The sequence below is a fragment of the Mauremys mutica genome, chromosome 1 (assembly GCF_020497125.1).
Source record: "Mauremys mutica isolate MM-2020 ecotype Southern chromosome 1, ASM2049712v1, whole genome shotgun sequence".
Taxonomy (NCBI): domain Eukaryota; kingdom Metazoa; phylum Chordata; order Testudines; family Geoemydidae; genus Mauremys; species Mauremys mutica.
This window is the reverse complement of record NC_059072.1, coordinates 36,960,546-37,248,903: the sequence shown is the minus strand read 5'-3', so window position 1 is coordinate 37,248,903 and position 288,358 is coordinate 36,960,546. Positions and strand designations below refer to the sequence as shown.

Below are 288,358 nucleotides of genomic sequence, written 5' to 3'. Positions count from 1 at the left end.
AGTATGTCAGTGGAAAAAACAGGCATGCTTCCAAAAAAGGTTCTCATCAGACCTAAGGCCTTGAACCATCATCCTTCAAACAATGCACTAGAAATGGAAATCACAAGTTAATAAACATTTCAAAGTGTCTCCCATACACAATATGCTTAAGTATTTCCATTAGAATTTTTTAAGAGATTCAAAATAATCTCTTAAAAATAATCACAGCAACAGAGGACAGAGATAGTTTTAATCCATAGGCAGATAAATCTAGCCATGGTATGTCGGCATCAAGGCACCTCCAAGGAAACTCGAAATCATCAAGGTCATCATATATCATATACAGCTGGTACCCACAGGTTTACATCCGTATGGCTTTGTGATATAAAGGGTATCATAGCACTCCCCTCTTACTTGAGACATCATGGCATTTATGTGGAATCATACGCTTCCAAAGCACATGTCCATCTGTCCCTTATGCCTAATCCAGGACCACATGGTGGCCTAGACCATTAGAGTTTTGAAGGGGAGCATGGGCAGGCAACACATAAAAATCCACATGACAGCATCTTTAAAAACTAGTGCTTATGTTTGACCATATGACTGGATTGTGGAGAGAGAGAGATCACAGTCAGGATTGGGGTCCCTTAGTGCTAGGTGCTGTGCAAACTATAGGAATAGAGAGTGCCTGCTCTGAAAATCTGACAATGTAAATTAAGGTAAGATGCAACAGTGTGTAACAAAATGGAACAAACTGCTCAAAGCCAGGTAAGCTATGCACCAAATTTCAAGCTGCACAGCAATAGCCCTGCACGTGGCAAACCACCTCTGCCTCCTCTGCTCCCCTGTGTAGACCTACTCTTCAGTGTAATTTCCTGCCTGACAAAACCCCATCATGGCTGCCTATCTCTGGGCCATAGAGGTTTTATGATTCAAGCTATCCAGACTTTATGAAGCATGTCAAATGCCATTAGTAGCTACATCATTTCTCCTGTCCTCACACCCACCAAACCTAAGAAGCAGCACCACTTTGCATCGAGACTAGCAGAACATTACAATTTTGAATTTCTAAGGCAAACTTTACTTATTTTGGTCATGCAAAATATCGGTGGGCTGATCCCTGAGGCTGTGGAGTAAGCATTCTGCTGGAAAGATCAGGCTCACAGTTAATTCACCCTGCAAGTCTCTTACTCATATTAATCTTGCTTGGTAGAGGGCATTCCCCTTAACCATCTCCAAGATAAGAATAGCTGTTCTCATTCCCAGGAGGGAATTTCAAACTTCATCTTTCTGACACAAACTGACATTTACTGACCAAACTCGCAGCTCAAGGAGACTTTGCATTATGGCTGGATGAACTGTTCCATTAAATCAATAAAACAGACTCCAGGACAGACCATGTCAACATTTCCAGCTCTCAGTTTAGAACCAGAAAAGCTTACAGTGAGTGATGACAGCTTATTATGTGTGATAATGTTGAGCACCATTCTGGCCACCATTTCCAAAGCAATATTTTTTACTTTCCAAATAGTCATAGGACTCTTTGCCTTCAAGCTTTCTAGCAAACAACTTTCATTCCTTCATTCTTTTAAAGTGCATGAATCAAAGGTGTTCCCCAAAGCACTTGAAACTACCTTCCTCCCCAAAGCACTTGAAAATGAGTGGCATATCTTTATTACTGTCTTCAGTGAATCACTGGTACATTATTTGGTTATCAGTACAGATATACTGGCTGAGATTTTCAAAGCTGTCTAAGGGATTTAGATACATGTTTTCCATTAAAATTTATGAAAGATGTGTATCTAAATGCCCTGGACAGCTTTAAAAATCTCACCCATTATGCCTTAGAAAATACATTGCAATGTAATATTAACTACTGACCCTTTACTGCAAGAGTCTCCTCTCATGCGTCACACCAAGTTACTTAGGCTACATCTGTACTACAGCTGGGATCAGTGCTCTGAGACTGATCTACCATCGGTTGATTTAGTGAGTCTAGTGAAGACCCGCCAAATCAACAGCAGATCGCTCTCCAGTTGACCCCTGTACTCTACCCCCAATGAGAAGAGTAAGGTAAGTTGATGGAAGAGTTTCTCCCATCCACCCCCTGCAATGTAGACCCTGTGATAACTTGACCGAAGGTACATTGACTCCAGCTATGTTATTCACGTAGCTGGAGTTGCGTAGCATAGGTCGACTTACCGCAGTAGTGTAGACATAGCCTTAGTTTCTTACAATGAGGAATCAGTCACAAGGAACCAAATTCTACTCTCCTTACTCATGGGCATAGTTCCTCTGAAATCAGTGCTATGTAAGCAAATAAAGGGAACAGGATTTTGTCCAATATTTAATTTATTTGGATTGGATAGCATCAAATCTCACATCCCTGGTGCTTTAGAGAATTAAAGCAACAGCATCCAACGCACAAATTCTAACCATGCTATTCAGTTAATTCAGTCATTAGTTCTCCTGCTCGTGGAGCATAGAATGCATGCTTCAGGTCACCTTTTTCCAGAGCCTGGTCTTCTGCCAGTGTTGTGGCCTGTTCTATATAAAGGCTGAGGCAGGTGAGGTTGGAAGCCATGATATCCCTCCAGCATGTGCACAGGCATCCATGAAGTCTTCTCCATCCAGCTTTTGTTGGATCAAACATATAAAGCTGGTAGGCTGGCCTGGCCTCCAGCATATGGACCAAGCCACCTAAGATGGTGTTGAGTCACTTGGGAAGACATTGGAGTCTGGCTGGTCCAATACCTGACACCTTTGTTCATAACATGATGAAGGTGGTGCAGGTCTAGTTAACTGGTACACCTGAAACACCTGCTGCTCGTGGGGGACCAGCAAAGGCTTTTGTTGCTATGACCTGCACACAAAACATTACTTGAATGATGGATTCACGGTTTTTGGACCTTCATACACAATGTAGATTTGCTGTTTGGAACATATTTACCCTGAAAATCATTGCCACTCCTATCCTCTTGTCACATGAATTGAACCAATCCTATTCATCACTCAAACTTTATTAATAGGACTGCCACATAAAACTCTCACATTAAGCCTTGCATATAGCTTTTCTACCCATTAATCCAGCCCCTTCCCAATTGCCCATGACAAAAGTTGTGGGAAGGTTGTATTGTTCCTGGAAGTTTAGCACATCTGGACTTTGTTTCCTGTATAAATTTTGCACATCTCGCTCTGAAAGTTTTGGAGAAATGGTAACTAGATGCTCCTTTTCTTGCCACAATGAAAAAATTTGGATGGACATTTAAATATTCATGATTAAATTTGAAAAAGTAAAATTTCGTTTTAATATTGTTTCAATCCATTTTGAACTGTTTTATTATTTTGTTCAAATTAGTATTCCTGATGTATGTTTTGGCATCTTTTATATACTCTGAAATTTTGTGTATGTTTGTTGTTCATTGAGGTGAAAGCTGTACAAATAAATAGTTCAGTTACTACTCATTTACTTACCTGTCTTTGCTTTTCTCTCATTAATACCATAAACTAATTCTTTTATACCCTTTTCTAAACAAATTTATTGGAACATTTTAAATAAGTGTACTCCCCACAAGCATGCCCCTTGTGGCTGGGCTTGGTGTAGCTGCTTGTTTGTTGTCTAGCGCTCCCTGCTGACAGCTGCTCCAGCCCTGTGATGGTATCTCTTCTCATGAGTTGTCCCTCCAGACAGGTCACTTTAAAATGTCTCCCCTTCTGAGGTATCAGTGTCCCACATGATGCCTTCCTCACACTTCCTAGGCTCCTCTTCCATTCCATTCTTCTCTCAGAGCCTTCTCCCTGGGCTCTTTTAACTAAGCTCCAAAAGCAAAAGAAAAACCACAACAAAAGCATCTTTGGTCCCCTCCCAAGGCTTGAGCTTTTAAATCATTCTGAGTCCTCCTCACCTCTTCGTTTTTCCACAGAAGCCTTTCTGCCTGCAGGCCGGCCTTTTCTCATATCAACTGTGCCCTTCTCCCCTGCTAACCTCTTTCATCAGGCCAGGGACTGAACTCCCTCCTGAAGAGCCTCTGCTCTCTACTATCCAGAGAGGTACTACAAGGTTCTTCCCTTCTCTCCCTGAAGCCCACTTCTACTCTGGGCTTCTTCCCTTTATAGAAACCACCCAGTTCCTCCCCTAGCTGAGACTAATCTTTAACTGGGCCTGGCCAACCCTCCAAATTCAATGCACGTGCATTAATTGTCCTTTCACACCCACATTAACCATTTAATCACCTGTGTGAGGTAGACATGCCATCAAAGGCATGCTTGTGGAGAATGTTTGAATGATAAAGTAGATTTCTGCCACGGTGTAAAAGATGCTTAACATTTAAACATTCTTCAGCAATTTAATTCTTAAACTGAAGGGCTCATGCAGAGCATAGGCTCTGAGGTCACCCGGTAGCTTGCAGAAGGAACTCAATAGCCTCTAGGACTGAGCCCAAAGTCATTATATGAACACGTAAACAGTGTATTACAGACTCAACATCACTCTCTGTGTACTGGTGATGGGTGACTGCAAAAGAAAAACATTATTTTTAAACACTGATGGTTGACACTTCCTGACAGAGCTAAGTCAAGCACTGACTGAAAGTCAAGGAATAAAAAGTCATCTTGACTTTCATTTCTGTGTTATGTTCAGATGGGCGTTTGAATTGTTTACTGTAATAACAAACAGAAGAGCCATCCCAAACAGGAGAGAAGCCAACCACCAATAAAAAGCAATTATTCTTGACTCTAAATAACAAATCTGTAACCAAGCAGAAGAGAAAACACAACACCACACACAAAGTTAAATAATTAAATTAAAAAATAGCTGGTGACTATTGTATAGTATTTGCATGGCAGCACGGGTGACTGAGGCTGGGACACAGAGCAGTTCATCTCTAGATCACCTATTGAAACCTAAACTGGAAGGTAGCAAATTATTATTATTATTATTACTATTTACTATCTGCAGGCTATTTGATATCCTATTGGCCTTCTGAGCCCAGCTTCCAGTGGGCAAGTGTCTAGAGCACAAAATATCAGAGGAGTAGCCGTGTTAGTCTGTATCCACAAAAACAACAAGGAGACCAGTGTCACCTTAAAGACTAACAGATTTATTGGGCATAAGCTTTTGTGGGTAAAAAACCCACTTCTTCCATGCATCTGAAGAAATGGGTTTTTTACCCACGAAAGCTTATGCCCAAATAAATCTGTTAGTCTTTAAGGTGCCACTGGACTCCTCGTTGTTTTAGAGCACACCTCCACCCCAGCACCAACTGGCAGCCTTTGGGGCATTCTCCGTAGAGAGAATTAGGAGAATTAGGAGTGATAGCCCAGCCTTGCTACAACTGAAGCCAATGACAAAGCTTCCATAGACTTCAGTGGAAGCAGAACGTGTCTGTGTCTATGTCTGTGTGTGGGGCATGGAGCTTTTACATCAACCCTAGAAGAGATGTGCAACCCTAGAAGAGATGTGTCAACCCTAGAAGAGATGCCTGTAGGTCATGATCAGAGCCTGGTGTTTAAAAACATTCAGTCACTCCACAAATCCCCATTGGTGTCACATAAATTCACAAAAATGCTGCCTCCTCCTGCTATTGCTGACCTGTTGCCTTCCTGTCTTTTGTCTGTAGTTTCCCACTGAGCTACAATTTGTGGGATTTCCTAGGACTGCTTCCATGTTGCTGCCCTTTAAAAGATTAACTCCAGGCGGTGTCTCCTTGGACTTGGCACCGTTGGTGTTTCTGCCATCTGTAATAATTCTGCACTTTGTGACTGGCAACCTGTGTTCCCTCTAAGCTGCGTGGTCGCATGGTCGCCCAGGAGTGAATCAAGTGTCATGCACTTCATTAGCAGAGCTGCGTACATTCGGCAGCGTGTGTGTGTGCTCTGCAGCTGCATTGTTCCTGCCCTCTGCCTTGGAGTCCCTGGCCAGCTGCTCCCAAGACCTTCCTGCTTGCTGTGCAGAGTGGGGGGGGGGAAGGGCAGCACCCTTTCAGCTGCAGTGTAGACACACCCTCAGGCAGCAGGTACAGGTCAATTTCTCTGCACACCATACACCAAGATGTCTACTCCAAGCTGATTATTTCCATCTCCCCATCTCCAAAACAGTTAAAACAGCAGAAGACAGCATCTCACTGACAGAGACATTCCCAGAGTAGCAACATGATGTTTATTCTTATAACCTCTGAGCAATTAAAGGAAGAAACTCCATACACAACTTGCCAGTATATCCTGAGAGACTTATCTGAGAAACAGGCAAGACAGGGGAACAAAGCATTAGACACACATATATTATAGCAATAAGCCGAGACTCAGGAGTTGCCACTCTATTCCAGCACCATCCAGTTTATTTAGCACAGAGTATTAGTTCCCTCTAGTGGCTGTTCTTACAGTGAGAACATCACAAATAATTTTAAAAGCAGCAAGTAAATTTAAGTATGCAGTATTGCAGTAGTTGTGTTGGTTCCCCTTGGTGTCTTCTCCCTAGGGTGACCAGACAGCAAATGTGAAAAATCAGGACAGGGGGTGAGGGGTAATAGGAGCCTATATAAGAAAAAGACCCAAAAATCGGGACATCTGGTCATCCTACTTCTCCCCCTTCCCCCCTCTCCTTTTCCACCTATGACTGGCCACTTCACCTTGAATGGTCCCTTGAAACTACGTATGCTAAACAATCTGTTCCCTCTTGTATCTAGCTGTGACACTTTGAGTACATTTCCCAGACCTGTAGAAGAGCTCTGTGTCAGCTCAAGTGTTGTCTCTCTCACCAACAGAAGATGGTCCAATAGAAAATATGACCTCACCCACCTTGTCTCTCAAGTAATTTTAAGTCACTTTCACTAAATTCATGAGCATGGAAAGTTTTAGGGTAGAAGGGGAGCTAGTTCAGCACACAATGTAATATAAAAAATATAATGTACCCACGTAAAGTGGTCGTTCCCTTTAAATTTGTGAACAAGAGCACTAAGCAAATGTGTTGGGGTTTTTTTAAAGCACACACATCCGGTTAAAACTTCCTTTTCTATTCAGGCATCCGCCGTCTGTCGCCAGACACGAGCCGGAGAGATTTTGGAAAGGATAAACATCATATTCCCGGACATCTCTCTCTTAGCAAGAGGAAGAGGAATAACACTCCAATAACAGGATGTAGACAGATCGCAAAGGAAAGTGCCAGGAAAACTCCCAAGTCACTTCAGAAAACACAGATCTGTTCCCTAGCCAAAAGTGATATGATGAGGTAGCCTTGCTTTTAATGAGGGAAATGGCATGGAAGGTGATTAGGATAGGTGCCTGTATAGTTTATTTTAGGCATATTTTTGTGAATGATGACAGATAGATGCCACGGAAAAAAAAATCTACTTGGAATTTTAAAATCTTTTGAACTCAACATGCAGAGTCTGACAGAGTCAGGTGATGATACATATCAAGGAGCACGGTAGCAGCATATTAAATGGCAGATTCATCCTGTTTTAAGATAAAAGATATCTAAAGCTAAAATGAGTCAGTGAAAGGGAAAACAGGGACTCTCTTTCCCTGAGATAGGATTTTTAAAAATTGACTAATTTAATTGGAAAACAGATGTGAAAGTAGAGGCCCAATTGCTCCTGTGCAGAGGATTTCTTCAAAACTAACCTTTTTAGATAACAGCTTGCAGCAAGCTGCTAGCTGAAACTTGTCAGTTTTTTGTTTGCCTGCACTCTCCAGAGCTTTTGAGTATTGCTGCACAGAGGTTGTTTCATTGTGTATTATTTGTGAGCTATATTTTTATATCTGATGTGTGATGCAGAACTTTCCCTCAAATTTTAAAATGTCACCATATTGCTGGTGTATTTTATATACATAAAATATAGCTCACAACTAATGCACAGTGAAACACTCACAGCAATACGCAAAACGTACACAAGAGTATAGGCAACTAGAAACAAAACACATTAAGAAGTTTCATCTAGCAGCTAGCTGCAATCTGTCATCTCAGCAGGTTAATTTGAAACCTATATAAATATATTAGACACAAAAAACTACCTTGAAAGAAAATTATTAAGGTTCCCAAGTCAAGCACCCAAAATTTAGGACGTGCCAGAATTAAGGCTGTTTTCTGAAACAGCTGAACCATTTTGGTTGAAATTAAATAGAAGCCTGAGGCAGACACCTGGCATGGAAAATTTTAGCTCAAACTGTTAAAGTTTGGCAAAGTTATAAGCCAATGAAAACAGGTTCATATAATGGAAAGGGGCAGGTAACCTTAAGAAGGCCTGGTCTACATTAGAAAATTAGGTTGGTTTAACTACATCGGTCAGGGTTGTGAAAAATCCACACCCCTGAAGAATATTGTTAAATTGATCCAAATCCCAGCGTGAGGTCAATGGCAGAATTCTTCCATTGATCTAGCTACCACCTGTCTCAGGAAGGTGGATTACCCATGCCGACAGGAGGGGTTTGCCCATCAGCGTAGGTAGTGTCTGCACTGAAGCACTGCTGCAGTGTATCTGTGCAGTTGTAGCATTTTAAGTATAGACAAGCCCTAATACATCTCATTCACACAAACACTTCCAGAGGAAAGAAATATCCTTTGCAATGTGTAATGACACTTCAGTGGCCATCGTTGTGAGGTCTTGTCACTGCTGGAAAAGCTGCTGACACAGGCACTAGTACATTTGAGCACTGGTCTCCTTCAGTGCTATTAACATCTGAATTTGAAGAAATATGTAACATAAAATCCTTTCTGCCAAGCACAGCAAACAATTCTGGGGCAGGCACAAGAAAGTTAATGGTCACTTGCATTTCAGTGAAAATGGAAGAATTTGTAACAAGTTACTCTACATTTTTGTCTATGCTGTAAATGAGGCTGAGGTGTTCTCATAGTCTCTTCTGTATAGAACAGGTGATATTGGGGTGATTCCTCATTTTATGTTGGTTACTTTACTCTATTAACCCCTTTTTCCTATAGTGCCACACCAGCTATTCTGTGTGGCTCTTAATTGATCCGATTGTTTGCAGTACTTTCAAAGGAAAGCTCCTTCCTGAGGAATTTGCAATATTTCAGTCAAACAGAACCCAAGCAGAGCCTTCTCCTATAAGAAGGGAGAAGAGGACACCTTGAGGTCCAGTAGTGCCCTTGCTATCCCCATCTCATTTACGCAGGAAGCACTTCGGTACTATAAAGATGAGTGCAACCTAGTGTGGAATTGTGGAAGAATGAGTCACTTTGCAGATCAAAAGTCTGGGAACTGTTCGTGTTTACAAGAGATGTGTATTCAAGATCTAAGCTGAAAACACAGGCGATCAAAGCAAGAACATCAAATATATCTGACCCAGCTGTAATATGACCTCAAGTGCTTTACACTGTTCTCATGTCATGCCAAGCCAAATTTCCATTTAAAAACAAATAACACCTTACTTGAATGGGATGAGACTTCATAAACAAGTTTAAATTTCACCATTTTGCTTTGTTAAAGTTATAGATGTAGTTTTCAGTGTTTCATTTCTTTATCCAGGTGCCTGAATGTGTTACATCTATTGCTTTTATCCCTAATTCCCACATGATATACTGCCAAGCTATTGAAGATAGAAGTTTTGCAGATGCCATGTACTCCTTGTTCAAGCATGTATGTCACTATTGTTTCTAAACTGCACTGTTCCCTCAGGAAAAAGGTTGGATAGATCCTTAAAGAGATACCAAAATGGATACACTCTGCATAGGTGCATTGGCTAACAACATTCATGATTCACTTTTCTGATACTAGAAGATTAAAGGGAAATCATTGGGAAATTAAATCAAACAAAATTATTTCATCCTCTAACACAACAAGGTTCTGAATCTTTTACTTCAAGGCCATTGCTGCATTAATGAAGCAGGGTGGGTAGTATGGCTTTTCAACAGATAGCAAAACCAAGTTTACTGCTTATCCATGCATGCTGTGGAGTAAGAGTTGACAACAGACTGTCCCCCTACCTAAACTAGGACAGGATTCTACAATCTCATCAGAAGGGAAGATCAAAAAATGAAAGTGTGTAATAGACACAATGCTTCTTTAATGGTTAAACACTGCTTTGTTTAATGATCAGTTAGCAGCAATTTCATGGCAAATCATTACATGCAAACTGCTGTCCATCTGGAGCCTTTGAGACAGAATTTCTCTAGATTAGAGTCTGAAGAATTCATATTAGGCCAAATCCTCAGCTGGGTAACTCAGTGTAACTCCACTGAAGTCAATGGAGATGAGCCACTTTACACTAGCTGAGGATCTGAACCATGATGATTATAGTTTGGGGGGGGGGGCAGTCCTTTTCATTAGGTTTAACTAAGTAGAAAGAACCAGAAAAGTTAGATTTCAATTAGATCATGATTTTTCCAAAATGATATTTATCATTGAAAATACAGTCTAACAGTTCAGATAACAAATTAGTAGTTAACTGTAGAGTATAAAGCAAATTAAAATACAGTACAACTGATGCTATTCACAAAGTAAAACAAAGCAAAACCCAGGCATTTCCAAAGAATGAACATTTGGATTGTCTCAGTAAGGGAATTAATGACAATGAGAGCTAGCTATTCAATACTTATAATAGTTTGCTATTGCATTTTTTGGGGGTGGGAGAAGAGAGAAGAGTAACATTTAAAACCATTCTGCGAACTCTCCAGCAATCCAGATCAGTAAGGTAAAAGTTACAACATAATGTGGTATTAAGAGGCCAATATTACAGTTTACTCCATGAGTGGTGCAACTAAAGTCAGTATGAATCAATGGACCACTAATGTAATTAATTGCTATTCAGAATACATTGAGATTGAGATTCTGATATCTTAAGTTATTAGCAAAGGATACAATGATATGGAAGTTATTGCAATTTTAGCTTTCACTGTTTTCTTCCCAGGAGTGATGATTCAAGTTGTTTCGTGTTCTTCAGTAGGGATATGTAAAACTTCCGTCATTAGACTCAAAACCAGACAAAGTTCACTTAATTTAATGTTTGGGACAAACCTGAATGTCAGACCAAGTTCAAAGCTGACAATCCTGGGCCCAGTTGCTAGTCAAGCTGGCAAGTTCTGTGTTCTTGGGGGCTGAAACGATGCAAAACTCATTGGATGCAAACACCTGAACACACCTTAGAAAAAGTCAGAGTACACAATCCTCCTGTGAAGCAAGTTTTGAATAACTCTATTCTGCAGTGAATTACTTACATGAATAATAGATTGTAAAAAAAATTGAGCACCATTTTTAAGTGCATTGTCTCCACTAAGATGCCTGTTATACAGGAAGCAGTAGCAGGTGGTTTCGGTTATCTTTGTGAGTTTGTTTAACAAGTTGGTAAACTCACTTCACAAGAGTGTCTTCTGGAAGCTGTTTTTTCTTATGAACTCTCAGTGAGCACTGACTTAGATTAACACTGAGAGCGATCTTCCAGTGTAGGTTAATTACTCTGAAGTCTAAAAATACCATGAATTTGCTTCTCTCTTTGCATATTTTCACCAAATTCTTTTCTCATGGACTGAACTATTTCATATAATAGTTTCACCTACTTGTAAGTGCAGGAGAAAGACCATGGCAGAAGGTAATTTCCTGTTCTGATTAGTCATAACTTGTGTGCCACTAATGCATCACACATGTTTCTCATTTACTTGAGCTATTCCTAAACTGTTAAAACAAATAAATCAGACCTAGAATACATGGGCCTATTTCTGACCTCAGATTCATCCATATGGCTCATTTTGGCTTCTGTGTGTATTGGCCTCTTAAGAAGCCTGACTGAAATGTCTGGAATGAGAAGACCAGTGATGAAGCCCCAACAAATCAGAGAGTCCTAGAAATGTAGGACTGGAAGGAACCTCAAGAGGTCATCTAATCCATTCCGCTGTACAGAGGCAGGACCAAGTATACCTAATCCATCCCTGACAGTGTTTGTCTTACTTGTGCTTAAAATCCTCCAAGGAAGGGACACAACATATCTTGGTAACAGGGTGACCAGATGTCCGGATTTTATAGGGACAGTCCCAATATTTGGGGCTTTTTTTTATACAAGCTTCTATTACTCCCCACACTCTGTCCCGATTTTCACACTTGTTATCTGGTCACCTTACTTGGTAACCTAGTCTAGTATTTAACTAACCTTATAGTTAGAAAGTTTTTCCTAATATCTAACTTAAATCTCCCTTGCAGTAGATCAAATTGATTACTTCTTGTCCTGCCTTCAGTGGACATGGACATGAGCAAAGGACTGCAGATCTGATTCCAATATAGTCAGTTTGAGACAGGGGACACTTCACAGCTCCCCTGACCATCAACCCAATGGCTGTAATTTAGAGCAGTTTAACGGCTGCTCTGAGCTACCCAACCTAGAGCTACTACTTAGGAACTGTACTACTAGACCAAGGGAATCCCTGGCTACCCTGTTAGGGTAATTCTACATCCCTTTTGCACCGCTGGAGCAGTACAAAGGGGATGGAGTTGGGAACCATGTTCTTACCCTGGTTGTTGAGTTAGGAAGTTTTCTAACTCTAACTTGCGGGTCTTAAATCATATTTGTTCTTGAATAAAATTCTAACCATTTGGATAAGAATTTCCCTAACTGAGACTGTGTGCACATCCTTACAAATGGGACCCCTAACTGAGGACAAAATGTGGTACTATATACTTCAGAATTAATTATGTAGCATTGCAATGATTGAAACCATTTGGGGCGTGGCTCAACAGTGAGCCTTATGCAGGGTCCTAAAAGCTGCAACCCTCTCACATCACCATTTATACTTGCACAACAAGGTTTGTGTGTACCAAAGCTGACCACCTACAAAATGCATATTGACTTTTGAAGATTTGGCCTATAGTTTATTGAGGAACGTATGCTGTCAGTTACATGATAATATAATGGCAACAATGCAGCTCTGGTACTGGTTTGATAGCTAAAAGGTATTATGCCGATAGTTCTCCTATAATATGTATTGAATAACTTAATTTCATAAAGAGACACAAATAATTATTACCAACTATTAGTTATTGCCACCTATTTCACTTAAAGATAATGGAGAATCACATTCAATAAGTACAATTTGCTCTCTTAACAGACACTTACCAAAGTCAAATATAGTATAAAATATCATCTTACAATCTGTAATATAATCATTACATCAAAGGTCAGACCCGTACAAGAAATAGTATATTATTTATTATTGGTGTAAAGCAGCACTGAAACTACTGTACTTATTTGCGTTTGGATTCATAAAATTTTCCCTATCATGTGACACTTGTAGACATACCAAGTTTACTAGACAGTTTTGTCTCTGTCAAACTGTAAGACTGTGAATTAATAGCAGTAAATGTGCATTAAACCTTTGACAATTGATTAACTGAAGGTTACTAAGCCATTGACTGATTTGACTGAGATTTAATTTTGTAATGTTTGTTTTTAAATAAATGTATGAATTGTGGGCTAGATTCTCAGATGGATTAAATCAGGATATTTCCACTAAAGTTGATGGAGTTTAATCAATTTACATTAGCTGAGAATCTGGCCTTATATTTCTGATTGTTCTGATTCAAATTGATGTAGGCCTCATCTAGTTTAGGTGGACACATTGGTCCAGATCACCAAAGGTACTTAGGCATCTAAGTGTAGACACACGCACATCTATATAAGGAGTCTGAATCCTTTCAGAGGTATTCTGAATAGACCAGTGGTTCTCAACCCGCAGGTTGCTTGCAGCCCAATCAGCATACAGCTGCTGCCCATGTGACATCCTCAGGGCCATACAGGTAGTATATATATTGCGAGTATGTGGCCCACATAACACATAGAGAACAGCACATGTAGCCCACAATGGTACATAGGTTGAGAACCACTGGATTAGACAGACCTCTATATACTGGTCTTGAAGAACTGCAAGTCCCATGATGCAATGGTGGGCACCTTCTGGGACTGGACGGAGCTTCCTGGGTGAGAGACACTCCAGGGCGGGCAGCGGCCTCCAGTTTGTGGGGAGGGTGCTGGATAGAGTTGCCACCTTTCTAATTGCTAATAACTGAACTTCTGAGGCCCTGTGCCCTGCTCTGCCTCTTCCTCAAGGCTCTGCCCCTGTTGCTCACTGGATTATCTCCACCTCCCCTGCCCCCGCCCAGCTGGGCTCCCTCTGCTGTGTTGCTGGGACAGGAGCTGCTGCAGCCTGACAAGGAGCCTGCCTGCAGGTAGAAGGTGGCCCCGACTGAGCGGGGGCTGGTGCTGGTTAATGACTCAGCACCTCCCTCTGCTCCGTGATAACCGGACTTTTGGTGTCCAGTCAGTACGTCTGATTGGACACTGCCAAGTCCTCTTTTCAATCGGACTTTCCAGTCGAAAACTGGGCACCTGGCAACCCTAAATGGCACCCGGACATGGAAGCCAAAAACTGAACTGTCAGGGTAAAACCTGGATGGGTGGCAACCTGAGAGCTCAGTCAGAGAGCTGGTGCTTCCCTTTGGGTCAGGAGAAGAGAAGCTGTGATGGAGCCCTGTTGCTTGAGTTGCCAGGACTGAAGACACATGACCAGGTCTAAGACTTCACTACAGCTCACAACTTGTTAGTGCTGAGCCGTACCTCATGGCCTCCTTCTCCACAGCTATGTACTGAAAGTGGAAGCTGGATTTTGCAACAGATATGAATTTGACATAAAGATGATTGTGGAGAGAGTGAGTTACCCCTGCGGTATTGTTCTCTAATGTAACCGTTACTGCCAGCTAGTGCTGTGCAACCTAAGCAGGTCACAATATAAAATTCCCCCACTCCTTGTTTCTCCTGGACTGGCTTTGCTGGACTTACAAAGTGTTGGCCTGAACTCCCGCTCACCCACTATGACAATGCAACAGAGGACCCAGGACTAAAAGCTTAAGTGAGAGTGTGCATTCAGCAATGGGGTGGGTCTGTGTATAATGCCAAGAGTGATGGTTAGGTTTTTATGTTGCAACTTGCTGTTGAATGCTACAGCCATTAGCTGAGTTGTTGCAGCACCACCCTACTGATTTGGTATAGATCTAATAGCTTAATCTATGTTAATCTTTTCATTTTCTATTGTTTGCTGCTAGGGTAACTTGTAAGTAAAATTGTCTCAGTTTTCTTTTGGATATTTATTGTCTGCATGAGATCCATTAATTAAATTTTTGTTCCTGGAGGCAACTAAGGTAGACCCACAGGTGTATACAATGCCTGTCGAGGTGGAGGTTCCACCAACGATAAATATTCGTAGATGTAAGAGACTACTGAAGAGGGGTGACTAGAGGATTCTAATTCTTAGAATCCTAAGAATTCTAATTCTCCATCTCAGCTGGGATTCCCAGGATATCCATTACCCTTAATGACATAAGGCGCCCAGGCAACAGGTGAGAGTTGCCTACTCCCTGGGAAGGAAAGGGGGTTTACATAGGTACCAGTGTGACCAGAGTCCCAGGGGAGCCACACTGAAGTTACTCAATTAGGGTAAACTGCAAAGAAGGGGCAGACAATCCCCAAAGCTGGTGGATATTTCAATACTTAGATTTATCAAGCCAGCACAAAACAGCTTCTATAACACCTTACTGGTTGCCCAGAAGCCAAAAACACAGTTCCCTTAAAGCAACCCAGCCTTAGGCCTCCACCCAGATGCCCAAGTCAAATATGATGAGAATTACTGAAAAGCTTATTCATCATATAAGAAAGTTCTACCAATGTCAAAGGATCAGACACATTACCTCCCAGCTTAATGAATATTTCAGATCTTACCCAAACACACGCTTACAGCCGATTCTTATTAACTAAACTAAAATTTATTTTAAAAGATCAGTATACATACAGACATGAGTATAGTTTTGAGATCAAATTCATAGTAGAGATGGTGAGCTTCGTAGTTGCTCCATAGGTTATAGTCCAATGTTCATATTCAGGGTGATCCAGATGGGACTAGAGAGCTCAGTCTTACGACTCAATCTTCCCTTCCATGAAGCATCAAACAGATCTGAGATAAAAAGGATCAAGACCCAAGACATCTTTATACAGTTCCAGGCCTTCTCTTGACAGCTTGGAGTCCTTAGGCAATACAATAGGTAATAGGTACAATACAATAGGTAATCATGGAGACTTGGAAGTAGACCTATTTCCTAAGCATCACCAGTAATCAGCTACAGGGATTAACATAAGACAATTGCCTGTTTTCCACCATTTGCAGGTGATTTGTTATACATTTCAAAGAGAGATGAAGGCAGTGATATCACTATGTTTACAGTTCATTTGAATGTTAAAAACTCCTTTTGATCCCTGATTTAACAGAATTCATCATAGATGGGAACCATTTGGTTACATTGTTAACCTCTAACAAGATATAAGTGTAAGCAGAGTCAGGATGAGCTCTACCCTGACATCAGGTGGTGAAGTATGGGGAGTATGGAAAGGAATTTCAGATATTTGCGTTGGCACACCCATCCCACCTAGCAGAGCATATGGCAGCCTGGGATGGTTATTTTGACAGCTCTGGGATCCCCAATTTCTTTGATTATTGGGGCAGGAGGAATAAAGTGTTGTCACCCTGATTATGTGAATGAGGAACTATGAGACTGCATTAGGACAGAGATGTCTCACTATTCATTAAGTAGCACTTGCTAGACAAGGGACATGGGTGCCAAAACCCAGTGAATTGAGAGAGGTTGGGGACTGGTGTGTGTATCTGATGGTATGGGCCCCTTTTGAGGGCCTGGAACACCAATTGCACAGCCTCCTCTCTCCACTGTTGAAGAGAAGAGCTAATTTTGAATCCTTTAGGAGTCCATCTAGAGGCTGCTGACCTGAATTCACGTTGGGCCAATGGTGCACCAGCACCGGGGCTCCCCTACTACAAGCTGAAATCACTAAAAGATCTAAGCTTACTGAGCTGAGATCACTGAGTGCTGTGTTAACTAGTGGGGGAGCCTGAAGATCTATCGCTAAGCGGCTGACAGAGCAGAGCAGTTTGCAACATGTTGGAGCAGGCCATGGAACAGTGAGCGGAGTGGAGCGGTTTGCGGGGACAGCTGAAGCGGTTCACGGGTCGGCTGGAGGAGCGGCACAGCTGGTGGAGTGGAGCCAGTCGTGGTGAAGGCTGCAGCAGAACTCCACGCAGAGGCGGAGCAGTTGGCCCCGGCCCACGTAAGGTGCCCCTTAACACCCTGTGTGCGTGCCCCCCCCATCTCCACCCAGGCTTGGGGGGTTAAGCTCTGCAGATAAACTTTTGAACTCTGGGGTGGCACTGACCAGAGACAGAGACTTTTGGGTTGTTGGACTTTGGGGTGATTGGACTTAAGACCCTAAAGGGGGAAGGACATTGCCAAACATACTTGGAGGTGGATTGGGTTTTTTTTTTGCTTATGTGTTATAATCCGGTTTGTGGTGTTTCTCCAATGGTGATGCCGCATTGTTTACCTCCTTTATTAAAAGGATTTTGCTACACTCGGACTCTGTGCTTGCGAGTGGGGAAGTATTCCCTCCTAGAGGCGCCCGGGAGGGTGGTATGTAATTGTCCCAGGTCACTGGGTGGGGGCTCGAGCCGGTTTTGCATTGTGTTATTGAAACGGAACCCCTGGATACTGAACCCGGCCCTTGTTGCTGCCAACTCAGAGGGGCAGAAGGGTTACATAAGTACACACATGCAATTAGTATCACCTCTAATTCTCTAACACTACAGGTTTGCCTTTCAAAGTTCTAGACTATCTAACATGGAATGGCCCTGTACCTACTGGGTTCCAGGAAGTGGGCGGGCAAAAGCCCGCTCACTGCTAAAGGATTCCCCCTCCACCTAAGGGGAGGATCTACAGGACCTGGAAACCAACTGATTTCAAGGGACAACTAATGAAATAACAGGGACAGGAGTGTGGTCAAAGGCTCAAAAGAAGGGAGCCTGACGAGGACACCGAGCAGAGAACCCCGGACAGCGCCCAGTGCTCCTCAAAGGCATCAAGGGAGCCAGTGGACGCTGCCCTGAGGAACTCTGCCCAGATATGTGAACGGACAGAGGATCGGAAACAGGCCCCACAGTCACAGGAGTCTCCATTGGCCAACCTCCTCTTCCTGGTTTTATAGATGGCTGTTTTAGCCAGAGCCAGGAGGAGGTTGACCAGGAGGTCCCGTGACTTTGTGGGGCCACGGATAGGAGTGCGTAGAGAAGGAGGTGAGGGGAAAAGTGCAGCCAGAAACGTAACAGAATATTCATGAGGAGCCGGTACAGGGGCTGCAACCTGGCACACTTCAAGTAAATGTGCTCCAGAGTCTCCCTCACGCCGCAGAAGGGGCAGGTGTCTGGGACAGGGGTAAACCGCACCAAATACATGCCCGTGCTCACGGCCCCATGAAGGAGCCACCAGCTGATATCCCCGGTGGGCCTTGGGACCAGGGTGGAGTATAGGCTGGCCTACCGGGGCTCCTCACCCTCTAGAGGTGGCAGGAGGTCCCGCCACTTTGTGTCAGGGCGGGACGTGAAGGTGAGGAAGTGAAGGGTGTGGAGCACGAGCGTGTATAGATGCTTCTGCAGCGCGGTCTGGAAGTGAGCATAATTCTGGGATGTATTAGCAGGAGTGTTGTAAGCAAGACACGAGAAGTAATTCTTCTGCTCTACTCTGCACTCATTAGGCCTCAACTGGAGTATTGTGTCCAGTTCTGGGTGCCACATTTCAGGAAGGATGTGGACAAATTGGAGAGAGTCCAGAGAAAAGCGACAAAAATAAAGGTTTAGAAAACATGACCTATGAGGGAAGATTGAAAAAATTGAGTTTGGTTAGTCTGGGAAAGAGAAGACTGAGGGGGACATGATAGCAGTTTTCAAGTACGTAAAAGGTTGTTACAAGGAGGAGGGAGAAAAATTGTTCTTAACCTCTGAGGATAGGACAAGAAGTTATGGGCTTAAATTGCAGCAAGGGAGATTTAGGTTGGACATTAGGAAAAACTTCCTAACTGTCAGAGTGGTTAAGCACTGGAATAAATTGCCTAGGGAGGTTGTGTAATCTCCATCTTTGGAGATTTTTAAGAGCAGGTTAGACAAATACCTGTCAGGAATGGTCTAGATAATACTTAGTCCTGCCATGAGTACAGGGGACTGGACTAGATGACCTCTCAAGGTTCCTTCCAGTCCTATGATTCTATAATAGTATTACAGGGAAAATAAAAACACCAAAGTGCTTATATATTTTTAACTTGTTTCAGCAAACTTTCTTATTAACCCATGAGTGAATTATAGCATGCCATGTTTTTGGTATTAACCAGTTTAAATGGATTTATTCGAGCAAGTGCATTAACCTGTGCATTAACCAAATCTGCATACATGGAGTTTTTAAAGTTGCAAGTGTCTATTAATGGCCAGATTCTACTACCCTTACTCACTTCAGTGGAGTTCACTATTTTGCACTATTTTGAGAACTTCAGTGGTGCATAGGCTCCACTGGCCCTCCACCCAGGCATGAACAGTACCTCACTGCTTGAGTAGTTATTAGTTTCAGTGGAACCATCTGCCTAGTAAGGGTGAGAAACTGGGTCCTGCTATCTGGAGGAACAAGACATGTTCTGGTTTACAGTTATTGTAATGAAATGGAATTTGCTTTTTACAGTGGGAACAGACAAAAGAATATTGAAAGTAAGTGTATTTAATCTATTCCTCTTGGCTTCTTCTTTCAAGAAAACTAGTTTACAGTGGGATTAGCAGGAAAGTATACCTGGATTGGACATACGGAAGGGGAACAAAAATTCAGTGTTTCCCATTTCCTCTTCAATGAAAAGTACAAGTAGCAGCAGAAATAGACTTTTGTTAAATCTTAAAGAAATGCAAGGATCTGCATTTAAACAGAATCTGTTTGCCAGGCTGCAGGGGAATGCTTGTTTCATGGAAACTGCTAACAAGAAACCACCCTGTTGATCTATAGCATTTTTCTTTCTATAGGAAAATTTGTAAGGGTCTATGTAAATTTGTTGATTAAAAAATTAAAAAGATAGTGTTGTTTTCAGAGACATTTCACTTTAGAAGTGGGAAAGTTTTTGCTTTAAATGCATCGTTCAGCAAACAATCAATAAACTCAGTAAAAAACTTAAAGCTTTGTGGTCATTAAAAACACCTGTCACCTGTCAAAGCTGGGATACACTCATAAAAGGAAAAGTCAAAAGCATATGTAGAATTACTGTCCAAGGACAGCTTTCAATCTGCAACTGATAGTGGAAAGTCCCTAAGTGCATTAAGAGCAGCAAATTATATTAAAAGGATCTTAGACATTTGAAAGGGGGTATCAGTTTCAATTCCAAATCTGAAAGATACATCATAGAATAGAAGAGTTCAGCATATTCCATTGCTAGTATTTCCTGAGTGATCTCAGAGTAAAGAGGATTTTCAGAAGAGCCATAAATTTCAAAAAAACAAAGAATAAAATCCCCACATACACTGGCACCAGAGGCAACTATGAAAAGACACATGCACAAAAAAATAAGAGATGGACGACTGGATCTCTTCAGTGGTGTACTGAAAAAAGAAATCACTTTTCTGCTTTCATCATTGTTTATGGTGAAAGAGGCTCTCATAGACTCATAGACTTAAGGTCAGAAGGGACCATTATGATCATCTAGTCTGACCTCCTGCACAATGCAGGCCACAGAATCTCACCCACCCACTCCTTTAACAAACCCCTAACCTATGTCTGAGTTATTGAAGTCCTCTCTCTCTCTCTCTCTCTCTCTCTCTCTCTCTCTCTCTCTCTCTCTCTCTCTATATATATATATATATATATAGTCCGGTAGTCTATGCAGGAGCAGGGGTGAATGCAGTGCTCCCACTTTTACAACCTTTGTTTCCAGCCTCTGTTCCCCTCACAACCTCCACTCTACACACAGACAACATACATGAAACCAATGAACAAATACCAGAAATCCCAGTTTGCCCAGCCATCGCGCTCTATTCAAATCGCCTCTTAAGAACCCAGGGTATATCTACACTATAGCAACTATACCAGCATAGCCCTGTCGTGTAGACATAGCTTACACCAACAAAAGGAAATTTTGCTCAGTGAAGGAATACCACTTCCCAGAACAATGTAAGCAATGTTTCAGCAGAAGTCCTTTTCTGTCAACATAGCTGCGTCTACACTGGGGAGTACATCAACATAGCTACATTGGCCAGGGGCATGATTTTTTCACACCCCTGGCCACATAGTAATGTCAATATAACCTTTTGATGTAAACTAAGCCCCATGCGACCAAGAAGTGACTATCTAGCTAAAGAAAAACAACCCCTTGGACACCCACCCCACCATGACACTCTGCACCCCATATTCACCATAGTGGTATGATTATGACATAATTAGGATGGGTATTGTACAAAATATGTCATGTGAGGTGTCAATGGAAAAGTTAGGGTTTGCTGAATATGATTATCTTATTTGTATATATGTATCAGGAGTTATGAATATTGACTAGGCATCTGTATTTCAAATGTGCTTGCTCCTGGGTAACTCCCACAAGTTAGTTTACATCCAGTCTAGCCAGCACATTGTGAAGGGGCTATTCAAGGTAATAGCCCATGAGTGAAAACAATTGGCCATGGGAAAAGCTTAGCCTCACCTGATGAGCTTTCCTGGGACACTTCAGCCAGTGTATAAGTAATTGCTGCCATGACTCATCAAAGCATGCAAGAGCGTGTGACTAAGATCATGTGATACTGGACGCCATCTTGTGTTTGTATTTTTCCACTAACTGTGCTGGGAACTTTGTTTGGGACAATGAAGTTCCCTCCACAAGGAAGAAGCTATAAAAGGGGAAAGTGACATCACCACTGGGCCTCACTCCCCTTACCACTCAACACCTGGAAACACCATAGGAACAAAGACTGAACTGGGGAAGGGGGCTCCAGGTAGGAAAGAAGAAAGCCCTGTCTGTGTAGGGCAGATTGGTGGACCATTTGTACTATCAGGATGAGACTCTGCTTAATTCAAATCATGTCTAGTATAAAGAACTTTGATTACGATTTTGTTTATTTCTTAGGTAACCACCTTTGATCTGTACGCTATTACTTATAATTAAGGCTGTGAGTCTGTCACGGAGGTCACAGAAGTCACTGATTCCATGCCTTTCCGGGACCTCTGGGACTTCTGCAGCAGTCCTCACCGGCTGCTGCTGGGGCAGTCTCAGGCCACCGCACTCCCTCCCAGCAGCAGCAGGAGTTTGAGTGGGAGGGGGCTCAGAGCTGGGGCAGGGGGTTGTGGTACAGGAGGGAGTGAGGGCTCCAGGCAGCACTTACCTCAGGGGGCTCCCCGGAAGCATGACATGTCCCTTGGTTCCTAGGCAGACACGTGGCCAGGTGGCTCTGTGTGCTGCCTCTGTCCACAGGCACTGCCTCGCAGCTCCCATGGTTCCCAGCCAATGGGAGCTGTGGAGCCGTCATTCAGGGCAGGGCAGCATGTGGATCCCCCCTGTCCGCACCACTGCCTAGGAGCTCAGGGACATGTCGCCACTTCCAGGGAACCACGCAGAGCCAAACCCCCACAATACTAGCAGCAGTGGGGGTCCTGGGCCACCTCCCCCACCGAGCACCTACAGCACCCCTGGGCTGCCCCCTGTCCCAGAGCACCAAGATTTAATCAGGGGTATATAGTACAAGTCATGGACAGGTCACGGGCGGTGAATTTTTGTATCCTGTCCATGACCTGTCCATGACTTTTACTAACAATACCTGTGACTAAAATGTAGCCTTACTTATAATCACTTAAAATCGATCTTTCTGTAGTTAATAAATTTGTGTTGTATTTTTTGTGCCTAAAACAGTGTGCTGCTTGAAGTGCATGGGAGATCTCCTCAGTGAATAAAAACTGGTGCATGTCCTCTCCGCATCGATGGAGAGGCAGACAGAATTAATCTTATGCTGGTCAGGCTTTGACCAGGGCAGGACAGGACATCTCTGGGGTCCTAGGCTATGGAGCCTCTCTATTCATGAGTGGCTGAGGAGAAGCATTCATGTAACTGCAGCTAGGTGTGTCACTGCCTGTGTAAATGTTTGTGAGTGTAGGACCGGGAGCGATCTGCAGCTCATCACAGCATCACAGTGTGAGAGGGGACCCAGATTGATATGCCAGAGGGCTCAGGAATGCCCCAGTTCCAGGTTGCAACCTGGGGAAGTCTGACACCACCCCCTACTCTATCCTCCCCACTTCTCCCTTTCTCACTGCATCCTGCTTGGCACTGTGTGTTGTCATTTACACCTGTAAAAAGTGGGTATAAAATGCTACTATCATCAGAATAGTAGTATTTTACACTCACTTGGTACAGCTGTAAATGGCTACACATATTGCAAGCTGGTGGAGAATCAGCTGAGAGCTGCAAAGCCAGCCTCTGAGATTCAGATGGAAGCATGTACAATTTGCACACTATACATTATTTTGAAAATTTATCCCTAGGTCAACTAATATTCAGGAAGTCTGGTATATTTTTAATTACTGATACTGTCCATTGTAAACTACGGACCTTTCTGTAGGAGATTTTGTAAAAATAACAAAATCTATTTATATGACACCCTACTCCAGTATTTATCTATAAAATCTTTGCTGACACAGTGGGAGATAGCACTAGGTTTTATATGCAAATTAGGGTGGAGGTGTGGAGAAGGGAGGGCCTTACAAAGGAAATTGCCAAAAATATCCCCTTTTTTATGCAGCAATTAAACATGACTGATTTGAAAGCAAATCAAAAGACACAAACAATTATCTTACAATTTATTCTCAGATCTGATGTAGTGAGTGAGAGTAACAACCACAGCAGGATGCAATAGGAAAACCAAGGTCAAAGCTTATAGCTGTAAGAACACATGGCTACTTTTTAAAAAAAAATCTACTCATTTTGATAGTTCCACTTAAAACCCGAGTGAGGCCAAGGGAATCCCATCTATACAGTTATCCACTGAAGGTCGTTTTAAGGCCCCAGTTACCTTGGTATCTAAACAGTCATGATAGGATCCAGTTTGTAACATACAACTCAAGAGTTCCTGAATGCTTCTGAGTGCATAAAAATTCCTCTGGGTAGAAGGTGAGAGAAAGTTAGGGGCTTAATGGGTGGGTGTCATGCCACAGATCAGTCAACCAATCCCACTTTCAATTTACTCTGTTCTGTTTGTTTGCTGGTTGTCATAGAGCACTTGCTGCCAAATGTGGGTATGTAGCCCTTTACCGCTGCCAGAGTTGCAAAATTAGCCTCTGATTTGCCACATTGAAATAATGCATCCAAAATTAAGCGGACGAACAATGCTTAAATCATGTACAGTAGCAGAGTGTAGTACTGTATACTAATGATCACAAGCTGGACTTTACATCTTTATTTTACATGGTCACAAAAATAGGAGAACCTCCTTCCAGATCCATGATCTTAACTGGAAATCTTAGACTTGTGTACACACACCAAACTCCTTCCCCCATACGATCCAAGACATTGCTAGTATTTCCAGTGTCCAAAGGACAGAACAGACATTTATTGAGCCACAGAAAAGATCTGCAGGCTAAGAGAGGATAAGCATGCAGTAAAAAATTCAAACTAAGTCGCTGATCCTTATCATTCCTTTTTGTAGCAGTATCTCTTTCTCATACTCAGCTTCTTTGGCTTCTAAGTGGGTTACAAAAGGCGGTTTGGTGTATTTAAAAAGAAGAAAATAAGTAAATAATTAAAACCTTTTCCTCCAACTCACATGGACATATGAACAGGCACATAAAACAAGGGTGTTATCCACTGCCACACAAGAGGAAGAAGAGAGACCTGATTTGCTCTTCTTTCACTAGGTGAAACTGCAACATCGATCTGCTTGGAAAATGTATGCTCATGCTGAGATTTCAGCTGCTCTGTATCCAGCCCCTTTGTACATTTCCCCTGTCATAGCCTCTATTCAAAAGTGGTGCAGCACACAACTGGCAAACCTGATTTATGCCATTGCACATCCATTGTGGCATTATTTCTGTTGAGAGTGGAGGCCAATTCAGGCTTTAATATGTATGAGATAGAGGCTTTAAATTATTAAGTTTGGAGCAACTATCATTTTACTTGCTAAGGTCTATTTAGCATGCTCTCTCAGCCTCATCAGTTTAGAATATTTGGGCTCCTTTAAGCCATGGTTATATAAAGCTTAAGCAAATCATCATTAAAGTTAAGGATAGCAAAATCAGTATTTTATACACTGATAGAATGTAGCCTTCCCATTCAAGAATATTAGCTGTGCTTTATATGGCAGACAGTTTAATAGATACTGTTCTCTACTGTTACTTTTTATATAGCTCAGCAGAAAGTACCACTTCTTGGCTAAAATGTTGAAGCCTTTTGTCCATTAAGTTCAATATTACTTGGCACTTCCTTCATCCAAGGATCTCAACGTGCTTAACATACACTAATGAATTAAGCCTCACAATACCCTTGTGAAGTAGGCAGTATTGTTCATATGCAGCTGAGTACTCTCAACCCCCATTGCATGCAGGGAGCTCAGTACTGTGCAGGCATGTTCAATACCATGCAGGATCAAGCCCAGAGACCTGGTAGAGTGATGTAAAAACTGTGTCCAGAACATTCATTTGAATTCCAAAATGCTATTCCATTTGGCCATGTTGGTACCTAGGAAAGGCCGGAAAACAATTCTGTTCACCACAATGTTGAGGTTTGAATTTTATTTTTATTCTGCAACAGAATGAAACCAAGCCCTTAAGAGTCTGTCTACACTGCAGCTGGCAACAACCCTCCCTGCCTGGATAGACAGACTTAAGTTAGTGAGGCTCAAGCCAGCACATTAAAAATAGCAGTATGAATGCTGCAGCTGCAGTGTAGACATATCCTGAGGACATTGACCTGCTATGAGGGAGACCCAAGTGCAAAACACTGCTCTGCCTGATTCAGATTTAGTTGTTTAGGCTTGTTCTACACTACAGAGTTAGGTCTACGTAAGGCAGATTACATCCACCTAATTATGTCAGTGTCTACACTAGAATGCTGCTTCCGCCATACTAAGTGACATAATAACTACATTGACATAATAACTCCACCTCCACTAGGGCCTGTTCTACACTACGACTTTAGGTCGAATTTAGCAGCGTTACCTCAAACTAACCCTGGACCCGTCCATACAACGAAGCCCATTTTTTCGACTTAAAGGGCACTTTAAATCGATTTCTTTACTCCACCTCTGACGAGGGGATTAGCACTGAAATCAGCCTTGCCGGGTGAAATTTGGGGTAGTGCGGACGCAATTCAATGGTATTGGCCTCCGGGAGCTATCCCAGAGTGCTCCATTGTGACTGCTCTGGACAGCGCTCTCAACTCAGATGCTCTGGCCAGGTAGACAGGAAAAGCCCACGAACTTTCGAATTTAATTTCCTGTTTGGCCAGTGTGGTGAGCTGATCAGCACAGGTGACCATGCACAGCTCATCAGCAGAGGTGACCATGGAGTCCCAGAATCACAAAAGAGCTCCAGCATGGACCAAACGGGAGGTACAGGATCTGATCGCTGTATGGGGAGACGAATCCGTGCTATCAGAATTCCGTTCCAGTAAACGAAATGCCAAAACATTTGAAAAAGTCTCCAAGGGCAAGAAGGACAGAGGCTATAACAGGGACTCATAGCAGTGCCGAGTGAAAATTAAAGAGCTCAGGCAAGCCTACCAAAAAAACAGAGAGGCAAACAGTTGCTCCGGGTCACCGGCCCAAACATGCTGCTTCTATGATGAACTGCACGTCATTCTAGGGGGTGCAGTCATGAGTACCCCAACCCTGTGCTTTGACTCCATCAATGGAGTAAGATGCAACACGGAAGTGAGTTTTGGGGATGAGGAAGATGATGAGGAGGAGGTTGAAGATGCTCACAGCAAGGAAGCAGAGAAACCAGTTTCCCCAACAGCCAGGATCTGTTTCTCACCCTGGACCTGGAGCCAGTAACCCTCAAACCCACCCAAGGCTGCCTCCCGGACCCGCCAGGCGGAGAAGGGACCTCTGGTGAGTGTACCTTTGTAAATATTAGACATGGTTTAAAAGCAAGCGTGTTTAATGATTAATTTGCCCTGGCATTCGCGGCCAGTACAGCTACTGGAAAAGTCTGTTAACAAGTCTGGGGATGGAGCGGAAATCCTCCAGGGACATCTCCATAAAGCTCTCCTAGATGTACTCCCAAAGCCTTTGCAAAAGGTTTCTGGGGAAGGAAGCCTTATTCCGTCCTCCATAGTAGGACACTTTACCATGCCAGGCCAGCAGCACGTAGTCGGGAATCATGGCAGAACAAAGCATTGCAGCATATGGTCCTGGTGTTTGCTGGCATTCAAACAACATCCGTTCTTTATCTCTCTGTGTTATCCTCAGGAGAGTGATATCATTCATAGTCACCTGGTTGAAATAGGGTGGTTTTATTAGCGGACATTCAGACATGCCCGTTCCTGCTGGGCTGTTTGCCTGTAGCTGAACAGAAATGTTCCCCACTGTTAGCCTTGCGGTGGGGGGAGGGGGTGAAGCCATCAAAATGTGACCTTGTAATGAAAGCACATGTGATATGTAATGTTAACAGCAAGGTTTACCATGAAAGAGTGTACCCATTGTTCTATAAAATGTCTTTTTAACTACCACTCTCCCTTTTTTTTCCTCCACGAGCTGCATATGTTTCTCCTTCCCAGAGGCTAGTGAAGATTAGAAGGCAAAAAAAATGCACTCGGGATGAAATGTTCTCTGAGCGCATGCTGTCCTCTCATACTGACAGAGCATAGCAGAATGCGTGGAGGCAGACAATGTCAGAGTGCTGGAAAGCACAATATGAACGCGAGGAGAGGTGTGGGGCTGAAGAGAGTAAGTGGCGGGCTGAAGATGATAGGTGGTGTCAGCTTCCTGACAGAAGGCAGGAGTCAATGCTCAGGCTGCTGGAGCATCAAACTCATATGCTCCAGTGTATGGTTGAGCTGCAGAAAAGGCAGCAGGAGCACAGACCGCCGCTACAGCCCCTGTGTAACCAACCGCCCTCCTTCCCAAGTTCCATAGCCTCCTCACCCAGACACCCAAGAATGTGGGGGGGGGGCCTCCAACCACCCAGCCATTCCATCCCAGAGGATTGCCCAAGCACCAGAAGGCTGGCATTCAATAAGTAAGTTTTAAAGTGCAGTGTGGCCTTGTCCTTCCCTCCTCCCACAACCAACCGGTGCTTCCTTTCTCCCCCACCCCTCTTGGGCTACCTTGGCAGTTATCCCTCTACTTGTGTGATGAATTAATAAGGAATGCATGAATGTGAAGCAACAAAGACTGTATTACTTCTGCAAGCAGTGATCGAAGGGGGGAGGGAAGGGTGGTTAGCTTAGAGGGAAGTAGAGTGAACCAAGGTGGGGGGCGTGTTCATCAAGGAGAAACAAACAGAACTTTCACACCATAGCCTGGCCAGTCATGAAACTGGTGGTCAAAGCTTCTCTGATGCGCACCGCGCGCTCCTGTACTCTTCTAACTGCTCTGGTATCTGGCTGTGCATAATCAGCAGCCAGGCAATTTGCCTCAACCTCCCACGCCGCCATAAAGGTCTCCCCCTTACTCTCACAGAGATTATGGAGCGTACAGCAAGCAGTAATAACAATGGGAATATTGGTTTTGCTGAGGTCTATCCGAGTCAGTAAACTGCACCAACGCGCTTTTAAACGTCCAAATGTACATTCTACCACCATTCTGCACTTGCTCAGCCTGTAGTTGAACAGCTGCCTGTGTATGGCTTCATGAGCCATGGTATTAAAGGGTAGGCTGGGTCCCCAAGGATAACTATAGGCATTTCAACATCCCCAGTGGGTATTTTCTGGTCTGGGAAGAAAGTCCCTTCCTGCAGCTTTTGAAACAGACCAGAATTCCTGAAGATGCGAGCATCATGTACCTTTCCCAGCCATCCCACGTTGACGTAGGTGAAACGTCCCTTGTGATCCACCAGTGCTTGCAGCACCATTGAAAAGTACCCCTTTCAGTTTATGTACTCGCTGGCTTGGTGCTCCAGTGCCAAGATAGGGATATGGGTTCCGTCTATTGCCCCACCACAGTTAGGGAATCCCATTGCAGCAAAGCCATCCACTATGACCTGCACATTTCCCAGAGTCACTACCCTTGATATCAGCAGCTCTTTGATTGCATTGGCTACTTGGATCACAGCGGTGCCCACGGTAGATTTGCCCACTCCAAATTGATTCCCAACTGACCGGTAGCTGTCTGGCGTTGCAAGCTTCCACAGGGCTATCGCCACTCACTTCTCAACTGTGAGGGCAGCTCTCATCTTGGTATCTGGCACTTCAGGGCAGGGGAAAGCAAGTCACAAAGTTCCATGAAAGTGCCCTTCCGCATGTGAAAATTTCGTAGCCACTGGGAATTGTCCTGGCTGAGTCACTCCCATGTCTGCCCAGGTAACCCTGACCGACCTCACCGAGGTTGTGTAAAAGAGTACCCGGAGTACAACGATGATGGCTACCAGTCGTAATTTTCAATTTTCAGCAATGAGCTGCTGCTGTGTAGCAATGCAGTCCCACGTCTGCCAGCACTCAGGAGACGTACGGTGATGGTGAGCTGAGCAGGCTCCATTCTTGCTGTGGTATGGCATCTGCACAGGTAACCCAGGAAAAAAGGCACTAAATGATTGTCTGCTGTTGCTTTCATGGAAGGAGGGAGGAAGAGGGGGGCCTGACAACATGTACCCAGAACCACCCGCAACACTGTTTTTGCCCCATCAGACATTGGGATCTCAACCCAGAATTCCAATGGGCGGCAGAGACTGCGGGAACTGTGGGATAGCTAGCCACACCTACCCACAGTGCAGTGCTCTGGAAGTCGACGCTAGCCTTGGTACTGTGGATGCAGTCCACCAACTTAATGCACTTAGAGCATTTTGTGTGGGGACACACACAATCAACTGTATAAAAACGATTTCTAAAAAAATGACTTCTATAAATTCTATAAATTTCATAGTGTACACATACCCTAGAGGCATAGCGTCTATGTCAGTGTAGTTAGGGCAACACACTGTCCATGTAGACACCCCATTACTTACTTTGGCTGTTGGCTGTCATTCTTGTCAATTTCACAGCTGCCTACAGCTAGGGGGCTCACAACTGGAGCCCTGAAATTGACAAGAATGTCAATTTCACGGCTGGTAAGCTCCTGCTGTGAAATAGAGTTCTGCAGGGTCACAGCTCTGGCTGTCACCCGGGAGAGGATGGAGGGCTCCAGCTGTGAGCCCTGCAAGGCTGTCAGTGCTCTACAATGCCCCACTTCAGTCAGTGCAAGCGCTCCTGGTGAGGACGCACACCACCGGCAGAAGGAGGGTAGTGTCAACAACAACAGCCGATTGAATTACTGCAGTGGCTGTAGGTTAATCTAAATTAAGTCGACCTATTTTTGTAGTATAGACAAGCCCTTATACAAAATGAAAAAGCTGCAACAGGAGAGCTGGAGAAATGGACTCTATATAATGATTAGGGTGCTCACCTGGGATGTTGGCAAAACCTTTTTGATTAATCTCATTTTTCAATGGAAAAATATTTTGTAAAAAATTCCTGACCAGCTCCATTTGTACCTCTGGTTATTCGCTAGTTGGGAATGTTGGTGAGTGGCTAGAGAATGACAGGTATTCAGGCATAGGTGCCAACTCCATGGATGCTCTGGGGCTGGAGCACCCACCAAAAAAAAATAGTGGGTGCTCAGCACCCACCAGTCAGAGCTGTTTGGCATTGCCCCCGATCAGCTAATGGGGGTGCCACCAAAGATCTGATTGGACGTGCCACCACTGTTTAGTGGCTCGGAGAGGGGCTTGGGGCGAGGGTAGAGAGCAGCAAGTGGCAGGTGGATGGGGGCCTCAGGAAGGGGGTGGAGCAGAGGCATTAAGAGGCAGGGCAAGGGCGGGGTCTCAGGGGAAGGAGCAGAGTGGGGCTGGGAAGAGGCGGAGTGAGAGCAGGGCCCTAGGGGAGAGGCAGAGCGAAGGCAGGGTTTCGGGGGAGGGGGTGGAGCAAGGGCAGGGCTTCGGGGAGGGGGTGGAGCAGGGGTGGGAAGAGGTGGAGTGGGGGCAGGGCCTCAGGGCAGAGCACCCCTGGGGAAAAGTAAAACTCCCTGCCTATGTATTCAGGGAATGACTGTGACATTCAATGGCAGATGTTTGGGGAATGACTGTCACACAACCCCCCTTGCCTACATGAGAGAAACAGCCTTGCGGCCAAGCAAGAGCAATTCTTGCCCATTAGTTGCTCTTTATTTTAATTGTCATTCTCCTATTTAAGAAGTTTCAGTCATCCTATCAGGAAGCAGAAAAAAAAATACCATGTGGCACAGAGGGGCCAATGACATAGCACCAACCGGAAGTAGTGGATAGTAGCCCTGGACATCCCACAGCATGACATTTGTTCATTCAAACCATTTACTGAGCCTTTCTGACTAGTTACCACATTTGTAGAAATCCAGGTTTTGTTTCCAAATAATTCACAAACAGAACCACCAAGGCTTACAGTGGTGAGATAATTTATTCCTAACGCAGCCATTCCAGAGAAGTGCAGTGACCTGCCCAAAGGGAGAACCCAATGATGGGCATGTGCTGAGGATATGTCTGCACAATGTCCTGTGCGTTTGGAGACCCTACACTCTGAGTGTCCCCTTCAATCCCTCACCTCCTGGCATTTCTCTATGACTTCCCCTCGCCCTCAGATTCCATAGGACTCTCCTAACTTGAAAAAATGTGGGAGCCCAAATCCTCAGTGATAACCAGCCCAATTCCCTTCCCAGCTGATGAAACCCTCCTGAACCACTGCCAAATACTGCCCCAGTCCAGCATATCCAGTCACCAAATCCTTCCCCCCTCCCCATGTGCTACGTGAGTTCCAGCAGCAGTGAGCATGCCTACACTGCAACTAAAGATACATGGCTGGCCCATGCCAACTGATCTGGTCTCACAGGGTTCAGGCTAAGAGGCTGTTTAATGGCATGGGCCAGTGGCAGGTGTCTAATAACACTGTAGACATACTCAGTGTGTCTGAGATCCCAGCACAGAGTTTCCTCACACAGGGCCTTTCAAACTCTACAGCTAGTCCTGAGTGGAAGAGCCAGAAATATAACCCAGAAGTCTATGTTCCTCCCAGTGACCTAACTATCACGGTTCCCTGTTAAAGAGGTTTAAGGGTGACTCCCCCCACCCCCCTCGGTATAGTTGTGTGTCCTGTTTGGATTTTCATAACTCAGCAACACCAAGAGCCTGGGCCAGCTTCATAAAGAAAGTCAGGTGCTTCAGTCCAAGTAGGGTAAAAAACTGCATTTTCTAGTCTTCCCCTTCTTGGGGAAAAAGACTGAAACCCAACTACAAGGATTAATATAAAGATAAGAACGGCCACACTGGGTCAGCCTAATGGTCCATTTAGCCCTGTATCCTGTCTTCAGACAGTGACCAATGTGAGATGCTTCAAAGGGAATGAACAGAACAGGGCAATTATCGAGTGATCCATCCCCTCTCATCCAGTCCCAGCATCTGGCATCAGAGGTTTATAAATGACAGCATCACTAACAGAGCTGGTTGTGATTTTTCGAGCTTTGAAAATTTTTTAATTTTCAAAAAAGTATTACACTACATGTTTACCCTTCTTTTAAAAGTAGCTCTAATCATCAACATAAGAATCATAGAATCATAGAATTCAAGATCAGAAGGGACCATTATGATCATCTAGTCTGACCTCCTGCAAGATGCAGGCCACATAAGCCGATCCACCCACTCCTGAACTAATTCTCTCCCTTGACTCTGCTGTTGAATGCTCCAAATCATGATTTAAAGACTTCAAGTAGCAGATAATCCACCAGCAAGCGACCCCTGCCCAATGCTTCGGAGGAAGGCGAAAAACCTCCAGGGCCACTGCCAATCTACCCTGGAGGAAAATTCCTTCCCGACCCCAAATATGGCGATCAGCTGAACCCCGAGCATGCGGGCAAGACTCTCCAGCCAGACCCTCTGGAAAAGGCTAACAATATCCCAACATTGACCCTTTGTACTAATTACCAGTGTGGCACGTTATTGACCTATTGACTAAACCTGTTATCCTATCATACCATCCCCTCCATAAACTTATCCAGCTTAATCTTAAAGTCATGGAGGTCCTTCGCCCCCACTGTTTCCCTCGGTAGGTTCCAGAATTGCACTCCTCTGATGGTTAGAAACCTTCATCTAATTTCAAGCCTAAATTTCCCGACTGACAATTTATATCCGTTTGTCCTCATGTCCACATTAGCACTGAGCTGAAATAATTCCTCTCCTTCCCTGGTATTTATCCCTCTGATATATTTAAAGAGTGCAATCATATCTCCTCTTATCCTTCTTTTGGTTAAGGAAAACAAACCGAGCTCCTCAAGTCTCCTTTCATACGACAGGCTTTCCATTCCTCGGATCATTCTAGTGGCCCTTCTTTGTACCCGTTCCAGTTTGAATTCATCCTTCTTAAACATGGGAGACCAAAACTGCACACAATACTCCAAATGAGGTCTCACCAACGCCTTATATAACGGGACTAGCACCTCCTTATCTCTACTAGAAATACCTCGCCTAATGCATCCCAAGACCGCTTTAGCTTTTTTAACGGCCACATCACATTGCCTACTCATAGTCATCCTACGATCAACCAGGACTCCTAGGTCCTTCTCCTCCTCCGTTACTTCCAACTGGTGCGTCCCCAGCTTATAACTAAAATTCTTGTTAGTCATCCCTAAATGCATAACCTTACACTTCTCATTATTGAATTTCATCCTGTTACGAATACTCCAGTTTACAAGGTCATCCAAATCTCCCTGGAGGATATCCCGATCCTTTTCCGAATTGGCAATACCTCCCAACTTGGTGTCATCCACAAACTTTATCAGCCCACTCCTACTTTTGGTTCCGAGGTCAGCGATAAATAGATTAAATAAAATCGGACCCAAAACCGAACCTTGAGGAACTCCACTGGTAACCCCCCTCCAACCCGACAGATCGCCCTTCAATACGACCCTCTGCAGTCTCCCCTTTAACCAGCTCCTTATCCACCTCTGGATTTTCATTTCGATCCCCATCTTTTCCAATTTAACCAGTAATTCCTCATGCGGTACCGTATCAAACGCCTTACTGAAATCTAGATATATTAGATCCACCGCATTTCCCTTGTCTAAAAAAATCTAAGGCATGAGGCTCACTAGCTATGTCTGTACCAGAGTTTCCTTGACTAGCCTCTCCAAAAAATTTGATGATTTCTCATCATTTCCTGGGTCTCATGTTCCCATTTGCTAATCTGGCATGTCCAGTCACTGGTAGCCCAGCAACAGTAGCTTTTATATTTGTCTGTTTGTCCTTTTCTAAACACCAAGTTGCATCAGTTTAACTCAAAGGTGTGATTTAAAATCTATTTAATTAAACACATGTAGAAGGCTCTTTAATAGACCTAAACCAAGTTTATACTGATGTAGCTTAAAACACCTAGGAACAAGTTTCAGATAAACTGAAATAAACTATTCTTCAAGAGTGTCCATACAGAGGTTTGCTCCATTTTAGATTTAAAAAATTAATTAAACGTGGTGCAATTTCTGCGTACAGATGAGGTCCTAGCTTTCTAGGAAGGATAGGAAAAAGGGCAGGATGCTGCAATTGACAAAAAGAAGAAAGAAAGAAAAATTCCTATCTTCATGGGTGAATATGCCATTGGAGGAGGCTAGCCCCTGACCCCTCCCCCTCTGCCCCCTCAGCCACCGGAGCCGAGAGCACCTCCTGCCCCCCCGAGCCAGAGCAGCCTGAGCCCCAACGCACTGAGTGGGTGGGCGGAGCAGCCTCAGCCCCAGACCGCCAGGCGGGTAGGCAGAGTGGCCCCAACCCCAGAACACCCCTAGCGCTGGACAGATGGACAGGTGGTGCAGTGTGGCCCCAGGCCTTGCGTGCACCGGCCCCAGCCTGCCCGCACCAGCCTCTCGGCCACAGAAGAGCAGGAAGGGAACTGGAAGTAGGCAGGAGGGGACTTTGGGGCGGAGCATGGATGGGGCCATGCAAGGCTGTTTGTGGAGGCACAGCCTTCCCCTGCCTGTGCTACCCACCGCCCATGCCTCTCTTTCACATTCCATTCTTATCTTATTCTCTCACGCTCATACCACCCAAAACAAAAAAAAGAAAAAAAGAAAAAGGAGAACGAGAATTGAATCTCTAGGGGGAGGACAAGGGCAGCCAGACCTAGTGCTCAGAGCAGGAGTCGGGCCAAGTGAGGTACCAGGAAGTCAGAACCTGAGACAGGCCAGAGGGTGAACTGAGACAGGCATCAGGATCCAGGCAGGGTCAGGTTACCAGGTTACAGATAGCAATCAAACAGCAAAGTCCAAGTCAAACCAGGGTCTGAAGCCAGAATCTAGGGTCTATCACCAGTAGCGTCTGTAGCAGAGACAAGCAGGCAGTCTGTATTTGTGCTCAGAAGGCTCCCCTTTATGGTTTCCTGGTTTATATACTGGTATTGGCCAATCGGGGGCTGTGAGGAGCTGCCACTCTGGTCCTGCTGAGAGGTACTTCCTGCCAACCCCAGCCTCACAGGATCCTCCCATAGGAGCCCAGCCTAAAGCCTCCTGTAGTGATGCAGTGGCATCAGCAGCCCCCAACCTTCTGGTTCCAGCCCCTGCAGGTTCTAATGCTTGTCATCACAACATTCATCAAAGCATGATATTAAATAAACTTTGTGAAGGTTGGTATTTCTTTACACTTCTTCTCAAGATAAAAAATAGACTTTTGCTAAGAAGAAAGGACATTTTGTTCAGCTGCTAATGCCTTTTTCTAACATGCTTCGTTTTTAGGAAAAAGGAAACCGTGAAGAAGTTTCCATTGGGGAGGGGAGAGGAGAGGGGAGTGGACTGTGCATATTTCTCATGTTGTAGATTATCATCTCTGCTGTGCAACTATTTTATTACTGTTGTGGGAATACAGCAAATTGCAGATTCCCTGTGTATGCTCCAGCTATGAACATATGATCAGTCCTTGTATAATCAAAAGGAACTTTTTCTCCGTGCCTGCATTTGCTCAAGTTCTTGCCAAAAACCCCAACCACATATTCCTACAGAATCCACATTAATCCTCAATTCAGTTTGAACTCATATCAGATATAGACCCTCATTATATGCATACAGTCTGCCAAATTCAGGGCTTATTTCAGTAATCATAGGTATTTCTATGGGTAGTATAGGAACCATTTCACTAGCTATCACTTCTATCCTGAGCTGATCCTGTCATGGCCAGCTACACCAATTAGGTCCTTTCCTAATTGGAGAGTTTGGACCAGGGAATCTGAAGCACAGAGAGGTGAAGTGACTAACCCAAAGTCACACAGGAGTTTATGGCAGAGCTAGTAGAACCAGATCTCTAACTCTGACCCTTGTGGCTCTGCTGCAAATGATCCTCTTCACACAGTCCCACCGACTTCAAGAGTCTACGTGGGGTGTAAATCAGCATGGAGGCTGCGCCAGTGTATTGAGTAAATTCTCATAATTCTTGCCTGTTCAGAGAGCGACTCCCCTTGAAGAAGAAATGCCAGCCAGTGGGAGATGCTGAGAAGATGGGTGTCTCCTAAGCCCCTCTCCACTCATGGAGTCATGCGCCTATCTCTGCTTGTGAGCCAGAACTGTGAACCCCTCTCCTGGAGTCAGGAGGCTTAGGCACCTAAGCTGCATCATGTGAGATGGGAGTTAGATGCCTGTCTCACTGCACACAAAATGATGGTGTTGGCAGTGGGAGGCGGCACCCATCTTATAGCTTTTAGGCCAGTGGTTAGTGCACTAAGCTGGGATATGGGAAACAACGGGTTCAATTCTCCTTTCTCTGTCTGATGGGTCAGTAAACGCATCTTAATCAGCCTTGATTCTGACATGTGGAGTGGTAAGTCCTAATAGCCAGTCGATAGCTTGACAGAATAAAGCTAGGGTGAGAATGCATCCCTGTCATACACCAAGACTATGTTTACAACACGGCCTTGCCTGTGAAGAAGTCAGAAAATATCAGCGCCACCTTCCACGATCTCCAAGATGCCGTCTGCACTATGGAGTTGAATGTCTCATGGCAGAAAACCAATGTCCAGAACCTTGGATCCGGGCCACCAAAACCCTTGGTGCAGGTGGGGTTGAGTATCATGGAGAACATTGATGGTTTCACCTACCTAGGATGCATGCAGAGTTCAAAGGTCACAGCAAACTGAATGTTCTTTAATGAATAGGTCTCACCACCTCCTGCATGAAGTCCATGTCTCACTTATGGACTGGAAAATGTCTTTGCACTGGGACAAAGTTCAGGATCTATTAAACCTGTATACTATCTGCATTGCTATATGAGTCAGAAACCTGGACCCTCTTACAGCAAGACTTGGAGTGGCTGGAGGCATTCTGTATGCGATTTCACCGCCAAAGCCCTGAGCATAAAGTGGTTTGACCTTGTGCAAAATGTCACAATCTCACAGAGATATGGCCTCCCTTCAGTCACTCATTATATTCAAAAGTGAAGTTGAATGTCCTTCGGACATGTGGCAAAAAATACCTCAGCACACCATGCTCTCAAGTTCTCTATGAATGCACAAAAGGGCACATTCCCTGCCTCTGCCAGTGATAACTGCTGCTGCACTCAGGGCTGCCCCCAAGACTCATGGATTCAGCCAGATGAGGGAACTTCATTACACAACACCTGCTGCAACACTGTCAACTACAGTCACTCTGGCTGGCTAGTGCAACAGTCTTCAGTAGAGCATGTGTGTTTGATGTTGATGGGAAAAAACCATTTGAACAGAGATCTCCAACCTCTTAGGAGAGTGACCTAACCATTGAGCTATAGGACAGTCTGATGTAGGTCTCCCTCAGTCTCTCCTGCTGAAGCTTTTCCAGTTTGGATAAATAATTAAAAAGTCACTGGAATAGGGGGACTGGACCCTGGGTCTGCCACCACCCAGGTAGGCATCACAACTCCCAGGCTATAAAATTATTCTCCCTCTCTGGTGCAGTGACTATCAAGTATTTATCCAAAGTGTAACAGCTTCAGCTGGGCAGATTCAGGGACTCTCTTATTAGAATATCTCATTGCCCAAACATTAGGGCACTCACTGGGGTGTTGGAGACCCCTGTTTAAATTCTTTCTCTCCCTCAGGCAGAGAGGGGAATTTAAACCCAGGTCTCCCACATCCCAGGTGAGTGATCTAATCACTGGGCTAAATGTTATAATGGTGGCAGTGCCACCCCTCCCTCCACTGCTGCTAACAGATCTTGGATAGGGTCTGATCTGATAAGCATCCTATGAGCACGTGTACCAGATTGGGCCCTGTAGGTAAAATAGGTGGGTGAACACTTATCTTTCCATGGATTATGCTGGGGCTTAGGCAGGAGATAGGCCTCCAGCCACCTAGAGTGAAGCTGCAACGCACATGCCCAGATCCAGAAATGTAGATGCCAAAGGAGTTTCTACAATAGAAATTTAGATGCCAAGCGAGTTGAGAAGCCTAACAGGTGTTTTGTGGATCACAGTGGTGCCTCAACCCTTTGTGGAGTTGGGTCTTTGTGATTACACAGACTCAATGCTGGCCCCTTCTTACTATTGTATTAATGCTGCTTCTCTGCATCACTCAATCTGCTACTAAGAACTGGAAGACTTTTGAGGCTTTCCCAGGACCTTGGAAACAGCAGCCTAATTGAGTTTCCAACATTGTGCGTTCTCTCTTTCTTTCTACTTGTAAACACAGAGACTAAGAATAAAGTATGGCATTTCCATTTCACCACTGGCCAAGACAGAATATCCCGATCCTCTGATAAATACTTCTTCTTCCCCAGGGAATAGGCAGAGTTTTTCATAGCGTGAGTATTTCCTGGAACCATTTAACTAAGTTCAGAAATAAACAAATTTCCCATGGAAGTTTATTCGAGTGCTATTCAAGGAACATTAACTCATGTAATTGAATCTTTCCAATACTGTACTCCTTACTCATCTAAACACTGTGTTCTTATTTTACATTATGTAAAGTTCAAATATTATCACTATAAAGCTGAAGCCAATAGCCAGATTGCCATATGATTGATGATGACTTCCCTGGTAAATATCATGCTATTTTCAGAGTAAGAGAAGATAACTCTTCAAAAGTAGTCCATTTTTTTGTTTATACACTGACTATTATGAATCTGGCAGCCTTGTTCATTGCTGTTAACAATCACGTAAGTTCACACCTTGTTCTGGATTTGGAGCATGTGCTCTGAGATAGTTGAATTCAATAACAAGGATATATTCCCATGGATATGTGTTGTCCTAGATTGAACCACTTCAAACAACATGCAGTGGAATATCTCTTTAACATCACTGCAAGAAACCCAGCACTGCTGGTTGTGACACTGCAGCCTATATTCTTCACAGTGATATTATGATATGATTATAGCATAATTATGATGCATTTTATGCAAGATGGGTCATGTGAGATGTCATTGAAAAGGTTATGATTTGCTGAATATGGTTATCCTATTTGTATGCATGTATCATTTTTGTATCGGAAGTTATGACTATTGACTATGTATCTGTATTTCAAATGTAGTTACACCTGGGTAATGCCCACTAGACAAGATGCTCTCAGTCTAGACAGCTGAGTGGGGAAGGGCCTATTCAGGGCAATGAGCCATTAGGAAAAACAACAGGCTTAGGAGAAGCTTAACCCCACCTGGTGAGCCTTCCTGAGAATGCTGCAGACAGCCTCTGAGTAATGGCTGCTATGACTCTACAAAGACACGTGATGTGACCACATGTCTCTAGACTCCATCTTGGGATGTCAGTCTTTTTCCATAGATCGGTGTGGGAACCAAGCTTTGAAAGAAAGGGTTCCCATCATATGCAAAAGCTATATAAGGCAGGGAGTGACATCATCTGGTGTTCTTCGCTCCCCACACAAGAAGACTCCTGGAAACACCTGAGGAACAAAGACTGAACTGAGGGAAGTGCTGGGCCCAGGGATTTCTAGCCTGTAAATGGAACACCTGGGGATTCCAAGCTGTAAGCAAGTGCAGCTTGCCCCTTAAGAATCTGCAGCCTGCTCATATCATCACTTAGGGTGAGAACCTGCTATTCATATTCAATGTTTAGTATATTAAGCTTAGTTTGTGGTTTTTGTTTATTTTCTAGGTAACCTGCTTTGAGTTGTTTGCTATCACTTAAAATCTCTCTCTTGTAGTTAATAAACTTGTCTTTTCTTTATCCAAACCAGTGTGTGGGAATCTTAAGTTAGGGGCAAAAGGCTGTTGCCTATTCCTCTCCACACTGAGGAAGGGGGTGAATTTTATGAGCTTACACTGTACAGTTCCCTGTGCAGCACAAGACAGTATAATTTTGGGTTTATGCTCCAGAAGGGGTACTTGCCTGAGGTGCTGGGAGCAGCTTTCCCAACCAGGGGCTGGTCAGAGAGCCTGCTTGCAACTGCAGCTGGGTGTATCCCTACCTGTCTGTGTGCTGGTGAAAGTGCAGGCTGGAAGTCTTTGTAGTTTGTCACAGCGGTACAGTGTTAGCAGAAGCCCAGGCTAGTGGGTCAGGGGGCTCACTGGTACCCCAGTTCCAGGTGTCACCCCAGGGGGGAACCTGTCATCATATTATAAACATTTGTACATGTGCTTAACTTTAACCATATGAGTAGTCCCATTGAAGCCACTGAGACTATTCACAGTCTTAAAGTTAAGCATGTGTGTTACTGTTCGCAGAAGGCCATAGCTTGGTACATATGAATACACAAGCGATTGGCTACTGCAGCTCTGTTAGCTGATCAGCAAAGCACTTAAGCCCATGCTTAAGTCACATTGACTTCTGGGGAATTAGATTGAAGCACGTGCTTAAAGTTAATCATGAACTTAAGTGCTTTGCTGAACAGGGATGGATGTAAGCATGTTTTCACCTTCTGACAGATAATACACAGGCCAGGTGAAGTCAATATAAAAAGAAAGCATAGAGATCTCCAATTTTAAACAATATTTCTCCCCTACCCTGAACTGTTTTTCATAATAAATAATAATAATACTTTGCATTTCTATAGTATGGTTCAGGGCATCCACAGAAATGGCACAGACAAAATTAAGAAATCTTATTATACAGATATGTTTAAAATGAACATGTCTGGAAAATAAAATACCTGCTAAGTAACAAGAGAATTATCTCACCTTCCCTGTGCAACAAGAATGCTGCCTGCCTTGTCTGTATTCCAACCCCTAATTCCCTGATCTTTTGTAACTATCAGATCCTTAAAACAGGGCACTAAAACAAAATATGCCACTCACAATGTAACAATCACACTTTTTGTCCCTCCACATTCCCGTCTATAGAAAGTTTTGAAGGGAAAAAATGGAGAATTAATGGGCTGCAATGTCAAGGCAAGAGCTACAATAGAAAACAATGTTATTCTGTTCTTAATGAGCCACCAGCATTTATTATACTGCATCAGGCACGGGTAGTGTTGGACTGCAAATTGACCATAAAAGTGGTTCCATTAGTCTTAGCACTTTAATCATTCTGGGAGCTCCAGATGTGCCAATAAGAATCATGAATTGGCCCCAGGTGTTGCTGGTTACCTTACCCTTTGCTTCTCTGCCAATTTGTAGAGACGAAACATCTGTGAGCAATAAGAATGGACTTGACGCTGGGTACAATTGGCTGGCAGAGGCTTGGACTTGGAAAGATAGAGGATCATGGAGGGCAAATAGTTCATATGTTTAATACAATAATATGTAGTTATACGGACAAGATGCAGTGTAAAAGTACTAGTTGCATGGAGAAAGCATGTGATATTTTAAGAACCAATGTATTATTTAAACTCGTGTTGACAAAACATTACCAAGATAAGTGAATTGTATGTTTTTGAGACTGACTTTAGCTTGTATGAAATTGGAGAGTAAGAGGTATGTAAATAATTATTATGACACATCTCTCTAATATCATGTGGTTTCAGTTATTCTTCTGATGAGGATTACAGTACATCTGTCAGGGATGATCTAGGTATACTTAGTCCTTCTCAGCATAGTGGAGACGGACTATATGATTTCTTTAGGCTCCTTCACGTTTCTATGAGGTCATGTGGTTTTATCATTTACTGAATCCCATGGACTTAAATTGGTTTGTGCTAAGAACTAGATTACTATAAATTTAAATTCCTGCCAATTAACTAATCTATAGCACCAATCCTGCAAATACTTATGCACATGCTTCACTTTATGCATACGAATAGTGCTATATTGATTTTAATGAGACTACTCACATATGTAAAGTGAAGCATAAGCGTTTGCTGTCCCAGAATCTGCCACCATAGTATCTTATTTGATGACTAAGGTAGACAGTTAGTATTCCATGCTTAGGAATTTTTTTATATACTAAATGTTAGTTTTACCTTACTGTGAAAGATCTCTCCCATAGACTGGCATTAGAAGTTCAAAATAATCTTTTTCACCCTTCCTCCAGTAATATTGTTTGCATTTCAGACACTGACTCGCCATCAGGAATACAACCCCTAATTGTGGTTGTAGCAGTTTAAGAGCACCCTCTACTGGTTTAAAATGAAAGCAGAGAAAGTCTGTTACAGTACAGTCTCCTGCAACAACAAATGCCATGATATGCTTTATTCCCCTACAGCTGGAGCATAGCTGTACATCTCTAGGTAGGGGGAAATTGCTATGTAGTCACAGTCCCCATGTACAAAGACCAAGGGGATGCCTACAGCAACATCAGACTGTTCCTGTTTCTGCTAGAGTTCTCTTTCCTTCCACAAAAAGAATTTCATAGTTATCATTCCATTATAACACTTGTCCTATCAACTGCTTTTTCAAATGCCACCTGGGTGAGTAGCTCTGACACAATCATATTTGTTTTAGATGGCCTGCTGTCTGTAGTCACCTTGAGTTTGAACAGTATGCAGTAAATTGTTTAATTATTTTTGTGCTGAAAACTGGAACATTTTCTGTTTTAATTGCCTCTTTTTAGTGTATCTCTGCACTTTATGAGTTGATTGATCACCTTTCTCCCTTCTCTATATCACATACCAAAACCAAATCTTTAGTTTCAGCTTCATGGTAACATGTGGGCATGCTGGAGAAAGTACAGGTTGTTTCAACATGAGGCAAATCATACAATGACAGCATATAGAGCTGTGGAGAACCACCTTTGTTACTATATTATGCCCTAAGCCTGCAAATACGCCTGTGAGTTGTTCTTAAGAACTCCCTCTAGACCAGTGGTGGACCGCATGCAGCCCATCAGGGTAAGCTGATTGTGGGCTTTGAGACATTTTTGCAGACATTGACCGTCCGCAGTCATGGCCCCCCGCAGTTCCCAGTGGCCATGGTTCGCAATCATCAACGTATGCAAAATGTCTCACGGCCTGCAATCAGCTAACCCTGATGGGCCACAGGTTGCCTACCACTGCTCTAGACTGACAATAAGGATGAGCTGAGACTTTCAAGATGATTGCTATGCTTTATATTTCTTACACTGGATGCACCAAGTTGGCTACTATCCTTTATATTCTCTAAATTGGATGCACCTGACTGGCTATCTGGTATTGCAATTGCCTGGGCTAAAGTCCTATGAAACATGCAGGGCTGGGATAGATTGTTTGGATAATGGCTTCCAGGCTTTCCTACCTCTGACAGATACTGTGAATGCTCATTTGCTACCTGGGCTCCTTCTCCTGAGGAACTGTATGTGTACAAATGCCAAAGGGGTCACAAGGTTATTACATGGGGCGTCGTGGTTATTACATGGGGCAGCCTCTACCCCCGAACCCTGCTTCACCTCCAGCATTTATAATACTGTTAAATATAAAAAAAGGCTTTAATTTATAAGGGAGGTCACGCTCAAGGGCTTGCTATGTGAAAGGGGTCACCAGTACCAAAGTTTGAGAACCGCTGTTTTAAAGGATGCTAATCACTCAAAGTAGTTTATTCATGCCACCACCTCATCTTTTTCAATGCCACCCTCATCATTTTTTCCTCCACCAACCTTTCAGGCTGTGTCCATGACACCTCTCTGCCACACTCAAACCCCTTATTTCAGCTTTCCCTTCCACCATCTTTTAGTGGGTTTTACCCCCTTTATCCAAGAAGGTACAAGAAATTTAAATCTTCAGATTTAGACTGGCTCTAAATGTGTTGTTAGGTACTCAAGCATTTGTTCTTGGATTAGTCCTACAAGGCATATCTTCAAAGAAACTTGTCTTGAAGGCTCTTGTCTTCACCTCCTCTCCTTCCTTTATACTGTTTCTGGGTGCCCTGGCTTCAGCTTCTGTCCCTGCACAAATTAGTCCAACACTGACTTGTCTCTCTCCATTCAATCCCACCTCAGTCTATCTGTCATAACCTTGAACTTAACATAGAATTTGGCGGTGGCATTTTCCCTCCCACACCCTTTAACCTTCTTCATCCCTGTTGACAATCCTCCATCCTGCCTGAAATAAAGCCCAAAGGTTGGATCATCTTTTCTTCTCTCCCACCCCACTTCCCCCAAATGCAGGCAATGTCCACTACTGCCACTTTTTTCTTCATGTTTCTGTGATTATGTCTATACTGCAGTTTTGTTGCCAAAAGTTATGCTGCTTTAATAAAACCACTGTTGCATGTCCACACTATGCTTCTTGTGTCAGCAGAGCGCATCTGCACTAGCAGCTCTTGCAGCGACACAGAGAGCAGTGCACTGGGGGTAGCTATCCCACTGTGCAATTGGCCGCAGGGTGCTTTGGGAAGGGTTTGCAATGTCTCATGGGGCAAGTAAAGTCACATGATGCAGGTTTCTCAATCCCATCATTCCATAGGCATTGTACTAGATTGTCAGTTGCTTTTCCATTGAAGGAGGAGAGAGGGTGTGACAGGGATTGTGTGTGTTGGGGGAGAGTGTGTCAGCATGCTGTCATCCAGCCCATCGCCCATTTTTATAAGAACATAAGCACAGCCATACTGGGTTAGACCAATGGTAAACAGTGAGGTGGCAAAGTTTGCAGACAGTACTAAACTGCTCAAGATAGTTAAGATCAAAGCAGACTGTGAAGAACTTCAAAAAGATCTCACAAAACTATGTAATTGGACAACAAAATGGCAAATGAAATTTCATGTTGATAAATGTAAAGTAATGCAGACTGGAAAAATAACCCCAGCTATACGTACAATATGATGGGCTAATTTAGCTACAACTAATCAGGAAAGAGATCTTAGAGTCATCGTGGATAGTTCTCTGAAGATGTCCACGCGGTGTGCAGCAGAAGACAAAAAAAGCAAACAGGATGTTAGGAATCATTAAAAAAAGGGATAGAGAATAAGATTGAGAATATCTTATTGCCCTTATATTAATCCATGGTATGCCCACATTGTGAATACTGCATACAGATGTGGTCTCCTCATCTCAAAAAAGATATACTGGCATTAGAAAAGGTTCAGAGAAGGGCAACGAAAATGATTAGGGGTTTGGAACAGGTCCCATATGAGGAGAGATTAAAGAGGCTAGGACTTTTCAGCTTGGAAAAGAGGAGACGAAGGGGGGATATGATAGAGGTATATAAAATCATGAGCTGTGTGGAGAAAGTGAATAAGGAAAAGTTATTTACTTGTTCCCATAATATAAGAATTAGGGGCCACCAAATGAAATTAATGGGCAGCAGGTTTAAAACGAATAAAAGTTCTTCTTCACACAGCGCAGTCAACTTGTGGACCTCCTAGCCTGAGGAGATTGCGAAGGCTAGGACTATAACAGGGTTTAAAAGAGAACTAGATAAATTCATGGAGGTTAAGTCCATTAATGGCTATTAGCCAGGATGGGTAAAGAATAGTATCCCTAGTCTCTGTCAGAGGGTGGAGATGGAGGAGAGAGATCACTTGATCATTACCTGTTAGGTTCACTCCTTCTGGGGCACCTGGTGTTGGCCGCTGTCGGCAGACAGGATACTGGCCTGGATGGACTTTTAGTCTGACCCAGTATGGCCATTCTTATGTCCATCCATTCTTCTGAGAATTCCACATTAATGATTTGCTCTTTGGTACCTGACCAGCGTGCTTGGCTCTCAGAACTTCATGGACCTTTGAAAGGGGAAGGGCACATGAGTGCAGGGCAGCCGAGTTCAAAACAGTGAGCAGAGTGGTCATTGTAGGATACTGGGGGAGGCCAGTTATGGTAATATAATGAACAGCAGTGTTAACACTGATGTTTGTCACTTTAAGGTTGCTGCAAAAAGCTTTATGCCTCTCATCAAGTTAGTTTTATTTTGTCACCAAAACAGAATAGTTTTGTTGCCAAAAGTGGCAGTGCAGTGTGTAGACCTCCACTGCTTTAGGCAATAACACTCTGCAGTGTAGACAAGACCGGAGATGCTTTTTCCTTCTATTGCTGCAGCTAGTGCTCCTGCTGAGGCTCTAATTATCTCCCAGTTTGCTTACTGTAAATGTGACCTTGCTTCTCAGATTGCTTGAGGGTGTAGCTCCTAAGATTATCTTCCTTGCTCTAATCATTTTTCTTGCTTTTGTCCAATGTATTAAGTTTTGTAAGGTGGCAGCTTTGGGGGCACATTGTGAACATAAGGTAAACCCAAAATCTAAGTTTAATTTATGTCCAGTTCTACCTTCACTTTTTCCAATCAATTTTCCCCCACTGTTCCCTTCTAAGAATGTAACTTATTTCATTTTGTCAATGGGAAGACAGTCATTTATGCTTTTCTAGGACTCAGGGTAAAAGAGGTCCTGATGCTTTAGAAATCCCAAGAGCAGTCAATGGTAGCACTAACTCATTTAAAAAAACTTCACTTATGTGTAAACCCCTCCCCCCCAAAAAAGAGGAAAGTAACACGAGCTTCGTTTTCAATGTTTGTGCTACCAGGTGCTGAGTTTTAGTATATAAATTCGTACCACTATTTTTGAAGACACTAGCACTGTCAAGCTCTATGTTAAAGATGAATTTTACATCAATTGGCACATGAAAAAATTCAGATACTTACATACTGAAACTGTACCTGGTACAAATCACTAAAGACAAGACTGCCAAAGGAAGAATTAATACAAATAGTAATATTAGTTTCAATATAACCCATTGCTTTGTCACTGGCAAGATACTAATAATATATTGTGCACTGCATACACACCAGCAAAGTAGTTACTTTTGTGCCTATGTAGCATCTAGTGAAAACATAGATTTCAAGCAACCCCAAAGAGGTAGCTGCTTACAACTATGAGCTCTTTAGTGCGCGGACCATGCTTTGGGTAGGTACAACATCTAATGTAACCACTTTATTTAGGAGAAATTTGAACTCATTAGGTTTTGTAGACAACTTTCTGAAGAAACATGCCACTAAGTTTGCTCAGATAGTGAGAGCACTTTTCTCCCATTACTGAAACTGCAAAGTAATCTCTCTCCTTTCATCTACTTTCCCCTGTAACTTCCATTTAAAGCAGAGCGTGGAGATATTCTGCAACTTGAGACTCACACCAGTCAAAATAAATCTTTATTGAATGCAATATTAGGCATTCAGCTTTCATTTAAGACAAGAGTTTTCCAAAAAGACTCCCTTTTACAGTTTCTAAAAGCCAAATTCTAGTATAGAAAAAATATTCATGGCAGAAGTCCCCAGATGGTCAGTCCATTTTGTTTGAATTATGAAGTTCAGCATAAACTTAAGCCCTTCTAAAAGGATGATCATTCCTAATAGATGCTAGAAAGAGAAATAGGCAGTTTGCTTAAGAATAAACTGTTTTTAAATCAATTACACCAATTCAAACAAATGCTATACTTTATCCATCTCGAGTGAGGTTTGTAGTTTGAGGGTTTTATTAAACCTGTATAAAAGTGGCATTTATTTAAGTGAATGAAGAAATGCAGCTGGGAGGGCAATTCATCACTACCAGTTTCCAAAATAATCATACTGGCAACCTGAATATTCAACACCATTTCCACAGTACATCAGGTAAACAGCACTTCAGTCCAATAATTTAAAGTGTAGATATTAATGTCTTGCTTTGGAATGCAGATCATAAATCCTCATGTCCAGCAAATGGAGGTGCAGTTGCCAATGTCTCTACTTCTTCTCCTGTAAGAAGTGTCTCAGTTAGAATAAAGCCTCTAATTACATTTTACAATAAGTACCACCATATTTGTCACCTTTTGACTCTAGCAACTTACTGTGTTAAGGAAACTACCAAAGAGTATCCATCAAGAAAGAACTAGTAACATGTGTCAAGTCATGTTAGGGAGAGGCCTGCTTGCATTAGTCTCTTGGTTCCAGTCTACAGAGCCTATGCTTACTGGAGCCAGTGTTTCTATATCATATATGTTCCGAAGGACTTAAATAGAATACACTTATAGCAGAAGCAATCACAATAGCAGCAGCATAGCTTTTTCTGTTTTAAGCCTTTGTTTTCAGTGTATTATAATTTTGACTTAAGTTTAAGAATAAGCAATTCAGGTATTTTGATAACAAGGAGAGACACCCTCTTCCAATTAAAACAAAAACTCTTGTACCTATATCCCAAACAGATGTGTAGGAGACTGACACTTAACAGGGAAATAAGAAGTGCCTTTTGAACATTGAGTTATAACCCCATTAATTCACATTGTGAACATGTAATACATCTGTATTCTTTGTTAAACTCAAAATACCTGATCCAGAGCCCACTGAAGTAAATGGGAATATTTCTACTGATTTTAGTGGGCTGTAGGTTGGACACAGAACACAGCTAAGACTGCACACACATGTGTGGCTAACTTAGCTACTTAGTGAAAATTATACTGAAAGCAAGCATAGCTCAATCCTTCACGACCTTAGGAAGGGTTAAGAAGGACTTCTGCACAATATGGCTCACATGGACTAAGATTAAAAATCAACAGGGACCATCACCACTTAGTGTGACTGTCAGCTCCCCCATATTACAGGTCATAGATTTTCACCCTGTAATGCTGGCATCAAGCTCAATAATGTGGTCAGATTAAAGTATCTTTTCAGTGGCTCTCAACCTTTCCAGACTACTGTTCCCCTTTCAGGAGTCTGATTTGTCATGCGTACCCCAAGCTTCACCTCACTTAAAAACTACTTGCTTACAAAATCAGACAAAAATACAGAAGTGTCACAGCACTCTATTACTGAAAAATTGCTTACTTTCTCATTTTTATCATATAATTATAAAATAAATCAATTGGAATATAAATATTGTACTTGTATTTCAGTGTATCATATATACAGCAGTATAAACGAGTTACTGTATGAAATTTCAATTTGTACTGATTTCATTAGTGCTTTTTAAGTAGACTATTATAAAACTAGACAAATATCTAGATGAGTTGATGTACCCCCAAGAAGACCTCTGTGTACCCCTAAGGGTACACATAACCCTTGTTGAGAACCACTGTTTCAAGTGACAGAAAATCTGTAACATCCATTAGTGATCTGTTCCAGTGATTAATTTCCCTAACCTAAAAATTTGCACCCTATTTCAAATGTGCGTTTTCTAGCTTCAACTTCCAGCCATTGGATCTAGTTATGCCTTTGTCTGACAAAATAAAGAGCTCTCAGGTATCCTATATCTTCTCCTTGTGTAGGTACTTCCAGACTCTGATTAAGTCCCCCCAGAGTCTTCTCTTTGAACTTCATGGACTGCTCTCATTAAGTCTCTCATTGTAAGGTGTTTTCTCCAGACCACAAATTCTTGTTAAACTGGAGGGGATTCAGAAAAAAGCTACAATATGAAAGACGCTGGTATGGATTTTGTTTGACAGCTTACACAAGAGGGGCTCTCTCCAAAGGTGACAACAAAAATCACAAGTAGTAGAAGGAAAGGTACTATCAAATAGAAAGAGGAGGACAATAAAATTAAAGACTGATACTTCCTATCTGGGAATGCCTCCTCTACCCACAAACAACTTAAAATTAAAGACATCAAAAAAAGGAGGCCCAGATTAAGGGTTGATGGATGTGTATACATGCACCCACAGATGAGAAAGTGGAAGAGACAGGATACTCTCGGAACAAATATAGTGACAAAGCTGTAGAGTATTCACACCTTGTAAGCCTGTATGTTAGGCATGCTGTACTAAAGGACTTTTAGTTTAAGGGCCTTTTTTTAAGTCACTCACCTGTTTTTTCAGTCTGGACACAAATACCATCTTTTTCTTCAAAGCTTTCTGAACAGACACATTTGTAACTGCCAGGGGTATTAATACAGTCTTCATTTTCTCTTGAACACACCTTTTCAGCAAGGTTACACTCATCAATATCTAAAAAAGAAATTAACTGCTTTAAAACAAGTAATTGTTTCATTTATAGTGATAACTGCTAGCACCCAGTCCCATGTAAGTGTCCAACAATCAGCTACATAGGGGGTTTGCAAAGAACTTTCAAGACATATTTAATTTCAACAAGGGAAGACAAACATTGCTCTCTTCCTCTGTGGATGTCAAGGCCCTTCTAGTATATTCATTTACTGATCCTCAGTAAAGAAGAAGGCAGAAATGCTGCCCATAGTTTTGACTTCTGTCAGAGTAACCCGTCTTGATTCTGCTGACTTCAGACAGAGATGTCAAACTCATTGGGAGGAGTGTGCTGATTCCATGTTTGATTGTAGTTCATGGGGTGGGATAAGTTCAGGACTTTGTACTCGTCTCAATATACAGCAAATCTCTCAGATGTCAGTTGAAGATTTGCACAGATGTTGAGGGGAGATTAGAGGCTTTGTGTAGTAAACTATTTTTTCAGTACCATATGGTCACATTCAGTAAGAAAATGCTCCTCTTTAGGACATTAGTACTTCTGCCTGTTTTTTTTTTTTTTTAATCTTCCCTCCACTGTTTTGCTCCTTCTTTGTATGTCCTCTGTTCTTCTCTCCAAATTTCCTTCTCCACAGTAACTCCCATTTCCACCCCTCAAGGGCTTCACTCCATCCCTTTTCCCAATGCTAAAGTAACCATCAGTGAAATACTTCAGTGTCAAAGCTGTAATTATTAATCATCATCCTGGAGCTTCAGAGTTGCCACTCTAATTAGATTAATAGGAGACAGAGTCCACATGTCTGCGGCACTGTTTCAGGCTGCCTGCTAACTCTGGCAGACATGACAAACTACGCTGTTCACATTTGCAAGCTTGCCTTTAATAAAAATTAAAGCTTAGAGTCTGCATAACATGAGCGTGTACAGTAATTCAGGTCAGAAATCATGACGACTATATGTTTGACTCTCCTGAATGAGTTATCTTGTCACTATAATGGATATACCAGGAACAAACATTAAGTGTTCAATGCAATACCTTTTCCCCCTGTGTAGCAGTGTCTAGTCTTTTTAGGCCTTGCTGTAGATCAGTTTAGCCATATGCAGAGTGTCTGAATATTAGAAGGGATCTCTATTGTTACATAAAACCAGTGGACTGCTGAGCTTTTTATTTTATGAAACATTTTGAAGCATTTCCAAACCTGAAGCTCTAACAGACTAACATTAAAAAGAGAGACACTCAGCAACAACCCATCTTGTATTCCAGCTTTTGGAACATATGTTGATCCAGCAAGTGCACTACAGTACATTAAGAATAACTCAAAAATCCAACTAACCTGTACACTTTTCATCTTCTATTGTGTATCCAGACAAGCAGTTTTTACATTTGCCAGGACCTTCTCCTGTGCAGCCTACACAGCTAGTATCGCATGCTAAAACAAAACACCATTAATGAATACCGGAATGCAGATGAAATGTAAACAGAAAAGACTATATCTTGAACTTAAGCTCACAAATTTACATCAGTAAAGGGTGAGGGGGGGAGTGAAAGAAATTATAGTTCTCAAAATAATACTAACTCGTTCACGTGTTCAACATGAAACCACCTATAGGCCCCTCCCCATCTCTTCCCAATCAGGACTGGGCACTATTATAAGGGTGCTTAATTGAACAATATGACAGCCCCTGATGAACTCCAAATTAGTTTCTTCACTGTTGTGCATTTAATTTTGTAATCTTCAATTTGGATTTTGGGGAAGAGGGTAATTCAGCTTCCTTGATTTAAAAAGGAAACAAAGAATATGAAAAGAAACTGCCTGTGCTGGTTAATAACATTTAAACATTCCTTGTGGGCAGTGGTGGTTACCCATTATTAAGTTGAATAGTTTCTACTATTTAGCCAGACAGTTTTCTGCAGTGAGGGTTTAACAGGCAACAGTACATTAGTTTACATTGTGAGGACTTTGTGAAATGGAAAAAAATATATATATAAAATTTTCTTCAAGCATTCCAGAAGAGTCCACTTTAAGTTGAAACCAAGCACAAAGTTTCAGAAAGCTATGAGCAAGGAAAAGCTGAAAATAATTAATGGTATTCTAGGTGTAACTATATCATCATTTACTGCTACAAATAGTATAAGAGGCTCTAACTGTCTTATAAACAAAGTTGATTTATAATGGTGATGTAGACAAGGCTGTAACAAAACAGCCTTGTCATTAATACATTCAGATTCTGAACACCAGGGACAAACTTCAAGACACACTACAGATGATGTCAATTATACAAACATCCCTCAAAATGAAATATGAAAAAAGGAAGAGGACACAAACAGCAAATCCTCTTATCCTAACTTGTGGTTAGGACAGAAAAAAATTATAGTTAAATTAATATGGGTATTTTTGAATCAATAGTATTAGTCACGCTTGTCTAACAGAAGACAACAACAGCAGTCGTTCCATTCTATATAGCTCAAATATTATTCTAAATGTTATGGTAATTGAAAGGAAACCTTTGCATATAAAAGATCCATTTGTGTTTAGACAGTACTGATCATCTTTGCAAGGAGAAGCCTCTACAGCACATTCATCCACATCTGAAACATAAGAAATGACACAGGTTATCTATAACTGTGGAATGTGGTTAACAGTTAGCATAATGTTTAAGTGTTAATCTTTAACATCCTGTAAGAACTACTTCTTTTACAGGTCATGATAAGTAAGTTAATAGAAAGACTCCTATCGACTCCCATCCAATGGGGTTGCATCAGGCCCACAACGTCCTGAAAGCAAAAAGCATTCAGTGCCCAATATTAATTTGCCCAACTTGAAAATGTATATTTGACACTCAAATACTAATGAAGCTTCATTCTGTTTAGAGCAACAGCAAGACAGACACTTCAGACTGGAATGATTTCAAGTTAAATAAAAAGCAACTGAGATTGAGAAAACCTCACATCCTATGTGTTTCCAAGTCTAACACTTGGAGGTATGCATTCTCCTACACTAATCAGATTAACACTACAGTAGACCCTCAGAGTTACGAATCCCTGAACTGATCGGTCAACCACACATCTCATTTAGAACCAGAAGTACGCAATCAGGCAGCAGCAGAGACTAAAAGAAGCAAATACAGTATACTGTATTAAATGTAAATAACTAAAAAAAACAAAGGGAAAATTTAAAAAAAGATTTGACAAGACAAGGAAATTGTTTCTGTGCTTGTTTCCTTTAAACTAAGATGGCTAAAAGCAGCATTTTCCTTCTGCATAGTAAAGTTTCAAAGCTGTATTAAGTCAATGTTCAGTTGTAAACTTTTGAAAGAACAACCAGAATATTTTGTTCAGAGTTACAAACATTTAAGAGTTTCGAACAACCTCCATTCCCGAGGTGTTCGTAACTCTGAGGTTCTACTGTATGTAACTTGCAATATTCAGACAGTCACTTCTACCTCACTAGAACACTTCTGCTTTTGCTGCTCCCATGTTACCAAGCCAGCAAAGGGCTCTAGGTGTTGTTAAAGATACAAGATTGAAGAGGAAAGTACAATACAGGATTGGAGAAGAAATTAAGTGTGATTAACAAGCCATGTTGAACATTAATGCCACTTTAGGAAGCCAAGTACATGCTCATTTTGGCTGTGAATTCACGGAAAATGTGCAAGTCCACTAAACTAAAAAGTGGATAAAAGCACTATATATATAAAAAAGCTTAATAAATGGTTTTGTTGTTCTACAAATAAAAGCACACAACTCATATTTTAATATCAGTAGTCTTACCTTTCTAATGCAATGGATATGCCCTCTCTCCCCTGCTGGAGCTGGGAAGGAGGTGGGGGGAGAGCTCCATTCTCATGTGTGGCCACCCAGGCACGCACCTTAAAGGGAATTATCTGCAGACCACCTGAATGGAGCTCGTGGACCATTGGCAGTCCACGGACCACAGTTTGAGAACCTCTGCTCTATACTACACCTTTACAGAGTTCTGACAGCTTTAGACCCTACTAGCATTGTTTAGATATACACTAGCATGGAGATGGCATCAGTTTTCTGCATAACTTTTCTATCAGTTCTCTTAGGCAAACCCACAATACATAGTACGATGCCATTCAAGGTATTTCTAAAGCACTAATTAAAAATATTTAGTATTCAAATGTACCCACGTTTATCACCAAGTGTGATATTCTATCTATATATCTATAGATATATATCTATAGATATATACACACACACACACACACACACACACACGTACGTGGTTCAGTGGATTACAGATGCAAGCTTTCAGTTCAGATTACTTGTTCCATGCATTATGTTACAAGTCAGGAATCAAGAGGCTACCATAAATCACAGAACACATCTGAGCTAGTTTCCAGAAGGATATCATAAATGCTCTTATAGTGGAATGGTTTCCAATTGATGTGGTCTAAGCGTATCGATGTTAGGTTCAATTATTTTTTTAAATGCATTTAACTTTGTATTAGTGTGGACAAGGCCTTGCTTACCCACACAGGTTTCTTCCTCATTTTTGATCCAGCCCTCTTTACAGTCCTTGCAGTCTTTGTCAGTTGAGCCAGTGCAAGTTTTACAAGCATCATGGCAAGCTGGAAAGAGATTGAGCAGTCAGAGCTACATTAACTTATGCTTTAAACAAATTAGATTTTCTTTCAAAAAGTTTAAGTCTTCAGGCAACCAAATACTAGGATTGACCGGAAACTACCTGATCACATTAATGTATAAATATGATGCTTCAGAATAAATCTGGAGTTTTTATAAACATCATATGTTGTTTTATTTTTAACGACACACTTCCATTCACCCATTACCAAAATCTGACTACTTATCGAGTGGAAGAGAGCAAGCACTTTAACTGGCAACACTATACAACAAGCTGGAATTTTTGTTTTTGTATTTTGCATAATTTTAATGAAGAATAAAGTCAAGGGAAACTAACTACATGAGGTGGGACAGAACGTAGTCACCCACATTAGAACTTAGTAAGTACAGAGAGGTTGGCACCCTTGTGTTGAGAAGAGAGCCGTGAGATTATTTGATCACTGGAAGTGGTTGGAACCAATTTCACCTCTCATCAGAACTATAGCAACTCCTGCAACCCTTTGTTCACTAGTACAGTGTTGGGGAACTAATTTAGTACTAATCCAGAGCAGTGCTACCTACCGAATCAGCAAACAATTTTTTTTAGCACCTAATTTTGCTTTAGGACCCAACCACCTGAGATGGCTGACCTCAAAAGGCCTGGTGAAACATGCTATGCATCCAGTATTAGGATTTGATACTACTGGATAAATTTCTTTAGATCATAATATGAATCAAGTTAGATGGGGGGAAAAAGTGCTACATAACTGCATTAAAACACTGCCAAATAGTGCTACTAATAGTTCAGTTAATGTTAAGTAACATTTTTAGTTAAATCCTACAATCAGGTTTTTTAAGATACTAAATAAGTCTGCTCTGAACTGAATTGCAAAATTAGAGTGTTAGAATCAAGATATACAACTGTGAGGTTTTTTGTTTTAGATGGAACTTAAACCGATTTTGGCTAAAAATATTGTGAAGTGACCAGGATAGACTATTTCACAGGCTATAATGTAGACCACCATATGGTAATCTAAGGTCAAAATTTCATAGGATATTTGCTACATATTTTAATATATTATCTCTGCAATTAAAATCAATAGTTAAATTTAATAATTGATTTATGCTACAAAGTTACTTAAAGATTACTGTCAGAACAGATTAACAAAAAAACAAAGAACATTCAGAAGAATGATTTGCCAGATCCTCAGATACTCCACCACAATGGAATATGTGCATGACTGATATGTCTCACTAAGACACAGTAATCTAATATTCTGATTTTTTTCCCCTCATTTCTTGTCAGTTTATATCCTCTACTTGCACGGTTTTCTAAGATATTTTGTTAAGTATATCAGAATTCTTAATTACTAACAAAGGGTTATACAAAGAGGTAAGCAAATGCTAGTTACCTGCACAAACAGAATGTGTATCATTTTTCAGGATGCTGTAATAACCATCAGCGCACTCTAGACAAAACTCTCCTGTGTACTCCCTGTTACAACTGCATGATCCATCCCCACCTCTAGTGCCATCTCCATCACAGTTACCATTTCCATGGCAAGGCCTTTCTGATCCACCGTGACATGCTACGAAGAGGGTTAAAACATTATAACTTAGAACTTTTAATTACTATGGGGGAAAAAAAAACCTTGAAATTCTAAACAGGTGTATTTTCTATCTCCTTCCAACCCCAACCCTTCCATCACCCATCCATTCCCAAATTAGCCAATAAAAAGAGAGGGGGAATTTATTGTTCATGTTGGAAGATCACATCATGTGCAGAACCTCCTCATTAGTTGTGTTCTACTCTTGAAACAAACAAAAAAAAAGTCCCATGACAAGGTCTTAATTTTGTACTTCAGTATACAGGTCAATACCAATAATCAATGTCTCAGTGACATCTGACATTAAAACAATGTATTTCAGATAAAGACTGGTTTTCATAAGAATTTTGGAGTTATCTAGAGTTTACCTGTTGTGCTGAATTTCTTTTTATATCATTTCTTGAAAAATATATTTCCTGAAAAAAGGTAGCAAAGAGGCCTAGATTGAGGAATAGGCCTACCCTTTGCTCACTTGCTCATATACATCCAAATGTTTCAACTCCAACCAGCGCCAATATAAAATAGCTATGTCTGTGCTACCTGCTTACTGGAGTTTTGACTAAGTTAATTCCACTTAAGTGAATTTGGGTTTCAGGAACACAAATAAATTTCATGTAACTTGGAATTCATATAATCAGGCTTCATCTATTTAGCAACTAACAAAAAGATAGTTGGATTGTGAAGAGCGACCAGATTGCAACTGCAGACAGGTATTAATGGCACTACTTATAAGAGAGGTCCATTTTTGAGCTAACCCTATTACCATGACATCACTTTAGAGGGCAGCCTTGGCCTGCCACTCAGCCAGGTCTGTAGTTCTCTCACAGATGCAGTGTCACTTTGATCTAACCCACTCCTCTTCCCACCTACTTCTCCTACTCTTTTTCCAGAATCACCTAGCTACTGTGCCTCCTCTGCTGCTGTTCCTAAACCTCTCCAGCTGCCTCCCTCCCATTTCTCCTACTCTCCCTTCCACCTGATTCTCAACTGTGGATTTGCCTGTATCTTCCTCAGCAGCCTCAAAGATGCTTTGCCGTCTCTGGCCTCTCAACTGCTGCTCCATCCTTCAGCTACACTACTTCCATATGTGCACACAATTCTTGCTATTTACTGTAATACTATTGTAAATATCATCACGGTATCTGGGCACTAACCCTTCTTTTTGCCTCACTGTTATGGTTCTGCCTGCTCAGCCCCCACTTCAAGGCACCACTTCCCTCTCACCTCTTTTAATCTGGACCCCCATTAAGTCAGATGGAGTCTCCAACAAGGTTCTATTTTTTACAAAGCAGTTCAGAACAGACAAGCATTAGATGACTGGATAAAACAGAGCCAATATACTCATGGGCTTAAAATTACTGTAATTTTTAATTTAAAGAAATACCAAGGCAGTCTGGTCCATATGTTCCAGCAGGGCAGCAAACTTCAGTAGTTTCTATACAAAACCATTTATACAAGTCAGGATACTTCTTCTTTCTGTATAATAAAGACATTCATTTCTTAAAGGAGTAAAGATTCCTGTTTCTAACTCATCACACAACTCAACAAAACCCTACTGTTTGAAATACATGTTTAACACAATTCTCAAGAGTAGCACATGGGCAAACTTCTCACCTTGGCTGACTATTATAAAAAAAGTGAAGTGTAGTTTTAGAGGACAGAATAAAAATAATCAAAACATACAGATTAAATAATTTAAAAATTGATCACAATTGTTTTCTGTCAACAATGGAAAGAACTATCTTAATTCAGTGACTAGTTGCTGGAAGCCTTCCAGAATCTGATGGTATCCCAAAACCAAATTACTTTATTAAAATGAAAGATGTGTAATAAACAGAAAAAGTTTGGTTATTTCATATCCCCGACTTAAAAAAAAAAATAAGGGGAAAGGTAAAGAGTGAGGAAACAGTCCAACCAGCTAATTTTTTTTTCTTAAGGTATGGAATATAGTCTAAACTAGTGGTGGGCAACCTATGGCCCGTGGGCCGCATGCAGCCCATCAGGGTAAACTGATTGCGGACCACAAGACATTTTGCCGACGTTGACCGTCCGCAGGCACGGCCCCCTGCAGCTCCCAGTGGCTGCAGTTCGTCATTCCCGGCCAATGGGAACTGCGGGAAGCGGCAGGCTGAAGGGATGTGATGGACTAAATGATGAAGTAATACAAGCACAAGTGGCCCTACTAATCCCAGGTTAAATTGGCAGAACTGGCAGTTAGAGGAGCTACTTTTTTACTTGTAAACTGAGAAAATATCGAACTATGAAGAAGAGATATGGAATCCTACAAAGCCATCCTCCCTGAGTATGATTTTTATTTATTTATATTACAGTAGTACGTAGAAATCTTAACCATTGATCGGGATGGGAACAGTAACAGAAACCATGGGATTGTACCGAAGACTTTCACGTTCACAAGGGATCAAATCCCTGGACTTACATTAGCATCAACCTCCTATCGAGTGAGTTAGTAAGTCAGGAAAACAACAAAAAAAAGAGGCAGTATGTTCATACTGCCTATGTCTTTAAGGCAATGTTCATCTAGGACAAACAACAAGAAACTCCACAGGCTCATAGATCTAGCAACTCATCCATCCAAGGTAAACAGAACAATATGCCATTTATTGTGCATTCTCTTTCCAAATTTAAGAAGAGCTAGGTCTTTTTGCTCAAGGTACTTAAATAGAGATCTCAAGATACTTTTAAGAAGAAGAAAGGTTTGCCAGGGTGTCTTAGCTAAATTTCTACCTTTCCTTATTGCTGTACTGCATGCTGAATGGGTGCTACCTTCCAGTCCTGAGATTGCTGCATTTCATAATACTTTGCGTATAGAGTAATAAAGTGCTTTTAGAGCATTTGGAATGAAAGGTGCAGTATAAATATCAAATAACATCAGAATAAGATCATGGCTACACTATGAACTTTCTCCACAGTTTACCCTGATTTCATAATCCTAACTGATCAGTAACCACAGAGAAAAAAATAGTAGCTTCTTACTGAGTTATTGTAGCGGGGGGGAGTGAGGCTGAGCTATTCTTATTGATCAGACACAGGATTTGGTAACGATGGATTGTCCTCTTAGATATTTATCCACAAATAAAGAACTCACTAGAGATTTTGTTACCTACAGTTTGAACCACCAGTTCTCTATATGTTCTTCATGCTCTTCTACCATGTTGTTGCATTCAAAGTTACTGCTGTCACACAGGTTCTCTATGATCTCTACAAGACGGATTTCACTAGAAGTGAAAAAAGTTACAAGTTTAAAATTAAATTTAAGAATGGTATGTGATACTGAGTATCTAGACTCCAACCTTTTAACTTTTTATTATATGATCACTTTGTGGTGTGATTTGGGCCAGTTCCCAAATATAGCAACAAAACATCCCCTGCAGAAGCATAAAAAGAGTTAGCTAATGTTGCATGAACTAAGAAGCCAGTACCAGTGAAGAATAAAATCACAAGAACCACTTTAATTTTACCAATTATATTTATAGATTATAGTGGGTTGCAAAGGAAAAAAAGAAAAACATTCTCAACCGCAATATTTTTAATATTTATCTAATGTAAAATCAGATATTGACAAGCAATATAAATCCACAGCTTTTCTAGTAACTCAAATCTAGAAGTTTCACACTAGCATCTTATTGTCCAGAGACCAAAATTCAATACTGAATTTGCAGATTGAGAGAAGACTATAATTCAGACTGGCAGGTTTTTTATCCTGCATATGCAAGGAATGGAAAGGTAAAGTATAAAATTGTTCTAGCATTCAAACAGGAAGAAAGTCTGGACCTTTGGATTGCTGTCTGTCAAAGTTGGTCCAATAAAATATATTACCTCACCCTCCTTATCTCTCTAATATCCTGGGACCAACAATGCTAAAACAACACTGCATTCTACAATAGTGCAGGCATTTAGGGAGTGATTCTTTATTTAACAAACTCTAGTGCAACACATATGACAGCAGTTTGGGATTAAGATCAAGGCTATGATAGCTCTGACTGGGAAAAAAACACTAAATAAAACTGCTAAATAACCTCACAAGATTTTCAACAGCATAATGTAGCTTAGTTTTTGGTGGTGTTGGTAAAAATCAGATTGAGGGTTAAAACACTGGACTGTAGTCTTCACCAAAAACTGCTATTACCCGTGGAAGTATCAAATTGGTTCCATTTTATCAGAAATAATTAAGAACACATAGCTTTTATTTTATTATTCTACAAAATGTGTTCAATATTTATGCTATAACGTTATTGCAGATGAGAAGCATGGCTTAGTCACAAAGTAAACATTCATAGATATACTGTACCTGGATTCATACTTGGATAGGGTTTTCTCTTCCCAAGCAGTGTTCCCACCACCAAAATTCTTTTTTGCTGTGTCTGCTAATCCCTACAGAAGACAAAATACTTTTTAAAAATAAGCTTTATTGAAACGATATTAAATAACATGAAACAACTATTAAAAAGTAATCAAATAAGTGTAACAGGCAAGTAATATTTATAACTTCCACAACATGCAAAGTTGTGATAGGTGCTTACAAAAACGTAAAACAAGATTTTGAAGCTTACAATCAAATATTATATTAGACAAAGGGATGAAAGGCAACAGGAAGAGGGGGGGGGAGGGAAAGACAGATGGAAAGAAAGGTAAATTACAATAGTACATGATACCTAGATTGTCATTTGCATAATAAGGTTCTGGAATAGTCTTTGTTAAGATTGGTTTCCTGGCTGCCATATGAGAATGTGAGTGAAATCCCAGCCTCACTGAAGTCAATGGGGCCGGGATTTTATCTCAATACTGGGACGTATGTCCCCACATATATAGTTTCTCTCTCTCACACACACACCAGAAGAGCCGGAGCAGACCCGTTCCCGCAGCTGGCGCACCACACAGGGCGGAGAAGCGCTTGAATGAACCACTGCCCAATTTGCTGAAGTCTCAATCCCCATTAGCTCAGCAGCCCCAAGACGAGATGCGAACTGAGCATCTCGCCCCAGGGCAGCGTGAGGCACCGGCCGCCCCGGACCCCTGGAGCGAGGCTCTGCCCGGGGAGGTGGCACAAGGCTGGGAGCCTGCCCCGCTCTCGGGGCCCCGGACGCCTGGGTTCCATCTCCAGGGACCCCCGTGCCCGGCTGACGCCCGCCTCTGCGGCTCCCCCGGCCGCCCCCGCGAGCCCCACCTGGCTGAAGCGGTCCGCGATGCCCCGGCAGGTGGCGCAGGCCTGGCGGGGCCGCGGCCCGGCGCCCCGGGCGGGGGGCAGCAGCAGCAGGGCGGCGCACAGCACCAGCGCCGCGGCCACCGGCGCGCGGCCGCCCCGGGGGCAGGGTCTCATGGCGCGGGGGCAGGGGGAGCGGGGCGCTGCCACCCCTCGCTCAGGAGCCGGCTACCGGCGGCGCCGCGCGAGCCCCCACAGCCAGCCTAGCAACCAGCGAACCGAGCCGGCCGGGCCCAGCTGCTGCTCCCATTCGGATTTCCGCGTCAGCTCCACGCGTACTCCAGCCCCGGCGCCCATTGGAGCAGACAGTGAGCCCGTGGGAACGTGGTCCAATCAGAGCTCGCCACGCTCGGGGCCAATGAGAATCCACGTGTAGTCCCAGGGCGGGGGTGGGCAGGAAGCCCAGAGGAGAAAGAGCGATGGGCGGGGCCGGCTGCAGGCTCAGCGGCCATCTTGAGTCCGGGCAGCCGGGAGCCCGGCAGCGATCTCCTACCGGTCGCCCATTTCTGTTAGACGCCGCGCGTACAGGTATACCTGCTGTGGGCGCTTTGCCCGAATCCAACATGGCCGCCTGGCGCCTCTTGTAGGGTCAGGTGACCTGAGCCGCCGCGCTGTCACGTGGCCCGTGCGAAGAGGCCACGTGGCTGACGGGCTGTAGCTGGTAAGTTCAGGCGGCTGCGGAGGCAGGTTGGCCCCGGCTGCTAGGGGCGGGGGTAGCTGCCCAGCCTGCAGCCCCTTCCACACCTCGGGCTTCTCACCCGCGGGGCCCGCGCCGCGGGCGGCGCCGGTGCGTCCAGGGGAAGCGGGAGGGGACTCTGAGAGGAGGCGGGGGATTCGTTTGACGTGTCGTGTCCACGCGTGACCGTGTGGCAGGCACGTCGCTGTGGGACACTGTACGAGCTCCGCCGACTCCCCTCCCCCCAGCGCTCTGCAGTGGGCTGAGTGGAGCTGTCCGGCTAGCTAGGCGCCCACGGGCAGAGCTGGGGCCCCCAGTGGAAGGGGCCGGGGGTCCCGTACGACAGCGCTGGCTGCTCGAGGAACGCACACACCGTAACAATAAAGTGCAGCGAGGGGCCCATCGGGACACGTCTCAGCCCTGCCAGCTTGGGAAAGCGACTGAACTGGGTCATTGAGGAAGCTGGGTGGAGGGTGTATGCGTTTAAAATTAAACCAGGGTAAAAAATTGACACAAGTTTGTCATTTGACAACATACGTATAAATATTCACATCACACAACTATAAAGAGTGTATTTGTACTCATATCTCCGCAGCCATTCATTTCTGTCAAATACCCTTCCTTTAAAGGAAAACTGCACTGATTGGCTCTAACACCTGGAAAGCATCCCCAAACAGGTCATAAAAAGACAAAAATAAACGTGGATTGTGTTAACATTTATTAGGATATTGTGTAGGGCTGTCAAGTGATTTAAAAAATTTATTGTGCGATTAATTGTGCTGTTAATAATAGAATACCATTATTTAAAATTTTTTGACATTTTCTCATTTTCAAATAAATTGATATAAATTACAACACAGAATGCAAAGTGTACAGTGCTCACTTTATATTTATGTTTATTACAAATATTTGCACTGTAAAAAAACAAAAGAAATAGTATTTTTCAATTCACCTAATACAAGTACTGTAGTGCAATCTCTTTATTGTGAAAGTTGAACCAACAAATGTAGAATTATGTACAAAAAATAACTGCATTCAAAAACAAAACAATGTAAAACTTTAGCGCCTGTAAGTCCACTCAGTCCTACTTCTTGTTCAGCCAATTGCTCAGACAAACAAGTTTGGTTACAATTTTCAAGAGATAATACTGCCCACTTCTTGTTTACAATGTCACCTGAAAGTGAGAACAGGTATTTGCATGGCACTGTTGTAGCTGGCGTCGCAAGATATTTACGTGTCAGCTGCACTGAATATTCATATGTCCCTTCATGCTTCAACCACCATTCCAGGGGACATGCGTCCATGCTGATGACGGGTTCTGTTCGATAACAATCCAAATCAGAGCAGATCAACGCATGTTCATTTTTATCATCCTAGTCAGATGCCACCAACAGAAAGTTGGTTTCTTTTTTGGTGGTTCAGGTTCTGTAGTTTCCTTATCAGAATGTTGCTCTTTTTAGACTTTCAAAAGCATGCTCCACACCTCATCCCTCTCAGATTTTGGATGGCACTTCATATTCTTAAACCTTGTAGTTATTTTTAGAAATCTTACATTGGTACCTTCTTTGTGTCTTGTCAAATATTCTGTGAAAGTGTTCTTAAAAAGAACATGTGCTGGATCATCATCTGAGACTGCTATAACATGAAATATGTGGCAGAATGTGGGTAAAACAAAATAGGAGACAAACAATTCTCCCCCAAGAAGTTCAGTCACAAATTTAATTAACACATTTTTTTAATGAGCATCATCAGCACGGAAGCATGTCCTCTGGAATGGTGGCAGAAGCATGAAGGGGCTTATGAATGTTTCGCCTAGCTGGCACATAAATACCTTGCAGTGCTGGCTATAAAAGTGCCATGCAAACGCCTCTTTCTCACTGTATGGTGACATTGTAAATAAGAAGCCCGTCAATGTAAACAAGCTTGTTTGTCTTGGCGACTTGCTGAATAAGAAGTAGGACTGAGTGGACTTGTAGGCTCTACAGTTTTACATTGTTTTGTTTTTGAGTGCAGTTACATAACAAAAAAAAACTCCCCTAGATTTGTAAGTTACACTTTCACGATAAAAAGATTGCAGTATGGTACTTGTATGAGGTGAATTGAAAAATACTATTTCTTTCATTTATAATTTTTGAGTGCAGATATTTGTAATCAACAATATGAAGTGAGAACTGTACACTTTGTATTCTGTGTTGTAATAGAAATCAATATATTTGGAAATGTAGAAAAACCATCCAAAATATTTAATAAATTTTATTTTGTATTCCATTGTTTAACGGTGCGATTAATCGTGATTAATTTTTTTAATCACAATTTTTTGGAGTTAATCGTGTCAGTTAACTGTGATTAATCAAGAGACCTAATATTTTGGTAGCCTGGTTACTCCCATTGTCTGAAGAAATTTTAAAAGTTTTCTCCTCAGATTTGCAATCCAGAATTACAGCCATCTTTCTTTGATTTTCCCGAACTCAAGAGATGTTAAAACCTAGAAAGACTAGTATGATGTGCACTGCATCACCTCATTTTGTAATGAACCCACCCCCTCCCTGGGGGGGGGGGGGGAAAGAAAAGCCTGGTATAAGTCTTCTGAGTTTAAAAATACTTTTAAGGGCACCTTCAAAACACATTGTCAAAACAGCTGATACAGCTCAAGTAAAGACAACTATCCTGATTGTGGCAAATTGGATGTATCTTCCTTGCAGCATCCTAATTCTGAATGCACTTTCAGTTAAATAAAAAAGAAAAGAAAACCTCTTTGTTAAAATGTTAATGTTGCAAAACCAAGCACTCTAAAGTTAAGATTGTACAGGCAATCCTAACTCAGCTCACTGATGGGTATGCAGTCTTTAATTACATGATCACTTAGTATTTTTTCTATGGGACCTCTGCTTTCATCCAGTGTACTGTGAACATGCTTTGGGTAGAAATCAAGGTTATATAGTGAATGAAGATCTGTAGGACCACTGACTCATTTGTTGTAGAAGTTGGAAGGCTTGTAGTGAATGAGGCAGGGGCCTGTAGGAAGAGAAAGGATGGTCTCATGGTTAAGGCAGTTGAATGGGACCCTGGATAATTGGATTCTATCCCTGCCTCTGCCAGAGAGCTCCTATGTGAAGCCACGCAGGTCACTTAAACAAAACTTTTCAAAGGTAGTTTCTAATTGTGTGTTCCTCGTTATTTTTGGTGTTCTGTGGGGAAAAAAAAGTAGTGTATGATCAGTAATTAAAGGCTGTATCATAATGCACATGCATCAGGATGCACATGCATCGGAGGGCAAATTTAGGATTTATAAGCAATTTTAATACTGACATTTCCTAACTTCTAAGTGCTTAAGTTTGTAACTTTTTACACAACTATAGTAAAAGTATGTTAATTTACTAAGTTTTAAAGAAACCTTACCTTAGATCCTCCTGTGCCTATGACACATCAGGCTGTCCAGTTCCTCCGTTCATTACAGTCACTCACTAGCTGTGGTACATCTCCTCAAGTGATGCCTTCGCATTCAGTATCCTCTGTCACTGTCTTCGGCCAAAAGCAACAGAGTCCTGTGGCATCTTATAGACTAACAAATGCTTTAGTGGGTGAATACCCACTTCATCAGAAGAATACACACACAGGGGACGGGATAGCTCAGTGGTTTGAGCATTGGCCTGCTAAACCCAGGGTTGTGAGTTCAATCCTTGAGGGGGTGGGGCCATTTAGAAATCTGGGGCAAAAATCTGTCTGGGGATTGGTCCTGCTTTGAGCAGGGGGTTGGACTAGATGACCTCCTGAGGTCCTTCCAACCCTGATATTCTGTGATAATAATAACCCACAAAAGCTTATGCTCCAATACATTTGTTAGTCTATAAGGTGCCACAGGACTCTTTCTTGCTTTTTACAGATCCAGACTAACATGGCTACCCCTCTGATAATGTCTTCTGCCAGTTCTTCCTTGGCCTTCCTTGCTTTCTCTTTCCTCCCTCGTGCACTCTTGGTTTAGCTTGTCTCCCATCTTTCAGAGCTGTGTCTGTCTGGTTCTTCTTGAGATGTCTTTCACTGTTCTATAGAACTGCTTTAAATCTCCCCTCAGTGCTGCTACTGCTGCCTTATAGTCTTCTGCTGAACCCAGGCAATTCTATCTTGTCCACAGCGGTCTTTTTTTTGTGTGTGTCCTTTTCTCTGTATCCTGCATCCACCTCTAAGAGTTCTGCCTGTGTCTTGCACTGTTCCCTTTTGGCCTTCAGAGCTTTCAGATCATCAGTTGCTTCCCATGTTCCAGATGTAATCCATGCATCTTTCTTCAGCCCCCTTCGGTGGCCTGCTACTTCCTCTGCTGTCTCAACTACCATCTTCTTCCAGTTTGGCATCTGTCTTCCAGACTTTCATCAGTCTGGTCCTGTAAAACAGTAGAACAGTTAAGTGCAATCTGGAAATTGATGTGGGTTTTTTTGTTGTTGTTCTTGAACTTCTTTATTGCTATAATATTCTTGTTTCCATATTTGTGGGTTTAGTGAGTCTAAGTTGTAATGTGGCCATTCAGAGATAATGATCTGAGCCAACACCTGCTCCTCTGCTGACTCTGGCATCCCTCCTGGAAGATGCCCATCTCGTAGATATACACACATGGTCTGTCTGTTTGATAGTTGCATTCTCTGGTGATCTCAATGTGAGCTTTTGAATCCTCTTGTTCTGGAAGAGACTGGAAGAGATTTTTAGGGTGTTTGTGCCACAGAGATTCAAGAGCCGTTCACCATTATCAGTTTGGATGCCTGCTGCTGCTGTGCCCATTACTCCTTCCCATCCAATATAGGTGTTGGTGATTTGTGCATTGAAGTTGCCTATCATTTGCTTGATGTCATGAATAGGCATATCATCCGATACTTGGTGCAGCTTGCAGATGGTGGGAGACCCTGGTGATGAGCAGTTATCTATGCTGGGTGACTTATACACAGGTTCCAGTTTCCTAATCCTTGCAAAGAGGGACCCCACCCTTTGTGTGCCTTCTTAAATTTCTTCTGATGGGGGATCAAAAGGAAAATTAAATGTCTCAGCAGTACACCCGAGAATATCTTCTTCACAGACCCAACTCAAAGGGGAAAAGGCTGACAATACCGTCTTCCTTCAGGACAGTCTGCTTAGCAGTTTTCAACAAATCATTGTGGCTGGGCTACTGAAATCAGGGTCACTCTGTCAGGCTTACCCTGGGAGTTCACTGTACTCCCCCTAGAATAGAGGGTAGATATCTTCTGGATGGGAGTTCTCCTTGTGGCTTCAGGCATTGCTGCAGCCGTTTCCTGCTCAAGATGATCTTGCCCCACAGCTGCTTGCAGTTTCCTCCTTTTTAATGGCCTACTTCTTACCATTCAGGATTGACAGGGGCAGAGGAAGAGGTTAGCCCTGTGCATAGGGTCTCTCTGATGCCTTCCTCATCAGTGTGGGGTCTATACACCCTATCACACACCTGCTCATAGAATGTGTCCTTTTCACTGCCACCTGCTGTGTTTATTGGTGCATACATGGATTATTGTACATTTGATATGTCTTATTTATAGTCTATCTGTTGTTAATCTGTTGTTCACTGGCTCGCAAGCCAGGGGGTCTTCACTGTGATGTTATCCAGCATAATTCATACACCTCTTTTGTGCATTCATCTTCCTGAGTGTAAGATTGTAGCCCCAGCCACCATCTTGCCACTCCCTACCCATCTTGTCTCATTGACACCATGTTCAGATGGTACTTCTTCATTTCTTGTGTAACTTGTGCCAGCTTTCCTGTACTATACAAAAGTACACCTCTACCCCGATATAACGCGACCCGATATAACGCGGTAAAGCAGTGCTCCAGGGGGGGGGGGCTGCGCACTCCAGCGGATCAAAGCAAGTTCGATATAATGCAGTTTCACCTATAACGCAGTAAGATTTTTTGGCTCCCGAGGACAGCATTATATCGGGGTAGAGGTGTATATACATTCCACATGCCTATTCTGGTTACAGATTTGGTTATCAGGATTCAATATCTTGAGATCTGAGCTTTCTTCTGGCTTTCGCCGATTACTGTCATACTTGAGTTTTGACCTTCATCTCTACCTACCATTCTCAAATTTCAGTTTGACTGAACTGTTTCAGTTGCATTAAGGTTTTACCGGAATGGGTAGCAAACCTAAGGGCAAAACCCTCCTCTTTTAACCGGCCTTCGGACTGGCACTTTTGCTAATACGTGGCAGTGGCAAAAGTTACAAACCAAGAAATATAGGGAAAAAATTATTTTGTGTAAAACCAAACTGACATCTGGATGTATCATCAACAGCGTTGGAACCTTTAGTTTTACAGTACAGACCTCTGGGGTAACACAGTAATTGGTAGTAGGTTGTCATTCTCTCTAAGGGCCAAACAGTATCGGGAGATGAGACACACACTTTGCCAGTGGGTTTCACAGGTATTTGCTGACAGCAGAGGAATGGTCAGACTCAGGAATCCTGGGGTCAATTCCAGGTTCTCAAGGTGTATATATTCTAGTAGTTATAGACCATTATACCCTCTGATCCCTTCTATTTCTGCCCCTCGTTCTGTCTGGTCCCTGTCCCAGTCTTCCTTTTGGCTTGTGTGTTGGTCTCCCCTCTCTGCTCTTCTCCCTTCTACATTCCAGTTAAGTTACCTCCCTCTCCTCTATACTGCCTGGGTGCTATCAGAGGGCATTGAGAGCACATAAGAGAGAGACTCCTTGCTCACAGTTCCAGTGTATGGCACCACAGTGGCCCATGGCAGTTAGGAGGAGCAATTACAAAGAAAGTTCTGTTCAGCACTCACATTCCAAGTGTCATCAGCAATGGTGCAGTCCTAAACTGCAGTGTCTCCGCACCAGCCTGATCCTTTAAGCCACATGCTGCTCTAACTCTGCCCGCACTCTGTAAGGGGTGGTGCACAGTAGTGTAGCTGAGCCAGAACGCCATGATGGTGCATTCCAGTTCCACTACACCATTATTCCTCAGTTGCTCTGTGGGGATGAAACATGTGCCGCCTAGCCAGCATGTAGGACAGGGATCGGCAACCGTTGGTACGCGGCCCACCAGGTAAGTGAGGTAAGCACCCTGGCGGGCTGGGCCGGTTTGTTTACCTGCCGCTTCCGCAGGTTCGACCAATTGTGGCTCCAGGCCAATGGAGGTGGAAGCGACGACCAGCACATCCCTCGGCACACGCCGCTTCCCACAGCCCCCAGTGGCCTGGGACGGTGAACCGCGGCCAGTGGGAGCCACGATTGGCCGAACCTGCAGATACGGCAAGTAAACAAACTGGCCCGGCCCACCAGGGGCTTTCCCTGGTGGGCCGCGTGCCAAAGGTTGCTGATCCCTGACGTAGGATGGGGGCGGGCGTCAGGGGGAGGAACATGATGTCTGCAGACAGAATCTGCAGAGAATTTAACTACCACGCTCTAACATCCCCCTACTGAGCATGGGTGAATTACGATTTTCAGAGCTGTATAACTTGGGCAAATTTGAGTGGATTTTCATGGGAACAGCAAAAGGCACATTCTTGGCACCAGGATGAGTTTCAGTTGTAAGAATTTTTTAAACATGGGGAAAATATATTGTTTTGCCCTGATTTTGTTCTTGTAAACATCTGAACTGTTTTTTCTGGAAATTGCCTCAGAAATAAGCTTGTCTCTGTCACCAACAGAAGTTGGTCCAATAAAAGATATAATCTCACTTATCTTGTCTCTCTAATATCCTAGGACCGACATGGCTACAACAACACTGCATACAATCATTAAAGTCAGGCTATTTCACACCACAGGAATGGGCAAATTACAAAGATATGGGACCTGCACAGAAAACACTGCGCCACCAGCTCCTTCTCTTTTATGCTTGTGGTGGCAGTATGCTATGTGGAGAAAAGTTGTCTCTTATGGTAGAGCATAAGACATTAAGGCTTTATAGATCAAAGCCAAAACCTTAAACTTCAGGCAGTCAGTGCAAAGTGTGGAACACTGGCTGAGTATGCTCTTGGCAAGATACTCCACTTTGTTAGTATATATGAAAACCTGATTGATTATTTGATCTGTTAGTCATGCACTAGGCTACATGTACAATAGCATTGTCTTTCCCTTTATATTTTAATAAAATGCATAAGTCTTTCCTTTTTCTCTTGTAGGCACATTGTCATGCTGTTAATATGATTTCATTATTTTCCCTTGTCAGCTTTGATCTCTGATAACAGACTATATGTGTATTTCACATCCAGCATGGCTGAGAAGAGGAGCACAGGTAGACAGTCACTCCTGCTGTTGCTGATCATTGCCGTGGCCTTTGCACATTTAACTGTCTGTCCATTTACAAAAGTAGAGGAGAGTTTCAACCTCCAAGCCATCCATGACATTGTGTACCACAGACTGGACTTGGAGAAGGTGAATAGGAATTTATGGTCTGTTCAAGATAACCATCTCTCTCTTTCTTGATCAGCACAAATGCAACATGAAGCATAAGAGCATTATTTATCTAGTTCTGCTACACTCATCTGTTCTTAGATGTTATTTCTAGCTTGCCTGTCTTACTGAGCCTTTCTTTTCTTTGCAGTACGACCATCATGAATTTCCTGGAGTTGTCCCAAGAACGTTTCTTGGACCAGTCTTTATTGCTGCGCTTTCCAGCCCAGCTATATTCATGCTGTCTAGATTGCAAATGTCCAAGTTTTACTCCCAACTGATAGGTATGAACCTCAAATCAGGTCTAAAGGAGATCTTGTACAGTGCTGTATTCTGCAGTACTGGTCTGTAACACAGTTGTAAGATATAGAGTTTTTGATCAATGCTAGAGAATATGGTAGTATGTTTATTTTCTAAGTGAACTTGCAAGACTGGATTTGTTTAACTTAATGCTAACTTAAAGGTTCCACCATCCTTTTTGGACCAGTAAACAACACAAAGAAAGTTATACTAAAGTAACAGAGTTCTAACAGAAAACTGAGGGAATGGGGGAAGGGAATTCAGAATTCACTTCCAAGATTTTCTGCATATATTGTGTTTTATTTAGACATACCAGCATCTACCGGTAGTCTGGTGGGTCTGTCTACCTGCTTGGGGACAAAACAGTCAGCCACACCCACCCCCGTCTCTCTTGGTGCTTCTTCTCTGAACGATCTGGGTCCTCACTTATATCTTCCTGCTGGGAATCAGCGCCAATCAATGGCTGCTGCTTAGCTGGATTTGGTCATTCCCAGCACCTGTCTTCTGGGATTCTCCTTTGGCCAGGGTTTGCTGCTCCCTGGCTGCGCAGGCCCTTAAAGGGGCAGACCACCCTGCTACACCACCCCACATAACATAAGTCACAGAACTCAACCCCTGCATTACTGAGTCACAACCAAACAAGGATGGATTGCATTGGAAACACTACTACTTTTTTCTTTTAAGTCTGATCTAAAATATTGTATTGTAACATAATTTGCCTGTTTCTTTATACACTCCTTACCCTATCTTTTAAATATTGCACTACTTAAAATATTCTTTGTATTTGTGCAATAGTAATTTAATATTTCTTAACATTCCTCTTTGTTGTTGCCTCCATCAATAAGCAACCTGACATTGCTTTCTTATCTATAATTTTTTTTTCCTCACAAAAGTCCGAGGAAGTCTGGGGCTTAGTGTGATTTATGCACTATGGAAATTAAAGAAAGAAGTTAAAAAGCAGTTTGGATCAACTGTATCGACGATCTTCTGTCTAATAACTGTTACTCAGTTTCATCTAATGTTTTATTGCACTCGAACACTTCCCAATATGTTCGCACTTCCTATTGGTAAGCATTTATTTTGAGGATGTCATTTATATTTTGAAATTATTTCTATTTGTATTGATAGTGAATGCATATGGCAGGAGTGGCCAAACTGAGCCTGAGAAGGAGCCAGAATTTACCAGTGTACATTGCCAAAGAGCCACAGTAATACATCAGCAGCCCCCCATCAGCTCCCCCCAGCGCCTCCCGCCCACCGGCAGCCGCACCGATCAGCACTCCCCCTCCCTCCTCGCACCTCCCGATCAGCTGTTCCATGGCGTGCAGGAGGCTCTGGTGGGGAGGAGGAGGAGCAAGGTCATGGCAGGCTCAGAGGAGGTGGTGGGAAGGAGTGGAGAAGGGGGCAGGGCAGAGCCAGGGGTTGAGCAGTGAGCACCCCCCGGCACACTGGAAAGTTGGCGCCTGTAGCTCCAGCCCCGGAGTTGGTGCCTATACAAGGAGCCGCATATTAACTTCTGAAAAGCCACATGTGGTTCCGGAGCCACAGATTGGCTCCTGGCATATGGACAAATGAATGCAGTCAGACCAAGTTAATGTATATACGCCTGATGACTGGACTGTGTGGCAAGGAGTCTGGAGAACTGTGGTTGTATGTTTTATAGCATATGTGTTAAAATAATTTGTTAAACTGAAGTTGTATTTAAGCTGAATATATAGGGAGTTTACCAAGTTACTTTGATTAAGTAGAGATTTGACTACATTTATTTGATTTATAAAACATGCGGCCATTGCACAGCCTCTGGACATTCTTGCAATTTAATAATCTGTAGTAAAGGTAAAGCTAGTCTGTGCAGGAGACAGAGCTACCTCAAGGGCCAGTCCGAGACTATGCAATGAACTCCCTTCCGAAATAAGGACCATCAGAAACCTCACCACCTCCCTCTCCAAATGCAATATGCTCTTCTTTGACTTGATCTAAATACATTTGAAAAATAAAAAATCCTCCAAACCAGAAGATTCCACTGCACACACAATTCTCCCCCTGGAGAGAGGATGGGAGAAACAACCAGCCACATGTGGCAGATATTAGTTGTGTCACTTAATGCACTACTGGAAGGTGCTCAGATGAGGGCAGTATAAGAACCTATATAGAACAGAATAAAAACACATTGAATCATCAGGTGACTATTGTACAGCTATAACTTTTTCAAAGCACTGTACAAGGTACTGAGACTCCTAAAATACTTTTCTACTATTAGTCTTTCATACAAGCAATTGCTGTAATTTCCACATGGATGCTTTGTGATCATGACTGGTCCTCAATATGATCTTTGTTAGGATGTGGCCTGCACTATGAAAAAAGTAAAGAACCCATAGTGTATGGAGATGTACACATGTGCACCTAACCACCCAAATATATTCATATTTCCTTGTTCTTAGGAGACGCAGGGTACATTTTCTTCTTGATGCTTGGATTTGAGTGCCATTAGCATTAATGCAAGGTATGCATAGGTCATGAGAATAACAAGCACACTAGCTGTCACTGAATAAATTATAATAGTAATTACCATACCACTTAGATTCAGAAAAGCTTTCAGTACCCTGTCACAAGTAGAGTTGTTCATGTCACTCATTAAATATACTCTCTGGGGAGGGATTCCAGACTCCTTCCTTTGTGATACATCCGTTCCTAGTTAGCTAGTGCATCAAACTAGAGTACTTTACAAATGGCCCCATTCTGCATACCTTTCTCTGGCTTCAGTGAAAGCTTTGCTGCAGTAGGAGTACTGAATAGGACCCAAAATGGTCCTATTCAGGACTATTGAATTAATTCAGTGTATTGATGCAACCAACGTCAGGCAGACTTTAATTCAGATACTTGAATTAAAAAAACCTTAAAGATGTCCAGTGGTTAATATAGTGTTTTTATATCTTTTTACAGTTCTCTTGGCACTTACATCTTGGATACAGCAAAAGCACGGACCATTTATTTGGTACTCAGCACTGGCAATTATTGTCTTTAGATCAGAGCTCTGTATCTTCTTAGGCCTCATGCTTCTGGTGACATTACTAAGTAAAAGAATCTCCATTTTAAAGATGCTTTCCCATGCTGTTGCTGCTGGCGTTGTTTGGTTGGGTAAGGAAGTGCTAATTTTTTTCATTTAATTTAATATCTAATAGTTCTTCTTTTTTCTAAGGTCTTCTTTTATTTAAAAATATGCATGCAGTAAAACTTAATTAATGGAAAGTGAAAGTTAAGAATAAATTCCCTCTATTTTCACCACAAGAAAGCAAATATATTCATTAAACTGGTGAAATTTTACTCTGGGAGAAATGCATGATATTTAGCAAAAATCTTAGGACCATATTGTCTCCTAAACAAAAGGAACTAATGTAGTGGCCAGAAAATGCTGCACGTTTCAACTTGCAAAGTTTCCTAGAGTGCATTGTTATGGTAAGGTGAGATGGAGTTTCCCACTCACAATGGTCAGGGGGGTTGGCCATCATTACCATCAAATGGCCTGAAATCTACCCCCTGAGTAACAAGCTCAGACCGGGAATGAGATGTAATGTGTTGTGACACAAGATGATATTGAGGAAGATGGAAGGAGAGAGGCTTGCACAAATCAGGTTCTAGGGATAGTAGAGTTGCCTGGTACATGGTATGTTCCCATCCTTTATTATTTTATTTCTTTTATTTGAATAGATTAGGTGTTGGTCACTGCTGAAAGACTGTGAAATCGCCTGGGTCTCAAGCCATCTGTGGAGGGCTGGAGCATATGTGTGTAGACCCACTGAGCCTCCTCATGGCAACCTGGCTCTCTTAAAAAGCATGCTCTCAGAGTCTGCTTGATGTTGGTTGCATCAATACATTGCCATGTTAGGGTAGTGGGGAGGGTGTTACAGCATGGAGAGGAGAAGCAGTGTAAGATAATTCTGAGCACATCAGCATTCACTTACTCTGCATTACCTAATGGCACTGTGAGATGGAGGATGCTACAGAGAGAAGCCACTCCCTGCTCCACATCCTTCCTGACCCACAATCCAGACTATTGTTCACACTGAACACAGTATGAGTCTCTCTCTAATTGTGCCTGTGATTTCTACAATGAAATGTAAACTGTGCTACCACCTGTGACATTTCTGTGTCAGCACAAGACCCAGAGCTTGACCTGGCTCCCATTGGTTTTGATTGGCATTAGATCAGGCTCAAAGGGTGTCCCAGTCTATGTTCATCTCTTAGGCAAATGTTCAGTTTGGATGAGCTCCTCAGTCTAAGATATTTTTTTCTTCTTCTAGGACTAACAGTTGCTGTGGATTCTGTGTTTTGGAGGCAGCTTCTATGGCCGGAGGGGAAAGTGCTTTGGTATAATATAGTTTTAAATAAAAGTTCAAACTGGGGAGTATCCTTTAAGTATATATAGGAAAATAAAGACATGGCCTTATGTCAGCTAAACCAAATATTTGTATTGATTTATTCATGGGACTCAGCTGTGACATGATTGAAATGTTTGGCATCAGTGACAGAATTCAGCTGAAATTTACCTTGTGGAGTCCAATTCCAAGACATACCTCTCTCCTGGCCTCCTCTTGGTGCCTGCTCTGCCCCATTAAAGTCAAAGGAAGCTTTTCCATTGACTTCCATGGGCACAGGATCAAGCTCTTTGAGCAGTCCTGCATTGTCCTTCAGTCTCTTCACTGCCTTATCTTTCCCTCTTCTCTCCCTCTTGGTTGTGAATTCCATTTCCTCCCTGTCACCTAGGCCTTGGGCTGCATCTACACTGGCAAAAACAGAACCCATCATTCCCCGCCAGTGCAGTGGTGGCAACAGCGGTTGCAGCTGTAATACACGCAGCGACTACGAGTAGGGTTAGGTGATCCGGTTGCAAAAACATCTGAATCCTGTCTAAGCTATAGCTTCTGCTGCTGGTAGCACCAGTGGAACAACCCTGATATATATATATATTTTAAGGGTACAAACTTTTCCTATGTAGTCATGGCCTTGGTGTCATATTAACTCACCACTACCCCAGGCAGTTTTTCCTTTACAAAACCTCTACAATTTGCCCTTTCCTTTTTGTATTTACTGCTAAGGGCCTGATTTGAAAATCACTCCTTGACTCCTCCTCTCTTACCTCATTGCCTCTAACCTTGAAAAGAGAAGAGGGCTTTTCATGGGAGTGCATTTTATCTCTCTATCCCCTTGAATCCCGCTCCCTTTCCGGCAACAGTTTGACTTGCTACCCACTTCTCATTGTCTAACTGTTTAACATTCCCAGCATAGCGTTTGCAATAGGAAGAGATTGGGAAAAGACCAGTGGGTCACTGACTGCAATTGCAAGGGCAGCTGAGTACAAAGGATGGGGGAGAAGGGAAGCTGTCAAGTCCAGGAGCATTTAAAAAAGAAAAAAGATGTTTTCAAATTACTTTGAAATAATTTGGACCAATGTGATAGCTGTAAAGTAAATACATTCATTGCATACTTGCAAAACTTTTGCAGAATATCTGATAGGATAAAGTTACTTCAACCCAGACATTTGCTGATAACAATAACATCCTTAACTCCCTTTTCATTGTAAAGACTTCTCCCTTCTTGTGGTATTTCTATTCAGCCCTGCCTCGTGCTTTGGGATGCAGCATTATATTTGTGCCTCTAGGTGCAGCAGACAAAAGGACTCGGATATTAATTCTACCAACGCTGGGTTTTATTTTTTTGTATTCCTTTCTCCCACATAAAGAGCTGCGGTTTATCATATACACTTTCCCTGTCTTCAACATAGTGGCTGCCAAAGGCTGCACACGAATGTAAGTTCAGAGTAATGCTTCTTGAAAAGATTATTCTCAGTTCAAAACTTGGTAGTAGCTTACAAGATGCTGGTCAGTTCTTTTGTCACTTAGAGGAGAAAGGGAGGTTAAATGTAATGTGCTAGCCAAAGGAGGGCATGTGATAGGGCCAGATTCTGTACCTGAACTGTTGTGGCCAGCAGTGGCTGCACAGGTTGGAAGTTGGCTGCCTTTTACTAGCTCAGCACAAAGCTCAGAAGGTTCTCCCTAGCAAGAGCCACAGTGGGGTGTTCTAGGATTGGACTATGGGGCATGGGCCACTCTTTTATGAACATCCTTCTTCTAACCTAGCAATGCCCCAAGAACATGTTATTTGGGCACCCAGCAGGAGTGAGATGGGGGGCAGGGCTGTGCTTTGGATTGCTAGCTGCCAGCCAGAAAATGGAAGCAGTTTAGCACAGTGGTTCTCAACCTGTTGTCGGATTATGTTTAAGAGGTCTGCAAAAGACTTGGACTGAAAACTGATAGAAAAGAATTCAACAGGCAATAGATCTCCAAAGATGTCCACGCCTCCATTCAAAATTTCTAAAGGGGTCTGCACCTCCATTCGAAAATTTGCAGGGGTCCACAAATGAAAAAAGATTGAGAACCACTGGCTTAGCACTCTCTTTGCAATACATATGTGAACCTGTTTGGGAAAGCTTTTGTTACAGTTCCAGAATTTGGCCCATAGTCCTAGCCTTGTAACCAGATAGTTAAAGTATTATTTATTAAATAAGTCATCAGTTAAGGCCGGAACTGTTACAACACTATAAATAAAGTGGGATAGCTATTGTCTGACCATCATTAAAATGATTTATTAGAAATCTTATTTTATATGCTGTATAAATACAGGTTTTTGTTCTCCTTGATGAATGTGTGACTCCAATTAATGAAAGTTATAAGTAGATATCTGCAGCTAGTTGTAGCCCCAGCATAGTGTTATAATTCAGTTAATTTCACCCACAAGAGAAAGGGAGCACACTCCAGTGAATAGCTTTACTGTTTATTACTTTACTCAGGAGACTACTTAGTGCTAACATTTAACTATAACATTTATCTTAAAGAACTGAATTTAGTTGTTCAGATAAACAAATTAAAGTGAAATTCCAAAGATAATTGTATGATTATTTCTATAGCTAAAGGTTAAAAACTCAGAAGTGTTAAAGGATTATATTCACCCATGAAAGCTCATGCTCCAATACATCTGTTAGTCTATAAGGTGCCACGGGACTCTTTGCTGCTTTTACAGCTCCAGACTAACACGGCTACCCCTCTGATACTTATTATTTGTTGTAATTGTAACTATTAATTTGTCATTAAAAATAATTCCTTTAGAATTGGGGAAAAGAAATTCAGTATTATAATTTTTTTGTTAATATAATAGAACTTGCAGCCATCCTCACTCTTGCTTTTGTCCAACAGTGAAACTTTATTTTTAAAATGTTCTGCCCCAGTAATTACTTACAAAATGTAAAGGCATGATCAACAGCTAATTTTCATTCTGGTTTTTTCACCCCTTCACAGTTTGCATAACTACAAAAAATCCTGGCTATATAAACTAGGATCGCTGTTGGTTATGACACATCTCCTTATTAATGCTGCTTATTCAGGAACATCATTATATGTTTCACATTTCAACTACCCTGGAGGAGTTGCAATACAGAAATTACATGAGTTAGTGCCTTCAACTGCAGGTATGTAAAGTTGGTTCGAATGTTAAGCAGTGTTCATCTAACTTCAGTTTTGAGGATTCTTTGCTATACATTTCTCATAAATACATTAGATATTGTTTATTTTGGAATATTTACATGCATCTTTATGGTTATTTAGCTTTATGGTTATGTAGTCACTTAGAGGTGTACTGTAGTTACAAGCATTTTGAAATAGTATTGTTTTTGTTGTAGATGTCTCTGTCCATATTGATGTGGCTGCTGCACAGACTGGAATTTCTCGATTTTTGGAAGTCAACTCAAATTGGAGGTATGTCATGAGCAAGGGGTTTTTGTCAAGACAGTAAACATTGTTTTTCCCTCTTGTGTGCATGCATGCCGGCAAACCTGATGGGCACTGATTCTTACACAGTGTATGTTTTAAGTCATAATCAGGGGCAATCCAAATCTTCAGGGTATTTTGGTAAAGTCTGTAGGAATTCTCCACCAAACATGGAACGTCTGTGAAGCTTCTTATTTTCTGTTTTTCTTGGCCTATTTATTGTTTAAGTACCAGAGATAATTTAAAGACACGAGGGAAAATCAAAAAATCTCTTAGCGTATTAAACTCAACTACCTTTGGAGTGACTGGATAAAAATGTGTCCTAGATAACCCTCAAAATCCTTCTTTACTTCACTGAATCTTGCAAAACACGTGGTAGTCCATCACTTTTCAACTGATGACAGTAGAGTGTAAATAACCTTTTATCCTGATTTTTAAGGACAGTGGCAAATATCTTAAACTGAAAAAAATGTAACAAAATATAGCCTTAGTTATGTGGAATATCTTTTCCATCATATAGAATATCAAACACAACAGTCATGCCCATGGATGAGGGCATCTACTGAGTGCTTTGGGTAAGATCATCAGGAATGAAGTGGTTAACAATTTTGGCATTTAAGGGGCCCACTATTAAGATGAATAGGGGAAGTTAATATCTCCGGATACCAGTGTTCCAGTTTTTCAGTGTGCAGGCTAAAAAAGACCACAGTGCACTTTCAGTTCTCAAGGTGATCTCCACAATCATGGTCTAGGTCATTTATTTTAAAATGGAAGCTTAGTCAAAAGATATCAGCAAAAGGTGTGCAAAGGACTTGATCTTATAACTATTCAAGGCAATAGAAAAACTCCCATTGATAGAATAGGAGCAGAATTTGGTCTGAATTTAAGATAATTTCCAAATTACTTGTGCCTGGGGATTTCTACTTGGCCCAGGTCATGATTTTCAGAATCAGACTTATTGTTATTTGTGTTACTGTAATGCCTAGGAGCCAATGTTATGTACAAGGACCCCATAGTGCGAGGCATTATAAAAAAAAAAAAAAAGAGTTGTAATTTAGTTCTTTGGGTGATCTGAGAACTCATGATTTTTGGCCAGGGAGGAGGGAAAATGAGAAGGAAGAAGCAATTAGCTTTTGACAAGAGTGCAGAAGTTAGCCAGTTTGGCACCACTTATTGTTGCTACTTTTTCTCAATCTAATGACAATACTGAATATGTTAAAGGGGACATTTCCTCACAAATGTTCAACTCTCATGTTGGACTGCTCTTCACATGTTGGGATTTAGAGGAAGTTCTAAATCATGAGCTGTCAGAAATAACTGTACAATGTTCCCCCCATGTGGTAGGACAGATATGGTAGCTAGAGTGCCCCAATTCTTGTTTATTCAGCAAGCTACTTTACTGAATGTACTTTGGACTATTTTACGTTTTCTGTATATATTGCCTAATTTTGATGGATTTTAACCAGTTTTTGCTTCCCATTGGTGGTGCAGCATGGAATGTGAGGCCATAATGTGATGGGAAAAAAGAAAGTAATAGCATTTTGTCACTCTGACAGATGTTGCAGCTTCCTATGGAGGGGCAGTTTTTCCCTCACTGTTATCTTTGCCCATCAGAAAGGTGCCTCAAGGAAAGGCTGATTCGTCATAAGGATCAACACAGGAGAGGTCAGGGATAAACAGCAGTGACCATCATACACACGGGCACCAGGTTCTCATCACACAGCACAGTAATGCAAAGAATAAGGGTAGCTCCAGCCCTTCGCACTGGCACAAGGAAGCAAGAGCCCTTCAGATGGGTAGAAAATAATTTACTGTCTTCACAGACTGTAGACATAAAGGGATAATCAGATTTATGGATAGAGTGGCTAAGCAGACTGATGATTCATCAGGATAACTGCAGTGTATAACTATAAGTGTTTTGAAGTGGCATGCCCAGATATTCTATTTGCCTCAAGACAAATGCAGGAATTCCATTATCTGCCTTCAAAGAGAGACTGAAAGAAACTTTATGGAGATTCTAACACTAGATGGGTCTATAATCTTGTTTGCCTTTCATCAATTATCATGAACTCTTTGAAACAGAATGAAAGGTGCTGTATGAGCATAAGGTATTATTTTAAAATAATATTCAGGAAAGCTTGCATCGTAATGATAGCTCCTTTACTAGCCCAGAGAGACACTATGGGATTGGAATTGGCCAGATGTGATGTTCTCTCCACCAGATGTCCTATCTCAAACGGTAGCTGGATCTAATAGTCCTTAAACTGCCTAGTCCCTAAAAGATGGTTTCTTAGAAGAGAGGATAAATATGTAGTTTGCATACATTAATGTACCATTACACAGTATATTTACAGGCTTCTTAGGATTTTGCAGAATGTTCTTCATGCTGTGGCATCATCTTTGAAATTAGCGTTCTTAATGAGATTTGCTGGAATTAAGGTTCTGTTTCTATTAACTTTTGTTATCCTTGCCCCTCTTGACTTCTCCATCACTGAGAGTTGCATCTCAGGGGTGAATACTGAGGGACAAGCAGTTGCTAGAGGACAAATGTATTTCCTGTCAGTTTTTCTCATCAGCTCAATGCTCATTAATTTGATTCAGCCTCAGGAAAGATGAGGCTGATTATTTCATGTAAAAAAATAATTTAGATTGATCAGAGCTGAGTTTTAGTGTTAGAGTTTTGGAAATTTTCATTCTGGAATTAAGGCCCTTCCTCTTGCTAATCCACAACTGGCAACTTTAGAGTAACCTTCGGATCCCACCAGGGAAGAAACAACTTAGATGTGAGGATTGGTGGACATACAAGTTGACACGTAAGGAAGTTTGTTTATTCCCTCTTCCTTGCCGCATTGTTGCAAGGTGTAGAAGTCGGAACTCTAATTACAGAAGGGACGCAAATTGATAACTTAAACATAACTTTGGAAATTAGCTAAAGGATTTATCTTTAAGAATCATTTATGTACAATGGAAAAGATACACATATAATGTGAAAATATAAATATTTCTTATCTTCCCACTATGTGGAACCTAATACAGCAGGGGTCGGCAACCTTTCAGAAGTGGTGTGCCGAGTCTTCATTTATTCACTCTAATTTAAGGTTTTGCGTGCCAGTCATACATTTTAATGTTTTTAGAAGGTCTCTTTCTATAAGTCTATAATATATAACTAAACTATTGTTGTATGTAAAGTAAATAAGGTTTTAAAAAATGTTTAAGAAGGTTCATTTAAAATTAAATTAAAATGCAGAGGCCCCGGACCAGTGGCCAGGACCAGGGCAGTGAGTGCCACTGAAAATCAGCACGCGTGCCGCCTTCGGCACGAGTGCCATAGGTTGCCTACCCCTGTAATACATCATGGTACACAGTCTCGTGAAGGCTATGATTTAACCTGAATCATTTACCTAAGAAAATAGCATTCCCTTAGGGCTATTATATTTTCATGGGCATGCTATGTTTCTATCTATCCTCCTTTAATGTATTTCTCTTCCCAACAGCCCTGTGCGCTTGGGCTGTCATCTCCATTTTACAGATGGGGAACTGAGGAATGAAGCAACAAGTGACCAGATGACCAAAGGTATTTAGGTGTCTAAAGATGCAGATAGGCCGTGAAACCTAGATCCTCAAAAGTATTGAGGCACCTAACTCCTGTTGATTTCACTGAGTGTTGGGTATCTAAATGTCTTTGAAGATCTGGGCCCTAGTATAATTTACAGAAGTACCCCAGCAGGTTAGGCGCTTTGTATGCATAGGCATTTCTGTAAATTATGCCAAGTACCGATCTGCATCTTCAGGCACCTAAATGCCTTTGTAACTCTGGCCCCATGGTCACACAGGAGCCCTAACCAGTAGGCAATCCTTCCTCTTGTTTTATCGGGGGGAGATGATTCAGCACCATCATGTGGGGTCCCCACTGCAACTGCCTGCCAGCAATGGGAGAGTGCCCCTTCTGCAGCCTATCCCAGTTCTCCCAGAAATAAGTCAAACCGACATAATCAGATCCTAATGAAAGCCAGCCCACTCCCCTCCCCTGCAAATCACAGGCCTCACTGTAAACCTTTTCTCCACAGCTTTCAAATAGAGGGGCAGAGAGGAAATATACTATGATCAGATCTCTATGGACTATCATAGTAGCAGCAGGAAGAGTTGCTAATGCAATGTTTGACTTCCTTTAAACATTAGCACTTATTTCTGTGGCTCACATAATGCAGCACGATGAGAATTAGACTGAGAATCTTTTTGTTCCCTTTATGTTGTTTTTGATAGTACATGTCTATGCAGATAATTAGCAGAAGTTTAGTATGTTCTGAAAAGAATGCAAATAAATCCACTGCATACTCCTTACAGGTATGACAAAAGGGAAGATGTTAAACCTGGGGACCAGTTGATGTTGTCTTATACACACATTCTAATGGAAATGGATCCCATTCAAATATCTCATTACAAGACGACCCATCGACCACTTGCACATATATCAGGCATCAGTAAAATTAGGTTGAACTTTACCACACTACCTCCTTTTACTTTAAACTTAAAACCAAAATTAATACTGTTGGAAAAGTTTACTAGCTCTTCTTGACCATAAAGAAGTTTTTTTGACATAACTTTACTAATAGCTTGATAATCTCCACAATTGCAGTTTGCCTTTCTAACAATGCAATTCAGCAGCTGTGGAAAAGTACAATCTTTGTATTGATTAACTTATTTACCTAAACCTCTGCTTCTTACATAAATTACAGAAAGCTTTCCAGCATTATGTAAATCCAATCCACATCATGATTGAGCTGTATATTGTATGGATCTTCTTTGAAACATTTTCAAGGTCAGCATTATTAAATAGATTTGATTTGATCTGATCTGGTTTGGTTTGGGTCTGTTTACCAGTGCAATATATACATGTTTTTAAATGCCTGGTATGAAAGATATAATGGAGCAGGCGTATGCTATTCTGTGGTATTTAATCCTTGGGCATTAAATATGTACTGCTTGATGGTTTTATTGTACAAATTGCTATGTTTCCCACTAAACTGCTATGTGAAACTTTACTAATCTCATTTTGTATTATAGCAAAGCCGCATTCATTGGAGCTTTGTCACTATACCTAGTTGTGCCTTGTAAGCTGTTAAATAAAGTTACAAGCATCCATTTGAAGAACAATTGTCCTTTTTGGCAAGCACCACCTTGAGATAGAGTTGAGTATTAAAAGAGGGTTCATCACATTCTTACACTGAACATGGAGAAAGGACAACTTAGATTTCAGAGACAAATATTTGGGATTTTGTTTAATAATCCCTCTTCCCCTCACAACCAAACTATCTTGACGTGATGAAGACAGTTCATCACATTCATTTTTATAAATTTCAGAGCATTAAGTTGTCCTGGAAGACTTTGCAAATGGATATGGCTAGAACATATTTAGGAGACAAATGTATTGTATAGTATAGGTTTGATGATATCTCCTTGTGTTTAGAGATCATACTTTGAGACTGATTCACTCAGCTTTCATGCAGTTTAGACTTTAAGCTATATAAGCTTTCACACAGACGTATGATCAAACTCAGCACTGAATCCACCACCTCTCACCAGTAATTCCTGCTAAGTAAACCTGCATAGTTTATTGAAGTAAACAAGGGATGTGGTGTATCAATTAAAATTGTGACATCTTGTTTCCTTAAACACACTAGATATGGTGAGAGGTCCAGCAGCATATGAAAATTCAGTGCCAGTGACAAGTACTGTATAAACCTGATGGAGTATAAACCTGATGGAGTTTAGCAATCAAATATATAATTCTTCATTATTGTCTGAAAATTCAAGAGGTAAAATATTTCTTACTGAACAAAAAGTTTTCCCACTGAAAAAGAAGCAGGTGCTCACCTTCCCACTCATGGAAGTGTATGTTTACAATTCTATGATTTTTTCTTCTTCTTAAGCCCCCACATAAGATTCAGTGCTCATGCATGGGAGGAACTGATATTGGGTGGAGCCTGCTCCATTGTAGCAGTTCAGGCTTGCCCACGCAGTACCTCAGGCAAGGCTGATTCTGCAAAACCTGTTAATCCAGTCTTTGGCCTCCCTTGAAATTGCCATTGGTGAAGTGCCATCTATTTGATTTCCCTTTGGGAAAAAACTTATCTAACTCCCTCCAGAGCCATCCTAAACATCAAATAGCATGGGATGCACTGAAAAAAGTGTGTGCGCAAGCATGTAAGTTTACAAAACACAAAGGAAAGGTTTGAGTGAATTCATCTTTCCAAATCTCAAAGTTCAGATTTATTTTGGTCTTAAAGTTTTGCAAAACAGCTTCAAAGGCACCAGCATTTAGAAGAGAATGACCTGTTTTCAGGTGTATTGTTAAACAAAAAATAATCTAACTCCTATGAAACCTTAGTGTGAAAAACTTTCCATTGACTTCAGAAGCAGCAAAGAATCCTGTGGCACCTTATAGACTAACAGAAGTTTTGCAGCATGAGCTTTCGTGGGTGAATACCCACTTCTTCGGATGCATTGACTTCAGTGTATTCTCCCACCCCAAAAAAAGTTTTAATGAAGTAAAGATTAAGGGCGCAGTACCACAACATGCCACTGAAACAAACACTGTAGAGAAACAACTATGTATTTTCAGATGGAAGTGGGAAGTATTGCCCCATTTACTTTTTTTTTTCTTTTTAAATAGTTAGGCTTAAGTCTTTGGTCCTTTGGATAGCTTTAAGTGAGAAGTCAGTAAATAGGTGGTGCACTCAGCCATTGCTAACTGAATTTATGAACTAATTTTCCAACTTTTGTGAATGGCTAGGTATGGGGTTTGGTTTGTTTGTTTTTATGGTTGGCTGGTTTTGATAACTTTAAGAAGCCCCCTGACCTAAGCTGCAGCTATCCTTAAGTTTAGCAATAGTCTCAGAGGAGAAATACAATGGTGCTATGTTGCTTTCTTGATGTCTGAATCAGCCCAGGCACAAACCTTGTGGGTTTTTTGCAAATTTTTTTTACACTGAAAGTTGTCTTTAAAAAGTTTACCATTTTGGTTAGTTCCTGTAAAATCTGAACTTGTAGGTATCATTGTTAATTAATACATAATGCTTCCAGAACATTTTAACTTCTAAAGAACCCCAGACCATGTCTTCTTTCAAAATATTATTCTCTCTGTTCACAATGAGAAAACATAAACCCCGTGCAGTGAAATCTTGCCAGAGATGATAGTTTGGAAAAATATACACCCAGCTTACCCGTATATGCTGCAACCTTATCTTCATTGTGTCTTTTTTTTTTTTTGTGGATGAAATTTCCCTTTTTTTAAACTAGCAGATTGGCATCAGCAGAGGATGCCCCTGCTGCAGAGCCAGGAGGCCCATGCTGCAGAGCCAGGAGGCCCATGCAAGAGAATCCTCCCTGTTAGCTACCTTTGCCCTACTTCCCCCCCCAAATGCAGGAGTGCTCTTCACAGCACACGCTTATAAACAGTAGGAGATGACCACCCCCACATGCTTACACTTGTAGTTCTGAATGGTTAGATTCCCTCTACACAAATGAGTTTAATTCTTCAAACTGCAAGAAAACAAAACCACAAGGCAAGCATGATATCAATATAAGCAAGACTGTTTGACCACAGCTTTCACTGTTAGTGGGTTACACAACTGGTCACAGCTTTGTCTTAAATTTAGTTTGCCATGATGACTGGTTGAAGCAGGGGGCAGGACTAAAAGCATCATTAATGAGAATCCTAACCTTAAAAGTTACTATATTCCTTAGAAAAACAATTTAGTGTATTTTTGCCCCGAGATTCCCACCCCTCCACCCCCTTACAGTGGTGGGTGCTGTTCCTTTTAATGTGTCACCAGTGTGTAAAAGTTGAATTGTATTACATTTAATATAAAGTTACAATGAAGTGATCAAATCTGAGTACCCTAAATTTTCATTTCAAATATTTTATTATAGGTGGAGCTGGTAGCACTGCTTAACATCTTCCATTATATGACCGTTTTCTGTTGATTACTTTGCCAAACTTTAACCAATTGGGCTGAAATTTTCATGCTGAGTTTTTGCCTCAGGCTGAACTTTATTTTGGAAAGTTTTTTCAGTCATTTCCAAAAAAGAGACTAAGGAAAAATACATTTTACCTATGCTAAAAAATTCTGGCAGTCTTTTCTTTGAGAAATTTACCTCCCCCATGCTTCACAATAGGGACTTGAAATTGGTAGGAGATGGATTTCAGAGCAGAGATTTTTGCCCTTTGAAAATCCACCTAAATTTGGCGTTATGTCTTTGAAAAGTTACTGGTCAGATATGCTCAGATTTGTCAGTGTTTAGCAATTACAATCTTTGAAGATTCTGTCCCCTCTGAGCACACTCAAGCCTGTCACAGCTTCTAGTGCTGACCAGACGGCGCATGCATCATTCTCAGGCTACGTCTTCACTACCCGCCGTATCGGCGGGTAGCGATCGATTTTTCAGGGATCGATATATCGCGTCTAGATGAGACGCGATATATCGATCCCCGAACGCGCTCCTATCGATTCCGGAACTCCACCACCGCGAACGGCGGTGGCGGAGTCGACATGGAGAGCCCCGAGCATCGATCCCGCGCCGTGAGGACGGGTAAGTGATCGATATAAGATACTTCGACTTCAGCTACGTTATTCATGTAGCTGAAGTTGCGTATCTTATATCTATTTTCCCCCTTAGTGTAGACCAGCCCTCATAGAGTGACTGAGCTTGCTTCAGCCCCGGGGTGTAACAGCTCAGCAGGACTTGTTCCCAGCCTGAGTGAAGTCTAGGCTAGAACTGAGCAGGGACCCAGTCTTCTGCATGTTCTCATTGACCCACTGTGCTGATGGCCCAGGCAATGTAGAGGAGAAAGCCACCTGGACTTAAATGCAGAAGGCACAAGAACCAGACCCAGATGGGAAAGCACTAGGTTAAAACAAATCCTGTTCTCAGGTGCTCAAGTATAATTCCCGTATATTTCAGTGCTGTTATTGTGCATATAGTTGAGAACAGAATTTAGTTTTAACTGTTCCATTAACAGCCTATTTTCAAAATGTTTTGGGAAGTGTCATGTAGTAACTATTAAGCCCCTGGGAGAATATCTCTGCAACCTTTACTCAGGTCAAGTAGGCATACTGAAATCACTGGAAGTACTTGCAGTAAGATGCTACTCAACATAAGGGCTACAAAATATAGCCTTTGAAATCCAGAAAGCTAAATATACCAATTAATCTCCCTTCCATATAGTGTTCTATGCTAAAATATATGATTCTGTATGTACTTTAGTCAGTTTCATTCTCACATTAAACAGTTTTTCTACAGGTTTTCTGAAACGAAAAAGGCAGTGTTCAATAGCACTAGAAATTGCAAATAAAATGTTTAATTTCAGAAACTGAGTTCACCATTTATAAATACACTAAAACATAGTAAATGTAAAATTAGATTAGCATAGGTACAGTATTTTAACAAAACTACAATTTTTCTAAAAGGTCATAGGCAAATGAAGGACTTGCTTCCCAAAAGTATTTAATCAAACTGAAATGGGAAGATGACTCTAGTAGTTGAAAGAAAAACCTGGAAAACATTGTTTAAAATTTAAATGCTGGCTATTTTTACTCTATTTTTGAAGTTTAGAGGGTTCTACAACAACTCATTTGTAGGGACCTGCCAAATACACAGCTATTAAAAATGTGTCACGGATTGTGAAATCTAGTCTTTTGTGTGCTTTTACCTTATGCTATACAGGGGAGACTAGTGTTTCTCAAATTGGGGGTCCTGACCCAAAAGGGAGTTGCAGGGGGTCACAAGGCTACTTTAGGTGGGTTGCGGTATTGCCACCCTTACTTCTGCACTGCCTTCGGAGCTGGGCAGCTGGAGAGTGGCAGCTGCTGACTGAGGGCCCAGCTCTGCAGGCAGCAGTGCAGAAGGGTGGCAATGGAGGGATAGCTCAGTGGTTTGAGCATTAGCCTACTAAACCCAGGGTTGAGAGTTCAATCCTTGAGGGGGCCACTTAGGGATCTGGGGCAAAACCAGTACTTGGTCCTGCTAGTGAAGGCAGGGGCTGGACTCAATGACCTTCCAGTTCTATGAGATATGTATTATATGGAAATATACCTATCATGCCAGCCTTGCTGCTGCTGGTGGCAGCTCTGCCTTCAGAGATAGGCTCCCAGTCTACAGCTGCCCAGCTCTGAAAGCAGAGCCAGCAGCAGCACAGAAGGGTAGCAGTATTGCAACCCCTCTTCTCTCCCCCCCCCCCAATTCCTTTTTGGCTCAGGAACCCTACAATTACAACACTGTTAAATTTCAAATTTAAATAGCTGAAATCATGAAATTTAATCATTTTTAAAATCCTATAATAGACCATGAATTTGATAGGGCCTACTCACTTGCATGACGGACACCAACAATTATGAATCAACCCTACTACATAAAATTCTAAGCAGTGCACCATATCCATAAGGCTATTCTTCAGAATCAGAGTTGGTTATTTTTGTACTAGGAACTTTAAGACAATTTGTTATACCCGGCTGTAATTGTGTTGGGAACCAGGGTACAATTTTTACGCCAGGCAACCCTTATAATTTTGATGCACTAAAGATTCAAAAAAGACTTTAGAACATCAGATCTTTCACTGTAAGTTTCTTGCCTTTTCATACACTGCATTAAACAACAAGCATTCATTCACAAACTTTGATAAAAACTTCCAAAAAGAGCTTATATAAATACTCAGAATATTTCTGTAATTCAATTACAATGTAAAACCTGAATAGCAGAACAGCACATGGGAAGTTTTATTACAGATTACGGTATAACTAATGTTCCATAATCTCTCTAAATTTAGTTACATTTTCAAATAGTAAGTTAATAGTTTCCTGTCATAGTAAACATCTTCCATAATAATTCTTCATAACCCTTTAAGTACTTTAGGGCTTGCAATTAAAAACTGCTAAGTAAAAAGATGGCTTGAACTCCACCTTTTATGTACAGCTTTCTTTTGACAGCTACAAAAGCTATTTTGCTGCAATTAAAGCAATGTTTAACTAAAATACAGTACCTGGTTTATGGTTTTGACATAATTGAATAAAAAACTACAGAATAGAACTGTTTACATCTTTTTTGCCATTCTATTAAAACAAATGACCACGCTTTAAGTTCATTTACAATTATGGATTAAAACCTACATAATTATGTATAATTTGACAAGACAGGCTATTTCTAGTGTGAACTTTTAAAAAACATATATACAATATCTGGCCTGAAGAACTATGAATAAGGCACATGTAGACATTTTAATGAAAGCTGACAAAACTAAAATTTTGAATTACAGTCACTGATTAGATGTCATACATGGCCCCTACTGGAGCAATTTAACAATCCAAATATTTAATATCCAGTGAGCAACAATAGTTTTAGTCTGGCAATTTGTTCGTTAGTTTCAATACTGGAAGTATATTAAGGGAAGATTCACTTTCAAAAAGATAAGTTTTTCAAAGTGTTCAATCATTAGCCTTGACTGACTAAAGCTGCTGTTTTCATTGGATGTATTGAACAATCTCTCTGAAGGAACAATACTTGGTGGACAACCCAAGAATCTGACAGCCAATTTTGACAATACTGGCCATGATGACTTCTTAAAATCCCAGTAAGTTAGTGGATCACAGTTATGCTCAAGCACTTCTTCCTCCAAGTATGAGAGCACCATTTCCTCTGGTAACTTTGCCTTCTCTTTTAGATCTTTTGATTTTTTCATGTCAGCCATAAGTGACCAAAGATTATCCTCCCCACAGGAGTTTGTAGATGGTGAACCTATATCACACCCATTAGAAACAGGTTTATCATCATCTGAGGTAGAACTCAATATTTCCAGCTCCCTGATTAAGTCCAGTTTATACTGTTCAGCCTCCTCCTCTGTAAATAAGGATGTTTTATAGCGAGGGTCTAAAAGTGTAGCAAAAATGTACCTTGGATCATGAAGTGTGCTGGACAATCTACTCGCCATAGCTTCTTTCAAGGATTTTAACATGGTGTCAATGCCCATTGTTTCCTCAAACAACATCTCTATTTTTCTGTTAAGTATGTGAATCATTGGAATCACCTGGCTTAAAGTGGACATGTGTGTACTCATCTCTCTACTTGCAACTTCAAATGGTTTCAGAGCATGACACACAGATTGCATAACTACCCACTGATCACAACTTATCAGCTCCCTAAAGCTGCACTCTATTGACATTTCATCAATTGCTCTTTTCTGTTCAATTAAGCGTTCAAGCATATGGAATGATGTATTCCATTTGGATGGAACATCTTGAATAAGTTGATGCTGGGGCAACTCATATTCCTTTTGTAACTCAGCTAATTTCTCCTTTGCTTTTGCTGACCGATGAACACGTTCACAAATCTTTCTTGCAATACTAAGCAAATTTTGAACCATTCTCTGACTTTTAATAGCCTCATTTACTATGAGATTAACAGTGTGACCAAAACACTGCACACTCGAATGATCGCTTTCATTTAAAGTTTTTCCTATACTCTGATTATCAGTAACAGTAATCCCAATCTGAAGGCCAATGGAAGTTATCCAGGCTTCCCACCAATATTCTAGCTGCTTCTGAATACTGATGCCATTGTAGTCACAATCAATCTGTGACACATTTAAAAGTGCTGTACAATGGTAATCTTCACACTGTGGTCTAAATGAGGACTCAAATGTTACCCAGTGAGCAGTAAGAGTTAGGTATTCTCGTGTTTGATTGCTCATCCATATTCCTGATGTAAAATGTATTACTCCGCTTTCAGCTTTTTTCAGATGTGAAATAATTATTTGTTTCACATTATCATACATTTCTGGAATTGCTGTCCTAGAAAAATACGATGGTGAAGGTAAAGAATACTGAGGTTGCAAGTATTCAAGCAGTCTGTTAAAGCCAATGTTGTCTACAAAAGAATATGGCTGAAGGTCAAGTGCAATCATTTCAGCTACAAGACTTGTAATTTTTTTGGCAACTGGGTGAGAATCACAAAACTTGTCATTGGTTTCATCAAAGGTTGACGATCCTAATAATTCTGTGTTCAGTGGCTTGTGATTATCCATAGAAGAGGACAACACTTTTTCTGAAGCATCAGTTTTCAGCACATTGTTATGAAACCGCTGCAAATGTCTTAGAAGGCAACTTGTACCTAAATTTATTGGCTTTTTCCCCCTGCTTATTGTACGTCCACAGTGCATACATATTACTTTAGTTGAATCTGCAGAACAAATTGAAAAGTGATTCCACAGTTTTGAGGTCTTCTTGCTATTGGCAGGAAATATAATTGGATTACCATTTGTAACCATTGTGGGTAAGTCAATCAATTTTGAGGATGAACATTCTGCAGAAGCCAAAGTAGCATAAGGAGAATTTGCCAAACTTGCATCTATAAAACTCTTTTGGTTCCCAATCACCTCAGGGTGGCGTCTATATAGATGTCTCATCAAGCAGCTTGTGCCTACATCTCCTTTTTTCCCACAACTTATCATACAACTGCAGTATCTACATATAGCTTTTAGACTGTCCACTGGAGACAGTGAAAAATGATGCCAAACTTCTGATTTAAGCCTTTTCATAATCCTTTTATTCTGCTGAAACACAGAGCTACGTTCAAATATCAATGGACTTAATCCCTCACACTGCTTCTCAGGAGAAGACACTAAGGAGGCTTCACCTATATCATCAGCTGACAACATCGATGAGTCTTCCACCAGAGCATCTCCAGAAGGGAGAGTAGAATGGATCTCCTCTACCATTCTATCTGGAGAGGAAGAAGCAGACATTGATTCTTTAATCAGTTTTCCTGGAGAGGACGACACAGAATTCAGATCACCATCAGAGGGCAGTAAAGAAGGCAATAAAGTTGGAGGAGCAGAATACAAAGGTGGTATGCTTGTACCACCGCCATTCTCCTGCAAAACAATAGAACGATGGGCTCTCCACATGTGCCTTATTAAGCAACTAGTTCCTAGATCTTTTCCATTCTTTCCTCTACTGAATTCATTCATGCAGTGGATGCAAACTGCTTTAGAATTATCTAAAGGAGACAAATAAAAATGTTTCCAGACAGCAGATCTTCTTCTGGAACCTGATGTACTCTTTGGAACTGGAACAGTTTTCTCTGCTACATTCTCCACAGTTTCATCATATTGATTGTTGGGTAGGGGTGGAGATGACCCAGCCATGACTTCTTCTTTGATGCACTTTTCAGAAACTGAAAGGTCTGCTATTTCTTCAGAAGAGACTATAGAAACAGATTCCTCAATTACTCGATCTGGAGATGGTATCTTAGAAGCAATTTTCTTGACCAGTTTTATAGGCGATAACACAGCACTTAAATCTCCAACATCTGCAGACTGAGCAGGCAGTAATAATGAAGGCGAAGAAAGAGAAGCTAGACCTGGCATACTTCCATTTTCTTGAATAAGTACAGTAGGATGAGCTCTCCTCACATGTCTCATGAGACAACTTGTACTTAGGTCCTTTTCATTTTTACCCCTGCTAAATTCTTTCATACAGTACATACATATTGCTTTAGTGCTGTCTCGAGGGGATATAAAAAAATGATTCCAAGCAGGGGATTTTTTCCGGGAGCTTATGTTTCTGCTAGAAAGGAGGCTTTGTGTCACAGCTTCCATTGCAACATCATAAAGAGTACTACTATACTGAGAAAACAGAGATCCATAATCATCTTCATTTTCGGTAGATAAATATTTGCCAGGATTGTTATTGATGAAATGTTTTTCTTTGTCGTCTTGTTCATCACTACTGTCTGTATGTTTCAAATCTTCATGTTCATTTTTTATATCCATTCTTTCCAGAGTACAATTATTTATTCCATCTTCTTGTTCTACTTTTAAATTGTTGATTTTATCTAACACAAAATTACTGTCCATTTTTGGGGAATATGCCTTATTTTTTTCCATGGGTGACAAATTATTCTTGCTGAGTCTTCATGTATTAAGAAATAAATAAAAAGTAAAGATGATTTAAAATTTAATTTAAAATGATATATCCTGTGTAATGCACAAACAAAAATGTATCAGTATAACCCTTGGGTTTTGTATTCTATATTTTTGTTGTGCAAATTTAAATATCATTAGTCACAAAAAAAGTACTGAAAAATTATAGCTCTAATTTGTAAAATCTCAATTTCTTTCCGGGACCAGGAGATCTCAGGTCACAAATTAATTTCTCAAAGACAGCTACTGTTAAATACTTCATGTTGTAGACATAAGCCTATGAACTGAATGTTCTGTTTTCTTCATCAAGGAAGCCATTCTGTTGATGTTGATTAGGTAATTATGATCCTTTCACACCATCTAGAAATAAAAAGAAAACCACGTTAAACAGTTCAGATTATTATAATACAAGAAAAATTAAGATATACCAGGGAGTGGCAACCCAAATTTGGCATGCGACTCGCCAGGGTAAGCACCCTGGTGGGCCGGGCTGGTTTGTTTACCTGACACTTCTGCAGGTTCCGCCGATCGCAGCTCCCACTCGCCGCAGTTCGCTGCTACAGGCCAGTAGGGGTGGTGGGAAGCGGTGGCCTGCACATCCCATGGCCTATGCCAGTTCCCACAGCCCCCACTGGCCTGGAGCTACGAACCACAGCCAGTCGGAGCCGCGATCGGCCGAACCTGCGGACGCAGCAGGTAAACAAACCGGGTCGGCCCACCAGGATGCTTACCCTGGCGAGTCGTGTGCCAAAGGTTGCCGATCCCTGAGATAGACTTCTAGAAACAGTGGGCTTATTTAATATGTAATCCCCCTATAAAAAACAAAAAAGACAGACAGACAAAAAAAACCCTGACAGTTTAGTATTTGTCACAAAAAAAAGGGAGGGGACTTTCACTCACTCTCGAGCACACAGGTGGAAATGCTAGTTATTTTAGCTTTGAGTTTTTCACTTAGGGATTTTAGTTTTGCTTTGTTTCACATTTCAGTGATTGAATTCAATCTCCACATTTGTTATAATTCTTCAGGGAACAACTGAATGTTCCATATAATATGTTTAGAAACATTTATTAAGTTTTGATGAGGAAATACTTATCCTTTGAAATGCATCCAGCTTTCTGGAACCTTTGGGTTCCTCTAGCTGAACAACTACAGTCCTCACAAACTCAAAAATTCTCTCCATCACTCCCCTCATCTTGGATTCAAGTCACTTTTGATTTTTTTTTTTTAAATTAAATGCAGTAACTGTTTATTCAAGATAATTGAACTACACCACAAAAACCAATGAAGCTGCATGCCTCTGTCAGCAACTTCCTTCTCTGACACAACAGGAGGCAGCTGCTTTTCTAGCAGAACTGCAGGCTTCCATATTGACACCTTGGATTTCAATTCTATCACCCTGCCCCTTCTTACTAATAAGGGCGAAGAGGGTCACAGAAGCAGAAGTTGAAATGGGCCACAGCTTGAAATTCTGCTACGAAGGCAGCTGTTCCCTCTGACTTAACTGCCTGTGGTTCATCAGAGCACTTCTGGTCTGACATCTGAGAAAGCCTGTCAGTCTGGGATTCAGGTGCTGGGTTTACTAAACATGGTTAAGGTGAGAGAAGAACAGCGGTTGGCAGCAAGGCTGGAGATCAGAGCTCCTGGCTGACTCCTAGTAAATGTCACTGATTAAATTGATCTGCATTAAATGCTAGAGAAGGATCAATGACAAAACCTGACACTTAACTCTACAAAATGCACTCTTGTCTGTGCAAGTAACATTTTTAGGGGCTAAAATTCACTCAGTGTGGGGAAGGCACACAACAAAATGCACAGATTTTTGGCAGGCTTGGACATATGTTTGTAATAATGTCCTTGCTAATTCTCCCTGCCTGTGTTTCACATATACAAGTGGCTTCTCTGTAGACTTTGCAATGTGGTGGATACAAAGATTATCCAGACACAAGGCAGGGTAACAAATCTGCATGGCACATGTAAGGACACAGGAAAAGGTTTGTGATACCAAGAAGCTTTGACAGAGCTGTCACCTCTCCCAGTAAACTTGATTTTTGGCCTCTGTTGTAGGCAATCTTGGGAGGCCACCAAAAGCCACAGCCTTTGTATGACTTTCAGACCTGGAGGAAAAAGCCCTTTTGTTTGGTTAGCTTCAGTATTTTCCTACCTTCTAGGGAAGAACAGTCTACCCTAGCTGCTGCAAGAGGTAGAGCTCCCTTCTGGGAGAAGCAGGAAGAGTCTATCTCATTTTCACATGTAGAAAGGGGGCAGCAGAAAGAGCACAGCAGCTCTGCTCCCTCCTCCCTCCCGTCCTGTGAAAAGTTTCCAAGAAAAAAAAAAGAGGACCCTCGCTGATCACCAGGCTTGGAAGGTGGAACCCTCTTGATGCTGCAGAAAGGGGAAGATGTGGGCTATGTGTGGGGCAGAAGAGAATCAAGAAAATTAACTGGTATTTCTGGTTTTGGAGAGACGATAGAAGCCCTGCACAACAATATCAGGCAGCATTTAATACAGATTTGGGTAATGTAATCTCATTTGGGACTTTGAGTGAGAGCTTCTGCAGCTGGAGCCAAAAGTCACCTTACTCGCTAAAAACTTGTGAAAGCTGGTAACATGATCACACACACACACACACGGGCAAGGAGTCCTCAAAGAGGAAATCAAAGAAAATGGAGTGGGAGGAGCAGAGAGGAGGAAAGAAAATATTTGGCAGATGGTGAGTGTATGCGAATTAGTTAATACATATCCCTTAAATACGCACATGTGCATAAACACAGGAATTTTGGGCCTACAGACTAGTCCCCAATTTGAGAAACCTTAAACAGCCTTTTTTCAGGAATTATTTTACCCTCATCTTCTAATAATCGGATCCCTTTAAGGTGACAAGATGAGCATCCAAAAACTGGAGCATCCAAAACCATTAGTCAATCACTTTTGAAGTTCTGTCATGAGTATTTAAGTGGTTTATCATCCCTATACATATGATTCTTCCCCCCTACATAGGATTTCAATCCGTTCAACTTTTTTTTAAATGTACAGTGGCATACAATGAAGTCTAAACCTGTTTATAACCACGCTACTGGATTTATGCATGCTTGCACACTGGGCACAGAAACTCTACTCCAGCTTAAGAGCTACTTCTAGAAGTACAGGATATTCAAGGAAAAGGTTTTTGGTTTGTGTAAGGGACATGCATAAAACAGATACCCCCACAATACATATTTAATGCAGGCTGTAAGGCCCTCAGCCCGCACCGCTTCCAGTGGCTCCCATTGGCCTGGAGCAGCGAACCGCGGCCAGGGGGAGCCGTGATCAGCCGGACCTGTGGACAGGGCAGGTAAACAAACCGGCCCAGCTTGCCAGGGGCTTTCCCACACAAGCGGCGACCCCAGTTTGAGAAACACTGATTTATAACAATATGTGTTTTAAAAGGTGCTTGAGTTATAAAACTAGTTAAGTATATAAAACTGGCAACATATATGATTGCTTTAAGGCAGTGGTTCTCAATCAGAGATATACGTACCCTGGGAGTACACAGATCTTCCGGGGGGAGGGGTATATCAACTCTTCCAGATATTTGCTTAGTTTTACAAGCAAGCAAGCAGTAAAATTCAGATAGAAATAAGAAAGAAAATATTGTTCAATACTTGGGGAAAAATTAAACAAAATTTGTAAATATGACTGAGAGAATAAAGCCAGTTAAAGAAAAGGGAGCAGACATTAAACATGTCCATTTTCCATGGAAAATTAATAGGAAAACTGGAAATGCTGTCAAATTTACTAGCTTGTCCAGAGATTTAGAAAACATGGAAAAACCCAACAGTGTCCAGTGGAGATACTAGACCTTACTGGTGTTCTCCAATTCTAACCAAGAAACTCAGGGCTCTGAGTGGCTTACATTCTCAACTGATGTCATATTTCAGACTTTAAAATAAATTATGGAATATTACTTAGCACACGCTTCTAGAGTTCTTTACATTTTCCAAGTGTTGTACAAACATTAAGTAAAATTTAGGAAATTAAATATTATTAGAGATTTGTAGGACTAGGATTAGGACTAGTGTGCTAGATTTTGGTAATGAGGAAAGAGTATCTGGCAAATTAGATATTAATAAGAAACAGACATCAAACTTAACAGATATGTCTTAAAAGAACTAACATATAACTTTATTTTTTAAATTAATGAACTTGTTTGAAGAAAATATAGAACAAGACAAAGTTTATGAAAGGAGATGACAACCTAGGAAATTATTACTCTAATGTTTACCTGGTATTGAAGTGAAACAGGTCAATATTAAAACAACAAGAGTATTAATATGCAACCACTAAGAACAACATGGTGAATGATAAGCAACACAGGTTGATAAAAAAACAATTATGCCAGATAAACCTGTTAGCCGCCCTTTGACAAAATTACATGTTCACTAAACAAAGACTGGGAATGCAGTGGAATTAATTTATCCAGAGACTTTATACCAAAAGCTTTCAATCCAGCCCCACCTGGAAAGGAAAATACGAAAGTTGGAAAGTTACCATAAGATTATATTAAAAGATAGTGACCAGGGCTCCATTCCTGGAATCAGATCTATGTAGGCAGAGATTTACACACTCAGAGTCCTACTGAAGTTGACAGGGCTCTGCATAGGCACAGATATCTGCAAGAGTGGATCAATTTGCAGGATTAGTACTTTAGTTCACAAAAGTTGGTCTTGAGACCTAAAGGAACAGATCCTGTGCTAAGCCTCACAGCATGGACTGAGCAGGGGGGGGGGAAGAGAGAAGAGTTGGGAAGCGGCTAAAGAGGGTCTAAGTATCAGAGAGGTAGCCGTGTTAATCTGTATCCACAAAAACAAGAGGAGTCTGTTGGCACCTTAAAGACTAACAGCCCTTAAGGAGGGTCTGTGACTAAATTAATCCTCCAGGAGAGGAGTAAAGTACATACTGATACATTCTGTAAATTATATCAACGTAGGAGTGGCACCTTCACTTGGGGGCGGGAGGAAGAAGTGACCATGTGGCCGGTGTGAACCCGATCTAAGATGGCTAAGAGTGAATAAGAATAGCCCAGGGCCCCGCTAGGCAGGCACTGAGCTTTGCAGAGCTGTGATTGCTGTGTCCAGCTTCGTAACTCATGCTGGGGTGTGGGCTTAAGGAGTAATGGGTAACTCCCTGCCCAGCGCACTGCATCTAGGTGTAAATGTGTATAACATGCAGTCTGAGATGGAAAGTGTGTGCTCAACAAGACACACCCCGCCCCCATTTGTGTGCACACAAGCTGAGATGGAAAGTGCGTTCTGGACTCTCATACACGAACATACAATTTACAAACGAGACTCTAGACATCAGGTCTAAATAATTGTTTTGAGGTGGACACTGGATTTTAGAGGAAAGAACATCCATGGCTAGCATCAGCAATAATCTGAACACCATCTCCACTCCTCCCTCCTTTGAGGGTCCCCAGTCCTGCAGTTGGTATTCAGACAAAACTGCCCTTGGTTTTAAGAGAGACGTGTCTGTAAAGTCCGCAGAATTTGGCTGTCATCTATTCCAATTCAGTTTTTAATATTAACTTTACATTTTTTAACAAAAATCTTGAAAATATTTCAATATTTACATGTTTTGGATCTTTATGACTTTTTTTAAAAATAGCACATTGTAATAGAGTAGCAAACTTCCTTATTGAACACCAGCTCCATTATAGTAGATGTTAGCTGTTTTAAAAACATAGCGTGCATGTGCAATAGATTTCCAAAATTGTGAAAATATTAAAGGTATGCAAGTTAAATTATGAAAGGGTCCTGTTTTAAAGGTTTTTATTAAAAGTTAGGAGTGTGCATTTCCTGCTGGATTATGATGCACCTGGAAAGATGCACTGAGATTGGGGAGGAGGATAACTCAGTGGTTTAAGCATTGGCCTGCTAAACCCAGGGTTGTGAGTTCAATCCTTGAGGGAGCCACTTAGGGTTCTGGGGCAAAAATCAGTACTTGGTCCTGCTAGTGAAGGCAGGGGGCTGGACTCAATGGCCTTTCAAGGTCCCTTCCAGCTCTAGGAGATAGGTATATCTCCAATTAGATCACTGCACGTGTCATCAAGCAAACAGTTCTGTTGGTTTCTTTCTTGGGCTCGTCATACAGCAGGAGGCTTCTGGGTACACATCTGGCTCTGTTGATTTGTTTCCTTATTTCCTAATGCGAGTATCGTAATTTTGAGAATGCTTGCTGAAGATCTTGTAGGTGTTGGTCTCTGTCTGAGGGGTTGGAGCAAATGCAGTTGTAGTCAACTACAAAAGCAGTTTCTCCTCCCTTGGTGTTCACACCTCAACTGCTAGAAGAGGGCCTCATCCTCCCTGATTGAACTAACCTCGTTATCTCCAGACTGATTCTTGCTTGCACATATATACACACCTGCCTCTGGAAATTTCCACTACATCTGTTAGGCCTGGTCTACACGGGCGGGCGGGCGGGCGCGGGGGGGGTGTCGATCTAAGGTATGCAACTTCAGCTACGTGAATAGCGTAGCTGAAGTCGAAGTACCTTAGCTCGAATTACTTACCCGTCCTCACGGCGCGGGATCAACGTCTGCAGCTCCCCCGTCGACTCCGCTACCGCCACTCGCTCCGGTGGAGTTCCGGAGTCAACGGGAGCGCGTTCGGGGTTCGATATATCGCGTCTAGATGAGACGCGATATATCGAACTCCGAGAAATCGATTGCTACCCGCCGATCCGGGTACCCTTAGTCTATAAGGTGCCACAGGACTCTCTGCTGCTTTTTCAAATTTGATTCACTTAACAGTGACAAATTGGAACAACAGAGGAACAATCTTGTGATTAAGCACTGGGCTAAGACTCCAGATATCTGGATTAAATTCCCAGTACTGCCACATGATCTTGTGGAAATCTTAGTGTCTCTGCACCTCAGTTCCTCATACTTAAAACAGAGATAATATGTTTCTCTCACTCTCTTGTCTATTCAGATTATGCAAGCTCTTTAGGGCAAGGATGTCTTGCAATAAGTTTCTACAGTGCCTAACACAACAAGGTCCTGTTTTTGGTGTGGGTCTCTAGGCACTACTGAAATACTTATTGGAATAAAAAAAATGATACGTTTGGTCATTTAAAAATATTCTAGATTTGGGACCTGAAGGGAAACAACTTATTTTAGGAGGGACTAAGATAGTGGAAAATTCTAATCTCTACATCAGGGTACACAGAAAATCATTACTAGCTGTTTGAATTGCAACAGAGAAGAAAAAGAGCATCCATTTCTGCCCTCAAACTGCTGAGAATCAATATCAATGAAGTTACACTGGTAAAAAAAACCTATGTAAGTGAGCAGAAACAGGCCCAGAGTGTTGTGCAGTGTCTCTACCAGGATAGGGGACAGAATGTTGGACTCAGATGGTACGTGGAGATTCTGTGACAGTTGGACACAGGCTGTTGGGAAAGGCAAGGCAGCATCTGAAGTGCAGTGATAGCAGCTGATCCCCACCCCCACCCCAGCCCCTTCCCTGGGAAGGCAGGAAACCAGAACAGGCAGGAACGAGAGTACAATACAGACCAGGGTAAAGCACGAGGAGGAAAGTGAAAATGAACTGTGGAAAATGATGGAACAACATAAGAAACCCACAGACCTAGGCAGACAGAGCAGAGTGGAAGGACTGAGGAACCCAGCTACAAAGGTATGTGAGCTCCTAACTGTTCTCTGACTTTCGATGGAGGGCTCTGATTTATCAGAGGCAATTCATCTCTCCCCGCATAACTAAAATATCTAGGTGCCTGATCCGAGACTGAGATCAAGTCAATAATTCATTCTGGTCAGGGGTAACAGGTGCGAAGATGTGAGTATGCAGCCAAAACTATCACCATCTGGGTTATTTAGCCCTAGTAACAAATGCAGGGGGTTGACTTTTCCAGCTGTATCTTCAGCTATAGAAACTATGCTACAATGTGAAAATTAGCAATACAATTACTTACAGTATAAATCACAAAATAATTTTACTGTGTGTAAACAGGAACCATTTTGTTTATATTAAAAATTAGAGTAGGTCTGTTGATTTCAAGTTACATTTTTGTTCTTTAACAATCTCTTGGGTACCCAGCCTCCCTCTACCTGCCTCTATCACAAAAAATAATGTAATAAGATGACACCAATAGAAAGCTCAGAAATGACCGTTTCAGTTAAAAGGACACAGTCAAGCTGAAATATAGCCAGCCTTACAAAATACATCAAAAGTGGATTCAAGTCAACATGACCCAACTCCAGGCTAATTTGTGATTTTACAAATTGCCTTCTCCCTTCTTAACCTTGCTGCTTCAGCCTTCATCGGGTCCACAGAGGCCACTGCCAGATGCTCTTTCCCTGTACCCTTTCCAAGGGCATAATGAAGCAACCCTCCACCCCACCCAGGATCCCAGCGCTTCTCGCTTGCATAGGTATTAGCCCCTCACACAGGCACACCCTAACACCTGATTCTTCCTGGTTCTGCCCAAGCATTCTGGGTTCAAATCTGGAATCAGCAGCAACTCTGCTACCATATTACTTTTAATACATTTCCTGAAACATGTGAAAAAGAGCCCACCTCAGAACGCAGAGAAGATGTGCTAGTGTACAAGGCAAGAAGTGAAACGGACCAGCAATTAAATAATGAAAAGACTATACAAATCACTGTCAAGAACTAAAGGGAAAAAATTCATGACCAAAAGAAATTTCAGATCCAAGTATGAGTCCTACGGTGAAGAAGTCCCTTTACAAACTTTACTCAAAGACATTTTGTAATTTAAACTAAAAGCATTGTAAGGAATGCGGTCCTATTTTAAATTTAAAGAATGGATCAAGTCCTTATCTGCATAATAACAGAGCCTGTTTACTCACACTAGCCCTCCACTCACTATGCAGCATCTTCATAAATGGAGTTTTTATTCCTCAAATATTACACACGTTCTAGCTCTGTGTATGAAACTAAGAAGAGAAACAATAGATTATATTGTGCCCACACGGGTAGTATGTTTGGCGAAAGTTTAGCTCTAAAGCCCATATTAAGGCGCCTGATTCTCAAAACTGCAAAGCATCCAAAGTTGCCAAATACCTCCATGATGGATGTTGGTTGCTCAGCATTATTGAAAATCAAGAGGGTGCCTAAATAATGACTAAGAAGCCAAACTTTAGGCTATTTTGGAAAATGTTGGCATTCATTCTGTGTTTTTTCATAAGTCACTTGAAAATTACTAGACATTTATATTCCTGTAGCACCTACATGCCTCAACCAAGCTGGAGCTCCATCGTGCTAGGCACCACACAAATATAAACAATCCCTACCCCAAGGATTGCAGTCTAAAAGTAGTTCTTGCTTTGCACGTTTTGAGGGTAAGCACTATTCATTTTGCAAGTTCTAACCCAGCAATACAGTTCATTTTAGCCTGAAAGACAACACCCTAATACAAAAATCATTAAATATATATTAACTTTAAGTTACAGTTGCTCTGCTAAATTTAAATAAATAAATAAAAAGATAAACTTTACCATTCCAAAAATCTAATGGACCCAAAAAAGAAAATTATTACAAGCGTACACAATATCGAGTGTTAATACGGACTTGAATTTGTCATTTGTGAAAGTAATATTGTAATAACTTGGAGTTTTGTGTAATAACTGAGTGAGATTTTCAGAAATTCTCAAGGCTGGCCTAATTCTGCTTCCACTGAATTCAATGGGAAATTGGCTCAGAGACATTTTGATCATTTGATTATTTAGACAAACAAGTTTTCCATGTCAGGTTATACAATTTTATTAACATTAGACAATGTGACTATGAAAAGTCATTTGTTGAATATTAGGGTTTCTTTTTCAACAGAAAAACTGCTATTTAGGTTTCATTTGTTCATAGGATTTTTTTTAGCACTGGACATCAAAGCTGCTGTTAAAGTCTAGTGCTATAAGCTCTTGGGGGAATGAGGGGATCAGCAACAAAAGGACTGGAATAGGAGAACAATATGGTGGAGAATGAAAAGGTGAGTGATAGCAAGGTAAAAAGGGATCAGAGATATCAGGGAAAGAGAAAAACAGATGAGACAAAAAAAGAAAAGAAAAACATTTATTCCACTACAAACTGCATTATGTTGGTTGAAAATACCAGGTCAACTTTTAGAAAAGCCACCTGAGATACAGAGCACAGCTCCTTTCTGATCTTGTTTCTCCCCCACCATCCCTTCAGACAGCATAACACTGCACCTCAGACAACCCTCCCCCCCCAAACAGAGCCACTCATTAGCCAGGTTGCAGAGCCCTCCTCTTTCCCTACCTCATGACACCCAGTCTGCTCTGCTCCCCTACTGTACTTGCGCCATGGAAAGACCTAAACATGTCAGTGATCTGGTATGCATAGTGGACATAGAGAGTGCAGCTGAGAAATGAAGAAGCATGGTGGGGGACACACATCTCCTTTAACCCTGCTCCAATCTATTTCTATATCTAGGGAAAATAACATATTCAAAATTTTTCAATGTAAGAATAATTGTTTTTCTGAAACAAGGAATAAAATGACAAGTGATTCAAGATAGTACTGGTGGAGGCATAAGGTGAGGGGGAGAGACTGGCTGGGCAGCTGGTGGATCTGGATGTTGTATCTAGTCAGTTTCGCTGTTTCTCTTCCTGAAAATATCCTTATAAATATTAACAGAGTAGTAGAAAAACACAAATTTTAAAGGATTTTTTAAAATTTAGAATACATCATTTAAAGGATGCTCTAGCCAAAACTGGATTTTAAGTTACTCGATTTTTTAAAATTCAAGTTGAAAGATCAACTATGAAACTGCTAAGATACTTTCATTATGTGTCAGTTTTCTTTCATACTAATGAGAATCAGCTCCCAGGAAGGTCTGTTTTAATCCCCAAGGGCCACCCAGAACCTTTGATTTCTACATATAATTCCCACTGACATCAATATGAGCTGGATTTTGATGGACTGAATACAATGAAGTATCTTTAGATAGATTTATTTACAGCTTGTGGAGATTTTTCATTATTTTATTACAGTAGTACCTCAGAGTTACGAACACCAGAGTTACAAACTGACCAGTCAACCACACACCTCATTTGGAACCAATAATACACAATCAGGCAGCAGCAGAGACCCAAAAAAGGGTAAATACAGTACAGTACTGTGTTAAATGTAAACTACTAAAAATAAAGGGACAGTTTAAAAAAAAAAGATTTGACAACATAAAGAAACATTTCATTCAAATTAAGATGGCAAAAAGCAGCATTTTTCTTCAGCATAGTAAATTTTCAAAGCTGTATTAAGTCAATGTTCAGCTGTAAACTTTTGAAAGAACAACTATAATGTCTTGTTCAGACTTACAAACAACCTCTATTCCTGAAGTGTTCGTAACTCTGAGGTTCTACTGTATGTTACATTTCTAGAGAGACAAGGTACTATATTTACACAAAGCCTTTGTTTGCTGGAACTGAAAGCCTGCTTGTGCATATGGAGGTGAATTAATAAAATAGATAACATGTATTGAGGCAGAGGGTCCCTGAAAAAGCAGTATTTATATTCTATTAGGCAATGAGTACTAAATCAAAAACTTCCATATTAATTTTGCTGCTAAGTTTGACTATTCTTTTACAGTTAGCTGTTAAGAGTTCTGAATAGTTATATATAACTACCAAAAGTTACCATAAATTACAAACGATTCTTCAAACAAACCTCTAGTTCAGGGGTAGGCAACCTATGGCACGGGTGCCGAAGGCAGCACACAAGCTGATTTTCAGTGGCACTAACACTGCCCAGGTCCTGGCCACCAAACCGGGGGGCTCCGCATTTTAATTTAATTTTAAATGAAGCTTCTTAAACATTTTTTAAAGCCTTATTTACTTTATATACAACAATAGTTTAGTTATATATTATAGACTTATAGAAAGAGACCTTCTAAAAACATTAAAATTTTTACTGGCACGCGAAACCTTAAATTCGAGTGAATAAATGAAGACTCGGCACACCACTTCTGAAAGGTTGCCAACCCCTAGTGTAGTTCATCTCTATTCTAGGCTTTCCTCAGAATTCAAATATTTCCAAACCCCTTGGGTTTTTTCTGTTAACAGGGTTTAACAGAGCTGGTCTTTTCCTGGGTTCACTCCTAACATGTTTCTCCAATTCTCTTCTGCTGCAACTAACAATGGACCATGACAAATGTGCTAGCTTGGAAACTTTCTATAAGTCTTTAAAAAAGCAAAAACAAAAAAAAACAATCTTTGGAAATGTTTTACCTTGCCTATCATGGGAACAACTGTGACCAGATCATCCAATGAAATTTAAACTTGAGGACCCAAAATAATGTATGATGTGCTTATAATCCTAAGTAAACTGTACATTCACTACAGGCACCCGAACCTTCCACTGTGCCATAAGGCCCATACACCATTTTAGAACAATAAGTTTCCTCTCTAACTTCAGTAACGAGCCCACTCCTAGACCCTACTATGATAGTTTTACAGGAGGCTTTTTCTGCCCACTTGTCAGCAGTCAGCCAGCTCTTCAGCGTACAACTACTCTAGGCTCCATGCCAGGAGTCACTGATCCTAGTCTCAGTTGCATGCACATTTTGCTCGCCTTCTGCTGCTTAGCAAGACTGCAGCAGAAAGAGGCAGTTGTTACCAAGAGGGCCAGCAAGGGAAAAGGTGGTGGTTCCCACCATGGCAGCATTTGGTACAAGAAGGAATTCTGACACAGACCCTCGTCTCCTCCCTGGCACACCAAGGCCCCAGTCTCCTCCTCCCCAAGGAGCTGGTCATAAAAGATAACTGTCCTATTAATGCAGGCATGGGTAAGTAAAATTTTGCTCAAAAAGGTGAAACTGAAATAGGAGAGGAATTTAATTTATGTGGAATTTTTTTTTAATATTTTGCATACTCAAAGTGCTTCACAGACTTTAATCCACAAAACACTCCCTGTAACATAGATAAGTATTATCAAAGTGTAATCTGTGGCTCAGTGGTTAAGGTTGCATCGAGGGTGGTTTGTGTGTTTGGTTTTTTAAATGCAAAGTAGTTTAAATGGCTTCACAGAGTTTGAAAATTAGTGTTTTCCCTAAGGAAAATTGTACTATTTATTCTTTATATCACTTACAGGTCTAATTTCCTAGAAAAGTGGAGTAAATCCTTTTAACAAACCTAATGTTTTTGGGGTGTGAGGAAGAGGAACTGAACAAAATAAATGGAACAAAGGACAAAAAGAGCAGAGACAAAAGAGGAAAGGCACTTTGTTCCCTCCCTCTGCCCTCCAACCCCAACAGCAAAGATACTCCTGAAGCTGGGGCTAACATAACATGTAGCTCCTTGAAAGCTGCCCTTTTATCCCTACTTCCTCAGTGCATGTACAGGGTATCAGCTCACCTGCCAAACTTTTTCTTCTACCTTCTACTTAACTGTGAGAACACATGCAACAGCATATTCTCATTCCCCCCTCCTGGGATTGTCTGTAGCCTTCTAAAGAGTGGAGGAATATGGGGGGAGACAGACAAAAATAATAAAGATAGAAGGCAAAAAGAAAAAGGCATCAGAAAAAAAATGTAGATGACTATCTATACCAGGGATTGGCAACCTTTGGCATGAGCCCCGCCACGCCAGGCTAAGCATCCTGGCAGGCCACGCCAGGCTAAGCATCCTGGCAGGCCACGCCAGTATGTTTACCTGCTGCATCCGCAGGTTCGGACGATTGTGGCTCCCACTGGCCGTGGTTCGCCGTCCCAGGCCAATGGGGGCTGCAGAAAGCAACGCGGGCTGAGGGATGTGCTGGCCACCACTTCCCGCCGCCCCCATTGGCCTGGAGTGGCAAACTGTGGCCAGTGGGAGCCATGATCGGCTGAACCTGCGGACGCGGCAGGTAAATAAACCGGCCTGCCCTGCCAGGGTGCTTACCCCAGCGCACTGTGTGCCAAAGGTTGCCGATCCCTGATCTATACCAATGCATGATGGGAGAGACCAGAGGGTATGCTAATCCCCTAATTAATCACCAGAAGGTCTCCAACAAGATTAGGAGAGCCACTAGTTTCGGTGGTGTTCTAAAAATTAGAAGTGACATTTTAAAATTTCAGGGCACGTGTCAAATATCGCTAGATCCCTCTAACTTGCAACCCGACTTGCTTTAACAATTCATACTAAACAGATATACAAACAAAATCTAGTGAATAAGCTAGATGTTTTAATTTTTTTTAATTGTTTCTATTTAGACTAAAGGCTAATGAATAAAACATCTCTAACATTTTACACCAGAACTATGAGATTTCAAACTTTAGAGATCAGCCCTTTTGAGAAACAGAAAAGAACGTACGTGCTAGCAAAACTAAAAGGTCTGCAGAAGCAGGATCTCTGCTCCTATGAAACTTGCAGTTCCATACCGCAGACAACCTGCCAAGTAGCACATCATCTCAGTTGCACAGGAGTTAAGCCTCACTGACAAACCCAACTCTGAGGGTATGTCTACACAGCAGTTTAACACTCATGACTGGCCCAGGTCAGCTGACTTGGGCTCATGGGGCATGGGCTGCTGGGCTGTAAAACTGCCGTGTAGATGTTTCGGCTCCGGGTCCCACAGCAATTTCCCCACAGTCTAAGCCCTGAGAGCCCAAGACAGCTGACGTGGGCCATCCGCAGCCATGCCCATGGGTCTTTTATTCCTCAGTAGACATACCTTTAGGGTACGTCCACATTGCAAAGTAAGTACAGGGTTAGAAGAACTTCAGTTAGCAGACCCTGGGTGTGTTAACCCTAGGGCTTAAGGGTCTACACATTTGTAACCCCAGGCTATGAACTGCTGAACCCTGAGTCCCAATTTGGTACTCCAGCATCTACACTGTATTATGTGAGCCCAAGTCCAACCATGCATATCCCAGACTTTCTAGCGCCCCTCCATAATGCAGCTGCTCTAGCCCTTTGTTCATAGTGCAGTATGGAAAAACCTGACCGGCCTCAAAAACTTGACTGTCCAGAGGACAAAACACATTGGCCTGTGGGATTCTTTTGATGGACTCCCGGAACATGAGTCCAGTGGGGTTCCATCTACACTGCAAAGCAATATTGAACCCTGAGTCCCAGCTTGACTCAGGTTAGAACTCCTAAACCCTGTGGGGTCCTGGGACCTTAAATCTGGGCCCTGGGATAGCATAATGTATGTGTAGATGTAAGGAAGGTTAGGGCCGGAGCCTAAATTCAAACCCTGGGCTTACACTGCAGTGTAGACACATCCTAAATTACTCTCATGCTGCTCTTGTGCACACTGGGAGCAGAGTCACTCTATGCAATCCCATGCACCAGCACACAATGACCTGTGCACAATATGCTTTGTGCTGAGGTCTACTTTGGTGCAATACATGTAATATGTATGAAAATTTAGCAACTTCATATTTACTCTTAATATACTATACAATATTTCTTAATACCTAGACAAATGACTTTTACTGCAATTTGATACAATAAATTTAACCCCTATATGAAAACAATTATAGCCAAACATGAAGTAGTAAGAAACTGATTGGTTAAACATTTACACAGGGATTCTATTTTCTTTATATTTCATACTCCCCAACATGTTAAATTTCACCTTACACACTCCCATAAAAACCCTTCTAACTAACAGGACACATTCAGCTCTAATATAGGCATATATTCTCTTTTATAGTGCCCCAAAGCATGCTCAAAGTTACACATAAGCCCTATCCCAGACAGCTTACAATCTAAAGTTAAGATACAATGAATGAGCATGACAAAGAATGGGGAGTGAAATGTATGAATTTGTAAGGGGAATGAAATATTCATATACATTTCCATACTACTTAATGTCTAGTGTTAATTGCTTATAAGATTACATTATCTACTGCAGCAACCTTAGTTTGCAGTCAATAGTTATTTTACCTAGGATTAATTTCTTCTTGAATTACAGCTGAGACATGATGCCCACTTACAATAGAGCTAAAGTGGATATTTTCATATTTTCAATTAATGCTTTTAACCTTGAGAGCTGCATTAGAAAATTGCTTTAGGAACATCTATAAAAAGCTGCAGTATTTGACATTATATAATGAAATGATGTGAAGTAGGTACTAAAATTCACTCTGATGTGCACATTACATTTCAGTTTTAAATACCTGCAACAAATATATATTTTAATAATATTTAAAATTACGTATTACCATATACTGGAGAAAGCAATATTGTCTATTTTCATAAAGTCCCTTTAGAGGATGCTAGAGTTGAACAGGAAGGCCACTACAGAGAGAAACTGCTCTTTTCATCCCTATTCCTATAATTCTGTCTTAGACAGCCATGGTAGTTTATTTCTCCGTAACTGAGGCTACGTCTACACTACCACAATAAGTCGACCTATGTTACGCAACTCCAGCTATGTGAATAATGTAGCTGGAGTCAACGTATCTTCGGTTGAGTTACCGCGGAGTCTACACCACAGGGAGTCAACGGGAGAAACTATCCCATTGACTTACCTTACTCTTCTCATCAGGGGTAGAGTACAGGGGTCAATTGGAGAGCGATCTGCTGTCGATTTGGTGGGTCTTCACTAGATCCGCTAAATCGACCACCGCTGGATCGATCTCAGAGCGTCGATCCCGGCTGTAGTGTAGAATAGCCTAAGCTCTACATAAGGAGAAGATCCCAAGGCAGAACTAGTACTCAACAGGACCTCTCAGGCTTACCACAGACATATGACCTAAAAGAACTGTCATCTTACTGTCTCTTCGAACTTTTGGTAAGTCTTGAGAAAATATGTGAAGCTATTATAGTGTTTAAGTAAGCCTATCAATGTTTCCAGACTCAACATTTTACCTACCTTAAATATTTCATCCATCTGTTGTCACTGTCCATATGATCCAATGAATGCATCCATTTTAAAAATTAAGTTAAATTGGATTTATGAAAGAAAAAAATAACACGTTCTAAAACCCTACACAAGAATAAATAGTGTTTATTGTCAAGCTACATTAATATAATATGAACAGCTCTTCCCCGCTGTATTTGTGCTCTATTTTTTTTTTTTAAACGGGCAATAAAGTGTATTCTGCTCTTCTGATGACCTGTGTTTGCTGATCAGAGTGAATATGCAGAGGGAAACCTTAGATCTAGCACTTGTCCTTTCACAGGATCAAGATCTAAAAACCATTAGATATTTTGGCAAGCAAGGGTGTTGATTTCAAAAGCTCCTAAGGGATTTAGGATCACAAATGAGACGCTTCTCAATTCTATAAGCACTTATGCAATTCCCCCCCCCCACACACACACTAAATTATTAATTGCTGCACAAATTAAGTCACTTCCATGATAACGGATTCAAGTCCCTCTGTAACAGCTGGCCTTGCTCTAAATGAAGAAAGAAGAGGTACAAACTGGAAAAAAAGAGAGTTGTCCAACAGTTTATTGACAGAGACTTACATATCTGCTCCACTGTGTTCCATTGGCTTCATTTCAGGTTCAATACATGCTATCCAAAATTGATGCTGAGGAGTCTACCTGAGAGGGGAAAAAAAGCATTTTTTATTTTAAACATAAGAAATTTTCAGTGTTGTCAACTATCACAATATTGTCCCAAGTCTTGCTGTATTTTGAGTTTATTTTTTTTTTTGCTTTAAGTCCCAGGTCCTGGGGTCATAACCACATGAGATTCTCAGCTTTCAACTGATAAATTTCCAGCCTCAGTTGGGGACAAAAGCTGGACAATTTGAACTCTATGAACCTTGTAAAGACAAATAATATGCCCAACACTATAATTTTTAGAACATTCATGGTTTTAACCCAAACTCATGATTTTTGGAACCTGACACTATTATTGGGTGCTTGGGGTTGGCAATACTGATTTCTCCCTCAAAATGAGGTCAAGGCATGCCACCCACTTCTCCCCACACACAGGACTTGCATCACATTGGAAACAGTTCACTCAAAAGAGCCTATCAATATATTACATTACAGACAGAAGATCTACCTGACAGCAAGTTATTCCTTCCCTCCATAAATTGATTATGCTGCTTCAGTGCTTCTAGCCCAACAGAATCTTGTATTAATCAACATGACCTACAGCACATGATCACTATACACTGAATAACTCATATATAACATGTTCTATACACTGTATTTGTTCCACCAAAAACAGGTATTTTTAATTAACAAGTAGGAATCAAAGAATAATTACAGTGGGCCTGAAATCAGTCCCTCAGAACAGAAAATACACAGGAGCTAGTGAGTCTGGAGGAGGAAAACGCTGAAGTTCACTTTATTTTTATATTTATTTATATATATATATATATATATATATATATATATATATATATATATAAAGTGAACTTCAGCGTTTTCCTCCTCCAGACTCTATATATATATATATTTTTTTTTTTTTTTAAAAGAACTGACTCTTCTGGTGAGAGGAGCTGGGCTGGAGGCCTGCAGATTTTAAAGGCTGTGCCCCTCTAGCCCCACATATCTTCAGCCAGTGACAGGAACTATCCTGTAGGGTCATCTACTGCTCACAGCCTCCCCTACATCTGAAACTACAACTCAAGCAGAAGGCATCATACCACTGATATATCCCTTAAGGCTGCTCAGGAACTCCAAACTGTATTCTCTCTTCATTCATATTTCCAGGCAGAAATCCTTGGATTCTGCCCTGGATGGTAGACAGTTTGGCACTTTCCCTCCCTTCCTCCACTTCATGGTTCTCCAAGAATCCACATGGTGTAAGGAGCAGTCAGAACAGTGTGTGCGAGTGCAGAGGGGAAGAGATGGGGGACAGGTGGGATAATTCAGCCCAGTAGAATTACAATAATCAGTACTACTCTGCAAAAATAGTGAGTTATATCTTTAAAATAATTTATTATAAACTCCAACACCAACATATTGAGAAAGTGAGCAGAGGAGGGGCAAGGGAATCAGCATGAAATACTGAAATTGAAAGTTGAGAGAGTTAAGCACCCTATGGGCACATTCCCATTCTCTATCCCAGAGGAGGGCAAACTTTTTGGCCCAAGGGCCACATTGGGGTTGCAAAACTGTATGGAGGGCAGCATAGGGAAGGCTGTGCCTCCCCAAACAGCCTGGCCCCCACCCCCTATCCACCCTCTCCCACTTCCTGCCTCCCTCAGAACCCCCACCCCATCCAACCCCCCACCCCACACCTTGTTCCCTAACCACCCCCTCCCGGGACCCCCACCCCTAACCACCCCCAGGACCCCACCCTCTATCCAACCCCCCCTGCTCCCATCCACACCCCTGCCCTTTGACAGGCCCCCTGGGACCCCACACCTATCCAACCCCCCATTCCCTGCCCCCTATCCACACCCCTGCCCCCCTGACAGGGTCCCCCAGGACTACCAAGCTTATTCAACCCCCCCCATCCCCTGACCACCCCCCAGAGCAGCATGCCTGGCAGCCACGCCACCCTGCTGGAGCCAGACACACTGCTCAGCAGGAGCGTGCAACACCGCTGCCCACGTGGTGGCGTGGCAGCGGCTAGCCTCCCCGCCTAGGAGCTCAAGGGCCAGGCAGGATGGTTCCACTGGCCAGATGTGGCCCGTGGGCCATAGTTTGCCCATCACTGCTCTATCCCATAGTATCTCACCATCTACAGAGCAGTTACTAGTATCCAAAATATTCACAAGGAAAAACAAAACTATTTGAATTTGAACGTTTTCTGCATTGTATTACAAATTCAAAAGAGAACACTTGAGAATTATCACTAAGACACAAACCTTAAAATGTAAAACCACGTCCATTTTCCAGTGAAGAGGCCAATAATCAAGCACAGACTTGATCTGTTGCTTATAAAAAGACATAATTTATGCAAAGATGGCTTTTGTATTAATAAGTCAAAATCTGTGCTTTCAACGCAAAGGTAGACCTTTATTCAACCCAGCAAATAAAATGAAATATTAGGAGGGCTGAAATTACACACAAATGAATTTTGCACAGCTCTAGTACAAGCAGACATTTCACTGTCTGGAAAAGCTATAGTTTCTTTTGACAAAATGGAATGAGCTTCTAGTCAGCTATAAAAATGAATTAATAACTAAGTTTGAACAGAATAATCAATCCTCATTCAGCCCTGCATCACTACTTAAATTGTTACTTTAAAAAAAAAGAAAATGTTATCATACAATTTTACAGAATGGATTGTTTCCTAGCTTAATAAAAACGTTTATTGTGCCAACTTCCACTGGAAACTAATACATTATGAATCTCAGAAAGATCAACATATTTTAAAAACTCCATGGTTCTAAGTTTTCAAGAGTTCAAGACAAATTATGATATTTTTAAATTAAATATGGTATAAATAAAAAGAAGAATGCCAAGATTATGTTTCCCTATTCTGCTTATGTCACTTTAACGTGGCATGGCCATAACATAATAAATTGTCCAATATTGAAGTAGTGCATTACAAAGATACTATCACATAGCTTAAGTCAAAAGTTTATCTAACTTTTAATTAGTTGTAACCTGGTGGCACCTTTATGTTCTAATTTATTTTAAAACCTCCAACTTTAAAACCCACATAAATAGCTTTTTGAGTCATCAAAATCAGCATACATTCCACCTGTTAGTTCAGCAGCTGAAATTAACACATTCTCACAACTGTGCACATTTCTACTGACACTAATGATGCTGGTGCAAATGCAGGAACAAAGAGCCACAGTGGCACAGAAAGCGGGGCAATTTTGCCAAACAGAAAAGGACACATTTGTTAGGGAAAATTTATTTCCAAACTTACAAAGGTGAACAGTTAAGACAGATGAGTTTAAACATATAAAGCAGTTTTCACTAGTCTACGTCAGTACTAACAATATTCTTGAAATATCTCTACTTAAAGAAATATTGATACTACAAAGTTATCTCTTACCCATCACCAAGGTATCTGATCTATTGGGTGAAGGTCTATGGTTTGTGATATGCAGATCAGACTTTATTATTATAATAATACCCTTCTATCTAAAAAGATCTAATATTTACAGTTCTTTGGTTGCCTCAATTATGATGTGAATGTAATTGTTTAAGTAAAGAAAGTCTACTTTATTTCCCTTCAATGTACTCTACAGTTGAGAATTTCTAAATATGAAAGAAAACCTCAAAATCAGATTTTCCCCTACATGGAAATTATTTGGTCTGGGGATGGAAATGATGAGTTTTCCCCCCGACCTTTGCGGGCTTACCCTGGCATTTTTGTGTTGACTGTGATGAGGGGCATAAAGCAGTATGGTGTTCAGGGAGAGAAGACAGAACATTTTACAGAGAACTCATGTCCCTCAGTCCCAACCCCTCCCTTTACCCAGAAACAGATTCCCAAAGGTAGTCTTCAGTTAGGTCATGGAAAAATGAGAGAGATTAACACATGCCTTCTGGGGGACTGCGGCAAGAGGATCGGCTATTTCCCAACAATCTAAGCATTTTTATGGGTTTTTCTGTAGTATCTAGTTAGGAAAATCTGGTTGGAGGATCCCATGCATTACAACATCAATCCACCCTTAGAAACAATTTGGATTTTTTTTTTTTTAAAATAACGTGGGCTTCTCAGATTCTCTCATTCGCTATAGGCGACCCTGACATTTTATTTTTTGTTTTAATTTTATAAATACCAGCAGTGTGAACTCTGGTCTTTTCTTTTTTTTTTCCCTGGAGGACTGTATGCCTCAGATATACATTACTATTTGTACTGGAGTATTGCCTACAGAGCCTAATCACGGTCCAGGGCCCCATTATGCTAGCCACCGTACAGACAAGTAACAAGAATATACTTCCTACCCCACAGAGCTTGCAATCTCAATTTATGACAAGATTGAACAGGTGGGTGGGGAAGGAAAAAAAACCAAACAGGTCTGGAGAGGGTGGAGAACAAGGTAACAGTAAAACAAGTGGGTTCTGCAAAGTAGACAGTCGTCTCAGTAAAAGCATTTTTATATATTTAGCTCTCACACTAATTGAAGATGTTGAGTCTAACAAAGTCTTCCTTCATCCAAAGTGTCAGCATTGAAGTTAAACAGGTTTTATTAAAAACAGTGAATTTTAAACAATGTGATTAAAAACTTTCCCCTCTGAACTGTTCAGCTTACAGTCCTTTGTGAGGCCAAAATTTCATATATTGTCCACTCAATTTAGGTTTTGCTTACATTACGCAATTTACACAGAAAAAACTCCCACTGTTCTTAACATCTATTTGGCTACAGGGGCGTTAGCAATATTGGAAACCCTAATGCAGATGGTTCTGACTCTGATACTACGTCAATTAGACTTGCTCCCTCCAGGATAGTCATGAATAGTCTTCCAACCCAGACAGGACTCCTATCTCTAACTTAAAATCAAATGGGGGGGGGGGGGGGATTTTTCAGGATTTTTTTATCCACCATAAAGAAGCAACAAATAAAATTATTTTTTTCTCTGCATCCACCTTTAAAATTCTACATTTCCATCATAACATCCCTCCCCCACCCCCAGACTAACAGATTTATTTAGGCATAAGCTTTCATGGGTAAAAAAGATCACTTCTTCAGGTGCAGACTCTCCCTTGCACACATCCTGCAAAGTATAGGTCACTGTTAAAGAAAAAGTAAGGGACTGTGTTCCCTTTTCCATTTTTTAAACAATGCATATGTAAAGCCTAAAAAGTTTGTTTCAATAGGGGTTGAAATGATATCTTCATTAAAGATTTGGTAAACATATCCCTTCAGTTAAGGCATGATAGGTAAAGGTAAAGACCTTTGAGGTCCCCAAGAAGTCCTGTAGCAAAACCAGGAAAGACCAGATTTGACATTCCTGCTATTTCTAATAGATAAATAAGATAGGAGGAGGGGAGAAAATCAGGCCTTTTTATGCATCATAATCTAGCAAGAAATGCACACTCCTAACTTTTAAGAAAAAATTTACAGGTTATCATTAATGCCAACAGGACCCTTTCATAATTTAACTTGCATACCTTTAATATTTTCACAATTTTGGTCATCTATTGCACATGCACACTATGTTTTTCAAAATAGCGAACATCTATTATAATAGAACTGGTGAGCAACAAGGAAGTTTGCTAGTCTATTACAATGTGCTATTTTAAAAAGTATCAGAGGGGTAGCCGTGTTAGTCTGGAACTGTAAAAGCAGCAAAGAGTCCTGTGGCACCTTATAGACTAACAGACGTATTGGAGCATGAGCTTTCGTGGGTGAATACCCACTTCGTCGGATGCATTTTTAAAAAAGTCATAAAGATCCAAAACATGTAAATATTGAAATATTTTCAAGATTTTGTTAAAAAATGTAAAGTTAATATTAAAAACTGAATTGGAATAGATGACAGCCAAATTCTGCAGACTTTACAGACACGTCTCTCTTAAAACCAAGGGCAGTTTTGTCTGAATACCAACTGCAGGACTGGGGACCCTCAAAGGAGGGAGGAGTGGAGATGGTGTTCAGATTATTGCTGATGTTAGCAATGGATGTTCTTTCCTCTAAAATCCAGTGTGCATCTCAAACCAATTATTTGTCTAGAGTCTCGTTTGTAAATTGTATGTTCGTGTATGAGAGTCCAGAACGCACTTTCCATCTCAGCTTGTGTGCACACAAATGGGGGCGGGGGGTGTGTCTTGTTGAGCACACACTTTCCATCTCAGACTGCATGTTATACACATTTACACCTAGATTCAGTGCGCTGGGCAGGGAGTTCCCCATTACTCCTTAAGCCCACACCCCAGCATGCGTTACGAAGCTGGACACAGCAATCTCAGCTCTGCAAAGCGCAGTGCCTGCCTAGCGGGGCCCTGGGCTATTCTTATTCACTCTTAGCCATCTTAGATCGGGTTCACACCGGCCACATGGTCACTTCTTCCTCCCGCCCCCAAGCGAAGGGCCCGGTTCCTCCCGCGGCCTCTGGGCGCAGTCCCGGGAGGGTGGGGGGGGGGTTCGGGCTGGCCTGGCGCTGTGCGGGGCGGACAGCGACGGACGGAGACAATGCAAGTCGCGCGCTGCCATGCATGCGAAGCGGGCCCCGGGCCTCCAGGGAGGGCTCGCCGGGAGCCCTCCACCCAGCCTGGCGGATACCGCGGAGGGAGCGCAGCAGCTCCCCGGGCAGATCAGACCCGCGCCCCCCACACCGGGGCTGGGGAGAGCCCCGCCCAGGGGAGCGGTACCGGGCACCCCCCACCCCAGCGGAGCCCCCTCTCAGGGCCTCCGAGACAATGGAGCGAGCGAGCGAGCACCAGGGGCCTAGTCCCCCGCTTCCTGTGCCTCGCCACCGCACGCCCCTTCCCCGGCCTGGCGGCGCTGCCCTGTGGGCGCTCCCGGCCGGAACCCGGCGGCGGGGAGCCCCGGGAGCCAGCGGCTCGGGCACCCGGGAACTGGCGCCGCTGAGGCAGAGGCAGAGGCAGCCAGTGGTGGGGCAGTAGGAGCCCGGGGAGCGGGAGAACCGGATCGCCCCGCTCCAGCCCCCGCCCTGCGCCACAGCGCGACCACTCACCTCGCCGGTCAGCCGCCGCGCAAGCGGGAGGCCGCCAGTGACCGCCGCCCGGCCGGGCCTGAAGGAGTTAAAGGGAAGGGTCGGGCAGGACCGTCCCATTCATTAGTCGGGCGCTTTGTCTCCAGCTGCCGCCGCCGCCGCGACGCTGATCGGCTCCCCCGGCTCGGCCGCCACAGCGCACACCGCGCAGGCGCCACGGGCGGGGGCGGGGCCGGGGCACGCAGCGGCGCGGCACGGAACGGCACCACGTACGGCGCGTAACGTGCCGGCGTACAGGCAAAGTGATGCAAAATGGCCGTCTGGGTCCGGCTGCAGAGTGAGCGCGCATGGGACGTTGGGGCTCTGCACGTAGCCGCGCCCTCTGCCTTAGCGGAGGAGGGCGGTGAGTGAGAAGAGGTCCCTGGCTGGCAGCGACTGGCACTGACCACAGGGCGGCCCCGTCCCTACGGGGTTTCCTGGGCTGTGGCGGGTGTCTGCCGGGGCTAGCCTGGGTGGGGCTCCCGTTGACTGCGCTGAAAGGGGAGGACTCCCCCCGCTTCATGCAAGCGTGGAGGTTACTAAAGGGCGACACCCGGCCGGGGCAGCGTCGGGGAACTTCGCTGGGCGCGGGGTCTCGTCCCCAAACGGCACCTGGCATAGGGAGCGCGCGCAGGTGTTTTATCACGAGAGCTTTAAACCCAGTCCCTAGTACGGCACCCACTCTGAAGAGCTCCATGTGTAGCTTAGGGTCTAATCGCCGGTATGTTCATCACTTAGTCTAGCCAAAGCCATGTTCATGGTCAGATCCCAAGTAGCACTCTCTCCCATCCCAAGCAGAGCGTCACCATATATATTCATCCCCAAATATGTATATTATCCAACATAGTTATGGTTTCACTATTCATTTACGGGAATGGTCACACTACACTTTTCACTTACATTGAATCGTGGGTTTTGGGATCTAATCCCCAGTGTGCCAAATAGTGGCATAAGAATTATTCTCACCATATTTTGGGGGTAAAATACCTAATAAATCTAGCTCTAATTTGGGAGAGTTCTTTGTTCAGACTTGTAGTCTTAACCATGATACATTTGCTCCCTTCACCAGGCATTTGGGGATCTCCAGAACACACATCTTCAGCTGGCACTAAGAATACTTTCCTATACATTTTTGCAATACATCTATCTCCCATTCTGGCTAGGTCTTCACTGTATGTTTGGCGTCTAATCCAAAATACATCTGGCAGCTGCCCTGGAGAGGGCTTCACTAAGTTTTGATGTCTAATCATGGACCAGTCATTGCTCCCCTCAATTCAGTTTTGAGGTACACCTCTCATGTCAGGGTAGTAAACATGTTTTGATAGGTCACCTATTTTAATGCAATTGGTCCACTTCCAAAGGGCTCTAAAGAGGAATTGCTGTCCTGACAGGCCAATCTGTGACAATTTGGTAGGCTTTTATATTGATCTCTTGATCTCAGTCTTTGAGGAGGCAGCTATAGACTTCCCCCTTTTATTAACTTTGGGCTCACAGATCACCATGGGTAGCAAAAAAATCTCACGTCCAATATGGTGCTATTGTTAAATAATTTAAAAAATGATACTGTGTCTGTGTAGATGACAAAAGTTTCTGCCTCAACCCTAGTGCTAAATCTCACTAAACAGATTTATTTCAAGAAGTGGAAAGCCTGGTTAATTCAAGCTGACTTTTTGTGCATATATCTTCACTCATATTTGTCTCTGGTTGATGTAACCACCCCATTATGGCAACTCAGTAAAATCACCTCTCCAGACAGTGTGGAACTATGGTCAACCTGCTGAGATTGACACAATACAACTATAGGCGCAACATGACCTATGTTGATCCTGACAGTTCTCCACAGCATCTCTCCCACTCCGTGACAGTGACCGCTCTGGTCACAACTGTAAACTCCACTGCCCAGGGTCACAGAGCTGAAAGCCAACCCCTGCTTAAAGCCCTCCATGTGTTTTTGCAATTCCTTTTCCTGATCGTACATCTTGGCAGCTCATCTAGCAGCGTTCCCTTGTTGTGTGCAACTGACCGTGTCAGCTCCACATACTAGACATGCTTCTGCATAGGAGTACACAAGAGGTATTGGCTTTCTTAGGCCTGTGGGGAGAAGAGGCTCTGCAAACACAGTTATGGGCTAGCTATAGAACTATGGGCATCTACAAACAAATTGCATACTTCCCTCACACCCGATGCTTTGTTATAATGGAATGGAGATAATGGCTGTGGTTTGAAATGTTTAGTGTGTAGTTGCTAATGCAGCCAGTGCGAGAAATCTTAAGACATGGTCTATGTCCCAAAACACTTGCCAGTTTTATTACATGGTGGTAACTGTAACTTTAAGAATGTGAGAGAAGACTGGTGTGTGCGTATCTCTTTTCTTTGCTCTACTCCCACCCCCAGCAACTATCTCCTGCAGCATATAACACCCTCCCTTCCCCACCAATTCCAGGTCACCTGCCACTTTCCATTCCATTAAGACATTACATCTTCAGAAGCCAGGTGTGCACAAAAAAGTTTGTAGAAACTGTGAACTTTAAGAAAAGCCGTTTTCTCTGGGAGGTTTTATCTCAGGAACCTCTTGCTCAAATGAGCCCAAATTTATATCAGTAATCCTATTAAACAGCAAATTTCAAGACAATACAACTAAGCATGCAGATTTCAGAGCACTTAGAAAACTCATCCTTCAATCAGAAAAGTCTTCTCAATCTTAATTACAGCACCGGGAGTTACAGCGCCACTCAGAGAGCACTGAAGGGAAACCGCTGTTGTGTGTTCACACTGTCAGCTGCCTGCACAATAGCATGTTCACATTTGAGGCACTTGCAGCAGTATTTGAAGTGGTGCACTATGGGCAGTTATCCTAGAGAGCACCTCTTTCTCTTCTGTCACTAAGAGTTGTGGGAAGGTGGAGGGGGTTGTGAGGCATCCTGGGTCCTTTCCCAATGCCGTGTGATACATTCCTTTGCATCCCAGCAATCCCTGTGCTTCTGTCCGCATTTGGTGCCATCTTTCAATGGTTTGTGTATTGCACGCCCTGCCTCTTCAGGCTGCAGGAATGGTTCCCGAACTGTTGATCAGTATTCTGCTCGCTCTGACCAACATGTCACGATTAGCAGTGGAATTATTCCTTAAACTACAAAGGCAAGAGGAGAGCGACATTGATATCACTATGACATAAGATCATAGTAGCTATGACATAAGATTGCTTGTTGCATTCATGGAGGTGCTGACCACAGTGGAACTCCGCTTTTGGGCTTGGGAGATAAGCACTGAGTGGTGGGATCACATCGTGATGCATGTCTGGGATGACGAGCAGTGGCTGCAGAACTTTCGGATGAGGAAAGCCACATTCATGGGACTGACTGTGTGATCAGCTCGCCCTGGCCCTGCGGGGCAAGGACACAAGAATGAGAGGTTTCAGAATAGCAGCTGTGTTAGTCTATCCGCAAAAAGAACAGGAGTACTTGTGGCACCTTAGAGACTAACATTTATTTGAGCATAAGCTTTCTTGTTCTCTGTATGTATATATATCTTCCTACTGTATGTTCCATTCCGTGCATCTGATGAAGTGGGCTGTAGCTCACGAAAGCTTATGCTCAAATAAATGTGTTAGTCTCTAAGGTGCCACAAGTATTCCTGTTCTTTTTACAAGAATGAGAGCTACCCTGCCATTGGAGAACCACATGACGATTGCACTGTGGAAGCTGGCTACTCCAGGCTGCTACCGATCAGTTGCTAACCATTCAGAGTGGGAAAGTCGACCGTTGGACTTGTGTTGACAGAAGTCTGCAGGGCCATTAATCGCATCGCTCCAAAAGACTGACTCTGGGCAACGTGCGTAACATTGTGGGATGGCTTTGCACAAATGGGCTTCCCTACCTGCGGAGGGGTGATAGATGGCATGCATATTCCAATTCTGCCACCAGACCACCTAGCCACTGAGTACATTAATCGCAATGTGTATTTCTCAGTGGTTCTCTGGGTGCTAATGGATTGTCGGGGGAGTCTCATGGACATTAACGCTGGTCCGGAAAGGTGCGTGACAAACGCGTCTTTCGGAACACTGCCCTGTTCAGGAAGCTGCAAGCAGGGCCTTTCTTCCTGGATCAGAAGATCACTGTAGGGGAAGTTGAAATGCCCATTGTGATCCTGGGAGACCCCACCTACCCCTTAATGCCATGTCTTATGAAGGGCAACTTGACAGCAGCAAGGAGCGGTTCAACAACAGGCTGAGCAAGTGCAGAATGACTGTTGAGTGTGCTTTTGGCCATTTAAAAGCCCGCTGGTGCTGCCTCTATGGGAAGCTGGACCTGGCTGATGACAATATTCCTATGCTTATAGCCACGTGCTGTACACTCCATAATATTTGTGAGGGGAAGGGCGAAAGCTTCACTCAGGGCTGGACCGCAGAGGCTCAGCGCCTGGAGGCTGAGTTTGAACAACCAGAGACCAGGGCTATTAGAGGGGCGCAGCATGGGGCCATAAGCATCAGGGATGCCTTGAGGCAGCAATTTGAAGCTGAAAGCCACTAATATTTGTTGCTATTCTCCGGAGTGCAGTACTTGTAATGCTGGGAGGTGATTGGTGCCGATGGTGCAATATGTGGATTTAACATAATTGTATGTTGTTTTGTATGGCTGGTTTTGCTTTCAATTAATAGAACAAAGATTGCTTTCAAACCAACACAATTCTTTTATTTAAAAAACAACAAACAACTGGAGGAGACAGTCAAACCTAAAAAGCCCATCAGCAGAGAGGGGCCTAGGGGAAGGGAAGGTCCCTGGAGGAGGAGGGGTCATGAGACGCCTAAAGATTTGTGTATGTCCAGGGATCATACCCAACCTTCTCCTTTGGAGTACAATGCAGTGGGTACTGTGCTTCAGCTGCGCCAAACTGCAGAGGGATGGGTGTTGAGTGCAGTGGGTAGTGGGAGTCTGCGGTTCTGGACTCTGAGAGGGGAGGAGTGAAATGCAACGGGTATAGAGTAAAACCAGGAGATTGATAAGAGTGTGTTGGCGGTGTCTGGGGAGAGCATGGGAAAGAGTTTTGCAACAGCTGCTGCAGTGGAGAGCGGATGTGGAGCTGCGCACTTTGAGGAGCTAATATCGCCTGGAGCGTGTCAGCTTGGCGCCCCATAACATTTAAGAGCCTCTCTGTAGCTTCATTCTGGAGTGTGGCGTTCTCCTTTCAGTCCCTCTTCTCTATGTCCTACCACTCCTTCAATTCCTGTTTCTCAGTGGCAGAGTGCATCACAACATCCTCCTTAGTTCTTCTTGGCTGCTTTCTAATTCTGTGCAGCCATTCAGCCGCCAATAACAAAGAGGGAGGCTGGGCTCCCCAGGTCATCTCTGTGATGTTTAAATGCAACATTTTACAGTAGTATTGTTTGCAACAGAGAACACTGATTCAGTGACTTAAAACACAGCCAGTACTCACACACCTGTCACTAACTGGCTGACCACAGGTAAGCACACAGGAGCCACAAGACCCCCAAAATGGTGGAGTAGCCACAGGGGCAGGGTAAATCACTCTTCCTGGACCCTGCTGTACACTGGGCACATGGCTTTTGGGGAGAGCCAGCACCGTCCCCACACTTTCCACAGGATTTGATCATTATGGAAGATATCTCACTGCTGAGGGTCAGCAGAGAATAAAGGGAGGGTCTTCTCCAAGTCTGTGGCTTCCACTCTGGCTCCTATGTGGTTCGCCTGTGTGCAGCAGTGGTGTTCACCCCCCTGCAATGGCACAATGATGCAGGAAAGTTACTGTTAATGGGGCAAGAAACAGAGCAGTTCTGCTGAAGAACCTGGGGATTGCCCAGTATCTCCACGAGAGTTTTCTGGAGATATCTGAAGGATATTCCCGTGAAGTGAGGGAGTCAATCAACACCCTGTTCTGCCGCTCAATCTAGACATGCGGTGGGAGACAAGCCTGCTTTCTGCAACCTTCCTCCCCCCCCCCCCCCCAACAACTTGCTTCCCAAAATCAGATCCACTTACCCCACTTGCCTCCTCCTGTTTGCACTTTGCCAACATCAGACAGCTGTGACTGGCTAGCCTCCTCTGGGGTAGAAAAGAGCTCCTGGCTGCATGCATCTCTGACCACCGAATCATCCTCTGCCTCTGGGTCCCCCTCCCCATCCTCATCCAAGATTTCCTCCTCCTGGCTCTGTCCGCTTTCAACTGGCATGCAAGCCACCAAAGTATCCACAGTGGCCTTTGCAGTGAAGGTGGGATCGCCGCTGAGTATCATGTCCAGGTCTTTGTAGAACCGGTAGCTTGTGGGTGCGGCACCAGAGCAGCAGTTTACCTCCCGCGCCTTGTGGTAGGCATTCCGAAGCTCCTACACTTTGACCCGGCACTGCAATGTGTCCTGGTTATGTCCTCTTTCTGTCATGCATCATGAAATCTCTCCATAGGAATCATAATTCCTATGGCTGGAGCACAGCTGGGACTGGACAGCCTCCTCTCCCAAATGCTGATGAGGTTCAGCAGCTCGGCATTGCTCCAAGCGGGGGATAGTCTGGTGTGTGGAGCAGGCATGGCCACCTGGAAAGATGCACTGAGATCACTGCACGTGTTATTGAGCAAACAGTTCTGTTGGTTTCTTTCTTGGGCTCATCATGCAGCAGGAGGCTTCTGGGTACACATCTGGCTCTGTTGATTTGTTTCCTTATTTCCTCATGCGAGTATCATAGTTTTGAGAATGCTTGCTGAAGATCTTGTAGGTGTTGGTCACTGTCTGAGGGGTTGGAGCAAATGCGGTTGTAGCCAACTACAAAAGCAGTTTCTCCTCCCTTGGTGTTCACACCTCAACTGCTAGAAGAGGGCCTCATCCTCCCTGATTGAACTAACCTCGTTATCTCCAGACTGATTCTGGCCTGCATATTCATACCTGCCTCTGGAAATTTCCATTACATGCGTCTGGCGAAGTGGGTATTCACCCACGAAAGCTTATGCTCCAATACATCTATTAGTCTGTAAGGTGCCACCGGACTCTTTATTATTGCAGAAAGTGCGGCTACTCCAACGAGACCCTGCCCCACGTCCTGTGCAGCTGCAAGCCCCACTCCAGAGCCTGGCAGCTGCATCACAACGCCATCCGGAAGTGCCTGGTGAAAGGCATCGCACCACGCCTGGGGGAGGTCACCGTGAACTGCGCCATCCCCGGTACCGACAGCAAGCTGCGACCTGACATCGTTGTCACCAATGAGGCCCAGAAAAAGATCATCCTCATTGACATCTCCTTTGAAAACAGGACCCCGGCTGTTCGCGAAGCCCGAGCTCATAAGCTGGAAAAGTACGCTACCCTGGCCAGCACCCTGAGAGCAGTGGCATAGCCAGGTTCAAAGAGCCGAGGGAGTGAACACAGAAAAAAAGGAGACATCCGCTGCGAAGCAGCAAAGAAAAAAAAAAAGAAAACCACAAGTCTTGCCGAAGAACCCGCCGCGCCAAATTACTCACCGCCAAATTGCCACCGAAGACCCGGAGCTGCCTGTGGGAAACCCATGCTGGAGCTGCAAGGTAGCAAACGCACCCCAGCGGGCACAGGGAGTAGCGTCACCCGGCCACCACAAAGCGAGGACTGGGGGAGCAGGAGCTGCCGACACAAGATGCATACAGCGGAGCCCAAAGTGAGTGCCACCAAAGACCCTGACGTCTCGACGCTACGCACAGCTCCTGTGGTGCCTCATGGTCTCTGACACCATCCAATGGTCCAGGGACATCTACACCAAACACATCACCAATAGTACCAGGAGGCATGAGCTGGAGAGACATCGTGCATCGACTACGAGAAAGGGACCAAGAGACTTTGTCTGTTGGACCATATGAACTGGAACCATAAATGCACTGAACATTGACTTGCCCTAAACAAGGGGGAGGGATAGCTCAGTGGTTTGAGCATTGGCCTGCTAAACCAGGGTTGTGAGTTCAATCCTTGAGGGGGCCATGGAGGGATCTGGGGCAAAATCAGTACTTGGTCCTGCTAGTGAAGGCAGGGGGCTAGACTCAATGACCTTTCAGGGTCCCTTCAAGTTCTATGAAATAGGTATTATATATCATATTATTTATTTTAATCCATCCTCATCATCGTATCCACTCATTATATTCCACACCTGAACATAACCATTATACGATCCACATACCCTCATATCTAAATGTCTGTACTTTGACCTATTATCTGCAATATCCCCAATTGGGGGTAAAAGGTTATGTATTCCTTACACCATCCGATCTTAAACCAAAACTTGCACCCCTTGATAATCTGTACGTTATTCCCTGATAACCAGAAACGTCTACACTTAAACTCTGTACCATTCACTTTTTTTAAACATCATCTTAATAAAAATTTTAGACTTGTCCAGAGTGTCACAGATAAATAGGAGGTCAAACAGTTTAGCATAACTAGTTAGCACATAATCAAAGGGACCATTCAAGGTGAAGTGCCCTATTAACACCCCCATAGTCATAGTACCAGGAGGAGGGTTAGTGGGTTACAGATTGTTGTAATAAGCTATGAATCCATGATTTTGAGTGTCTAGCAAAATCATGAGCTGCTAGGCGCTAAGCACTTCTGAAAATCAGAAAAATTATATTTTTCAAAATATGGCCAGGATCTTAAGGGTTCATAATATAGCTGTGATTTGGATGCCAAATCTCCTTATCATAATCATGAAAAGCAGTGGAATACCTTAGGAATGGCTATTGGAGTGCAAGGACAGTTCCATAGGTAGTATTATCCACATTTAATTTGCGTTATTCAGTAGGATGGACAGTTATAGGTACAGAGGCCTGTTGTGTCAATACAGCAGTCATTTTGTCCTTAGGTATTCATTACTTATTTCTGTTTGAAACTGTCTGCCCACCTTTTGCATTCTCTCATTCAAGAAAATGTCCTGCATAATTTCTATGTCATCCTGCCTGAATTTGTCCTGTGTCTCATATTTTTCACCTTGAATACATTCCAGGTCCCTTCCGATGTGTGGGCTGATGTGTTGATGCAACAGTGCCACCTCTGGTCTCGCAGAGTATTGCACCAGAGTTCACTCTGGCGGGGAGGTCAGTCAGCTCCTTTTGGCTGAGTTCCACTAGGGTGTGTGGATTTCCTCCTTATTCCTGGTGGGGTCAGCTGGTCCTGGTGCCCAGGGGATTTGGAATCACAGAATTATAGGAAGGGACCTCAACAGGTCATCTAGTCTAGTCCCCTGCACTCATGGCAGAACTAGAAGTATGTCTACGCTGGCAGAGTTACAGCGTCGCCAGTTACAGCACCTCTCAGAGAGTGCTGAAGGGAAACCGCTGTTGTGTCGTCACACTATCAGCTACCTGTGCAATAGCATGTTCACACTTGCAGCAGTATTCAAAGTGGTGCACTCTGGGCAGCTAGCTCACAGAGCATCTCTTCCTCTTTTGCCGCAAAGAGTTGTGGGAAGGCAGAGGAGTCGTGGGGCATCCTGGGTCTTCTGTCCACATTTTGCACCATCTTTCAATGGTTTGTGTACTGTGCGCGCTCTGCTCTGCCTCTTTGGTCTGCAGGAATGGATCCCGCACTGTTGACCAATATGCTGCTCGCTCTCACTAACACATCACGAGTGGCAGTGGAGTTATTCCTGAAACTACAGCGGCAAGAGCAGTTCAACATTGATCTCACCATGCATAGTAGCTACGACATAAGATTGCTTGTGGCATTCACAGAGGTGGTGAGCACAGTAGAACGCTGCTTTTGGGCTCGGGAAACAAGCAGTGAGTGGTGGAATCACATCGTGATGCACGCCTGGGATGATGAGCAGTGGCTGCAGAACTTTCGGATGAGGAAAGCCATATTCATGGGACTGTGTGATGAGCTCGCCCCAGCCCTGGGTACAAGGACGCGAAAATGAGAGCTGCCCTGCCGTTGGAGAAGAGTGTGGCAATCGCACTGTGGAAGCTGGCTACTGCAGACTGCTACCGATTGGTCACTAATGAGTTCGGAGTGGGAAAGGCAACCGTTAGACTTGGGTTGATGGAAGTGTGCAGGGCCATTAATCGCATCCTGCTTCAAAAGACCGTGACTCTGGGCAACATGCGTGACACTGTGGATGGCTTTGCACAAATGGGCTTCCCTAACTGCAGAGGGATGATAGATGGCACGCATATTCCAATTCCGCCACCAGACCACCTAGCCACTGGAGCCAGGGGGTTGATAGGAGTGTGTTGGCAGTGTCTAGGGGACACATGGAAAAGAGTTTTGCAACAGTGGCTGCAAGGGAGGGCGGGTGTGGAGCTGCTCGGTTTGCAGTTGACTCATTTAGCTTGTGGTCCACTATGACCCCCAGCTCCCTTTCCACAGTCATTTCCCTTCCTAGGCAGTCATTTCCCATTTTGTATGTGTGCCACTGTTTGTTCCTTCCTAAGTGGAATACTTTGCCTTTGTCATTTAGAGTACCGTTTATACTTGCTCATAAGCCAAAACTTTTTTTTTTTTTAGTAAAAAAGGGAAGCACCAGAGAAGGGGGTCAGCTTATGAATGGGTATAGAGAGAGAGAGGTGGGACACAGCCCCTCCCGCCAAAAGAGGGCACAAGGAGAGGCAGCACAGCCAGAAGGGAAGAGGCAGGGCCAGAGTCTCTCTGCTTCTGGCCTCGGTACTCTCCCCCCAGCCTCCAAAGCAGCTGCAGCTTCGGGGCTGGCAGGCTGCAGCCATGCCTCTCGGCACCACCCCCCAGAGAACACTGCGGCTGTGCCACCCGGCCCAGCCTGCTGGAACATGCTGCGGCCACGCCGGCCTGTCTGGCCCGCCAGAGCAGGCTGTGGCCGCGCTGCTTAGCCTGCTGGAGCAGCTCCAGCCAGGCCAGAGACATCCTCCCCTGACCCTCCCCAGATAAGATGGGAAGGGATGGGAAAAGTGTGGGGGTCCCGCGCTAGGGGTGGGGTCATGTGACGGGTGGAAACAGGGGTTACTCCCCTGACTCCTAGCTTCTCCCTCAAAAACATTTCCCCACCAGTTGCTGTCCCGACCCATCAGGATAAGCAGCTGGCACGCCGGGACACTTTATTTTACTTAAGTTTACCTCCGTGCCTGCTGACGCTCGAGTAAACAAACCATATCGGCCCACCAGTGGCTTATTCTGAAGGCCCGGAAGCCAAAGTTTGCTGACCCCTGAATTATAGGGTTGTCTTATGAACGGGTTATACAAATTTTCCATTTTTACTTATCCATTTTTGGTGGGGAGGGGACCATCATATAACAAACCGGCTTATGATCAAGTATATATGGTACTTATTGAATTTCATCCTATTTATTTCAGACCATTTCTCCAGTTTGTTCAGATCATTTTGAATTATAATCCTGTCCTCCAAAGGACTTGCAACCCCTCCCATCTTGGTATCATCCCCAAACTTTATAAAAGTGTACTCTCTATGCCATTATCTAAATCATTGATGAAGATATTGAACAGAACCAGCCCAGAACTGATCCCTATGGGACCCCACTCATTATGTCCTTCCAGCATGACAGTGAATGATTGATAACTAATCTCTGGGAATGGTTTTCCAACCAGTTATGCACCTTATAGTAGCTCCATCCACGTTGTATTTCCCTCCTTTGTTTATGAGAAGGTCATGTGAGACAATATCAAAAGCTTTACTGAAGTCAAAATATACCACATCTACCACTCCCCCCATCCACAAAACTTGTTACGCTGTCAACAAAAGCTATCAAATTGGTTTGACACTATTTGTTCTTGACAAATCCATGCTTACTGTTACTGATCACCTTATTCTAGATGTTTGCAAATTGATTGCTTCATTATTTGCTCCATTATCTTTCCGGGTACAGAAGTTAAACTGACTGGTCTGTAATTTCCCGGTTGTCCTTATTTCCCTTTTTATAGATTGGAAAAGGGCTAATATAATGCCAGTCTTCTGGAATCTCTCTCATCTTCCATGACTTTTCAAAGATAATTGCTAATGGAGATATACCAATCAATCTACCAATCTCCTAGAGCTGGAAGGGACCTTGAAAGGTCATTGAGTCCAACCCCCTGCCTTCACTAGCAGGACCAATTTTTGCCCCAGATCCCTAAGTGGCCTCCTCAAGGACTGAACTCACAACCCTCGGTTTAGCAGGCCAATGTTCAAACCACTGAGCTATCCCTCACCCCATATATGGCTCATATATCTCCTCAGTCAACTCCTTGAGTATTCTATGATGCATTTAATCTGTCCCTAGTGACTTGAAGACATCTAACTTGTCTAAGTCCTGGTCTACACTACGAGTTTAGGTCGAATTTAGCAGTATTAGATCGATTTAACCCTGCACCCTTCCACATGATGAAGCCAGTTTTGTCGACTAAAAGGGCTCTTAAAATTGATTTCTGTACTCCTCCCTGACGAGGAGATTAGCACTGAAATCGACATAGCCGGGTCAAATTTGGGGTAATGTGGACACAATTCAACAGTATTGGCCTTCAGGAGCTATCCCAGAGTGCTCCATTGTGATTGCTTTGGACAGCACTTTGAACTCAGATGCACTAGCCAGGTACACAGGAAAAGCCCTGAGAACTTTTGAATTTCATTTCCTGTTTGGCCAGCGTGGCAAACTCAGCAGCACAGGTGACCATGCAGTCCCCCAAGAATGCTTCTACGCTCCTGCTATCGTCTCCGTTCCTGAGGTTATCGCAGATTAGAAGGCGAAAAAACCACACTCGCAGTGACATGTTTTCCGAGCTCATGCAGTCCTCCCACACTGATAGGGCACAGCATAATGCAAGGAGCCATTCAGTGGCAGAGGCCAGGAAAGAATTGCTGTGTTTGCCTAACGGCAAAAGTATCATGCCTCGCTAGCGATCCTGCCCGAGCCAGGTCGCTTTGTCACATGCACTCTGTGCTGTGTCAGCCTGTAATTCCTCCTCCCGGCCACCGGGGGGCGCTGCGCTGCGGGAGCCATGTGGGCTACCTCCTGGCCCTGTTGCTGCTCCTTGGACCTCTGGCCCTGGGGCTCCTGCTGCTGCCTGGTGGGTTCCTGGCTGCTCTGCTGGGCCTGGGCTGAGTCTTGCTGCTCGGGCTGCTCCCAGCCGCTCTCCCAGCCCCTGTCTTCACTCCCTGCCCACAGCCACCCCCCATCACACCCCCTGTCTGCACCCCCTGCCCACAGCCAGCCCGTCTGTACCCCCTGCCCCACGCCCGTCTGCAGCCAGCCCCATGTCCACTGGTGCCCTGCAGTTCTCAGGGCAGTAACCCTGCACACCTGCTTCAATGAGAGGGGGCAGGGAGCAGCTGGGACCCACACATGTGCACACCTTAGGGTGACCAGACAGCAAGTGTGAAAAATCGGGACGGGGGTGGGGGGTAAGAGGAGCCTATATAAGAAAAAGACCCAAAAATCGAAACTGTCCCTATAAAATCGGGACATCTGGTCACACTAGCACACCCCACACATGTGAAACGGAGCTCATTTCTAGTTCAGGCCCATCTTTTTAAAAAAGAACTTTAGGTAGGGTTAACATACATCCCTATTTTCCCAGAGATGTCAAGCTTTTTGGTTCTTAAATCGCTGTCCGAGCGGAATTTTTAAAATTTAAAAATTCCTCCGGGGAAAATATGGACGTATGGTAACCCTATAGGTACAAAAAATACATACTGTGGCACATTCCTTAAATCAGAACTTTTTATAGGGAACCGGTTAAGATTTTAGCCGTTCATCACTGGACTAAATGCTATCTAGGACTCTGAAATAATCTTAACGTGATCCATAGAGTGCAATCCTTTGTTCTGGATTTGTCATTCCACAAGTTGAACTGCTCCTTACTACTGTCCAGGCTTCATGAGCCATGGGAGCAAGGGGCAGGCTGGGGTAGGTGCAACTGTGCAGTAATGCCAGCTGGGAGAGCAGCCTGAGGCAGAAGCCTCCAGCTCGCATGATATTCCAGGCAGTACAGAATCTCCATGAGATGAAACTTAAAGAAGAGAATGACCTGGAGTCACTCCCATTCGGTGCTCTAAGAGGAGGATAGCCATGTCTGTCCAGGCACCCTGATGGACCACACAGAGGTCTGCCAGCTGACAGGGGCTGAGTGGGACCCTGGCTGGCAGGAGCCGGCGGACGGAGCCCCAGACCGGCAGCGGGCTGAGCCGCTCAGCCCACTGCCGGTCTGGGGCTCTGTCCGTTGGCCCCACTCAGCCCACTGCCTGCCCAGGGTTCCAATAATCCATGCAGGCAGCAGGCTGAGCGGGTCCAGCGGACGGGACCCCAGAAAAAAGGTGTGAAACAATTGTCTGCCATTGCTTTCACGAAAGGAAGGAGGGAGGGGGGCCTGACGACATGTATCTAAAACCACCTGCAACAAAGTTTTTGCCCCATCAGGCATTGGGAGCTTAACCCAGAATTCCAATGGGCAGTGGAGACTGCAGGGACTGTGGGATAGCTACTCACAGTGCACCGCTCTGTAAGTTGATGCTAGCTGCAGTAGTGAGGATGCACTCCGCCAACTTAATGGCTTAGTGTGGACATACGCAATAGACTGTATAAAATTGAATTCTAAAAAATCAACTAATATAAAATTGACCTAATTTTGTAGTGTAGACATAAGTTAAAAATTACTTAGGATCTTTCCCTATTTTAGCCTCTTCTGATCCTACCTCATTTTCACTGGCATTCACTATGTTAGATGTCCAATCACCACTACCCTTCTTGGTGAAAACCAAAACAAAGAAGTCATTAAGCACCTCTGCCATTTCAACATTTTCAATTATTTCCCCCCCACCCTCCCGCATTGAGTAATGGGCCTACCCTGTCCTTGGTCTTCCTCTTGCTTCTAATGTATTTGTAGAATGTTTTCTTGTTACCCTTTATGTCTTTAGCTAATTGATCTCATTTTGTGCCTGGGCCTTTCTAATTTTGTTCCTACCTACCTGTGTTATTTGTTTATATTCATCCTTCGTAATTTGATACAGTTTCCACTTTTTGTGGGACTCTTGAATTTCAGATAATTGAAGATCTCCTGATTAAAGCCTGGTCTACACTAGGCGTTTAAATCGGTTTTAGGTAAGCCAGGGTGGCTTCTTGCCCTACTTCCTATCTTTCCTATGCAATGGGATGGTTTGCTCTTGGGCCCTTAATAATGTATCTTTGAAAAACTGCCAACTGTCTTCAGTTATTTTCCCCTTAGACTTGCTTCCCATGGGATCTTACCTACCCACTCACTGAGTTTGCTAAAGTCTGCCTCCTTGAAATCAATTGTCTTTATTTTGTTGTTCTCTCTTCTACCATTCCTTAAAACCATGAATGCCCTCAGTACTTAAGTTTCTCAGGGGTTTCTTAGGGAACCCAGGTCCACCCACTCCACTGGGTTCCAGTTCAGAGTCCTTAAGCTAGACAGGCAGAATCAGGGCTCAATGACTGCAGCTGTGCCTTGAGCTCTTTCCTATTTCCTCCGGTTTCTGTAGGCTTTTCAGCCTTTTGGGCTGGTCCTTCCTTGTCAGGGTGCTATCTCTGAACAGTTTCTGAGCAGGAGTTCTCTTCTCCAGCCTGCTTGCTCCTCTGGCAGCCATTCTATGCCTCTTCTTCCCAGTCATTTTATCTTTGCAGCCACTGTGAGGCTGCTAATCAGCACTGGCTAGCAGTATGTTCATAAACCCCTTGGTTTCTTGGCCAACATAGGGTATGTACACCTCATGTCATCTGGCATGACCAGGAATAGGTCTTCCCTGTTTCTTTTCTTGGACCAGTGGCTTGTGAGCCTTTCCACTGCTGCCAACCCAGTCTGTGAAACAGCCCTACTGTGGGACTTCTGTGGCATAATTATGGCCCCTGAAAGAAGGGGTGGGGGGAAAGAGTTAATAACCCTATCAATAGTCCATCAATCTCTTGAAATGCTAGGGAATGCAATAATGAACTTAATTTTTGTTCTGTTTTTTTATTTTGTCACTTTGTAGGTCATTTTCTTATTAGACCAGAGATGGTAATGACATCTTATTAGAATTCACACACCCAATGTTTAATGCAGGCAGAGCTTGCAGCAATGCCTATAGTTAAGGTTGCCTAACACTTTTTGTTGTAAGACTATTTTTAGTTGCTTATATCTTTGTCAGAATTTACCTGCTTCAATTGAAGTTTTTCATGCTATGTGTCCGCTTTAGGCTTAATTTTCTGGATATTAAGTATAAATGGTTCCTATCTTTAAAAAAATTCTTTAACCATTTCATTGAAAACCTCTAGCATCCCAATGTTTTGAGAGCGTGCATCCGAAATTTGATGAGTGGAGGGTGGGATGTTACACCCCATATTCTTCATGGAAATATGGTTATGATATGAATATAGTATAACTAAGATATACTTTATGCAAGATGGCTCATGTAAGGTATAATTGGAAAGATGATTTACTGAATGTGTTTATCCGATTTGTATGCATATTTGTATCTGTGTCTGGGAATATTGACCATGTCTCTGTATTTCAAATGTGCCATGTTGGACAAGGCCAAACATTGTTAGTGCCTTATATACACACACAAGCATAAGGATCACCCCAGGAACTGTATGCAATTGAAACCTCTCAGAGATAACTCTGCACAGTGGGAACTGTTTGACCCAGGTCACAGCAAAAAGCTTTCCAGCAAGTGGGGAGAAGATATAAAAGAGGGACAATGATAACATGAGGGGACCTCACTCTCCCTACAACACACCTGAAATTACCAGGGGAACAAACACTGAACTGTGGGAAGTGATAGTCCCATACTGGAAGGATTTTTAGTCTGTGTAAGAAAACCTGGGAAAGCCAAGGCAACTTGTACCTTAAAAATCTGCCAGATGGTTTATCACTCAGGGTGAGAATTTGCTAATTTTTAATCCCACCCATCTAGTGTGTTAAACAAAAGCCGCAAATTGAGCTTATTTACTAAGGTAATCTGCTTTGTTCTATTTGCCATCCCTTTAACCACTTGAAAAAAAATCTACCTTTTGTAGTTAAACTTATTTTATCATTAAACCCACTTTATATAATTTCTAACGGGGGCTGAGGGGAAAAAGTTGTGCTATGCAGGGTTTGCTATACAGTGCAAGATGGTATTATTCTGGGTTTATCTCCCAAAAGGGGTGTGCACGGGAGTCCTCTCACACAGAGCTGACTTCAATCTGTGTCTGCAGCAGGGTGTGGCCCTACCTGTGTGCTGCAAGAGGCCGGAGAGCCTAATTCAACAAAGCATGGAGCGGGAACCATGGGTGGTTGAGCAAGAGAGGCTCAGTGAAATCCCAGTACATGAGGTGGCACCCCAGAAGGGGGGTCCAATCTGTTACAGAGGGGTGGCATCATAGGCACCTTTTGCTGTCCCTGTGACACTTAACCCGAATGTGGCAGAATTCAAGCCTCCAAAAATTGCCATTTGAACATGCTTTGTGGAGGTTTGTAAGAGTTTGGAGAATGTACATTCTCCAAATAGTCCATTTGCACTGAACATGCTCCCCATGTGCAGTAGCTGTTCCTGCAATTGCTCCCCCTGAATGGTGGGGCTGCTGGGTTGTTTGAGTGCCCATTCCTGACCAGGAGACTCTTCTGCTCTCAATGCTGCCTCTGGTGATACCCAGGCAGCCTAGAGAAGGAAGCATGCTGGATTGAATACATGGAGGTGAGGAGCAGTCAGGAATGAAAATACAGAGAGGCTGTGGGAGAGAGAAGCATAGGGTAACAGGGACAGGACAATGACAAACTGGAGGAATAGGAGCAGAGGTGGACAGGAACAAGCATTGTGTTGAGCTAGTTGGGAATTTTTTGACCCATATTCAAGAATGTTGAATTCAAACTAGAACAGGTGCAAAGAAAATCTATGAGTCTGATCAAGGGGATAGAGAGTCTATCTTGTAAGGGAGAGGATATAAATACATCCGGAAGGTAAACACCAGGGAGGGTGAAGAGCTATTTAAGCTCAAGGACAATGTTGGGACAAGAACAAATAAGTATAAACTGGCCATGAACAAATTTAGGCTGGAAATTAGAAGGTATCTAAACAGAAGAGTGAGGTTCCGGAACTACTCCCGCAACTCCTGTTGGGAAACTAACACCTTAATTAGTTTTAAGAGAAAGCTTGACAAATTTGAGTTGGATTGTATAATGGGGTTGTGAAGGTAGGGCTTGGCCATCTTGGGAGTCCCTTCTGATTTATTAAGTCTTATGTTCCTAAAATATCATGGTTCAGGGCTTCAGCCTGTCACCAGGAAAGGAATCTCCCCCCCCCCCAAATATTCTGGGTGGTTTTTTTTTTTGATTTTTTGTCTACTTCCTCTGAAACATCAGGGGTGGCACAGCAGGAGATGGGATGGTGCGGTGCTCTGTATCTGTGCTGTGAGTATTCTCTCAGGTGCTTGGCTGTCTGGTTTCTGCTTTCATGTTCAGGGGCTAACTAATTGTGATATTTGGGGTTGGGAAGGAATTTTTCCTCAGGTCAGCATGGCAGTGACCTTAGGGGTTTCCTCTGCAGCATAGGGAAGTGGTCACTTGCCAGGATCATGTAGGTCTATTCAAGTCCCTGTCATTGCATAGGCCTCAGGAATCAGTGCACCTCAGTTCCTTCTAGTCTCTGTCTGTGGCACACAATCATTCAATCTCATGAGGGCTGTAGTGCTCTGGTCTACTTTTCGTTGTTGGGGTTTGTGTGGGGGCAGCAATCTGTGATATACTCAAGGGCCAACTAATTGTGGGGATTCCTTCTGGCCCTAAATACTATAATTCTATGACTAAGGTTTTTTTTTTTTCCCCCTTTTTCTTCCCTAAATGGTTTCTTCGGTCCAGACAAAGCAGGGACTTAAACCTAAGTCTCCCATATCACACATGAGTGTCCTAGCCACCTGGCTATTGGCTATTCTAGAATAGGTTGTGGGTTTTTTTGCAGTGGGTGGGGTAAGATTCAAAAGACCTTGGCTTTGTCCTTATGCAGAGTGAAATCTAATGCCAAAATTTCAATCCCCCCCCCCCCCGCGCAAAACAGGAGCGGGGGGGGGGGGGAGAAGGAAGGTCAGAAGTCAAGAATCAGATAACTGCAAGGGGACACTGAGCAGAGAACCCCTGACAGCACCCACAGCTCCTCAAAAGCATCTAAGAAGTCAATGGATACCACCTAGAGGAACTCTGCTCAGAGATGTAACTGAACAAAGGAACAGAAATACACCCCACAGTCACAGAGCACCCCACCCATAAAACAAAATCAGGGCTTGACAACTCCCTGAGCTCCTTCCTACCTCCGCTGGTTTCTTTAGGCTCTTCAGCATGTTGGTCCAGTCATCCCTTCTTAGGGTGCTGTCTCTGAGCAGCTAGCTAGCAGGAGTTCCTATCCCCAGCTAGCATACTCCTCTAGCAGGCACCATACCAAGCTGTTTCCCAGGGTCTTTTAATCTCCCAGCTGCTGTGAGGCTGCCAATCAGCATTGGCCTGCAGTACCTGCATTAACTGCGTGTTTGCTGGACCAGCATGGGGTATATATGCCCCATAACAGGGGTGAATAAATTCCTCATGAAGGAATTTCTATTTTTCAGGTTGCCCACTTAAAATCTCAGGAAATTACATTAAAGGAACATTATATGTTAAAGGAACATTAAATTAGCAAGATCAGGAAATATCAGAACTAAGATTGCCCATGAAAGTTTACTTCAATGATTAAAAGCAATATGATTCAATATTTAATTACATGATTACACACTAATGTGTCCACAGGACCCCAAGCATGTTCAGTGTACAAGATAGATGATGATCAGGGAATAAACCAGTAGTGTATGATGAATTTGACTATTGTCTGTAGAACTCTGGCCTCCTTTGTTGCAGAATTTGGTAGATGTGTAGTGAATGAGACAGGGGACTGCAAGAAGAGAAAGAATGCTCTTATATTTTAGACAGTTGAATGCCATCCTGGATAATTTTATTCTATTTCTGTCTCTGCTACAAAGTTCCTATGTAGTGCTGGGGAAGTGACGACTAATAGCGTTCCCCATTTTCTGGATGGTCCACTTGAGACACCTTGGACCTGATTTGCAGAAATGTTAAGCATTCACAACAGTAACTAAAGTCAATGAGAGCTGTGTACTGAACACATGAAGTGCTATATAATGCCGAGTACTCTGAAAACTCAGATTCTGCATATCTGAAGTTGGGCATTTTGGAGCAGGAGAAGTGGACACTTCCACCTTTATGTAAGGCTATATCTGCCTTTTAATAAACACTAATAGTGGCATTATTAAGAACGCAGAGTACTCTTCTCCAAGACCTGAAGCCTGCTAAATTAGCCCACACTGTATAATTTACAACAATAAAAATGCATATCTGCTGTAGTGGGTCCCTTGCGTCACATATTTTTTCTCCTGAACTGTTTAGCTACCATCTCCAGATCCTATGGCTTCTTGCCCCGTAATAGATCCTGGGATTCCAGAAATGTGTTTGCCATCTCCTGACCTGGCTCCTTATCCAGCTGGTCAAGTTTCACAAAGCCAGCATTCTCCTAACATACATTCCTCACTATGTATGGTTCCTTTTTACTGTACAGAAGCACTTGAGTTGGGTGGAGAGGCAAGCTCTAAGGATTACATAGTTTCATAGAATTTAAGGCTAGAAGGGATGTCTGATGTATGTATTACAGTCCATTAAATTTCACCCAGACACCCCTATACTGAGTCCAAAGACGTTAGATAGACCAATGCGTTTGAGTCCTCATGAGACTAAACTGTGTGCCATAGACAGATAACAGGACAGATTGCAGTGCCACCAATGTCTGGGGCCTCTGCAAGGGCAGGGAACTGATTAGGTGAGATATGCTCAGATGATCCCAGCAGGCCAACCACATCCAATGCTGCTGAGAAAGGCAAAAACCCACTAAAACAAGGTCCCTTCTAATTAGGGTGACCATATTTCCCAAAGGGAAAATGGGACACCCCCAGCTGCTCTCCCAAGCCTCCCTCTTATCCCCCGGCATGAGGCTGTTGCCCAGTTGCTGGAACTCTGCTGGCCCCCCACATGATGGAACACTGTCTCCCCCTCCCCAGCCCTGTCTCCTCCTCTATGTGGGGCTGGCATCTCCACTCATCCCCCACACATTTTTTCACACCTCACACCACCTTTTGACAAAAGTGGGCATTTGTCCTGTTTGTTCTCGCCAACTGATAAAGTCAGCAAGAGCAAACAAGACAAACGCCCACTTTTAAAAAAGGGTCTGTCCCAGCTAAAATGAGACATATGGTCACCCTACTTCTAATTTGACATGGGGAAATATTCCTTCCTGACCCCAGATCTGGCAGTAATTTTGACTCTGAGCATATGATCAAGACACACCAGCCACAGCCACACCACCTCAGGACACTGGTGCACCCTGTCAGGTGTCTTTTCTCCATTTGTGGCCAAACTGATACTTCAGAGAAAGATAAACAAAATAGAATACATCTAGGCAATTGTGCACTGGGGAAAACATTTCTTCCTGATTCCTGCAGGTGAGGACCAACTGAAGATTTGAAGCCTTAGATGTGATTATAGTCATTATCCGAATGCAGAGTTGCAAGTTTTATGAGCATGTTAAGGGCAATGCAGCAATCCTGTTTCCCCAAGGCCCATGAAGGAAAGGGATGAACAGGGATACTCAGGCACAGATTCCCAGGGCAGAAAGGAACACAACAACTATGTAGCCTGACCCCCTGCATATACAGGCAGTAGAATTTCTCCCAGAAACTGGATTAAAGCATTTTTTTTTTTAAATCTAATCTTACTTTAAAGACTCCAAAGAATTGTGAATCTGTCACCTCTCCTTGTAAACTGTTGCAATGTTTAATTACGCTCACAGTTAGGAAATTGTGTCTTATCTCAAGGTTGAATGTGGATGACTTTAACTTCCAGCCGTTGGATCTTGTTATGCCTTTGTCAGCAAGCTTGAGAAGTCCCCCACTATCAGATCTTTTTTCTATATGTAAGTACCTACACACAGTGATCAAATCACCTTTCAACCTTCTTTTTGATAAACTGAAGAAATTTAGCTCCTTAAGCCTCACATTGTAAGACTTGTTTTCCTGGCCCTGGATCATTTTTGTGATTCCCCCATTGAAGTCTCTTCAGTATTTCCACATCCTTCTTGAAGTTTGGACACCAGAACTGGACACAATAATCACAGTCTTACCAGTGCTGAGTACAGAGGCGAGATTGCTTCCCTACTTCTACTTGATATCCCCCTTTTTATACATCGAAGGATTGCATTAGTCCTTTTTTGCCACAACATTGCACTGAGAGTTCATGTTGAAGATATTATTTATGATGACCCCTAAATCCTTCTCTGGGTCATGGCTTTGCAAGACAGAATCTCCCATCCTGTAGATATAATATGCATTCTTGGTTCCCAGATGTATTATCTTGCACTTTAAAATGTACTTTAACATGTATTTTGTGGGACTGTGACCATTTAATCAGGAGACACTCTGTAACAGTAACCTGTTCTCATTATTTACTACTCCACCAATCTTTGTGTCATCTACAAACTTTAACAGCAAAAATTTTATAATATCATATAGGTTGTTGATAAAAACATCAAATAGTGTTGGACCAAGAACTGATCGTTGATATTTCCCCATTAACATTTTGAGATTTGCCATTGAGCCAGTTTTAACCCATCCAGTGTGTGCCCTAGCTCTTTGTAAAATGGCTTGTTGTCTGCCCCAAATTGGCCTTTTATTATGCAAGGCCTCATGATATAGGAACTTCAGTCCTTTTACTGTCTCTTGACATTGCTTGGCATTTCTAACAATGCCCATTTCAGCCAGTTTTTTGGATACCTAGTCAGGTAATGTGTATGATTTGAGTTCAGCTGCCCCTGGATCTCTTCTTCTCTCCAGATGGATACCAGCATCTCTACGGCAACCTCAAGCCAGTTGGCAGCAGGCTTGTAAATTGATTCCTCTGGGACTAGTTGACAATATGATTACATTTGGGTAACAGAAATGGGAAATGGATTTTCATTGTGAAAATAGTGCATACAAGAACTCTATAGCATGTGCAGTACTTTTTATGGAAGTAAAGGGCTTCTAGGCAATTTGACCTTGACAGAATTGAGTGCAGAAATCAGATCAGAAAGGCCACCTCAGCAGTGATTGGTGCACTGTGGGACAGTAGTGGAAGGACTGTTTATAATGTTGGGATTATGATGCCAGTGGTATCTGTCCATTTTGGCACTTTACCAGTGGATACTGGCATGGTAGAAGACAACATGGCAGATGGTCTGGTGGCTAAGGCACTTGCCTGGGACTTGGGATCTGGATTCAGTTTTTCGCACTGTCACAGATATCCAAGTTATAAACTGTCTGTGCCTCAGTTCCCTGTCCGTAAATTAAGTATAGTAATACATACTTCACAGGGATAGATTTACTGTGGAACAGCTTCCATATGAGGAGAGATTAATAAGACTGGCACTTTTCAGCTTGGAAAAGAGACGGATAAGGGGAGATATGATTGAGGTCTATAAAATCATGACTGGTGTAGAGAAAGTAGATAAGGAAGTGTTGTTTACTGCTTCTCATAACACAAGAATTAGGGGTCACCAAATGAAATTAATAGGCAGCATGTTTAAAACAAATAAAAGGAAGTATTTATTCACACAACACACAGTGAACCTGTGGAACTCCTTGCTGGAGGATGTTGCGAAGGCCAAGACCATAACAGGGTTCAAAAAAGAACTACATAAATTCATGGAGGATAGGTCCATCAATGGCTATTAACCAGGATGGGCAGCAATGATGTCCCTAGTCTCTATTTGCCAGAAGCTGGGAATGAGCAACAGGAAATGGATCACTTGATGATTACGTGCTCTGTTCATTCCCTCTGGGGCACCTGGCACTGGCCACTGTTGGAAGACAGGATACTGGGCTAGATGGACCTTTGGTCTGACCCAGTAAGGCCATTCTTATGTTCTTATGTGGGGACAAATCTATTGTTTGTGAGGCATTCAGATATTATGGTGATAGTTGCAATATAGGAACCTAGCTAAACAGACTTTCTTTGAACAAAGATAACTTAATTCAGTGAGTGGTTGTAACATTTGTGAACCGTTGGAGCACTTTTATGTGTGGATGTGAGGTGTGCTGCAGTGGTGCTGAGACCAACCAGCAGTTATAGACTAGGCCTAAGTGTATATTTTACCAGCTCTTCTGTATAATTTCTCTTTTTTACACACATACTTTTTAATGTGATACTCAGGTACTTAATGCCTCTATTCCCCAAGGAATAACTTTATGGTTGAGAAAAGCCTGTGTCCCCCTTCTCGCCCTGGAGCTAGAGAGGGCCAGGGCCACAGTTCTGTGCAGTGATACCTCACTCAGGCAAAGCTGTGTGTCTCTCTTGCATGATGGCTGTGCCAGTGTTGCCAACTTTCGCTTTTTTTTATCACAACTCTAGTAATTCTGGGATGTTATTTTATCTGTCTCATGAAAACATGATGAAAGGTGCCAACTCACAAATTTTCCCTTATTCAAAATTGCCATCATCCCTATATTTCCCTCCAGTCCATCTGCATGTGGACATGAGGCTGCCCTTAATAAACTTGGTTGCCAACTCACATTGTTTTCAATAAGACTGAAGCCAGGCCTACAGGGAAAAAAGCTGCCACTCTATGGTCCCAATGGCTAGACAGGACACAGGGACTCTGAGGAGCAGCAGAGACACTGAAAAGCAGATGGGGAGAATAAGGGGGAGCAGGAGGCAATTTAGGATTTTCAGGGCTGCAGGATGTTGTGAGGGCTAGGAGGAGAGCTGGGGGTGGGGAAGGGCAGAAGACAGTGATGGGAGTGGGAGATGGAGGGGATGGAATAGCAGCTCCTCCAGCCTGGGGGTCAGTGGAGGGGGAGTCAACTCCAAGCAGCCAGGGGAAGTGTTGCCAACTTCCATGAACTGACACTGATCCATGAGTCACAGGATTTTGGTGCCTGCACTAGGAGCTGTTCTGATGACACAAGAGACGCTTCTCAGTAAATCTCCCATCCCACAACTTTCAGGGCTGGGCATGTGGGCAGAGCTTTGTGCAAAAGCCTTGGGACTACGGCCACAGACCTGCCTTGACATGTGTATGGCCCTAGAGCTGAGAATTGATACTGGGTTAGGAAGCAGCAGTGGAGGGAAGTCACAAACTGCTGCTGCTGGAACCCAGGTGTAGGAGTCCTAGCCCAGCAGGCGACAGAGAAGCCTAGCTGTGGGGTCACGGCAGGAAAAGGAAATGGCTAGTAAGGCCCTATATCTAGGAGCCAGAGGGGAAGTGGTGTGCATTTTGTGTGGATTAAAGGTTGACTTTTCTATCTGAAAATGCCTCACCCCTACAGGCACAGAAGGGAGTGGAAAAGGGTGCCCCCCCGCATCCTATTTTAAGCCAATCGTGCTTTGGGGGGGCCGACGCCTGACTTTGGCTCTGAGGTTGGCAGCACCGCGTGCCTGCCCGAGTCAGGGAGAGCCGCTTCCCGGCGGCGCGGCGCGGCACTGCTCTGCACCACGGGCCGGGCCCCCTCCCCCTTGCAACACAGGCCTGGGAGGGCCCCTCCCCCACGGCGGCGGGGCGGTGCCTGGGACTGGCGTTCTCACGTCCCGTCCCCCGCTCCCCCCGCCGGCGCAGCGCTGTGGTGAAGCCGCATTGTTTGTGCTGAGGGGGGAGGGGAGGTTCTCAGCCCTAGGACGGAGCGCCGAGCCCGCAGCCGGACTGCGACCAGCTCCGCGCCTCCCGAATGCGCCGCGCGCGGCCCGAGCAGGAGCCCCGCACCCGCCGCCGGCAGCCCGGCACCGCCAGCGCCCGCTTGGCCGCCCGGCGCTGCTGGGAGCGGCATCGGTGGAGCCGCCTCCGCCATTAGACCGGCCGCAGCGTCGACCCGGAGACGAGGAGCAGGAGGGTCTGTCAGCCGCGCTCCGGCGGCTCCCACAGCGTGAGTGCGGCCGGGCGGGAGAGCGGGGCCGGCGGCTAGCGGGCAGGGCCGGGCCGGGCCTAGCGAGCGGGGCTCGGTGGCGGGAGCGGGGGCAGGCGGCCCGGCCCGGCACAGCGGGCGGGGGAGGGCGCAGCGCAAGCTGTTTTGTTGGACGCCATGTTTGTGGGCCGAGTATTGTCGGGGTGGGGGTGGGGCGAGGCTCGGGCAGGGCTGGAGCTGACGGGCCTGGGCAGGAACTATTCGCGCGGGGGTGACGGGCGCGGGCAGGAACCATTCGCGCGCGGGGGTGTGTGTGGCTAGAGCGGTGATGGGCGCGGGCCGGAAGTGTTCGTACTGGAACAGGGTGTGGGAGGGATAAGGGGCGTGGCAGGAACCATCCATTGCGTGTGCATGGGGAGAGGGGCGGGAGCTTGGGGAAGAAACCATTCGGGAAGAGCCTAGGTGAGTGCGCCCTTTGGGAGGGCGGCAGGGTGGAGAAGGAGCTAGTGTGGTGAATGATGCCGGTTACCTCCTTGCTGGGTTCCGGGAGACCCAGGGAATGTTAGACTTGGTAGTGCCCAGGCCTAACATGGGTATTGTCATTGATGGGATCAAATTAATTCTTCAGGGTTCAGCCACTGTATTTTCTGTGCATCAATATGGCTAGACGTGAGAGGGTGATGTTACTCTGAAGGCTGAGGCTGCTGGTATCCTCTCTCCACGTGCATGCTGGAATGTTTCTGCTTGCTCTCTCTTATGGTCTGGTACTAATGGACTGTTTGTAGCATCCTTGGTAGTTTTTTTGTGTCCATCTCTTTGCGGTGGTCCACAGATGGATTCTTGTTGAGAACCACAAATGGAATGGGGGATCTCTCTTCCACAAAGCAAGAGAGATAAGGACCAAATACAAAGAAATGAGGGAGAAGAAGAGAAGTGAGTGCAGGGTTCGCTGCAGGTTTGCAACGCAGTTGGCAGCATTTACAAAGGTCCAGACAAGTGTTGAACCATAGGTTTAATCTGCTCTCCTCTCACCTATTCTCTTAGCAAGCAGTGCTTCAGCCCCATAACTTTCATTGCACATAAACAACTGCATCTTCACATTTTTTGTCATGACAATGGAAATTGTCTCAGCAAATTGTCATTCTAAGGAAAACAATAGCTCTGTGGAGAGCATTTCTTCATCTTCTACAGGCCTTATCCTGCTTTAAAAGGAGGGAAGTGCCCCAAACCTGAGTTGTGTAACACATTAGGAAGTCTTCCTGTTTTATGGTAAGGTTAGTAACCCTTATTATTATGCTTTAGGGTCAAAGGCATTTTTTACTCACCCAAACTAGGCATATGCAAAATTAGGAACGATAATTTCAATACTACTTCCATATGTAGTCTCCCTCCCACACATTTTTACTGTTTTCCTTTAAGTGTAAAATGTTAAGTTGCCATCCATTTTCAGATTGGGCCAAAAATAATCTAAATGTAAGAGAAGGTGCTTAAGCATGTAAAAGATAATTGTCTTAATCTCATTATTGGGAGGTGCCTTTTTTCATCACTTTGTGGTCGACATCTTCCCTTATTTAGGATTTATGACATTTGCACTAAGTCTGGGAGGCAAGCTGCTTGCATTCTGAGATACTCTTGTTCCATCAACTGGTTGTCACTGTACTTGAGAAATTGCTTTTTGGCCTGAAAACAAATATGCATTATTGTGTTTTTTTTTCCAATATTAGAATATATCAGAGGTCGTCAACCTCTGGCATGCGGCTTGCCAGGGTAAGCACCCTGGCAGGCTGGTCCAGTTTGTTTACCTGCTGCGTTGGAAGGTTTGGCTGACCGTAGCTCCCACTAGCCACGGTTCGCCGTCCCGGGCCAATGGGGGTGGCGGGAAGTGCCGCGGGCCGAGGGACATAGTGGCTGCGGCTTCCCGATGCACCCATTGGCCTGGAACGGTGAACTGTGGCCAGTGGGAGCCATGGTCGGCCGAACCTGCCGACGTGGCAGGTAAACAAATTGGCCTGGCCCACCAGGGTGCTTACCCTGGCGAGCCGTGTGCCAGAGGTTGCCGACCCCTGGAATATATGAAAGAACAATGACTAGGATATGGACAAATGGCAGTGTCTTCTATAGCAGTGGTTCTTAACCAGGCATCTGGGGCCCTCTAGGGAGCTACAAGCAGGTTTCAGAGGGTCCACCAAAATATACCAGAGAGCAGGGCCAACTCGCTGGGGCATGGGGAAGAAAGCTGAAATCCAAGCCCTGCCGCCCAGGGTTGAAGCTAAAGCTTGAGCAACTTAGCTTTGCAGAGCTGCCTGTGGAGTCGGGCCCTGAGCCATTGCCCTGCTTTCCTACCCCCTAATGCCAGCCCTGGCTTTTAATCTACTGAATATGGAGAAAAACAGTTGCTATGGCACAGGTCGGCTGGGAAATTTTTATAGCACAGGAAGAAAAAGTTTGAGAACCCATGTTGTGTAGTCAGTCATAATAGCCACTGTCTATCCTTCTTTTACAGTCTGAGGTAATAGGCAGTTACCTCCATGATCAATGTCATTGGTGTTTGAAGCTCTGGTTATGGTGTATATAAACATAGGTGGGTTTATATAAAAATGCTCCAAATATTCATATGTTGGATTATTAAAATTGAATTTTTTAAAAAAATCTATTTACTCTTTACCTATTGTGCTATTTATCATTATCTTACAAAAATGTAACTAAATTGGTCAATTTCAATGTCAGGTTCTCTTGCACTAACAAATTGATAAATGGCTTTACAGCATTAAAAGGGAACAAAGAAATATACATTTTTATTGAAATTTAGAGGGGGCATTTTATATTCCCTGCCCCAGAATTTGTGAGATAATGGGATCTAAATTTAGAATTAAATTAAGTTTTCACTCTCTTTATATCTAGTTATTAGACCTACTATAGCAAATATTAGTGGATTCATCTGTTCTGTGGTTGGAAACTGACATGTTCAATGAAATGTTGCTTTACAAACAAATAATAATAATACCTAACTTTAATGTAGTGCTTTTCATCAGTAGATCTCAGAGCACTCCACAGTCTTTTAATATATTTATCCTCACAAGCACCTCTATTAAAAGTTTCATGGAAATTCACAAAAGGAGAAAAATCTGTGTATTGGTTTTGTTCATTACCTAAGCACAGTGGAAATCAGATGTCACCCTGTAGTGACTGTGCACTGGATGTTGCTTTTTTGGATTTGTGTTAGAAACATATTTTTAATACAGTTGTGTTTGACTTTAACACACAGTTTGTTAACACAATATTACATCTACAAAACCAAGAAAACTAATTCAGGCTGATCCTTTTTTTGTTGTTGTTAAATGAGGCCTTTTTGGGGGAGAGAGGGTGAAGATACTGGAAGGGATGTGATCTGGTATTGTCCGCTTGATACATTTCATCTTGCCTTTGTGCTGCAAATTGTCAGGTATGTGATTTTTGTGCATATAACTTCTGAAGGTGAGCAAAGCATTTTATTTTAGGTTTGCCTTTGAATTTATAGGTTGTAGTAAATTTTGTTTCAACTTTTTATGAAGAAAATAGAAGTATTGTGGAACTGATGGGCAGAGAATTGATGTATATTTGCCCCAATGTTTTGGTAGGCATACTATCACTGACTGAAATATTTCTTCTGCGAACTGTATTCACTCCATCGTGTATAATTCCTGACTTGATCGGGTCTGGTATGGTCTAGCTAGCAGGTCAGATTGATGGCCATGGGATCTTAAGAAATCAATTATAGGGAGAGCAAGAGCTTTGCTGTTGGTAGGGTTGAGACTTGCTTACTGTCTAACAGCTGGTTTTCAAAGTGCTCTAAAGATAAATTAATGTAAAGTAATTACCATGACTTTCAGATGCCAGGTTGAGTTTGCAGGGCTGACAGGGAGAAAATCGTCTTTCATTTGGTCAGCTGATCAGACCTGTGCTGAAAAAGATACAAACATGGAAGCCAACAGTTTTATTTTTAATAATTTTCCAGATTACCAGCTGTGTATGGACCAGTCTGGTCAGGATGCTTAGTTTTCCATTTTTTCAATCTTCTTATCACAGCTTCCTTTATGATACAGATGCAGTACTTTATTCCAGTAGACCTTGAAGCTAAAAATGAGTGTTTCTTTTCCTAGGTCTTGGGTTCAAATCCAGCCCAAAATGGCTGTGTATAATTTTGAAGTTAATGGAATTTTAGCAACTCCACTACAAGTCAGAAAATGCTGATTTACTCTTGAGAATCAATCTTTGAATATAGCGTTGGAGGTTTCTTTCAGGTCAAATGTTAATTTTAAAAGTGAATTTTATTTTTTCTAATTGGCAGCCCCCAAAACCCAGTCTAGGAGCTAAAATTAATTAAAAGTTCTCAGTTTACCTCTCCACTAGTGATAAAAGCATTGGTATTAAACCTTAATTCATAGTTGTCTTGGTGATATGTGGGCCGTAATGGAATGTGCTCTTCCACAGCCATATGGGCTATGCAGAGCTGAATAAAACGTATGGTGGTAATAATAATTTTAGTGACAAAGATTATGTTGATTATCTGATAGTACACCTAGGGAATTGTCTTCTACATATTTTCATATCTCAAAAAGTTTACAATATAAATAGTGAGACACATGAGGAAATAACATAAACCATGCATATATGAGGTTCACTTTAGGTAAGTGTAAACATACTGACTGTAAGCAGATAGATAGATAGAATTCTGAATGCATACAGAGGTCAGATTTGTTAAAGCAAATATAATTTTTACATAGTCACTTTTCTGATCATAATTGCCTTCTGTGCAAAAATATTTCTGGAATATTTCTTACTCAGACTGCTGCTGAATAAGCTTTTAACAATGAAACCAGGACTTTGCATGCAGGCCTTTAATTCTACAAAACAATGGTAATTTTCTATTACAATGACTACTTCTGTTACCTTATGGCACAAGTTTAATCCTTTCGTGGGTGGGCCTGGGCAACAATTTCTCTGTGCCAGTGTTGAATTGCTATAGTTTGATTGGCCCTGTAGATTTACAGAACTATAGGTTCTGTAAATTCATTATACTCTTATTAATTTGTCTCTGAGGGACTTTTTTTAATGTAGGAAATTAGTGTAATTCATTCCAGCACATTTGTATTTGGAGTAATGCTAAATGTGTTGCTCACTGGTGTGCCTTCAGAAATTAGGGGTAGTCTGATTTAAGTTGTTTCAAGTACAAACGTTGCATAAATTTAAGACTTGCATGTCCATGGATAGTACAAAGCTTAAACTAGCGCTTGTTTTTTACTGTATTCATTTTTATACTTTAGCAAGGGAGAGAAATATTTAAAATGCAATATAATAACTCTGATTATAATTTTAGGTAATCATTACCAAATGAGGAGAAAAGGAAGATGCCATCGAGTATCTGCAGCAAGGCATTCTTCTTCCCCGTGCAGTATTAAACACTCCCCTACACGAGAAACTTTGACATATGCTCAAGCTCAAAGGATGGTTGAAATAGAAATTGAAGGTCGCCTGCACAGGATCAGTATTTTTGATCCATTAGAGATAATATTAGAAGATGATCTCACAGCACAAGAAATGAGTGAATGCAACAGCAATAAAGAAAATAGTGAGAGACCACCAGTTTGTCTGAGAGCCAAGCGGCATAAAAATAACAAAGTGAAAAAGAAAAATGAAGCTCTTCCAAGTGCGCATGGTACACCTGCTACAACAAGTCCTCTTCCAGAACCAAAAGTACGTATTGTTGAGTACAGTCCACCTTCTGCCCCTCGGAGACCTCCAATTTATTATAAGTTCATCGAAAAGTCAGCAGAAGAACTTGACAACGAAGTGGAGTATGACATGGATGAAGAAGATTATGCATGGTTAGAGATAATAAATGAAAAGCGAAAAAGTGATGGAGTATCAGTTGTGTCACAAAATATGTTTGAATTCCTTATGGACAGGTTTGAAAAAGAGTCTTACTGTGAGAACCAAAAACAGGGTGACCATCAGTCTTTAATTGATGAAGATGCAGTATGTTGTATATGCATGGATGGTGAATGTCAGAACAGCAATGTAATCTTATTTTGTGATATGTGTAATTTAGCTGTGCATCAGGAGTGCTATGGGGTGCCATATATACCTGAGGGTCAGTGGCTCTGCAGACGCTGTCTGCAGTCCCATTCCCGGCCTGTAGACTGTGTGCTGTGCCCAAACAAGGGAGGTGCCTTTAAAAAAACTGATGATGACCGCTGGGGACATGTTGTGTGTGCTTTGTGGATTCCAGAAGTTGGATTTGCCAATACAGTTTTTATTGAGCCAATTGATGGTGTCAGAAACATTCCCCCAGCCAGATGGAAGTTAACATGCTACCTCTGTAAACAGAAAGGTGTTGGTGCCTGCATCCAGTGCCACAAAGCAAACTGTTACACAGCATTCCATGTGACATGTGCTCAAAAGGCTGGTTTGTATATGAAAATGGAACCCGTGAAAGAATTAACAGGCAGTGGGACAACATTCTCTGTAAAAAAGACGGCCTATTGTGATGTACATACTCCACCAGGTTGTATACGGCGACCTCTAAATATTTATGGAGAAGCTGACTTGAAAAATGGTGTGTGTAGAAAAGAGGGATCAGTCAGAACTGCAAGGTCTACATCAAAAGTCAGAAAAAAGGCAAAAAAGGCCAAGAAATCAGTGGTTGAACCCTGTACAGCTATGCCAACAGTATCTGCTCCTTATATTCCCCCTCAGAGGTAAGCAAACAATCATACAGAAATTTTTGTCTAAATTTTGCTGTATGTTCTTTTGAATATACATTTGTCATAGGTTCTACAGATAAATAATTAATGAAAATTTGAAAAACTGCATAAGGTACTTACCTATTTTTTTCCATTTTTTTCCTTTGTTGTGTGTCCCTAACATGTAAAGTGTGCATGTTGTATTACTTTTGCCACAAAGCACACAAAAATACTTTCACATAGAAATTGGAGGATAGTTCTTCCCCCATTCTAATTTCATTGTTAGTTCCAGCAATCATTTTTCTTCCACTCTGTAAATTCTGTGTATGCCCTTTTAGTTTACTTACCTAGGCCCCAATTCAGAATAGTAAAAATATCATATGCTTAACTGCACCTCATTTCAGGAAAGCTCTTAAACACATCTTTAAGGTTAAGCACAGATTTAAGTACTTTCCTGAGTGTGCCTGACTTTCCATTCTCAGCTAGGCTTTTTAAAGGGACATCAACAAATATCAAATCAAAATATTCTCTACATGCTGATTAAAGAATATTTTATCAGAAATGGGAATTTTTTGAAATTAGTAAATTGAAAAAACATTCAAGTTGAGAGTGTCCCTTAAAATCTCATCTTAGACCACCAATACTAGTGGCCTTTTGTTGAGTTGGACATCCTGTGCTCACTCAATTTTAGTATGCAGTAGAATGTTTTCCAAGTAGTATAGGAAGCACTGTGAGGCAGTTCTTTGGCTGAATGGGTTAGATCAGTGGCGGGCAACCTGCAGCTCGCCAGGGCAACCTGACTGTGGGCGGTGTGACATTTTGCTGATGACCGTCCACAGGCCCGCTGCTTCCCGCAGCTCCGATTGGCTGGGAATGGCGAACCGTAGCCACTGGGAGCTGCAGGGCAACGTGTCTGCAGACAGTCAATGTCAGCAAAATGTCTTGCAGCCTGCAGTCAGATTACCCTGATGGGCCGCATGCGGCCTGCAGATTGCCCACCATTAGGTTAGATTCTCATGTGGCTGTTCCTAAATCTTCTGTTTGATATTGCACAGTGCAGCTATGTTCTGCAAGGCTGTCAAGAATTACAGTTTGCTGCTGTGCAGATTTTGTCTTGAAATTTACCAGTAAGTCATTAAAGCAGTGCTCTACAGTTTAATAATGTATCTGAAATGAATTATTAGGCATAGGACCAAAAGCTCTGTGCCATCAACACATTGACACTAAAACATATACATGAGAACGTAAAAATAGCCATACTGGGTCAGACCAATGGTCCATCTAGCTCAGCAACCAGTCTTTCAACAGTGGCCGGTGACAAATGCTTCAGAGGGAGGGAACAGAACAGGGAAATTTATCAAGTGATCCAGCTTCTAACAGTGAGAGATTTAAGGTCACCCAGAGCACTGATGGACCTATCCTCCATGAACTTATCTAATTATTTTTTGAACCCAGCAATAGTTTTGTCCTTCAGTTAACTTTCATTGGATGACCCCTGATTCTTGTGTTATGTGAAGGATGAAATAACACCGCCTTATTCACTTTCTCCACAATATTCATGATTTTATAGACCGCTCTCATATCTCTCCTCAGTCATCTCTTTTCTAAACTGAACTATCCCAGTCTTTTTAATCTCTCCTTGTATGGAAGCTGTTCCACACCCCTAATAGTTTTTGTTTCCTTTTTCTGTATTTTTCAGTTCTAATATATATATTTTTTGAGATAGGGTGACCAGAACTGCATATAATATTTCAGATGTGGGTGTGCCATGGATTTACATAGTGGCATTATATTTTCTGATTTATTATCTATCCCTTTCCAAATGGTTCCTAACATAGTTAGCTTTTTTGACTGCCATTGCACATGGAGGGAATGTTTTCAGAGAACTATCATGCAGTGAATCCCAAGATCTCTTTCTTGAGTGGCAACAGCTAATTTAGACCCCATCATTTTGAATGTATAGTTGGGATTATGTTTTCCAATGTGCAGTACTTTGCATTTATCAACATTGAATTTCATCTTCCACTTCCTTTCCCAGTCACTTAGTTTTGTGAGATGCCTTTGTATCTCTTCACAGTTTGCTTTCCAAATCATTTATGAATCTGCTGAATGGCACTGGTCCGAATACAGATCTTTGGGGGACTCCACTATTTTCCTTTTGCCATTATGAAAGCTGACCATTTATTCCTACCCTTTGTTTTCTATCTTGAAACCAGTTCTGATCCAAGAGAGGCCCTTCCCTATTATAACATGCCTGCTTAGTTTTCTTAAGAGCCTTTGGGGAGGGACCTAGTCAAAAGCTTTCTGAAAGTCTAAGTACACTATATCCACTAGATAATCCTTATCTATGTTTGTTGACACCCTCAAAGAATTCTAATAGATTAGTGAAGCATGATTTCCCTTTACGAAATCTGTTGATTCTCTACAACATATTGTGTTCATCTGTGTGTCTGACAATTCTGTTCTTTGTTACAGTCTCAATCAATTTGCCTGGTACCGAAGTTAGGCCTATTGGCCTGTAATTGCCAGGAGTGCCTCTGAAGCCTGTTTTCAAAATTGGCATCACATTAGTTATCTGCCAGTCATCTGTTGCCAAGACTGATTTAAGTGCTATGTTACATACCACAGGTAGCAGTTCTGCAATTTCATATTTGAGTTCCTTCAGAAGTCTTGGATGAATATCATCCAGCTCTGGTGATAACTTATTATTTAATTTATGAATTTTTCCTCTATTGACATCTCAATCTGGGGCAGTTTCTCAGATTTGTCACCTAAAAATAATGGCGAAGGTATCTCCCTCATGTTCTTTGCAGGGAAGATAGATGCAAAGAATTCATTTAGCTTTTCTGCAGTAGCTTTGTCTTCCTGGAGTGCTCCTTTAGCACCTGGATCTTCCCAAGGCCTCACTGATTATTTGGCAGACTTCCTTTTGATGTACTTCAAGACACAGCAAAAAATTTAAAGTACAATTGTATAGTTAAAACTAAAATTGAAAAGTTAGTTTAAAAATGTTTCCATTATATAAAAAAAATCATGAATGGGGTAAAATTTCTGTGATCCTAATCTTGCTCTTTTTATTTTAAACGTCAGTATATTGTAAATTCCCGCAGCAGCTTAAACCTTTATCTTGTGTGCAGTTTTTGTATCTATGTATAAAATATACGTAGATACACTGAAAATTGTGTAGTGTACTGGTTTTAGTGCCTGCAGGAGTTTGTTGTATGCAGAAGTGTAAATACAAACTAAAATGGACCCAAACTAGTATCAAAGCAATTATCGCCTGTTAAAATTATATGTCTGTGTTACCAATATTTTAAACAAGGACTGCTGGTGTACTGGAAATCTAATTTAGAACTTGTGTGAGTTAATGAGAGACTGGTAATTTCCAAAAAGCTAACACTGAGAGATTTCCTTTATGTGGGGGAGGAGAGCAAAGTTGCAAGATTGTAACTTGGCTTCATTTATCTATTTTCAAATTTATGAGGCCTTAGAACAGCTTAACTAAATGAAGAGAGCACTGAAACTTATTTTTTTTCAGATTTCATTCACTTACATTAAATGAGTTTTAATACCTCTTGAATGTGGAAACCTACTTCTTACGATGTCAGAGACCTGGGACAGAAGGCTGTGTCAGAGAGGCACACTGACTTCAGTTTTGCTGAACTGGGACTTTACCTAGTTGATATTCAAAAACACAACGTACAGTAGGGGACAGGAAATAAATATGGCACATAATTTAGGAAAAGAGATTTTTTTGATGTGCCTCTCTCTCCATACTAATTTCAATTCCAGCATTGTTTTTATAGCACCAGTATTCTCGTTTTAGGATTAAGCGAGATGAATGCTTTGTAAGATACTTGTGGCAGGGACCATATGTTTGTGTTCATAATGTTTACCACAACAGGGCCCTGATCCTGATTGGCCTTTGAGTGCTACTATAATACTACAAATAAATTATATCATTTGATGTATAATGTACGGTTAGAGCTGGTCAAATTATTCTTTACAAATAATGGTTGTTGAGAATGTAGCCCTCTTCTGTTCTGATTTCTGTTAATATATGTGTTGAATAGCTTGGACGAACAGCTTTCAGCCTCTCTGGGTTGGTAGCAGACTTCAGTTGGATTGTACTCTGTTCATGGTTTGTGATTGGAGAAATGAAATTATTTCTGCTTCTTGATGAGATAATTAATATTTTAAAACAGGTTAATGGCAAGTAACAAATATTCTTGTTCACATGAAAAATAGGTATTCATACATTCAGTCTAGTTCCAAAAACGTTTGCAAGCAATTCTGTTTGCTTGAATGTTCACACATAACAAGGGTACAGGAATTAAACAGGTTGAATTAAATAGCAGTTCAGAATTTAAATGTTCAGACAGTGTTGAACCAGTTCTAGCTTTTTTTTAGTTTTAGTTCTCACTAAAACGAGGCCATCACATAAGTATGGAGGAGGAGGGTAAGGAGAGGGGCATTATGATGATTGGAATCACCCAGTTTTAATATATGAAATCTTATGAAAAATCAGGGATAGAAATAAGTGCTCTACATTGTTGGGAAAACTTCCATTCCCAGATTCCACAGATATTCCAGCATTTGTTTCCAGCCTTGTGCTGAAGCAGTTGGACATGTAATGTTCACTGGTTCCTCGGACCAGAAATTATATTTTTGGCAGTGCTCTGGGGTTTAAAAGTGTAGTTAAAAAATAACAATTTAAAAAAATGGTTTAAAGGCAAGTTCTTAATATAAATTGTTTGGCTTAGCATATTGCCTCAGAGTCCAAAGTTGAAAGGTGTATATTTTCCTAAACTATCTGTGAATCAAACAAAAAAGTTTGTTTTTGATTTGTTTGATTTTGACTTTACTGAAGAGAGAACTGATTTTACTGTAGCCCAACATCTTCATGGTCTAATCTCCCTTCCCTGAAGGATAAAATACTATGAGAATTAATACGTGGGCAGTTTTTAAGTACAGTTCCACAACATGATAGTGAATGCTATGGTTAATGCTACTTGCAGTCTTCATGGAAACTAACCCCTTTTCTAATACTATTTTTAAGCTGTATCTCTCTTGGGGATGAAACTTGCTATGCCTTTTCTATGGAGTGAGGAAAATGTAAGTCATTTGAGTTATAAAAGAAGGAAAACATAAAGTCAATTTAAAAAAATAATTAATTGGTTTGATATTTAGAGCTATTGAAGGGCCATGTAAAAGTTGATCGAAGCTACATGTGCTCAGCACCTCTGAAAATCAGGCCATTTAATGTATATATTTTTAAAATCTCCTGCTGAGTAATATCTCAGAATTGGCTGAATAAAGAAACTCTCTATTTGGCATGTAGCTAGACCTTCATGAGAGTGTTTCTTAGTCAACTTTAGGCAAAAAAAAACCCATTAAAAGTAAAGTGAGTGGAAAAATATCTTCTGAACACGTTCAGCGAGCATCTCTGAAACTTTATCAAAACCTAATGAGGCCCTGGTTCCAGGACATTCATTTAGGTATGAATGAATGTCCTTAATCTGGAGTGCCTCAATGAGAGAAGCTACACCTGAACTGTGTGTGTGTGTGTGTGAGATATTGACATACACCCACAGTAAAATTATCCCCAAAAGCCCCTGCCATAACACTAATGAAAATAGTAGGTGTGAAATTTGCAGTCCCTTTTCAGGATATCTGTGCAATTATTTTGTATTCCATAGTTTTCTTACATTAAGCTTGTGTAAGAAAAATTCCGAGGTAAAGCTTTCAGAATCATTTAAGGGAGTTGTATGAAAATCTGTCCGTAAGTTTTTGCACCAGTTTAATTAGATTGGTTTAAAAGCAGATTCAAGTTATACCAATGTTGCTGTCCCATGTAGATAAATCCATAGGCTTCTGTGTCCTTTTGGCATTTTTTTCAAAAATGTGATCCTTTCTCTTTCCTGCTTGGGAAAAATACATCTCTCCCAGTGTAAATTAACATTACTGTCCTATTAAACTACTCCTTGAGAAAACTCTCCAGCAAAATGAGCCCACTTCTTCTACTGTTGATCTCAGTGGGAATGGGTAGGAACTCTTTCTCCCCCCCCCCCTTCAGTCTTCTCTAACATTGTCACCCACACTGCACATGCTGTATGTGTTCCGTTATTCATTTAATCAGCTACTTCTCACACACTGAAAATATATATTAGTTAATTACTTACAACAGGACTCTTGTTACTTCCTTTTGTGCTTTTTAAAATTTTTCGTAACTTTAATGTTGCATTAACTTTTGCCTTTGTTTATTATAAGGGAGCATCCCCTAAACCTTTGATGATAAAAGATTGACATCTTCTTTGAGAAGTTTTCACACTTACATTGTTTGCTTTAGATATTGAACAGGGGGATATCTCTTAGCCTACAGAAGTGCCTTGTCTTTCTTCCATGAAATTCCATTCAGCTTTGGCTGAGATATAAACTGAAAATCATCACTTATCTTCTGTTTCTTGCATTCCTCAGCAAAACTTTGGCAGTATGCTAAAATAACTAAATATGATCTGAGGCAGCGCTGACAATGTTGCTGCACATGCTATAGCGGGAACACTTGAAAGATGTCAGAGCATCTGTAGTGGGGGTGTTCCCCCACTGGTACTCAGCATGTGGCCCCAGTTGACACCATCTAGGACGAGGAGTATGTGGGGGGAAGGAGGGGTGGGGGACTGGGCTCCTCTCAGCAACCCCCCAGATATAGCACATTGCCCGAGTGGTCTATCCTGTCCTCTGGAATAACAGCCTTCTTATACCAGCTAATGTAGGCTCTGTAGCTCACATGGTAACAGTCTGTGTTGTAGTGCCAAGGTAAATGGTTCAAACTCTACTGATGATGCATTATATCTAAGCTGTAACAGTTGTACATAATGGAATTTGTTTTTACCTTTTTCCTTTAAAACAATAATTCTAGGAAATTACATACAAAAAGATAGCAAAGTAAAGCATTCAAAAGTTAGGAAATGGCAGATTTACAGTTGTTGGTGCAACCTTCATTCTTCTCTTCATGTGTATGTGTTGATGCAGTGTTTAATTTTCACATACTTTTTATTTTCCCTGAATGATCCCTGCCTCATTTAGTGCACATGATAGATGTGCAAGGGAGCAGAATTAAGGCTGCCTGTGCAACCTAAATCTAGCATTGCCTAATTTTCTAGTTCTTGACTTTGCAACCTAAATAACATTCATTTGGTGGTGTTTTTTTTTCTTTTTATACGTATAGACATGATACAGACTTGGTTTATATGTTTGAGCCAAAAGAAGTATCAGTATGTCAAGTTTGATCACTATGTAAAATGAGGGAAATATTATAATTTATATCCTTTGGGGAAAAAAGATCTTGTGTGAGAACTGTGACTGAAGGTTGATACCAACTGTAAGGAGTGTGGCTCAGGAATATTTTTACATAATGTTAAAGGGATCAAACATACTGTAGAAAGATTTAAAATTCTTCAGTACTGTGGAGATGCACTGTGACATGGTGTTAACCCACTAGGTTACCGTAGCATTCATTCAAGAATTGTCCTTAACCCTTGATTGAAGCAGATAAATTAAAAGACTAACTTTTGCTGCCATCTGCAATTCCAGATTAGAACTGGGTAAAAGTTTTTGTCAGTTTCACCAGATACGTTTGCTTTAGTTTAAAAAACAAAACAAAAAAAACCTAAACACAATCAAACTTGTTATTTAGACATTTTTGAAAGAAAACTTTTTTTTTGGTTTGAAATGACTTTTTTTTTTTTAATTTTATTCTAGCCCCCGAATGCTTAAAAATGGTCAGTCTACACATAATCTTTTTTGTTGTTGAAATGAAATGTTTTTTTTAATTGCCCACAAAGAAAAAAAAATCCATTTTGTATAGCTCCACTGAAGAGTATGTATGCAGTCTTGGTAGCTGAGAAAATAACATCTGAAATGCAAGCTTGTTTTGGTGACTGGAAGCTGAAAGAAATAAGAACAATACTTGCAAATAACAATGTAATAGACAGTAATTATCTAGCTTTTTTTGTGTGTCAAATTGTGTTCAGGAACTAGCCCACTGCTATCTTATGCTATTACCTTGAAAAAATATTAAATGTAATTATTATGAGAAATTGGTCTGCAGAATGCAACCAATGGAGAAGGAACAGTGAAGCTCCTAAGACTCTTAAATAATTATATCTAGCTGATATCTTGGAGGATAAACTTCCTCTCTATTACATAGATTATTTTTCTTCCACATTTATCTTTGTTTTGGTGATGATGGCTTATTTCGACACATAGTAGAAATTAGAGTTCTGCCACTGTATGCTTCAGTGCACAATATGCCTGCCACTCCATTTCTCTTAAATAAATAATGGGGGCCACCTTTTCTGAACAAGTGTTTATATCCAAATAATGAAATGCTTGACTGAATATATGGATGTGGTAAAAAAAACTTTGACCACACTTGGGATGTCGTAGAGCATGGATTAGAAGATATTTTAACACAAGATGCTTGGAATATGAACTTGCTGAAGTATAGAATTGGTTAAAGAGGGTACATTTTAAAAGGATCCCTTCAAAATGATGTCTTCTACAGGCATCCTCAACACATGTAGAATAGTTTATTCAAACCTTTAACTTTTCTTTTGGCATAATAGTGATAGATATTATGCAGTTGAGATATCAGGAAAGTGGCAACATCAAAATGTTTGTTTTTATCATCACTCCTGGTGATGGTACCACAAAAGATCTGAAGATAAATATTTGAGTGCTTTAGTGAATAATTGTATAAATCTGAATCAGAGGATAAGTGGCTAATGTACAATATTGTTTTGTTTTATTTGGGTTTATAAAAGAGTAAGAGGTGTGTATTTCATTCTGTTTGCACCTCCCAACAAAAAATACATCCACATAATTAACATGGGGAGGAAAAAACAGCAGCCTCTCAAAATGCCGTAACTACCAAATAGCTGTACAACACTGTTGTCATGTCTGGATGAAAAATAATAACTGGATGATCACATTACTGAAAGAAGTTTAGAGGCTCTGAAGAAAATAGGAATTTGGTCACTAAGGAAGACTGATTGTCCTATAAGTTTCTTTAAGTTGATAACCTCTCAGGTGGATAAGTAAGACTATTTGTTGAAGTCACTGTCCACTTCCTTGAATAAAAATTGAAGAAATAATTTTCCCTGAACCAGGAAAAGAGCCATTGAATTGTGACAGTCACACTTCTCATTGATAGTTCGGACAAACTTTGGCAAAGAAGCTTCAAACCTCTCTTTCCAAAATAGCTTCTGTTAATGTAAAAATGGTTTTTGATAAAGTTGTGGGGGGTGCTTACTTACATGCTATGTTATTGAAAACCTCCTTACATGTAACTCACATGTCCCAGATTATTAATTGGTTTATCTTAACAGTGTGTATAACAATCTAAAAGACTCAATTGGGGAAAAAAGTCTGATTTCATTGGTTAATTATAAATTGTGTATAGAGACATGCCATAGATATGTCCTACCTTTTCTTTTCCTGAGTTACTTTCTGTTTGTTTCATATGTACAGTGAAAGCCAACTTGAAATGGAGGCTAACTGGAGAATAGTTGGTATTTCTATAACATATGTGGAGACAAATGTTAGTTTTTTTGCAGGCCATCTCTAGTGCATCCTCCAAAGAGATTCAGTCGCTGATAATTGCATATATGGATGTGGCTATTGTTCCTTGTTTTCAGTTAACATAGATAAGTCCAAAGTTCTTGCTCTGAACCAACAGGGGAACTAAAACAGAGCTTTAGTTTTTTAAAGGCAAAAAGTCTGAAATATTTTGAGGTTCACTTATCCACCAATTGCATATATTAACTACAATTTTCCTGCTGACAGATAAAAAGGCAATGAGAAGTGGTTGGTTCTTCCTCTTTAATTATAGAAGAAATTTGATTTTAATGTACATTGCCAAAAATACTGTTTCAGGTAATTTTATTTGTTTCACAAGAAGGTTACAGAACTGCAAAAAGCAGAGAGAGACAATGGTTCAGTACTTTTCTAGAAGGAAAAGAGGCACGCAGTTCTTTGGGGAGGGAAAAAAAACTAAACAAAACCCCTGAGGTATAGAAGTAGGACATCAGATTTTTCTGTAGAATTGATTAAAAGGAAAATATACCTCTACTTCAATATAACGTTGTCCTCGGGAGCCAAAAAATCTTACCGCATAGGTGAAACTGTGTTATATCAAACTTGATTTGATCCGCCGGAGCGCACAGCCCCAACCCCCACAGCACTGCTTTACCGCGTTATATCCGAATTCGTGTTATATTGGGTGGCGTTATGTTGGGGTAGAGGTGTAGTAGGAAATAAATTCATAAATTAAATTCACACGTTCTAAACATTATATGACTCCATGAATTATAATTAAGATAATCCACAGGAAGGCTTAGGAAATAGAAAATGGAAGGTAGGAAGAGTTAACACACACGATCTTATATTTCTGCTTTTTATTTTTAAGTATATAATTTTTGAGCAATATTTCATTCCTCATTGCCATATGTAGTCCTTTAAGGTAAGTGCTATGGTGATGGACACGGAAGAAAACTTTCCAAACTTATAAGATATTTAAAGAGTAAATACCTCTTTAAAAAAATGTTTTCAGTGTGATTTTAAACAGCTACCTTTCAAGGTAGTATTTAAAGATGCTGGAAACAAAACAATTCCTGCTTGGGATTTTCAAAGGAACCTAAAGGAGTTTGGTTCCCAAATACCATTGGATTTCAAAAGGATTTGGATGCCTGACTCCGTTGAAGATCACATCCTATATCACTATAGGGGAGTAGTTATATTAACCTTATAAAACTCATGAAACTAACCAGCCAAGGCACTGAAACCCATCCACGCCCCAAAACAAAAAAAAATCCTGCTCACTTGTTACATTATTAAACTTTTATATTTTACTTGTCCCATCCAAAAAAAAAATTACTCAAATGGGTGACTGGACAGGTAGAGTTTTTGCAAGAACTCTAGAAAATGGAGGCCTGGTTTTATATTCCATATTGTGAGTGAGAAGTGACGGTAAAGGGCTTTATATTGGCTTTACCAAAACCAAAGTGAAGTAATTGTCATTTAAGTACTAATATAAAATGTAAAATTAAAACTTTGTTTTATTGCATTTTATAATAATGAGAACCTAGGTAATGATGTGTGAGCTTCATGAAGAACCTTAATGGGAAGAAAAAAACAGTACTAAAGGGCTCTCTGATCTTGCGGAGAAAGTTGTAACAAGAACCAATGACTGCAAATTAAAGCAAGACAAACTTAAAGAACAAATAGGGCATAATTTTTAAGTGAGGATGATTAATCATCGGCACAAAATACCATCAGAATGGGTGGCATCTCCATCTCATGAAGTGTTCATATGAAGACTGGTGCCTTTCTGTGAAATATCATTTAATCATGATGTGTTATGGCTTGGTATATATGAAGTCCAACAGGATTATCTAATGGTCCCTTCTGGCCTTAAAAAAAACTATGAATCCTTTACGGCCTGATGCAATGCCCATTGAAGTCAGTGGGACTTCAGTTGGTGCTGGATGAGGCCCCATTTCCTTTCAAGGAAAACTGGACCTTACTTAGACCCAATCCTGCAAAAAGGTAAGCATATATTTAACTTTATATTTTGAATATTTCCTGGTCAGGAATTTTCTTCAATCTCCTTTTCTTAAAATCAAAATTTTCTGTGGGAAAATTTCAGTTTTTCTGGAAAATGTAAATGACTGAACCCTTGGTTGATTTGAAGGCTGTGGTCAGAGCAGAAGTGAAATTGTCAAGAGCCCATACAGGTATACAACCAAGGAGCAGATTCATCTAGGCTGAAGGGAGATGGGGAGGCTGTGCTTCCCAACTCTTAGGCAGTTGAGGAGTGGAGAGAACTCAGCGTCCAGCTGAGTCTACTTTGAGGGTTCTTGTCAATTTAACTTTCTGCCTGTAAGGAGAAAATGAAATTGACCAGAGCCTTCCAGGTGAGTAACTGGTCACCAGAAAAATTGTTTCAGTTCTCACAAAACAGAATTTTTCAGAATTTGTCCTGCAGAAAAACTGTTGAGGTGCTTACTGTTCATTCTGAATTGGCACACAATTTTCTGTGTGGCAGAAATTCCATTTTCCAGCAAGCTCTACTTCTGTTAACTTCATTGGGGCTACTGGAAGTGTATAAAGTTAAGAACGTGCATGTTTCTTTGTAGGATCAGGGCCTTATTTCTTTCTGTGAGTTGCTGTGTATTCTGTTAAGAATCTCTTGGGATTCTTTTTGAAGATCATCTTATTTCCTTTTAAAATACTAAAATAATTGATCGCAAACACTAGATAATCAGAAATTCAAATGTAATTAAACTTCACCGTGATTTAATTTAACTTCCTATAGTTATATTATTAACCTTTAATAGTGGAAAATTATTGAAAATGTCATTTCCATATCTTTCTTTCCATTATGTAGGAAGCATATTAAAATTAAAATTTCATCCTTTCTATATAGAAACCTTTACTGTCTGGGAAATACGGAAGTTGGAATGGAATGGACACAAATTTGACTCCTTTTCTGTGTGTGTATAATAGCATCAGTGCTGGGTCAGTAGAAAGTCAGCAATGTATTGTTTTAGTTAGCTACTATATTTCATTTAGGCAGTTTTGCTTGTTATTTTTTGTGGATCTCTTAACATAACAGCAGGGGAGGAAAGAACAAACAAGATTGTAAAGTCATAAAAATAGACAGGAATGAAGGAAACTCAGGGATAGGAATGGTACCTGAAATTTTAGTGTTAGTTCATATTTCAAAACTGATTAGATTTCAAGTTGTTAAGTGTCCTTTTCAATCATACAACTTGTTATATGGGAATTTGATTCTTTATGATATCCATATACAAGAAGAGGAAGTGACCACCACATAAGTTCAGTTCATATAATTATACTGGAAAAATATACGTTTGCATTTTTGTAGGAAGCATCTCATTTTAGCTAGTCTGTGCATTTTGAAAGCCTAGTAAATGTGTAGTGTAGGCAGGTGCTACACAAACTTTCTTGCATAGTTCTTATAACTGAGTCCTTAATCCTGAACTGCCATACTCCTGCTATTTGGTATTAGTCTCTTAATCAGATACCATCAGTAAGTTATCAATTAAAGTGAATTGTGTGGCATTGTGTTAAAAAGATCCACATTAATTTGCACAGGTAGCATATTTCCTTTACCATTGTATAGTGTGAATTTTGATTTCCACATATTTCCTCCAGTGATCACTTAAGAGAGGAGGTTTGTTTTTATATCCAAAACTCCCATTATTTAGACACCCTCTTTACTTCTGATGTCCCTACAAGAAACATTCTCTGGTTATATTCAGTAACATTTATCAGAAGTTTTAAAGATTTCCCTCCCACCCTGGGAGACTGCAGAAAAGTCTTAACAGGTTATATTTGATTCTGTTAAAATAAATAAAACAATTCTGCTGAGCAACAAAGAAACTATTGTAATAACTTGAATAATAGATCCTATGCATCAGCCTCCTTTTATAAAATGCTTGGGTGTGTTTTTTTTCCTTTGGTATATAAAAAGTTATGAAGATGGAGCGGTCTTTCTGAAGAAGCGGAGGCTGTAATACATCTTTGTCTTTCTTGTTTATTTGTGTAATGTGCACTGTTATGCAAATATTTTCCATTTGTTTTGTTTCTGCTTGAAGACTTCATAAAACTAGTGTTTGTTCATTGTGGATTTACTTATACAAATTGCCAAAATGGGCATGTGCCATTGAAGCCAATACAAGTTTTGAATGCACAGTATGTCACAGGATTGGGCCTACATTTAAATATTTATCTGGTTCCTTTAGGTTAGTGGTTCTCAAACTGTGGTCTTTGGAGCAGTTGCTGCAGTAGAAGAGAACTGGCTGGTCTTATAGTTCTGGCTTTCCTTATTTCAAGCTGCTGCATAACATCTAAAGGGCAACTAAAAATACGTTACTTTTTCATGTAACTAATAACTGTAGCTGCCATAGTGGTGGTATGTAATTGAAACTGAGAGAGGAACTGGTCGACATAATTATGAATGGGGGAGGTGTTCTGTGAGATTGCCATTGGGAGGCCAAGCAGTCCATGAAAACATAATTTAATAAAGAAATTATCCTCATTAGAGAGAAACCTGTCCTTTAGGTGCATCTACCTAAGTTACAGTATTTCAAACACTTCAAAAAAATCAAACAAAACCAAAATCCTTTTCTGGATGCAATTGTTTTCAAGCCAAAATTCACTTACAGCTTAACTTCCCGGTTTCTGTCATGCAGATGCAATATATGTGCAGCTCCCATTGACAACCATTAGGTAAATTCCCAAATAACAAATTATGAGTAGGACTTCAGTATATCCCAGTTCTGCAGTTAGAGTAACGTCACAATACTCAGACTGCAAGCAGAACTGTAAGGCTGTGAAACAAATATAACAGTTGTGAAAATGTTTAAACATCTTTGTGGTTTTGGAGTGGAGCCCAGGAAAGGGGAAACTAGCAGGGGGCCTGCCAGGGGAAACTCAAGAAATTAAAAGGTAGTAGTCAGACGAAATAGCTTTAAAATAGTGGCTCTCAAACTTTTGTACTGGTGACCCCTTTCACATAGCAAGCCTTTGAGTGCGACCCCCCGCTTAAATATATAAAAAAGTTTTTAATTTATAACATCATTATAAATGCTGAATGCAAAGCGGGGTTTGGGGTGGAGTTTGACAGCTCACAACCCCCCATGTAATAACCTCACGACCCCCTGAGGGGTCCCGACCCCCAGTTTGAGAACCCCTGCTTTAGAAAATGGCCAGTGTGAGGATGGTAGCACATGCATTTATGCTATTGGTTTCTATCTAGAACAGCAACTCGGAACCTCAAAATCTGGTCCTATTAGACAGGACCAATTATACATGGAGGGCTGCTGAAACTAATGGAACAGAACTATTTTCCTTTTACAACTCTCTAAGAGGTAAACAATACAGAAAAACTTCAAAATTCAGTATCCTAAAGCCTGTTTTTATCTATAATATACACATTACACATGTGCCCCATAGTAACGTTAACACATTTGGCACCCTTGTCAGCAGTCTCAGAAGAGAGGTCAAGAACTGCACAAATGTGGAGATTGACCTGCCTTTCCTGCAGAGATTCTTCCAGATTAGATCAGAGCAAAAATTTACGTTTATCATGCACTTTTAATGCCTGCATGAGCACTCTTCCCATTAATCTCCTACCCCTACATTTCTGTGAGGCCTGGTCTACACTTGAAACTTCTGTTAGTATAGTAATGTTGGTTAGGACTATGGTGTTGTCTCCCCCCGCCCCCGGCGCATTTTTATTAGGGCTGTTGATTAATCATAGTTCACTCAGAAATATTAACTGCGATTTAAATATTTTTGGATGTTTTTCTACATTTTCAAATATATTGATTTCAGTTACCACACAGAGTACAAAGTGTACAGTGATCACTTTATATTATTTTTTATTACAAATATTTGCACTGTAAATATGATAAACGAAAGAAACAGTATTTTTCAATTCACCTCTCATAAGTATCGTAGTACAATCTCTATCGTGAAAGTGTAACTTACGAATGTAGATTTTTTTTTAATCTAAGTGCACTAAAAAACAAAACAATGTAAACCTTTAGAACCTACAAGTCCACTCAGTCCTACTTCTTGTTCAGCCAATCACTAAGACAAACAAGTTTGTTTACATTTACGGGAGATACTGCTGCCTGCTTCCTATTTACAGTGTCACCTGAAAGTGAGTACAGGCGTTCACATGGCACGTTTGTAGTCAGCGTTGCAAGGTATTTAAGTGCCAGATATGCTAAACATTTGTGTGCCCCTTCATGCTTCAGCCACCATTCCAGAGGACATGCTTCCATGCTGACGATTATCATTTAAGAAAAAGTGTGTGATTTAAATTTGTGACTGAACTCCTTGGGGGAGAATTTTATGTCCCCTTCTCTGTTTTACCCGCATTCTGCCATATATTTTATGTTATAGCAGTTTTGGATGATGACCCAGCACATGTTGTTCATTTTAAGAACACTTTCACTGCAGATTTGACAAAATGCAGAGAAGGTATCAATGTGAGATTTCTAAAAATAGCTACAGCACTCAACCCAAGGTTTAAGAATCTGAAGTGCCATCCAAAATCTGAGAGGGATGGAGGTGTGCTTTCAGAAGTCTTAAAAGAGCAAGATTCAGATGCCGAAACTATAGAACCCAAATCACCAAAAAAGAAAATTAACCACCTGCTGGAGGCATCTGACTCAGATGATGAAAATGAACACGCATCGGTCTGCTCTACTGTGGATCGTTATCAAACAGAACCCGTCATCGGATGCATGTCCTCTGGAATGGTGGTTAAAGCATGAATCTTTAGCGCATCTGCCATGTAAATATCTTGCGATGCCAGTTACCACGGTGTCATGCGAACACCTGTTCTCTTTCAGGTGACATTATAAACAAGAAGCGGGCAGCATTATCTCCTACAAATGTAACCAAACTTGTTTGTCTGAGCAATTGGCTGAAGCAGGGCTGAGTGGACTTGTAGGCTCTAAAGTTTTACATTGTTTTATTTTTGAATGCAGTTATTTTTTGTACATAATTTGATATTTGTAAGTTCAGCTTTTATGATCAAGAGATTGCATTACAGTACTTATATTAGGTGAATTGAAAATAGTATTCTTTTGTTTTTTACAGTGCAAATATTTGTAATAAAAATAAATATGAAGTGAGCACTGCACACTTCGTATTCTGTGTTGTAACTGAAATCAATATATTCGAAAATGTAAAAAAACATCCAAAAATAATTAACAAATGGTATTCTATTATTGTTTAACAACACGATTAATCATGATTAATTTTTTTAATCACTTGATAGCTCTAATTTTTATATCAGTAAAAGTCCTAGTGTGTACACAGTTATACTGGCAAAAAAGTGCTTGTGCTGATATAGCTGGGAACTGATGCAAGGCTATACCAATAAAAGCACTCTTTTTTTGCTTATGTAAGCTGCATTTACACTAGGAGTACTGGTATAGCAAACTCCTAGCTTTCTGATGACGTATACACTGTTTGCTTCTGGAAGAGCTTTAGATTATTACTAGAATTATAATATCTGTGTATAAAAATACCTTGGGGGGAGGAGCTGGTGGTGGCGGTGAATCCATGAAACTTATTTGATCAGATTGTTTATGAAAAATGGCAGTTTGGAAGCTGCAAGAGGTTTGAAATGTTAGCAGTAGTCCTAGCTGAGATGGATCAGTGGCAGAAATTTTCCTGTGCAAGAATGGCACTTAAGTATGTGTTCGTTTATGTCCACTGAAATTAGTGGGGCATACACATGTACATAGCTGCTTTACTGAATAGGACTGCACATAGTTAAATGCTTTCTTGAATCATGGTCTCTGTGCAGTTCATCATGTGACTGTAATTTGTCACACATATGCACTAGTGACATCAACAGGATAAAACTGAATTTGTCTTGCAACTGTATTCTGATATGCAGGTCAAGGACAATATCTTGGAAGGGTTCCAACCATTCTATACTACCATTGGGGTTCTGGAGCTACTAGAGTTAAAGATAAGTCTTGGTTTGTTCCCCCAAAGACAACTATAGTACACACACATCTCAGCTTATTACCTTGAACGTGATCAAGAACATTCTGCCTAGGAAAATGTGTATCTGCTGCTTCCATTAGTTATTATAACTGTTCCAGGTATCCAGCACTTCTGGAAATTTGGTCCTTAGTCTCTTCAGGAACTAAACATTTTGTGGCTTCAGCTATTCCTTAATGCACAAAAGGCTTTCATAAACCTGCTATCCTAAAAGGAGGACCTGATTCAAATGGACAGTTGGTCCACTATGTTTTCTGTGAACAAGTAGAGAAGATTTGGATTACAATTACCATGGTGGAAGTCCTGAGAGTTTGGGATTCCACAAGGCGTTCCAAATGGCCACATAGCTAATCAAGTTCTCTCTCTCTCTGTCTCTCTCTCTCTCTCTTTGACAGGAGAGAAAAAAGAAGAAAAAAAAAAAAGACAGGCTATGCCAGGGGTCGGCACCCTGGCAGGCCGGACCAGTTTGTTTACCTGCTGCCTCGGCAGGTTTGGCCAATCACGGCTCCCACTGCCCAAGGTCCGCTGCTCCGGACCAATGTGGGTGGAGGGAAGCGGCGTGGGCCGAGGGATGTGCTGTCCGCCGCTTTCCCCATTGGCCTGGAGCGGCGAACCTGCGGAGGTGGCAGGTAAACAAATGGGTCCGGCCCGCCAGGGTAAGAGCTGTGTGCCTGAGGTTGCCGACCCCTGGGCTATGCTTTACTGGTAATGGAAACATAAACTCAGGGTTAGTGGTCCATATCTGTTCTGAGCAGGAACATGATGGAAATAAATAGTTGAAACATCTGAATGGCCAGTGATTTGTTTGCATAAGCCATTGAGAAGATCTTGCACTGGCAAATTACTCCTTTTTACTCACTGTGAAGGGAAGCTGTTGTATACTGCTTTCTGTTACCTTTGATAGCAAATGTCCTGGCTAAGCTTGGGAGACACAAATGCTCCAAGAATCCAGTAGTCCCCTACTGGATTAACAAATACAATTCTTAAACCTGATAAGGATTTTGTGGTTTAGTCTCACCACATCTGATCACAGAAGCAGCTCAAGTTGTGGTTGCTGGGTGTCTTCAAGTTGGTTTAGTTTTGACCCAGATTTTTGACTCAGTTGAATAGGTTTTTCTGTCTGCATGAGAACTATGTCAAAGCAGTTACGTAATTGTATTTTTTACTGTGTTGCTTAACAGCTAAGTATGGTCTTAAAAGCCTGTTCCATATCAGAAAAGTCTGTTATGGCAGCCAGCCTCTGATTTTCCCTTAGGGTCATCCCTTTCCCCCTTCTCGCCCCCTCCCCCCTATCCAGGAGATTTGCAAAGCAGCCACATTTCTACGGGCTTGGCTACACTTACAAATTTGCAGCGCTGCAGCAGGGTGTGAAAACACACCCTCTCCAGTGCTGCAAATTGCGGCGCTGCAAAGTGCCAGTGTGGTCAAAGCCCCAGTGCTGGGAGCGCGGCTCCCAGCGCTGTCCGTTATTCCTCACAGGGAGGTGGAGTACGGACAGCGCTGGGAGAGCTTTCTCCCAGCGCTGGTGCTTTGACTACACTTAGCGCTTCAAAGCGCTGCCGCGGCAGCGCTTTGAAGCGCTAAGTGTAGCCACAGCCTACATGCTTGCTTAGCAGTATTGCTTTCATTTAAAGTAACATTTTCAAGAGCATTTAAGTTACATATAATTTAGTCATTAAATGTCACTGGGACTTAAGAGTCTAAATTGCTTTAGCACTTTTGAAAAGTTTACCCATAGCTTCCAGATAATTTGTCTTGTCTGTCAGAGATATAGGACCTCTTTCCAGGCCCAAGCTTTTGTAACTTTAGTTTTTCGTTTTGGCATTTCCCTTTTCTTTAACCCCTCCCGCCGCCCCCAAAAAACAAAAAAAACACAAACACAAACCTGTCTCATTCTTTACGTTAACAGAAAAACAAAAACAAAATATATGCAGGTATCTTATACCTCTACTAAAAAAAGTTATTTTTAATACTCATGTACAAAATCAAACACCTTTTCTGCAGTTGCTACTACTTGTTGCAATATTTTGTTTTATTCAAACATCCTTAGAGTGTTTTACTCTCTATGGACGGACATTTGTTATAATATCTTACTGAAGAGAAAGTTAACATGTTTCCATTCACTTTTATACTCCTTCCCACAGAGATGAGGTTTCTGTAACCCTTTATTATTTTGCCTCCCACTTCGAAGGGAACTGTGGTTAGAGCCTTGTAAAGCTTTCGCGTTCCGTTTGCAGGGACTCAAATAAAACAGCACCTGTTTGCATGAACCGCTTTAGAATTTTGTGTGTTCCCATCTCATTTGCATGCAATAGTAGGCCTAAAAGTTAGAGATCTATTTTGATTATCTTCAGAGAACAGTGGTTACAGATAAATTAATCATCTTTCAGCATGTCAAAAATGATCTAGACTTGGATAGAGGTCTGACACTGAGAAATTAACTTGCTTGCTAAACTGGTTACCACTGGCAATGGGTGAAACTACAGCTACTTCTTTGAGTAGTGTCACTATGAGTGCTCCACTTTAGTTACATATGCCCCTCTCAAGCCCTTGATTGGAGATTTTTCTGTTAGCAGTGTCTGTCTGATCCAACATGTGCTCTATCCAACCTTCTGCTGCAGTCCAATGGTGCATAGGGCTGCATAGGTGAACTGCCTTTTGTTCCTTCTCTACCACCTTGGCCTGAGACAGAGCTCTAAGGGATCCAACTTGTGCATGTCTCAGCATGTTTTGTAGTTGTTTGTTTGTTTGTTAGTATAGAATTAATTAGATGAGAGGTTTCAGTCGTCCCCCCCTTCTCTCTCCTTTTTTAAAGATTATTTGGCCTGGGTGAGTAGGCCTGGCTTGCCAGGTTTCAAATGCTGCCTCTCTTGTTGGGAGGTTCTCCCGATCACCAGTGGCCACTCTGAGTGTACCAGTTGCTTGGAGGAGTTCCATATCTCCCAAAAGTGTAACTTTGTCCTGGCTCTAAAATCTAGAGCTTGGGAGACCAAACTGAAGCTTCTGCTGATGGAGTGTTCCCTTTGACTGTGTCAGGTCAGGATATCCCCCATGTACGTCTGTCTCTGAACAGGTTAAGTGACCCTCCAACTTCAGCTAAGGTCTAAACTGAGAAGGGGAAGATCCTTGCCCACATCAGGGATGGTGGGATCAGTCCTGGGTACCATCTCCTCTTCTCTATGGGCCTTCCCAATTTCCATATTGAGTTCCTTGCCTGGCATATCAGCAGCAGTTTGCCAGACATCCGGCTTCACTGCACCAGGAAACTAGGGTCACACAATCTTCTCCAGCAAACCCCCAACACAAGGAGACCTTTGAGGAACAGGAGGCTAGGACGGACAAAGAGCCTACCCCTTCCGATTTTGTCTTCATCGCTGGATGAGACAGTCACGCTTCTACCACCCTCGATGGCTGATGATTCTCGTCAATTCCAGGACCTCTCAAAGAGGGTTACAGACACCATCCAGATACCAATGGAGGAGGTTAAAGACTCGCGTCACAGGCTCCTGGACATTTTGCAGTCAGTGACACCTATCCAGGTTGTGTTACCTATTAATGAAGTGCTCCTGGATCCAGCAAAGACTGTGTGGCAAACTCTTGCCACCATACCACCAACTTGTAAACTGGCATATAAGAAATATTATGTCTCCCCATAGGGACTCATGATTTTTGTTTTCCCACACCCAAACTAATTCCCTGGTGGTGGATACTGCAAACAGGCAGGGTAGACAGCATTACTCCAGGTCTGCTCCTTATGCCAAGGACCAGAAAAGGTGAAACCTTCATGGACGGAAGGCCTCCTCAGGACCTTTGAGTTTCGGCTCACAAACTAACTTGGCCATTGTTGCCTGAATGACTACATGAATTACAACAAATTTGCATCCTTTACTTTACATCTTCCACAGGAGCATAGAGAACAATTCCAAGTTGTCATTAAGTAGAGTCTTTAGCTAAAACCTCTCTCTAAGCATCCTTGGGTGCCGTGGACACCGCTGCTAGATTCATCTCCATAGCAGTTGTCATAGAATGGAGGGGGAGGGATAGCTCAGTGGTTTGAGCATTGGCCTGCTAAACCCAGGGTTGTGATTTCAGTCCTTGAGGGGGCCACTTAGGGATCTGGCGCAAAAATCAGTACTTGGTCCTGCTAGTGAAGGCTGGGGGCTGGACTCAATGAAATTGCAGGGTCCCTTCCAGTTCTATGAGATAGGTATCTCTCTCTCTCTTTTTTAATCATAGAAATGTAGAGCTGAAAAGGACCTTGATAGGTCATCTAGTCCCATCTCCTGCATTGAGGCAGGACTGAGTATTATCTATTCTAGGGTGTTTGTCTAACCTGTTCTTAAAACCTCCAATGACAGAGATTCCACAACCTCCCTAGATAATTTGTTGCAGTGCTTAGCTACTCTTACAGTTAGGAAGTTTTCCTAATATTTAACCTAAATCTCCCTTACTGCAGTTTAAGCCCATTATTACTTCTTTCCTTGGTGATTAAGGAGAACAATTTATCATCCTCTTCTTTTTATAACAACCATTTACATACTTGAAGTCCCCACTTAGTCTTCTCCAGACTAAACAAATCAGATTTTTTTCAATCTTTCCTCATAGGTCTTTGCACTCACTTTTGTTGCTCTCCTTTGGACTTTCTCCAGTTTATCTAGATCTTACCTGAAGTGCGATGCCCAGAACTGGACATAGTACTCAAGTTGAGGCCTTATCAGTGGTGAGTAGAGTGGAAGAATTACTACTTGTCTTGCACTCATGTGCAGGGTGTCATGGCTCCAGTTGGTGAGATTCCTGAGAAAGTCTCAGAATGTGGTTGAGGACCTCCCATTTGATGATGAGAAGCTTTTCTTGAGAGCTATGGATGGGACCATGCACAAACTGAAGGACTCCAGGGCCACGTTGAGGTCTCTGTATATATACACCCCTACAAACAAGGAGATTTAGCAGGTCTCAGACTGCCCAGAGATTGCACTCAACTCAGTACTCTGGTTTTCACAGAGCCACTGAACCTGCTAGAAAAGGACAGATTCCAGAGGAAAAGAACTTCCTACCCTCCTTCACCTAGTACCCAGTCGTTATCAAAACAATAATGTTGACAGACTGAGGGCTCTACTTCTTCCTCACGGCTAGTTTGCAAGCTGCAACCTTTTGCCTCCTTCCCCACTTCAGGAGACTGCCCATCCCATTTTCAGAAGGCCTGGCAGCGTATTACAACAGGTCATGGGTGTTATAACATTGGGCTATAACATCCATTTCACATCCTTCCACATACATCCCCCTTCTCCATCTTTCTTCAGGGACCCTTCTCACAAGACTATATTAAGTCAAGAAGTACATTCCCTTCTTTGTTTAGGAGCAATAGAACCAGTCCCATCCCCTCGGGGAAAGGGTTTTACTCCATTTTCTCATGCCAAAGAAGGCTGGAGAGTGGAGACTGATCTTAGAGCCAAGACGACTGAACACATTTGTAAAGTCTGAAAAGTTCCAGATCGTGATTCTGGCACACAGCAGATACCTGTGCTTCACCATGGGCCCAGGATCATTTTCATTACTGAGTATTCGTGATCTGGCATAGTGTGCTATTATCCTTTGAGGAGGCAAAACACCAGCTTCATCGTAGCAAGCAGTAACGCACCAGAGGTCCATCTCAGCAGTCCCTTGAAGAGATTGTGCACCCCTTTGATCTTCCTACATTGGTGACAAAGAGTCTAGGTGATTTCTGAAATGGTTTGGTTCTATCTAGATCTCTCTTCAGCCCCAAGGGTGTTCACGAAGCAGGATTGGCTGCTTACCTTTGTAAGAAGCAATTTCAGTTTTCCCATATCTCGACAACTGGTTACATAAGGGCCAATTTTACGAAGTCATACTGACTTACACTCAGACAGGTCTCTCCCTGTTCCAGGAGTTGGGTCTCCAACTTAATGTAAAGAAGTCCAAGTTAGCCCCGGTACAGAGAGTACAATTCCATGGGGCATATTTCGATTTGTTGGCAGCCAGGGACTTCCTTCCCACAGACAGATTGATAACTTTGTTGAATCTGGTTTGGACAATTCAGGGAAGCCCTAGTATTATAGTAAGGAATGGCTTGCAGCTCCTGGGTCATGTGGCAGCTTGCACCTTCGTGACCAAGAATGCAGGATTACGCCTTGACTGCTTTCAAGGCTGGTTCATGAAGTCCTGTTCCTCACCCAGAGTTAAGTTGGACAAACAGGTCACAGTTTCCTGCCAGGTGAGGGACTCCCTGGATTGGTGGAAGATCAGCACAGAGTTTGTGCAGGTGTCCTTTTCATCTGCCCAGTTCCAGCAATAACTGTGACAATGAACACATCACTGTTAGGTTGGGAGCACCCTATTCTATCCATCTACCTGTATTTTTTTCCCCCCTAAACCACATAAATAGCAGGGGACTTTTCTTCATATGTTAGTTGTACAATGGGCATCGGCCTTTTATCTGGAGAGGACCAAGCAATTTTGGAAATTACCTAGACTGTGTCTCCAGTGCAGAAAGTTCAAAGAGGTCCACAATCTCTTCAAAGGACTATTGAGATAGATCTCTGGGTGTATTACTGCTTGCTGCGATGCGGCTGGTGTTTTGCCTCCCCAAAGGATAATAGGATACTACCTGAGCACAAGCAACTTTCACAGTGTTTCACAGATATGCAGAGCTGCTACATGGGCTTCAGTGCATACATTTTCTAAACTCTGTGCCTTGGTTCACTCCATCAGATCTGGTGCGGAACTTGGTTCTGTTGTATGAGCTTCAGTCCTGGACTTGATTCTGAAGCTTCTTCCTCCATGTGAGGATACTGTTGGGGAGTCACCTGAAGTGGAGCACCCATCGGGACACTATTCATAGAAGAAGAAAAGGTTTCTCTCCTTGTGTAGTAACTGTGGTTCTTTGAGGTGTGTGTCCTTGTGGATGCTCCACTACTCGCCCTCCGTCCCCTCTGCTTTGGACTGTTCTTGCTGGATGTTTGGCTAGAGAAGGAACTGAGGGCAGTTTGCCCACACAGCCCTATATACCCTTGTGGCACAGGGTTGTCTAGAGCGCATGTGCAGGCCGAATGGATGCTGCTGATGGAAAAATCTCCGATCAAGGGCTCATGAGGCATGTGCGTACCTGAAGTGGAGCAGAAGGTGAGTGACTTGTTCTTTTACATTTATTAACTTTTTTGTAAATACGTTACACAGATTATCCACTAAGAAATGCCTAACTCTTTTAGTTTAAGACTATTGAACTGAACGAAATACATCATGTTCTCTTTTAAGAATCCTTTAAAATGTTTGGTTTTTTTACCTTGAGAAAGTGTCCCATAATTGCTATTTGATTACCCAGTCTTGCAGCTGCTATGTTTACATAAGTTCCATTGAGGCTGTGTGTGCACTACTATGGTATCAGTGTTCTGATATTTTAATTTTCAAATCGCTTTTTTCTTCAGAAAAGTCTCTCTTCTAGGCACTTAAGAAAAAATAAATCTAGAGGAGGTTTTTTTTGACATATTTTACTATCCAAGGTGCATTTTAAATTTTTAGAAAAAGCTAAAAATACATCTTTTTAAAAAAAAAACAACTAAACACATAAAGTAGTAAGTAATGAACACACAACATTCATCTGAAAATTTGTATAGGGCTTTAAGGCCCTAAAAATTAATTACAGGAGTTTAGGATTAAATATCAACCTTTAAAAAAAAATAAAAAAAATCTACTGCTGAGAGTTTACTGTCAAATTTAATGTGAGAGCATTTTTTTATGCCTGGGTTAGTAACTCATGAAAATTTACACATCTTCATATATTAGTATCATAATGTGTAATTTGATAGAAACTAAAATGTTGAGTAGCTGCTGCTAAAGGTTTTATTTATTTTAGCAATCAGATAAAATCAGAGCAATATAGTCCAGAGATTTTATAATAAATGTTAGTGCCATATTGTTGTAGTATACAAAATATCTTGATAGAAATGAAAACTCTATTTAATTTCCATAACCAAAAACTTGTTTGATGCTTTGCTGCAAAAATTAAACTTTCAGTTTTTCCACATTTTAGATTAAATAAAATTATGAATCAGGTGGCCATTCAACGGAAGAAGCAGTTTGTTGAAAGAGTACACAGTTACTGGTTACTTAAAAGACTGTCTAGGAATGGTGTTCCTCTGTTGAGAAGGCTGCAGTCCAGTTTACAGTCACAAAGAAACATACAACAGGTACGTAGCACACTTTTTACTCAAAACACAGATTTCAAGTCTTTTAATTTAATTTCATTTTGTAAAGAAAACACACACAAAATTTCTAGGAAACTAGCTTTGAATAAAATTTGATTTTCCTTTAAATTATCATTTTATGGATAATGTCCTCTGAATTCTAATTTAAGATAATATAGTCTTGACAAATATTTTTTTTAGGCCTCATTAGATGTACAAAAGTATTTTTTGTATTTATCTTTGGTATGTTGTAGCAGGGAAATACTGTTCACCAAACTCTTCGAATATCATCTGTAATAATATTCAGGTTATTATATCTCACTCATTACCGGGGTCTGAGTATTTTACACCTATGGTACACCAGTAAGACCCAAAAATGAATTTTTATTTGAGTATCCATTGGAAACACATGAAACAAATTCAGTGGTTGTTAACTGGAAAAGAGACTAAGGAAAGCTTTTGGAGGTATATTTTACAAACGGGGGAAGGCAGGGTAGCCTAGTGATTAGAGCACTGGGCTGGCATTCAGGAGACAATTCAGGTTCATTCTCCAGCTCTGCTACTGCATTGCTCGGTGACCTTGGGCAAATCACTTCCTGCATTGTGCCTGAGTTCCTGATTCGTAAATGGGCATAATGATACTAATGTTCTCTGTAAAGTGATTTGAGATCTATGGGGATGAAAAGTTCTATGTAAAATCAAGGTATTATAAACATGACCTGAAACTTCTTTAAATCCCAAAGGTTTTTCCTGCTCCTGGTGTTTGGTGGCAGCAGAATTAAGCCATAAATTGTCCAGGGTGAAATTACCCCCAGTGTAGAGAACCTGACAGAGATCTATGTACCATTTCAATCCTTCTGAAACAGTGCTTCTATATCCTGGGAAATTTTCCAAAATCTGGGAATTTTTGAGTAAAATGTTTTGAATGAAGATTCCCAATTTCCCAAGTTGAAACATTTTACTCACAAATTCCCAGGTTTTGGGAAATTTCCCAGGCCTATAGAAGCACTGTAAAAAAACAAACAAACAAACAAAAAAACCTTTGTCTGGGAATTATTCACCAGATTTGGGAAATTTTTAGTGCTAGGTTGGGAAAAGTTGTCATCAGGATATAGAAGCACTGTTCTGAAACCCTTTTATGATTCCTTAAGTGGGACTAAAATTATACAGTTTTACTGGTTTTCTGCACAATTTGCACCTTACTAAAACCACATTTAGGTTGACTTCATTTTCTAAATAGATTTATAATTTTAAGTACATGAAAAACCAAAGAAAAAATTATTACCCTTTTCCATCCAATTTCAGGGTCCTAATCAGGAGTAGGAAGCAACATGTACTTTGTTTCAGTGGTTTGTGAGGTTGTCATCTCTTGTGCAAATAACACATAACCCTGACCTTGGGTCTTAACTTAAAAATGTGTCTAATTTTAAGTCATTAGTAGATTCTATAAATGAGTTAAGGCCCCAATCCTGCAATTTGAATCATGATGGCAGAGCCTAGCCCCACTCTAGGGTTTCAGTAGGGTTCACGTAGTGCAGATTTCAGCCTGCATGAATCAAAATGCAGGAGTTTTTTCATCACTCTTTTTAAAAAGAGCTGAGAATATATGTGACTGTTTCTTTCAGTTTGCTCTCTTTTTTTAAAAGTGAGCCGCATAACAGTTATAAAGTAGTCTTCAGTTTTAAAGCTGTCTTCTTTTCATGAAGAACTCTTGATCAGAAGAGTTTAGTGTAATTTTATATTGTCATTTAAATTATGATTATATATAAAAAAACATTAAATTCAAAATTTCCCTCAGTTCATCAAGAACACTGTTTATACTGTGCTATTATTTGCTAATATATCACTCGCTGGTAGCCTGTCCTTGGGGGGCGGGGGAGGAAGGAGGGATCATGATCATTATTGCTTTGTCACTTCCTTAGTTCTTCTCTTTGTCCCTTTCTCCCCCTCCCACATTTCTTCTCTCTTTTTCTTTTATGAAAACCCCCTTGTTGTGGATTGTGACATCCAAAGAAGTTATTTATAGAGGTAACATAGCTGGTTGATAAGACTGACAAATTCTCTGATAGAATTGACATTGGATGTAAATCAGCCAGTTATTTCTTTCTTTTTTCTCCTTCCTTCCCTGTTCTGCTTGTGTAGAATTTTTTAAATGTGTAATTTTAGTTTTTTAAAGATCTTAGATTTTGAATTTTTGACCTACACAACTAGGTACTGATCCTGCACCACTGAAGTCAATGGGTGAAGGATCAAGCTCCTATAGAAGGCTTTTTGAATAATGTCTCACTAATCTAAATTGGGTCAGAAATTTAATAGCTCATTGCACTATAAAACAGATAAACAGTACAACTATAAAAGTCTTGTGTAATCTTCTAGTTTTAAATACTAGAAATTCCAGCTCAGAAGTCATTTGTATATAATGAATAAAGTCATTTGTATATAATCTTAGTTATTCATAAATATTTGCAGCTAAAAACATCCCCAAGTAATTGTAAAATGACTTCAGTGGGAGCTATTTGTGTGCCCAGCATGTCTAAAAATCAGGGCAAGTGCTTAAGTATGGACTTTAGGCTTTTTAGGCTTCTGTTTCTGAAAAAGTTGGCCCCATTAGTTGGTGGATGGGAAAGAAAATACAAAATAATTCTGCTTTTGGGATGACGTCTCGACTCATACATTTTAAACCTTCATAATTTAACAGTGAATAATTTAAATTAATTGTCAAGTACTACATAGTACTCCTGGGGGAATTCTGCACCATTGAGCAATGCAGAATTTTTGTAGAGTTAATGTTCTGCGCAGAATTTCATTTTTCCTGGCAGAATTGGTGCTGCAAAGCTGCTGGCCATCACTAAAGGCCGCTGGACCCTTCAGAGCCTGACTCTCCAGCTCACAAATACAGGACGGTGCTGGGGAGAGGGAGAGGGGGAGCTGGAGGTTTCCAGGCAGCTGCAGTTCCAAGCACGTCCTGAAGGAAGGATGTAGTGTGCAGGAAACTCCGTACAACCCTGGCACCCAGCGTCAGGCTGTTTCTCTCTCTGGATCTCTGGGCAGTAGGGGGTGTGGGTGGCTGGGCTGGGGCAGGGGCACCCCACAGCTGGGCTCCTGGGGGGGGGAAGGGATGTGAGTGTCTGGGCTGCGGTGTGCCCCACAGTAGGCTCTGGGGGGGGTGGGGGTGTGTCTCTGAGGCTGGAGTGGCAGAGTTTTGCCCCAAGATGTGCCCAGCTAGCAAGTGTGACACACCCATACTGAGATGCCCAACAAAAGCATAACAGAAAAACAGGAACTGAATTGTCATAAGGGTTTCTTTAACTCTACTCCTGGGGGAATCTCTTTTGTTGTCTGTATTGTTACAGACATACTTGCTGACAGGCATTTTGAAATAATTTACCAAAATAATTGAAACTGGTGTGATTATATTTTGTTATTTTGACAAATAAAATATGCAGAACTTTGCAGGATTTTAAAATATTAGCCACAGACTTTTTAATCTTTTGTCATAGAATTCCCCCAGGAGTAACATAATGGAATGATAACTGGCAGAATGAAAGCACTTTATAGTTTAGATTGTTGAAGTGTTTTCATTTTCAACCCCTCTTCTGACTTGCTTTCAAAAACTTTTGCTTGCTAAACTGAAATTCCGCAGAAGTGAAAAATTCTGTGCCTTTCTCCAAAGGTGAGTGTGTAGTTGGTTGTTTTGTTTTGTTTTTTGAGCTTAATGAAAACATGGTTCAGCCATTCTTGACTAAGAACTATGGGGGAGGAGGGAAGGGGAAACCTATCCACTTAAAAAAAACCCGGGTGTGTTGGAACAGCTTGATTAAAAACTGTTCCAATTAGAAAATATAGGTGTGATTTAATATAATGGATTCATCTTAATGAGCCACTTCTCTTTTAAAATGTGCTCAAATATTAGGGCAGTCAACAGATTGCTACAGCCTAAAGGGGAGATTTTACTGAAATAAAGATCTATATTAAACGTAAGTTTTAAAAACTAGATTTGTAACCCTTGAACAGGGACCCTTTAGCTTGCCTGTCTGGCGGTATTAAACACATTTTGCTACAGCTTCTTTTTTACTTTTAAGTTGTGCAGGTTGTACTTTAAGTATTTAACAAGTATCTTTAGGATACCACAATGTATGTACCCTTTTAAGCATCTAAATGTCAATACATATTGCGCTTTATAATCATTTGGTATAAAAAAAATTGTAAAAAGGTTTAGTGTTTCCTCCATAGTTTAGGATTAACCAACAAAGATAAAATCTCAGTATAATAAAAATTTCAGAATAGAATTTTTTAAGATTTAATCTGAAAATAAGTTCCACAAACAAGAACCCTAATTAGAAACGGAGATTGGTTGTATGTAAGCTGTTTCAACTGAAGAGGCCATTGATCTATTTTAGTTAATGTCCAACAAATGAGAATGAGAACTTTTGTTATACTTTCTTTTCATTTCACCTTGGGGAGTAGCTATCCTGTACAAACAGATTGTGAAATATATTTGGTAGATGATGAGCCTCTAATTGTTTTGAAATTAAATAGAAAGATGGACGTTTTTATTTGTTCCTTATTTTTTCGGATTGAAAAGTAACTCCCTCAAAAGAGGGTTATAATATTTTCAGTAGTGTCAGTTTTATTTCTGCACCTGTAAGGTTGGAGGAGAAATTACAAACATTTTAAAGTTGTTCTAAAATGGTTTTCTTAGATTGAAGGTACCTAGTATAGAAGAGGACTAATAATAGAAACCTGAATATAAGGTTCTTTTTCAAATAGTGTCCCTGTGGATGCTCAACTTCAGGTGTGCCTGTGTCTTTGTTCAGAGATTTTTGGTAGCAGTACCTATATGGCTTGCTCATATATCCCACACTTTTCTGGTCACTGCGCTGAGGGTATATGGGTCTGCACATGCAAACCACTCTGTCCCTTCTGATCTGCCTTTGGCCCAAGACAGAGTCTGCTATGGGCTTGTTCTCTAATATTTAGCTTTTTCTCAGATCTCTTATAGTTACTTACCTTAGTGTTATAGTTGTTGGAACAATTGTTACCTTTGTTTTTTCTAACCCTCTCCTCAAAAAACCCAGCAGCCCACCACACCAAACTTTGTATTCATAGAGATAGAATTTGGGTACCCAAGGTTCAAATCATGTCTTCTGAGCCAGTCCTCCCCTCTGTTAACTAGTGCTTGGGGTTTGTCAGTATCAAGACTCTCTTGGTCACTGACTCCTTTATCACCTAGGGTACCACACTCCCCCATATCTATTCTTCAAGCCAAACAAGTCTCTCTCCCCCACCCCAGAGCATGTGGGAAAGGACTCATCACACTCTCAAATTTCGGTACAGGTTCACCATCCTATTCTAGAACAAATCGCTTTCCATTCTATACTGATGTATTGTACAAGGACAGACTTCAAATGACACCCACATGGCAGGAACACAGGTGGCTGCCTCCACTTATGCCTTTTGGGCCGCCTGGAGTGCCCTTGTTGGGGTCCGTGGGCATTGTCACCAACAATTTATATCAAGGTCCTCGCAACATCGGAGGGAACAGAGAAGAGCCCATTCTCCTCAACCCCCTTTACCACCACCTATCCCAGAGGAACAGACCTGTGAGGAGCAAGAAGCAAGGGCCAATAAGGAGGTTGTACCTATTACTAATATTTCTTCCTCATCTCCTGATGAAACTCTATAATCAATCATCTTCTAGGGCAGATGAGTTCAGGCATTTTCTTGAACTGATGAAGTAGATTGCTGACATGCTGCAAATTCCCTTAGAGCAGGTTTAGGAGTCCCACCATAAACTCCTAGCTATTTTACACACTTCGAAGTCTATGAAGATTGCCATTACAGTCAATGAAGCTCTTGTGGAGCCCATTAAGATGGCTTGGTAAATCTCTGCTACCACACCGCCTACCTGCAAAGTATGATGTTCCAGCTAGGGAATTGGAGTTTCTGTTTTCTCACCCAACTCAGAATTCCATTGCCATGCAGACCATTAATGAATGAGACAGATAATATAACTCAAAGTCCACCCCATACAGTAAGAACCATAAGAGACTCAATCTTTTTGGTCTTCAGCCACACTTCAGTGCAGGATAGCAAAACATCAGGCGTTCATGGCCAAATACAACTATTTAAATGATGATAAATTCAGTTCTTTTATTGAGCATCTGCTGGAAGAACGTCAGGACCAGTTTAAGTCCATTCTACAAGAAGGTCAGCTCCTGACTAAAACATCGCTCCAGGCCTCCTTGGATGCAGCAGATATTGCAGCATGGTCTATCTCCACTGCAGTGATCATGAGAAGAGCATCTTGGCTACATCTGTTGGGCTTTCCAAGATAGGTTCAGAGTACTGTTGAAGATATCCCCTTTGGCAGTCACAACCTTGTGAACTTGACAAATACATCTCTCCACACTTTAAAGGACTCGAGAGCCATATTGCAATCCCTAGGAATTTACACTCCTGTCAATAAAAGGAGATTTGGTAGGTCTCAGATGGCACAAAGAGCATGCTCTGCCCTGTATTCAACATATATCCTTCTGAATCCCTTGGTCAAGAAACAAAGATACTCAAAAAAGAAACCTTCTTCAGCTACAGATGCATCTTCTCAGCCATCCATGTCCCCCACACGATAGTTTTGATGACTTGGTCGAGAATCTCAACCATCCAGCCAACAAGGTCTTACAGCTGCAACATCTTATCCCCCTCCCTCCTTTTGAATGTTATCTCTCCCATTTTCAGGATGATAGGAGTTGTATATCATCAGACAAATGGGTTTTGGAAACTATAACATCTGGTTACAGTATCCATTTCAAATCTCCTACCCATTCTCTCTGCCTGTCCCTCTTCAGGGATCCCCTCATGATCATTTGCTAGAACAAGAAGTGACATCTCTTGTACATATGGGAACAATGGAACCAGTTCCTGTGCAACACAGGGTAAGGGGATTCTATTCAAAGTACTTCCTGGTTACCAAAAAGAATGGAGGGTGGAGGCCAGTTTTAGACCTTCGATCTTAAATATGTAAAGCGACAAAAATTCAGGGTGGTGATCTTTTCAGCAAAGATTCCTTTATTAGAAGTAGGAGACTGGTTTGTGATTCTCGACCTACAAGACACACATTTTCATGTTGCTATTCACCCTTCATACAAGAAGCTTCTTCATTTCCTAATAAACGGAGAACATTATAAATGCATGGTGTTCCCCTTTGATCCATCTTCAGCACTGAGTGTATTTTCAAAGATTCTGGCAGTAGTAGTTGCTAACCTACGTCGTTTGTGTATAATGGTTTTCCTGTACCTAAAGGATTGGTTCATCAGGGGCAGGTTGTATCAGGAAGCGTTGATGTCAGTAAAGGTCATGTGTTCCCCATTTCACAGCCTGGGCCTTAAAATCAACCTTGAAAAGTCCATTTTGACTCCACTACAGCATCCAGATTTCATAGGCATGTCCCTGGATGCAGTGACAGGCAAAGCATACCTACTGTCCAGCATGTTTCTTGCCTTAGTGAATTTAATCTAAAAGATTCAGGGCAGTCCTCAAGTAACAGTAAGAGATTGTGTCATTTTAGTGCTGCATGCCAGATTACACCTCCAAGGACTACAGGGATAATGGAATGGTTTGCAGACCAAGCACACGGTCTAGACAGGTTACTCTCTGTTCCGCAATGTGTTCTACAAGCACTCAACTGGGGGAAGGCCTGGAACAGAACTGCACAGGTGTTCCATTCTTCTGGATTTCCCCTACATCAGATCATTCACTTTTGGGGTGGGGGCACATCTGAGACCTCACGAGGTACAGGGACAATGGTCACTACAAGAGCAGTTTCTCCACATCAGTCTCTCTGGAATTGAGAGCCCTCAAAAATGCTTGCCTACGCTTCTTTAGCACTAATCAAGTAAAAGTCAGTAAAGATAAATGATAGACAACGTGGCATGCATATATTATATCAACCATCCCCATCTCAGTGCCAAAGCGATAAAACCCTGAAATTGGTGCATAGCCAGCCACATAGTCATCTCAGCTTCTCACCTCCTAGATATTCAGAACACCATGGCAGATGACTTCAGCAGACATTTTTCTCTAAATTACGAATGGGAACTGAACTCCAGATTCTTCAACAAGGCGTTCTTAGCCTGGAGTTTGATCTGTTTGCCATGGCAGCCAGCACAAAATGCATCAGGTATTGCTCGGGGGTAGGGAAGAGGCCCCATTTCACATTGGACTTGTTCCTCATCTCATGGACGAAAGGACTTCTCTTTGTGCATCTACCTACACTGCTACTGTTAAAGGTTTTCAACAAGAAACGAAGATCAATCCAGAGTGACACTGATCACACTAATATGGCCAAGACAGGTCTGGTATCCATATATGATCAGACTAAACTCTCACCCTGGCTGAACATTTTATCCGAGCCTGCAGATTCTGAGGCTCCAAGCATGATTCCTCAAAGGTTCTGTGGAATAGAGAGATCCTGTTTGGCAGAGGTACAACATGTTTTATTAAATAGTAGAAAAAAATCTATAAGAAATACTTATCTCCAGAAAAGGAAATATTATATTTGGTGTATTCTGTTAGCCGACTCGCTCTCATCTTCGCTGAGTATTGGATTTCCTACTGGAACTGAAAGCATCAGGAGTTTCTGTGAATTCCATTAGGGTCTTAGCAGTAACTCACTTAGCAGTAACAACTTTTCACACACCTAAAGCATTTTTTTTTTCACTCTTAGCTCACTTAACTATTGCAAAATTCCTAAGAGATTTATTGAATATCTCCCCATAAATCACAGATCCTGTTCCAAGTGAGGACTTGAACGTAGTTCTTAATTGTCTCATGAAACACCCTGTTAAGCCACTAGCAGTGTGTTCTTTATTAGATTTATAAATGAAGACAGTCTTCCTGGTAGCAATCTCTTCTGCCCCAAGGGTGGGAGAATTAGGGGGCCTTAATGGCAGACCCCGTTTAGGGTATTCACCAGAGAGAAAGTGTTGCTGCAGGCCTATCCCAAGTTTTTTATCTAAGATATCCTCAGAATTTTATATTAATCAAACCATTCACCTCCCAGTTTTTTTCCCCCCAAACCGTGCCGGGACTATTCAAGAAACCATATTCCAGTAGATGTCAGGAGGGCATTAGCCTTCTACCTAGATAGGACAAAACTATTTAAAAGATCTCCAAGAATATTTATGTCCATTGTTGGACAGAAACCCGGGTTCAGTAATTTCGAAACACAGGTTATCAAAATGGATCTCTGAATATATTAAGATTTGTTGTAACAGAACTCATGTTCAGCCCCCTTCAAGAGTGATAGCATGTTCTACAAGAGCACTACCTACATCTATAGCCAAACTTAAGGATGTCCCAGTTGCAGACTGTTGAAGAGCGACAACGTGGTCATCTGTACAGACTTATTTTAATAATTATGTTTTGTTACCTGTGGCAAGATCAGATGCTGTTGTAGATAGTGCAGTTTTATCTTCTGAATTGGACTCTGGTCCGAACCTTCCACCTCCTTAATGGGGGTATTGCTTGGGAGACACCTGAAGTGCTCTACTACCCACCCTCCTCTCCATCCTGTCATTTATTTTTAATTGGACAATTCCCTGTCCAACAATCAGCAGAAAATTTCATGATTCCTTAAGTCTCTTTTGTGATCCATGAAGCATCATCACATTTTTATGTGGCAGTGACTTTTTGAAGCACTTTTTGAAGTAATTTCAGTGATAAATTACTTTTTAAATTTAAAGTTATAAAATAGCTAGTTCGCCTGTCTTTTCCCCTTCTCTGAGTTTTGGAAAATTGTAAATAGGTTTTTAGGTTCTGCTTCATAAAAGATAGGGGTAGGGTGCTTTGGCAGAACTTCATGGTCCAAGTCCCCATCTCCTGCCCTTCTGTAACATTCACCCTTTCATCTATGCTTTTTGTGACCAATTTCTAAAGTACTTAGACCAATATCTAAATTACGGCCAGTGTCCTGTCCTGAGCATCCTGCTTTAACACAAATCACGGGGGGCTATCACTTTATTTGCCATCAGGCATTTTGATACCTGTGCAGAATAGTAGCAATCGCAATGAAAATAAGCTGCCATTTTGCTGTTTAGTATTTGGATTGTGGTAGTGCGTAGAGAGGCCCTGATCATGGTTTGGGGCCCCATTGTGCTAGGCACTGCACACACACACACAATGTAAAGATGGACCCCAGTCTTAAGAGCTTACACCTACATGTAATGTACACAGAGAGACCAATAGAAACGTAAATACCACTGTAAATAAATGGGCAGGAGTGCAGTTCTTTGCTGTTTTTAACTTTGTCTTTTAGCTATCTAAAAGAGCTGTGAGTAGTAATTCGTTGTAGTTATTTGCTGCAGTATTAATTCATACAGTAATACCAACTTCAAGCATTACAAAATCATATTGATTTAAAATCATGGGATTTAACGTGCACAAAAATTACATCTCATTGGAGGCCTTGTTTTTTTTAATGGTCTCTTGATATTTTAATCTTTAAGGGAAACTGCTTATCCCTAATTTGTATTTGATCATCTCAGGTTCAAAATTCAGTCGTAAATACATACACAAAAAGCAGGCATCCCTGTTCCCTACTTTATGGGGACTGTTTACTCAGGCAGAGTTGGTGATATGCAAAGAGCTGCCATCCCTCCCTAAATAGTCATCTTTCTCATAGTACAGGAACAAGGAAACATTCGAAGGCAGCAAATTAAAAACTAGTAAAAGGAGAAAATATGTCTTTACACAACATAATTAACTCCTGGAAATTGTTTCTAAAAATATTGAGGTCAAGAATTTATCAGTATTCAGAAAAGGTTGAATGTTTATGTAAATAATGAGACCATTCACAGTTACATTTGGTGAAATAAAAATGTTTGCATATTTTCCTAAGGAAAAGCAAGAGCTCACATTTCAGGGCAAAAGCCTGATGTGAGTTAACAAAAACCTTCCTTTATTCCATAATGGACCTCAGGTTTATTGCACGTTTCTTTGCAACAGATGGTATTAGTCTCTGTGTAAGATAGAATAATTGATCTGTGGCCTAGTATGGCAATTTATATGTTTTCATGAGCTTGGGGACCTCCGGGTTACTGAGTTAAAGACTTTAGTCTGGTGATGCAACTTAATTACAACATGGTATTAGGTCCCATCCCCATTGCAGACTTAAAAATACAAGCATGGTGTAACCTGGTCTCTGAGTCATCTGTTATTGCAGTGTAGATGTGTCCTAATACTGCTCTCGGAGTCTGTTTATATCAGTCTCTTTAGTTACTTTTTGTTACTAATAAAATATAGAAATATATGAAGAACAGTTTTTCCCACAAATATTGCCTGTCGAATTGGCCGCTGAATCTACCTATTGTAACAGAATCTGTCTGCTATTGCTAGTCTCTAATTTTCCTTTATATTAAAAATATTTTTCTCATATTTATGGGCTTGTGCCTGCAAAGATAACCTTTCAAATGTAAACTGTGCTGTCTACATACAGCCTGAAACGATCACTAAGAGGTGTGAAATATTCTGATTCATGTCATTGTGGTATTAATTTTGAAACCTAATTAGATAACTTAAATATCACAGTTAATGATTTCATAGGTGTTCATTTTAGCAGAAACATCCAGGTAATGAGTTTATTCCTAGCTGTTGGATGCAAAGTTAGAGATTTGTAGGTGGTGGTTATTGGATCTCTTGGGCAGCTGATTGTTGTCTGGAGTCATTGGATAGTTGAACTAGTATTTCAGGCCCCTCTACACTCCAGAAGCCACCTCCACCCTAGCCACAAGGAAAAGGCGATACATCTCCTCCCCAGCACCAAACTCTCAACTATCGAAGGCATTAACCCCAAAATGCCTCACATACCCTTCCAGTATGCTTAAAATCTAGCTGCCTCTTAACTAGCTGCCAGAATTTCCTGCTTTCTGCCAGCATATTTTGCAGTGTCAGTGCAGTGCTGGCAAAACTAATTGCTTTGGCATGTTAGAAATTTGATGTCAGTGTAAAATGGCAAAGGAATATTAAATTGGAGGCTTGATTTTAATTTCAAATTACATACAGTAATTTGAGACATAGAGTACTGACTGTATTATTGTTTTGCACTCCATACATTTAAACTCCATTTTTGAATTCACTAGAAGATATCACAGAAATGTCAACATGCTGTAGAAATCAGGGGACCCTGCTGAAGAATTTAATGCAGTGTGGCACACAGTATATAAAGTCCAGATTAATAGCAGGAAATCAGAAAAAAATTAAAATATTTATAAACTTCTAATCAAAAGTAGAAGTAATATAATTTAATTAAGTTCAATGCAAAAAAATGTAGATAACCTAATGATATGGCTGTGAACTTAGTTGCAAAAGTTAAGAAATTTAAAATTTTTGCTTCCTAGGAGAACTGGATTGTGCAGACTCTTTTGGTGTTGAAACAAATACAATTTACATCAATTTGGAAAAGAAAAGCACAGGAGAGGTTGCTGATGCCTAAGACTGTTGCTCAGTTGAAGCACATTCAAGTGTGCAGTCTGGCAATTGTTTACCAGTAATTGCACTGGTAAATTTATTTTAATTTTTATATTATAGGTGGAGCTGTTAATGACACCTGTATTTGCAATTCCCTGACATTGTTGATTATGAGCTCCTGTTTTCAATTTTGAATAGCCCTGCTACACTTCAGTTGTTAGAGTTTAAATCTTCCACACACATTCTCTGCTTCAGGGTTTTTTTTAGAACTGGATTGATTAAATCTGTTTAAGTCCAGTGATCTGTTGATGGAGATAAGTTTGTATATGTGTGTGAATACATGCTGGTTCCTAGAGAAATAGAGTTATGCTGATCTAAGTTCTGTGTGTGGACCAGAACTCAGCAATGATCGTTGTTTCTGAGAATGAAGTTAAGAAAAAATAGGTAACTTTTCTAGTTTAATTTTTTTTCCTACTGTTTTTTGAAGAATTTGTGTGCCTCCAAAGTTTGGACTTGGAACTTCACAAAGGGATGGTCCTGGGGGGTGAAAGAGCTCTCTTTTGCTGCCCCGGTGAAAAATCTGACCACATTTGGCCATGTTGTAAGCTTCTGAAAATCACTATTTGCGCATGTGTTCATCAGAGCTTGTTGGATTGAAGAAGGAGATGTATCTATTTTAACCATTGGAAGAATGTGTACTGGATACAAGGAAAAAACCCTGAATTCTGTTCACAGCTCTTCTACTGACTGGTGTTAACTGTGTACACTCCACAATGTTTAACATTGGAGAGGGTTCAGAGAAGAGCCACAAGAATGATTAAAGAATTAGAAAACATGATTTATGGTGATAGACTCAAGGAGTTTAGTCTGATTAGCTGGATAAAGAGAAGGCTAAGGTGTGACTTGACTATAGTGTGTAAGTACCTACATGAGGAACACACATTTAATCTAGCAGAGAAAGGTATAACATTATCCAAGGGCTAGAAGTTGAAGCTAGACAGATTCAGAATGGAAATAAGGTATGCATTTTTAAGTGTTCATAATTAGCCATTGGAACAGTTTACCAAGTGTCGTGGTAGATTCTCCATCACAGGCAATTTAATCCAGATTGGATGTTTTTCTAAAAGATATACTCTAGTAATTATTTTGGGATAGTTCTGTGGCATGTGTTATACAGGAGGTCAGACTAGATGATCACAGTAGACACTTCTGGCCTTGCAATCTATGAAACTTTTTTTATAGAACCTAACCATATAACCTTGTCTTAACACCAACAAGTATCACTTCCTCCATTTTACGGATGTGGGGCGTAACTGAGAACTTGCGCAAGGTCATGCCTGACTGAGCTGGGAGAAGAACTCAGGGGTCATATTCTGTAGCTTTCACAGGAAGCACAATAGAGAAGGTTTAACTCCATGAGGGCAAATGTTGCCTTAAGCTACCTATGTTTCTTCAAGAACCTGAGCTGGTGTGGCCCCTGCTGTAAGTTAGTTCAGCCCTGAAGGAGGTTTTCACTTATGGTGACACTGCTCATTTTTCTTATCCGTGGAATGCCACTACAAGAAGGCCTGAGACTAGGGACAGCCTAGGGCTGCTGTGCTGGCCCTGCACTGAGGGAATTTCCCTAAGTGTACACTATTTCCTTTATGGCCCTTTTATGCCACTTCAGCAATGTAAATGGACTTTAGCAGGGGCCAGAATCAGTCCCCAACTCTCTCTATTGTAGACCCAAGTCTCCTCCACTCCTTCCAAAAGTGCTACAACTCTCTGCTTGGCTGTACTTACTGTAACCACAAGTCAACACGTGCCCTTAGAGCAAAATTTACCCGTTGGTGTGAAATCAGAGAGCCAGAGGACAAAAGCCTCTTCATCGCATATTTCATTTCTCCTTAAGAAGTATTTAAATGGATCTGTCAACCAGTATGATCCCAAACAGCTAGGTAAAAGGTCCATGGGCTTCATTAAGGTTAAAATCCCAGTGATGAACTTCCTGAGGACAAACTCAGTCAGCCACTGTTAGGCTCACAGTCCCTTCCTGGACAGTAAAAATACTCCTTGGCCTTTAACGCTTTTCAAGACCATGCGTATATTAATCAAATTTTCCTGTTCTAAAAAAATTTTTTTGTATTGGTAATTATTTTGACCCAGCAGGTTGGGGAAGTGGAGGCTTTTGCAGAGAATGAATAATTGGTTTTCAGTCAGAATAAGATGATTCAAAGGAGTATCACATCCTTTCTTCTTAAATTTCTCTTTCATTTCATGTCAGGCAGGACATATTTCTTTGCCACAGGAAAGAGATTTTTGGGAAAAAGGAACTCTGGAGATCCATATTCAAGGATGTTGACCGAACTAAAAAATTATGCACATCAGAAAACTTTTTTGTTAGAAGACACTAAAATGAGACCTGAAAGGCATCTCAAATCACCTTAGTCTTTTCTGACGGTGTAAGTAAATACGTATCTAAGACCTGGTCTACACTGCCGTTTAAGTTGATGTAAGTTACATCACTCAGGAAACCTGCCTCAGTGACACAGTTTACAGCAACTGAACACAGTGTCCACACTGCACTATCTCCCGCCGCTTTAGTTTCTGCCTCTGAGAGCTGGACTACTGACATTGACGGGAGAGGGCTCTGCCATCAACTTATCATGTCTTCTCTAAATCAACACCACTGGATCTATCTCAGCAGCGGTGATTTAGAGATTTAGCATGCCAGTGTAGACAAGCCCTAAGAAGCCTATGCATCTGTGAGTCGTCTTCCTGTCTAGCTGCCACGAGGCCACTTTGTATTAAAGATAAGGTATCTCCATTCATCAAGAGAAGGGAGCCTCTACAACAATTACACAAGGCAGTTATCCATTTCTGTGTCTTTTGCAAGCACTCAAGATTCATTTGAAATTCAGATGATGGATCTTTTGGGAACACTAAGAACTAGTGCTGGTGCAGACCCTGCTAGTAGAGCAAGGTTCCTTTTAAAAATTTAGAAATAAAAATTCTTTCTTGTTAGTGGGTCTCCTACCTGACCATCAAAGTTCCTATTGGAATAAAGAGGATTGGCTCAAAATTCTAAAGTTTAAAATTTACGAAGTTGGTGCCATTTTTCCTTTCTGCTTATATTTCAAGATTTAATATTTTAAATGAAATGGAAAATACTAACTGTAGGTATAGCAGCAGGAAAAGGGACACTAACAATTTCTGACTCTGATTCTGTTCTGCCTGTCTTTGCAATTTGAAAAGAGGAACAAACCATTGTTTCCAGATTGGCCTGATGAGAGACAGAAAAAACAGTTGATAGATGAGAATTCTTAACTTTAGCAGTAGAGTCAGAGAGATTTATGTGTCTTGAAATAGTAATTGTAAGCATTTGGATAAATAAACTATATGGCTGTCCAGTTTTAGGATAATGTCTGTAAAACAATAACTTATTGTGCAGAGATGTGATTTTTTTTTTAAACTTCTATTTTAAATTGCAGACCCATTGGCTCTTGTCACCTCCTTTTTGTCTTCAAGTGACATCAACTTAAAAATAACACTAAAGTCTGAAAAAAATCATCTACCCTTGCTACCAAGAACTTACAGTAATATTACAAAAATTGAAAGATGAGAGATTATTTCAGTTTGTTCATTTGACAGCTTTTGTGTTGAGCTATTTTCATGGTTCCCCCAAGCATTTTCCTTCATTTTTTTTTTTAAATATATATATTTCAAATTTAATGAATCCCTGATTTTATTGTTGTTTCTATTCTGGAAGCACCTAAAGTGTCCAACCGTGTTTGTAGCCCATTGTGTTAGGCACTGCTAATTATAGAATAGAAGACAGTTCCAGGCAAGTTGACAAAATTTTGGATTAACTCCAAATATCTCTGTAAAATCTGGTATTCTGTACTCTGTAAGTAGATCATTCTGTTTCCTGATTAAGGTCTAATTTCTGGACTTTCCAGGTGACTTGCTTTTCCTTTTTGAATACCCTGAATAATTTCCTCCTCTTTTGTTACTGTTTCTTTCATATTGCCTTATCAATATTTTTCCTTCATATTTGTTCAAATATAGATATACTTCATATATTACACAATTAGTCTTTCTATGGATACTTACAAAGGAGATCTATGTTCACGTGTTCGTAAAGCCTATCAATTTGTTTAATCTGGTTTAATTGTTCTTATCTATTTGAACTGATTATTTTCTACACATCCTTATCATATATTTTGTTCATTGATCTTCTGTTTAAATTGTTTTTTTGCCTCCTGCAGTTGAAACTTTCAGGGTTCTAATCCATTGCATTGATAGTCAGAATAGCTTTCTAACTTTATCCATCTTCCAAGTTTAATGTTTTCCCTCCCTTGCTACCCACTATTGGAGAGGGTGTGGGAGGGTTGCTTTTTGTTTCCAATTCTTCAAAGTCACAGAATTCCTGATGCCCAGTCACCACTACTCCTTAGCTTACAAAAAGGGGTCAGTTGAGAGTGACAAGAACTGCTTCTTTTACTAGGACTGCTTCTTGCAGTGCTTCTAAATCCTGCTGGTCCAGGAGTTTCATATACTTTTTGGTATCTCATTATAGTGCCAGCCACCATTTGTTTTCTAAAGTAAATTCATTTTTGTCTTAAAAGTAACATGAGCCCAGGTGGGGCCACCCTCCCCTCCAGCACTCCTTTGGACCCACAAAGGGCAGGGGAGACTCTGAGGACACTAGGACTCAGGTGGGGTCTTCCTTGCCTCCCACGTGGCCTGGGGGGTGGGGTGGGGATGGTGAATGGGAACTACATAGAGGAGCCAGCGAGCGACTCCTGCTGGTAGGGGCAGAAGCAGCGAAAGTAAGGTCCTTTGTTCCTTTGGACATTGGGATAACTTCTACAGTTTTGACTGGACTTTCTCTGTCACGTGCTGATTGGCTGTTTTCTTCAACCCTCCCCCTCAGTCTCTCTACCTCAGCTTCACACCGTACCTACCCTCTTCTTCTCCCATGCCCTGTCTTTCTCACCCCACCTTTCCTTCCCTTTTCTTTCCATTGAGGTTATCCCCTCCTAACCAACCTACTCCTCAACCCCCCCCCCATTATGGAACTAAAACATTTATCGGCACATTGTTCATTCTGCTTGTGTATTCTACCCCTTTTCTCTCCTTTCTACCTTGTCTATTTAGATTATAAGCTCTTCATGGCAGGGACTGTCTACTACTCTTTGTTTGCACAGTGTGGCCCTATATTTAGTTGGTACTTGAGCGCTATCATAATAAACATTTATTTATAATAATAATAAATAATTATTAGTGTGAAACTGAAAGCAGTCAAACCTTACTCCCAGGTAAGGAATTTAGAAGTAGTAAGGAAATATACTAGCTTGAATGGGAGCGAGGGTTTTATACCATAATTATTTTGAATGCAGTATTTGAGTTGCCAAAAATAGAGACCGCTTTGCTGTTTTTAGAAATAAGTAAAAAATAATTGGCATTTCCTATTATGTCCCAACTTTAGAAACTGGTTATTTTCTTACAGAGAGAAGATGATGAAGAAATGCAAGCCCTAAAGGAGAAGTTAAAGTACTGGCAAAGGCTGCGCCATGATCTTGAGAGAGCACGTTTGTTGATTGAACTTATACGTAAACGTGAAAAATTAAAAAGAGAACAGGTAAATGAATAACTTCAATTTGGTGAAACTTTGTTGAAGGAAAAGGAAAGTTGCTGATGGATTTTTTTTTTGTAAACAGGAAAAAGACTACTGTCTTTGTCTCATTGATTTTAAATAATAACAAAACCAGGCATAGTATAAAGAATTTAGACTGAATTCAGGCCATTTTGTTTGGGTTTTAAAGGCAGTCCTTTACTAAGTAAAGAAAAATAGCACCTTTCTATGCATCAGATCTGAAGTAGGGTGTGTGTGTTGCATTTATTCACTTTTGTATTAAAAATAACTGGTATTTTTAATTCCTGTTAATCCTGTAGAGACAACACAGAGGGGAAAGAAGCACAGTGGGAGTGAGGGCCAGTCGTTTACACTTGTATTAACATAATGAAGGCAGTGGCTTTGCCCTAGTGTAAAGGAATGCATAATTTGGGCTGCAGAATCTTCATACTGGTAGTGGTAGGTGAGAAGGAAAGAATCCAGCATGACTCTCAGAGCCAAAATTGAGTTTGCAGTGCTGGCACTTACAAAAACCACAACTTAGTTGTAAATGAGGCACAGGAGCTCTAGAATCACTCACGTATTAAACATGAAACCCCAGGATGATATTTTTCCAAAATTACTTTTCAGAATATAATTTTACTTTCATTATGAGTTAATATAATCCATCGGTCATAGTCTTGACTACATACTGAAGTTTAATGCCCGTATATATTAAAAGATGATAAAGTCCTATAAATCCACTTGTCAGTCAGTTCATATCTAAAAGGAAATCTTTCATATCGAAAGCATCACTGATACCGAAATCAAGATTATTCAACAAATTGTTACTTTTAATGTCGAATACTAGAAGTATGTTCTTAAAATATCCTGAAACCACTTTTTATAGAGGATTATTTTAAACTTTCTTTACAGTTATTAAAACAATATATGATTATTCCTATAGGAGGATCAAACCTTTGAAGTAATTAGTGATTTTGACCTTAATAAACAGCTTTTATTTTTTCCGGAAGTTTAAGTAGAACAGACCTTAGGTGTAGAATTTATGTAATATTTTTACTTTTGGATATCAGTGCTATAAACTCATTTGATACAGCTCGTATGAGCACCATGTTTGAGTTTCGCACTGGTTTAAAACAAATTATTTTCCTTTTTATCGGTTGCTCTTATTTTTGTATATATTTGGTCTTGTCCTGTAAAGCCGCTTTTTTTTGTAGCCTGTTTTCTTTAGAACTGTTAAATAGTTCCTGAAAAATCACTAAATTTAATCTACACTAGCACTATAACTATTCTCAGATTGAGAGTGCATTCAGATAACTAATAAAATCCCTCCTTGGAAGTGAAGCTGCAAATTCACTTGAATTAGACACTTTTGAGTGAGAGAGAGTAGAAAAATAATTTTATATTCACTTCTTCTACTTGAAAATAACTTATTATTTGGTGTTTTTTATATTTCATTATTCAGATCAAGGTTGAGCAGGTCGCCATGGAGCTCCAGTTGACTCCATTCACTGTATTGTTGCGATCAGTTCTGGACCAGCTGCAGGAAAAGGATTCTGCTCGAATATTTACTCAGCCAGTAAACCTTAAGGAGGTGCCTTTCCAATTAATCTTTTCATCATAGTTCATAGCCTGTTGATATAGCTGAATTTAATTTTTTTTTATTCAGTTGTACTGCAGGATTGGAAATAATTGGAAGTAAATTTATTTTACAATATGCAGATTTGAAAATAAATTCAAATTAAACCCCAGTAGAAGTAGACTAGGAACATGAAAATAATTCAATGAGAACTTATGGCTTGGTTTTCCTGTTCTTAAAATAAATAATTCTGTAGTATTTAAACATAGACATATATTATAGGTGGACATTTAAAACTCATTTTGCAGTCTAAAGTTTAATTTGTTTAAACATTGATGTAAACATGTTGTGGTCGGTGAAGGAAGTTGGAAAGATGTCTTCATTTTTATTTCTGTTTTAATAATCCTACAACTACATCTTAAATTATTCTGGAAATGGAAGTTCAAAATTTCCCAAAGGAAAACCAAGTTCATATACCATACTTGCATACAATAAAAATACTACTATTAATCCCTCCACAATCACAAAAATACACTGTTTTATATACATTAATAGTGTTTTTTAAGTTTCATTGTCAGTCACAAGGTTCATACGCCACTTTTAGAAGTCTACCAACTGGTCTGAACAGGCTACCAATATATAAATAAACGTGGCAGTAAGAGTACTAAGGCCATGATCCTACATAGATTTATGCCTATGCTAATCTTTACTTTGTGTAGTCTCAAAATGTGAAAAGTTAAGCATGTATATAAAACTTTACTGGATCAGGGCCTCAGATTAGAAACTGGATTCCCTGTTTTCTTTATTTCACAAAATATACTTAAAATTTCAAAAATCTAGATTAGTTCATCACAATACAATTATTTTATTGTTATACCAGCTGCACTTTTACACATCTTCTGTTTTAATATTTATTTGTAGGTTCCAGATTATTTGGATCATATAAAACATCCCATGGATTTATCTACTATGAGAAAACGGTTAGATTCCCAAGCCTATAAAAACCTTAATGAGTTTGAAGAAGATTTTAATCTTATTATAGATAACTGTATGAAATACAATGCAAAGGATACAATATTCTATAGAGCTGCAGTGCGATTAAGAGATCAAGGAGGTGTTGTTCTGAGACAAGCTAGGCGAGATGCTGAGGGGATCGGTTATAATAATGAAACTGGAATGCATTTACCTGAACAGCCTAAACTAGAATCACCCCAGCCTTTCTCCTGGGAAGAAGGTAAGAAACTTTCTAAATTACTGTAGCGATCAATTTTCAAGAAATATAATCAAAGTGTTAGCTGCATTTTTAAAGTTTAGTTTTTAAAATAATTTTTTAAAATGGCACTTTTTTTACTGCCGTCAGACTATGTAGTTCTTACACATGTTCAAGTCATACCTGTTTAGTTTACTGACAAACTTTTTTTTTTTTTTTTTACTATTTTTTAGCACTGTAGATAGATCATGCCTTTGAAAGATTAAACTGTATTCTCTGTTCTGCCCCATCCATAATCAAGAAAAAACTTTTCAATTGAATTCTGATTGCAGAACATTTAGGCCCAAATTTAACAAGGTTCGTAAGCATGTGCTTAACTTCAATGCATGAGTCCTCCCATTGAAATATACAAGTTACTTATGTATGTGCATACTTGAGTAGTTCAGTGGGACTGTTTACATGCTTAAATGTAAGTAAACGCTTATGTACCTTGCTGAATCAGAGGTATTTTTGTGTAGTAGTGGTGTTGCATGAAACAGGATGCAAACAAACTTGATATTCAGGTTGCACTTGTAATACTAGCAATCCCAAAAAGTCTTATTTTGACTTATACATTGAGAAAATAGTAAATGTAAGTTGATGAAAAGAGAAGAAATAATTATAGTGATTTTATTCCTCGAAGCAGGTGAGGGATTAATAATATTTAGTAGAACTATGGGCCAGGCATCACTATATATCCTTTAGAATTATAGAATGTCAGGGTTAGAAGGGACCTCAGGAGGTCATCTAGTCCAGCCTTCTGCCCAAAGCAGGACCAATCCCCAACTAAATCATCCCAGCCAGGGCTTTGTCAAGCCTGACCTTAAAAACCTCTAGGGAAGGAGATTCCACCACCTCCCTAGGTAACCCATTCCAGTGCTTCACCACCCTCCTAGTGAAAAAGTTTTTCCTAATATCCAACCTAAACCTCCCCCTCTGCAATTTGAGACCATTACGGCTTGTTCTGTCATCAAGTACCACTGAGAACAGTCTAGATCCATCCTCTTTGGAACCCCCTTTCAGGTAGTTGAAAGCTATCAAATCCCTCCTCGTTCTTCTCTTCTGCAGACTAAACAATTCCAGTTCCCTCAGCCTCTCCTCATAAATCATGTGCTCCAGCCCCCTAATCATTTTTGTTGCCCTCCACTGGACTCTTTCCAATTTTTCCACATCCTTCTTGTAGTGTGGGGCCCAAAACTGGATGCAGTACTCCAGATGAGGCCTCACCAATGTTGAATAGAGGGGAATGATCACGTCCCTCGATCTGCTGGCAGTACCCCTACTTATACAGCCCAAAATGCCGCTGGCCTTTTTGGCAACAAAGGCACACTGTCAATTCATATCCAGCTTCTCATCCACTGTTACCCCTCGGTCCCTTTCTGCAGAACTGCTGCCTAGCTGTTCAGTCCCTAGTCTGTAGCAGTGCATGGGATTCTTCTGTCCTGAGTGCAGGACTCTGCACTTGTCCTTGTTGAACCCCATCAGTGCACCTAAGTCTTGACCTATAGAGTCCCTGCTATTCCAGTTCTGGATGTCTGAAGCAGAAAATGCTAACTAAGAAGAGTTATAGCAAATGGCATAGCAGGAATTTACACAGGCACCTTTTCACTAGTGATAGTGAGACTATAAAACTTGCATCAACTTGTGGCCAAAGTCAGATTTAACTTTTATGTTTTAAATTCCAAAACATGAAACTTAACAAATATTTTTTCTTGTAGTAGTTTTTGTAAAAAAAAAAAAAAAAAAAATCTCATTAACAGAGATCTTAAATTACACATGTTTTGACTTCAGTGGATAGGTTACTGAATCCAGCTAACAGAGTGCATATGTCCTTGGAAGAACAGCTGAGAGAGTTGTTAGAAAAACTTGATCTCACCTGTGCAATGAAATCCAGTGGATCAAGGAGCAAACGAGCAAAGCTGTTAAAGAAAGAAATCAGCATTATTCGCAACAAACTAAGTCAACAACACAGCCAGCCTCCCCAAATAGAATCAGGTATTGGAAGTTTTGAAGAGGAAAGTGCAGCATTAGAACAAGAAGGTGAAGAAGAAGGTAAGATTTTAACTGGTGTTTAAATCAGTACTATTTTGAACACTTTCAATTAGATATCCTAAATTTGTCATGTAAATTACCACAGTAGAAAGTAATATTCTATTATGATATGATTTCAGGGCAAGTTTAATACGCTGTAAATGAACTATACTGTTACCTTTAGTGTGAGTAAAATCTATTGTCTGGTTAATTTCCCCTTGCTCCTGCGAGATATTTATTATTTCTTTTTTAAAAAAACACTTTTTAAAAATTACTATTTTATACTGAAAGTTATGGGGCTCAGTATTTTTGAAAGTCATGTTATTCATACTTAAGTGACTGTACATGGATTAAAGACCTTAACTTTAGACATTCAATGCTGAAAATTTTGGCCACTAAACACATCCTTTTGTAGTTAATCTTTTTGACCCATGCACTGTGTAAGCTGGGTTTTGTTTCGTTTATTGTTGGTGGAATTTGCCAGAAATGAAGTAAAAGGATGCAGAATATGAATATAATAAAGAGTAGGAAAGAAGGGTGGGGGTCGGATAGGGTTGCCAGACGTTCGGTTTTGGATCAGAACCCTCGGTCAAAAAGGGACCCTGGTGGCTCCAATCAGCACCGTTGACCAGGCTGCTAAAAGTCTGGTCAGCGGGGCTCAGGCAGGCTCCCTGCCTGCCCTGGCTCTGCGCAGCTCCTAGAAGTGGCTGGCATGTCTGGCTCCTAGGTGCAGGGGTGGCTACAGGGGCTCCGCGCGCTGCCCCCACCCCGAGCACTGCCTCCACAGCGACCATTGGCACCGGCAGTGCACAGAACCCCCTGGTCTTTACACCTAGGAGTCGGACATGCCGATCGCTTCCGGGAGCCACCTGAGGTAAGCGCTGCCCAGCCAGAGCCTGCACTCCAATCCCCTGCCCCTGGTTGGAACCCCTCTTGCACCATAACTCCCTCCAAGAGCCCTCACCCCTTCCTGCACTCGAACAGCCTGCTACAGCCCTGTGCCCCCTCCTGCACCTCAAGTCCCTCATTCCCAGTCCCACCCCAGCTTGCAGCCCTGAGCCTCCTCCCACACTCCTCATCCCTGGCCCCACCCCGGAGCCCATACCCCAAGCTGGAGCCCTCACCCCTTCCTGCGGGGCCTGATTTGAAGGAGCTGCTGCTGAAGTCCCGCCGCTGTCTTTGGTGGCATCTCAATCGCTGCCACGGAGGATGGTCTCTCCGCTGAAATGCCTCCGAAGACAGCGGCAACGATTGAGCTGCCGCCACCGACAGTGCCGGGACTTCGGCGGCAGCTCCTTTGGGACATTGCGGGGCCCGATTCTGGGGAATCGGCTGAATCACCCTAAAGCTGTCCCTGCCTTCCCGCACCCACACCCCCTGCCCCAAGCTGGTGAAAGTGAGTGAGGGTGAGGGAGAGTGAGTGATAGAGGGGGGATGGAGTGAGCTGGAGGCGGTCCTCAGAGAAGGGATGATGCAGGGTGTGGGGCAAGGGTGTTCGGTTTTGTGAGATTGAGAAAGTTTGCAACCCTAGTCGGGGTCGGGGGGAGAAAGAAAGATTATGGTAGTCAGAATAAGATCATGTATTTACATAGACTAGCTGTTGTACAACTTGAGGCGTGCAAGTCATTTGAAAGTTGGTATTTAAAAAAAAAAATCAGATATCCTTAATTGCCCCATCATCTACCCATCTTTGGAATTGCATGTTTGAGTCTCTTAGCTTGATAAAAATGTTTTTCAAAATATATAAACTGCTGCAGTAGGGAGGCACGGTGTTAGAAAAATGTAACTACAACTGCAGTTGGCCTTCTCATCTAGTTCCATGATTTCTGAGTACTCTTAGAACAGTGGTTCTCAAACTTTTGTACTGGTGACCCCTTTCACATAGCAAGCCTCTGAATGCAACCCCCCATATAAATTAAAAATACTTTCTTATATATTTAACACCATTATAAATGCTGGAGGCAAAGTGGGGTTTGTGGTGGAGGCTGACAGCTCACGACCCCCTGAGGGGTCCTGACCCCCAGTTTGAGAACCCCTGTCTTAGAATAACTATTGAATAATTTTAAGAAAATTTCTTAAATTATCTCCCTAGTCTTGTTAAAACTGAAGACATTTATTTCTGAACTTTCTTACTGACAGATAATTAAAATAATAAAAAATATCAGGTTGATTTACATACATTTGAAGCTTAAAATAGTCAAAAGATGCGTATATAAATAAAATGCATAGTGGTTAGACATTCACTTATTACATATACCTGAAATAAATGTACTTCTAAAAAACATGTTCACATAATTATTCAGAATTGATATAGTAGGTCCAAAATACAGTTAAAAATTCTTATACCTTTAAGGATTGTAAATAGCTTAAATTTAAACTCTGGAATAGAAATGAGTTAGAAAAGAATTAGAAACATATTGCAAAACAGACATGGGAGATGCGGGCAAGTAGATCCTGGTAGTTTGTTTTTAAAAATAAATACCGTCTATACTCGTTCATAAGCCGAATTTTTTTAGTAAAAAAGGGAAGCACCAGAGATGAGGGTCGGCCTGTGAAGGGGTATAGAGAGGGAGAGGTGGGACACAGCCCCTCCCCCAACAGAGGGAGCAAAGAGAGGCAGCACAGCCAGCAGAGACAGAAGGGAAGAGGTGGGGCCAGAGTCTCTCCACTTCTGGCCATGCTGCTCTTCCTCCAGCCTCCAAAGCAGCTGCAGCTTCGGGGCTGGCAGGCTGCAGCTGTGCTGCTTGGCCCCACCCCCCAGAGCACACTGTGGCCCACACCGCCTGGCCCAGCCTGCTGGAACATGCGGCCGCACTGCCCTGTCTGGCCCGCCGGAGCAGGCTGCAGCTGCGCTGCCCAGGCTGTCAGAGCAGCTGTAGCCAGGCCAGAGACATCCTCCCCTGACCCTCCCCAGATAAGGTGGATAGGGATGGGATGGGGAGAGTGTGGGGGTCCTGGGCTAGGGGTGGTGTCATGTGGGGGGTGGTCACAGGGGTTACTCCCTCGACTCCCAGCTTCTCCCCCCAAAAAATTTCCCCACCAGTTGCTGTCCTGGACCATCAGGGTAAGCAGCTGGTGCGCCGGGACACTTTGTTTACTTAGGTTTACCTCCGTGCCTGCTGATGCTCGAGGTAAGCAAACCATCTCGGCCCACCAGAGGCTTATCCTGATGGCCTGGGAGCCAAAGTTTGCTGACCCCTGAATTGTAGGGTCGGCTTATGAACGGGTTATAAAATTTTTCCATTTTTACTTATCCATCTTGGAGGGGGTCAGCTTATAAACGAACCAGCTTATGATCGAGTATATATGGTAAATAAAAAACATAAGTCATTGACCAGGGTAGAGGAATTTTTACATTGTTAGTCTCTCAAAGTGCTGTGAATTATCTAGTATATTTATAATTCCATTTTGGATTTCTGACCACACAAGAAAGGTCTATATTCTTGAGAGTTATAATATTTGCAGAGTACCTCAGTAAAATTACAGCTTTGTAATATGTGATTAAATGTTCCCTTTTGCTAGATGCTTCCGTTGGTATTTATTTATTGTGTCTCTCATATAGCACATTTTTCTTGCAAATAATTTCGATTTTATAAAGAGAAACAATATCAAACATTCTTATCAAATCGGTAATTAAAAAGAAAGTTTACATTTGTTTTTTAAAGATACCATTTGTACAGGATTCTTATTTTGGGATCCTGTCCTGAGTAAGTTCACAAGAGAAGCACCGGATTACACCTCGTTATGATTTGAATGCAATTGAGATTTTACCATTTTAGGTGTTTCATTACTAATTCATAGATTGTGAACTCCTCAGCGCAAAGGTGGTCCTTTCTGAGTGTATAGCAGGGGTCGGCAACCTCAGCCCGCTGCCGGTCTGGGTGAATAGAACCCCAAGCTGGCAGCAGGCTGAGTGGTGCCAGCGGCTGGGACCTCAGACCAGCAACAGACTGAGCCGGTCAGCCCGCTGCCGGACTGAGGTCCTGGCCACTGGCCCTGCTCAGCCTGCTGCCAGCTGAGTGAGTGGAACCCCAGACAAGCAGCGGGCTGAGCGGGGCTGGTGGCTGGAACCTCAGACAAGGATCCCAGACCCTGCTCAGCCTGCTGCCGGTCTGGGGTTCCGTCCGCCAGCTTCTGCCGGCCAGGATCCCGGCTGCCGGCCCCCCTCAGCCCGCTACCAGCCTGGGGTTCTGCTCACCCAGGCTGGAAGGAGGCTGAGCTGGGCCGGCAGCTGGAACCCCAGACTGGCAGCAGGCTGAGTGCTGAGCCTGGAACCCCAGACTGAGCCGCTGTTCTGAGTGAATGGAACCCCAGGCCAGCAGCGGGCTCAGTGGCTCAGCCCGCTGCTGGCCTGGGGTTCTGGCTGCTGGCTCCTGCCAGCCGGGGTCTCAGCTGCTGGCCTGCTCAGCCTGCTGCCAGCCTGGGGTTCCCTGGGGGTCCCCAGGCCAGCAGCGGGTGCTGAGTGGGGCCAGTGGCTGGGACCCCGGCTGGCAACGGGACAGTAGCCGGAACCCCGAAGCAGCGGTGGGCTGAGCCACTCAGCCCACTGCTGCGTTCCATCAAAAATCGGTTTGCGTGCTGACCCCTGCTGTATAGAAAGCATTTACCACACAGTGGTCACTGCTGTAAATAATCAATGACAAACTAATAAACGATAATTCAAGTTAGTAGAATTCCAGACTTTCTGGCTGGTTTATGTACACTATACATATGTAAATTTAAATCTGCATGAGATTAGTTAAATATGTTTGATCCTTTTATGTTCTACACCAACTATTATTTTTGTGGTGCAGCAAGTTACATTTGCTTGCATAAATGCTCACCTGTAAAGATATAGCCGTTTCATTTTGTTAGTGTAGCAATATACCTGTAGAGAAAGGAGGTAGATGTCTCAACATGGGTTTTTGTAGAGAGATAGGAAAGATGAATCATTTTTACACTTATCTGCTGCAAACTATGGGTTGGGTAGTTTTTGCTTCTTTTATTGAGTTCTGTAGAGCAGTTTTTTTTTCTTCTGTCATTTGTGTTAAAGAACATTTTTCTAGCACTGGTTTTATCTAAACACCCACAATGTGTGTCTTGCCATTCTACACCATGAAATTGAAAGACAAGAAAAGAAAAACAAAAGTCAGAATTGACAGTTGGGTTGTATAGGGGAAAAAGAAAAATTGGTAGAGGGGTGGTTTTTCTGATTTCTCCTGTAATGTCTGCAAAGATGTCTTTGCCAAGCATTTGTCAGTAACTATACGTTTTAAAATTTAAAACTGGTAACCATAACTGTAAAGCAGCTTTGCAGAACTTTCCAATTTGTGAATTTGGTAATAGTTTATAGCCCACTCTTAGTTAATTCTGATAGGTTAAGCTATAAATGCAATTTTAAAAAATGGCTTTTATCTGCTTTCAAAATGCTTTTCTTATTTAAATTAACTTAAACAGGTAAGGTGAATATTTAAATTAGGAAAATGTATTTTATTCATACTTTTAATGTTAATGGTGAAATATTTGCATTACCAGATACAAATCATCTGCTACTCTACTTTTCTGTAAAAAGTTCTCGTACCTGAGATTTTAAATATCATTGCATGTAAGGTAAAAATACCTGCCCAGGTTTAAATTTTTAACACTAAATGTAAACACCTATTTTGTTACAATCCCAGTATAAAACTAGGCACTACTAACTAGGATAGGTTGTTGCTAGCCAAACGTTTATGTATTTAAAATGTTATGGTTTGTTTCCAAACAACAATTATTTGATGAGCTGCACATTTATAGTGAGTGTTATAATAGATTTTATAACTACCAGTTTTCAAAAATCACACTCTATTTATAATTTTTTCAGGAGATAAATCTCCCCCTAAACTTGAACCATCAGATGCATTACCTCTTCCTTCAAACTTGGAGACTAATTCAGAACCACCAACCCTCAAACCAGTAGAACTCAATCCAGAGCAGAGTAAGCTTTACAAAAGAGTAAAATTTGATAATGAATTATATAGCACTTCCATTCAGAAAGAAATAAATGGACACACTCCAGAACACTTACTTGACAGTAATCTCAATGAGTCGACTGTTTCTGCTGTAGCTGAGTCATCAACTGATGTAAACAGACGTACATCCATTCTCTTCTGCAAATCAAAAAGTATAAGCCCCCCAAAGTCTGCAAAGAACACTGAAACCCAGCCAACTTCTCCACAGCTAGGGACCAAAACCTTTTTGTCTGTAGTCCTTCCAAGGTTGGAGACTCTTCTGCAGCCAAGGAAAAGATCAAGAAGTGCATGTGGAGATTCTGAGGTTGATGATGAGTCCCCTGTAAAGCGCTTGGATACAGGTAAATATTACAAAACTTACATATTGGTGGGCTGAAATATTGGAAGATAATGCAGATGATACAACAGACATTTTAATGTTTGTTTACTTCAAATAATTCTTTAAGTATTTACATTATTTGAACACGTCAGCATTTTTTCCTCAGAGTTGAACCGAGTGCGGTTATGATTTAGGAAAGTTATTGGTTTGTTGCTGACAGACCTTTATTATTGAGATTGCTTCTCAAATTTTTATTGCTGTAGTACAGCCCTCTCTCTAAAAAATTTTTTTTTTAGTTTTGCTTGCTTCCTGTTATCTTTCCCTTGCATTCACTAGGGGAGACAAACAACGCACTTCCTCTGAAAAGACCACTGGTGAATCTACATTAAATTTCTTTATAGGATATAAACATGAATCCATCCCCCCATGTCCCCAATCAGCAGCCCTCAGTATACTCTATCTGACTTTTTATTTTGTATTTCTCACATGCCTTTTCATTTTGTATTCATTTTCCATCTAACACCTTTCCTTTTATGAAGCAAAGTTATATGACTATAAGTTTAGAATGTGTGTGATAGCTATACAGAATATATATCTGGAGTGTTAAAATCATAAGGCATTGTTGGCTTTTCTTTAGAAAATTCCTATTTTTAAATCAAGATTTTTAAAAAGTAAAGCCATGCATAAGAAAATTGTTGGTGTCAAATATTTGAGCTAAAGGATCCAACTGTAAAATTACCATGGCTAGATGTCACCTGGATTAGTTCTTTCAGAAATTTTTTGAGGAATGTATTCTGTCTTGTGAGATGCAGTTGTGTCAGTTAATTATTCTTCTTGATTGTGTTTTTCTCAGTTATATTTGTAGTAGATACTTTGAATAGAACAAATGTATGGAGGTGGGGGAAAGGATAAAGTAAGAAACTAGTAATATGTACTTACGTTGCTCTTTTTAAAATTCTTGGTTTTTTTCGTATCGTGTCCCATTTATCATGTTGATATATAGATTTTTATGTTTGAAATGTGTATGCATGATGTTAGTTTGACTCCACTTAAACAAAATTGGATCTGCACAAAAAACTCATGCTGTGAAAGCATAATTTTAAAAAGTTTTTATTTACCGTTGAGTCAGTTGGAGCAGGTTCCATTACCAGAAAATATATAGTGAGGAAATTACAAGTAACACTTGGTGCAATTTCTAAATGATTTTTTTTTGTACAAATGCTTTTTCAGACATACTTGGAAACAACACTAACATCTGATTTGTTATAATAAGAGAGATTAATGTATTTTAGATAAATACCGTGAGACTAGATTGATGTTTTGAATTTGGACAATGGATTAATCTGCACTGAAAGTCTACAGAGCTGCTATCGCTACATGTTTACTTTCACCAGTTGTTAATACAAGTGCATAATGTAAAATATGTACACAGTATAACATTGCTATATATTCTATATCCTAAATACAGAATGTACAGATTATATATAGACCCACTTACGAAATTAATCCGAACATTTAAATTACATTTAAAAAAGTTTATAGTATAGATCAGGGATTGGCAACCTTTGGCACGCAGCCTGTCAGGGAAACCGTGGACCATGATCCTTTAGAGAGGTCCACTTGCACAGACCCTTCCTTATGTCTTTGTGAAATCCAAATCCAGTTGAAATTGATTTCCTTTGCAGGTTCAAGTCTTAAACTTCTACAGAGTAACATGTTAGTGTTCAATCAAAATTAAATGAAATTAGAAATACAGAAAATGCAAGAGTATAACATTTGTTTTCAGAGGGATATTTGGCTAAATTATTAGTTCATATTGATAGTCAAAATGTTCGTGTTCAAAAGACTTCGGTTTTTTATTCAGATGTATTTGTATCATGCATTCATAGACAAGTTCTGCTTAAAGGCGTTCTTCTGATTGCATTCCTCATGTTTCTCCTAGTACAGATCAACATTCATACTAATTGGAAGATAAACCAGTATAATAATTTTTCAGTTTCATTAGTATGAGTATTAAATGTAATCTTTTTGTATTATACAAATATAATGCACAATTTAAGAAAAGCTTTATATTTTCTGTACTATGTATCAAATGTTCAAGGCTGCGGTAGTTTCTGGAAGGAGAGTGAAGTGGTTGAATGGTATTCCCAGGTGTTTTGCTGTCAATATCTAGGCTCCCCCATTACTGTCTTATTTAAGTGTGCACTGCTAACTCTTGTTCTTCAAAGTCTCTCACTTGTTATCTGTCCACATAAGATGTTGGGCACTTCTTCCCACACTATCCCCGATGCCTTATATTTTGTCCCTGTGCCCCTTACGCTGTGCAGTCTCCGTCTTGAAATCTCACCTTTTCATGTAGTTTCTTAAGCAATAGCAAAATCATAACCATATTTAAGTACTCTTCCCTTCCTTTTTTCCTCTTGCCAGATGATGAGTTCTTCCTGTATTTTTATTTATTTATTTATGGCCATTAGAATAAGCTCTTTGAAGCAAGGTCATCGTATTTACTAGTCAGTGTTAAGAGATAGGACTGCCGGTCTGTTTTTTATGATTTTCTAATAAAATAGAAATAAATTAATGTAAAATAAGTAAAGTTTTTGGGAGTAGATGGTGATATACCAAACATCAAATATTCTCTTCTGCAAGGTCTAAAACCAGTCAGTTTTAGTGATACCATTCTTTACTTCTGCTTCTCTGATCTCTTATCTCCCTGAAAGATCTTAGTCCCTCCTGCCCTTCAAAAAATAGCATAACTCTCCATAATAAAACTTTTAAGATGGCATTAAGGTTGAAAGTAGATAGCATTGACTTGGTTGTTGAAGCCTTGCTAAGAATGCTGGTATTATCAAACGAATATTAGAAGATGGCAGAAAAAAATTACAAGAATTGTGTAGGACTCTTTTGTAGAGGAGAGTGAGAGCATTTTAAAGAGATAGAAAATCATAAGTTAGTTTTAACTTGTACAGGAATTAAAAAAAATTGGCTTGTTCCTTTTTTGATGCCTTATGACATATTGAGAGAAGCTGAAAGGTATATAAAAAAAACACTGACGGGCAATACCACCACGATGTATTACATCAACAAACAGGGCGTTGCCAGGTCCTCGGCCCTTTGTCAAGAGATGCTTAGTCTTTGGGATGTTTGTGTGCGGCATGCCATTCATCTGGTCGCTGGGCACCAGGAACCTCTTGGCAGATCACCTCAGCAGGACCTTTTTGTCTTGCTACGAATGGTCACTCCATCCAGAGGTGATGGACTCCCCAGGTGGACCTGTTCGCATCCAGACAGAACAGAAAGTGTCACGTGTTCTGTTCGATTCGGTTTCTGGACAGAGGTTCCCTTTTGGATGCCTTCTCCATTTCATGGTCGGGAGCACTGATGTATTCCTTCCCGCCAGTGGTGTTAATTCACAGGGTCTTTGTGAAGGTCAAGCAGGATAGAGCAACTGTTACCCGGTAGCCCCTGCGTGGCCTGTCAGCACTAGTTTGGCATGTTGCTGAGCCTTTTGGCAGCCAAGCCTCTTCCACTGCCTCCTTGGCAGGATCTGCTGTCCCAGAGCCACGGCACTCTGCTGCATCCGAACCTGGCAGCGCTGCACTTGATGGCTTGGCTACTGTGTGGCTAAGCGCAGACAAGCGGGCATGCTCGATCTGTGTCCAACATGTCTTGCTGGGTAGCAGGAAACCCTCCACCGGGGCATCCTACCTGTCTAAATGGAAATGGTTCGAGTGCTGGGCCTTGGAGCGATGCATCTTAGGGCCGAGTAGGCTTCGCTGCAGGACATATTGGATTATCTGCTGCACCTCAAACTCCAAGGGTTGTCCATCTCTTCGATCAAGGTCTATCTGTCTGCCATTTCAGGGTTGCATCCTCCGTTCCAGGGCAAGTCTCTCTTCACCCATCCTATGATGGCACGGTTTTTGATGGGTCTATCCACATGTCCAGGATCCACCCCTCTTCCCCCCCACCCCAGGACCTGAATTTTGTGCTGTGAAGGCTCATGGGGCCTCCCTTTGAGCCTCTGTCTTCCTGCTCCCTCCTGCTTCTCTCCTGGAAGATTTTGTTCCTGGTTGCTGTTAACGGATGTCTGAGATCAGGGTGCTCACCTCGGAGCCACCCTATATGGTCTTCTAGAAGGACAAGGTCCAGCTGTGCCTGCATCTGGTGTTTCTGCCCAAGGTCATTTCTCAGTTTCATATTGGCTAGGTCATATACTTACCAGTCTTCTGTCTGAAGCCCCATGCGTCTGATGAGGAACGCAGGCTTCACACCCTGGATGTCAAGAGGGTGTTGGCATTCTATATAGATAGAACGAAACCATTCCGTAAGTCAATACAGTTGTTCATTGTGGTGGCAGCAGGATGAAAGGTCGTCTGGTGTCTGCTCAGAGAATCTCATCCCGGATTACGGCCTGTATCTGCTACTGCTATAAGCTGGCAAAGGTGCTCCTGATGGCAGTCCAAGAGATCTGTTGAGCCACTCTCTCTGGTTGTCTGCCCACACATTGGCATCACATTTCATGCTGACTCAGCGCAAGCTCAAGATGATGCTGGCTTTGGCCAAGCTGTGCTGCAAGATGCAAGACTTTGAACTCTAAGCCCACCTCCATTGATACTGCTTGTTAGTCCAGAAACTAGAATGGAATTGACATGAGGAAGCACTCAAAGAAGATAAAGCAATTATCTATCTTTTGTAACTGTTCTTCGAGATGTGTTGTTCACGTCCATTGCCTGCCTTCCTATCCCTCTGTCGGAGTTGTTGGCAAGAAGGAATTGAGAGGGTGTAGAGTCGGCGGCGCCTGATATGCCAGTGCATCGGCATGGCACTCAAGGGGGCACCACAGGCGGCCCTATGGATACTGCTAAGGCAAAAATCTCCGACAACCGCACGTGTGGGCACGCACACACACCTAGAATGGAATGGACATGAGCAACACATCTCTAAGAAACAGAGTTACAAAAGGTGGGTTTTTTTGTTTGTTTTAAAAAAAAAACCTTAGCTGATATTTCCAAGTCAAATTTTGTCTCCCCTGGTTTTGCTGGAGAACTGCTTGGGGAGTAGGTGTATAGGAGGTGTGTGATATGAACTGTCAGACCTTTACTTAATTGGAGGGACAAGGATGTGGAATATTTGAGAAAGATGTAATTTGTCCCAGGTGTTCATTAGGAAGAAGTATTGGTAAAAACAAGGTTTTAATCGCTGTATAAAAATTCTTTAACCCTCTTAGTGGCTGTTTTCAGTCTCTTATGATGTCATAATTCCCTTAGTTTTCCAGTAATTTTAGGCTTGGTCTACACTAACAGTTTGTGTTTGCTATAACTGTGTTGCTGAGCAGTGCGGTTAAACTGACCTAACTCCTGGTACAGACAGTGCTGTGTTGACGGGAGGACTTATCCTGTTGACATAGCTACTGATTCTCAGGGAGATGGATTACCTACGCTAATGGGAGAAGCCCTCCTGTTTCCATAGGTAGCATCTTCACTGAAGCGCTGAAGTGGTGCATCATTGCAGCTGCACCGCTGTGGCCTTTTGAGTGTAGATGAGCCCAGAGTCTGTCTTTTTAGATAGAGCCTCAGTTACTAATGTAACAATGAAGCAAAAAAACGTTTTTGTCAGAAGTGTTTCAGCTCTTCTACATGCTTTAAAAAAAAAAAGGGGGGGGGAGGATAAACCCCGTCTTATTTTTTCCTTTGCCATTCATCTATGGATTTCTGAAATGTTAATTTTAAACATGGAAAGGAAAGAGATTCTCTGTTAGTGTCACCCAATCAGTCTGCCCTGTAACAAGCAGAAACTCTTGAGGCAATTTTATTCACCCATACTTAAATGTTTGTTTGTTCTAAATTTATAAGCATCTGGAATCATAGAATCATAGACTTTAAGGTCAGAAGGGACAATTATGATCGTCTAGTCTGACCTCCAGCACAACTCAGGCCACAGAATCTCACCCACTCATTCCTGTATCAAACCCCTAACCTATGTCTGAGCTATTGAAGTCCTCAAATTGTGGTTTAAAGACTTCAAGGCGCAGAGAATCCTCCAGCAAGTGACCCGTGCCCCACGCTGCAGAGGAAGACAAAAAAAAACCCAGGGCCTCTGCCAATCTGCCCTGGAGGAAAATTCCTTCCCGACCCCAAATATGGCGATCAGCTAAACCCTGAGCATGTGGGCAAGACTCACCAGCCAGACACCCAGGAAAGAATTATTTTTTTAAAGTTAGTCCTTTTGAAATCAAAAACCCTAGTCACAGATCTATTTTTGTTTATCCTTCCATTTAGTTTAAAGTGAATTAACTCATGATCGCTCGAATCAAGGTTGTCCCCTACAACCATTGTAGTGAGGGCCTGACTACTCACCAAAACCAAATCTAAAATGGCATCCCCTCTTGTTGGTTCAGCAACTACTTGGTGAAGGAATCCATCATCTATCACATCCAGGAAAATCTGAGCCCTATTATTATGATTACTACTAGCACTTGTCCTCCAGTCTATATCTGGGAAGTTAGTCTCCCATGATGATACAATTCCCATTAGTATTTACTTCATTAGAAACATTAAAGAGATCTCTATCCATATCCAAATCAGATTCTGGTGGTCTATAACACACCCCAAGCACTATCCCAGGGGAGGCTCTAGTAGCTTTCTTCCCAATGTGATTTTTGCCCAGACAGACTCTGTCTTATCCATTCCATCCCTTCTTCTTTCTTTACAGTCTACCTCATCATTGATATACAATACTACTCCACCACCTTTGCCTTTTTTCTGTCTTTCCTAAACAGCACATACCCTTCAATACCTGTACTCCAGTCATGACTACTATTCCACCATGTTTCTGTTATCCCTATAATATCTGGTTTCACTTCCTGCACCAGTAACTCTAGTTCCTCCATTTTGTTCCCTAGGTTCCTCACATTGGTGTACAAACATCTTAATTTTTGTTGTTTGGCTTCGCTCACATTCTTTACCCGATTAGGCCCAGACATTCTATTGCCAGTATCACCAGAAGAAAGGATCATCTCAACAGTCAACAGGACCTCAAAAGTAGAATTCCTTGATCTTAATATATTGAGGGTTGAGACAGGCTGGCATTTTTTTATGATAATAAACAGTTAACCGGAAAATATTTTATCACTTTCTGGTTAGACAGCATAGTAAAGGGAGTAATTCACTGAAGGGTATCATTTAGTCTGTTCACAAAGATTGCTGCCCATTAGAGAGAGCCTCAGACAGAGTGATAACTTATTGGTCGGGCCCTACCAAATTCACAGACATGAAAAACACATCACAGACGTGAAATCTGGTCTTACCCCATGAAATCTGGTCTTTTGTGTCCTTTTACGCTATACTATACTATACCCTATATATACTCACGGGGGAGACCAGTATTTCTCAAATTGGGAGTCCTGACCCGAAAGGGAGTTGCAGGGCAGTCACAGTTATTTTGGGGGGTTGCGGTATTGCCACCCTTACTTCTGCGCTGCCTTCAGAGCTGGGCAGCCAGAAAGCGGCGGGTGTTCACCGGGCGCCCAGCTCTGAAGGCAGTGCTCCACCAGCAACAGTGCCAAAGTAAGGGTGGCAATAACATACCATGCCACCCTTACTTCTGCGCTGCTGTCTTCAGAGCTGGGTGGCTGGAGAGTGGCGGCTGCTGACTGAGGGCCCAGCTGTGCAGGCAGCAGCGGAGAAGTAAGGGTGACAATACCGTACTATGCCATCCTTCTGCACTGCTGCTGGCGCCAGCTCTGCCTTCAGAGCTGGGCTCTTAGCTGTGAGCTGCCGCTCTCCAGCTGCCCAGCTCTGAAGGCAGCGCCGCCGCCAGCAGCAGTGCAGAAGTAAGTGTAGCAGTACTGCAACCCCCTCCCCCGCAATAATGTTGTGACCCCCCCACTCAACTCCTTTTTGGTCAGGACCCTTGCAATTACAGCACAGTGAAATTTCAGATTTAAATAGCTGTACTAATGAAATTTACAATTTTTATAATTCTGTGACCGTGAAATTGACCGAAATGGACTGTGAATTTGGTAGGGTCCTACTTATTGATGTAAACAAACACTTAAGTCTTGGGCCATGAAATTTATAACACATAACATGGTAAAAAGATGTGCATATATAAAACAAATTTTAAAGCTAATGCTCTGTGTTGATATTCAGTATCAGAGGGGTAGCCGTGTTAGTCTGGATCTGTAAAAGCAGCAAAGAGTCTTGTGACACCTTATAGACTAACAGACGTTTGGGAGCATGAGCTTTCGTGGGTGAATACCCACTTCGTCGGATGCATGTAGTCATATACATTTGTGTGGGTATTCACGAAACCACATGCTCCCAAACATCTGTTAGTCTATAAGGTGCCACAAGACTCTTTGCTGCTTGTGTTGATATTGTTGAAATTTGACCCACAGCCTGTGCAGTGTAGTGACATTTTCATTTTTATTCAGCTTCATCTGTGGATTTTTTCATTTTTTTTATTTTAATTTTATTTTTTATTTTTTTTAAAGCAGAGGGAAGTTGTCTTGTCGGTCTTTTTGTTTGACTCGGGGCTGGATTAAAATGCAAGAATTTTTGTTCACCTCCAAGCACAAAACACTTTGGGCTTGGCTACACTGGAGAGTTGCAGCGCCGGTGGTGGCTTTACAGCGCTGCAACTCACTAACCGTCCACACTTGCAAGGCACATACAGCGCTGTATCTCCCTGGCTACAGCGCTGCATGTACTCCACCTTAGGTTCAAATGCTGATCTTACCTATGCAGCAGAAAGCTCCCTATGCCTCGGATAAAGCAATGAAGTTGCACATGTATCGCTAAGGTCATATGTTGATTCTCTTTTGGTAAATTTTGAAGCACTAGGTTATGTGCAGCTAATTGGAGGAATGAATTGACTTAACATTCCAAGATAGCTTAACATGTAATTATGTGTCCCAGTGTCGAAATTTGGAAAGGAAAAGTTTATCAAATAACAGTAAAATTACTGAGAAAACTGCTGACACATTTCTTGGATCCTCTTACCTTGAATTAAAAATAAATACTCTTTGAAATTTAATTTATTTTCTTTTTTCTAAAGATGGCCATTGTTGTGAAATAAGAGCTTTTTTTAGAAAGTCTGATATGAAATTCAGCCATTTAAATCCTTAGGGGAGTTGGCTGGAAACAAGAATTCCTGTTCCACAGGAAATTCTGAAATAAAAAAAAAATTATTTCAGAACTGAACAAAAAGTAAATTTCCAGCATAATGGGAATTCCAAATTTTCATTTTAAAAACAGTCGAAATGGCATATAATTTTAACTTTTTCTAAAAGTTTCCAAGGCTCCCTGAGCTGAATACAGTCCTAGCAGACCCTGAGGTGGGAAGCCTAGGAGCCAAGCAACTTGGAAACCCTGAGAGCCCCTGCTCTGGGCCAGCCCACCTGCTGAGATGACAGGGAGCTAGAGATCCTGGTACTCCGAAGAGCTTGGGAGACTGGTCCACCGAGGAACCAGGCAAGCAAGCTGGCAGGAAGTCAGGCAGGTTTCTAATAAAAATGTTTATTTTGTATGAATTTGTATTTTCCAACAGAAAAGCATTCCTTCTGAAATTTTCCAGCCAGCTCTGGTGTTTAGTTATCATAGATTTCAGAGTAGCAGCTGTGTTAGTCTGTATCCGCAAAAAGAACAGGAGTACTTGTGGCATCATAGAATATCAGGGTTGGATGGGTCCTCAGGAGGTCATCTAGTTCAACCCCCGGCTCAAACAGGACTGTCATAGGTTTATTCCCCACTTTGAACTTTAGCGTTCACAAGATGGGGACCTGCATAGGCTCCTCTAAACTAAAATCCTCGTTTAGATCTGGTAAAGCTGCCACCAACTAGAAATTCCAGTGTCTAGTACACTCCCTATTCCCCCAAACTTTCCCTGGGGAACACAGATCCCAACTTCCTTGGATCTTAACACAAAGGGAAATAATCCATTCCCCCCACCTTCTTCCCCCTCCCCTTGTCCTTGGGAGAGATACCTTGATTCAAACTCCTTGAATCAAACAAAGAGGGATTCACTTTTCCCCTTCCCCTTCCCCTGAAAATCCAAACAAGGGAAGAAATCAATCAAGTTCTAAAAAGAAAAGATTTTATTAAAGAAAGTGTACTTTTTTTTTTCTATCTCTGTATTACCAGGATGCAAAAATACAGGGTCTAACTTATAAACCTGGAGAGGCTCCCCCCCCCCTTTCTCAGAATAATCAAAGTAACAGCAAACAGAAATACAGATATTTCTTCAGCAAACACACAATTGCAAATGTAGAAATCAATTATAAGACTGAACCGCCTTCTAATACTCACTATACTGAATAGAAGAAAATACTTCAGGAAACCTTGGAGAACTTGAAGAATATGTCTGGCCTCTCTTAAATCCAAAGAGAGAGCGGCAATCCAAACAAAGGACACAGACAAAGCCTTCCCTCCACAGAGATTTGAAATTATCTTGTCCCTTGATTGGTACTCTGGTCAGGTGTTCCTCAGGTTACTGAGCTTGTTAACCCTTTACAGGTAAAAGAGAGCTTAACCCTTACTATCTGTTTATGACAAGGACCAATCCCCAACTGGCTAAAAACAAAGTTAGTTATGGCTAAAAACAAAACATTTCTATTAGTTTTTTTCAAAGTGGCTTGGTTCCCCTGGGCAAAAGGACCAATTTGCAAGAAAGCAAAAAAAAAACAAAAAACAGACTTATGCTCAATAATTTCTTGTTTGCTTTGTCCTCTAATGCCTTTTTGAAGTTTTAGGTGAAGCAAAACTTGTTTATCAAAATTGATTTATTTAAAACAGTGAAAATGTATAGTACTTAGTAAATATGGAAGAAAAAAAGTTAACTTTTTATGTCAAACAATATGTTCAATGGCATTTATGATCAGTTATGCTCCTGTGGTATTTATTTCATTTTTAAAGATTCTTAGTAGTAGGCAGTATTTTTATCTTTTAATTAATACATTTTTTTTGTTTCTTGATTTAAATTACTAAAGTAATAAGATGAAAGCAGCATAAATGAGGGGAATTCTGTGTACCGATACGCGAATGTGTAGATAGTTTTCGATTTTTGTTTGAAGGCTTGCGAAATACATGTATACATAAATAAGTATACAGCCTTACATTTAAAAAAATGTTCTCATTATAGTTCTTTAACTCCTTTACCTTTTTGAAAATATTTTCTAAGGTAGATTATTTTTCAAGACTTGTTAATTATTGACCCTCTGAAAATTTACTAGAGTTGAGTTATATTTTCTTAAATCATTGTAACTTAAATAATTTTGTAATGATAAGAAATATTTCATGTCTCTTGATGCTGCAGGTTGTGGTGATCCTCTAGATTTTCAAGCATTACTGGAATTTTTTGCCCCTGTTATCCACTTATGTCTTCCTTTTTTTTGAGCTAAATTTAGTTTTATGGTAAGTAGTAAAATACTGTGGGCATCTAGGTGAATTGAGCTGTGCTATTTAATTGCTATTTATTATTTTGTAGAGCAAATGGAATATAAAGAGTGAATTGAGAATTGCCCTGTTCCTGTGAAGGTATACAAGCCAGTGAATTGTGGAGGTGAATATAATGCTCATGAAATGGGGGTATGCTGTCACATCTTGATCCCAAATAACTGCATTTTCAAGACCCAGGGCTGCCCATAGCATGAGGTGAACTGAAGTGGCCACCTCAGGTGCCAGACTGTGAGGGGTCTCTAGGACCCAGAGTGTAGAAAATTGTGTCTGCTGCTGGTGCATATGTATTCTCTCTGCTCTAGATGCACAGAGATGGTGGAGTGCTGTGCTGGAGGAAAGGAGGGCACAAGAGACATAGGCAGGCAGGAGAAAAGGTGAGAGGGAATAACAGAAAGCAGCAGGATCTGCAGGGGGAGAGAGGAGGAGGAGCCTCTTATGTACCTCTGTAGTACCCCCAGGAGCCTGGACTGATTAACACCAGCTTCTCAGGGAGCTTCCTGTTTCCTACTGCTTCCCTGAACCCACTTGAGGAAAACAGGCAGTCAACTGAAGTAGTAGGTGCCAGTTAGGCCCTTAAGGTGCTGATATCTTCCCTCACTCAGGCCCTGCTACCAGTCTGCTTATTTGTCCCCTTCAAGTGAGTGTTGAGAGCCACTATAGCTGGCACAGAACAGCAGTCATGAGTGAAAGAAGAAAATGCCCCTCTGGAGCAGCATTCAGAAAAAGAAAGCAAAGGAAGCTTTTCTATCTAAGCAGGAAGGAGCTCTCCTGAGATACATAGACACAAATGTTCATGGTGAGCCTTCCAGCCCCACTGGGGATGTGAGTGGTGAGAAGATGCCTGATCTTCCAGTTAGTCAGAGTGCAGGTGACCTGGCAGCTACTGCAGCATCCATATCTCCATCTTAAATGGATGTAACCATGCACATTCCTGAAGAAAAGTGTAGACCAGAGAAGAGTGTGGTGGAGGTGCAAGAAACAGCTGCTGCTGAGTTTAATTCCTTAAGTCTAGATGATCCAGGACTGTGGACCCGCATGAACAGTAGCCTGAGGGACTTCCTTGTACTGCATGGGCCACAGCAAGTGAAAAACTTCATGTTCCATAAAGACAATGAAAATAGAAGTTTCCATCCAATACATTACTAGCATGAAATCCCCAATGGTGACAAAGTGGAGAGGCCATGGGTTATGTACTCAAAAACCCAGAATGCTGCAAAGTGTTTTCGTTGCAGACTCTTCCAGTCTAATGTTCCAGCCACATTGGGTTCTACAGGAACAAAGGACTGGAAAATCTGGCTAGAAATCTGGCATGCCATGAGAAGGCAGCAAATCACCAGAGAGCATTCCATAGGTGGAAAGAGCTTGAGATAAGACTAAGGTTAAAGGCCACCATAGATGATCAGCATCAAGAGAAGATTGCATCAGAGTCTCTTTACTGACAAAATGTTCTGAAAAGGTTCATTGTCATTGTGAGAATGCTTGCTACCCAAAACCTAGCACTGTGTGGCACTTAAGATCAGCTGTATGTGCCAAACAATGGAAACTTCCTTAAAATTGTGGAGCTGATGGTAGAGTTTGATGCTGTACTCAGGGAGCATCTAAGAAGAGTCGCCATCCAAGAAATGTACACGCATCACTGCCTTGGAAAAACAATTCAAAATGAGATCATATAGTTCCTGGCAACAAAAGTCAAACAGAAGATTGTGGCAGATCTGAAGTCAGCAGGATATTACTCTGTTATTCTGGACTGCACACCTGACATCAGCCATATGGAACAAATGACTTTAATAGTCTGCTTTGTAACAACAGAACCTAGTGAAAATGACCCTGCAATGGTGACTGTCAGAGAGCATTTTCTAGAATTTATTGACATTGATGATACTACAGGAGGTGGTATGACACATGTGCTTCTTAAAAAGAAGGAATATACAGGAATTGCAATAGCTGACATGACAGGTCAGGGCTATGATAATAGTGCCAACATGAGAGGAAAGAACAGAGGTGTGCAGACACGGATCCGAGAGTTAAACCCTCAAGCTTTTTTTGTCCCATGCAGTTTGCATTCATTGAACTTGGTGGTCAGTGTGAGGCCGCTGAATTTTTTAATGTAATTCTAAGCATATATGTATTTTTCTCTGCATCAACTCATTGATGGCAAATTTTGAAGCAACATCTGGGAAAATCCACTCCGACACTGAAACCACTGAGTGCCACAAGATGGAAAAGTCGAGTGGAGACGATAAAGTCTATCAAACACCAAATTGGGAAGATAGATGATGCCATACTTGCCATTATGGAGGATAATGCTATGACAGGAACTGTTCGTGGGAGAACAGTGGCAGAGGGAAATTGAATCACCAGAAACATACATAACTTCAAATTTCTGTGTGGCTTAGTGTTGTGGCATGACATACTGTTTGAAATAAATGTTGTAAGGAAGAGACTCCAAGGTGTTGACCTTGATATATCTGGAGCAATGGAACAACTGGACAAAGCAAAGTCATACCTACAGTATTACCGGTCAGATGAGGGATTTCAAAATGTTCTGAAGAGTGCACAGAAGTTGGCAGAGGAACTTCACACTGAAGCTATTTTCCCACCCGTTCAAGAATACAAGAGTCACCAAAGAAGAAGACATTTTGATTACGAGGCACGGGATAATCCCATAAGAGACCCCAAACAGCAATTCAAAGTTGAATTCTTTAACCAGATGCTAGATTGTGCAATACAGTCAGTTGAAGAACCTTTCATGCAGCTCAAGGAACACAGCAGTGTATTTGGGATGTTGTATGATATTCCAAAACTCCTCACTATACGCGAAGAAGACTACACCTGCAATGCAGGGCACTAGAGACCGTGTTGACACATGATGACATGCGCGATATTGATGCGAGTGATTTCAGTGATGAACTGAAAACCCTTTCAAGATACATTTCAGCAGGATCGACTCCGAAGGCTGTTCTGGAATATATGTGCACAAATAAGATGACCACCCTCTTTCCAAATGCTTTTGTTGCTCTGCGCATACTTCTAATACTTCCTGTAACAGTTGCCAGTGGAGAACGCAGCTTCTTGAAGCTGAAGTTAATAAAAACACATCTACGCTCCACAATGACACAGGAGAGGCTGGTCGGCCTTGCAGCCATCTCAATAGAGCATGAGCTAGCCCAGACTGTAGAACTTCAGGAAGCAGTTCAAATCTTTGTAACCAATAAGGCATGGAAAATACCGCTGATTATTCAAACAGATAAAAACATCAATGTTTACTATGCAGACAAGAAAAGTTTCATTTGGTGTTTGAAAGTTAAGTGTTACTTAAAATTTTCGAACAAGGTATTTTAAGTTGTTAGTTCTCCTTTATTGGGGTAGGTAGCAGAGCAGTACCATGAGAGGAGTAGAACAGGAAGATGGCAGAGTTGTTTTGGCCCAAGCAAGGAGGCGTGGGGGCATCATTTGAGCTCCCTGCCTCAGGTGCCAAAATATTGTGGGCCGGCCCTGTCAAAACCTGTTATAAATATTTCACTTTAAATTCATAAATTGTTATACTTATCTGCAATTTCATACTTTTCAGTGCCTACTTCAAATGTATAAAGTACCAGTGATAACCAAAATCACAGTTGTGTTTGGCTTGTGTTAACTAAAGAATAATTATAGAATATATTTGCTTGCTTAAAGGTTCGATTTTTAAGAGGGGGCATGTGTGTGTTTTTACTGTAAGATCAAATACTACAAAATTGAGTGGCACTACCCATATGCATAAGGTTACTCATTTGTATATTTGCAGGATCAGGCCTGTAGATATGTGTGTGTGTAAATGTAAATGATATGGGGTGGTGGAAATAAATTCCTTCACATGTGGGGTGTGTCAAATATATAAATTATATTCAGGAAATCTTTCTATACACCTCACAAACACGTGGGGATGATATATATGTATTTATCTGGTATCAGTGGTCCTCTCACTTGTATTCTGCCCCTTAATCCATCTCCACCAGGACTAGTACCAACACAAAAACTTCTGAATAGCTTCTGAACTGCCATTTTTTATGAACAAACTGCTCAAATGTTTTTCTCCTCCATTCCCCAACTTGAAATGTGAATTTGTGTCCTTGAAAGATTATATTGTCTCTGGACCAGTGAAAGGTTTACAGCTTAATTATACAATCACAGGTGGAGATATCTGTGAGGTAAATTGTGGAGTCACGCACCTCTAATTACCTTATATTTCCTCTGTCTGTGAATTCTTCTCCTCTAAAACTTAATTCTAATATTCCAAACTTTGGATCAGCTACCGCTTTATTTTAAAAAAAGAAAAGAAAATAAAAAACAGATTCCACCAGTTTCCTTGTATTTTCTCCCTTTACCCATCGCAAAGTAAAATCACAAAATAAAATCTGAGATGGAGGAGGGGTATTATTCAATCCTAAAGCAGGAACAGGTTATATTTCCCTATTTTTTTTACCCTGCAGGGATAGAAATTTAGTTTTATAGCAATGTGAAGGGAGAATTCTCTGTGTTCAATTGGCAGGTGCACCATTTGCTTCTAACTACTCAAGATACCTTTTAAGCAATAAAAACAGGAATACTTGTGGCACCTTAGAGACTAACAAATTTTTTTATAATTGAGATGACCCATAGAAGGTGGGAGGAGAACTTAACATGGGGAAATAGATTCAGTTAGTGTAATGACCTAACTACTAATGAATCTATTTCCCCATGTTAAGTTCTCCTCACACCTTCTATGGGTCATCTCAATTATCACTTCAAAGGTTTTTTTTCTCCTGCTGATGATAGCTCATCTGAGCTGATTAGCCTCTTACAGTTGGCATGGCTACTTCCACCTTTTTATGTTCTCTGTATGTATAAATATCTTCTTTCTGTGTGTTCCATTCTATGCATCCGAAGAAGTGGGCTGTAGCCCACGAAAGCTTATGCTCAAATAAATTTGTTAGTCTCTAAGGTGCCACAAGTATTCCTGTTCTTTTTTTGGATGCAGACTAACACGGCTGCTACTCTGAAACCTTTTAAGCAATGACATTTTTATGTGTAGAAAAATTATCTAGGTCACTTTTTGGAGATGTTTTTAAATTCATTATTTATATTTTCCCTCCCATCATCTGTGTAGTAACTAGACATTGGTTTGAAGGTGGAGGGATACAAGAAATAATCCAAATACATATCATAAAATATTTGTAAAATGTTTACCTTGTGATATGTGTGCACTATAGAATACATGGTGATATGATACAAAGACTTTATTCAACACTTATTGTTGGTGTCTTTTATGGTTTCACTAAGGAATAATGTGAACTTTCTAAAATTATTACAATCAAATGCAAGCACACAGCTGAGGGCCAGGACTAATCCCAGGCCTGAAACAAACTCTTCCTTTTTCCCTCATGGCATTGAGCATATTACTGAGCGGTGAATTGCAATAAATAAATAAATGTGCTTCTCGTTTTTAAAAGAAATATTTATTACCTTAATGTAAAAAGGCCATGATTTTTTTTTAACATGAAAGTGGGAAAAGGATTTGGTGGGTTGGGGGGTTAACATTACAAATTCATGGCTTTATCTAACCTGAAGGACTTGATAATGAAAGATAAGTGAAATCATATGGAACTGAAAGCTGAGCAAAAAGGAAGGGATTTTTAATCAGTTTGTTAACAAAAAACCCACTTATGTATTTTATACCTGATGAACATTTCAGAGAATGAATATTAAGGATGCAAAACCCCCATTCTTTCAGGTGCGATAGTTTACAATAAACATCTCTTGAGACCCCTAAGGAGTTCTCCAGCCTAATGAGGGAAGACCAAAGTTTCCATTCTTATTTCTAATATATAAAAACAAAAAAAATATATTTTTAAAGTGTCCCCCTTCATTTACAATAATATAAACAAAAATAATATGGCTGAGGGTTTTTTTTTTTTAAAAATAAATTTTCTCCAGGTCATCCTTAACCTGTCTACCTCACTATTACACACTGCAGATGAGAGTGAGTTTTCTGATAAATAAGCAGTAAAATAATTTAGTTACCATGCTGCCATGGCTGCAATCATCTTTAGTGCTTGAATTAGAGCCTTGTTGGTATGAGTGTGGCAGTGCTAATAGTATGCTGTCTGTGAGGGTGCCACAGCTTTGGAACTGACTTCCCAGTATAATCCAAAACAACTCATATCAGTTGATCTTCCGGGTACACTGCAAGGCCCTTCTCTTTACACAGGCTTTTAGGGAGATGGATCAATGATGGCAATATGATGTTTATGGGAGTAGTCAGAGTAGAGTTGAGATTTTATTTTCTCTAATAGGCTGTTTTATTTTTATTAATAGGGAAACTTTTGTCTATCTTTTATGTCAATGAACTTTTAGTTACAGCAGTGGTATCGAGCCCTTGATGAATGCTGCTGCTTTTTATTAGTAATACATTGAAATAAAGAGAAGAATATAGTGTTATTCCAAAACAGAAAAATATAACTTTCAAACTCTAGTTATTTGTAAGATAAGTACACCTCTACCCCAATATAACGCGGTCGTCCGGAGCCAAAAAATCTTACCACGCTATAGGTGAGACCACGTTATATTGAACTTGCTTTGGTCCCCCTACTCCTTGTCCCCTGACCCCCCCTACCAGAGACCTCTGTCCCTAATCACCCCCAGGACCCACCCCCTACCTAACCCCCCTGCTCCCTGTCCCCTGACTGCCTCGACCCCTATCCACACCCCCCGCCCCCTGACAGGCACTCGCCGGCAGTGGCGGGAAGCGGAGCAGCCCGGCCCCAGCCGCAACGCTCTGCTTCCTGTACTCACCTGCGGCGGGAAGTGGAGCACCGCAGCTGGGAGCTGGTGGAGTGGAGTGGGCTGGGGCCGGGTGCTCCGCTTCTGCTGCTGCCAGTGAGTGCGGGGAGGTTGGGGAAAGCCCCCCCTCCCCCTGTACTCACCTGCGGCGGGAAGCAGAGCACCGCAGCCCCAGCCCACTCCACTTCCCTTGCTCTGGCCCCAGCTGTGTTGCTGGGGTGTGTGTGTGTTGGGGAAAGGTCCCTCACTCAACGGTAGCGGTGGAAGCAGAGCAGCCCGGCCCCAGCCCGCTCCACTCCACCAGCTCCCAGCCGTGGTGCTCCGCTTCCCACCGCAGGTGAGTACGGGAGGGGAGGGGGGCGCGTCCTTTCCCCAACCTCCCCGCACTCACTGGCAGCGAGAAGTGGAGCACCGCAGCTGGGAGCTGATGTGCTGATCCGCCGGAGCGCTGCTTTACTGTGTTGTATGCGAACCAGTGTTCTATCGGGTCGCGTTATATCTGGTAGAGGTGTATTTTTGAAAAAGTGAAGAATATTTGAAATTGGCTTTGAGAAGGGAAGTTAGAATAACCAAAGAGGACCATCAATTGCATACACCAACAAAAATGTTTTTGTTTTTTTTATCATAAACTGTTAGAAATATTTAACTGAAACTCGGTAAGTAAACCCATGTGCTTTATCTGTATATGGTGAGAGGATAAATTTCCATAATATTTGATAAAATGCGGCTTTTATACTGTATGTGGCTTGCTTCAGATGGCCATTTAAATTTTGGGAGCACAGAAGGTGTTTTGTACATTACCCTATACCTCAGAGATCAAATACTTTCTTAAAATAAATGCATTTTTGATGTGTGGTGTATAATAGTTGGGTATCAGTACAAACTGAAGTAAATGTAAAATGGACAGATATACGCTAGTTTCTATTTTTCTGTTCATGGTGTGGTTTTTTTCTTGCAAATTTTATACAGAAGATCTGTATAATTTTTTTAATACTTTTTGCTTTATTTTAATAACTAGAATTCATTGAAGTGTATGTTCTCTTGCAAAGCCATAACTAAAGCTCTGTGAACTCTAGAAACATTTTCTTAGTACCATTGTTAGCAACATTGGGAGCCCCAGCATAGACATGTTGCCAGATGCTGCTGGGGTTTTAGTAGTTTTTAATCATGCTCAAAGCAGATATGATCAACACGATTAAACTCTGGTGGCAACTTGTCTGTGGCAATAATTGGTTGGTCTGAATCATTGTTAACAAACATGATCCACTTTTAGAAAATGTTCCTATTATATACAGGATCTAGCCATCTTCCACTTTCAGACTGCATCAGAAGTTGTGGATCAGGCAATCTATAGGGCTCTCTTTTTTGCTTTGTCATCTTTTCAACATTTTATTTGTTTACGGCTTTTTTCATAAATGATGATTATGGATCCCTATTTGGAATAAATTTTGAACATTTTTGGCTTCCTTTCTTTTTGCCACAATGAGCTGCCACTCTTCTTGCTAGAAGCAGCCATTCTTCTGCCACAGCACATCCATCCTCACAAATTGTAGTTCTAAGATTATGATATATCTTCGTATGTCTTTATTGAGTGATATAGCTACTTCAACACACTCCTCTAAAGAACAAGAGAGTGGCTAGATGAACGCATCTATTGGACTAGCTATTGGATTAGCTTGACTTTTATTTAGGGCTCTAGAAAAGAAGAGGAAGAAAGGAACTTTACTGTTTTTTTGAGATGTTTTGGAGAGAGGGATTGAGAGTTCTCTTTGACCTGTCGGTCTCCCTGATTTTTGTCAAGCTATTAGCCTTCCTTATGTTGCATTCCCCCATAGAGACTTGTTATGTGTCCAAAAAGATTTTCATCCTCTTACTGGGAAGGAAGCATTCAAGTCTGTTGTAGAAAGTGTTGATGAAAAGGAAAAGCATATCCTCCAAACTTCCCGGTTACTACACAAGCATCTCCTTGGACAAGGATTAATTTAAATCTTACATTCAGAAACACCAGCCATTTCTCATATGGCTTGTGAAAATTATGGAATAGGAACAAGGGAAACTGTAGCCAGGCAGGACTTAAATAATTCTTTCACAAATGCCAGTACAGAAAAATGCACTTTTCAGGGCCTTTTTGTTTTGTTTCCCAGATGGATCAGAGGATCTTGGGCACTTGTTGACATTTTAAAAAATACCTAAATAAGTTTTGGAGACCTGGGCTCTGGTTTTTGGTGCCATTATTGCCTCTGCAAAAGTTACTGGAGCTCAAATCCAGTGCTGAAAGTTCAGCACCCAAAATCATGTTTAGATATATATGAAAATATTAAAGTTTATGAAAGTGCACTTCGTGGAGTTCTCCATTTCCCCACCAACATTACCAGTGGATTTGTTTGTGAGACATCTGTTGAATGTGGATGCGATGGTAAATACTGGAATTACTGAGACTTGCAATATAGAGGATATCAATATATAGTCCTCTTCCCTTCAACTTATTAGCCCATAGGCTCTTTACAAATTATTGTATGTTGTAGTTGTCTTCCTGATGTCAAAGCAATTCCATGTATACCTGTATTTTGTGTCACGTTGTCGTCACAGCTGGATCACAAGGGAAGGCTGTTGCAAGGAGTCATACTTCTCAAAGAGAGAGAAATCCACAGGCCAGTGGTAAACCAGCAGAAAGTCATCCTTATCCCATCTGAGAGAATTACTCACTTCATGGTGATTCTGGATGTGCTTTTAGGCTGAGCAGTTCTGTCCAATAGCACGTTCACGTAAATGGTTCATAGTGTGAGTTAAAATAAGAAAATGTTAGCCACATCCTTCTTGCAGTTTCTGCATTCAGTGGTCTCAGCAGGCGTAAGTGGTGCCTTGCACAAGGCTATATGGGTGGCCATATCAAAGACAATTGCATGGTAAAGCTCTCTTTGTTTTAGAAAGACCGTATGCAAAGGATGGTAAAAGATTCTGTGCTTTGGTAAAGTACAGTGTGTTGTTTGCTTTTGTATTATCCAAAGCAAATTATCACAGCCTTAAATGTGGAACAGAGTGAAGACACTGAACATTCAGGCAGGAGTCATGGATTCTGCAGAAAGTAATAGAAAGCATAAATTTTCTTGAACATAAGGTGGAGCGTACATGCTTTCCAGAGCCAACTACAAAGCTGTCATTAAGCAGTCACCATCTTCTATTTAAAACTTACAGGAAGCATCTGCATCTACTTCATTCCAGTGGGCAGAGGTATATGTAGTCTCAGTTTAAGCAGTGCATATTAAACAGAAGCATAGGCAGACTGGCTTACTTGCTGCATATTGGACAAATGGAATTTACATTAAGAGACCGTTTAGTTGGAACAGATGGATTACCCCAAAATTTAGACCTCCCATGACCACAGCTAAGAGAATAGATAAGGGAACTGAGACCCAGGAGAAACAAAAATAGTCTCAGATCTGTTCTTCTTTGTCTTGCCATTGATTCTGCTCTCAAACAGTGTGTTAAAAGGACACCATCAACTTAAAATCTATTTTCAAAATACAAGTTGAAAGTAGTTTCAGGTAGTACACCTGCCCATGAATCCCCCAGCCACAATCATGTTTGTTTTATTAAAAAATGGTTCTTTTCTCCTATGTAACTGTGAGAAATATCTTCATGAACAAAAGACAAAACTAACTACACAGAGGAAACAGTACACAAGATGCTGTCAAATGCACAAAGTAAATGTGTTGGAAAAATGTATTGCTCAGTGATAGGAGCTTCAGATATTACATGTAACATAGTAGGAAAAATATTTGCAGACAGAAGCATTTTAAAATGACCTTTTATCAGAGAACAAAATAGAATGGTCATGGATCAGTCCAGTAGTCCCAAACTGGTCTTGCAGGCTGTGCTGCCCCAAATTGGGAGAATTTTCAGTGCTGGAACCAGTATAGCTGCCAATCAGGCACACCCTTCCCGTCATACTAGCTTTAGGCAGGATAAACCTCAAAGAGAATACAGGGGCAGGAGTTAACATCCTGCTGTTATGAAGAAAGGGCCTATGCCCCAAATTGGATAAAACACATGTACTTGTGCAAAGAAAAGGATTTTGGGCCCAGGGAGATTAACATCCTGCAGATTCTTCAGCTCTTATTGGAAAGCTTCTAGTTAGGTCTGAGTGTCAATTCATTAGAAGTACAAGTAATAACATTGAGCATTGCGGTTCAGTCTGATTTTTAACACACAGTTATCCATTCATTCATGCACTAGGTGCTGATTAATTCCTGGGCAATCAAGGAATGTTTCATTTGAAAGCCCGCCACACAGTGACAAACTAACTGTGTGAACTGTAAAACCTTTAGCAAAATATTGGATCTGGGGTTACTATTCACAGAAAATCAGTACTGTGCTTTTCAGTAAGACAAGATTGCTGTATGAACTGTTTCAGATATGTACACTTTCAAAAGTTGCAGAGAAATGTCCTCTTCAACTTTTGTTCAGATTGCTACCTGAAGAAGAAACTGTGCTGGTTGCACACCTTAGGTTCATCTGCAAGCCATACGAGAGACAACTAGCTATTTTAAGGAACTAGAGTTTACTAAACCACTCCAGCCTTTTAAGCTGAAGAAATCTAAACTGCAGCTATCTGGATTACCATTCCCACCTTTGCCATACACTATGTTGGATTTGCTGTCATATTGTGACTATCTTAACGTGTGAGGTTCTCCACGATGCAGAAATTAAAAACTTTTAAAATGTGTATAGTTTTATATATTGTATATTTTTTTTCTCCCAGAAACTTGGATTTTCTTATTTATCAGTAATACAGAATTGCTGGGCATGTCTTCATAAGGGAGTAAAATTTTACTTGCCTGTTAATTAGTTTTCCTCTAGGTAACATGTCTAGCAATCAGACTTTCCCTTTTATGATGAACTTCTATTTTCCTTTGTGGAAAACAGATATTGGAGTTCTAGTTGGAAATGTTATGTTTTTAAATTAATTAAAACGACAATTCCAGAAGAATCATTCATAAGGGGAAATTGAGGATGTGAGCAAAGCAGGTCCTGTTGGACAGCTCTGAGACTGCTAGGCTCATCTAATCTAATAAAGAATTCTGGGCACTTGATATAAGGAAATATTAACAGGTAAGTCCTATTTTTCCAGCAAATGGCTCCTTTTAAAATGTGAGTATTCTGCATCAGTGCATCAAAATGGGAATATATTATGTTGGTTCTTCTCTGCAAAAACATACAGGTAGGTATAAATACACAGTTAACATGTTTTTTTTTTTAAATAAAAATGTGGAACATTTAGAATGGAAATTACCAAGGGTACAACTTAGTTTTTCTCCAGTTCTTTTTGCAGAAACCCGTACTTAATATTTGTATTTTATCATAATTCAGAAATAGGGGTCCCCATTCTGGTGTTAAATTTTCTTACACTGTTTACTTTCACTGCTTCCTGGCATAGATTATCCTAAATATTAACACCTCCTGGGTGAATCTTTTATTTTATCTGAGCCATATCTCACTGTAAAATACAAAGTAAAAACCTGCAATCTATATTGATAGATAAGTTACATTTGTATTTATTGTTGCTTGTCATAGGTCGTGCAAACTTGAGCTGACTTAAATGAACTAAAATTATAAAGTTTTTAAACTCCTCCGAGCTGTGTGTGCTTTTCATGGTTTATACTGTATGTCCCTGACATCACAAGTACTTTCTTTCTGGTTGGAGTAGTCTCCTGGAAAACCCTTTTAAAACATTCTGTATTTAAGACCCTTCTGCTTGCGTATTCTACATTTTCTGTTTCTCTTCCACCACTTTTTTCTGGAATGTTTTTGAAAGTTTTCTGTAGATGTTGTCTCCTAACTCTCTTTCTCTCTCTCTCTCTCTCTCTCTCTCTCTCATTCATTTTAATTTTGTTTGCTGTTTGAGCATAATCCTGTCCTGTGGAAGATGCAATCTGATCAGTTGATTAGTTTTCACCTAGAAGTGTGCACCTCAAAACATATTTTTTTACAGAACAATCCTGGTGAGCTAGGGACTTTTCTTACAATTTCAGAGTTACTGTAGATATAATTGGATATAGAATTAATTTTTAAGCATTCTTTCTAAGAAATATACCTAAAATAATCACTTTTTTGATCATTCAAGTTGATGTTTGCTGAGTGTATTGACTAAATTTCCCATTTAGAAACTGAAAGGATTCTGTTGTACAGTATGTAGGCTACCAGTATCGTTACATCTCAGGCTCATTCTGAGCTTTCTCTGCTTTCTTTGAACCGTAGTCAAAATTATGGGCAAAAATTGAAAATTCATTTCTTAAGCATTGTTTCTTCATCCCAGCTCTTGGGTACCCTCTTCAAGATTACAGTAACTTGCTCTGATTTGTCTGCCACCTCCGTTTGAGGTTCTCTGGACTCTGACATACTCTGAGATTCACCAGTGTGCTCTGAACTTGAGGGGTGTATTTTAGCTGTCTGCAGTGCACTCCAAGGTTTACTGATGCAAATATATTTTCTCAAACTCTGAGACTAATCTGATGAGAACTTTATGGATGTCTTCCCAGGCTGTTGCTGCAGTTTGAAAGTTATCACAGTTGTTTTCAGTAACTAGATATATTCAGATATTTGTAGACTTGGTTAGACTATTCCTTTATGTCTATAGGTATATGCATAGGCAGCATAAAACCTCTTAAAATAGGGTCATCTGTCTTCTTATTCTCATTGGAAGGAATTTAGAAAATATCAAAACCAAGTTCTTGATGAGTATCACGCTTGCAAAAATTGTTTTCTGTGCTATCAATTTCTTATGTAAGTAATTTTCTTTTTCAACAATGAGCAACTGAATCTGAGTGAAGCCTCTGTTTTAGTCTTGCCTCTTGTGAAGCTTATATTAAGTATTAGTACATGGAACATTTGTGTAGTTTTCACTGTCTCTGGACACTGTGCTGCAAGGATAGCTTATTTATTTAAAAGCTTTGTTTCCTTTCAGTGAGACTTAATGGCTTTTTCACTGTCTTCCAGGTTCTCATATTAACTAATATCATGCTGGGTATTTATCTCTTTGGAGCCTAATTATTTTCTATTATCCTCAACACGGAATGGAATTCAATTAAATGATCATTTTGGAACGCAGAAAGACAATTACATTTCAAGTAATTATTTTGGATCATGTTGGAGACACCAGCCATCCTTAAAACAAAAACAAAAAACATGAACACTGTTGGAGGAAGTCTTTGACATATATGAACCTATGCTCTTCATTCAATATATTTCCCCATCTCCGTAAGTTATAAAGTTGTACATGTTACAATATATGTGACACAAATTGGTCGCAGTATTTTTTTTACCAATCCCCAGAGTCCTTACTCAGAGAACATGCTCTCTGAGGGTTGATTGGTTAAGAATGTTCCATCTTTGCCCTCCTACCTTCCCCTCCCACCAATCGAATCTTCCTTTGAGATTGGAAATAATGCATACAAAAAAATCCCATACCTACTTTTGGTACGTTATATTTTATAGAATTATATAGACTTATTAGAAGAAGTATCTGGCTAAGAGAGGTTCTGACTTCTGGTTATCCAGTATAAGTGCACAGGTCAGGACTTGGTAGCCAGTCATTTCTAAAGCGTATGAAACTATTTTTATATAAACAGTGATGCACTGTAAGCGGCATACAGATGTACCCAGGTATAACAACACACCTTATCCTGGACTAATGCTTACATATCCATCAAGCTGTGCATAATAAGGCTTGACTTGCATTGGAAGGAAATTGGTTATGTGAATTCTGCTGGTTGCTTGTTCTTTGTGTCAGCAGAACCTCAGAATGAGATTGCAGCCTTAAATGCACAACCTTGTATGTTTTTGGTAGTATTTTGTATACTCTTAACATATATTGCCCTCCAAACTTTTGTATTTTTCCTTTCCTTGTCCCTGCCTCTGCTCTGTCGTCTTTGCATTTTACCTCTTCCTGCTTCACTGAATATGTTTAGATGTACACAGGATTCTACCTAGCTTGCAGGCAGTGTTTTATTTTTAATTGCAGCATTCATAATTACAATAGCTGAAAATTTACTTCCCTAAATGATCAACGTTGGAGAAACCCAGAAGTAACTAGTGGATTCAATTTGAATTTATTTATTTATTTCTAGTTTAAAACTGTTCTATAGTTTTGTAAATTTTTAAAATGTATTTTGAAGTATCCGTGTCATTGGTGTTTACTCTGTGATTTACATGGAAACTAATGTTGCTTATAAATTGTACTGTCTCTAGAAAGGTCTCTTATTTATTAAGAGTGGGAGCAGTAATGACCGCTTACACTTAAAATTGCTAACAGTTTGCACTTGTTTAAAACTTTCTGCAAATTTCACTTATCGGGCTGAAAAGTTTTGCATTTGGTCTTTACCTAAAAATGTTGGGGGGCGGGATTGTTTTTGTTTTCTGTTTTGTGAAAGTCAAAATGTAAAGAAATTGCATAGACTGCTTTGAATAGTTCTATAGCTGATAGAACTGGGGGTTGAAAGTTGAAGTAGTGGATGGAAATAGCTGCCGCCAAGGTGTGACTTTTCCTTGTTGCATAGAAAGCTAGTTTTAATGTGACCAAGTTATGGGCTTTTGAAAATTGAGTGCATAGCATACACAGCTGATTTAATAGACTTGTAAAATGCAAAGGAGGGCAAAACTAAGATTCCTCCAAAGCCTTTTCTTTAGTGGACTGAACTTGTAAGATGCAAATGGATTGAGAGGAGATTCCTGTGTGCTTTACAGGAGGGAGCCTTGTCCTGATGTATCTTGTAACTGCCTAATATTTGCGGGAGATCCACAACACTCCTCTGGCTGGCCAAGGCCAGCTAACTCTGGATTGGGCTGTTGGGTTAAAATTGCAGTGTAGATGTTCGGGCTTAGGATGGAGCTCAGGCCCTGAGACCCAATCCCCTCGCAGGGTATCGGAGCCTAGGTTGCACCAGGAATCAGAAAGTCTGCACTGCAGTTCTTAGCCTCACAACCTGAGCCCATCAAAGAAGCTGAGTTCTGAGATTTAGTGCCACAGATTTTTATTTTTATTTTTTTATTGCAGTATAGACATACCCTGGATTTCCTCCTGTTCATGGAACAGAGCTTCATGGGTGTCTAGCCAAGCAATTCCAGTTAATAGAATTTAAATGTGGTATTACTACTACGTTTATTTCTTTTTTTACAAGCCAAAGATGCTTTGGAGTACTTAAAATTTCATCCCCACAATTTTCTATCATCCAGTTATGAAGTCACAATACAGATTTGCAACTAGATAACAACAATCCTGCCATTTTAGTTTCAAAGATTTAATGAGACTGTCTCTTTTTAAAATGCCCTTTTTTAACTTTTGAAAAGTAGATGTTGTGGAGTTATTTGTCATTTAGGATTTGGTATTCATTTAGTGGGATTACTGTGAACAGCTTCTAAAGATGAAATAGGTTAAATTTGAACTTTTCACAAAAAGATAAAGAGAAATAGCTAAATGTTTCCTGATTAGTGCTATTGCACTTTGCAGAGTTTCCCTTTATTTGACTCTCTTAGATCATACTACTACTAAGCCCCAAGTAGATTTTTAATCTTGTCGGGGTGGGATTCTAACTGTCTCAGAATGCAGCTCTAATTAAACTGTAGCTACCGGTCTTATTTTATGGAGCTTTCTGCCAGGAATTGAAGACTCAGTAACGATTGTGATGTGTGTTGGGTTTGTTTTCTTTTTGTTGTTAAAGACCCGCCCTGGACCCAGTTGGAAGTTTGCTAGATATAATGTTAAAAATATCGTGTTGGTGAAGTAAAAAAAACAATGAAACCCACTCAAATTCTTTATCCTAGGAAGGCCCTGCAGATGAAAATGTACAGTTCCAACTACAGGTGGCACAGATACCACATAGGCCAGACTTTTATTTAAGCCACATTATACAGTAGCATGTTATGCTACTGTAATCTTGCAAGGGTGCTTATACAGATTTCCTCTTGCTTTCTTGTTCATTAAAGGGCTAGGAACTCAGCCCTATATCTGATAAATTAAGTTGTGGAAACAGCTCTGATTTACATCCTGACCCCACAGCACTAGGATTGATCTGTGAGCCAACATCTGTTAACTTCTTTAGTAGCCTAATGATTGTGTAATTTATATTTCTGGTTTGTGGCCACGATGCAAAACAAACAAATTGGCAAAACTTTATTTAAGACTAGGTCTGTCTACCTGCTGACAAATATCCTACAATGAAAGGATAACCTGCGGAAACCTGTTATTAGTCATTCTCAGTAAGGCTTCATATCCTTTGTTTAAAACATTTCATATAGGCATCCTCTTAAATCACTCTTGCTTTGAAGGAATTTTCAGCAACATTAAGGTTAATCTCCTGGAACTACCTGCACTGACTGGCTGAAACATGATAAAAATGAGCATGATAAAGGGTTGATTAATAATTTACAATTTAGGGCTTAATGACACTGATAAAATAATGACTTTATTCTCCTCTTCCTCCTCCTTATAGCATGTATATAGTTTTGAAGTGAGGAACATTAAAAAAAATTGTATATTTAATGAGTTGGACAGATCCAGTGGGGAATTCCAAAAGACACTACAAGTTTCTGAATGGGAAGAATGATAGAAAAGTGAAAAATGAAAAAGTAATCTCTTCTTATCATTTTTAATTTGTTCATCTTTTAAATATAAAGGTAGCAGACTATAACAGTCTGTTTTTAAAGCATTGGATTGGTGCTTTTTTTTACATTTTCTATACAAATCTAAATACTTTGATACATAGAGGTTTCAAGAATTATGCTGAGAAGAGCTTGTGTGTGAAAACACCATAGGATAGAGTTGGATAGTATCAAATAAAATAGGCCGCTAATACAAAAAGATCTGATTAGTCAGTGACTTTGGGAAGGCTTGGGAAGTGGCATTTCTAGTTAGTAGTGAAATGAATTAGAATATGGTAAAGTAACAAGTAACTCTACATGTGATCCACCTTAATCTTTACTACTGTGCAGTATGTAATAAGGGTGTTTTTTTGCACTTACTACTTTTCATAATTTTCCTGTCAATTTTGTTGCAAAATACAGAAGAATCTCCTAATGCAAATTAGAAAATTTAAATAAGACAGAAGACTTGAGAAACTTCTTTAGGAACTTCTGCCTATGAAATGAGGGTTCTGATATCCTTTATAGCATGTAGAATGGCTGTTTTTTACAGTTTTGATTTAAAAGTGCAAAAAGTCACAACTTTGCACATGTGATTTAAATAAAAAATTGAATGTACATCATCTTGTATGTCAAGAAAATAAGCGTGTTCTCCGAAGTCCTACTTAAGAATAAAATTAGATAATTCTAGAGGATCTCAAGGCCCATATCAGCTAGCTGGACACTGGTTCCTTTAGCTCACTGGTCCCCAAACTTTTTACATCATGCGCCCCCCACCCTTACCCCTATCCATGACCCCCCTCCTCCTCCCAGCGCTGGGCACAGGAGTTGGGGGCACAGCTCTGGAAAGGGAGCCCACAGATGGGGGGTAAGGGGGCTGAGGCTGGGGCCACAGCTAGGGGGGCTGGTCTGGGCCCCAGCTGCGCCTCCCTGAACTTCCCTAGGTGGGTGCATCCCACAGTTTGAGGACCTCTGCTTTAGTTTAATTTGCTCCATTTTTGTTGAAGTTCTTCCTGAGTCTACTTTGAGTCACATCTGTTTAAAATACAGAGTTTTTAAGAAATGTTTTTCTCATAGGATCCTATACAGATACACACTTTATTTAAGTAAAGAATGCTGTTTAAACACAGACAAATGAAGAATCTTGAATACAGACTGGATGAATAAGCAAATAGATGCAAGATTTATGGTGGCCCAGTTATAAAATTCTCAGATTGGTAGCTTGAGCATTCTATATGTTTTCTACTACATTGTCGTCATCAGAACCCTGAAACAAAACACACAAACTATGGTGAAAAGACAGCAGACAACAACTGAATTTACATTATTAATTTTGATATGGAAGTAGATTAAATATTCTCTTAATAGTCTTAAGTCTGGATTCTCGTTGAAATATATTATTCTGAAATAGGTTTTCAGGACCTGATTAAAGTGGAAAGACTCCCGTTGACTCAGTGGACATTGGATAGGGCCCTTAATTAATCACCACTACTGGTTACTTTGAGCATTGAAGGACTATTTTCAGCACTTCTTGTCTTGCAATTTACAGATTTTAAGTACATTAAAGTTTTATATAGAGGGGTTTTTTTTGTGTGTTTTTTTTTTTAAAAGAGTCTGCAAGTTTTGTAACACTTTTTGTTCCTTGGTTCAAGATTAACTACCCAATGCACTTCTTATTGAAGTATGACATATGGGGAATATTTTTTGATGTGCCATTGTGCACATCTTGTAATATAATCTTCATCTTTTCCTTGTTACCTGAAATCAACTTCCTGTTTCTTAACATCTGGACTACCCATACTTTGCCTGATCTTTCATTTTTGAAAATGAAACATTTCATTTTTTCTTTTACTCACATCACAGTCACTTAACAGATGCGGACCAAAAATTATATAAAAACATGTATTTAGACTTGTATAAAAACAAAATGCAATTTAAAATTCTGTGTAATGTATACCTCTCGTTTACATTATAGGCCTATCAAATGGTTTTGGAGATGGAAGTAAAGAGAGAGAGTTAGATGATGCTCCAGGAAGAAAAGTTGAACCTCGTCGCCGCTGTGCATCTGAATCTAGCATATCCTCCAGTAACAGCCTTTTATGTAATTCAAGGTAAAAATGTGACTTTTTTTTTTTGCCCTTTTAAACAGTTTTATTTAGTTTAAATAAAGAACTATAAGCATGTACCAGTAGACTAAAAAGTATGCCCTAAACTGGACCAACAACACACACACGTCTGGTTTAAAAAAAAAAAGCAAGTTTAACTTCTCATTTTTAGGTTTCAAAATTAACACAACATTGAGGTTCACATCTTTTGAAATAATTATTTCAGGCTTTCTGCAAAATCAGAAAGCCAGCACTGCCTCAGTTAACACTAATGGCTAGAAACTTTTTTTTTTTCCCCCTATTAATGAAGGCGTAAATTCTAGAGCCCAATTTTATAGCAGGGGTGAATTACATAGCAAATTCCATGGCCATTGAACCAGGGAGTAATTCATGCAGTGACCATAGTTCTTAATTGCATTTCTTGAAATGGCTGTCCATATGAATCCACTCTCATTTCTCACCTTCCCTCCTTTTTTGGTATCTCTTGTTAAGGGTTCCTGAACTAGAGAAATGAAATGAAATGACAATTGGGCTGCACCTGCATTTGTGCATTTATGTCCCAGAGCAAGAGGGTAGGGTGGGTGAACGTGGGGCTTCACTTGAATCTTGAAAGCTTGCTTGAAAGTTCCAAGCTTGCTCACCAATGGTGCATATCTCCCAGGAATGTGACTTGACTTGGCAGTCATCTGGAAGAACCAGAGTTGCTTTAATAAGTAACCATTTTTCTGCTGTGTACTCTTAAGTTCGCCATCAATGTTGGACTGCTTAAGAGGATAGGTTTAACATGTTCATGCCCAAAAATTTGATTTGCATAGCATAAGGAAATTTCATATTGCATTCCTTGAGGATGAGGAATGCAGTTCAAAATAATTTCTGGTCAAATTGCTAAAATCTTTAAAGTAAAAATGCAGGAGTGTGCAAAATTTATCCATGGGAAAATATCTATAGTTCAGTGATTTTTCTGAACATCACTTTTTGGGAGCGTGGAGGAGAAGGAATTCTTCTTACCTAGTTAGATTTTCTTTTTTATCAGTACAAGTTGAATCAATCAATTTGTACGTGTTGTCAGGCTATACTGAAAGAAAACACTTGATGTGGTTTTAATCTGGCTGCAACTTTATTATTAGATGTTGAGGACTACCCATCAGATAAAAGCATACAGTACAGGTAACTCCATGATCACTCAATATGTACCCCAGAGGCTTCTGCCAGCCCCCTTCCATCCAGGTCCCCCAGCCAAACCATTGCTGGGAACTTACCATCCCTGCTTAAGGTGAGTGCGGTCATTCTGTGAAATGCAGTAGAATTTACTATTCACCTTTTAGGTAACTGTAGCGACATATGAGTACTATATCTTATTTCCAAAGATTTTGATGGAGGGGAGTGAGCATACTAGTTTTCCAGTAACATTTAATATTTATACCTCTGCAGTTTTAGCTTGCCAAAGTGTGGTAAAGGCAAACCAGCGCTTATACGAAGACACACCTTGGAAGACCGAAGTGAGTTGATATCATGCATTGAAAATGGAAACTACGCAAAAGCAGCAAGAATTGCAGCTGGTAACTATAATAATTGTATTCTTAAAGTACACTGTTATAAGCCAAGCTACTTAGGGCCAGTTTCTGACATCCTTATTTGCATTATATAGTATCTTACTCAACAAGTAACCAGTTGATTTCACGGACACTGTTCCTAAAGTCAGGGTGTAAGAATCTGACCCATAGAAAATTACTAATTCTGTTTTGGAATATTTAACTTTTAAATGTGTTTTTAAAAGAAACCAGGAGTAACAGCTGATCAAATTTGGTCTTGCTTTATTCATGCATGTAGTCTCTTTGAAGTAAATAAGGCTACTCAAGTAATGCAAGCAGAATTTGGTTCCAAATCTTATCTACAATTGTATTCCGTCATCAGGCATATTAAATATTCAGTGCATAATTAAAGAATTAATGTCTTCATCTGTCTCTCTTTGATGTGCTTATTTTTATATAAACTTGTGTTATGATGAAAAACACAAAAAAGGGAAGTGAAAAGACAGAATTGTAACACAAGCTCTAAGTAATGTTTGTTACTTTAATTATTTGATTGGAGGGCTTAATGGCATTTGAGATACTTGATGGCAGACTGGTATTTCACATGTATTAGAGCTCTACAGATTTATATATTCAACAGATTCATGCAGAACAAAATAACGCAGTAGTCCAAGGATAGGCAACCTATGGCACGTGGCTGAAGGCGGCACGCGAGCTGATTTTCATTGGCATTCACACTGCCTGGGTCCTGGCCGCTGGTCCGGGGAGCTCTGCATTTTAATTTAATTTTAAATGAAGCTTCTTAAACATTTTAAAAACCTTATTTACTTTACATACAACAATAGTTTAGTTATATATTATAGACTTATAGAAAGAGACCTTCTAAAAATGTTTAAATGTATTACTGGCATGCGAAACCTTAAATTAGAGTAAATAAATGAAGACTCGGCACACCACTTCTGAAAGGTTGCCGACCCCTGCAGTAGTCTGAGGAAATAATAGGTGTAGTGATGGAATAAACATCTCACAGGTATAATAGGTTGTGAAAAATGAATGGATAATTTTTTCTTTATCAGTTTCCTTATTTTTCATGTTATTACATGGCTTATCCTTTCCTTCCCATCTCTTCCTCCTTCAGGCTCACAGGTTCTCTACTTCAACAGCTACTTACGGGCAGTTTTACATTTAGTTTTTTCATTTTGAGTTGGTTTTCACTTGTCGTCCTCCCTTCACACCCAGCTCTTAGTTGTGTGTTGCTTGCTCCTCCTCCTGTCTCTGTTCTAATGTGCTGGTGAGCTGTGCTGAAATAACTCTGAGGCAAATGCCGTTTAATAGAGCCAGAATAAATACTGAATTGGTATTTATTGCTGCATTTTCTCTGACATGAGGTGATTTCAGCGTCCTTTACCAATCAGTGTCTTTGGTGCCTTATGGAAGCTAGATAGAGAGGGAGATGTAGTGAAATGTCCTGTTTCCATCCAATGAACTACAACAAAAGTTAACTCTGAGGCCATGGTTTGACTACCCACTGTATGCTACAGTTCAGTACAAAATATGTTAAAACATAACTTTCATTATTTAAGACCAAGGTTTTCAAAAGTGACCAGCGATTTTGGGGTGTCTCAATTTTTGGCCAAAACTGTGATGCCTTCCTGGTCCTGATTTTTCAGGAGGTTTGTGCTCAGCTTTTTCTGAAAATGGGACACCTTTAAGGCATCCAGTGTCACTTGTGAAAATGCTGACTTAAATTAAATGCACAAAATAGAAATAATGACTCCCCCAGAAACCTTAATGGAGGCCAAGTGCATTCATTGTAATTTTTTTAATAGCTTATACTGTTTTAACAGTTTCAGAACTGCCTAGAGTACGTAGTACATGGAGTAAAATGAACCTCAAGTGCTGCCTCAAAACCCCCAGTACAGTATTTTGAAATGTTGAAATTCTAGTGGAATGTCTTTTTACATTGATCTATATGTGTAATCATAATAAAAAGTAATGTATTTCAGTGTACGCCACACACACACAAACACACGATAATGGACCCAATTAAAGTACATTCTCATTCTAGAGATTTTACCAGGTCTAGTAGTATCCCTCACCTTGAGTAAAGGGAATACCTTTGAAACCTTTACTCTTTTTCTAAAATCAAAACAAACTTTAAGTGTGCCCTCTGCTTGAATGTAGAATTCCAGTGCACTGCATTTATAAGAATCACTGATGGTAAGAATCTACTGCATACAGTGATCAAAACCACTGGGACAAAATCATTCCTATACTAACCTATACTCCACTTGTAAGAATCAGTGGCTTATAAGAATCAAATAATCTGCAATAGGTGTGATTTTTATAAAAGGAGTGCACTGTGTATATATTATGGAGGGCACTAATTATGGCTCTGTAGTTAAGGTTGTGTTGAGTTTTACACATTTATTTATATAGTACGCATAAACTATGCTAAGAGAACATTATTAAGTTGCCAAATAAAGTTAGGAAATGCCAGAATTAAGACCGCTTGGGCAACCTTAATTTGACCGCTTGTGTCTGCGGTCTTTAATGACATGTTCACTTACTATTTTTTTCACAGAACTCCTGCCTCATTCAAGGACAGGACAGATAGCACTCAATTAACGAGCGGCTATTCAATATTTTATTTTTTCCTCATTATTCAGTGTGTAGCCTCATGCCTTTTCACTGCAGCATATTCAATCCCTGCTCTGAAGACAGAATTTCTCATTTCCTCAAGGGCTTTTCTATGTCCCTCTTCACAGTACTATGACTTCTTCACAAACATTGAATAAATATATTTTCACCAGACCCCTCTGAGGTGAGAGGATGGTGTCATCCACATTTTATAGGAGGGAAGCTGAGGAACAGAAAGAGTAAGGGCAAGTATCCACTAATTTTGGGTGCCCAATTTGAGATGACTAGGTATGATTTTTCATAGTACTTAGCATTATTTAGCACTTTAAATGCTGAAAGCACTGCTCTTACTTCAGTTGCAGGTGAGAGTGCTCATTACTTCTGCAAATCAGGCCCCAAGGTATCAAGTTAGGCACCAGAAAATGAAAAGTTGGGTTTAAGTGACTTGCGCAGCAGAGGCCAGGATGGAATCCCATTCTCTAGGGAAGCTTTTGACATTCTTAACCATCCTTTCTCTTCTTTGTAGTCCTCTACCTCATTCACTATACTCCTTTCCATCTGCAGAAAGAGGGAGATCCTGGCACACATCTGCATAGAGTGCATCAAGTTGTAGCCCCTCTTCCAGGTCCTGTAGAACCTCTTACTGAGACTCTGGCTGCACTTCTCCCTGCGCCTCCTGATCCTGGGATACCTGTCCATGGCCCCACAAAGTTGAAGGACCTCCTCATCAGACTCCTCCTGTTGCTGGCCAAGATATCTATACATCATAATAGCAGGAGGAAGTTGGACAGGGGAATATTCTATTTCCTTTCCCTTATTCTGTCACACCTCCGAGCAGAGTTCCTCTGGGTGTTGTCCACTGACTCCTCAGATGCCTTTGAAGAGCATTGGGTGTTGTCAAGTGTGCTCTGCCCAGTGTTCCCTTACATTATCTGATTTTTGCTCTGTGACTTTCACTCCCCTCCCTGTTTTTTCATTTGTTGTCCCCAATACTCAGTTGTAGCCCAGGTTCACTCCCCGCCCCCCACCCCCCTTGCTGGCTAAGATAAAGTGTCTTTAGCTATTGGCAGGCTTAGGCCAGTTGTTTTCCTGGAACCACAGCAGATGCACCACCTAACTTCTGCAACAAATGAGGCACAGCCTCCTTTTCAACACAAACCTGATTCCACTGAATAAGGTGGAAAAAATAGTTTGTGATCATGTTAAAGCCTATACCATGCATGCACACAAAAGGGCTGAATTCAAGTTGCACAGGCAGTCTTAATTCTTGGATTTCCAAGCTTTTGCCTGACTTTGCAGTCTTAATAATGCTCTCTTAACATTGTTTTATGTGTGTGTAATATCCTAGGTTTTTAAAAAGCAAAATGGAAATTCCATCATGTGGCATCATATTGATATCCACATTGTTCATCAGCAGGATTGGAATCTTAAGAGCCATCACCCAGACCGCTGCCACTTGAGCTAACAGAGTAACTGATTGCAACAGTGGGTTGTCTTCCTTTATGTGGACCCACACTAGAGAGGGATGGGACACACTTTGCCGGTGGATTTCATATTTACTTGGTGACAGCAGAGGAATGGTGAGACTCTGGAATCTTGGGTTCCATTCCAGGCTCTGGAGGGCTGTGTGCTCTAGTGAACACACTCTTTATCCCATTCTCACAAACTTGACCCCTTCTACTCCATCTCCTCCAGCCTCTACTCATCCTATTCCTGTCTCCCTTCCCTACTCATAGTTCCTTTTCCCAGTCGCATTTTCTTTGCCTACCCAGTCCCAGTCTCCATTCCTCTATCTTTTCATCCTAGTCCCAATCTCCTTGCTCAGCCAATCCCAGTTCCCACTCTTCTATCCCAACTCCTTGTCCCCATCTCCTTGCTCAGACAGTCTAATCCCCCCACTTCCTGGCTCCTCATCTGATTTATCTCTCCCTTCTCTCTCTGTCTCACCACCACACTGGCTTCCAGTCCTCGTCTCCCTCCCCAAGTTTCTCATCCAGTCTCAGTCTTCCCCACTTGGCTCCTTGTTCTTGCCTTCCAACACACCCTCAGATTCCTAGTCCCAGTCCCTCCCCAGCCATTCCTCCCAATTCAGCTTTTTGGCCCCTCTGCATGCTGCCTGGGTGCCACAGGGAAGTCACTGAGAGCGTGGGCGAGAGTTAGGTCTGCACTAAGAGCTGAGAGAGGTTCAAGCATGCTGAGTGAGTACTGACTCGAAGGAGTATTTAGCTGCTTAAATTAAAGTCTCTACTGAGCATGTGCAAACTGGGGGGGGGGGGTTCCAGAGGCTTGTAACTTGGCTAAATGTGGGTGGATTTTCACTAGGATGGCAGTAGGCACATCCCTTGCACCAAAGCTGCCTCCTGTCAAATTTCAAGTCCTTGCTCCACAGTAATAGAGATTTTCAAAGAAAAGGTCACCAAGAATTTTTAACATTAGCATAACTATGTATTTTTCCCTAGCCTTTGTCTAAGAAATCGTTAAACCGTTTTAGCTGAAACTTTCCAAAAAAATTCAGCCTGAAGAAGATATGCAGCATGTAGAATTTCAGCCCAGTCAGTTAAAGTGCAGCTGCAGTCAAAAAACACCCTGTCCCCACCCAAAACCTAGGGGGTTTCCATTAGGAAAAGGATCCATAATAAGATATTGCGTGCGGATCTGATAGTCCCATCTCAAAAAAGATGTTTTGGAATTGGAAAAGGTACAGAGAAGGGCAACAAAAATTATTAGGGGTATGGAACAGCTTCCAGGTGAGGAGAGATTAAAAAGACTGGGACTTTTCAGCTTGGAAAAAAGACAACTAAGGAGGGATATGATGGAGGTCTATAAAATCTTGACTGTTATGGAGAAAGTGATTAAGGAAATACTATTTACTCCTTCACGTAACACAAGAACTAGGGGACGCCCAATGAAATTAATAGGCAGCAGATCTAAAACAAAAGGAAGTGCTTCTTCACACAACACAGTCAACTGTGGAACTCTTTGCCAGGGGATGTTGTGAAGGCCAAGACTATAACAGGGTTAAAAAAGGAAATAGATAATTTTATGGAGGATAGGTCCATCAATGGCTCTTAGCCAGGATGATTAGGGATGCAACAGTGTGTGTGTGTGTGTGTGTGTGCATCCGTCCGTCCGTCCCCCTAGCCAGAAGCTGGGAGTGGACGGCGGGATGGGATCACTTGATGATTACCTATTCTGTTCATTCCCTCTGAAGCATTGGCCACTGTCGGAAGACAGGATACTAGGCTAGATGGACAATTGGTCTGACCCAGTATGACTGTTCTTATGTTCTTAAGTTTGGCAAAGTTCTAATGAACTGAAAATAGGGTCTTATAATGAGATGTGTCGAGCAACCTTAATAATAGGTGGTGCCACCAGCCCCACCTAGAACATGCAAATGGTTTGTGAATATGTAGTATATAATAGTTTAAAATAAACCTCCAAATTCATTATTAATGAGTTGGTTTTTAAACTTTACAAAACTCAATTTCCTCATTTAGGACTGTACAGATACCAAGTTTGAAGTTATAAATCAAAGCTGGTATCTCAACCATAGCTGTAGGACCCTTCAAACTCTTTATATTTTTTTCATTTCATAGGAGTATTTTTATTTAAATCTTTTGACAACAGATTTCAGATTTTCTAGCAGTGTAAGATGCTATGACTACTAGCACAACAGGAATAAATGCAGTTTCTCTTCTAGTCTGGGGTAATCAGAATTTTCTCTTGTGGTAAGAGAAAATTACTGACCGTGCATTTTTATATAGCATCCCAATCACCAAAATAAGTAAGTGCTTATTAAAGGAAGTATTATCCATGAGACTTCACTGTTGGTCACGTCCTGAGAATTCTCTTTGAGGGAGACTTGCCACATTCCACATGCATGCAACAAGAGCATATACACTTTCTTAGCTTTTAAATCATGATTTCCTTTTCTTTTATGTTGACTTTGCAGCTGAGAGAAATGTAAGTTTCTTTACTGTTTTCCTTGTGTTAGCTTATTCTAAATAAAGATCCTGTACTGTTCTTCACATAAGTTTAATAGATTTAGTTCTGTGTAACTTTTAAGTGATCTATAAAATGTTGCCAGATTTTGTCTAAAAGATACATTACTTATAAGGCTATATTTAAATATATCTCGCTCCTGTATCTGCATTATTTGGGATCTTAATGAAGCTCAAGATGGAATTAAGAGAACGGAGCAATAGAGAATGTACCTAAACCAGTTTATCTGTCAGTCATGCTGGAAATGACTGTTGACAATTTTGTTAGATTTGAAATCTTGGAAACTTGAAAACTATTCGCTTGGAATTAGCACAACTCTTTCCATAATATTCTTGGATATCTTCTTTCCTTAACCAAGCTCTTAAAAGGGTAGGTCATGATATCACCAGAACCCTAAAACTTATGTCTATCCTTATTGTTCTCTTGTCACTTATGTATTGAAAAATATTGTATGGTTTTGATAAAGAAAGTGTTACATTTGTATAAAATTTTCTTAATACTACCTTTTCTCATTTCTCAAAAAAATCTACAAAAGTTACATGTGAAGAAAATAAATAAGATCCTCCCACCCCCACCCCCCGGCTGAACGGTTTAGTATTAAAAAGTAGAATTGTGCCATCAAGAATAAATCAGTATAATGCAATCCTGAATTATGATGAAAACCCTGATCCAAAGCCCATTGAAGTCAGTGGGAGTCTCACCGCCATTTAAAACTGCTGGGAAAACTGTTTTGGGTTCTGCTTTTTTTGCTTATATTGATACTGTAATAAATCATATTTCACAGTTGTGTTATTTGAGCTTTAAAACTTCTGACATCTTGGCCGAGACGTGGTGATGAGTAGGTGACATGGAGATTTTTATCAATATGGCCAGTGTTTACAAAGTTGAATGCCAAAGTTAGTTACCCAAATAAGTGGCTGGCCTGATTTTTTTCCGAAGTACTGAGTGCCTACACCTCTGAAAATGAAGTATAATGGATTTAGATGCCCACATTTGGAAATTTTATCCAAGAAAACTATTACAACTTTTCTATGCTAAAAGTATATATTATTCTCTGACTTTCTACAGCATCTCCTGGGTACTTCTAGTGTTCAGAAAATAAACCACCATTCTTAGGAATTTTACAACAACCTTCTTGATCTTTACTGGGTGGGAAACATGTTCTTGTTATTGTTTTCACTAGAAGCATTACCCATTTCAAATCTGAAGAATGTATTTTTCCTTGACATGTCAAAAAATTCTTCTATTCAGTATGGCCCTGTTACCTGAAAATTGAAAATGACTGTAATTTCTCACAATGTGGTGGGGTTTTTTTGTGCTCTTGTCAGAGTTTCATCTGCTACAACAATCAGGGTCTCAACTAACCCTGGAGCTCTGAGCCTCTTAATTTCCTTCTAGTTCTCTGAGCCCCATCCTACTTTCCCACATAAGAGATAAGAGGAATATCTTTTTCCCTCGCTCCCCATTCTCTGTTCCCACCCTCATCCCTGTAGATCTTTATAGGCCACATCTTCTCTCTGGTCTGTGACTGCCTTAATGTCCTGCAGTCAGTTTGTCTTTTCCTTCCTTCCAGTGGTGGTTACCAGGGAGGAGGAGGGGAACTGAGAGAACAGATGGAGGTAGCTTTATTCAGCCTCAGATGCCTACTGTGCTGCCTGCTGTGGAGAAATAAGCACTGCAGCAACTTTATACTGTCCTGTAGCCTGTTCTGAGCTTTGGGAGTAAAGGAAGGAGCTTTGACAGCTGCCCCAGAGAAAGGCAAGATAGAGACAGAAAGGATCAATGGAGGATGGAAAGAGCTGAGGAGAAGAACAGCAGAGAGGATCTACTCCCGAGTTTGCTCTTTTGCAAATCAAAAGGCTGATATACCATGTAAATGGCAGAACAGTGGTTATAAGTCATCAAATGCCAACCATGCTTCTCATTAAATCCACCCCTGTTGGAGCATACCTGAGATTTGAAGATCCAAAGTTGTAAATCACAATAGCCACTAACTTGCTCGGTGACATTGAGCAAGTAATTATGGCCAAGATTTTGAGAAGTAACTAGTGATTTTGGGTGTCCAATTTAAAACAAGCTAAAGAGATCTGATTATCAGAACGTGCTGAGCACCCACCTTCTGAAAACATGACCCTTTAATACAATGAGGCACCTATAATCTAGTCACCCTTGAAAATCTTGGCCTTTATCCTTCTGCATTTTAGTTAATCCATCTGTAAAATACTAGCATACCTCACTGAAATGTTGTGGGTTTTATGATTTTAGTGTACTTTGATATCCTTGGATGAAAGATGCTGTGTGGGTGCAGAGTATTAGCAATAATAATGATAGGGGCTGATAAAATGGCCCATAGTGAAGAGTTGCAGAGGGGTAACCCAAGCTCTGAATCTTTACACTACTACTGTTTTATTGTGATTTTTCTTAGAAGTTGGACATAGCAGTATGTGGATTTCAACTGATGCTGCAACATCTGTTCTTGAGCCTCTAAAAGTAGTGTGGGCCAAATGCAGTGGATATCCCTCCTATCCAGCACTGGTGAGTCTACAGCATACCACCAGTATTACACTGAAACTTATTTCACTGTTTCCAAACTCTCTGTACATAAATGGACCCATAAGATCTAATGCAGAGCTGAGCAAAAGTGAATTTTCACTTTACCTTACTTATAGTATTTTCCATGAAACTTCAGTACACAGAGTTTGTACAATAGCAGACAATGACATCGTGGGCTGATAGTGAGCCACCATAAATGCAACCTATAGGATTCAGAATACCTGTATTGTAAGCAAAATAGACCGATCAGCGTGTTTTGTACAAGAGAGTGTTGCATTGTTTATAAGAAGGCAAATTAGAATAAACATCAGGCTGACTTTTTATCAGTACAGGAATTGTATGCTGTTGTCTGCTGGAAAACAAGTGTAAGAAAATTCTATTTCTGTAGCTCTTTGGCTTATAGGATCTGCCAGAACTGGTATAGGCTCAATTGAAACATGGAAAATTATGGAGCAGATAGGGGAAGCTTTTCGGTCACACTGTTATTGCTGTGAGAATAACAGTTAATTCCATTAAATTAACAATTTTAGATGGATAATACACAGAGAAAATACTATTTCTTGCAGTGAACAGTCGGCCTCTGGTGTTCAGTATTATGAGAAGTTGTTCAAATACTGTGGCTAGACTTTTAAAGTAGGGTAGATAATCTTATGGCTGTTAATAGTAGATACATGCTAGAAAATGGTAACTAACTCTCCTGATTCCTTGTGTTTGCTGAGCATCTCCAGGGGCTAGGAAGGAATTTCTCTCTCAACCTCCATGTTCAGCATTGCAGAATTAACTAGTTGCATATTTGGTGGCTTTTGCCTTCCTCTGAAGCATCAACTATTAATCATTAAATAAAGGCAGAGTACTAGACTTGAAGACAGATAGGCTGATTGGGCATCATAAACCAATAGCCAAGGTTTTTAAATGTAGCTACTGAATTTTGAGTCAACTTTGTCTCAGTTTTAGGGTGCCCAATCTGAGACATCTTTAAAGTGGCCTAATTTTCAGAAATTGTCAAATCACCCACATTCTGAAAATCAGTCCTCCTTTTAGGTGTCTCATTTGGACACCAAAACTTGATAGATGAAATATCATGAATTGCTTTTAAAAATCTTGGCCTGTGTTTCTTAACTTATTTGTGAATTTGTCAATTGTATTTTAGTGTTCTGAATTTGTTATCTCTAAAGGCTTTTTTGCGTGCAGCATGGCACCAGTTAAGATATGATTTTAAACTGGTTTAATTATACGAGGTTTAAAATGCATTGTGGACACTCTTATTTTCCTTTAAACCAGGTTTATTTCAGTTTAAGTTAAACTGTTTAGGAACAGATTTAAGATAATCCAAAATGAGATTTGTTTAGCAAGGCCTAAATTTATACACATTGTCTGTTTGATTTGTATAGTATTTTCCCATTAAATACATTCATAATAAAAAGAAACCTTTAACTATTAGTGAACACAGATTTAAAAAAATTAGGAATTGTTCTTTTTTTCCATTTGTAGATTATTGACCCTAAGATGCCTCGTGTTGCCGGTCATCACAATGGTGTTACAATACCAGTGCCACCTCTAGATGTATTGAAAATTGGAGAACAAATGCAGACCAAATCTGATGAGAGGCTTTTCTTAGTTTTGTTTTTTGACAATAAAAGAAGTTGGTATGTATCGTTATTTAATCAAATGTAAGAAACATATAGTTTAATGCACTGATTTATAATCCAAAGCAATAAGCCATATTTTAGTTTTAAAAGAAAGTTGAAACACCATTCTCTCCCCATATATAAACTTTAATGTGTATTTAATGTTTAGCGTCTCTGAATATGTTGTTGGAACCAGACATCTTGCTAAAAGACACTTATTTACTGCCAATTTGGAAGAACAATATGACTATAAACTAGATATTATCGTTCCTTAGTACAGGTTTGGTATCAGAACAATCATTGTTTTGATATTGGCATATTAAAATTCTTCCTTTGATTGCAAAACCTGTTCAGAGGATGATCGTCTACATTTCTGTGTATATCTGTCTCGTCATCTGAAATATCTGACGACTACTTTGAGTGATGGTCCCTACTGTTTTCCACTGAGTAGAGCTTTTCAAAGTAGCTTTTCAGAGCCAGAGCTTTTCATAGTAGTATTGGTTGGTAGTCCAGTCAGGCGCCCTTGTATTCCCTCGTAGTTTTGCCCGAGGCAATAAAGGACAGGGTGGACCAGCTACGTCTCCAGTTCCTTCTCACTGCCGCATGATCCAAGTTGTAGCTTCCGCTGACCTGTCGTTCTTAGTGACATATTTTCAGTTTTTTTTATACAAAAAATGTTCTTATTTTTGTTCATAGTTAAGATTTTATTGCGTTTTTGTTGTACTTTGGTCATTTCCATGAGTTTTTATAAGTGAGGATTTGGGATGCTTTTTCCTGCCAAACCCCCATGTCTGCCCTCACTCCTTTTCCATCAGTAGTGAACACCAATGCTGTTTGTAATGGTTGGGGGAAGCCCACAATGCCTCCAGATAAAGTATCTGCCTCTCTCTCCCTCCCATACATGGGAAGGCTAAGCTCTCCTCCTCAAGAAGCACCTCATGGAGATAGCCATGATCCCCAAGTTGGATCCTGGCTGAGGAATCTCCCTTACATCGGCAGAGCCCTCCCCCAACTGCAGAGCCTCCTACCAGATACACTGATACCAGTGCTACCAACCCCGTGATTTGTCGGTCCTGAGACCGGTGCCTTTACCATCAATAGACTAGATACCATTGACTCCAGGGAGAAGCGGAAGTGCTCCCAGCCCTCACGAACTGCTCGCCCTGGAAGGAGCGAGGTCTATGTGTGTTCAGATGCATTCACCTGTGCAGAGGGCTCCATCTCTTGCGTTACATCTGCCTCTTGCTGACCATGCTTCTCTAACGCATTCCGTTCCAGTGGCTCCATCAGCACCACCATTCATGCAAAAGTCCAACTCATCTGAATCCAAGAACCCGGAAGTTCAGCACAGTACACCACTTCCACGGAAACATGACTGCCAGAGGGTTCCAACGACTCTGTGACAGTTTCCTCCTTTGACTTACCCAAGAAGCTGATATCCGGCTCCTTGAGCACAAGTATAACAGCAGCAGTATCAACTGGATTGGTCATATTTGCATTCGAAGCAGTCTCAGCTCGGGAGAACTCCCGTTTCACCAACCCATCCTTCATCTGGTAGACATTCGGAAATAGGGTTAGATGATGCTCAAATCAGCCCGGCTCTGATGGTACCAGCAGATCCAGAGAGATTTCCCCTCTGTATCATCGACATCTTCCTGCCCATCAGATGACTATCATCATTTTCAAGAACTACTATGTAGAATGCTCTCGATATCCCATTGGAAGAGGTGCAGGACAGTCAGCACCAGCTGCTAGGCATTTTGCATACATCAGCACCAGAACAATGATGCCATTCTTCAGCTGGCATGCACTGGATGGCATACCCCAGCCACGTGTGCACTGACTTTTAAGGGGCAGAAAAAAAGATACATCCTCCAAAAGGTTCAGAAATTTTATTTTCACATCCTCCACCTAACTCCTTGGTAATACAGGCTGCGTTGTAGCGGACAAAACAGCAACACCCACAGTCCACTCTGGCAGACAAGGAGGGGAAGAGACAGGACTGCATGGGTCAAAAGGTCCTCTCCTCCTCAGCTGGATTACAATTGTGGATCTCTAAGTGCTTGGCACTGATGGTGAAGTATGACTTTATAAACTATGGCCGGATGGAGAAATTTGCACGTAAGGTACCTCAGCAGGATCGTAGTCGATTCCAAACAATTTTACAGGAAGTCAAGTTGGTCACCAGGGCCATACTTTAGGCTGCAGTTGGTTCAGCAGACACATCCTCGTGTATATTGGCAACTGGAATTGTCATGAGAAGGGAATCCTGGTTACACTCCTCAGATTTCCCTAGAGAGGTGAAGAACACAATCGACAACCGTCACGTTGATGAATCACTCCTCTTCAACCAGAAAACTGATGATTCCTTACACTCACTAACAGACTCTAGAGCCACCTTACGATCCTTGGGCATATATACGCCAGCACCAAAGAGAAAATGTTATCGCTCACCACAAGCCCACACTATAAAACTCCTCACTTTACCACCAACAGGCCTACAAACCTCCTCAGAATCACCCTAAGTTCACAGAGCCCGTCCGCCAGTCCTGGCAGCACAGACCTCTACACAACACGCTCAGATATCATGAAAACAGTATTTCTGAGTGCGCCTGGAGAGCTGTCAGCCACTCCATACACCAATGCTTCCATTCTCCATGCCTTTTGGGGATCATCTCAAATTCATTCTACCAGATTGGAGAGCTGTAACAACAAACAAGTGGGTCTTGGACATCATTTGACGCGGCTCCACCATTGAGTTTATGACAATGCCTCCTGTACATCTCCTGCCCCTCAGATATCCCTCTCACAACAGTATTCTTACCCTAGAGGTGGAATCCCTTCTCCAGAGAGGAGCAGTGGAGCCAATCTTGGGGCATGGTGTTCTATTCCAATTATTTTCAGGTACCAAAAAGAAAGGGGAATGGAGACCAATCTTGGATCTCTGACACCTCAACTGATCGATTTGCAGGCCGAAATTTCATATGGTCACACTTGCGGCCATCATTCCCTCACTAGAAAAATGCATGTGGTTTATGGCTCTTGACATGCAAGATGCCTACTTCCATATCAACATACATCCGACCCACAGAAAGTTCCTGTGGTTCAAAGTGGAGTATCAACACTTCCAATACAGGGTTCTCCCATTTCGACTTACCACTTGCCCACAAGTTTTTAAAAAGGTTTTCTCTGTGGTAGTGACTCACCTACAACGTCAGGGAATCCTTGGCTTTCCATACTTGGATGACTGGGTGCTGGCAGCATGGTTCAAGGAAGCTTGAGCATCAGTGTCCCAGCTTCTTCTTCTCTCCTCCCTAGGAGTGAGCATCAGCATCGAAAAATCAACTTTGCACCTTGCTCGATCCCTGGAGTTCACACGAGCTCACATCGATGCAACCTCCGCACAAGCTTATCTACCACAGGACAGATTCCAGAGCCTACTGGACCAAATAGCCCTGATAATCTCCAGCCCTTTAGTCTTGACCAGGACCTGCCTCTCCATCCTAGGGCATATGGCGGCGTGCATATGCTGCTGGCACTGTTGCTGGCTACAGCTATGGCCGTAAAGAATCTTCTGTGCACCAATCCATGGGACACCATACTCTCAGGCTGGGATGCTCACATTGGAGATCACATGACACAAGTCAGCTGGACCACGCGAGTGGCTAGGGTGCACATAAAAATTCTCGAACTTCAGGCATTATGCAGAGTGTGCCATTTTTTGTTACCAGATGTCGCCATGTCTTCATCATGTCAGACACCACCACAGTATACTACATAAACAGACAAGGGGGCACACATTCCCCAGTGCTGTGTATGAAGGTGATTTGCCTCTGGGAATGGTGCATCACACATCATATCCTTTTGTCAGTAGAATAGCTGCATGACACCCAGAATGTGACTTTGCAACCAACCACAAAGGGGAATTGCACGATGAAATAATCATGGACATCTTAGTCGCTGGAGTACACCAATCAGACACCTCTTTGCATCTCATACCAACATCAAGTGCACCAATATTGTTCCAGGGGAGGCACTTGGTGCCCACTTACTAGGCAATGCTCTTGTCGCATCCCTTCCCCTCGCGACATCCTCCACAAACTGTTCTGGCCTCACCAGTTCTGGTTCCCTCTTCTCTGCATGTCAAAACAACCTTCACTTCTGCTCCAGATCGTTTCCGGTAATTGCTGACACAACACTATGGCAGACTCAGGCATTCAGGTCTATGACTGTTACACCTGACAGCACGGTTTTTGGATGGGCACCTCCATTAGCACAATAATGCTAATTAGCAGTGCGCCAGATGTTCTCTCCAGTAGCTGAAAGGACTCCATGAGGCAATCCTATCAGGCCAAATGGACATGGCCTTTCTCACTAAAATCTCCTTGTGGATGTTTAGCCACAAACTCAAGCTCAACATGGCTAAAACAGAGTTCTTAATCTTTCCTGCTCAGCCCTCCCTTATTACCTCCTTTCTAGATCACAGTGGACAATGCCACCATCCTGACTGTCACTCAGGTCCCTAACCTGGGCATCATCTTTGATTCGGACCTCTCTCTAGGCCTTTACACATATTTGTGTCTAAATCTTGCAGCTTCTTTCTTCATAACATATCTGAGATATGGTTTTTCCTGTCCACCCTCACAGCTAAAACTCTTATCCAAGCTGTCATCATCTTGCATATCGACTACTGGAACGTCCTTTTATCTGGCCTTGACAAATGCAGTTTTGTCCCACTGATACCCATTCAGAAAGTTTCTGCAAAGATCATTTTCCTAGCCTCTTCACTTTGACCATGTCACTCTCTTTGTATTCCTCCACTGACTCCCCATTCTTTATCACATCAGATGTACGCTACTTGTCTTCACTTTCAAGATACTTCATAACTTGTCCCCATTCTCTCTATTAGGATGTTGACCCTGGCCTTTGGTCCACAATGACAGCCTCCATTGCCCACTTGTTCAAAATTTTAACAAGTACCTTCATGCTTTACCTCACATTTGGGAAGAGCTCCTCTTGAACATCTGCAAAATTCACTCATTATTCTCCTTCAAATCCTTCCTTAGAACTCTCATTTACTGTGATGCCCACAATAATCTTGACAATGGCTAGACTGCTGGTGTGCTGAGACCACTGTCTCTCATGCTGACCAATATTGTCTTAATGTTACCTTGTTCTCTCCCATCTGTGTCTCTGTCTTCATCTGTGGTCTTCCGTCTTATATTTAGATTGTAAATTCTTTGGGATAGGCACCATCTCTTTGCTCTGTTTGTGCAGCACTTAGCACAATGATGTCCTGGTCTATGTCTAGGGCTCCTAGGCACTACAGTAATACTAACAATGAATAATAATTTGGTAACAAAGTTTCTCCCTTAAAGACTGTCATTAAAAATTTGATTCATATTCAGTTTTAAAAGGGCCTCCCATCCTACAAGTTTGAATAATTTAACTCATCAGAAGCATAGCTTCTGCTATCCCTTAATATGTAGATTCTATTGAAATATTTTATTTCAAAACAATTTCATTTTTACCTAGTCAGAATATCTTTCCAGTATCTAAAGCCTAAGAAAACTGAGTTGACTAAAATAGCATCTCTTTTTAAAGATGAACTAAATGAATTTATTGATCGATTGATTTTATGTAAACGGATATCCTCCTTGTACAGATACTCCTTGGTTATGCAAACCCAACTTACGGAAATCCAGACTTACGAAAAAAGTTCCGTAAGGTTTGTTGGGTTTTTTTGGCGTAATTGGAGATACATTCCTGACTTTGCATAAGTCGGGGAGCTTCTGTACTTGTAAGGCTGTAGTTCAGAGTTCTTTATTTTTGCAACTGTTAATGCCTTAACTATAGAGCTGGGTGAACAATTGACTTTCTCGGTTCACTGGCAGTTTTGAAAAAAATAAATCAGAACTGAATTTTTTATTTTAACAGAATTTGAAAAAAATGGCAAATCAGAAAAATCTGTTTTGGGTGAATGAAACGTTTTGTTTGATCAGAAATTTTTTGTTTCTTTGTGTGTGTTTTAAATGGCTAAATTAACAAAATGAGATGATGATGGTGCCTGCCTAAGATTTAGCCCACCAGGTAGGGCACTGACCTGGGATGTAAGTTTGAGTCTGTATGGGTTCAATTCCCCCCTCTGCCTGACAGGGTGAAGGGATTTGAACTTGGGTCTCCACATTGCAGGAGAGTGCACTAGACTATGTGATATTCTGATGGTGGGTCTGACAGTCTATTCTGTTGAAGCTGTTCCACTTTGTATAAATAATGGTTATTGGGCCAGAGAGAGAGTTAGAATGACTCTGTAGCCTGTTGGTTGGGCTACTCTCTAGGGAGGTGGGAGACGTAAGTTCAAATCCCTGCTCCAGTGAGTAATTGCTTTTAGTAATAGCAGTGGAACAGCTTTAACAGGAGAGATTGAGACACCCATGTCAGAATACCCCATCGCCCAGTGACTAGGTTACTTGCCTGCAAGGTGGGATTCCCAAGTCAAAATCCCTTCTCTCTATCAGGAAGAGAGGAGCAGAACCTTGGTCTCCCACATCCCAGGTCAGTGGCTATAAGGGATGCATTATTACCTATATTCTCCTCCTCCTTGGGCTGTTTGTGAAAGTTGCCTCAGACACTCCACAAAAAGTGTGCTCAAACTTTTGGCAAGCTTGTGAATAGCATTGATTTTTAAAAAACATCTGGCTTTAGTCATTACTACCTAACATAGAATAGTGAGCTGCACAATCTCTACCCTATGCACTGAATTGGTGGTATTAAAATGTAGTGTAAATGCAGAATGTGGGACTGAGCAGGAGTTCATTGACTGTGGAACTGCCTATTGGAGACCAAAACTAACACGTTAGAGTGTGATGTAACCAAACTTTTGCAAAAATCTTTGTGCAATGATGGAAATTGAAGAATGAATAATTTTTAAAAAAATTCTACAGGTAAAAACAGCTGAATCTAGTAGTGACTGAAAACAATCCATTACTTTCTAATCTAAGCCTGAGTTGTTTTAATACCTAGATATGATGTTGCATCAGACTGACTCCTATTAAAGTCAGTATTTGCCATCAATTACAATCCTATGGTGCCTGTTGGATTTGTAAGTCTTGTTTATTCAAGAGGCTGATGCTACTTCTCTTAAAACCCACGTTAAAAACACAGTTGTCCTATCTTTGGTAAGAATTTTGCTATTGGATTTTTTTTTAAAGAGAGAAATTGTTTTGACACACTGCATGAGAAGCATTACATAAGAGCTAGTTTAGTCCTATGTAAGGACAATCCTGTTGATCTATGCTTTATTTAACCTAAGATTTATTTTATCCTATTTATAGGCAATGGCTTCCAAAATCCAAAATGGTTCCCCTGGGGATTGATGAGACCATAGACAAGTTAAAAATGATGGAAGGTCGAAACTCAAGCATTCGTAAAGCTGTGAGAATTGCTTTTGATCGTGCTATGACTCATCTAAGTAGAGTCCATGGAGAACCAGTTAGCGACTTCAGTGATATTGACTAACAAAGGTGCTACCAAGGCAAGAAACACACCACATATAGACTTGAACTTTATTAATAAACCTCATTGTCTAAAAGAATGTATTGACAATACAACTCCTTAATCATTGATTCAGTGGCTGAGTTCTGCAAACTTCAAACAGTTGAGCAGTTTCTCTAAATCACCATTGCCATATAGATTAATGATTTTATCATCGTGTTGTAGTTTGGAGGATTTTCCACTAAACCTGTTAAAATGTCTTGTTCATAGTGTTCATAAATTGTACATATATGTATATTCAACACTTAACTTATTCTGATTTTAGAGGTAGCTCTTTAATTCCCTTTTTTAATTTTGATGGGGAGAGAGTAGGTTCTCATTTTCCATGTTTTTTACATATTAAAAAAAAAAGTAAAGTACATAAGCACCATCTTCCAGCTTAAGGTGCTTAGTGAATCCTAAAGCCTAATATCAAAATAACATCAAAGATATGTTTGCCTAAATCATATATTATACAATATGGTGCTGCTTGTATCATTTTTCCTTGATCTGTAGCTTTTGAAAGACTTGTGAATGTTTAATTTTGTGTAAATCATTGCTCTTTGCACAAAGTACCACATATTTAAGATTGATGTAAATTTACAATGACAAATGTGTATTTTAAGAAAGAAAATTACATTATTTTGGAGGGTACTTTGTGAGAAAGGCATCAAGAGTAAAATTATGCTATGTACATCACTTGCAAATCACCAAAAACACTCCATTATTGCCCAAAATAACTTTTTAAGAGATTTTTTTCCCATTTTTTCTTTGTTTTAAACAAAATTGGCTTAAAGCCAGTGAGCACATTTTTTTCAAAACCATCCCATCTATCTCCCATAGATTTTATTTTTTTCATATATGTGCCTCCCTGTTTTATTTATTGTAGAAAATGTATTAATTTGCTTTATAATGAAAAATAAATTTGACAAAGTATATTGATATGCATTTTTATACAGGCACATGAGAAAACTTGCTTTGGGAGAAAAATGTATTGGAAATTGTATAAAATGACTTGATGGCTTGTGTGTAATTTGATTTTTTGTAACCTGTATGCCTTTGTTTCCAATGAGGGGATTTATGTAACTTTTAATTTAGAACACTTTGGTAGCAATAGAAACTTTGGATACATTTTTGTATGGTACATGTGATGTATATAGAATTAGTACTTTATTTTTATTTTTAAGAAGTAAAGCATTATGTATGGGTGAGGGAAAAGAAAGAAGGGTGGGTTTCCAGAACTGCATTTTTTTATATTAAAAAAATAAAGTCAAGATATTGATTGTTGTAGCTACTTTATTCCTACGTTCACTGAAATACTGAATTTGTAACAATGAAAATGGCAAGGTATGTTTGCAATGTGATTTATAATGACTCCTTATTTATAAATGCACTGTGTTGAACTCTTTTTTGCAGTAATATCTTCAATACTGTACCAAGTTATATAATATGCAACACCAAATAATGCATATGAGTGCACAAAGTATTTATGCCCAGCTTTTTTTATAATGGATTAGCGAATACAGCAAAACCAATACTTTTAAAATCTTTTTTTTTAATTCATTGAATAGCATTCTGCATTGTTAAACCTGCTTGAATCTTTATTTTAAAGGGACAGTCAATTACTTTTTAAATACCTTTTGATGTTTTTATTCTCTATGGTTTGTAATACCCCCTTAGAAACTTGAAATAAAATTTCTTTCTCAACTGATAATTTTGTCCTGCATTTGGCCCCTGTGGAATCTTGGTTTAGTGTCCATTCTCCCAGAAGTAAATTAGATTGTTAAGGAACTGCTACCATGTCATTAACTTAATCCCTTTATGGCTGTTTCATAAAGAGGGAAAGTGTCATCTTGTGTGGGGGCCACTGCTATCTATACCAACAAGCCTCTTCTGAAAAGACTGGTGTTTGAGGCTGCATTATCCAAGACCAGTCTTCTATGCTGAACTCTAGTACTTTCAAGGATTCCCTGGTTAAAAAGTAGTTTGGGCTTTGAAAAATTGGTCATGCATTTGCTGACTGCCTTCCCTAGTCATGGCAGAAAACATTCATATCTTACTTTGTGCAGGAATGGAGATGGCCATGCATCCAATTAGGATAATCTTTAAAGGTCTATGATATGATACTGATAGTGCATCTGAGGTAGAAACCCAAAAGGTAAACTTGATTGTTTGCTTGAGGGTTCTTCCAGTGAGCTGGAGGAGCTGTTGTGTGACCATATTCACCTCTTGGGGAGCGAGCAAAAAAAAATGGAGTCAAGTATGACAAAGACCAGAACAAATAAAACCACGCTTAATTCCTTGAGTCTGCTACTTAACCTTCAATATTCAACTCATACTAAACTAAGAGTAAGGACCAATTTTTCTGAAAACTCCAGTTGAAATGTTCCCATAGATGGCAAATCAAATGGTGTGACAATTCTCAGCCTCATATCAGTAAGTAGCAAAAACTAATGTTTTTTTGAGGCTTTCTGAAGCATCCCCAGAGAATCTAAGTAAGAAAACCCTAGTGTCCCTGTCACAATCTCCTGGTTCCTAAATAGTTATAAATCACAAAACCCTCACAAAAGTGGTTGGGATTACAAAATGTGGCTTATTGAAAACTCCTCCAGATTCCCGCATCAAGTATGTTCTTAATACTAGGAACAAATGAAGTGGGGGAAAAACCAGCTCATCATCGCAAATAATTCCATTGAGCCTGTACTAATGTAACTGAAAAAACATTTACACCAATGTGTTGCTTGATTAAAAAAAAAAAAAGAAAAAAGCTTCCACCCATCATCATCTCAGCAATAAACTACCTGGTCAAGAACTGAAGATTGTGTGTCTGGAAACAATTCCACATCTTCCAGAGGAATATATATTTATGCATTCTTGGTCTTAGGACATCGAAGAACATTACTACTTATTCAAAGTCTGGTCCTTTGGGCATCCCATTTACTTACAAGACACTTTGTTGTCAAAGTGGTGTATTTACATAAAAGGCTAGATGTGACAGGATACCTGGGGTGCAGCCTGGGACTGTGGGACCACTGTGCCCCCTGAACTCTCTCCAGCCTGGGCTGTCTCTCAAAATGCCTTGCTAGTGACCAGCAGCAAACCCCTCCAGGTGCTATTATCACTCAGCACAACTGCATGTGGAAACCCAACACCCAGCTAGATTGCATGAATGCTCCCAGAGCCTCTCATGAACCACATAAATTAAGGCACTAGCCAATTCCCCCGTTCCCAGCCTTGCACCTCAAGAATATACTGTCTTGCACTGCTCAAGATGAGCAGCAGATTTATTAATTGGTTCACCACTTCATCAATGGAAAGTGGACATACATCAGCCTTTGCAAAACCTGTGCAGATTTGCCAACTTCATACAAACTCATTGGTAAAGATAAACAATAAAACAAATGTATTAACTACAAAAGACAGATTTTAAGTGATAGTCCAAAACTCAGTGTGTGTTAGCAAAATAAAATTTAAAAAATGACAGTCTAAACTCTCAACCCTATTAGACTGGGCAACAACTAGACTAAGCCGTTTTTCTCACTCCACTGAATATTGCAGTCCTTAATATGCAGATTTCACCCTTGAAATCTGGGTCAGTCCCCTCGGTTTGAGTCTTCAGAGTGTCCTTGTTGCTTGCAGCATAGGTGGGTGAAAGAGAAAGGCCCAGCATGGGGCCACTGTGTGTATTTTATACCCTCAGTCCATGTGCTTGGAAAACACAAGTCCAGGCATGTCTGGGTGCATTGCTGAGTCTCTAGGCAAGGTTAAGCAATTCCCCTGCTGTGGCCTCATGCAGGTGAGTCATTGCATTGTAGCTCCTTTGCTGGACAATAGTTGTTGATGGGTTGATTGACACCCCATCTGGATATTGGCTACTTTTCTTGCTGTTGCTTCTGGGGAGCTAGTATCGGGCTGATTTCCCCAACTTACAGCATGCTTTAGTGACCACCATACAACACGATTCTCATAACTTCATATGCATTAATACACATAGATGGATAGGTTATGATCTGCTGAAAGTCATTTCTCTTTCTCCTGATACTTCACACGGCATGCTTTATATGTAAAATCACTATCATCTATGAATGTGGAATATGGGGGTTACAGGGCGCTCCCCCAAGGTACAGAATGGCTCACTAGATTTTTTGTTTTTCTCATGTGGAACAAAGGGAACTTAAACCACCTGGAGATTTCTCTTCAGGAATTCCCCTTGTGTAGGGGGTATAAAGGAGAGGGATAGCTCAGTGGTTTGAGCATTGGCCTGCTAAACCCAGGGTTATGAGCTCAATCCAGGAGGAGGCCATTTAGGGATCTGGGGCAAAAATCTGGGGAGTGGTCCTACTTTGAGCAGCGGGTTAGACTAGATGACCGACAAAGGTCCCTTCCAATCCTGATATTCTATGATTCTAAAGCTGGTGGCATAAGTCTAGCAGCGTTGTCTACTAACACCTTTCTCTCCCATTCTCTCAGCTGAGCTCCACTGCAGATCTCTGTTCCTCTACTGGTTTAACTTCTGCCACAGTGAGCCACAGCTCACTCCTTACAGTTGCCACTCTCCACTATATCTGAATGTAGTTTGGCCATAATGGAAAATGGGAACCAAAATTCATATCCACATGTACCTTAAAATGGACAGTTGGCCAGCACCTGGGGGCCCTTTAAAATTGCCAGCCCCGGAGCAGCTGCCCTCCCCCTCACCCGCCATCAGCAGCCTGGGAGGGCCAAAAGGGGCAACAACATTAAAGCACAGCAGTGCTTTAACATCATTGCCCCTTTTGCCCCCTCTCGGCCCCCCCGTCAGCAGTGGCCCTTCTCATATGGACCCTACCAGCAGGGCTGTGGAAGGGGAGGCTAAAGGGGCAGGGATGTTAAAGCGCTGCCACGGCAGTGCTTTAACGTGGGCTGCATACAGGCCAGTACTGGCTTCTTACCAGTATGCCATACCAGCCCGTACCAGCTCACTTTCACCCCTGTGTGAGGTCAAGCCAGGTTTGAACTATTGGTGATTAAGGCCCGATCGGGGTTGTCTCCCATCTCCTAGACTCACATTTATACATTTTGAGTTTTATGTATTGAAAGGATTCTTAATCATTTCAGAAAGAAATCTTGGGCCGTCTAAAATGATCTGACTATATATTAAAAGTAACCAAATTCTGCACCCAGGTAAGTAGATAGTGAGCAAAGCCCTTTGATTTAATTGCACGTGTTTGAGAATGGAATCTGCTCCACTGTGTTTTACTATGATTTAATTGTTTGTAACTCCTATTACAGCAGAAGTCCTGTTTTTGAGACATTGTTAGTATTTTACACTGGAACTTCCATAGAATGGGAATCTATAACTTCCCAGAAGAAGAAAAAAATCCTTGATCTCTGAAGAGAGATCATTTGCTCCTCATTGTTTCCTCAGAGTTAGGTTTTTATGGGCAAGTATTGTGGGGTGGGAGGGTTCCACCTTGGTTTGTCATACTGGTGTTTCTCCTGTTTGTTTAAAAAGAAATGAAGAGTGGCAGAATGACTCAGGCCTCTCTGGTTTATTGTCATGTGTCTGAGGCAAAACAAATAGATTTGTAATTTATTGCACCTATCTTTAGAGAAACAGTTACAGGTGGTACAGTTTTTATTTTTTCCCCACAATATTCTGTCTCTGCTTACTAGAATCCATCTTTTGTCTACTTTACTGTTTGTATTGTATAACACTTTAATTGCCGTTTTGTGGAAGTTTTCCTTTTTGTTGATTGTAGTTTTGTGTTTTTACACAAGAGGGAGCAATATACTTAGGTCATCTTCAGATTAAGAAATTAAATATTTGAATATTTTCTTTTTAAACTTTCACTGCTATGAACACATTCAATTTCTGTTTTTACCTGCACTATTTCATCTCTTGAAATGTTTGTAATCTGTTTAAAGTAGCTCTTAAAGTGATTTCTTCAGCCAGTGGTCAGTTTTGGAGAAATGGTTGTGGTTAAATTTTCTGCTGACATTAATGAATGGATCTCTATTCCAGGTTATTTTGTCTGCTTCCATCTCACATGGAGAGCTGACTTTAAATTTTTCATTTCCTTTAGCGTGCATGTTCGTGTTACATTACATATCATTCTCTGTTTGCAGTGGTGTAGCCATGTTGGTCCACAGATATTAGAGAGACAAGGTGGGTGAGGTAATAAGTTATTTATGGCTTATTACAACAGTCTGTAACCCAATAACCCCCCATTTTTGTCTTTTGACTGCATAGTTTTTTCACAAGCCACTTCACCTTGAATGGTCTCTTTACAACAGGGATTGGCAACCTTTGGCACACGGCTCACCAGGGTAAGCACCCTGGCAAGGCGGGCCAGTTTGTTTACCTGCCGCGTCCCTAGGTTCGGCCGATCGTGGCTCTCACTGACTGCAGTCCCCCGTTCCAGGCTAATGGGGGCTGCAGGAAGCGACGTGGGCTGAGGGATGTGCTGGCTGCTGCTTCCCGCCACCCCCATTGGCCTGGAATGGGGGACCATGGCCAGTGGGAGCCACGATCGGCCAAACCTGCGGACGTGGCAGGTAAACAAGCCGGTCCAGCCTGCCAGGGTGCTTACCGTGGCGAGCCACATGCCAAAGGTTGCCGATCCCTGCTTTACAATGTATGTTAACTACTTATGCTAAGCAATTTTTTCCACTTTGGATTAGCTGAAACACTGGGAGTATCTTTCCCAGACCTGAGGAAGAGCTCAGTGTTGCACAAAAGCTTGTCTCTTACTCCAACAAAAGTCGGTCTATTAAAAGATATTACCTCACCCATCTGGTCTCTCTAATATTCTCTAGTTGCCAGATCCTTTTTACACAGACTACTGAATTCATTTTATAATCTTACAAACAGAGAAATATACCAATTCATTGAAGCCCACTTGTGGCCAGATACGTAGTGTGGGTCAAACACATAGTAGTTAGTGGCAGGAAAATTCCAAGGTGTAGCGTACAGGAGAAGTTTGCAAAGTTGGGTAGTGCTACCTACTTTTGAGATCAGATTGGGGATGAGAGAATCATTCCTTCCTGCAGCTTGACGGAGAAAAATCATCACAGAGGAAAGTAAGGAAGTTTGAGACAAATTTTAGATTGAGGGCTACAATTAGTGCCACACACCTGCTATCATTTAAAGGGCTAGGTGATTATTTGTGAAAAATGTTGTTTTATCACCCAGTATATAAACAGCACAAATACAGATGTGAGAAGGGGACAGGGAAGAGCAACTGTACCCCTTGTACTCATCTCCTGCATATTATCCTAATGTTACTGCTTCATATAACCAATCATTAAGTTGCCACAGAGAAAGAATGGAATCAAGATACAGGGGCTGGAAGTGTCCCACATTACAGAAAAAAGTTGAGATCCTCTGTTACTGTAAATGTAAAAATGACAAATGAGTGTCTGCACTTCTGCATACTTTTATATGAAATAATATTTTATTTCTGCATTTTGAGGCTAAGCAAAGTGGTGTAAAATGATTCTAATCAGTAGAACGTTTTAAAGCCAACCCCACCATTAGAGGTTTTTAAGAACAGATTAAACAAACACCTGTCTGTTTACAGTGACCATCCTCAGGCATGGGCCCCTGTAACTCCCAGTGGCCACGGTTTGCTGTTCCTGGCCAATGGGAGCAGCAGCCAGTACATCCCTGTGGCCTTCCACTTCCCGCAGCTTCTATTGGCTGGGAACAGTGAACCGCAGCCACTGGGAGGTGCGGGGAGCTGTGTCTGCAGACGGTCAATGTAAACAAAATGTCTCGTGGCCCACCAGTGGATTACCCTGATGGTTGCCGACCCCTGGTCGGGATTTACTTAATCCTGCCTCAGCATGTGGAGATGGATTAACTGACCTCTTGAGGTCCCTTCCATCCCTACATTTGTATGATTCTTTACTATCAGAAGAGGAATATTATGGGAAATGTTTTAGAGGGCAGGTTCGGTCTCTGCTCATGAAAAACCAGTTCGTCTTCATTTCTATTCCCCATAAGCCTACATCTAAATTAATTCCTTAGAATAACTTATCAGTACTTCTGTGAAAGATTTATTTCCCTTAAGGCCTCTCTGACAAGGTAGAAAAATAATGCATTCAAATGAATGAATGTTTTCAAGTTGAAAAATGCTGTTTCGGAATAAAATCAAATTGCTAAAAGCAAGAAGCTTTTACAACTTTGTATAAACTTCACATTTGATTAATTTTTTTTTAATTTTTAGTCATTTGTATTCAGCCCCCTTTATTGTAAGACCTTCCTCCCACCCTATCTAGAAAAAGCTTTTACTATTGCATTAGGATCCTACCAACTAGGGAGCAAGATGCAAGATCTGTCAATCAACTGCATTCATTAAGCCTCAGTCCAGCCCCTTTCCTCCTTATTTGCTTCCTAAATGCTAGAAATATAGCACTGCAGTTTTCTCAGTCCTTCTGCCCCATTTACCCTTGTCCATTCTTCTTTGCTCCCTCCTTCTAGTAATAAAAGAAGGGAGAAGACAGAATAAGGGGGTGGGGGAAAAGGATACAGAGCCTATAGGGACAGGAAAAGCTCAAAAGGGCAATGGAGAGAGTTCTCATCTGTGTGTCTGTCCCATTTCCTGAATCAGCATTCTGGGTTCAAGGAGTAGCTGCTCTTTGCTTCCCAGGAGCTCTGGCAGGGACAATCCAGTGTGCAGTGTCTTCCTCTCTCAGGTGTTGTGTGCTCTGCTGCAGACATTCTCAAACTGTGATCCATGGACCACCAGTGGTCTGCGAGCTCCAGGCAAATCGTCCGCGGATAGTTCCCTCTAAGGTGCGCACCTGGGCAGCTGCACACAAGAGAATCAAGGGCCACCCACCTAAGTAGTGGAGCTGCACAGGCGTGGCTCCACTCATTAGGTGCCTGGCCCCTGAGAAGACACACATGTAAGGTGAGGTGTTGGCCTTGGGGCAAATATGGGGTAGGTGAGAAGAGGCAGTGGAGGAAAATTGGGATGTTCAGGGCTGCGGTGGCCAGAGAAAGAGGCAACTTTCCCCAGCTCCAGGGCAAGACCCCCTTCCTTCCCAGCCCCAGCTCGGGGGCTGCCGCAGCAGGGGAAAGAGGGCACATCCATTGCATTAGAAAGGTAAGACTGCTGATGTTAAAATATGAGTAGTGTGCTTTTATTTGTAGAACAAAAACCTGTTAATTGTTTTTTATATAGCGCTTTTATCCAAAGCGATTTACAGTAGTTAGCTAACAGTATAAACAACGTTTGGAAAGATCATTAAATGCTCCACCAAGACCCACAGCAATTTTCAAGTGGTCTGCGGGGGAAAAAAAAGTTTGAGAACCACTGGGTTGAGACACAGGACTTGTCTTTTGCCCCTGCAGAACTGGAGTCTTCTCTGTAGAATCTTGATAGCCTTAGGGCTAGAAGACCTGAGACCTTGCTATACCAGTCTGGGGTTTGTTAGTTTTTAAGTGGGACTCTTCCCCCATCCTATTTGGAGAAAGGAATAGAGAGAGGATGGGAAAGTTATTAAATGAAAAGGGGGGGAAAAAGTGACTTTACCCCTTCATCACCCTGCTTTTCAAAAAAGTTGAGGCTAGGTGGATTTGCTTTAATTTGACTCCTTCCCTGTGGTGTGGATATACCTATGTGATCCTTTCCCACTATGATAGCCTCAGTTTCCACTCTGAAAAATGTTCATTGTCCCTGTTCTCCTCCGATCCCCCCCAATTTATGGCGTAGTCTGTATGCAATGCAGCAGATTAAAAAGGCATTGCATGCCCAGATTTAATAAATCAGGATATCAAATAAATCAAACTTCAATTGAGTTAGTTAAGTAAGACAATCAAGCACTATTTAATGCAGCACTGTACAGAATAGGAAACATACCAAATTTGAAACTGGAGAAGTAAGGCAGCCTATTTGAGTTCATTTCTGACTAACTCCTTAAAACTCATCTTTAATGTGCGGTTAAGAATGAAGAAAAAACCTCTCATGCTCTATCTATTTTTGAATCAATAAGGCAATGATAGTTGTAACTAATTGTATTAGTGTTGGTGCAACACTGCCTCCTCTGGCTAGTCTGGGCACAGCAGCTGAACTCACTCAGCCTGATGATCTGTTGTCAGTGCCCAGGGATCTAAAGACACTCTCAACTCAAATCCATCAGGGGGCTGGTAGGGGAGCCCGGGTCTGCCTATTCCACTCAGTTCCAACTCAGGGACCTCACACTAGGTAAGCTGGATCAGGGTTCATCATCTTCAGCTGTACGCTGAGCTCTTTCTTACCTCCCCCCAGATTTTTGGAGGTTCTTCAGCCTACTGATCTGTCTCATTCTAAAGTGGTATCCCTGAGCAGCTCACTGCCTGGTGTTCCCTCCGCCAGCCCTGCTTACTCTTCTGGCAGCTACCCTACCCCCTTGCTTTCCAGTCCTATTATCCTCCCAGCTGCATTGAGGTTGCCAATCAGCCATGGCCAGCAGTTCTTGTGTTAACCCTTTGGTTGCTGGCCTGGCATGGGGTACATACATCCCAGGACACTGATTTATCACTACTAGGACCACCTGTCACCACAATTAGCTCTTAATGCTTAGATATTAATCCATACATTAATATTTTGTCAATACATTGGTCATAGAACCCACCTGCTATACCACATGACAAAATGAATATGGAACAATTACAAATTTTATCAATTACGGAGCATTTATGAGCCTCCCTTCTCAATAACACCATTTTGTCCATTACAACATAATTTTTTATATATTTTGCGTGTTCACAGCAAAGAGACAAAGAAAATGAGCTATTGACCATGGACTTCTTTTCATGGTATATGGTTTACATATTTGATAAGTTAAAGATGTTTGTTCAACCATCCACTATTTTATCAATTACAAAAGATATCTATAACCAAGTTGTGACAGAAATAATCTGTTAGAGTAACTCCTGATAAACTAAAAGCATCCTTCTATGGCTATTATCTTATTCATTATAGAAAACACTTGCCCCATGTAGGTTACAAGCCCTTTCCCTCTGCTTGGGCAGAGTCCTAACTGTCTATCACAGGGAGAATGTCATAGCAAATAACACAGCTGGATTCCCGCTCCTGCCTGAGTAATTGTCTACACCTGAGGTATTCCAGAATGTTTACCAAAGGCTGGGATATCCAACCATTACATTTTGATCATCCACCACCTGTGGAAGCTGCCTTTCAGTCAAGCAGCAAAGAGTCCTGTGGCACCTTATAGACTAACAGACGTATTGGAGCATGAGCTTTCGTGGGTGAATACCCACTTCATCGGATGCATGTAGTGGAAATTTCCAGAGGCAGGTATAAATATGCAGGCCAAAATCAGTCTGGAGATAACGAGGTTAGTTCAATCAGGGAGGATGAGGCCCTCTTCTAGCAGTTGAGGTGTGAACACCAAGGGAGAAGAAACTGCTTTTGTAGTTGGCTAGCCATTCACAGTCTTTGTTTAATCCTGAGCTGATGGTGTCAAATTTGCAGGTGAACTGAAGCTCAGCAGTTTCTCTTTGAAGTCTGGTCCTGAAGTTTTTTTACTGCAGGATGGCTACCTTTAAATCTGCTATTGTGTGTCCAGGGAGATTGAAGTGTTCTCCTACAGGTTTTTGTATATTGCCATTCCTAATAGCAAATCAGATAACCCAATGCATCATTCAATTTGCCTATGCAGAGGCTCTGTAGAAGCCTGGAATCTAAGCAGGAGCCAGCTGAGTGCCTGCCACAGAGTTGGGAACAATTCTCTTCCACTATACACCTCATGTACTGGGCTATCCTGTCTTACTGGGGGAAAGGGAAGAGCACTGATATTTTTCTCCTACTCTCTACAACCTGTACTTAGGTATTCACTGGGTGGGGTTTAAGATGGGCCTTAGGGTTATTTTACATGTTTGTCTATTTCTGCAGTCATATGATCTTATCCAATGTGTGGATATTGGATCTTATACCCAGGCAAAGTGACTGTAACATTCTTTTCTTTTATAACCATCTAAACTGGGGCCGTGGAACTTTTCATGAGTTCTGAATGTCCCACGTGTGACCCTATGATAAATGAAGGGGGAGAGGGTAGTTCCCTTTTATGGACACCCACCCAGCCAGTAGCTATAAAATCCCTCTTAGTAGCTGTTTTCTAATTGTTCTACCTGTAAAGGGTTAAAAAGTCTCACTGCTATGTATAGGTAAAAGGAAGTGAGTGGGCACCTGGCCAAAAGAGCCAATGGGAAGGCTAGAACTTTTTAAAATGGAAACAAGACTCCCCTTTTGTCTGGCTGTTGTTGTTCTCCTGGGGAGAGGTGGACAGGGCAGCAGCTATGCTGTAAGAAGCTTGAGGCCAGGTATGAAAAATCCTCGGTATCATACCTAGAAACTACTCATTTGAAACCCCAGATACGTAAGTAGATCAGGAAATGTCTAGGAAGACGCGATTAGGTTTCTCTCTTTTTATTTCTTTATGGCTTGTGGGCTCCTCTGTGCTAACCCAAGGTGCTTTTGTTTTGCTTGTAACCTTTAAACTGGACCTCAAGAGAGCTATTCTTGGTGCTTAATCCATCTAGTTACTCTTTTAAAATCTAACAATAGTCCGAGTTCCCAGATGTATTTTTTTCTTTTTTTTATTAATAAAATTGACCTTTTTTTAAGAACAGAATTGGATTTTTTTTGCCTTAAGAGGTTTGTGCACATGTTGTTTAATTAGCCGGTAGCAATTTCTTTCTTTCTTTTTTTCTTTCTCAGCTTTTCCCTGGGGGAGGGGGGGAGGTGAAAGGGCTTGAGGGTACCCCACAGGAAGGAATTCCCAAGTGCACCTTCCTGGGCTCTTAAAGGGGTTCTGCACTTGGGTGGTGGCAGCATCTACCAATCCAAGGTCAGAGAAAAGCTGTAACCCTGGGAGTTTAATACAAGTCTGGAGTGGCCAGTATTAATCTTTAGAATCCTTGCGGGCCCCCACCTTCTGCAATCTAATGTCAGAGTGGGGAATTAGCCCTGACAGAACCTATGACAGATATTTTCCTGAAGCTGCTCACTTATACTAAAACATTTTAATTGCTGTGATTCTGGCTAGTAAACTTTGTCTATGCTAGAGAAATGTACTGGTCTAATAGCCATTCTAGTCCCTGAGAATGACTATGAAATACCTCCCATCCACACATAAAAGTGCTGTAATGGGCTTACATGTGTTCAAAGTATAGATGGTTGTGATTTTTTCAACTAACATTTTTTGGTTAGAAAATGCTGATGCATTGAAACCAAAAGTTTTCATAGAAATGTATTGATCTCAACAAAAGTTTAATCAGGAAGGTTTCTTAAGTCCAGGATGAAATTTCTGGTCAAGACCAAAGAGACAGAAAGACCCACTCCTCCGGAATAGTAAGTAGCTCGGTGGCTAGGACAGTCACTGGGGACATGGGAGACCTAGATTCAAATCCCTGCTCCAAATCATGAAGAGCAGAATTTGAACTGGAGTCTTTCGCATCCCTGGTCAATGTCAGGGATGGGTTGTTCACCCCACATCAGCCCAGAAGGGATTAAGGTGGTTCAGAAGAGGCTAATTAATAAGCACTAATTGAAGATGAAGCCCAGCTGGGAAGGGGCAGGGTGAGCTTGTATAAAACCAGGAAGTTGTGAGCAGAAAGGGGTTACAGACAGATTCTACAGTCACCATGGCTACAGAGAGGTGGGTAGGAGTAAACCCACCAGGGAGCAAAAGCCCTAGGGTTCTAGTTCTCTGGGAAGGGTTTACTCAGAGGAGTTGTGGGGAAGAAAGAGTAGTGGGGGTTGAGACTGTGTAAACTTTGGCTGCTCATAATATGGTCCTTGGGCTAGAACCTGGAGTAGCAGGTGGACCCAGGTTCCTCTACCAGCCACTGGGAAAGTGGCAGAACTTGGGAATTACAGATGTACTGCCTGAGATGGTACAGGCAGATTGTCTGGTGGGACTTGGCTGCCCTGAAATGGGAAGACTATATAGTGACCTAACTGGAGAGCTGAGTCACAGAGAGAGAGCACCCCACGTCCTGGAGAGCAAGAGGGACCATGCAGTGAGTGAGTGACAAAAGGGTGGGCTAGACTGACTGAGAGCTGATTCCCCAGACCTAGCAGTGAGTGAAACCCATTATAAGGCCCTAACCAGTAGCCTATTGGTTGTTCTGGCATCTGTGTGTTTGTCTCTCTTCTTCCACCTCAACCCCTCGAAAAAATTTGGAAAGGTCTCATTTTCCTTCTGCATTGGAACAGAAACAAATGTTCAAACCTCAAATATTTTCATGAAACAGAAATCTTGTTTTCTGGTCAGCCCTACTTCTAAGCAATGTCTGGATTAGACTCGCTTTCTGGAAGACTAAGATCAGTTTAGTCTGGCACTGGTTTAGTGCCAGTGTGAAGGACATTAAATCAGACTGAAACAGTTCAGTCCACTAGTTATTGTCTCACAGCACGGTAGTGGCCTTTCCAGCTCTGTCAGAATTTACTGGGAGATTTGAAGTACCCAGGGGGCACTGCAGATTAAATGATCTCAGACAGCACTTGCGTGAATGTGGGGCAAAAGAACAAGGGTTCCTAAACCAGTTCAGCGTGACCATAATGACTCAATGATTTGTGCTTAATATGGTTTAAACAATCCATTCTCTCATTGATAAATGGTTCAATGCTGTAATGTAAACACAACATAAGAAGCACTGGGAGGTTGACAGGAAGTTATCTGTCACAGTTCTGGGGTTAACGGAACCTCTGCTCCCTCAGTCTCTGGGTACCCCTTGAGGTCTGAGGACTCTAGCTGTCACTTCTCTGTGGGTGAGATCCCTCATTCCTCTCCCCCTAGTGTTTTAGGGTTGCAGGTCCTTTGCAATTCAATGTGGTTGTCCTAGCATGTCTGACTTTAGTTCTCTGCCTGCAGTTCTGCTCCTTTCCAAGAGCTATGACAGTATTTACCAGCAACCAACCAGTTTCCACAGAACACAGTATGCTTAGGAGGAAAGCATTCCAGAGAAGAAAATAGTCCATGTGCATACTAAGCTTACCAGCTGTAACCCTGGTTGGTTTCCAGTCTTTCAGACCCTTCCAGTAGGGTTTTCCCCCATTGGTTGAAGCTTCATGTCAGTTCATTACTCAAGAGTGAGGCCTCAGAGTCAGTTGAGGATGACACATTATACAGTTTTTGTCTTTGTTCCCATGCTTCCTGAAACTACTAAAACTAGTCAATGCCCACTTTCCCAAGGGGAAAAGCTCCACAGGCCAGGTATTTGTGTTGGGGAGTCCCCTGTGTATTTCAGGCACGACCAACACACTCACAGGAACACACGGCGACTGGCATTTTTGGTTATGGGTCACATTTATTGTACCAGAAGCTCAGTTACACCCTGCAAAATCATAGCTGTACCATACTCCCCCACATCTCGAGGAGTGAGCACCGAGATCCTTTTGCATTTCTCCTTTTGTTATAATCATCAGCCCTCCCTCTCCCCAGATGGGCAGTTCTGGTCTTGGTCCTGGCTCAATAATTGCCCTCTAATTTCCCTACTACATTCCCTGCCCCTGTTTATGTTTACCCTCACTCATGACTACTGTTGCCATATAAGGGGTTGTTGTTGAGCACTTGGCTGTCTCTGTCGGTGAATACCTGAAAGCTTGTGGTTTGGGGGTTTTCCGTGTGTGTCTCTGTCAGTACCTCCCAGGCAGACTTGATGTAACTTCCCACAATCTGCATAACTGGCATGGGGATTTTATGTTAATTACACCCCCAGGGATTCCAGATTCTACAGGAAACTGAACAATGGGCCAGAAAGACACATTCAATTCTGACTGATATGAAAGTCTATGAATACTCAACGAACATGGCTACACTTACACTGCCATGTACTTCTTGTGCATGGTAGGTGATAGGGCTTTTATTAGTAGGTCAGATTCTTGTACCAAATATGGATTGGCTACAGATCTTTCTTGAGAGAGAGAGAGAGAGAGAGAGATATTACAGATGTCTTCCATGAGGTGCTTTAATGCACTGCCATATATATCTGCTGAATGCTCAGATAAGGTATTGCAGAGACAAGGGGACCAGTTTCTCTCTAATATCCTGGGTCCAACAGGGCTATAGCTACACTGGCTGGACAATATAGTACAGTTTAATATTCCATTACACCACTGGTGGCAGTGTGTAGGGTATGTCTAATGCTTCAGTGAAAAGCCGACTGTGTCTTTTCAATAGTGTGTAGCTACATGTGTGAATGAAAGACTCTGGTTGGGGGAACTTCTGGCTCCTTTTCCTGCTGCTAGCACCTTTCCCTGTGACAGGAAAGACTCCAGCAGAGGAGAGGCAGTGGGACACTGGGGTGGGGGAAGGGAGGCGCTGCTTGGGTGAGTAGAGTACATACCTGAGTACATACCCACAGCGTTCAGGCATGTCCTTATGCTAATCGCCGAAGCAGTGCCCCACCGTCTATACCCATTCTGGGGGTGCAGTGATATGGCATGTAGTGTATATACTCTAATGCCACTCAGGAGTGTGTAGTGTAGACATACCGTGTGTGTGGGGGAAGAGGGGGGAATGAGTCACACATTCTTTCTTAAAAATCAGTTTCCTGTTTCTCCACAATATTCACTTTATTTCCCCTGTCTCCCAACACCTCTTTGGATCTTACTTCTGTCTCTTCCAATATAATACTGGAGTAGAGTATGTGGTCATCATGGAAGAAGTTTGTCTGAAGAGAGGTGGCAGTCTGACACACTGGTGTTGGGTCGTCATACAAGCATCTTCAGTGATGCCTCTTTCATGGGGCATGAGAGCCAAAAAGTAAGTGCAAGGTCTAGAAGTTGAATAGAAACCCAGTTGAAACTGGAGCTGCCTCTCTCCATTAGTGAAAAATAATCATTAATCACCTAAAAAGGCGATAAAAAATAAAGTGTGTTTTAAAATATTGTTTTAACTGGGTCCCTCTTAAAAATAAATAATGGGTAACCATTTAAAATTGAGACTTTTCTCAATAGAAAACCATGCCTCGTCTCTTTACTTGTTTCTGATTAAACTTGCTTTTTCCCTAAACGAGAGACAGGAAAATAGCTATTTGTGCCCAAGGGAAAATGAATCTAATAAGAGGATTTAAACAGAAAAAGAGTGAAACTCTGGACAAGTATTACATGAGTTTAATTAGCAATCTAAATTTCATGCCTTTTCAATGACTTCTCTGTTGATAATTGTGAAAGTGCATCATTCTTAATGTACATATTTCGGTATGAAAGTGAAATTAAACAGTTTGCCGCACTTTCTTCAGACAATGCTTATGGGGATAACATACAGGGCACAGTTAGGATACGAATGAAGCATGAAGATCAATTTCTCAGATCAGTTTCATCAAATAGTTTTGACTGAGACAATCTAATTAGCTGAATTCTTGTATGTGCCGTTCTACAGATGGCATTTCTTCTGAAACTGATACCATACTTCTGATACCATACTTGTCAGCAGGTGTACCCTGGTGACAAATATGGGACTTGAATGTGTTATCAGCTACATTAAAGAACAACCTAAGTTTTGAAGAAAATGTCACTCTTTGAAAGGGGATTTCGATGACACAGAAGAAAGATCGTGGCACACTCTCAGGATGGGAGAAGAACTGTATGCATAATCTTTTGTTCTCTCCAAACTCGTAAATCAGGTGGAATTCTTTCTCCTCTCATCCCCACCAGGAAAACCATTAAGTAGGCCTAATTTATAAGGCTAAGTCTCTTAAAAGAAACATTTAACAGTTTCTTTTCTTTTCCTCTGAGGAGATGTGCAATTCAGCTACTATAAAAATATCAATTTTTTTTTTTACTTCTCATTTTCTCTGCTTTCTCTCAATTTTTTGAGTTCTATTGTTCTTCATAGACTAGAACAATGCTGACAATATATCTTGTTTACAGGAGTGGCCTCTTGGAAGCAGATTTCACTTAAATGTCGGTTGTTGTATTTGAGGAAAAGAAGCAATATATATTTAACACCTCAGAGAACACATCAAAAAACAATACCTCCAGGACATCCACCTCATCCTCATTGCACAGACTCTCCGATCTGACCTGGGTGGCTAATGTGCATCGGGAAGGGCTCCTTCTCCTTCCATGGCTTGTGCTTTGAAGGGCTTTGCAGGTTTCCACCTATGGGGCAAATGCTGATGCATATAGCCTAATGGTGGAATCTTCTTTGAGCAGTGCCTGTTGGAGCACTCGCATACCCCATTCTGTCCCTCCCCTCAGGGAACATCCTGGGGGGGAGGCTATCAAGAAGGGAAGCTGTGCTGTCTACTGCTTCAGTTCCCTCCAATTACGGTGAGAGGGAAGTGAACGGCTAAGATGGATCTTAGTGCTCATGCCTCTCAAGTGTCCCTCATTGTGCAGTTTGCAACTCTTGATTTCAAGGATGCATATTTCCTTCTGACTGAATCATCAGAAATACCTTTTGTTTTGTGGTAGGACTGGGACTTTGTATTGAAAATGTCCTCCCATTTGGCCTTTCTACTGCTCCAAAAGTCTTTACAAAGTGCCTTTTTGCAGTGCATCTCAGAAAGCAAAGTATTTTTGTTTACCCATATTTAGATGACTGGCTGCTGAAGTAAGCATTATGTGAGGTGCTGCTGAATCACATTCGTTTTACAACTTCTCTTCTCACAGCTCTGGTACTGCTTCTCAATGTAAAAAAACCAAATCTCTGTCTGACTCAGAATCCTTTTTATAGGATCTGTGCTGGATTTGGTGGTAGGAATGGCTTTTCTCCCAGAGGAAAGATTTCTAAAGATGGGCCCCGATATCAGAGCTTCAGCATCATGTAATCCAGATGGTGGTCTTGTTTTTAGGGCTTATGTGCCTCAAGGCACTGACAACTTATGTCACTCCTTATGCACATCTCAGAATGAGGCAGATGCAATGTTGCTTGGCTCAAGATTACTGGCCAAATTTGGACCATCTACACAAGTTGGTCCACATGCCATAGTACATGATGCCTTGATATAGTGGAGACAGTGGTCCAGTGTTCTGAAACTGATTTTGATCAGTCATCCCACACCATCAGTCACAATAACCTCTGATGCATCAAACAACATATGGGGAGCTCATCTGGACTCTGACAGTTTTGGGGTGTCTGGGTTTTCCAAGAAAATAAATTGCATATAAATATTGAGGGCAGTTTGCCTGGCTCTCAGATAATTTCTTCCTCACATAAAGTGGAGAGTAGTTCAGGTAGCTACAGACAATAGAATAGCTATGTATTATATCAACAGACAGGGAGGTGCTCATTCAGCTCATTGTGCACAGAGGCAATTTGTCTATGGGATTGGTATGCATAACTTTTAGCAGGAGATAACCGATCCAACAATACATCGCTAAGTAGGGGCACTTCTCAGATGCATTAATGGTAGTTAAAGGACCCAGTGATACAATAGATTTTCTGCATTTCGGGTTAACCTGTCATAGACCTGTTTGCACCCAGTTTCAGCAAGAAGTCTTTTTATTTTGATCTTCTTTGATCAAGTTTACAAAAGGACAATCAGTCCATCATGGATATTGGGGAGAGCACATGGATATGTTCACTGGGCTATGAGAAATTGGCATGCAGTTACTGTGATGTAGTATATGCATATACAAACAGACAGTGAGATGTATAATTAGCCATTAGCACACACTGTTATACTAATTTTATGCTAAAAACATATGCACATTTTGCTCTTGCAAAAGCATTTGTGAAAGTCTGATCCCAAGAATCTCTGTAATCGCAGATTGGAATCTACTATGTTAGCCTTCAAATGATAAAATATGGAATAATGCCCTATAATGTACTAGCTTTTTGTATTTTAGTGAGCGATGTCACCTTTAGTGGCTGGACCACTGAGATAAAGATTCTACTACTACTGGCAGCTATAGGACATCTCTCTTAGCTCCTGTGTCAGAGGCCAGTGTTTTTGGAGCTGAAGAATTAGGATTCTACTCCTGGCTCCTTTTGCATATGTGATTTATATTTTTTTTATGCTGTCTTCAGTACATAGCTTTGTTACATTACTCCTAGCTACTGAATATAATTATGTTTTTATAATTCAGTGAAGAAATTTTGATGATTAGGATTCATTGCTTACATACCAAGATGACAGAAACTTTAGAAATATCTGAGACACTTAGTGATACCTCCTGACATAAGACCAAAGCTGATATGGTCCATTCCTGTCACTAAACCTTCTGCTTTGCAAATCACCCATATAAAATCCTGCTCTTGTGGAAGTGAATACTGAAATCTTTTACCTAACAATTGAGACCACTCACCCCAGAACCCAGAGCAAAATAAGAGGGCATGGGTACTAGCTGCCTTTCAGATCCCCCAAAATGCAGCAAGCTCAGAGCACAGCTCGGTGTCCTTGAAATTTGCCTCTCCTGTTCTCCCCCTCCCCTTTTGGTCACTTTTTTTGGTATTCAGTTTAAAAACACTCTAAAGCAGAGTTCTTGGTGCCCGTGTTGTTGGAGAGTCCGCACTCTTGGGGGTTTGCCCCTTTTCTTTCGGTGAAATTCAATGCTGACAGTGCAAGGTGAGTGAATGTGTCTGACTAGTTCAAAACATTTGTTTGAGTCCAAACTAAATGTCATCACTCAGGAGAGAGACCTGAGCATCAGTGTGGACAGATCAATGAAAGCTGCTGCTCCAAGTGCAGAAATAGTTTAAAAAAAATAGCATGATGGATCAATAATGGCCTAGAAAATGCTGAAATGCCCATGTATAAATCAATTGCCTTCACATGGAATACTGCATTGTGATCTGCTCTGTTGTGTCTCAAAGGAAAAGAAAGATCTAGTAAGAATAGAAGGGGTTCAGAGATGGGTGACACAAATTAGAAGCACAGAGGAACTTCCGTACAGGGACGGATTGAAAAGATGGCTCACCTCAGTTTGGAGAGGAGACAAATGATAGGACATAATAGAGAGATACTAAACCTTAACTATGCTCCCTGGTTTTCTAAAATGTTTCATAACCTTAAATATTCTTGTAAGACACGTGCTGAGGAGCCAGTAAAATGTGTCTGAGACCTTACCACCAGCTTTTAATTCCAGTAATATGGGACAACCAAATTACTAGGGCCTTGTCAAATTCACAGCAATGAAAAAGGCGTCATGGACCATGAAATCTGGTCTCTTGTGTGCTTTTACCCTATACTATACAGATGTCACGGGGGAGACCAGTGTTTCTTAAATTTGGGGGTCCTGACCAAAAAGGGAGTTGCGGGTGTGTGTCATAAAGTTATTTTAGGGGGGTTGTGGTATTGCCACCTTTACTTCTGCGCTGCCTTCAGAGCTGGGTGGCTGGAGAGCGGCAGCCATTGGCTGGGCACCCAGCACTGAAGGCAGAGCCCTGCCAGCAGCAGTGCAGAAGTAAGGGTGCCAGTACCATACCATGCCACCCTTACTTCTGCAGTGCTGCCTTCAGAGCTGGGTGGCCAGAGAGTGGCAGCTGCTGACTGAGGGCCCAGCTCTGCAGGCAGCAGTGCAGAAGTAAGGGTGTCAATACCATCCCATGCCATCCTTACTTCTGCACTGCTGCTGGCGCCAGCTCTGCCTTCAGAGATGGGCTGCTGGCCAGCAGTCGCAGTTCTCTAGCTACTGAAGGCAGTACTGTTGTCAGCAGCAGTACAGAAGTAAGGGCAGTGGTAACGCACCCCCACCCCCACAACTACAATAACCTTGCGACCCTCCCACAACTTCGTTTTGGGTGAGCACCCCGTCCCCGACAGTTACAAAACCATGAAGTTTCAGACTTAAATAGCTGAAATCATGAAATTTATGATTTTTAAAATCATATGACCATGAAGTTGACCAAAATGGACTGTGAATTTGGTAGGGCCCTACAAATTACTCATAAATGGCAAAGCCATGAGTCAGCCCAAAGAAATGTCAACAAAACTGTTATACAACATCATTATGTACTCTTCGTCATGTCATACAGAAAGAAACTATTTTAATCATGTTTTAGGTTTGCTTGTTTGTTTTTTTTCAACTGGGACTTTTTTTAACCTCTCCCTTTAAAGCCATGTGCCTTTGTTAACACAACTGTACAAAGCTTAGAGCCAAAAAACTCCTTAAAATGATCTAAAATAACCTTCTGTGTCTTAAAGTTACAATTAAAGTCTGATATTTCTGGATGATTCAGGGCTAGAAGTGAATGATGGAGCATATTAGTTAGCTGGGAATCTCCACTTGCTGCTGGAATAATGCTCCCATCTCTAACAGTGGGATTCTGAGATACCTGCTGTGATAAATGAAGTGTGCATGTAGGGGCGTGGTAGTTCCCTTTTATGGACACCCAGCCAGCCAGTTAGCTATAAAGTCCCTCTTGGTGGCTGTTCTCTGCTTGATTTACCTGTAAAGGGTTAACAAAGTTCCCCAGGTAAAGGAAAAGGAGTGGGCACCTGACCAAAAGAGCCAATGGGAGGGCTAGAACTTTTTAAAATGGGGGAAAAAACTTCCCTTTGTCTGTGTGTTGCGCTTCTCCGGGAAAGAGTGGGGAGACAGAGCAGCAATTCTGTAAGCAGTTTTAAAACCAGGTATGAAAAAACCTCAAATCATACCTCAACCCTACTTATCTGAAACTCCAAATGTGTAAGTCAATCAGAAATGTTTAGAAAGACGCGATTAGGGTTATTTCTGTTTATTTCTTATGGCTAATGGACTTCTCTGTGCTAACCCCAGATGTTTTTGGTTTGCTTGTAACCTTTAAGCTGAACCTCAAGAGGGCTATCTTGATGCTTAATTTTTGTAATTCTTTGTTTTAAGATCTAGCAAAAGGCCTAAGTTCCAAAACTATTCCCTTTCTTTTTGTTTTTAATAAATTTTACCTTTTTTAAGAAGAGGATTGGATTTTTGTGTCCCTAAGAGGTTTGTGCACGTTGTTTAATTAGCTGGTGGCAACAGCTAATTTCCTTTGTTTTCTTTCTCAGCTCTTCCCTGGAGGGGGTGAAAGGGCTTGAGGGTATCCCACAGGGAGGAATTCTCAGGTGCTCCTTCCTGGGTTCAAGGGTGTGTGGTTTTTGCATTTGGGTGGTGGCAGCATTTACCCAAGTCAAGGTCAGAAAAAAGCTGTAACCTTGGGAGTATAATACAAGCCTGGAGTATCAAGTTTTAATTTTTAAAATCCTTGCGGGCCCCCACCTTCCGCACTTGAAGTGCCAAAGTGGGGATTCAGCCTTGACACCTGCCTTTAAAGCTGATGTATTTTTATGGATAGAAAATCTGTTTGCAACTTAAGTATTGGACAATTTCCTATCTTGGCCCTTGGCCAGGGTCGTTGTTCAGGGAAGGGAGTAAACATTACTCCAGCAGTTCATTTTAAAGGCAAATTGGCAAGGGTGTGAAGTGGTCAATGTCTTTGAAGTAGTAGAATAAATTCTGCCAGACATGTTATAGGGAAGAGAGTAGATGAGGAGGTCAAAGTTGCATAATTAAATCATTTAGCACATGGCTCTGCAATTTACCTCAGTTATCACCACCATATTGTGTATATAATTATAGTACCTAGCTCTTCTCTAGAGCTCTACTGATAAAAGGCACAGTGTTTTTACAAATGAGGTATCATTCTCCCCATTTTACAGATAGGGAAACTGAGGCACAGGTGACCTGACTTGCCAGGTTCCTTCAGCAGGCTGGTGACAGAGCTGGAAATAGCATCCAGGTCTTCTGTGTCTCATCTGGTGCTTATGTGCTAGGCCAGAGAGAGAGAGAGGGGACGATGTGATTTATTTTTTTTGTGTCGCATCTTATGCTTCGCTTTTATAACACTGCTTCTCTTGTTCAATTTGAAATACAGTGTTTGAAATAGAAAAATAAATGACACTCTTCCAAAAAAAATATGGCGGCTCCAACTTAGATTAACTCCAAAAATTTCTCCTCCTTTTTCAACTTTTATTCCTTTACTACACCCACTTATAGCCCCCTGAGAAGCCTTAAAACTAACGAGATGGTAAAATGAATACAAATAGTAAGAAACTGGCCCAAGTGGCTACCCCTTGTTTTTCTTCCCTTTACAGCCCTGTGCCTGAGGAGGTATATGGTAGTTCTAGCTTTTCACCACAAACAGAATTTCCTCTTCCTCAGCCATTTCTCCTGCATTGGAATGGTGGCTGCAAACTTGCTTATATAGATGCATTTGAGAATGCATGCAAAGAGATTCAACTATACATGATCATTTCTATCTGTCCTCCACCAATTGCTGTGTGTGGCAACATTGTCCTTGAAAGATATATGAAGCAAAATAAACACAGTGGCAAGGAAAGTGAAAGCTTTTGACAACTGATTTGACATTTGATCATTGAAGCAAGAGGGTTACAGCCTCAGGCAGCTGAGCTCATGGAATTTACCTGGGCAAAATATCTAGCTCAATGTGACGTTTCCTGTTGAGCAATGACTATGATGGGTTTGTAATTTTCTGAATAATCCTGTCATGTAATGTATTTTAATTCTGCTCTATAGTTAACTTTTTTCCTAAATCAAGCACAGTGCTAATTAAAATAAATGGTTCCAGAGGCAGATGAACAACTTTCCCCTGTTTTTTCTCCTTTTACCCTAGGAATATGTCCATTTAATATGGTCTTCATTTGTGGAAATATAGCCTAGTCAACATATTCTTCCAGCCGTATTTACATCTAGGATGCATATATATCATCAACAACACCTCCTCTAATCTATTAATGATAATGATATTCTAACCAATATGGAGAAACCAGACCTTAATTCCACTCAGTTAGCAGGAAATCTAGAAACAAACCTTTGAAATAGGGGAAGGGAAATTCAATCCAAAATGAACAAAATGTAGGAATTGTTAGGAGTTAGGGACATCACAAAATCATTTTATCCATCTGAGATTATTTATGTGCAGTCAGTCTGAATTAATCAAAATAAAAAGCAGCCAAATAAACCTGAATTTGGACAGTAGAAACTTATGATGTTCCTTGGTAAAACAAAGATCTAATTTCTAGGCAAGGATTCAGGGTCTGCATAGAAAATGAGGACAGACGGTTCTTGGTTTAAACAAACAATGAAAATAAATAAGGTCAAAGACAAGAGCAGCAGCAGATAGTCACATGATGCTTCCTCTAGAACTCTGTATGTCAAAAATGCTAGTCATGCTGATTTCTTATTACTGCAATTGTTCAAAGTGTCTATCAAATCTTACCAACTTCATATAAGTTTATTTTCAGTAAAATAAACTCTTACCCTTTTAACACTTCAGCAATAAAATATTCTCTTTCAAAGCACTGGCCTTGTGTTGTGTTTAATGTATTGGAGTATTTTCATTAATCTTAGTTTGTGTGACACTATCTTTTGCTGGCAAGGTTACTAAAGCTGACAGTGATGAATTCAATCAGTCTGAGAGCTATGCGTAGTTAATGAATTACATGAGTCTGTTTTATTACCTGTCTTTCTAAAATTAGTTCTGGGGACAGCCTGAAGCTCATACTAACTGGTGTATTTTACTTTCTCTTTAATGTTAGCCATATGTGCATAGTTACCAACTAAAGAAAAGGCACTTGGCATCAGAAAATCCATGAAAAAAATCTCAAAGTTGAGCATGAGTAGCCTAGCTTTATTCTTAGCAGTGTGCACAAACTTTGCATAGACTAGTGACTTGGTGGATTTTAGTCCTCTCAAGCAAATATAAGCAATTCACTCTCATCCTGAAAGAATTCCATTGGACCCTTCTCTTTAAGACCCTGATCCAAAGCTCAGTAAAATCAGTTGAAAGACTCATTAACTTCAATGGGCCTTGGATCAGGCCCCAAGTCTTTTCATAGTCATGAATCCATCTAATTCCATGAGCTTAGTTTCCTTTGCTCATCATTTGTTCCTTTTTTGCTCTGATGGTTCTTTTTCTTCTTCTCCATGAGCAATGAACATCACTGTTGCCTCTACTGTCTGGGTGAGATGCATATCTCTGTGAAGAACGGTATTGCCATTCATTCCCATGTAGAACTCAAGAAGTTTGTGAGCTTCACTTGAGGAAATTCCTAATGGAGAACCCTGTCTAATCTTGGCCTGGGAGAACCCCCTGTACATCAGCCTCACCTGACGAGCAGTGCCACTTCATACACATGCTTAGGAGTGGAGCCAACAGTGCCTAAGCCCAAGGTCTCTTCACTCAAGGCTTCCCAGGAAAGTAGAGAGCACCTTCGTGGGTGGAAGTTGAGGACTGTCTTTAAGAGATGTGCTCCTTGTTCGAGCCCATCAAGGTCAGGCAAGCCTTCTCATGAGGACCCTAAGGAACAGGCATTGCTGAAAACCCGCAGGTTGGAGGGTAAAGCATGTAGAAAGAAAGATCCACCAGTATTCATTGGTCACCCCTGGAATGAAGTGTAAGGAACATCTGCTGGCTCTATCTATGAGCACAGGTCTGGACCCATTGTCAGTACTGCCTCACCTGTCCAAGGACTGCTCTGCTTCTAAGTCACTGGTTCCATTGGACTTGTCAGCTGGGACCATCCAGACACTAGGACATACAGAGACTTATACAACACCAGAGGATATATTCCTTCCTTATCTACAGTCTCTCCTTTCTGGCTCAGGCCTTCTAAGGGATATTTCTACACTGGAAGAGGCTACTACTTTGGTGTCCCAGGAGCCATCTCACCTCCAGTCCTCTGGCAGAAGTGTGTCATTACTGATGACAACTCTGCCACTTCCAGAGGAGCAGTTTTCTGACTCAGATGAGTCCAACAATTGTATAGATCATGGACATTCCATCCTCATGCATTTTATTACCAGTGCCCAGCTGAGCTTCTACAAAAATGCCAGATGGTTCAGAGGCCTCAACTCTCTGCTCCCTCTACTGCCCTGGCCTCTACTCATTCCGAGACATTTGCTAAGGACCACTTTTAAACCACTGGTTGAGACCTGCCTACTACCACTGATGCCATCCACCTCTTTCCCCTGTCATTTTTTGGGGCCATCTTATTCTATTTGCACACATCTGACAGATAGTCTCCAGGGCCCAGCTATCTATCTGAGATACTCCATAGAGTTCCTCTCTTTCCCATAGAGTTCCCAAAGCCCCTTCCAGAACCACTATCACAAGGTGATTCTTCAATAGGAAGAAGAATTCCTCCTACACTAGGGGGAAATAGAATGTGTCCTGCCTCAGCATCATAGGGGATGGTTATTCTCTCCATATTTCCTATCCCCTAAAAGGCTGGAGGGTGGAGATCCATTCTGGATCTTCAACAATTCAACATCTTTATTCAAAAGCTGAAATTTCAGATTGTTTGCATCAATCCCTTTCCTTCAGGAAGAGATGTGGTTCACTACTCTTGACATGAAGGACTCGTACTTCCATATTGACATTACCGCCTCCCACAGGAGATTCCTGCATTTTGTGATGGGCCAGGAACATTTCCAGTTTTGAGATGATCTCTTTGGACCAGTGACCAGAGTGTTCAAAAAAGCCTGCTCTACGGTGGGAGCCCAGATGATGTGCCTGGGCTATACAGATTTCCTGTACCTGGCTGGCTGGCTCTTGGTAGGCTGCTCCCACCAGGAGGTCTGGTTGCCAACAGTTTCTCAGACAGCTTCTTGCAGCCCTAGGTGTTTGGATAACCAGAGAAAAGTCCGTCTTATCAACCACAGGGATGATAAACTTTATTGGAGCAATGTTGGACTCTGTTTCCAGGAGAGCTTTCCTTCCACAGACAGATTTTGGATAATGAACAACCTGAATGCACTAATTACCCACAAACTATCATGTGGAGGTGCCTTCTTGTTTTAGGCCACATGCCATGTGCACATACGTGACACTGTTCCCCAGGCTTCATCTGTGATGGCTCCATTTGGTCTACTTATTAGACTAAGACCACTTTAACTGAAGAGTGACTGTCCCCACCAGAGTCCTCTTCTCCCTTTCCTGGTGGTCAAACTCAGAAAAGGTGAGATTGGGTGTTTCTTTCCATACTTCCACCCACAATGTCACCACTGTGGTGGATTCATCCCTCTTAGGGTGGGGTTCCCACCTGAAAAAACACACTGCTCAGGGTACCTGGACCTCATGGAAGGTGAGACTGCACATCAACATCTTAACTGAGAGCAGTCTGCTTTGCATGCAAGGCCTTTCTGCCAGTCATATGCTCACTCCACATCTAACTGATGTCAGACAATATCGCCACCATGGTTTACATAAACACACAGGGTGGAGCCCTATGCCTGGAAGCAGTCCAGTTCTGGAACTGGTGCATAAAAATTCCTTAGCAGATTACCTAAGTAGATACTTCTCAGCGGACCACGAGTGGGAGAGCCATCACTCCATCTTCAGCAAAATATTCCTACAATGTGGTACACCTTAATGGGACCTCTTTGTATCCCAAACAGAAAATTTTCCCTGTATTGCTCCAGAAGAGACATAGGTCCCAGGGTAATGCCCTTCTGTTGTTCTGGACAAATGACCTCAGATATGCCTTTCCTCCCACTTCGTTTCTTATGACCTGTGGAAGCTGGGTAAGTGGTTTTGTTGCAAATGTCATTTTTCCTAGCACTCAACTGGCCCAGATAGTTTTGGTTCACAGCACTCCTGAGAATGTCTGCCCAACCCCCAATCAAGATCTGCCCCTTCCTGAACCTCCTTAATCAGACAGCCCAATTCAGATGTTCTCTACCCAACAGCCTGGTGTTTGGATGGATGTTGGAAATAGAATGTTCCTGCTCTACTCCTGTTCACACTATTCTTACTCTCCAAAGTAGGAAAGATTTGACTAGAACCTGATATCTGGCCAAATGGGGGCACACCACAATCAACATTCTCCATTTACTGTATGTATTCTGAACATCTTGGATTATCCTCTGTTCCTGAATGCCTCAGGTGTCTCCATTAGTTCATTGCAGATCCACCTTACAGTGACTAGAGCCTTTCTTCCTCTGGTAGACAGACCTATTTTCAGATAGCCAGCTACAGTATGGTTTATGAAGGACCTAATGTCCTTCCCACCACTGATCAAACCCACACCTCAATGGGATCTTAATCTTGTCCTGTCAACCCTCACCAGACCATCATTCGAACCCATAGCTACATGCTCCCTGTCCCACCTGTCCATGAAGGTTGCATTGCTGGTGGCTATCACTTTGGCAGAAGGGTCAGTGAGCTAGGAGCCATCATAGCAGACCTTCCTTTTGTTGTGTATTTGGTTGTCATGGTTTTTGTTTTCTATGGCAACTGAGTTAGATTATTATGGGTTAGCTCAGCCGGTTTCAACCGGCTGAGTGAGCTCTCTGTATATCTGTAAATAAAATGGAGGTTTTGGTTAGCTGCCTGCTCTCTGGCCTCAAGTGATTGCTTCCTACACCGGTTGCCCCAAGGATATAACACCTTTATACAGTTTTTTTCATCAAGGAGAAGGTTTCCCTTTGCTTGTATCCAAAATTTCTCCCCAAGGTTGTTTATGGAATTCCACATCCATCAAACTATCCACTTACCAGTCTCTTTTTCCAAAGCCCCATGCTTCTCCCAAAGAGAAGAGACTTCACTCACTCGATGTCCAGCATGCCCTGGTGTTCTACCTGCAGAGAACCAATCCAGTCAAAGTCACCAAGACTTTTTATTGCATAGCAGAAAGATCACATGGGCAAGTTATATCCTCCTGAAGGATCTCAAGTGGGTTTTAGGATGCATCCCAGAGCGCTACAGGTTAGCACACATCCCTGCACCTGGAAGTGTCACAGCTTACTCCATAAGAGCACAACATGCCTCTGTGGCATCCCTGCAGGAGGTCCTGATATAAGACGCTTGCAAAGCAGCCACCTGGAATTCACTACACACTATGCATTAGTTCATCCCTCTGTGGCAGATGCAGCAGTGGGAGCTGCAGTACTGCAGTCATCTTTGTTGGCCAGCTTCCTCACATCCACCTCTACTCTAAGCACTGCTTATCAATCAACCATGGGCGGAATACATGTAGGGACCAGAAGAAATGAAGGTTCTCAGAAGAAGGTTCTCAGAAGAAATGGAGATTACTTCTCTATAACTGGAAGTTATTTGAGATGTGTGGTCCCAATCTGTATTCCACTGCCTGCCCTACATCCCCTGAGCTTTGGCTCCTATTAGATTTGCCGTGCAAAAAGGAACTGGCGAGTTGTTGACTTGCACTGGCTCTTATTTCCTCAGTCAGGAGCACGAGGAGACCTACTGCACATGTGCAGGCCAATGGACACTGCTTGTGAGAATTTCCAGACTTTGGCACATGGCACGCATGCATATCCATGTGTGGAATACAGATAGGGACAACACTCCTTCCAATCAGTTGTTGCTATGGGTCATTTTCTTTCCTTAGCATCAGAAAGACCAGGGAGGGTGTAAGAAGAGATTCAGTTTACTTCTCATTGTTCATTTAAGGGCTGGAGTCTTGTCCACCCGCAACTGGAAAAGTGTTTAGTTCCCAAAATCAGAAGATGCCCTGAGATCTACATGGTCTCTGCACAGCAGCTTTGCTGCCCCCTCTCAACCAAGGGTGTCACAGCTCCTGAGGCTCCCTTTCTTCCTTTTCCTTTGCTGCTTCATTTTTTCTGTCAGCTTCTCAGTTTTCCCTGCTGTCACGCTGAACCTGGGGAGCAGAAGGATTTCCCTTCCCTGGGGCTTTTGCTCCTCACAAGCCCTTGACTCAATATATTCATCAACAATTTCTGCTGCCTTCAAAACTGTGGAAGATGTATTTTTTTCAGATGGCTGCTTTTACCTCATCAGTGTCCACAATAATTGCTTTTGTGCCACCAAATCAAATAGCTTGTTATAGCTACCTTCAGCCCCTGCCCCAACTACCTATTTTTCATATAATTACAGATCTTATGCACATGAGTGATATTGTCAAACATTTTAAGATTGCTATACTTCAATCGATAGGACGCAGGGATGATCTTAAATCTCTTTAATATGTTTTCTTCAAACTTCTTAGACACCGTGGCATCACCCACCTCCATATCATTAAACACTTGTTTGGCTTTCCCAGTCAACCTGGTTAAGATGATGGGCATCCATTTATCTTCTGGAATCTTACAGATTCCACACAGGCTCTCAAAGGTAGATAGGCGCTCCTCAATGCAGTCAGTCTCTTGATAAATTGGGTGGGCTTTCTTCTACTCCCTGCAGTTGAGAGGGGATGTACTCAGTCTGAGGCTGCTCTTTTTGCTGCTCCAGGACTTTGAGCTTCAGTGCATAAGTTCTCCCCTCAGCTGCTAGCTTCTCCATGCGTCTTTGTGGGCTTCCTTCTCAATTTCAGCATTGGCTTTGCATCTTATTGGTAGGCTCTCTCCTCAGTTTCTTTCTTCTCCTTGCTCTGGGGCTCTGCCATCCTTATTTCATGCTTGCATTCTTTCTCAGCTTTTGACTATTGCACTCAGCCCACTTCCCTTGCAATATCTGGGGCTGCAAGACACTTGGTCGCGGCTTATGAACAAAGCTCTCAGTTCCTGATCTGAGGTTTTCCTCTTAAAGGATAACCCCTTTTGCAAGCACAAATGCTCATGGTCTCTTGTCCCATGACCCACATATGACTGGTTCACTCTTTGTGGCGGATCTTTAACCCTTAAAACTCTCAATATCAAATTTAAGCTTTTAATAGCATTGGCTTATGATCTATAAAGCCAATTGACCTGTGGCGT

At 41.5% G+C, this 288,358-nt stretch overlaps 4 protein-coding genes and 1 long non-coding RNA gene across 15 annotated transcripts; 2 read left to right on the top strand and 3 right to left on the bottom strand.

The window, feature by feature from the left end:
- Nucleotides 1-47,380: 47,380 nt before the first annotated feature.
- CRELD2 (cysteine rich with EGF like domains 2) lies at nt 47,381-61,829 on the bottom strand. Of its 2 annotated transcripts, none has more exons than XM_045000165.1 (10): nt 61,528-61,829; nt 60,652-60,734; nt 59,468-59,578; nt 57,727-57,818; nt 56,148-56,324; nt 54,645-54,743; nt 52,654-52,737; nt 51,482-51,577; nt 50,019-50,159; nt 47,381-47,976 (listed from the first exon to the last, which is right to left on the bottom strand). In XM_045000165.1, exons 1-10 carry the CDS (start codon nt 61,678-61,680, stop codon nt 47,921-47,923), a joined length of 1,092 nt encoding a protein of 363 aa, XP_044856100.1. In that variant the 5' UTR covers nt 61,681-61,829; the 3' UTR covers nt 47,381-47,920. The 2 variants fall into 2 exon arrangements, with proteins under 2 accessions (XP_044856100.1, XP_044856096.1); XM_045000161.1 differs by having other exon boundaries at nt 47,381-47,979; nt 61,528-61,827.
- A 242-nt stretch (nt 61,830-62,071) lies between these two features.
- On the top strand, nt 62,072-83,607 carry ALG12 (ALG12 alpha-1,6-mannosyltransferase). 4 transcript variants are annotated; one of them, XM_045005209.1, is made up of 11 exons: nt 62,072-62,091; nt 70,416-70,621; nt 70,791-70,923; nt 71,833-72,006; nt 73,883-74,077; nt 75,241-75,344; nt 76,523-76,746; nt 78,292-78,461; nt 78,672-78,747; nt 83,104-83,330; nt 83,373-83,607. In XM_045005209.1, exons 2-11 carry the CDS (start codon nt 70,460-70,462, stop codon nt 83,375-83,377), a joined length of 1,470 nt encoding a protein of 489 aa, XP_044861144.1. In that variant the 5' UTR covers nt 62,072-62,091; nt 70,416-70,459; the 3' UTR covers nt 83,378-83,607. The 4 variants fall into 4 exon arrangements, with proteins under 4 accessions (XP_044861144.1, XP_044861160.1, XP_044861153.1 ...); XM_045005225.1 differs by lacking the exon at nt 62,072-62,091 and adding an exon at nt 62,095-62,224 and having other exon boundaries at nt 70,459-70,621; nt 83,104-83,607; XM_045005218.1 differs by lacking the exon at nt 62,072-62,091 and adding an exon at nt 62,119-62,224 and having other exon boundaries at nt 83,104-83,607.
- Nucleotides 83,608-89,016: 5,409 nt separating this feature from the next.
- ZBED4 (zinc finger BED-type containing 4) lies at nt 89,017-118,365 on the bottom strand. The gene is made up of 3 exons (XM_045030596.1): nt 118,210-118,365; nt 111,166-111,243; nt 89,017-94,093 (listed from the first exon to the last, which is right to left on the bottom strand). Exon 3 carries the CDS (start codon nt 93,695-93,697, stop codon nt 90,179-90,181), a length of 3,519 nt encoding a protein of 1,172 aa, XP_044886531.1. The 5' UTR covers nt 93,698-94,093; nt 111,166-111,243; nt 118,210-118,365; the 3' UTR covers nt 89,017-90,178.
- Nucleotides 101,220-258,168, top strand: BRD1 (bromodomain containing 1). Of its 7 annotated transcripts, none has more exons than XM_045030561.1 (14): nt 101,220-101,407; nt 103,613-103,736; nt 149,443-150,823; nt 176,475-176,631; nt 194,588-194,719; nt 196,179-196,307; nt 197,214-197,526; nt 199,333-199,593; nt 205,412-205,900; nt 236,743-236,878; nt 238,304-238,431; nt 247,472-247,581; nt 249,091-249,245; nt 256,562-258,168. In XM_045030561.1, exons 3-14 carry the CDS (start codon nt 149,457-149,459, stop codon nt 256,743-256,745), a joined length of 3,561 nt encoding a protein of 1,186 aa, XP_044886496.1. In that variant the 5' UTR covers nt 101,220-101,407; nt 103,613-103,736; nt 149,443-149,456; the 3' UTR covers nt 256,746-258,168. The 7 variants fall into 7 exon arrangements, 6 of the variants coding, with proteins under 6 accessions (XP_044886496.1, XP_044886487.1, XP_044886525.1 ...); XR_006582239.1 differs by lacking the exons at nt 101,220-101,407; nt 103,613-103,736 and adding exons at nt 143,858-144,107; nt 256,251-256,405 and having other exon boundaries at nt 256,562-256,703; XM_045030552.1 differs by lacking the exon at nt 103,613-103,736.
- A 24,348-nt stretch (nt 258,169-282,516) lies between these two features.
- LOC123377563 lies at nt 282,517-285,869 on the bottom strand. The gene is made up of 3 exons (XR_006582242.1): nt 285,794-285,869; nt 284,223-284,301; nt 282,517-282,983 (listed from the first exon to the last, which is right to left on the bottom strand). It is a non-coding gene; the product is annotated as an uncharacterized LOC123377563 (long non-coding RNA).
- Nucleotides 285,870-288,358: the final 2,489 nt, after the last annotated feature.

Bases quoted from the DNA above. Each gene is read 5' to 3' on its own strand.
- CRELD2 (XM_045000161.1), bottom strand. From the start codon at position 61,680: ATGAGACCCTGCCCCCGGGGCGGCCGCGCGCCGGTGGCCGCGGCGCTG. The intron at 57,819-59,467 runs GTAGGTAACAAA...TTTATTATACAG, and splicing joins GAGAACTGGTGGTTCAAACT to AAAGAAGAAGTATCCTGACT. The intron at 51,578-52,653 runs GTTTCCTTTCAA...GTTTTGTTTTAG, and splicing joins TGGATCTTTTATATGCAAAG to CATGCGATACTAGCTGTGTA.
- ALG12 (XM_045005209.1), top strand. From the start codon at position 70,460: ATGGCTGAGAAGAGGAGCACAGGTAGACAGTCACTCCTGCTGTTGCTG. The intron at 75,345-76,522 runs GTATCCTTTAAG...TTCATTGTAAAG, and splicing joins ATAAAAGTTCAAACTGGGGA to ACTTCTCCCTTCTTGTGGTA. The intron at 78,748-83,103 runs GTATGTCATGAG...TACTCCTTACAG, and splicing joins GAAGTCAACTCAAATTGGAG to GTATGACAAAAGGGAAGATG.
- ZBED4 (XM_045030596.1), bottom strand. From the start codon at position 93,697: ATGGAAAAAAATAAGGCATATTCCCCAAAAATGGACAGTAATTTTGTG.
- BRD1 (XM_045030552.1), top strand. From the start codon at position 149,457: ATGAGGAGAAAAGGAAGATGCCATCGAGTATCTGCAGCAAGGCATTCT. The intron at 197,527-199,332 runs GTAAGAAACTTT...TTTTGACTTCAG, and splicing joins GCCTTTCTCCTGGGAAGAAG to TGGATAGGTTACTGAATCCA. The intron at 236,879-238,303 runs GTAAAAATGTGA...ATACCTCTGCAG, and splicing joins AGCCTTTTATGTAATTCAAG to TTTTAGCTTGCCAAAGTGTG.